This window comes from Hyaloscypha bicolor (genome assembly GCF_002865645.1).
Source record: "Hyaloscypha bicolor E unplaced genomic scaffold K444scaffold_108, whole genome shotgun sequence".
Taxonomy (NCBI): domain Eukaryota; kingdom Fungi; phylum Ascomycota; class Leotiomycetes; order Helotiales; family Hyaloscyphaceae; genus Hyaloscypha; species Hyaloscypha bicolor.
In genome coordinates, this window is record NW_020194610.1 from 1 (window position 1) to 270,901 (window position 270,901).

At 41.4% G+C, this 270,901-nt stretch overlaps 67 protein-coding genes across 67 annotated transcripts; 34 read left to right on the top strand and 33 right to left on the bottom strand.

Moving 5' to 3' along the window:
• Positions 1–11,046: 11,046 nt before the first annotated feature.
• On the bottom strand, positions 11,047–11,947 carry K444DRAFT_614628 (uncharacterized protein). The gene has a single exon (XM_024880564.1). It carries the CDS (start codon positions 11,931–11,933, stop codon positions 11,511–11,513), a length of 423 nt encoding a protein of 140 aa, XP_024734839.1. The 5' UTR covers positions 11,934–11,947; the 3' UTR covers positions 11,047–11,510.
• Positions 11,202–11,510, bottom strand: K444DRAFT_533000 (uncharacterized protein; the record flags this gene model as incomplete). The annotated part of the gene is made up of 1 exon (XM_024875114.1): positions 11,202–11,510. A coding segment is annotated over one exon (309 nt), but the record flags the coding sequence as incomplete, so codon positions are not given.
• A 398-nt stretch (positions 11,948–12,345) lies between the features above and the next one.
• Positions 12,346–15,088, bottom strand: K444DRAFT_592400 (uncharacterized protein). Its single transcript, XM_024878238.1, has 2 exons — positions 13,385–15,088; positions 12,346–13,290 (listed from the first exon to the last, which is right to left on the bottom strand). Exons 1-2 carry the CDS (start codon positions 14,703–14,705, stop codon positions 12,719–12,721), a joined length of 1,893 nt encoding a protein of 630 aa, XP_024734841.1. The 5' UTR covers positions 14,706–15,088; the 3' UTR covers positions 12,346–12,718.
• Positions 15,089–15,911: 823 nt separating this feature from the next.
• On the top strand, positions 15,912–16,867 carry K444DRAFT_644227 (uncharacterized protein; the record flags this gene model as incomplete). Its single annotated transcript, XM_024884937.1, has 2 exons — positions 15,912–15,955; positions 16,165–16,867. The coding sequence occupies 2 exons, from the start codon at positions 15,912–15,914 to the stop codon at positions 16,865–16,867; spliced, it is 747 nt and encodes a 248-aa protein (XP_024734842.1).
• A 49-nt stretch (positions 16,868–16,916) lies between these two features.
• K444DRAFT_21565 (uncharacterized protein) lies at positions 16,917–17,518 on the bottom strand. Its single transcript, XM_024871120.1, has 2 exons — positions 17,292–17,518; positions 16,917–17,077 (listed from the first exon to the last, which is right to left on the bottom strand). The coding sequence occupies exons 1-2, from the start codon at positions 17,384–17,386 to the stop codon at positions 16,966–16,968; spliced, it is 207 nt and encodes a 68-aa protein (XP_024734843.1). The 5' UTR covers positions 17,387–17,518; the 3' UTR covers positions 16,917–16,965.
• Positions 17,519–17,768: 250 nt separating this feature from the next.
• K444DRAFT_533042 (protein phosphatase 2A regulatory B subunit) lies at positions 17,769–19,994 on the bottom strand (the record flags this gene model as incomplete). Its single annotated transcript, XM_024875120.1, has 4 exons — positions 17,769–18,138; positions 18,186–19,441; positions 19,495–19,890; positions 19,971–19,994. 4 exons carry the CDS (start codon positions 19,992–19,994, stop codon positions 17,769–17,771), a joined length of 2,046 nt encoding a protein of 681 aa, XP_024734844.1.
• Positions 19,995–20,976: 982 nt separating this feature from the next.
• K444DRAFT_664835 (uncharacterized protein) lies at positions 20,977–23,841 on the top strand. The gene is made up of 4 exons (XM_024887011.1): positions 20,977–21,276; positions 21,395–21,947; positions 21,995–22,072; positions 22,120–23,841. The coding sequence occupies exons 1-4, from the start codon at positions 21,076–21,078 to the stop codon at positions 23,529–23,531; spliced, it is 2,244 nt and encodes a 747-aa protein (XP_024734845.1). The 5' UTR covers positions 20,977–21,075; the 3' UTR covers positions 23,532–23,841.
• An 8,719-nt stretch (positions 23,842–32,560) lies between these two features.
• Positions 32,561–33,556, top strand: K444DRAFT_614633 (uncharacterized protein). Its single transcript, XM_024880565.1, has 3 exons — positions 32,561–32,913; positions 33,038–33,216; positions 33,315–33,556. Exons 1-3 carry the CDS (start codon positions 32,807–32,809, stop codon positions 33,470–33,472), a joined length of 444 nt encoding a protein of 147 aa, XP_024734846.1. The 5' UTR covers positions 32,561–32,806; the 3' UTR covers positions 33,473–33,556.
• Positions 33,557–33,766: 210 nt separating this feature from the next.
• K444DRAFT_533032 (PTR2-domain-containing protein) lies at positions 33,767–35,753 on the bottom strand (the record flags this gene model as incomplete). Its single annotated transcript, XM_024875117.1, has 2 exons — positions 33,767–35,373; positions 35,423–35,753. 2 exons carry the CDS (start codon positions 35,751–35,753, stop codon positions 33,767–33,769), a joined length of 1,938 nt encoding a protein of 645 aa, XP_024734847.1.
• Positions 35,754–36,666: 913 nt separating this feature from the next.
• On the bottom strand, positions 36,667–37,812 carry K444DRAFT_690838 (uncharacterized protein; the record flags this gene model as incomplete). The annotated part of the gene is made up of 2 exons (XM_024887779.1): positions 37,055–37,812; positions 36,667–36,988 (listed from the first exon to the last, which is right to left on the bottom strand). Exons 1-2 carry the CDS (start codon positions 37,429–37,431, stop codon positions 36,667–36,669), a joined length of 699 nt encoding a protein of 232 aa, XP_024734848.1. The 5' UTR covers positions 37,432–37,812.
• Positions 37,813–38,887: 1,075 nt separating this feature from the next.
• On the top strand, positions 38,888–39,677 carry K444DRAFT_532914 (uncharacterized protein; the record flags this gene model as incomplete). Its single annotated transcript, XM_024875112.1, has 2 exons — positions 38,888–39,136; positions 39,177–39,677. Coding segments are annotated over 2 exons (750 nt in total), but the record flags the coding sequence as incomplete, so codon positions are not given.
• Positions 39,678–40,755: 1,078 nt separating this feature from the next.
• On the top strand, positions 40,756–43,517 carry K444DRAFT_631427 (uncharacterized protein; the record flags this gene model as incomplete). The annotated part of the gene is made up of 6 exons (XM_024883357.1): positions 40,756–41,274; positions 41,320–41,512; positions 41,566–41,597; positions 41,829–43,104; positions 43,150–43,331; positions 43,413–43,517. 6 exons carry the CDS (start codon positions 40,756–40,758, stop codon positions 43,515–43,517), a joined length of 2,307 nt encoding a protein of 768 aa, XP_024734850.1.
• On the bottom strand, positions 43,467–45,058 carry K444DRAFT_564469 (putative short-chain dehydrogenase). Its single transcript, XM_024877066.1, has 4 exons — positions 44,342–45,058; positions 43,978–44,271; positions 43,859–43,927; positions 43,467–43,798 (listed from the first exon to the last, which is right to left on the bottom strand). Exons 1-4 carry the CDS (start codon positions 44,756–44,758, stop codon positions 43,568–43,570), a joined length of 1,011 nt encoding a protein of 336 aa, XP_024734851.1. The 5' UTR covers positions 44,759–45,058; the 3' UTR covers positions 43,467–43,567.
• Positions 45,059–45,937: 879 nt separating this feature from the next.
• K444DRAFT_631429 (uncharacterized protein) lies at positions 45,938–47,962 on the top strand (the record flags this gene model as incomplete). The annotated part of the gene is made up of 3 exons (XM_024883358.1): positions 45,938–46,598; positions 46,668–47,151; positions 47,221–47,962. 3 exons carry the CDS (start codon positions 45,938–45,940, stop codon positions 47,960–47,962), a joined length of 1,887 nt encoding a protein of 628 aa, XP_024734852.1.
• Positions 47,963–48,246: 284 nt separating this feature from the next.
• K444DRAFT_614645 (uncharacterized protein) lies at positions 48,247–48,996 on the bottom strand. Its single transcript, XM_024880566.1, has one exon. It carries the CDS (start codon positions 48,582–48,584, stop codon positions 48,327–48,329), a length of 258 nt encoding a protein of 85 aa, XP_024734853.1. The 5' UTR covers positions 48,585–48,996; the 3' UTR covers positions 48,247–48,326.
• A 607-nt stretch (positions 48,997–49,603) lies between these two features.
• K444DRAFT_644232 (ubiquitin conjugating enzyme E2) lies at positions 49,604–51,667 on the bottom strand (the record flags this gene model as incomplete). Its single annotated transcript, XM_024884938.1, has 5 exons — positions 49,604–49,743; positions 49,798–49,981; positions 50,030–50,059; positions 50,110–50,200; positions 51,621–51,667. The coding sequence occupies 5 exons, from the start codon at positions 51,665–51,667 to the stop codon at positions 49,604–49,606; spliced, it is 492 nt and encodes a 163-aa protein (XP_024734854.1).
• A 441-nt stretch (positions 51,668–52,108) lies between these two features.
• Positions 52,109–55,083, top strand: K444DRAFT_614646 (uncharacterized protein). Its single transcript, XM_024880567.1, has one exon. It carries the CDS (start codon positions 52,144–52,146, stop codon positions 54,952–54,954), a length of 2,811 nt encoding a protein of 936 aa, XP_024734855.1. The 5' UTR covers positions 52,109–52,143; the 3' UTR covers positions 54,955–55,083.
• A 1,732-nt stretch (positions 55,084–56,815) lies between these two features.
• Positions 56,816–56,995, bottom strand: K444DRAFT_532973 (uncharacterized protein; the record flags this gene model as incomplete). Its single annotated transcript, XM_024875113.1, has 1 exon — positions 56,816–56,995. A coding segment is annotated over one exon (180 nt), but the record flags the coding sequence as incomplete, so codon positions are not given.
• A 1,791-nt stretch (positions 56,996–58,786) lies between these two features.
• Positions 58,787–60,429, top strand: K444DRAFT_614647 (carbohydrate-binding module family 1 protein). The gene is made up of 5 exons (XM_024880568.1): positions 58,787–59,174; positions 59,222–59,278; positions 59,339–59,641; positions 59,712–60,052; positions 60,108–60,429. Exons 1-5 carry the CDS (start codon positions 58,935–58,937, stop codon positions 60,196–60,198), a joined length of 1,032 nt encoding a protein of 343 aa, XP_024734857.1. The 5' UTR covers positions 58,787–58,934; the 3' UTR covers positions 60,199–60,429.
• Positions 60,430–62,039: 1,610 nt separating this feature from the next.
• Positions 62,040–63,059, top strand: K444DRAFT_502444 (HET-domain-containing protein; the record flags this gene model as incomplete). Its single annotated transcript, XM_024873357.1, has 2 exons — positions 62,040–62,432; positions 62,532–63,059. Coding segments are annotated over 2 exons (921 nt in total), but the record flags the coding sequence as incomplete, so codon positions are not given.
• Positions 63,060–64,005: 946 nt separating this feature from the next.
• On the bottom strand, positions 64,006–65,289 carry K444DRAFT_631434 (FAD/NAD(P)-binding domain-containing protein; the record flags this gene model as incomplete). The annotated part of the gene is made up of 1 exon (XM_024883359.1): positions 64,006–65,289. The coding sequence occupies one exon, from the start codon at positions 65,287–65,289 to the stop codon at positions 64,006–64,008; it is 1,284 nt and encodes a 427-aa protein (XP_024734859.1).
• Positions 65,290–66,143: 854 nt separating this feature from the next.
• Positions 66,144–68,422, top strand: K444DRAFT_22221 (uncharacterized protein). Its single transcript, XM_024871155.1, has 2 exons — positions 66,144–66,329; positions 66,477–68,422. Exon 2 carries the CDS (start codon positions 66,537–66,539, stop codon positions 68,349–68,351), a length of 1,815 nt encoding a protein of 604 aa, XP_024734860.1. The 5' UTR covers positions 66,144–66,329; positions 66,477–66,536; the 3' UTR covers positions 68,352–68,422.
• A 4,096-nt stretch (positions 68,423–72,518) lies between these two features.
• K444DRAFT_631436 (HET-domain-containing protein) lies at positions 72,519–74,465 on the top strand (the record flags this gene model as incomplete). The annotated part of the gene is made up of 2 exons (XM_024883360.1): positions 72,519–74,219; positions 74,463–74,465. 2 exons carry the CDS (start codon positions 72,519–72,521, stop codon positions 74,463–74,465), a joined length of 1,704 nt encoding a protein of 567 aa, XP_024734861.1.
• Positions 74,466–104,384: 29,919 nt separating this feature from the next.
• Positions 104,385–105,734, top strand: K444DRAFT_533028 (NmrA-domain-containing protein; the record flags this gene model as incomplete). The annotated part of the gene is made up of 2 exons (XM_024875116.1): positions 104,385–104,706; positions 104,860–105,734. 2 exons carry the CDS (start codon positions 104,385–104,387, stop codon positions 105,732–105,734), a joined length of 1,197 nt encoding a protein of 398 aa, XP_024734862.1.
• On the bottom strand, positions 105,588–106,528 carry K444DRAFT_22291 (uncharacterized protein). Its single transcript, XM_024871162.1, has 2 exons — positions 106,229–106,528; positions 105,588–106,030 (listed from the first exon to the last, which is right to left on the bottom strand). Exons 1-2 carry the CDS (start codon positions 106,325–106,327, stop codon positions 105,743–105,745), a joined length of 387 nt encoding a protein of 128 aa, XP_024734863.1. The 5' UTR covers positions 106,328–106,528; the 3' UTR covers positions 105,588–105,742.
• A 768-nt stretch (positions 106,529–107,296) lies between these two features.
• K444DRAFT_533048 (uncharacterized protein) lies at positions 107,297–108,507 on the bottom strand (the record flags this gene model as incomplete). The annotated part of the gene is made up of 4 exons (XM_024875121.1): positions 107,297–107,427; positions 107,494–107,659; positions 107,741–108,294; positions 108,420–108,507. 4 exons carry the CDS (start codon positions 108,505–108,507, stop codon positions 107,297–107,299), a joined length of 939 nt encoding a protein of 312 aa, XP_024734864.1.
• A 1,357-nt stretch (positions 108,508–109,864) lies between these two features.
• Positions 109,865–112,300, top strand: K444DRAFT_22430 (asparaginase-domain-containing protein). The gene is made up of 2 exons (XM_024871178.1): positions 109,865–110,157; positions 110,863–112,300. Exons 1-2 carry the CDS (start codon positions 110,004–110,006, stop codon positions 112,245–112,247), a joined length of 1,539 nt encoding a protein of 512 aa, XP_024734865.1. The 5' UTR covers positions 109,865–110,003; the 3' UTR covers positions 112,248–112,300.
• A 2,514-nt stretch (positions 112,301–114,814) lies between these two features.
• Positions 114,815–117,197, bottom strand: K444DRAFT_664851 (HET-domain-containing protein; the record flags this gene model as incomplete). The annotated part of the gene is made up of 3 exons (XM_024887012.1): positions 114,815–116,059; positions 116,117–116,627; positions 116,696–117,197. The coding sequence occupies 3 exons, from the start codon at positions 117,195–117,197 to the stop codon at positions 114,889–114,891; spliced, it is 2,184 nt and encodes a 727-aa protein (XP_024734866.1). The 3' UTR covers positions 114,815–114,888.
• An 852-nt stretch (positions 117,198–118,049) lies between these two features.
• Positions 118,050–122,376, bottom strand: K444DRAFT_564503 (linoleate diol synthase). Its single transcript, XM_024877067.1, has 5 exons — positions 121,958–122,376; positions 121,012–121,904; positions 120,566–120,812; positions 120,056–120,375; positions 118,050–119,997 (listed from the first exon to the last, which is right to left on the bottom strand). Exons 2-5 carry the CDS (start codon positions 121,890–121,892, stop codon positions 118,251–118,253), a joined length of 3,195 nt encoding a protein of 1,064 aa, XP_024734867.1. The 5' UTR covers positions 121,893–121,904; positions 121,958–122,376; the 3' UTR covers positions 118,050–118,250.
• Positions 122,377–123,641: 1,265 nt separating this feature from the next.
• On the top strand, positions 123,642–125,327 carry K444DRAFT_644240 (uncharacterized protein; the record flags this gene model as incomplete). Its single annotated transcript, XM_024884939.1, has 3 exons — positions 123,642–123,875; positions 123,965–124,267; positions 124,353–125,327. 3 exons carry the CDS (start codon positions 123,642–123,644, stop codon positions 125,325–125,327), a joined length of 1,512 nt encoding a protein of 503 aa, XP_024734868.1.
• A 10,242-nt stretch (positions 125,328–135,569) lies between these two features.
• Positions 135,570–137,669, top strand: K444DRAFT_664854 (HET-domain-containing protein; the record flags this gene model as incomplete). Its single annotated transcript, XM_024887013.1, has 2 exons — positions 135,570–135,948; positions 136,060–137,669. The coding sequence occupies 2 exons, from the start codon at positions 135,570–135,572 to the stop codon at positions 137,667–137,669; spliced, it is 1,989 nt and encodes a 662-aa protein (XP_024734869.1).
• A 3,085-nt stretch (positions 137,670–140,754) lies between these two features.
• K444DRAFT_592455 (uncharacterized protein) lies at positions 140,755–142,390 on the top strand (the record flags this gene model as incomplete). Its single annotated transcript, XM_024878239.1, has 1 exon — positions 140,755–142,390. The coding sequence occupies one exon, from the start codon at positions 140,755–140,757 to the stop codon at positions 142,372–142,374; it is 1,620 nt and encodes a 539-aa protein (XP_024734870.1). The 3' UTR covers positions 142,375–142,390.
• A 3,473-nt stretch (positions 142,391–145,863) lies between these two features.
• K444DRAFT_614658 (uncharacterized protein) lies at positions 145,864–150,579 on the bottom strand. The gene is made up of 3 exons (XM_024880569.1): positions 148,731–150,579; positions 146,892–148,672; positions 145,864–146,837 (listed from the first exon to the last, which is right to left on the bottom strand). Exons 1-3 carry the CDS (start codon positions 150,356–150,358, stop codon positions 146,095–146,097), a joined length of 4,152 nt encoding a protein of 1,383 aa, XP_024734871.1. The 5' UTR covers positions 150,359–150,579; the 3' UTR covers positions 145,864–146,094.
• A 122-nt stretch (positions 150,580–150,701) lies between these two features.
• K444DRAFT_614659 (P-loop containing nucleoside triphosphate hydrolase protein) lies at positions 150,702–153,076 on the top strand. The gene is made up of 3 exons (XM_024880570.1): positions 150,702–151,771; positions 151,822–152,246; positions 152,299–153,076. The coding sequence occupies exons 1-3, from the start codon at positions 150,860–150,862 to the stop codon at positions 152,912–152,914; spliced, it is 1,953 nt and encodes a 650-aa protein (XP_024734872.1). The 5' UTR covers positions 150,702–150,859; the 3' UTR covers positions 152,915–153,076.
• Positions 153,077–153,640: 564 nt separating this feature from the next.
• Positions 153,641–154,601, top strand: K444DRAFT_644242 (uncharacterized protein; the record flags this gene model as incomplete). The annotated part of the gene is made up of 5 exons (XM_024884940.1): positions 153,641–153,668; positions 153,796–154,111; positions 154,312–154,433; positions 154,476–154,498; positions 154,572–154,601. 5 exons carry the CDS (start codon positions 153,641–153,643, stop codon positions 154,599–154,601), a joined length of 519 nt encoding a protein of 172 aa, XP_024734873.1.
• A 4,725-nt stretch (positions 154,602–159,326) lies between these two features.
• Positions 159,327–160,035, top strand: K444DRAFT_690891 (uncharacterized protein; the record flags this gene model as incomplete). The annotated part of the gene is made up of 2 exons (XM_024887780.1): positions 159,327–159,572; positions 159,643–160,035. The coding sequence occupies 2 exons, from the start codon at positions 159,327–159,329 to the stop codon at positions 159,910–159,912; spliced, it is 516 nt and encodes a 171-aa protein (XP_024734874.1). The 3' UTR covers positions 159,913–160,035.
• A 3,878-nt stretch (positions 160,036–163,913) lies between these two features.
• Positions 163,914–164,329, top strand: K444DRAFT_631449 (uncharacterized protein; the record flags this gene model as incomplete). Its single annotated transcript, XM_024883361.1, has 2 exons — positions 163,914–164,011; positions 164,065–164,329. 2 exons carry the CDS (start codon positions 163,914–163,916, stop codon positions 164,327–164,329), a joined length of 363 nt encoding a protein of 120 aa, XP_024734875.1.
• Positions 164,330–174,384: 10,055 nt separating this feature from the next.
• Positions 174,385–176,819, top strand: K444DRAFT_690899 (natural resistance-associated macrophage protein; the record flags this gene model as incomplete). Its single annotated transcript, XM_024887781.1, has 5 exons — positions 174,385–174,765; positions 174,825–174,959; positions 175,015–175,286; positions 175,422–175,777; positions 175,851–176,819. 5 exons carry the CDS (start codon positions 174,385–174,387, stop codon positions 176,360–176,362), a joined length of 1,656 nt encoding a protein of 551 aa, XP_024734876.1. The 3' UTR covers positions 176,363–176,819.
• Positions 176,820–177,311: 492 nt separating this feature from the next.
• On the bottom strand, positions 177,312–179,021 carry K444DRAFT_533014 (MFS general substrate transporter; the record flags this gene model as incomplete). The annotated part of the gene is made up of 1 exon (XM_024875115.1): positions 177,312–179,021. The coding sequence occupies one exon, from the start codon at positions 179,019–179,021 to the stop codon at positions 177,312–177,314; it is 1,710 nt and encodes a 569-aa protein (XP_024734877.1).
• A 1,602-nt stretch (positions 179,022–180,623) lies between these two features.
• On the top strand, positions 180,624–182,551 carry K444DRAFT_533035 (general substrate transporter; the record flags this gene model as incomplete). The annotated part of the gene is made up of 7 exons (XM_024875118.1): positions 180,624–180,703; positions 180,807–181,130; positions 181,181–181,264; positions 181,323–181,448; positions 181,502–181,934; positions 182,020–182,157; positions 182,210–182,551. 7 exons carry the CDS (start codon positions 180,624–180,626, stop codon positions 182,549–182,551), a joined length of 1,527 nt encoding a protein of 508 aa, XP_024734878.1.
• Positions 182,552–184,888: 2,337 nt separating this feature from the next.
• On the top strand, positions 184,889–185,255 carry K444DRAFT_631453 (uncharacterized protein; the record flags this gene model as incomplete). The annotated part of the gene is made up of 2 exons (XM_024883362.1): positions 184,889–185,090; positions 185,143–185,255. The coding sequence occupies 2 exons, from the start codon at positions 184,889–184,891 to the stop codon at positions 185,253–185,255; spliced, it is 315 nt and encodes a 104-aa protein (XP_024734879.1).
• Positions 185,256–186,076: 821 nt separating this feature from the next.
• On the top strand, positions 186,077–187,615 carry K444DRAFT_653714 (Nicotianamine synthase; the record flags this gene model as incomplete). The annotated part of the gene is made up of 6 exons (XM_024885888.1): positions 186,077–186,102; positions 186,462–186,654; positions 186,701–186,783; positions 186,843–187,160; positions 187,231–187,339; positions 187,392–187,615. 6 exons carry the CDS (start codon positions 186,077–186,079, stop codon positions 187,500–187,502), a joined length of 840 nt encoding a protein of 279 aa, XP_024734880.1. The 3' UTR covers positions 187,503–187,615.
• A 2,225-nt stretch (positions 187,616–189,840) lies between these two features.
• Positions 189,841–191,436, top strand: K444DRAFT_631454 (putative feruloyl esterase; the record flags this gene model as incomplete). Its single annotated transcript, XM_024883363.1, has 1 exon — positions 189,841–191,436. One exon carries the CDS (start codon positions 189,841–189,843, stop codon positions 191,434–191,436), a length of 1,596 nt encoding a protein of 531 aa, XP_024734881.1.
• A 235-nt stretch (positions 191,437–191,671) lies between these two features.
• On the bottom strand, positions 191,672–193,290 carry K444DRAFT_653715 (uncharacterized protein). The gene is made up of 6 exons (XM_024885889.1): positions 193,143–193,290; positions 193,033–193,084; positions 192,794–192,996; positions 192,503–192,730; positions 192,408–192,444; positions 191,672–192,356 (listed from the first exon to the last, which is right to left on the bottom strand). Exons 1-6 carry the CDS (start codon positions 193,247–193,249, stop codon positions 191,730–191,732), a joined length of 1,254 nt encoding a protein of 417 aa, XP_024734882.1. The 5' UTR covers positions 193,250–193,290; the 3' UTR covers positions 191,672–191,729.
• A 651-nt stretch (positions 193,291–193,941) lies between these two features.
• On the bottom strand, positions 193,942–196,192 carry K444DRAFT_664861 (glycoside hydrolase family 55 protein; the record flags this gene model as incomplete). Its single annotated transcript, XM_024887014.1, has 7 exons — positions 193,942–193,994; positions 194,033–194,125; positions 194,176–194,337; positions 194,391–194,781; positions 194,922–195,230; positions 195,358–195,554; positions 195,682–196,192. The coding sequence occupies 7 exons, from the start codon at positions 196,190–196,192 to the stop codon at positions 193,942–193,944; spliced, it is 1,716 nt and encodes a 571-aa protein (XP_024734883.1).
• Positions 196,193–196,821: 629 nt separating this feature from the next.
• Positions 196,822–209,140, bottom strand: K444DRAFT_564524 (uncharacterized protein). The gene is made up of 4 exons (XM_024877068.1): positions 208,778–209,140; positions 208,556–208,713; positions 197,824–208,506; positions 196,822–197,772 (listed from the first exon to the last, which is right to left on the bottom strand). Exons 1-4 carry the CDS (start codon positions 208,827–208,829, stop codon positions 197,086–197,088), a joined length of 11,580 nt encoding a protein of 3,859 aa, XP_024734884.1. The 5' UTR covers positions 208,830–209,140; the 3' UTR covers positions 196,822–197,085.
• A 654-nt stretch (positions 209,141–209,794) lies between these two features.
• K444DRAFT_664863 (uncharacterized protein) lies at positions 209,795–210,753 on the bottom strand (the record flags this gene model as incomplete). The annotated part of the gene is made up of 4 exons (XM_024887015.1): positions 209,795–210,026; positions 210,070–210,331; positions 210,386–210,599; positions 210,634–210,753. The coding sequence occupies 4 exons, from the start codon at positions 210,751–210,753 to the stop codon at positions 209,795–209,797; spliced, it is 828 nt and encodes a 275-aa protein (XP_024734885.1).
• A 423-nt stretch (positions 210,754–211,176) lies between these two features.
• On the bottom strand, positions 211,177–213,452 carry K444DRAFT_614668 (uncharacterized protein). Its single transcript, XM_024880571.1, has one exon. It carries the CDS (start codon positions 213,359–213,361, stop codon positions 211,481–211,483), a length of 1,881 nt encoding a protein of 626 aa, XP_024734886.1. The 5' UTR covers positions 213,362–213,452; the 3' UTR covers positions 211,177–211,480.
• A 629-nt stretch (positions 213,453–214,081) lies between these two features.
• K444DRAFT_614670 (uncharacterized protein) lies at positions 214,082–215,291 on the top strand. The gene is made up of 4 exons (XM_024880572.1): positions 214,082–214,198; positions 214,247–214,254; positions 214,305–214,728; positions 214,779–215,291. Exons 1-4 carry the CDS (start codon positions 214,171–214,173, stop codon positions 214,895–214,897), a joined length of 579 nt encoding a protein of 192 aa, XP_024734887.1. The 5' UTR covers positions 214,082–214,170; the 3' UTR covers positions 214,898–215,291.
• A 246-nt stretch (positions 215,292–215,537) lies between these two features.
• Positions 215,538–216,807, top strand: K444DRAFT_690943 (uncharacterized protein; the record flags this gene model as incomplete). Its single annotated transcript, XM_024887782.1, has 2 exons — positions 215,538–215,645; positions 215,752–216,807. 2 exons carry the CDS (start codon positions 215,538–215,540, stop codon positions 216,532–216,534), a joined length of 891 nt encoding a protein of 296 aa, XP_024734888.1. The 3' UTR covers positions 216,535–216,807.
• A 600-nt stretch (positions 216,808–217,407) lies between these two features.
• Positions 217,408–218,697, top strand: K444DRAFT_644251 (lytic polysaccharide monooxygenase; the record flags this gene model as incomplete). The annotated part of the gene is made up of 1 exon (XM_024884941.1): positions 217,408–218,697. The coding sequence occupies one exon, from the start codon at positions 217,408–217,410 to the stop codon at positions 218,695–218,697; it is 1,290 nt and encodes a 429-aa protein (XP_024734889.1).
• A 297-nt stretch (positions 218,698–218,994) lies between these two features.
• K444DRAFT_614672 (RWD domain-containing protein) lies at positions 218,995–220,344 on the bottom strand. Its single transcript, XM_024880573.1, has one exon. It carries the CDS (start codon positions 220,310–220,312, stop codon positions 219,482–219,484), a length of 831 nt encoding a protein of 276 aa, XP_024734890.1. The 5' UTR covers positions 220,313–220,344; the 3' UTR covers positions 218,995–219,481.
• Positions 220,345–223,169: 2,825 nt separating this feature from the next.
• Positions 223,170–225,481, bottom strand: K444DRAFT_690949 (acetoacetyl-CoA synthetase-like protein; the record flags this gene model as incomplete). The annotated part of the gene is made up of 5 exons (XM_024887783.1): positions 223,170–223,360; positions 223,410–224,000; positions 224,049–224,762; positions 224,806–225,318; positions 225,371–225,481. 5 exons carry the CDS (start codon positions 225,479–225,481, stop codon positions 223,202–223,204), a joined length of 2,088 nt encoding a protein of 695 aa, XP_024734891.1. The 3' UTR covers positions 223,170–223,201.
• Positions 225,482–228,103: 2,622 nt separating this feature from the next.
• Positions 228,104–230,024, bottom strand: K444DRAFT_644254 (TPR-like protein; the record flags this gene model as incomplete). Its single annotated transcript, XM_024884942.1, has 2 exons — positions 228,104–229,875; positions 229,928–230,024. 2 exons carry the CDS (start codon positions 230,022–230,024, stop codon positions 228,104–228,106), a joined length of 1,869 nt encoding a protein of 622 aa, XP_024734892.1.
• Positions 230,025–230,296: 272 nt separating this feature from the next.
• Positions 230,297–231,473, top strand: K444DRAFT_614676 (DUF572-domain-containing protein). The gene has a single exon (XM_024880574.1). The coding sequence runs from the start codon at positions 230,418–230,420 to the stop codon at positions 231,240–231,242; it is 825 nt and encodes a 274-aa protein (XP_024734893.1). The 5' UTR covers positions 230,297–230,417; the 3' UTR covers positions 231,243–231,473.
• Positions 231,474–231,875: 402 nt separating this feature from the next.
• K444DRAFT_488618 (uncharacterized protein) lies at positions 231,876–232,034 on the bottom strand (the record flags this gene model as incomplete). The annotated part of the gene is made up of 1 exon (XM_024873171.1): positions 231,876–232,034. A coding segment is annotated over one exon (159 nt), but the record flags the coding sequence as incomplete, so codon positions are not given.
• A 499-nt stretch (positions 232,035–232,533) lies between these two features.
• On the bottom strand, positions 232,534–232,913 carry K444DRAFT_23128 (uncharacterized protein). Its single transcript, XM_024871225.1, has one exon. It carries the CDS (start codon positions 232,802–232,804, stop codon positions 232,592–232,594), a length of 213 nt encoding a protein of 70 aa, XP_024734895.1. The 5' UTR covers positions 232,805–232,913; the 3' UTR covers positions 232,534–232,591.
• On the top strand, positions 232,824–234,727 carry K444DRAFT_653722 (ankyrin). Its single transcript, XM_024885890.1, has 2 exons — positions 232,824–233,511; positions 233,565–234,727. The coding sequence occupies exons 1-2, from the start codon at positions 233,023–233,025 to the stop codon at positions 234,615–234,617; spliced, it is 1,542 nt and encodes a 513-aa protein (XP_024734896.1). The 5' UTR covers positions 232,824–233,022; the 3' UTR covers positions 234,618–234,727.
• Positions 234,728–237,462: 2,735 nt separating this feature from the next.
• On the top strand, positions 237,463–239,181 carry K444DRAFT_631468 (uncharacterized protein; the record flags this gene model as incomplete). Its single annotated transcript, XM_024883364.1, has 1 exon — positions 237,463–239,181. The coding sequence occupies one exon, from the start codon at positions 237,463–237,465 to the stop codon at positions 239,179–239,181; it is 1,719 nt and encodes a 572-aa protein (XP_024734897.1).
• A 3,457-nt stretch (positions 239,182–242,638) lies between these two features.
• Positions 242,639–243,728, bottom strand: K444DRAFT_592494 (tricarboxylate transport protein, mitochondrial precursor; the record flags this gene model as incomplete). Its single annotated transcript, XM_024878240.1, has 3 exons — positions 242,639–243,347; positions 243,415–243,555; positions 243,609–243,728. 3 exons carry the CDS (start codon positions 243,726–243,728, stop codon positions 242,712–242,714), a joined length of 897 nt encoding a protein of 298 aa, XP_024734898.1. The 3' UTR covers positions 242,639–242,711.
• Positions 243,729–244,119: 391 nt separating this feature from the next.
• On the top strand, positions 244,120–246,603 carry K444DRAFT_631470 (uncharacterized protein; the record flags this gene model as incomplete). Its single annotated transcript, XM_024883365.1, has 4 exons — positions 244,120–244,203; positions 244,261–244,774; positions 244,830–245,351; positions 245,405–246,603. 4 exons carry the CDS (start codon positions 244,120–244,122, stop codon positions 246,601–246,603), a joined length of 2,319 nt encoding a protein of 772 aa, XP_024734899.1.
• A 37-nt stretch (positions 246,604–246,640) lies between these two features.
• K444DRAFT_592502 (general substrate transporter) lies at positions 246,641–248,514 on the bottom strand (the record flags this gene model as incomplete). The annotated part of the gene is made up of 6 exons (XM_024878241.1): positions 246,641–246,986; positions 247,037–247,215; positions 247,272–247,442; positions 247,494–248,003; positions 248,055–248,295; positions 248,351–248,514. The coding sequence occupies 6 exons, from the start codon at positions 248,512–248,514 to the stop codon at positions 246,689–246,691; spliced, it is 1,563 nt and encodes a 520-aa protein (XP_024734900.1). The 3' UTR covers positions 246,641–246,688.
• Positions 248,515–249,389: 875 nt separating this feature from the next.
• On the top strand, positions 249,390–250,637 carry K444DRAFT_564559 (methylitaconate delta2-delta3-isomerase; the record flags this gene model as incomplete). The annotated part of the gene is made up of 2 exons (XM_024877069.1): positions 249,390–249,749; positions 249,804–250,637. Coding segments are annotated over exons 1-2 (1,173 nt in total), but the record flags the coding sequence as incomplete, so codon positions are not given.
• An 808-nt stretch (positions 250,638–251,445) lies between these two features.
• On the bottom strand, positions 251,446–251,610 carry K444DRAFT_533038 (uncharacterized protein; the record flags this gene model as incomplete). Its single annotated transcript, XM_024875119.1, has 1 exon — positions 251,446–251,610. A coding segment is annotated over one exon (165 nt), but the record flags the coding sequence as incomplete, so codon positions are not given.
• Positions 251,611–253,690: 2,080 nt separating this feature from the next.
• Positions 253,691–254,701, bottom strand: K444DRAFT_614685 (uncharacterized protein). Its single transcript, XM_024880575.1, has 3 exons — positions 254,678–254,701; positions 254,084–254,626; positions 253,691–254,023 (listed from the first exon to the last, which is right to left on the bottom strand). The coding sequence occupies exon 2, from the start codon at positions 254,604–254,606 to the stop codon at positions 254,133–254,135; it is 474 nt and encodes a 157-aa protein (XP_024734903.1). The 5' UTR covers positions 254,607–254,626; positions 254,678–254,701; the 3' UTR covers positions 253,691–254,023; positions 254,084–254,132.
• Positions 254,702–258,168: 3,467 nt separating this feature from the next.
• On the top strand, positions 258,169–259,713 carry K444DRAFT_564560 (uncharacterized protein). The gene is made up of 3 exons (XM_024877070.1): positions 258,169–258,412; positions 258,462–258,973; positions 259,024–259,713. Exons 1-3 carry the CDS (start codon positions 258,188–258,190, stop codon positions 259,397–259,399), a joined length of 1,113 nt encoding a protein of 370 aa, XP_024734904.1. The 5' UTR covers positions 258,169–258,187; the 3' UTR covers positions 259,400–259,713.
• A 137-nt stretch (positions 259,714–259,850) lies between these two features.
• K444DRAFT_664881 (uncharacterized protein) lies at positions 259,851–261,194 on the bottom strand (the record flags this gene model as incomplete). Its single annotated transcript, XM_024887016.1, has 4 exons — positions 259,851–260,543; positions 260,574–260,937; positions 260,991–261,077; positions 261,154–261,194. 4 exons carry the CDS (start codon positions 261,192–261,194, stop codon positions 259,968–259,970), a joined length of 1,068 nt encoding a protein of 355 aa, XP_024734905.1. The 3' UTR covers positions 259,851–259,967.
• Positions 261,195–270,901: the final 9,707 nt, after the last annotated feature.

A 270,901-nucleotide genomic window follows, 5' to 3' on the forward strand; every position in this document is an offset into this window, starting at 1 on the left:
AATAAAGTATTAATATATAATAAAGTATTAATATATAATAAAGTATTAATATATAATAAAGTATTAATATATAATAAAGTATTAATATATAATAAGGTATTAATAAATATTAAATATTATAAATCTGATTTCTTATTTTAAATAATACTTATATTAGAATTATATAAATCGCGCGGAATTATATTTTCTAATTAAATAAAAAACTTTATATATTTAGCTAAATATTAAAAAATATTAAAAAAAAATATATAGCTTTAAAAAAGTATTAATTAATTTTTTATTAAAATTACTTCTTAGAATTAGTTATATTTATTATAAAACCGGGGTTTTAGGTTTAAAAAATAATAAAGTAACTTAATTCCGAGAATTCTAAATTAAGAAAAAAAGCTCTTAAATATAAGAACTTTAGTATTCTAAATACTAGCTCTAGCTATATATATTATTATAGTTATATAATACTAAATTTACTAATAAAATAATAAAGTATAATATATTTTTTTAAAAAGCTTATTTTAAGTACTTTTAAGTTAAAAATAGATTCTTTATAGCTTATATAAATTATATAGTTTTATAGGTTCTATTTCTTATATTTTCTATTTATATATTTTACTAATATTTAATATATTAGTTTCTTTAAATTATTAGAATCTAAATCGGGGCTATAAAATCTAATTAAATAATTAGAATTATAATAACTATTATAAGTATAAGATCTAGAGCCTAGAAAATATAATTAGACTATTTCTATTTCAATAATTTAAAGCTAAAGAGAGAAAAAGATCTCGAAGAAGCCTCGGATTTAAATAATCGCAAGCTATATACGGGCTTATATACTAGTTTAAATACGGGATTATATATAATTATTAGGTAATTATAAATATTATATTTAGATATTAGATACCTTACTCAGATATTAGATACCTTATTTAGATACTAGATATCTAGCTAGCTCTAGTCTAACCCCTATTAGTACTATATTATAATAACTATAATATTACTTTTCCCCTTAAAATAAGCTTATTTCCGAGCTTTAAAAGTCCCTATCAAATTCTCAAGTTACAGTCACGTGCGAAAGGCCAGGGCCTTTTGCACGTGACTTGCAAGGATTTCTGTCTATATTATACGGTTCTAGTAGTCTATTATTCTTGGTATAGTTTAATTAATAGAGGAGATTCTAGAATAGTTCTGGCTATTCGGGATTCTTATTATAGAAGCTCTAAAAAGCTAGAGTATTATTACTTAATAAGAATATAGAATATTACTTCAAATCTGAATTCTATTCTTTTTACTAGACTCGATATTTAAGCTTTCTATAAAATAGCTTTATTACTAGTACTTCTTGAACTTTATATTCTGTTTCCCTGTCTTATAGTTCTAATAATAAAAGCTCCGGATTTACTTATCCGGAAATAAAGTTATCTGGATTCTTATATAACTTCTTTATATAAAATACTAGATATATTCTTATTAATTTCGGAAGCTTGAACCTAAAGAAATATTTTACTTATTTCAGGATTTCATATAGTCTTTTTATTTAATAGGCTAGCTTGTGGCTCGAATAGTTATTCTTCTAGTATTTAGTAATAATTTATATCTTATTTCTTATTCCGAAATCTATTAGTTAGTAATACTTATTAGCTTAAATAATATAATACTCTTATATTTATATTATATTCTTTTATATCTTTTATTATAATTTATAAAGCTATATTACTAGGGCCTTTATTTCTTATTTATTTAGTTCTTTTTTTAAAGTATCTAATTATATTTGGGTTTTCTAATTAAATAATATTTATAGTTTATAGCCCTTTTCTATAAGAAATAGAAATTGGCTTATTGTCTTATAAACTAGAGCTACTTACTAGTAGTTAATTATTACTATTTATTTATCTCAATTATTCTAGTAATAATTTATATAAAAATATAGCTATTAGTTAAAATACTAGTTAATAATCTCTATCTAGCTATTAATTTAGGGATAATTAGTAATTAATAACTTGAGCTTTATACTAATATATTTATAGAACTTGTTTCAGAAATCCGATATAAACTAGAGGCCTTAATTAGATATTATAGTTTCTGGAATACTAATTTAGTAAATTATATAAATAAGAAATAGAAGTATTAACTTTTTAGCTATTATTATATCTCGGACAGGAATTATAATAAAGTACTTATTTAGGTAATTAATAAAGATTACTACTATATTATATTTATTTCTATTCTTTAGGCATTTCTTAAAATCTACTAATATATATTACTAGAGGTAATTAAAAACTAGTAATAAATATAAGAGTTCTAGCTTTTTATTTCTAGAGATATAGAATTATTAGTAGATATAGTAATTATTTCTATACTAATTAATATTTATATTTTGGCCTGGCTAGTAATAATAGGCCTAAAAAAGCTATTAAAGCTTGGCTTATTCTAGATATTCTATTAGAGGCTATATATATATCTTCTAAATAAGAATAGTATATAAAGGCATCTCGAGTATTATTATACTATTAAATATAAATAATTTACTATATTATAAGAGAAGGCTATCTTATAATATTCAGGTGTCTTCTTTTTTATTTCTTGCCTTATTTTCTAGCTTTTCTAGCTTTAGTAACTCTTGGTTCTTACTTAATAGCTTATTTACTAGCTAGATACTATTATACTAGATTTCTTTCTAAGTTAGGCTTATTAAGATCTTAATTAGAGCTAACTAGAGATCCTATATAATATTATTATTAATCTTTTATTATAGGAAAAGAATTTAGGTTTAGTAAGCTACTATTACTTTATTCTAGATAATTATATTCTTATATTTCTTATTTAGAATATCTACTTATTTATTTAATTTACCTGTCTAATATATAAGCTTAAAATAATAGTAAAAAAGATATTTTATCTAATAAGCTTATTTTACTAAAAGCTTCTTTATAATTATAAAGTATTTAAGAGCTCGGTAATCTGAGTAAATTATAAAGAATACTTCCTATAAACCTTCTAGTTCTATTTACTATTTAGTTAAGAAAAGAATAATAGCAAGTATTTCTTTATTATAAATATTATAGTTTAATTCTACTAATTATATAGTCTTAAAAAAGAATATTACTAGATACTAGAGTTCTATTTAGAGGTTTTATTATAAGAAAATACTAGCTATAACTCTATTTAATATATCTGTTTTAATTATAATAAGAAGATTCAAATTATAGTAATATAGAATTAATACCGAAAGTATAGCTTATTTTAGCTTAGTAAAACCTTCTTAATACTAATCTATTTATTTAAACGGAACTTCTTTATATATTAGAGCTATTAGAGGCTTTACTATATAGCTATATTTCGTAATAAAATACTAATAAAAGTTATAAAAACCTAGAAAGCCTTATATTTCTTTAATTATCTTTAATAGTTACTAGTTTTTAATAATTACTATTTTATCTAGATTTACTTTAATACCTCTAGTAGAGATAATAAAGTCTAGATACTTTATATAAGTAATTTTAAATTCTAATTTCTTAATATTTATTTAAAGGCCGGTATTCTATAGCTACTAAAAGATCTTTTATATATAGTTTTTATACTTTAGGAAATTATTCGAATAAATTAAAATATTATCTAAATAAGCTATATAAAAGATATTAAGGTAATTAAAGAGAATATTATTTATATATTTCTAATATATAATAGGGCTATTAGTTAGGCTTTCCTAAAGAACTTTATACTTATAGGCTCTATATCTTATATAAAATATTATAAGTTTTTCTAATTCTGAATCTATTTGGATCTAATAAAATACTTACTAAATATCTAGCTTTATATAAACTTTAGCTTAAACTAGCTATATAAGAATCTTATAAATAAGGAAAAGAGAATAATAGTTCTTCTATATTAAATTATTTAGTTTATAATAATTAATATAGAATTAGAGAGCTTTATTAGCCTTCTTTATAAAAAGAATCAGAAATATAAAAGAAAACTAGTTTAGCTTAATAAAGCTTTATTAGAAGTTCTTTTTAAGGAAATACTTAATCTTCTATAGCTTATAAATTAATTATTAATAAAGCAGGAAATACTCTAGACTTTCTAGGTCTTTAGAATTATTAATCTGAATCTTATAGTTATATAATTAATATAGAAATAAAATATTTAATACTTTCTTTAAGAAAATATCTATAAAATTCTTAAACTTCTCTAGTAAGACTCTTACTAGCTATTATAGCTCTGTTTTTTCTAGCTATTACTTATCTGAAATAAACTTATTCTCTTATTATAATTCTAGTTCTTTATTAATCTCAAAGAATAATATTATAAAAAAAAGGTTCTTTTTTTTCTATAGGTTTATCTAGAAAGCAGCTAGTAAAATACCTATAATATTAATTATAGGCCTTAACTAGCTTTTATAGCTCTTCTTTAGATAATATAGTCTTAATATCTCTATTTCTGGCTTAAGAGAAACTTCTTTATTTCCTAAGGCTACTTATATCTCTTTATAATATTAAACTTAATTTCTTTACTATATATAGCTTTTTAAGCCCGGCTTAGGAAAAGAATAAGGAAGTTTTCTCTTTATAAGCTAAGGTCTCTAGAACTTATTTATAGCTATAGCTTTATTTCTTTTATTTATATCTTTTTAGTACTAGTTACTTTTTCCAGATTTTAAATTCTTATATATAGTAATTAGAACCTTATTTTAATTCTTTTTTCTAAGCTAATTATCTAGCTAGATTAACCTTTTATTCTTGTAATTAATTAGAATACTAGTATTTATAAACTATTATTATCTCAAAATTATATTATATTTACCTAGTTCTATAACTAGTATAGATATTAGAACCTTCTATCTATTAATTAAAAGTATAAGCTTAATATAGTAAGTAATAGATATAGCCTATTTACTATTAAACTCTTTTATATTATAGGATAATATTAATTAAGTAGGCTTAATATCTAGAAATTATTTAATTATTTTTATAAACTTGAAATTAATAAAAATATATTTATTTACTCCGGTATTAATAAAAAAAGAAGTCTTAATATCTAATCTATTATTACTAATTATATAAAAATATATAAATACTTTATTTTCTAGTAATTAGCTTAAATTAATTTCTGCTATATTTATATAATATAACTCTAAAAAGAAAACTTCTTTTAGGAATTCTTATTTCTCTATTCTATATTTTTAGATAGCTTACTTATAGTAAATACTACTAGCTTAGCTACTAAGACTTGCTTTATATATTTTATTTTAGGCTCTAAATAGTTTCTAGATATATAACTAAATCTATTATAGTTATAGTACTTAAGATCTAAAGATTCGGGTTTTAAAATAGTAGGCTTATCTATTACTAGAGTTTTGAAAGCAGGCTTTATATAAGGGGTATCTTCTGAACTTAGCTTATTTATACTTTTATTAGCTTTCTTAAATATCTAGTTTTTCTTTTTATAGTAAGCTCAAATTTACTAGTTATTTATAATATAATATTATATAAATTTTATAATATAAATAGCCGGGTTATTATAGTATATAGTTATAGCTTCTTAGAGCTTTTAGATAAGCTTATTATTTAGGTTATTCTTAAGGTTCTATAGATTAATATTTCTGTCTATTATATATTTTAGAAATAGAATATAGAACTTCTAAAAGATCTGGCCTTTCTTTATAAATAGTTTTTTAAAGACTTATTAAATATTATACTCTTTATTCGGGTTACTATATAGTTCTTCTAGATAGATATATAGTTCTCTAATAATCTTATATATATATTAATTATTCTAGTTTAGATAAAGAAAGATTAGTATAAGAATATAGTTATTTATATAGCCGGAAATATAAATAATTTTAAAGTTCTTTATCTAGTAAGTATTAGAGTTACTATAAAGCTTATTCTTAATCTAAACTAACTAATTATTAAAAGTAATATTATTCTTAGTTATATCTTTAAAAATAGAAGAATTAGAGAGTTTAACTAAATATCTACTTTCTAGAATAAAAGAACTAGTTATTTTAGCAGGCTATATAATAAGCTTCTTAATAATAGCTTTATTCTTTTATAAAGCTTGCTTGGTTTCTTTTAGCTAATTATAATAATTCTTATTATAGGTAAGAATATTATATATTTTTAGAATTAGCTTAATAATTTCTTTATATAAAGCTTCTGGGTTCTAAAGTAATTCTTGAAACTTTGCCTTTAATAAAACAGGCCTCTCTTTTTCCTCTATTCTCTAGAAGAAAGTATCTCTTTTATTATAAATATTAATAGAATATTCGAATCTTTTAGGAAACTTAATAAGAGGTTCTAGTTTACTTTCTAGTAATATACTAATAGTATCTTATATTATAGCTTCTTCTAACTTATCTAGTTATTCTGGAACTTGCTTTCTTATAAGTCTTTATTTAGTAATAAGGTTACTAGCCTATCTATTTACCTGGCTAGTCTAGAGCTTTCTTACCTAGTTATTCTAGGGCTTTCTTTTATTCTAATATTAGTTAACTAATATAAGAGTAATTAAAGTATATTATATTAATATTTATTAAAAACTAATTAGATAGGTATTATTTAAATTCTTTATAGAATTAAGAAATAAAAGAGCTTTAAATTATATTATAAGTATAAGATTTAGAGCCTGGAAAATATAATTAAACTATTTCTATTTTAATAATTTAAAGCTAAAAAGAAAAGAGAATCTCGAAGAAGCCTTAAATCTAAATAATTACAAGCTATATACGGGCCTATATACTAGCTTAAGTACGGGGTTATATATAATTATTAGGTAACTATAAATACTATACTTAGATATTGGATACCTTATTTAGATACCAGATATCTAGCTAGTTCTAGTCTAATTTCTACTAGTACTATATTATAATAACTATAATAATAACTATTATTATAATTTACTAAATAAATTATAATCTTTTTATTATTTTTACTTCTTATAATTTTTAGTTCTAATAAAAGTACTTTCTTATATAATAAAATATTATAGTTCTTTATCTAGTATTTATTATTTCCATAATATATATATTTTATTTATTTTTAATATAATTAGTATTTTACCGGAAATATAAATTATATTTAATTATTTATAAAAAAGCAAAAGATAAATTATAAAATTATATTAATAATATTAATAGTAAATATATTTATAGTATTATTTTTATTTAAATAATAAGGCTTTTTATTAGAATTACAGTATTTATATATATTACTAGAATATTTAGCTAGTTATTATATTATTTTAATAAACTTAATATAGATTTAAAAGAGATTTAGCTATTAAGCTAATTTATTCTTAATTATAATATTAAGTTTTAATAAAAGTAGTTATTTTATTTATTTTATTTTAATTTTATTCTTATATTTTATAAAATATATATTTAAATTTAGTAATAAAAATATAAAGTAATTAGTATTTTACTTTAGAAAATATAACTTGTTTTTTGCTTTTTATATCTTATTTAAATTCAAATAAATACGAGAGAATTAATTAAGAATTAAAATATAAGACTAAATTTAATTATTTTTAGTTTAAGAAAGCTAAAAAAGAATTATAGCTTAAATATAAAATTCGAGATTAAAGTAAATATAATAGAACTAAGTAATAATATTTTGAAAAAAAGAAAAAAGGAAATTATAAAAACTTGAAATAAAAGAGAATCTAATAAGCCCTTAATTTCTTTAATAAATATATAATTCTAGAGCTATATATATTAATAGTACTATTATTAAAATAAATTACTATAAAATTATATTTATATATAAAATATAAGAGTAGTTTTATTTTCTTTATAAGAATAAAAAGAATTTAGAATAATATTACGAGATTAGATCTCTATATTTAGAAAGTAGTAAAGTAGTTTAATTTCAAGAATTCTAAACTAAAGAAAAAAGCTCTTAAGTATAAAAGCTTTAGTATTCTAAATATTAATTCTAGTTATATATATTATTATAATTATATAATACTAAATTTATTAGTAAAATAATAGAATATAATAATACTTATAATTATTATTTTATAATTTATTTATTTTACAACTTATTTATTTTATAACTTATTTATTTTATAATTTATTTATTTTATAACTTATTTATTTTATAACTTATTTATTTTATAATTTATTTATTTTATAACTTATTTATTTTAATTATTTATATATTATCTTATTATTATATATCCTATATTTTAATTAATTTTATTTTTAAAAAATAATTAAGTTATTAATAAATAAAATTACTATTAACTAAAATATTAATTAAAAAGTGCTTTTATTATTACTAAAATTATTTAATTAAATATTTATAATATTTCTTAATTAAAAAAAGAAAGTAAAATATAAAGATTATTAAAATTAGCTAAAAAAATAACTTTAATAAAAAAGCTAGTAAATTCTTATTATTATATTATTAAATTAAAAATAAGAATAATTATTAGTTTACTAGAAATATATAATACTATTATATAATTATAAAATACTATTTATATAAAGTTAGTAAAGTAGTTAATATTTAGAAATAAGAATTATAGATTATAATATTAATATATAATTCCTAAATCTATTAAGCCTAATAGAAACTAGCTACTAGTCGAGTTATTTATAAAATATAAGATTATATAACTATATTTTATTACTTATATTCCGTTTCTCGAGTCTTATAACTATATATATAACTCTTAAAAAAATAACTATACTAATTTTAGAATTTTTCTAAAAACGCAAAAAATTATATTTCTTTTTAATTATATACTAATTCCCTAATCCGGCCTAATACTAGATATCTAAATATCTAAATACTCAGATATCTAAATATCTAAATATCTTTACTAAAAGAATCTTTATATATATTTTTCTATTTTATATATCTATTTTCTATTTTATTTATATTTAATTTATTTCTTTATATTTAATTATATAATATTTATATTAATAAGGTATTTAAGGGTATTTAATAGCTTTAATTTTATTATAAAGTTAATAGAATTCGATTTTCTTTTAATTTATTTAATTTTTATAATCTCTTATTATTTATATATTTAGTAAAAATATATTATATTAATTATTAGGCATTTCTTTTAAGTACTACCTAATTTAATAAAGTATTTATATAATAACTTCGAATTTATATAAATAACTAGTAATAGTTCTATTTCTAGTATTTTATTAATTATAGATTTAATTAAAGTACTTATATTAAAATTATAAGCTATATTATAGAGTTCTAAAACTAGAATACTTCTAGTAACTCTCTTATATTTAGTAAAGAACTAGTAAATAATATTAGTATATCTAGTTCTATTTACTAGAACTAGAATATATTTAATTTAGAAAAATAAATCTCTATTATTTATAAATAAAATATTTATAAAAATAATTAAATATAAAAACTTTTTTACTAGTTTTATAAATCTTAGTTTTTTAATAGTATTTTTAATTTACTATTAAATATATTTATTAAATACCTTTATATTAATTTCCAAAAGTTTAATAACTTAAATAGTAATTAATAAGTTATATAAAGCTTCTAATTAATAAATTAATATAATATATTAAATAATATATTAATTCTTAATAAAGAAATCTTAATAAATAGTATTTCTATTATTTATAATAATATTATTTTTTATAGAAATAGTTTAGAGCTTTTTATACTAGTATTTCTATATAAAAATAATTCTAGTAGTATTTATATAAATAGTATCTTTATTAAATTTAAGATTATAATTAAAAATAAAATATTTATATTTTTTAGCTAAGAACTTAGTTTCTTAGAACTTTAGTTTCTTTATTTTTATAAAATTATTAGTTTTAATAAATAAGATATTATTAGTTTAAAAACTAATGATTCTAAAAAATTATTTATTATAGAAAAGGCAAGAGTTATAAGTTAATTATATTATAAAAAGCTTATTAATATAATAATAATAATAAATCTTAAACTAGTACTTTCTAGCTTCTAGTATATTATATAATAGTTTTATAACTTTTAAAATAGAATTATTTTTCAGATTTAGCTTTTTATTAAACTTATAAAGCAAATTAATATAAAAATTATAATTAAGTAAAATTATTAATTAGATATAAGCTTATAAGATATTATATAAATATAATTTCGTAATATTTATTATTATAATAATAATACTAAATATAATTCATTAACTAATATATTAAATAATAAGGAATTATATTAATATTATATATTTCTTACTATTACTATAAGCTTAAATAACTAGTCTCGATTTTTAAGCTCTTTTTTTATATTTTTATTTTTAATCTTATTAATAAATCAGGAATTAAAAATATATACTTTTTCTAGTATTTAAAATCTGGAAATAACCTTAAATATATTCTTTTCTAGAAAGCTAATAACTTTAATTTAATAGAAATTCTTATATAGGTTATTATTCTATAAGAATACTATAATATCCGGGTTTTTATAAGAGTATTCTTTATTATACTTTAGTAGAATAGCAGAAATAATAAAAGAAATTATATTTATATTACTTTTAATTTTATTATAAAGTTCGGAAATAGATTCAGATTTGGAATTATTAGTAATAACTTTAATATCTCTTATATAAAAGGGCTTTATAGAAATCAAATAAAAGATAATATTATTATATAATAGAGCTAGTATATAAAACTTCTTATCTATTACTATAAGCTTATTATAAACCCGTTATTAAATTAGTTTCAAGATAACTTATAGCCTATAAGAAATAAAAACAAATATAAAATTAAATAAATTCTTTATAAGAAATATATAAGATATAATTAAAAGTTCTTAAAAAAGCTATTTATAAAATAAAAGAGTTATATATATTCTATATAGGAATTATATTCTATATTTAAAGAAATAATAATATTAGAAGCTTGGGAAGAAATTATTTAATAAAAAGAAGTTTTATTTATATATTTATAGAACTAGTATTTATATATTTATAGAACTAGTATTTATAAATAAAGAAAAAAGTAATATAATAAATTAAGATTTAATTTATATACTTAAAAAAAAGCCTTTACTAAATTATATAATAAAGGCCAGAGCTCTTATTATATAATATACTTTCTGGGGTTAATAAAATAATTATTATACTCTGCTGCTTTACTAGTAAATTTAGCGTCACGTGACCGCGATGACGTATGCGGCTGGCTAGTATTTAGAACACCAAAGCTCCTGTACTTACGAGCTTCCTTCCTTAGTTTAGAATCCTCGGATTAAGAGCCACTCTACCTTGCTTTCCAAGCCCAGAGACCCGGTTTCATGACAGTCTTGAACCTTCAAGTCCTTAATACACTTGAGGAAGTCGAAAGTTTCTTTAGTCTCGGGCTCGCCAGCTCCAAGACAGACGGAGACGAAAGTAGCCTCGCTAAATATCTGGCCCATTCTTGAAAGTTGCACTCTCTTTTTATCCAGGTCGACTTGGTTAATACACAACGCATCTCCCCAGATATTAACGTCTTTGGTCCTTTTGCGGAACTGCTTTGATGCGGCAGCCAAGTTATCCCTTATTTAAAGCTTTCCCGACAAGCTAAAAGGATTCACAGTTTGTAGCCCATCGCGTATAACTCTATCATCGTATATTGTAACTGGATGTGTCGGCTGGTCTTCCCCCCACACGTAGGACAGGGCATAATACTCGTAGTAGTCGGACTTCGAGGTTGATGTCGTCGACTGTAAAGAGCTCCGGAATAGCATGCACTCTAGAGCCGAGTCGTCCTTGCCATGGAGGATTTTCAAAATTCGAATATCCTCGTGGTAAGCTATTGGCTTGTACTTATAAGTGTTCCTCATCAGTCGAATCTTGTTTTCGGCAACACCATGTGTTTCGGGTGCTCCAGTGTTCCATATCAGCGCAAGAGGCTGCAGAGGCCCAATATGTTGGTCATAATGATGGCCTGACGGTTGTTCATCTTCGTGGTGCGAGATTGACATATTGTTATAGTGTGTAGGTTGACCATCAATGAAGGAGTTACGATTCAGTCGCGTGGCTCTGGAGAATTTGGCTGGGATGTGATGGATTTTGCCGGTGTGCCTTCCCTCGCCATTCCAGGTTGGCAACTTTAGGCACCAGCATCGCTCTGATTCGTGCCCAAACTGAAACGAATCAAACTCGCCCTCTTCGACGCCGAGGGTGAGTTGAGGGGTCTAGCGCCTGAGTAGAAGCGGCTATGCTTACCAACCGAATGTGGTACAAAGATTAAAGGAGTTCAACTACCGGCATATGAGAGCTCTGTGGATTGCGCGGAGGAGGATTCAAACTTGACATGCTCCAAGATGCGGTAGCGGTTTGTACTGTGGAATTATAACTCTTGGTGGAGCTTCAGAATGCGTATTTCACTGGGCTCTAACGTCTGATATTCGCAGTGAGCCATTTCGTTGCAGGTGTTGATCGGTAACAGCTTTTCTTGTGAGACTAGAGCCAACGGCCTCGAATGAATGAAGAAGCGGAGCGGGAAAGTGATGCTGCGGCTGAAAAAGCGCCTGCAGCAAGCATAGCGGATCACCTGACCCAGCGCACATCATGTATCTGGAAGTAGAAGTGGACGGATCTAAGTCCTTTGTATGGGAATATGCAGGTGCCAGTCTATATATGCCACCCAAGTTAGACCCCAACGTATGTATTGTATCCACGGCTCATTTAATTGTACCCCCCCCTCCTCCTCTCTCAGTAATCCTCCCCTATCTTCACGCACCTCACCCATTTCCCTAGCACCCTCTCACTGAACGGTAACCACCTTCCCACCCCTCCTCTTAACCTCCTTCATCCCCTCCACCCAACTCCCCACCTCCATCACCGCCCGTCGTGGATCCTTCTTCCGCTTCAACAGGAAGCCCTGGATCTCAGCCGGACTAAACATATCATCCGGCACCTGCTCCGCGAACCTGCCCGCAATCTCACGCAACTCCTCCGCGCCCAGCTCCTCATCCTTCATCTTCTCAACCTTCCCGTTAGCAACCACGACAGCGCCTTTTGCGGAGCCGCTGGCAGTTCCGTAGGCGATTCCGTTCGCAGTGCTCTTGACAGGGGTGAGAGGAGGTGTGAACACATCTTTCTCGTTGGTGGTGCCGGTGATGGTTGGGGAGGAAGAAGAGGGATGCGAGATGATTAGCTTGGTGCGAGGGAGGTCGTTGGTATACATCCTCTCAAAGAGCTCGTTCACTTGTAGCTGCGTGGCGTTGCCGAATGCGACTTGGTGGTCGACGCGTCCGGGGCGGATGAGTGCTTCGTCAAGCTTCTCCGGGTGGTTGGTTGTCATTACTAGGACTCTGCCTTCGTGGGATGCAACGCCTGATGGATGTTAGTACTCTATCTGATTGAATTTTAAGATGAAATACGGATATTAATGAAAACGGAGTAGGAGTGGGGATTGCAAGCGACGTACCATCAATAATGTTCAACAGCCCAGAGAGCGAGATACCCTTCTTCTTCTCCTCTTCCGACAACTGGTTCGCTTTCTTGAGCGCTTTCGTCAAATCAACCACATTCCAATCCTCCCCCCTTCTCTTCCCCTCCCCCTCCTCATCACCCTTCTTCACCTCCACTTTATCACTAATCGGCTCCCGAATCAAGCCCGCAGTATCTATATCCTCAAGCAGGACAATGCACCGTGCCGGCAAATTCGTAAACAGCATTCCCAATTCCTCTTCCGTGAGCGTCGGCTCCAACAAGGAAACGACGTGAATATCCAGCCCAAACACGCCCGCCAGCGCGAAGGTCAAACTCGTTTTCCCCGTTCCAGGCGGTCCATAGAATAGGTACCCTCTCCGGTACGGGATACCGCGGTTCGCATACCAGCGTGCAGTAGCAGGGTTAAGATACTCGTTGATATCAGCCAAGACGTCCATCTTCCGTTCCTCGTCTAAGACAACGGTCTTCATCGGTCTACAAGGCCGCTCTGCGATCTTGACCCAGGAACCACGACCCCCGAAACGGCGCATATCTTTCGGTGCTGGGCGCTTGATGACCGTCTTTGCGTTGTGGCCGAGGTGGTAGTGTGCTTTTGCATGTTGGATGAGCTTTTTTATGGGCTCGGTGGAGCGTCCGAAGCAAGAGAGTGTGAGGAGCTCTTTGTCTTTGAAGGCTGCTGCGCCACCTCCTAGCTCGTCGAACATAGCTACCTCTTTTCTTCGGAGCTGAAAGTACGTTCCTTTGTGCCAGAAGTTGTGGGAGCCAATTGCTGGTGTGAAGCGGGGTTGCGATTTTGCTTCTTGGTTAGAGAAGTTTAGCCATTTGATGTTGCCTTCTGCGTCAACGGTCGTTTCCGGCGTCTCGGTGTCCTCGTTGTCCAGCTCCCAAGCGGATTTGGAGGGTGTCTCGGCCATGAGCCTTCGGGAGGAGTTAATCTTGTATTGGTGCGCAAGGAAGGCGATGAGGTGGGCGTGGATCTCGTCAGTGCTGCTGACGGTGATCTCGGCCATGTAGTTGCTGGCGACGGTTGCATAGATGACGGTCCATACTGAGCGGAAGATTCTCCCAGAGAGCCAGAGGACGACGCCAAGGGAGACGAGCACCGTGACGTCGAAGCCAAAGGAGAACAGGAGGAATTTGTGGATGGCGCCGTAGCCCGGGACGAAGGTCTCGAGGAGTGTCGTAGGGGAGAGCCCCCCTCCCGGGAGAGAAGACGACGAGTCAGAGATGTTTCCTGTGCTTCGTGGTGGAAAGGCGGACTCGAGAATATTCCCGATTCCAATTTTTTGCTTCATGGCTGCTGACCTATGAGGTTGGCAAGCCGATGTTGGTGTTTTGCCCTCGTGACTGGAAGAGTCTATCGCCTGCAGAAATTTCTCTTTGTATTGAGCCCGATCCTCTCTCGAAGGTGGAGGGATTTATCTCCGAACGTAGGATGCGTTTCACAGATTGTGACTTCTGTCTAAAAGAGCGGTATGGAAAGGAAAATGAATTCTTTTATGCGTGTTGGCACCACAAGGATGCAGCACCCTCTTGAATGGTCGAGCACTCGCCACGCCATGCACCTGCTTTGTACTTCGCGGCGGCAGCAGCAGCAGCAAGGGTATGAGTCGGTTGGAAAAAGGGATAAAGTTGGAAATTTACATATGAAGAGACGTTCACCAGTGCTTGTGGATTGCTAGGGGCAAACTTAAGGCAACAGTTTGCCCCAGACAAGGCCAGTTTGGAGCCTTGCAGTACCAAGCAGTGGCGAACTTCGGCGAAGGCAGGCTTCAGCCACGTCATGTCTGGATTGGAGGGGTACCTATATTCAGTTACATAAGGCGAAATGCAGGTATGAAAGTTAGTATTGTGGAGGGGGCGTGTGACAAAATTGAAGACATGTTGGATGTGTTTGGAGGTGTGGTGAGGAAGGAATACATAATCCAGCAAAGGCTTGGGATCGGCAAGCCACATGCAATCTTCCGAGAGGACAACCGCCTCAAGATCCTCTCTCTCGATCGGACATATCAAGCAACCAACAAATAACACACCAGCATCAAGATCCTACCATCTTGATTGTGACACCTTCCATCAGCCCCCCTCGTTGTCCAGCTCCGACTCCAACCGCATGAAGCCTCGATCCCAGACCGGTTGGCTGCCTGCACAACATCCTCGGCCCTGCAGCCTTGTTTTGCGCGCGGCTCGATAGGTCGCGGGCCACAGTTCCGGTTTACCTCATTCAGCCCACGACAGTTACCACGCGACGCAGGAGAGATACCTAGTCTGCCTTACCTTGCCTCGAAGGATTGTGGACAGGCCGGTGTTGGTACAGAGGACTCACATTTGCGTCGATTGAAAGGAAAACAGATCTGGTTCGAGAAGTGCGGACGGTTCGCGCGAAAGTGCAAGCTACCGTTGAGGGAGACCAACTTTGGCAAGGCGCTGCGGACACTCCGGTGTGCTACGCCGAGTACAAATTTGCATACGATTGAAGCAAAGGGATTGGTTTGGACAAGATGATGTCCTCAACGAACGAAGAGGACCCGTTCCTCCAAGTTCAAGCGTTAGTCTTCCCCTCTCTCAGCATCTATGGCGACCCCATCTGCCCCTCAAAGCTCCGCAGAGCCTCAACACAATTTCCCCTCCTTTGTCTCTCCCCAGAAAACCTCAGATCTCGGGCAGCACAGAGCCTCCTCCCCTCCCCTCCCCCCGATCTTTCCCCACTCCCTCCCTCTTTACTCCACTCCAAGCTAACCCCCCTCCCCCACACAGCGAAGTCCTAACCTCCCTAACCTCCACCCGCCAACTCTTCACCTCATACCTCCGCATCCTCTCCCTCAGTCCCACCCCCACAAACCCCGAGCTCCTCTCCGCCCGCGCCGAACTAACCTCCTCGCTCAACTCCCTAACCGAAGACCTCTCCGACCTCTCCGCTTCCGTCTCCGCCGTGCAGTCCGACCCCTACAAATATGGACTGGAGATAGAGGAAGTAGCACGGCGGAGACGGCTGGTTGAGGAGGTAGGGGGCGAGATTGAGGATATGCGGGAGGAGCTCGCAAAACCGTCCATCCAATCTGCCTCCTCAGCAAACGGGAAGGGGAAGGGGTTGGGGATCAGTGGGAGTGGGAGTGGACTTGGGGACTCGGAAGAAGGGGGCATGGATTACAACGCCGAGTTCGAACACCAGCAACAGCTACACATGATGGCGGAGCAAGACACCACATTGGAAAGCGTCTTTCACACGGTAGGGAATCTAAGGCAACAAGCAGACCACATGGGTCGGGAGCTGGAAGAGCAAGCTGAGATGCTGGATACAGTTGATAACCTCGCGGATCGGGTGGGAGGACGCCTGCAGACGGGGATTAAGAGTATGGGGACTGTGATAAGGCGGAATGAGGAGAGGTTTAGTAGTTGTTGTATTGGGGTGTTGATTTTTGTGTTGGTGTTGTTGTTGGTGCTTGTTTTGGTTTTATGAAGTAGTAAGAACTTGCGGTTGATAGGACGGGGCATTGGAGGCATTGATGGAGCATGGCGTCGGGTTGGTCGCATTGGGTGTGGAGTTAGGGATAGATACTAAAGCCGAGACATAGTCACAGAATAGAAGAATCTGAAGGCGGTAAAACAGTCATCACAATTCATTACCCGCGTTCGTTCAAAAAGCTCGCTGGTTCCTAATTTCTGAACGCTATGATGAGTTGCCTTTTAGCCTCCATATTTACGTCAATCAAAGAGAACATTCGTCCCACCTGCCAGCCAGCCATCAGAAGACTCATCTATCGTGGGGGGGAAAAAAAGGAGAAGCGTCAAATCTGTCTGCTGCTGCCCATTGATCAATCGAGTAGGAAAAGGAAGAGAGAAGAAAGACTCGCTCGGAAACAAAGTCTGCCTGTATGTCGTACATTGAATACCACCTCACGCGGAGGCAGCTACATTCCAAGGCCGGCCCTGCATTGTGATAGAGCGACAAGGTCTCCCCAGCTAAATACGCCCGCATCAAGAAATATGACTAGCCTGATCATCCGTCAAGATCGGATGAAGCCGGTAGTCACCCATCCCCGAAGAATCCAACCCCGGACCCACCACCGCACTGTTAGAGCCCGCGCTCCCGGACCGCCGATGAGAGCTAGCATGGCTACGCGCCGGACTGGAACTTTTCGATTTCTGAAGGAGAACACATCGTCAATGACCTTTCCACCATCGGAGGCTGGCAAAACGCACGCATCGCATAGACAAAAATGCTAAAGAGGAGATAGATGAGAGAGAGTATGCGCGAGCCCACACTTCTATTCCGTGAACAACACAATTTCACAGGGGTAGGTAGGGTAAGGCAGGGGCATCCTGAAACGCAGAATAAAGCGGCATAATGCAAGTGCAAATCATCGCTGGCTTCTGGAGGAGCCTACCGAGTTTTGTCGATCATGAGTTGGTCTTCGCTCTCTCCGATCTCCATCTTGGAGCTTCAATGAATCCAATCTCTTCTGGTTGTCCTCGGTGATTGGATCTAGCTCGTCAACCTTGCTTTTCGATCGTGTTGAGTTATTGGTGACGGCAGAAGGACGGACAACGCCGTTTGTCTTCGCACGCTTGGCTTGTTCTGCGAGAGCTTTCCACTTGCTTTCTCTTGCCTGCTCGCGGGCCTCTGCATTGTTCTGATTCTCGGTGTAATCGTGTGAGCAATCATCGAAGAGCTGTGGGTTGATTTCCATGAAGAGCTTCATGGCATTATATACCATGCCATGGATTGTCCTTGTACAGGTTAGCAAGTAAAATCGGAAGAGTTGAAATCGATTTACCTATTCCAGTGTCCTTTCGAGTTCTCATAAAGTGGAGCGAACATGATTGGAAGGATGATCTCCACATTGTCGCTAACAAGATTGCAGAAGTATTCGTTGTTCCAAAAGTAAAGAGCACGCTCTGCAACCTGGAAGTGAGGACTTGCCACTGATTTTGCAAGTTGATGGAACAGCGGCTCTTGAACTTTTGCGAATTCGGCTGGATCCATGACCTCGAAGATATCCTCAACCTCGTTCAAGAACATAACCTCCTTCGTGCTGTTAACTTTCGGCCAGTAACGTAACAACCCAAGGACGACCTCCTCCGTCAAAGCGGCATCCTTTTCCAGGAATTGGACAATGCAGTATGCCAGCTGTGGATGATACATGCTCAGGCTCTTGACTTTGTGCAATGGGATTAGTACCCGAGTAAGGAAAAGCTTGTGTTCTTCCTTCAGGGGCAAGGCGAATCCGTTGATGATAGACCCGAGAATTTCTAATAACTCCGCAATGCCGTTGAATCGTTCCGTCTCGTAGATAAATTGGAAAAAGACATTATTCATGGACCTTCGTATGTATGACCGCAGATTGAGGAACTTGCCGTATATTCGGTGCAAAGTCGTCTTTAAGAAGTCTCGTTCTCGGGGATCTTCAGAATCGAACAGCTCGAGAAGCTGCAATACGAAGCTGTGATCTATGTACGCCTTGGCGATGTTGGTGTTGAAATCTTGGCTCTCGATGAATCTCAGGAAGAATTCGTACACGACTTGGATATGGGGCCAGGCGACTTCAAGAACAGGCTCGTCTTCCTCTGGGTCAAAGGCTTCTCCTTGAGGATTCATTGGCGGTGGAATCGGCCGGAAAAGATTCTTGCTGAACATGTCCACCACTCTTGGATACATTGCCTCTGTAATCACCTGCCTGTTATTCGCAACGTAGTCTAGCAGCTCATGAAGCGCCAGTCGCTTGATTTCTTTCGATTTCATATCACCACTGGCGTCATTGAAGTCGAAGATGACGTTGCATTGATCGATCTTCTGCATGAAGAGGTCCTGCCGGCGATTGGGGGGAACTTCGTGGAAGCCTGGCAGCTTCTCCAATTCTCGTTGTGGAGAGATATCGAACCTCGAGGAATGCTGTCTCTTCGGCGTTCTGATTCCTTCGGGGACATCTTTCGGGGTTGTTTGTAAGCGGTCAAACATCAGAGACTTTTGGCCGGCTTTTGGAGGAGCAAGATCGTGAGGCATCGTCTCTGCTGCACCTGGAGGAGGAATGTGCTAGGCACAATATCAGTGTTCAGTCTCTCGCGGCAGTAAAAAGGCCAACTTACTGGTGCACTTGGACTAATAATAACACTCGGAGGGAGCTGACCATGGCGACTAGGAGTGCCTGATCCACCAGCACTTGGTGCATTTCCTCCGATGCTATTGAATCGATCCGGATTTGCCATTGTGCTGTGTCCTGGATTTAGCGAATTGATCGATCCCGATTGTGGCTGCAAAGCAGGGCTGGATGTTGATGCGTTCGAAGCCCCACCATCGTTTGGTGGCAGCGGTTTATTGCGAGGATCGTTCAGCGCAGTTGTCGAGGAAGATGGGGTCGCAACTGGAGATTGTGCTGCTTCTCTCGAGCTTGCTTGTGATGGCGACGAGGTTCCGTCCTTAGACTCTTTATTCTTGGATTTGGAAGATTTGTTTGAGTCTTTCGCGCGCGAGAGCTGCTCATGCTGAAAGGGTTAGCATGCGGTCGACTACCGGCGCATCGAAAAAGTCTGTTATGTGCCAAAGACAGACCGGCAAGACTTACAACCCGTTGCCTGAAGCCTTTCATCATGGGCGACTTCGAGGCTGTGTTTCAGATATCTCCGTCTTGGATAACAGATAGCTGATACCCTCAACAGACCGTTCTTTTCAACTCCGCAGACTTCACAATTGGTTGGCACGTCTGTTTAACGTGATTGATCGTGTATGGGAGGTAATTGTAGCTCAACGGCAGGTATAGAGGAAGGTGTTGCCTGAAGTTGTGGCCGGTAAGTGTGGGGAAACAATGAGCCGATATCGAGAGTAGGGCCAGCAAGCGCCTTCTCGCACACGCGGTAGCTACGTTTTTCGAGGCAGGAAGTAAAGCCACGCAAGATCGGAGAGCTGGTGGGTCGGTAGCCTTGGCTCAGTTGTTTGTTGATATCTCGGGCTCGGGGAGGCAGCCAAGGAGACGGCAGTCAGAACACTCGTTGCTGGATCTTGTTCTCCCCCAAAATAGTCGCAACCACGCGCAAACCGTAGCTTCCCGTAGATATGAGGTTGGTGTGGCCGAGGTGAGGATATTGATCTCGCGCCTTGAGCTAGCTCCTGCTGATCTGCATATTGACAACGTCAGAGCCAAGTCCAAGACAGAGCAGCACCAATGACTGAAAGTCCATGGGTGAATCACACAAACCGCGTCTTCAAGAGCACACCCAATAACGACTAGGCTCTGTCCGCACAACCTGCGGCCGTGAATGTGGAGATGGCTCCCGGCGGTGTATGGGCTCCTCCTCGTTACCGTGACATTCGAAGAGATGTGACAAATGAAAGCCCACGCGTCCGGCGCACCTCAAGCTCGTAGAGGAGTAGAGAGAGGGATTGGGAAGAGGAATCGAAGACCGTCGGCGGTTCAATGGACGTCAGAGCGACAGCACAGGCAAGAACAGCAGCTGGCTAGCCGGCGTTCGGTTCCCCTCCACCAGGAGTGAGTGCGCCTAATTTGGCGCTAGTGTGGAGGCCTTAAAACTGAGGATGGAAACTTTCTCGTCCGCTAAAGGCTTCCCTCTTAACTAAACTAATTCACTAACTACAAGGGAGTTCCTATTCTCACTCGGTATTCAGATGGAGCCATTCGACTGAGCAAAGCGTGACCAATCTTTGCAGAAGCTATGGCTGATCGCGGCCCTCCTCCACGCAAGAAGCAACGCCGCCCATTGCCCGCCAGGCGACCCCCGCCAGAGCCCGAGCCAGCTCTTGCTCCTGAATTCGAGATAGGCACTCGAGAGGTAGTTGCTGTTGAACACCCTGCCATCATACAGAACCTGGATAATGGTATCAAGACATTCGGGGACAATCAACCATTTGAACGTGTAAGCTCATCAACAGTTGCGGCACCTTTTTGTCATGCTCTTGTGGAGGTCCCGTGACCTGAAAGAAGCACCCACTTTCTGATATGAGATCAGCCATACAAAGCTAACAGCCTCTCAGATCATCAACTGCATTGATCCTGAGGAATGTATCCCACTCTATCTCAGGTTCAGAGACCCGACGTGTCCTCCAATTCTATCCCAAAGCACTTCGACCCAGAATATTGTCCTGAAGATCACGGTACCGAAGCGGACGGGCAGGAGACGCAAGAAAGGCTCTCAGGATCCATTCACAAGTGATGGAAGACCACTACCGCCGATACCTTCTAGTAGTGTTTCCGTCCCACCTCCACCGAAACCGCCCTCTCCGATCCCTCCCGGGCTGCCAATCGCAGGGGATGGTGTTGCTGGCCAAAGCTTTCCTGATGGACCAGGGCTGCCAACTGTTATGGATGACGTTGATGGCTGCAGCGCTCTTGATGCGCATCTACACCGTAGACCAATGCCACCATCCGGAGAAGAAGATGCGACTTGGGAAGATGATGAACCTCGTGCACCCGAACTCTGTTCTCACTCCAGGATGGATACCAGTCTTTGGAGGAGGCTCCAGGACAATATTGGCAAGTACACCTGTGAAGCTGTGGCAGAAATCAAACAGACACATCGTTTCCGAGGTAAGCATTCAGCAGGCCTAAGTCCAAACCAGAACTGACCATTACAGGCTTGGCGGACTTCCATCAATCAACAACTCATATGCCGTTCTTTTCCAAATTCCGCGATACGGCTCTCACCGGGAATAGTATGTGTTAAAATCTCCCTTGCTCGGATTCTGCTGACAGCCCCCAGTCGAGAAGATGCGAGAGTTCAAGTTCGATACTAGCAGAGGCCCGAAACCAAATGAAGAGATCATAATGCCAACTAACATCACGCCTTATTCTTTGCCATTCAACTGGAGCTGGCAACAAAATCCTCACATCTCCCAAGAAACCGACCCAGTCACAGGCAAGCCAATTTTGGTGAACACTTCACGACTTGAGAGGCTCCAGGTGGTGTACTTGCCCCATTACATAGAAAACATCCCAGAAGGACCTTCTCAAGAACCCCCCGATGACCAAGATGTCCTCCAGATTATTGAGAACATCAAGGAATTGTACAATGCACGCCCCATCTGGACTCGGAGAGCCATCATCAACAAAGTCAACTACGCTATCACCGAGGCTACGCTGCACCTAATCAGATTGGCTCTCCCATACATTGGCTATCGATTTAGAGACGGCCCCTTCAAAGACGCCATCATCCAGTTTGGCCTCGATCCTCGAAAGGATCCTAAGTATCGCATGTATCAAACCATCTACTTCCAGCTCGCGGAACGGGAGGTAAGGGACCCCAATGCGCCATGGACCGGGATCCTCAAATCGACCAAGACCCCAAAGCAAACAAAGCGATCGAATGACAAGTTGAGTCACTTCTTCGATGGCAGAGATGTCGCCGTTGATGGGAAGATCTGGCAAATGTGCGACGTCACCGATCCACTGCTCGCAAAACTCATCAAAGAGGCTCCTATCAGCGAAATTTTCGATGCCAAAAACGACGGTTGGTTTTGTAACGGGACCTTCGCGAAGATCAGAGCCATCATGAAAGTCAAGATGATAGCTCTGCATACGGGAAGGGTAGTGAAAGATGAAGACTTCAAGAAAGCGCTCGAGATGCCAGACATCATCCCAGATCGAGAAGGCGGACGGGTCTGGATACCCGTCCCGGATATGCGGTTGAGCAAGGAAGAAATGGAGAAGTTACGAGCGTCTGGGAAGGACTTTACCATCATGAGTGGGATGCTGAAGCAGAAGAGAGCTTATAATGGACCCTTGAGACATCGGCGACGCCTCGAAGACGAAGCGGGTCCTAGTAATCGCAGACAGAAGCCGATATCTACTGGGGAAACAGATGAGACTCGGGGACCCAGCACAGCAGAGACTATGGACCCTAGACTCCTCGCCGACCAATTCTCCGAGGCGAGGATAGCGGATGATACGGATGTCGGTATGGGGGATTATGGAGGATATGACGATGGTGAAGACGAGATGGAGGATTCGGAGGCAGATCGCTCTTCAGACTTAGGTGATGATGATAGCGAGATGGAGGCATTTGGTCGGTCACCTGAAGACGAAGATGATACCCGTGAGGAAGGAGGAGGTACCAGCGAAGCAGACTCCGTCGATATGGTGGAGTACCACGACTCTCCCTCTCAGCTTTCATAGAGCATCGAGGGGCAGGAGTGAGAATTGATCGGCTGTTGAATAGCAGCCTAGAGCAACTTCGAGCTTGGCAATGCATACGCGTCTGAATCGCACTTGCATCTGGCATTTAGAAATGGCACGATGATCAATTCCAACCATCGTGCCCAAAACGAAAAACTTGATGTCTCTGGCACGAGATCAGGGCAAAATTAAAGACTGGCCCCGAAGCTTGCGTAGGGCCGCCAGGCTTTAATTTTAGCGAAGCGGCCCTGATCTCGATTCGAGATTAATTAGATGCCTCAGGCACTTATTTAAGGGATATCAGCTTTACTGACTTTAAATTCACTTTGAAAATTCACTTTTTGAAGGCTAAAAATTTTCCAGGTAAGCTAAATAAGGTAGGTTTTAATTTCGAATTCCAAAGCTTCTTTCCTTTAATAAATATACATATATACATATATACGTAAGTCAACCCCTATACCCGCTACGGGCCTGCCCCTGGCCTGTAATACTCCTTACGGTCCGTAGAATGTCTTCTCTACCATCTGCTGCCGCCGCCGCCACTACTACTATTACTACTACTACGGCAGTAAGCTTTGCTACTGGCCTGCCGCCGCCGCCCCACCCGTACTATGGCCTCCCTCTCCCTCCTCGCCGCCCGCCGTATACCTGTCTTACGGCCCGGCCGCACTACCAACCCCGCCCGGCCTGCTAACCTGGAGACTGAGCTTGGCTAATTCGTTAGTCAAGTTCACCCTGCCGGGTATATATATTATACTAGCGGGTCGGATATATAGATAATATATATAGTTATAGCTAGTTTTTTTAGTAGAAGCTATACTAACTATTATTATGGTAGTAAGGGTACCCGCTACTCCTTCTATAAGTACTTTTATATAATATTTTACGGACCATAACTGATTTAATAGATACTTATAGGTACTACTCCTGCCGGCCCTACTCCCGCTAATTTTTCCTCGCTTTCCCGGGTTACTACCGGTAGTTATATAGGTAACCAGGTTATTCCTGGTAACTTATCTTTGTATATATATATCTGCTACGGATTATTATAGACCGTAACTAATATATAAATAGCCTGCTATACTACTGCCGCCTGCTACCGCCGCTTACTTACTTCCTCTCAGAAAATATACCGTTTTACTGAGCTCTATAGGGAACTAGTAGCTCTTTATAAAGAGGAGGTAGAGGTACTAGAGAAGGAGAAGGAGACGGATTATTCGGTACCGGAAATAGAGAATAGAGAAAAGTAAGGGAGAGAGGAAAGGAAGAAAGAGAGAGAGAGAGAGAGAGAGAGAGAGGAAAAGAAAGAGAGGGAGAGTTATAAATCCTATAAAAGATTACCTGGAAGAGGTATATATTTTTAATATCTAATAGTATAGTATTCTTGGTTTATTTAAGTTCTAAAATATTTAAAATAATAATTGCAAGTTATTTATAGATAAATATAGATACTTATAGGTAGTTACGGATAGTTACGGATCCCTAAATCCCTTAATCTGACTTATAAGGCTACCCGGTACCTATAAGATACCTATAAGAGATAAAGTACTAAAGTAAATTAGCTAAGACCTCAGGATAAGTTATATTAAGTATTCTAGATAGATTCTTATATAATAGAAGAATACTTAAGCCTTCTATAGATAATATACGAGAAATCCCTATATAAAACTACCTATAAGTAAATATAGGCATTTATAGGTCCAAACTAATAGTATAAAAAAACTAATCTTATAACTTATTAATAGTTATTATAAAATATAAACGGACCGGAAACTACTTCCGGGAAAGGGTAATCCCTAGGCTAGTATCTATAACAGATAGCTTGATTTATAGAATTACCCGTAACTAGCTATTAAAATCCCCTTCAAATAAGTAGGCCTTAATATAATATATTTATAAGTTTATAACTACTATCCGGGTCCTATTATATAAACCTTCTTATAGATATAGGTTCTATAGAAGTAGTACCAGAGCCCTAATCTTAAAAGTAAGCTGAGATAGTAATAAGAAAGGAAGATTAATACTTTATAGCTACTTTATAAGTAATTTATATAAGTTATTACCCAAAGACTTGTCTATATCCAGGGAATCTACCGATTAGTATATCTGTAATTGGCCTAGTAAATATCCAAGGATATAGATATTAAGCTCTAAAACCGTAGTATTTAATATAGTTAAGAGGTATTACCTATAGAAGGTTAATAGATCTGTAATAGCCCGAGAGAAAAGATCTAGGAGGTAAATATAGCTAATTAGATCTGTAATTAATACTAGCTAGTTTATATAATCCGGAATTATTACTATTATATTAGGGTCTGGGTTATTAGGTAATTTACTAATCTAGTAAATAAACTCCTGGCTATTCTCGCCCTTATAAACCCGTATATTAGTCTATAAGCGGAGTTGCTTGAGCTATAGCCAAATAAATAATTATTAAAAATATATAGTAATAATATTAGCCTATAAATTATATAATATAACTAGAAGGATCTGGGTAAAGTCCCTACCGAGAATTATAGGTACTTCTCTAAAGAGAATATTATCTATTATAGATTATAAATTTACTAAGAGCTAGTAAATAACCTTAAAGTAGTATTTATACTATATTAATATCTTGTTCTAGATAATAAGATCTATAGACCGGAGGATCTATCTAAGGATACTCTATTTTATAATAGAACTTATAGATAATTTATAAAACTTAATTAGAATTTTAAACTAGAAATAAGATATATATCCGTTTAGTAGTAAGAAAGCTATAATACCCGTAAATACTATATAAAGAACTATCCGCCTCTGCCTATAAAAGTAATAGTAAAGCGCCTTATATAAGAACGTCTTACCTATATCTCCTGGCCCTTATAAGTAGAAGTGGGCTATTTGCAGATCTGATTTAATAGCTATAATAATCTCTATAAAGTATAATTACTAATTAGGATTAAGCTAGGCTTATATTATAATTGCAAATAATACCTGGTTCTTAAAAGTATATAATATAAATAAGAAACGGTACTTACTAGTCTAATTCTAGATAAAAGACAGGAGCCTATAGTCTGCAAGTAACTATTACTAGTTCATAAGCCTACTTATAAGTAAGAAAAGGCCATAATTGTAATATGGGTTAAAAAACGGAAATAGGAAACTACTATTACGGATAAGCTAGTACTAGAAGTTATTATAGAAGTAGTACTTATACCGGTTCCAGATTACTAATAGGTCCGTAATTAGCTATTAATAAAGGCTAGTTAAGAATAATATCCATAAATTACCTATAGGTATAAATAGGATAGCCTTATTAAAATACTAGTATTACTCCTAGTTATTCTCTATTAAGTTATAGGTAATATAGGTAGCCTGATATATTAAATAATAGATACTCTTAATAAAATATAGATCCGTAAAGAACTATAGTCTGTAAATAACTATAAATAAGAGCCGTAAATAGTACCGCTTGCCCGAAATAGGGCTATAGTAATATATATAGCTAATCCGGTTACCTTTACCTTACTAGTAATGTTTCTATTCCCGGGTTTTTGGAACCTATATAAACTCGGCCAGAAACTCGGAATATAAGTACTTCCGGCTATTCTTATATATAGTATTATACTCAAAGAAGGCTATTAGGGTTAAACGGGCATTTGCGGTCTTTATAACTAGAGCTATAGGAGAGATATTATCCGGAAAATAAACTATTTATTTACCCTCAAAATAGACTATAAGATACTAAATAGGAGAGAACTCCTAATATATAGGGAATTCGAATAGCCACCAAATAGCCTTATATAGACTTATATAACGGATATATATATACCGGGTAATCTTATTATTTATAGCCGTAACTGCAACTATTATCCGGTCTATTCTTTTATATATATATTTATAAATATACTTAATTACTTATATAGATATATAAACCTCGATATTAATATATAAGCGGAACTTCTAGAGGAGGTACGGGTTATATAGAATAACCTAGCGGTTATTACGGACAACTTCCTGGCCTGGGAAGCCTGGTTTATAGACTATAAATATTTGCCTATTATTTTAATAGTAGTATTCGGGATAGCTATCCTTATTAATTACGGTACGGTCCGTAAAAGCCTTCGGAAACCTCTTAGAGTATACTAACGGGCTATAAGCTTCTTTATAGACCATATATAGGGCCTGTATATAGTCTTCCCTATACGGACTATAGGATATATTACCTGTAACCAAGGCTAGGAGCTTGCCTATAGAATCCTATAACGGATCCGGTAGCTTAGTATATATAACCTTATCTATATACTTAAGTATATTGAACTTTATAGATACTTATAGGAATAAGAATAAGTATAAATACGGGAGTCCTTATTTCTAATACTTAATTATATAAATATAGCTCGTATACTATCCGAAAATATGGTTTTTTAGATCTATAAGAAGCTCTTGGACCTTAAGTCGAAATATACAAGTAATTAGATCTGGCCGGTCTATAGGTTATAAGTTATATAGCTCCTAGATAATCTCTAGCTATTACGGGTTTACTATAAAGGTAATAAAAAAGGTAGGCTTTCCAAAATAATAAATAATAGCTATTGAGTCCTGAAAAAGCTATTATATAAACCGATTCCTGCCTGTAAAAAAGAAAGGAAGAATAAATTAATAGTCTAGATTAGCCAGTAAGATATTTTTATAGATAAGAATATTTGCTAAGCCATTATATATATCTATACGGATCTTATCTTAATATAAACGGAGCTAATTAAGGGATATAGTTTTATAGGTAATAAAAGCATTCATAATATATTACTAAAAGAGCCGGTAAGTATAAAAGAGAAAAGATACCTTATAATTACAGGTATATAAACGGAACCGGTAAAAGGGCCGCTACTCTAAACGGGTCTGTTAACGGGTATAACGGGCATTCCATAAGGTTATCTTATAGTACTACTCATATTTACTATATAGAAAGAGGAGTATATAGTAAAGTAGTATATATACTATATAAGTAATAGCTACCTGGTAGAGTTACGGACCTTAATAGCCAGGCTTATAGACTATAAGAAGGATATTATATTAACTCTCGTCTATAAATTTGTCCGGAAGGATTCCTGCTAGCTCTATAGCTATAGGGAGGTTCTTATAGTAATAATCTACCCCAGACTAGAGAATTAGGTATATTTGCAGGCTAAGAAGAATCCGGAAATAACCTGTTTAGCTAGCTAATTGCTTCCGGGCTGTTTTATAAATCCGTATAAAGAAATTATAATCCGTAAGTATTTTATAGAGGCTATAAAGAATTATATAATCGAGTAGCAGGCAGTACTATACCCGGAAATTCGTAATATAGTCTAGATTATAAAAAAATAACTAGATAAAGGCCGGAACTTACTATAAGCCTGGCTCTAAGGGTCCTTAGTAGTAAAATAGCTCCCTATAGATCTGAAAGCAGTAAAGACCGTAAGAAAGGTTAGTATATATGTCTTTAGTATAGCTTACGGATATAAAAGCAAGTATAGAGTTATATATCCTAATATTCTAATAAAAGTTACGGGCTTATGGATTATTTCCCTTAAAAAGCGCCTGTAAAAAGGGCAGAGATATTCATAACTCGTTCAAGGCCATATTTCCCCTCTTATAATAGAGTTCAAACTTTCGATCCGTATCTGCAATTACCTCTAATACCCAGTACCTCGCTATATAATCCTCGCATTCCGTATCTATTAGACTAAGATTATGAGCGGACCGGTTCCGGAATCGCAAACAATAGCTAATAGGCAAGATGGCAGAAGGAGGAGGAGGAGAAGGAGGAGGAGGAGAAGCCCCTACAGGCTAGCTACGGGCCGTATCTAGCTTATCGTGAGTTTAACGGATCCGTTTTCGAGGTCAAGGGTTATCCTCGTCTGTAAGAGGCCGTATCGGTCCGGTACGGGTCTGTTACGGGGCATTCAGATTAATATCTATAAGAGGAAGGCGCCTTGCAGCCCGTTTGGCCTAAAGAAGGTCAGTAACCAAGTATATAAGTTAGGGGAGCAAGAGAGAAAAGAGACCTTATATTGCAAATACGTCTTATACGGGTTCCCCTTAAGATTTAGAGGAAACCTGCTATATTAGAAGTATTATCTGTAACCGGTATAATAGTATAATAGGGAAGAATTTATATTTGTACGATTATAGGCTAAATAAAAGACCGAGTGACGCATGGGGAGCGGCAGAGAGCTTTGGTGTTCCTGGAGCGAGTAATGCATAGGGGGCTTGGGGTCAAGTTTTGGTGTTCCTCACGTGACCAGTTTTTTAACTGGTGGTCCGACCGTACGACAGTGTTATATAGACGAGTTTAGGGCCGCTCCGCTAAAATTATCGCTAGCGGCCCTACGCAAGCTCCGGGGCTAGTAATAATTTTGCCCTAAACTCGTCCCGAGTAATTCTTTAAAAAAATACTTCTTAATAATAAACTTTTATAAACCTTTAATAAATTATATAAGAAAGAAAATAACTTATAAATTATAAAATTATTTATAAATAAGCTAAAACTATTCTTTTAATTTATATTTTATTTATAATTTCTTTTAAATTTTAAGTTTAATTAAATTTAATTATTATTAAAATATTATTTCAAATTATAATATAATTATATAAAAAGTCTTAATATTATTAATAATTAAATTTTAATAATATAAATACTTTAAATAAAAACTAAAATAAATAAGTTTTAAAAATCAAAGAAAATTAATTTAAATTCCTTTTATAATTCTTTTATTAATAAATATTATATAAAGAAAGGTTTTAGTAAAAGTAATTTATTAATATTAAATAATATTTTTAATAATTTTAAAAAATAAAAGCTATTATATTATATAATAGAATTATTATTAAAAGTTAATAATTTTTTTAATATATGTTTTCTTTAATATAAGATATTTTTATTAATTTATATTAAAATAAATTTTTTATATATATAAAAGATTTTAATTAAAAGAGCTTACTAAAAACTTTATATTATTAAATATATTAAAAATATAAACTATTTTTAAAATCTTTTTAAATTAAAATATTTAAAAATATATTTTTTAATTTAAAAGTTATTTTTATATTTTTATAAATTAATAAAATTAAATCAAATATAATTTACTTTATATATTTCTTATATTTCTTATATTTTTTATATTTTTTATTTTTTTATATTTTTTATATTTCTTATATTTCTTATATTTCTTATATTTCTTATATTTCTTATATTTTTATATTTCTTATATTTCTTATATTTCTTATATTATTTTTTTTATATTATATTATATTTTTAAATAATTAATTTTATAAATTCTTAAACTTTAAACTTAATATAATTTCTTTAAATTATTAAAATTACTAATTATATATTTTAATTATATATATATAAGAAATTATATTTATAAACTTTTATTTAATATATTAAATTTAGTTTATTTTTATCTTTTTATTTCTAATATATATTAATTAAAAATTATAAAAATTATATTTATAAAGCCTTTTCTTTCTTTTTATAAATTAATAAAATAAAATTAAATATAATTTATATATTTCTTATATTTTTTATATAATATATTTTTTAATTAATTTATAATTAACTTTCTTTTATTAATTTAATTTATAAAATTCTTTTTTATATTATATTATTTATTTTTAATTAATTAACTTTATAAATTCTTAAACTTTAAACTTAATATAATTTCTTTTAATTATATATATATAAAGAATTATATTTATAATCTTATATTTAATATATTAATTTTATTTTAATTTTATTTATTATTTCTAATATTATTTTTATAAAGCTTTCTTTACTTTTTCTTTTCTTTTCTATTCTTTTTTAAGCCTTATTTATATTTATAAAACTTTTTACTTTTTTTTATAAATTACTATAATTTTTATTTATATATATAAAACTTTCTTTTTCTTTTTATAAATTCTTATAATCTTATTTATATATATAAAGCTCTTTTTCTCTTTTTATAAACTCTTTTAAGCCTTATTTATACTTATAAAGTTATCTTATAAATTATTATAGCTTTTATTTTTATTTATAAAACTTTTTCTTTTTTATAAGTTTTTTTTAAACTTTACTTATTTTTATAAATTTCTTATTACTTATATTCTTATTTATAACTTTCTCTTAATCTTTACTTATATTTATAAAGCTCTTTTTTTCTTTTTATAAATTATTATAATTCTTTTTCTTAGTTATAATTCTCTCTAAGCTATCTTATAAGCTTATAAAGTTTCTTATTTCCTTATATAAACTATTATAGCCTTTATTATTACTTATAAAGCTCTTTTTCTTTTATAAGCCTTTCAAAGCTTATTTCCCTTAAGTTTCTTATTAATTATATTTTTATTTATAATTTCTTTTTAGCTTTTACTTATATTTATAAAGCCTTTTCTTCTTTTAATAAATTATTATAGCTTTTTCTCTTACTTATAATTCCCTCTAAGCTATTTTATAAGCTTATAAAGCTTTCTCTTTCCTTATATAAACCCTTATATCCTTATTCTTATTTATAAAGCTCTCTCTTATACCCGTAGAACTTCCCTTAAGCTCGTACGGTATGTGATATGCAAAAGTTTTAATGTTCCTCACGTGACTTGTATTTTTAGGGAGTCCCGAGAGCTAGCCAGAGCCTTGAGAATTCCCCCCCGAGCTTTAAAAAATCGCAATAAAAGCCCCTCGCATTCCAGAACCACTAAAATAGAGAGAAAGGTACTTGAGCTGCTTCTCTCTAATCCCCAGCTAAGCGCTAAGGATTTGGACATAATCGCGTTCCGATGCGCGATTCCCTAGAAGGGGGCGATTCTGGTGTTCCTCACGTGACCAGTTTTTTTCCAGGAGTTCCGGGAGCCAACCGGTTAAGGGTGGTCCGAACGTAGCTCAATATAAAGAAGTGAAGATGTAAATCCACGCAATCAGAAAACCTCGCGACGCACCCCTGTCAAAACCAAATCACCCTGGGAACGCCACACACCCAAAAACGGTCTTTCGCGCCGCCTCACAGCCAATTTCCAATATTTGCCAACCCAGAGGGGCTTGCCACAAACGTGAGAAATGAGAATGCAAGGTGATTACTCTCTTGGCAGTATGCTTGGCGGGGTGTATTAAGGGCCATGATCCCACCGCTTCTGAGCAAGACCTCTGTGAATAGCAAGTGCGATTCGCATACGAGTAACACAGTAAATATATTTTAATTAACCACGCAAAGGAAAAGAGAAAGACGACAAAGAGGTTCCAATTTGAGAGCCTTGCTTTGGGAGGGAAGATAGATATGGCAGAGTGGGGGTTTAAAACACTTTTTGCGGCCGCACTTTTGCTTGTGCTAGGACTGCGAGGAGTGGGCGTCGAGGGGAGGATCCAGTTGACGAAGCAGCCAAGGTACTTGGTTCCTCCCTCTCCATCCTCCATCCTCCATCCCCCCAATCGATCTCCAGCTCCCCACTTCCCCTTTCCCGCACAACCCCTCCTCATCCCAGCAGCATTTCATCTAACCGTCCGTCAGCAGACTAGCGATACTCTTCGCCGGGCCCGAGTTCTCGGGAAACTACTTTTCTGTCGAGGGGTTCTTTGGAAGCTGTTACAACGTGCTGAAAGACGGCGGCGTGGGCTCCATCACCCTCGAATCTGGGACAGGCCATTGTGAAGTCTGGGGCGTGGCAGGATGTGGTGACGGTGGCGATGGTATGTCTACCCCCTCGTTTCCTCCCCAAACAAAGAGGACATTGAGAGAGGACAAATTTTGGAGTATGAGAGATTTAGGCAGGGCTAACAAGAAACAGGGAAGGATAGACCGAAAACGGTCTTCCAGGCTACGCCGACGCTTATTTGGAACCGGAGAGCGAGGACGAAGGATGAGGTGAAGAGGGAGGGGGGTGGTGTGAAGAGTATTCGTTGTTTTGAGAAGATTGCTAGCGAGGGCAAGATAAAGTTACAATGAATGGACACGATATATCGAAATGGAAATTTACTTTTCAAGACGCAAAGAATCGAGGGACGATTTATGCACGGTAAGAGATGCGAGGGGAACAGGTATGTGAAAATCATGATATGATTATGGTTCCTATGGCAAATGCCAGCAAAAAGTGGAGCAGAGCTCATTACGACAAAGTGGTATCTTCTGTTTCATTCCTGTCCTCCCCTCCCGATTCATTCGGGGTATTATCAACGCAGAGAGAAAAGTTCTCCTATCCTATGCTATCATATCCCATCCCATCCCAACTAATTACCGCCCTTAACCAGCATGAGCCGTCGCCTCAGCGTGATCCAAATGCTTCTCTTCACTCAATACCTTCGTCGGCGTCTCTTCATCGACCTCCCGGCCCAGATGGCCATCAGGCAACATATTCAGATGGTCCTCCTCCTTGTCTAGGTCTCTATACTGGAACCAGAAGATCGTGCCGCCGATAGCTGAGAGGACGCCCATAACGCCATAGTTCCACACCAACAGCGGATCCGCAGACAACGAGACGAAGGCTTCGCCGATGGCGGCGGAAAGGGCGGACTGGAAGAGGAACATGGACATCACGAGAGATCGCATGTTCTTCGGTGCCTTGGAGAACGCGTACTCGAGACCGGTGATGGAGGCGAGGATCTCGGAGATGGCGATCAGGACGTAGGCGCCGGTTTGGGCCCAAACGTTGATGTCAACTGGTGCGCAGGGCGTCACGCCGTCGGCGAGGTAGCCCGAGGCGTTGTGGCCGCACTCTGACTTTTTGTAGATGTAAGCCTGGATGACGGCCGCCCAGACCATGGCCATGGCGCCGGTGTAGAAGCCCCAAGTGATCTTCTTGATTGGCGTGAATTGGATCTTCATCTTTCGGAGCCAGGGCCAGAGGAAGAGGTCGCAAATCGGGATCAGGATGATGAGCGCGAAGGGGTCGAGGTTCGAGAGGACGTCGTTGGGGAGCCCATTGAGCTTCATGACGGCGGCTTGCGAGACCAGGTTGTTGTTCAGCTGGTTATAGGTGAGCCAGTAGAGGGGGAACCAAAGGAAGACAGAACAAGCGTTGAAGCCGCGGCGAACTTCGTCGACCCAGGCATCGTCGAAGGTCATCCACTGTGGGCGAGTTGCAGGATCGAATTTGGAGGGCTTAACGTTCTCCCAGAATGTGCCGTCGTGCAGGTGCTTGTAGGTCGTGACGGGGTTGAAGTGCCAGCGGCCTTTATTGCCAAGAAGGAAGAGGTGGCTTGCTTTGCCGAGAACGGATCCGGCGGGTGGTGTACGGATGTACCTGTTGCGACCCCAGAGGACGACGAGGGGGCAGGCACACAGCAGAACGGTGGGGAGGAGGAAGGCAAGCCAGAAGCCAACCCATTTCTCGGCATACACCATTCCAATCTGGCCAACCAGGGCGCCGATGTTGATGAACAGGTAGAAGTAGTGGTAAACTCGGGATTGCGTGACTGTAGGATCAACAATGACGCGCTCGCCAGACGGGAGGTCGCGAGTGATCATCTTGGTTAGGGGCAATTGCTCGGCAATCAAGGGGGAGATGTTGGACTTGAAGGCACCCGTGCCAATGCCCATAATGATCAAGCCAATCACAAAGCAAGCAAGAGAGTTGCTCGAGTGGACGATGACAGTCGGTATAGCAGAAACAGTCAGGATGATGTGGCCGGTGATGGCAATGGCAAGTGCCCAGCAAATCGTTTTGTACCGTCCAAGATACGCGTCTGCAACCCATGCACCGAAGAGGGGCATAACGTAGACCCAGAACTGATTGAAAGTTCCAATACCAGTTGAAGCTCGCTGGCCGAAATTCAGGGCCCCGGATTGGCCATCATGACCGGCTCCAGTGCGAGAGCCCTTCGGGAGTGGTTGTTGGATGTAGTTGGTGACTGGCAATTGTCAGCGACAGGTTGTCTGTCACAATGGACTTTAACTTACAAACTACCGTAGTTCCATAGTACGAGAATCGTTCACACAACTCTACGAAGGCGAGAGCGAATGCCTTCCACGGAACGTGGCCAGGTACTCGACGAAGCGAATGCAACTCTTCTTCAGTTGGGAATTCGCCGGTCTCAGTGTCGTAGTAGCCAGTGGCATCTTTTCCTCCATGTTTAGCACGATGGGGAAGCTCAGTCGGTTGTCCTTCGTACACCATAGGAAGGGTCGTGGCGTGGTCAGAAGCCGGGCCCTCGTGTCTAAAGTCGGGGCCTTGAGCAAGAGATGGGTCAAGCTTTGCGCCTGCGGCGGCGTCGTCAATGTTGGTAGGCATTGTCCCAGCTTGGATGAAGGTTGAAGTGGGCGATGGAAAGGAGTGGGGAGGGGAAGCTGCGTGTTACGCTGTGTCGTATATTTGGGGTGGGTCATGCGTCGAGCTTTATATGCTCCGCTTCGAAACTCAAGATGCAACAGCCCGCACCACCTCTCCCATTCACCCTGCCACTGGTAAAGGTAAAATGTTGGCAATCCCTTGCACCATCCAGTGATTACCACAAAGATAGCGGCAATCCCCTAGCTCCTTCTTTTTCCCAACTGCCAAAAATCCAAGGGGAATCATGCCATAATCCTGGCTATCGGCCAAGCCGTTGATCAGCCTCGCGCCCCTCGAAGGCTTCCCCTTCCTATCTCGCCCTAGGCCTCCGTCGATCCTGGCCCAGTTACACTCCAGACTCGAGCGTCGATGTGTGGGAGGTCCAGATAAGGAAGCTCAGGGAAGTCGACTCGAGGGGCAAGGGGGGCGGAGCTAGAAGGACCGAAGAAAGGGCTTCCCTGCGTGACATTAATTTTGCTACGATTTTGATTTGCGCTCGGCGTTCAGCCACCCAAATAGGTTTCGGCTAGTAGTGGCAGTTGATGAAGGCTGGGAAAATTTTGCAGCCAATTGGAACGCACAGGCTGTATGAGGGACGCTGGGTTGTGTAACTCCATCACCAAAACTTGAGGCAAGGAGAATCCGTCTCCTTGCAGGTTGATAGAAGACACAAGCCAATGATGTGGTGGCGATTGCACCTTCGCAATCAATGGGGGAGGTTCCTAGTGGCACAAGACTAGCATGTGATATATTAACATACGAGTCGAGGTACTACCGTACATAACACCAGGACGCCATCTGAGTGTTGGGGATGGATAAGCCAGGACAAATTGTTTCGTCGAAGATAGCATAAGAAGCAAATAAATCGGACGTTTTAAACTGGATTAGACGTGGACATCGAAGATGCGGTTTGGGGGAGGGTTCTCGTGGCCGTGGCATTGGCATTGGCATTGGCAGTTGGCAGTGGCAGTGGCACCACTCGGAGGTCGGGTGGTTGCCACCACACTTCGTTGGCCCGCAATTGCGGGGAAGGCACCGAGGCCACTCGGAAGTCCATGCGGGAAGACTGCGCCAAGGAGAAGGAATGGAGGAATGGGCGATCACGCCAAAGCGAGGAAGGCTTGTGTGGACGTTTCCCCCGGCCTCTTACCCTCGTACTGTAGTAACCCATCGCTCTCCCACGGTCAAAGAAAGGTCTAACTCGGCGATAGTAGTCGAATCGGCAGGCATTTGCCACAATTGCCGTCTAGCGGTCCACGTACCGCGCTCCGTGAATATGCGACCCGTCCGGGCGAATATTGCAGGCTGTCATGAAAACTGAAGAAAGAAGTTGGTGAGCCGAGGACTGAGGTATGGATGACACCGTGGCAGCAGGCATGACGGTGAGGGCTGGACGCTGGCTGAAACCGACGATGCTCACTGGAGTCGCCGCCAGCCAACGCCGGGCCTGTCTGCACGCCGTGTTCTCGAACTTCTCGAATGCGCCGCTTGGCGGAAAGCCTCCCGAACACAAAACAGGAAGGTGAGTATCGATCATCAATTGCGAAGGAAAATCAGGAGTTTCGACAACGAGCGGTTGGAATTGGATCATTGGATCCTCAGCGACCGGCGGAATCCGAGTTGGCGACGTGGGGATCATACCAGCAGCCGCAGCTGAAGGTCAGGTTTCTGCAGCACGATTTCCCTCGTCCGGACAATGAACTCCCACAACATAGGGGGTGGAATGTTCAGTTATCTCCCTCAAAACTTCACTTGAGGTTGGAACAAAGTTGTTCGAGAAAGAGACAGTATGGTCGACCGAAGAATTCCCCGATGGGTACTTTATCTCGCCCATACCATTTTAGGAAGGCGCTGTGGGGAGATAAGTCATGTGATCAGCATCACGTGTATGGTCAAAACATCGCACCTCACTTTCCTTAGTGTCGGCTTCCGTGTACGACTTCACTTGTTATTCTTTTGTGATCCTTGCTAATCTTGTAGACTTGTCAGGAAAGATGATTCTGTTGGCTATCGGGAAAACACACTGCAGCCACCAAACAGGGTGGAGGGCTTGCTCAGCCGCAATTGAAACGACATGTACTTGACTCGATCACATCAGCTGGACCTGGCATCTTCAGTCTTCAATCAATTGCGCGATCCGGCACAGAAGCCTTCTGGCCTTTCTCACAATTGCTCTGATCACAGCCAAAAGAGCGCTCTGCAGCGGTGATTTTATTTCCGATGCTCTGAGTCAATTGGCTGTTGCCTCCATATCCAGCCAGACGGACAGCAGATGGGCCAGACTTGAGTGGAGCTTGTCCCTCTTGCTTACTCTTATATATATCGACCCCTTCGAGGGCCTCGACGTTAACTCCTGCCGCCCCGGGGTACATCTGCGGTCATTGGGGGCGATGGGAGAGCTACAACGATCTCAGGCAGGGAGCATTTTGGTGCAAGCCCTGCCGCGCACTACGAGCTTAGTTTCGCACTCATTTCTCTGCCCGCTTTGAGAGAGAAACTAGAGACATGAAGCGGTTGGATGATGAAATCTGCTCACAATTTCCATCGGCTCCTGATATTCCAGGTCAAACCACCTCGTTTCAGCTTCGCTCTTTGGACACGGAAATTCCAGCGCATTGGAATTCCATTCAACTAATAAACAACAACTTTTTTTGACTCAGTCATCGAGGCCCGTTGTGGGAATGCTACAATGGAATGTGTAGTCATTTTGAAGATAGGCACTCCATTTTTTATTTCTGGTAGGTTGGTTGGCTGAACCATTTTGTCTTAGAAGAGAATGTTGCTAATACTTGCCTGAAGGGGATCACGATGGTAAAGCATTTAGCTTCGCTCGTTCCTGGCTGACCAGTAGTCTCTCCGGACAAGGAACTGGACTGGGCTTGCAACAACAACAGTCTTTGCTTCGCACTAGGGTACTCGACTTGGGGAAATACGAAAAGCCACGGGAATTACTAGCTCGATTTCAGTCACGCCCAGACCCTCTCACAGCTCCTATCCGTCTGATTTCTCCCGAGGTTGGTTCAACGGGAGAGTACCTGACCCTTAGTCACCGTTGAGGTGAAAGTCAGCAATTCACACTAAACCGTAAATCATCCGAGTCCTTTCATGACAACATTCCTTTTGTATCTCTGCCAAAGACCTTTCAAGATGTCGTCACAGTCACTAGGAAACTCGGCTATCAGTTTCTTTGGATTGATGCATTGTGTATCCTTCGAGATGACTTACAAGCGTGGCTGCGGGAGGCACCGAAGATGTCATCGATCTACTCCGAGTCTACTTGCACAATAGCAGCACATGGTACAAAAGATGACAATGAAGGGTCTTTAACTGCCACATTGGAGCCAGTTCCATTACTAAAGTTACCTCCTCGGCCTCGGCTCAGAGGCTGACGTCTCGAAGCTTATCCTTGGGCGGTGTTTCAGAGAGCAGGTCAACGAGAGTTTTCTGACTCGGAGAGGGTGGGTCTTTCAAGAACGTATACTATCGCGCCGCATTCTTCACTTTACTCGACATCATGTCTTTTTCGAAGATGTTTCAGGGGTCCACGCAGTCGATGCGGGCGCCAGCCCTCCGCCTTGGACTCACCAGCCTTGGAGAGACGACAAATTGGTGGTTCAAAATGTGGTCGCAACAATGGCGGACTGGTACAAGTTGGTTGAAAGATACAACATTTGCGCTCTCACTTTCGACCGCGACCGGCTACCTGCCGTAGCCGGTATAGCCCGATTTGTTGCAAGCTACGATTTCGCTCGTGAATACCTCTTCGGGCTCTGGAGCAAGTCTTTGCATCAGGGTCTCCTATGGGTTGCTGCAGATAACTCACCGCAGGAGGTCTTCTATGGGCTAGATTATGACGGTCCACCGAGGCCACCATCTTGGTCTTAGGCCCGATGGAAATGAAGCATTCTATTTCCACGCCATATTGCTGGATCCACACCTCTCCTCCAACTCGTGGACAATTTTGCGCCCCTTACCCTGTTAGATTCAAGCCCCGCACAGGACTCACGTTTCTTGACCATCCGAGCTGAAGTGATGGATCTCCAAGGAGTCATGGCCCCCAGATCCAGGGGCCTGCCGGGCAATTCAGTTTCGATCCTCCAATACATGGCCTCTACATCCTCGATGGGTCTAAAGTAGGACTTCTGAATTGGGTAGCGTTCGATGGCGGGAAGCAGAACAACCTCTTCTTCCGGAGCCTTTCATCTGTTCTCGTTTCTCATTATGTAACCATAAAGTGACTATACGAGGGTGATGCGGAACGGACAATGCCCTGTCGTCGTGTCGTCTGGTATTTTATGCTTCTTGTGGAAGCGGCCTCTTCTTGTTATCGGAGGGTTGGGATAGGAGCAAGGTTTGGGCATCGTCCTTTGGATGAAGATCTTGTGACGAAGACCCTACGAATCGAATAAGAGCGATTTCCACTTGTGTACAAGTTTCTTCTACTTTATCCCGTACTATCACAACACAGATATTAACGAGAAGGTTTCATATCGAGACATGCGCTTTAGTGCATCCCAACCTAAGGAAACGTGGTTCTCTAGACTCTCCAACGGCCCTTACGTTCCCACGCTGACTGTTCAACCATTTGTATAACCGTGGTTCCATAGGTACTTCAGCTCTAGATTGCCGGTAAAGATTTCAGGAACATTCGAACAAATAGCTAGATTTGATCTCGCTTCTAAAGCGCAGTGTTCTTGTGGGAAGGCACCAGTGTGGATGACATCATGTGACACCGTATCACGTGAAGTCCTTCAATCCACTGAGAAAGGACGAAGAAATCATCTCAGGAAGCTTAACACTATTCAATAAACCAAACACTTATCTGATTATCGAAGCTATAGATGAACTGGGACCTGAGTTTCCCATATCGCAGCTGGTCTCCTGAGGATGACTGCTTAGGTAAGCTTCTCAACTCACAACGTTCTCCCTCGATGTCAACTCTTCACTCTTCAACACACCTACGATGGAAACCGTCCTGTCTCCTCCTGCACCTGCAGGACTATTCACGGAGTGTGATGAGGCAACACCATCTCTCTCGCCCCCGAAGCAACCACCACACAAGAGGAACCGCACGCAACTCAGCTGTACGAACTGTCGCCAAGCCAAGTTGAAATGCGATCGACAGAAGCCGAACTGCTCGCAATGTGTGAAGAAGGGACGAGCTTCCCTATGTACTTTCCCATCTCCTGCTGCTCGGAAGAAGCCAGCAGTGAGCATGCAAAACCGACTGAGACATCTCGAGACCCTCGTCAAGGATGTAATGACGGGGCAGAGCCCGTCCGCTCCACCTATCGACCAGAATGCCCCCAACGGCTGTAGAAAATCGTTCTCGAACAGCCCCTCCATCCCCGGTGCGGACTTCGTACACTATCACCAGAATGACGCCGCAGCAACCTCTGCGGCATCCTCGGGCCAGGTCCTTCTCGGATCAAGCGAGTCGACGTACGTTGGAGCGACTCATTGGGCTGCTATCCTGGAAGACGTGAGACTCCCCAACATGTTCTCAACAACAGCTAACAAGCTCTAGATCGACGAAATGAAAAGTTACCTCGACGAGGAAAACGAGCAAGACGAAGAGGAAGACGTCAAATCGTACACCTCACTCATCTTCAATGCTCAATCACCGACGACAAAGAACGAGCTTCTTGCAGCTTTGCCACGGCGCACGGCTGTGGATCTTCTTGTGTCTCGATACTTTAATTCTAATAGTCCCGCATTGCGTATGTTCCATACCTGCAAACTGCATGACTTTCATATGCTGATATACTTTCAGCCATCCTTCACCGACCAACATTTCAGAGAAATGTATGTCAGATTATCTCTATTACCTTACAGGCAAAGGAGTCTCTATTCTAGCTAAACATATCTCGAGTGAGAATCTCCGACAGAACTTCTCGAGTTTCGTCCTCATTGCATCTTTTCTTCTTCATATGCTCCATCTTACACACTCTGCGTCGTCCATTATCCGCAACCCTCCAATACACAATGAATTCCGCACAGCAACTTTTATTATCCCGGTTACTGACTCCATCACAGTATCGAAATTTCTGGGCCGACCCTGAAAGCACTCCTGTCGTTTACCTTGGCCTGCTGTACTCCATCATGATAGTTGCAACTCTTGCTGCACTAGGAGCTAGTGAAGTCAGCCAGGTCAACCGCGCAAGCGCCATGGAAACGGCCAGGACATATCGCGAGTGTTGCATTCAATGCTTGGTTCTTTCCAACTATACCAAGCCTGGCCCCTACACCCTCGAAACCATGTTTATATATATGGAGTCCGAGTTTCTGGTCAACAAAGACGATCAAGTTCAATCATTTCTCCTTGTGGGCAATGCCACTCGCCTTGCATTACGGATGGGTCTCCATCGAGACTCAGCCAAGGTGGGAGGGAACATAACACCATTCCAAGCAGAAATCCGACGGCGACTGTGGCATCATCTGCTTCAACTTGACTTGCTCACCAGTTTTCACATTGGCCTTCCAGGAACAATTCAAGCTATCGACAGTGATACTCTTCTGCCGGGAAACTTCCAGGATGAGGATTTCGATGAAGACTCCGCCGTCTTGCCCAATTCCAGACCAGATTCCGAAATAACCCCAATGTCTTACTCGATCTGCAAGAGCAGGTTATGCATTGTGGTAGGAAGAATTGTTGCTTTAGCGAATCGTCTCTCGCTTCCAGAGTACCAGGAAGTCATGACTTTGGATCGAGACCTGCAAATTGCATATCAGAAAATACCCCCGGCTTTCCTTCTCGATCCCAGAGGCCCTTCAGTAATAGACTCTCCTGCTACCACTATCAGACGATTCAGTGTTGCTATACTGTTTCAGAAGAGTAGATGCATGCTGCATCGCAAACATCTGATGAGAGCAGAGAACAATCCGGAGTTCGCCTTCTCACAGCGGGTCAGCTTAGAGGCTGCGATGGAACTTCTCCGCTGTCAATCGATGGTGCATGAGGCTGCTCTCCCAGGGGGTCAACTATCTCGTGATCGATGGTTTCTATCTTCTCTATCAATGCACGACTTTCTTCTGGCTGCGATGATAGTCTATCTGAGCCTCTCCCGTGGAACTAGAAGCTCCGGCGACCGACAAGAAAGGGTCAATGCTCTTGTGAAGTCTCGCGCAATTTGGAACCAGGAATGGACCGTCTCGGCGGAGTCGAAGAAAGCGGCAATGGTACTTGGGATAATGCTGAAGAAAGTGCAATCGGGAACTGGGGTCGGTCTATCGTCGACCGGTGCGCCAACATCCACCTCTGGTGCTGCTCAAGGGAGAAGGATCGATGGGGTCTCGAGTTTGTCGTTGAATGGTATGAATGTACTCATCTTGTCATTTCCAAACTAATCGTTCTTAGATCAAACAACCGCCCATAGGCAAATTTTTGACGCTATTCAGCCAAGTGCAAACTTAGTAGCAAGCTCGAGTGAGGACACGACACCTTCTTCAGGACTTGGAGTAGCTGCGAAATTTGACTTCACATCAGCGGAAATGGATCCCCTTGGCGCCATGTTCGATGTGCCCACTGACTTCGATTGGGTATGCCGTCCTTTTTACTTTGTAGCCCGCGCCAGACATCCACCATGTCTTGATCTAAGTCGCTGAGCTAACACTAAACAGGAAATGTTTGACACTCAACTTCGACCACAAGATGACGCTGGTCAGGCTTGGCCGGACATCGTGGGAGACTTCACAACCGAAAACGACGACTACAACAATTTCTAAATCACTTTCTAGAGCTAATAGTACACTAGTCACCCCAGTCAAAGCCCCCCTCAAAGAAACTTTTTCGTCTCCGTATTGCAATACTGAAAGAACTTCTCCGCAGCACCAGTACCTCCCTCGGCCTCACTTTTCAATCCATCCTCGAGCTCCTTTGGAAGATGTGCCTTTCGACCCCAAGCCATCAAATGTCCGCCGTTTTCCTTCTTGGTGATCTCAGGCGAGAATCCGGCATACAATTCAGAATATGCTCCATACACCGGTCCCTTATTGAAGAGGATACGCTACAACATATTTTCGTCAGCATTCCCTCCTCTAAATTTGATGGCGTGGGGACAACTTACCATAATCAAGCGACCAATCCAAGGCCAATGCCTCTGCAACTCCGTTCTCATCAACCCCGGGTGCAAACTCTACTACTCATCAGCTACACTCACCTCCAGCCAACCCAAGGGATACTCACTACGCTCAAAATCCCCTGGTCTCCCAACCGTTTCGCAAACTTATCCCCTAGCCACGCAGCACCAACTTTGCTCTGCATATAATTATCCATCAATTTCGCCAACACCACCGGTGTCCCGTCATCCTCAAACTTCATGTACGGACTACCTGCATGCAAGAGCGAGGTAATCCACACAATCCGCACGCTTCCTTCGGGCGTCCCAGCCATCTTCACAGTTCGGATGAGGATCGGTTCAAGGAGGAGAGTCATGAGATATGGCGCAAGGCAATTCGTACCAATTTCGAGATCGTGGCCCTGTTACCCCAGCCATTGATCAGCCCAACAACACCCAAGAGAGTGGGAAATGGTTAATATAATAACGAACCAATTTGTCCTTCGACCCAGCAGGCGGCGTCATAACAGCCGCGTTGTGCACAAGAACATCCAGCCTCTGCTCTTTCGCAAAGAAACTCTCCACAGCAAGCTTCACAGTCGCTAGGTCCGCCAAATCGACAACAATGCTTTCCAGTTTCCCTTTTCCCTTCCCTTTACCGCTTTCTGTGTGTTCTGTCTGCTCGAGGATTCTCGAGATGGCTCCTTCGCAACGAGAAGTCGAGCGAGCGGCAATGTACACCGTTCCTCCTGCGAGATAGAGCATTTTCGCAAGCTCGAAACCAACGCCTGACGCTGCACCGGTGATGATGATTACTTTTCCTTTCTGAGATGGGAGATTGGCATCTGTGAAGGTTGGGGCGGGGGGGAATGCAGCAGAGAAGGCAGAGATTTTGGGTTGAGGTGCCATTTTCGTCCTGGCGAATGTTGGTCAAGTCTGTATGTTGAATGAGGATTTATTGCTTATGAATGAAATAGAAAGGATGAAGGATAGATGGTAGCCAAGGGAGAGCTCGAGCTGTTTATATTCAAATGCTCTCGCCGGAGAAACGGGGCTCAACAGGCAATGATCCATCCTCCGATGTCCGTAATGCATGCGATCTATGTTCGGGGTATCTCCGTGTCCGCTGCCATCGTCAATCGCTTCCCTGTCAAAAGAAGAATATTCGGCCAGAAGAAGTGAAAGAGTCCGTACGGAATAAAGTTTTTCCTAGACCCGAACCCGAACCAGCAGGGATTACACACGTGATGACGCCTTTCTCGACCTCTCCAACCCCCAGATAAGTGTCACGGACTAGAAATCTCAATCAGGCCTGCGACAATTTCTAGCGATGGAACGGCAGGGCAAGGAAACTTTCAGCCTTGGTTTTCTCTCGTCCTTTTTCATACATTTGCTTAAGTTCCTCTTCCCTACAATTGCGAGACGAAAATCGAGAGTTTATCACGCTTCGAAAAATCTACCCTCTGATAGAGGCAACCTATATTGTATTGATGTTTTATGGAGTATTTGGCTTCCATGAATTGATTCTCTTATTTTTTTTCCAGCTTTAACTAAATTGATGATCAAAAGCACATCAAGTCCTCCGAGGATAATGAACTCCCTCAATCTTCACGCCGTCTTTTCCATCACACGTCCCCTTTAGCATAAACATGAGTTACATAACGACACAATCTCGCAAGAAGAGAATTTGCGTAGAAAAAGCGCCTTACGAGTACAACCTTAGGAACTTCCTCCTTCCGTTTTTACAAGGCATCCCCCTGATTGGGAGGAAGTTTAACATCACGTGATTTACACTGCAAGTCGATTATTCACACCAATTCCCGGTCCCCCACCATTCCGACTCGAGAGTCCAATCTCAACCGCACTTTGTTCGGTATGGCTCTGTGATCCAAAGCCTAGTTGCTGACGATGCAAGCAGGTGGCCCAGCAAACTTCCCCCGGCTTTATCCTCTCGCCGCTGAGCCGCTCAACCCCGGGTACGGGGGATAAAGCTGTCCACTGCCAAACAGCCCGGCAGAACTAGTGCCAATAGCCTGCAGAGCAAATATCCTGGGGAGCCGCAGTCTTGCCGGAGACGATCGCCTCAAGATGAGTAACGCAGTTGCCCCGGCGACTTCGGCTCGTTCCAAAGCAGGAGAATCATCAAACACTTCTGAGCAATCTACTTTCTTGTTCGTAAACGAGTCGAGCGGTGCCCCCAGATATAAGTCCGGAAACCGTAGCGATGTCCGGGCTCATGTCCGAAAAGTCTCTGCCAAGCAATTTGGTCTCACGCATAAGGTGCCGAGAAAACGAGCTGAAAGACTACCGAGATACGCTCCGTTGATGACTCAAGGCCTGGACTCGGTCACAATCAAAGGCTCGGAGCATCACCGAAACTGTCCGACAAGTGTTCCAAAGATACTCCAGGCTTCCCCGAGTAGCTCAAGTTCCTTACCTGCGGCCAGAACATTGATTGAGTTTACAGAATCGCCGAGCAAGACAATTCAAAGCCGTGAATTTATTAAAAGCTCAGAATCAGTCGAACCTCAAGGGCTTGGGACCGCACACTGCCATGCTTGTGGACTGCCCCTGGATAAACCAGGTCACAAACCAATAAACCAAAAGGAGCAGAGCAGTCTGATTCCAACGAAACGCATCCCGGCAAAGTCGAATCCCGTTGGGATTTTTGGGGCTGGTAGAATCGATCCATTTTCAAGTCTACCAATGGATGAGACAAGCAACTACGCACAAGAACTGCTGGACCACGGTGAGTGCATTCACATCCTCTCTCCCTTCAATTCCAATTTCATCTACAGAAAAGCTGACACTCCTCCAGCTGTCACTTACACGCTACCCGGTCTCTGGCCAGATGACGCGCCACCCGGCGAAGTTAATCCCCTCTCAAAAGCTTGGTTCACCTCCAGCTTACGCATGCCCCTTCTATTCCACGCATTAATCTACTCCGGTTCCAACCATCTCGACTACATGCGCCACTCTGCCATATACCCCAACGCCCCAAAACCTCTCTCACACAAATTAATTGTCATTCAAAAGCTAAACGCCGCGCTGTCAGACCCAAACCTGGCCTTACGAGATGAAGTCATCCTCGCCATCTTGATTCTCGCTTCACAAGAAGTATTTATCGGCAAGAAAGGAAAGCGGAACCCATTCAATTCCCCACTCCAAAGTCTGGGCTGGCTGAACGTGTATGGGAATTTCAAGTTTGTGCCGCAGCATACAAAAGCCGTTGCGGATATCATTATAATGCGAGGCGGGCTGGAAACGCTTGAACTACATGGCTTGGCGGAGATTATTGTATCGTGAGTTGCGGTCTAATCCTTTCTCCCCTTTTTCTACATTCAAGTTTACAGTTGACTCGTTCATTATAGAGGAGATGTCATTTCAGCCACCAATGCCCTCACAAAACCAGGCTGGCCCCAGCTCCGTCGCCTTGTAAACCTCATCACCTCCATCCGCGTCTGGGCCATCTCGCCCCCGTGGCCGCTAATCCAAACACAAGCCTCCGCTTTCTGGTCACTCAGATCATACGGTATCACAGACTCAATGCTTGAGGTTTTTGATTCGATTGGCGCCTTGACCCATGCGATCGGTGTTCATCTTCAAGGCAAACCATTCGGACGATATCTTGGAACGGTCCATAGAACGAGGACGGCTATTCAGCATAGCTTGCTGCTGCTGCCAACATTTGATGAACTTAATCTCAGACCTAAAGAGGAGGGAGTTGAGAAGAAGAATGTTTACGAGTGTTGCCGCCTGACAGCCCTCATCTATGGCGTTGCTGTGGTCTACCCGGTCCCCAATTCTCACGGCGTGCTGCAAAAATTGGTCACGCTTCTCCAAGTAGCGCTTGTAGTTCTGAACATCGAAAGTTGTGGGTCTGATTTGGATGGTGTGTTGTTGTGGATGGTGGCTCTGGGAGGGATAGCTGCATTGGATAAACCGGAAAGAGTCTGGTTTGCATCGCAGCTCGGTGGGCTTATGAGAAAGCAGGGGATAGGTGATTGGGGTGATGCTGAGGATATTTTGGAGTCGTTTCTGTGGCTTGAGAGTGCATGTGGTCAAGGTGGACACATGCTGTGGGATGAGGCTATGGGCAGGTTCTTATGGTGAGACATTGGAATTGAGTTCTCTCTAATCCGGTGAGATGAATGGAATTTCATGTCATATGAACGATTCCACGTCAATGCTTTGCCACTGGGGGTCGTCTGATCTCCCATTGGTGATGCACCTTTTCAGCTTCGCTTGGCTGTCCAGCCCCTGACCCCCATACTCACAATTTTCTATACCTGGTATGCACCACTTTTCCGCCCCCTTACCCTCAACCCCTTTCTGTATATCCTTTTGTACATAAATAAAGATGTAATAATCTACTTATCTCATTCTTCGAGCAGGTTTCTGTTCGTTATCATGTCTCGCCGTAAGAATACAGTGCACTCTCCACATAGTCATGATATAATGCCAACATTATGTTCTACTATTTTTCTTTTCGTACTTCGTCTGGGGTCGCGACAACCTCTTCAGCCTCTACTCCTGGAAAATCCCTCAACCGCCAAAAGTCAACGATAAGTTCTCCATTAACTGATGCTATGCATCTAATGGCAACACTGTTCATCCAACTGTATGGGCCTTTGCCGGCCTCGAAGTTCATATGAGAGAAATACTCCATATCATCTTGTGGAATTTGCTTCCACGATCCTCCTTGAAGCGCCAAACCGGTTTGAGGACCGGGCATGAAACTCCTTTGGGCTGAACGTAAATATACTGCCCGTCATCCGTCAAGACGGAGTACCTCACATTTTGCCGAGCAAAAATCTGTCGAATCCTTTCTTAACCATGATAATAGCCCAGGAGCTTCCGTTCTGAGGGAACCAGGACGAGAGTCAGGTCCCTTCGACGCGTTGGTAACAATTTGCTGTGGCCAGTCCGCTCCACTCCCCTCAGCAATATTTCCAATAATCTTTGTCCCTCTCGCAGTCCCTCCAGAGACGTGGGCGACATTTCGTGAATTTGGCCCCCGCAGAGTGCGTCATCGAGTAACGGAAATGTCCGACCTTGACTTGGAGACGCTAGATAAATTCCAAATGGGGGCCCGCAATAGTGGGATGGATGGTAAAACCCCATTTTCCAAGCGAAGAGGTATGAGTGACTGCTTGTTTTTCTGTCATGTCAAAGTTTAAACTTGGAGTAACCTGGGTTTCTTGTGAAGGAGGGAATCAAAAGTCCCAGGGCTTTCTTTAAACGGCGTTAGAGCAGCTATTTAGCCGAGACACAAAGGTGGGCCCGCAGGCACAGCCCGACCGAAGGACAAGTGACGGCGGTACCTGAAGGGCTTCTAACTTCACATTCCTCACCTATGTACCTCACTGACTCTCTTATTGCTAGAGTTATCACTAAACGGCGGCAACTCAGTTGCATCAGAAAACCTAGTATGTCTGAGATGACGTTAATAAATTATGGGAAGGCTCGCAAGTTTTACCAAGGGGATGCAGACTAGCTAGTGTCATCTATCCTTTCTCAATCAACGCCCACTCGGCCAGCAATTAAAATGACTTCTTAAAACTTAAGGGTTGAGGATTCGATTGTATGAAGTGATGGTGGATCTCAAGAGCGAGTGACTTAGCTACGTTAAAGCCTTCACACCCATCCCAAAGGAGACTAAATGAGAAGCGAGAGTTATCCCAAACCCTTGATATGGAATATAGAAGCATATGTACCAGTATATGTTCTAGACATGCACGAACGTGACCAGAGTTATCGAGCGTACTTCCTTGTCCACTCACGCGCCGTGTCTTCGTAACGTTGATGATCCATTTTATAAATGTGAGCAATTTCTGGCACGAGAGGGTTGTCCGGATTGGGGTTATCTAAGAACCAGCATATTGACGGTAGAACTAATCGTGTCAGCAATTGTCTTATATGTAAGAACGCTTCGGCAAGATATCCACCTTTTGCAATTGTCAATGCAGGACTCCACTCGTCTCTTAAGATGTTTAAAGCGATTGCTCCGTTGCAGTTGATGTTGGGAAGATACACTCTCGTCATGAACGCGACTTTGGGAGGCCTGAATGGATAGTCGGAAGAAAACTCGATGCTCAGAAGGAATACCCCTCCGGCGTAGGGGGTGTGTGACTGGACAACTGGTTAGAGTGTGAGCTTAGATAGGGGAGCCAAGCTCACAGGGCCCATAATTGTTCCTTTCCAGTAATACTGTTACTGGATTAGATTTCTGCAGTGGTCTTTACTGAGCGTAAACTTACTATATTGTCATCAATCAGACCAGCCGAACAGGAACTGGGAGGGTCCCTCTCTAGATATTCCAATTCCCACTTTATCCTCTTTGCGGCAGGGCTAACATGTTTCCTATCAATCAGAGGTTCCGATGCCAAGAGGCCATGGCGATTTCGTATTTCCAAGTCTAAAGTTGGCTGGAGCGCATATGCCTTGTGTTCCGCGAGTTCGGGAGGTCCAGTCAAAGGCTCTGATGTAAGTCGACGGAACCTAACCAATTCCGGCTCATGCAGAGGTAATTTAATCACAGAGATAATAGATATATCTGTGAGACTCACCCCAGAGAGGATGGACCAACCTCGAGATCTAGTGCTCGATATTGAAGATACAGCGTCGATATTGCCAACCTTTACTCTGCTATACACTCTTGTAGAAGCTAGTACCAGATTGAAAGAATGCTGTTGGATGGTGGATGCTTCTAGTAAGTACTCTCGGGGCTTACGATTCCCATCTCTCTCTATTTGTAGCTGCTTTTGGAAAGCAGGCTCACTGCCAGCCACGGGAACCAGAATCTGTGGTCCTGTATCTAGATCTCTTGTTGATCTGGGAATTTCAGAGTTATCGGTATCCAAACCGGCCTTATTTTCATCCCCAATTGAATCTGCCGGTAGCTGGATGCTCTCTAGACGCTTTGAGAGATCCACATCCTGTTTTACCTGTTGCTCAATATGCAGCTGTAGGTCATAAGCGGCTTCTCGCGCTTGAATATCCGAGTCACTAGGTAGAGCTGAAATTAGATTCGTACGACTAACTGAATGATAGCCCATGTGACTCTCTACTTACCACTGAATAATCTGTAATAGGAGTGTCAACGATGTCTTATGCCTCTGTAATTGATTTACCAAGCGCATGACCCCATCTTGTATTCGTGCCCACGTAAAACAGACCAAGTAAGAAGTTTTCTTCCCATTCGAGATCGGGCTGACCAGCGACTCAAGCTCAGAGAATACAAGCACCGTCTGTGTTAAAACCACCACGACATCTTCAAGCTGGATCAATGCAGCTCGTCCGCCCAACAACCTGGTTGCTTTGTCGAGGAATTTCTGTAGGGCTAAAAAGATGATCCTGATGTGGTCTACCTCTGTCAGCACCGCTGTGATCGACGCGGGCGCGTCTATGATCTGCTCTAGAAGGTTTGAGACCTGCGTCGCTGCTGCGATAATGCCTGTAATCGACGAAGTGATGTTGAGTGGATCCATTGCAGACAGCACAGACCCAAACGGGCTGGCAATTGCCCCAGATTTGTAGAGGATTTCTCGAGAAAACACCCGAGGAGGTTGAGATTCTTAGCAGATGGTTTTGGTCAAGGTTTTCAGCTGTCGCAAAGCTGGGCGTACTCCAAGAAGCCTCCCCCTAGCCAACAATGGATGGGCGTCACCTCCTACAGGCTGGCTGCTCTGAAACGCAGAAAAAGCAAGTTCTGAGGAATCACGCATGCGGAAGCATCAAGATCTCGTCGAGTCCTTCGCGAAAGTCTGACAGAGGTGATAGCCAGCAAAAAAACTTCGAGATTTCACGCAGAAACATATTAACAAGATCTATTTTCGAACTCAAAAATCTTATCCACCCAGGATTCACTCCTGTTCTAGGAACTTCGGTGACCTCTACCTCAGAATGACCTGCATCTCATCAAGCCGCACCATGAACCACCGAGTCACTCGGACTACCTTCCAACCGTAAATTTAAAAGACACCCTGCTCTACAACGAAACGGTCAAGGTATGTGTTCTTGAGCCATCGAATATATTATTTTACTACATGGAAACATTTGGCTCCACGGAAAGGCATGAATTTTGAAGTGATGCAGCCTCCAGAAGTAGCCTTCGCTTAATTGAGGGCGCCTTGCATATCTAGTTGCAGGACTGTGGAGGCTGCGCAGCCTGAGCATCGACGTGGCTGAGCACCGATTTTACTGAGGCATTTTTCCACTCATCCCATGATCGTAATCTTAATCTAACCAGGAATATCTCGACGAGTACAGTACACTGTGGGGGTTGAACTATCATGGACCCACTTACTGCAGTCGGACTTGCAGGAAACATCATAACCTTCATTGATCTCTCAACCAAGGTTGTCTGCAGAACAAAACAGCTGTACGAGTCGGCTAGTGGCGCAACTTCAGAAAACGATGAGCTGGAAGGCCTGACGAAGAATCTAAAAGACCTCGCCGACAGAACTCGACGCAAGCCGCCCAACACATCACGCAAAGGCCATTTTAGCCTGAATATTACAAGCGAAACGGTCCTAGACAGCCTAAGTCAACAATGCATCCAAGTCGCAGACGAGCTTCTGGAAACATTGGAGTCGGTCAAGGTCAAAGGTGATGGCCGAACCGTGCACAGTGCCCTGCAAGCCATAAAGACGGTGTGGAAACAGGATAACATCGACGCCATTCAACGAAGACTTGATCGAATCAGCAAGCAGCTGATGGATGGCATGAGCATGGAACAGCTAGAAGAGATTAACAGGAGGCTTCGAGAAATGGCGGTGGAGAATACGCGCCTGGAAGCAAATCGATCGAAGGAAATCAATCAGCTTCGGGAGGATTTCAACTCTGCGATTGAGAAACTCAATTCGAATGTGGAAGAGCAGACTCCAGGAGCTTGGCTGGTTTTGTCTGATACTGCTAGTCGTGGTCGGGCTTACTTTGCGGAGCAAGTAATCCTCCAGAGCCTCAGATTTTCGTCCATCGAGTCTCGCCATGAATCAATCTCCAAAGAGCATTCGAATACTTTCTCATGGATCTTTGATCAGGCTTCGCCTACCAAGTTTGTGGAATGGCTGAAAGGAGAGGATGGTGTCTACTGGGTCTCGGGGAAACCTGGTTCTGGAAAATCAACTCTCATCAAGTTTGTGGCAGAACACGAGCAAACCAAGAGATGCTTGGAAGAGTGGGCTGGCGACAAGAAGCTTGCTATTGCAAACTTCTACTTCTGGAATGCCTCCACGCACCAATCACAGAAATCCCAAAGGGGCTTGCTACGAACCATCCTTTATCAGATACTCCGTCAGTGTCCCGAGCTCATTCAGATGGCCTATCATGACCAGTGGATTGCATTGACATCTGATGGTAAAGTCTTGAAAGAATCTCGGGACGAGCTCTTAACCGTCCCGGCACTTCTCAATACCCTCAGGAATATATCGACTTCCACCGCATCAGACACGAAATTCTGTTTCTTTCTGGATGGCCTCGACGAGTACGATGGGCGACCTGCCGACATTGTTGAACTGGTCGATATTTTGAAATCTTTTCAAAATGTGAAAACATGTGTGTCGAGTCGTCCCTGGAACGAATTCGAGGATCGTTTCGGAAATGATTCGCGTTGGAAGCTCTACGTCCACGACTTTACAAGATATGATATCCATCTCTATGTCCAGGAAACTCTTGGCGAGAACTCCAGATTTCAGCAACTTCAAAATGAGGATCCCAAATGCCCTAACTTTGTCTGGAATATCGTGGACGAGGCCGACGGTGTATTTCTATGGGTGTTTCTTGTCACTAGGTCTCTGCTTGATGGTCTGACAAACTCGGATCGCATCAGAGATTTGCAAGATCGATTGAATGAGATACCAAAAGATCTACGGGATTACTTCAAACTAATCTTGTTTTCTACGGAGAATCGATATCGAACCCAGACAGCTCGGATATTCACAATCGCAGTTAACGCCGTAAGAGAACTTCCGTTAATGGCGTATTGGGTAATCGACCAAGGAACACCCAAATACATTTTTCAGTGTTCTGTCGAAACACCCGCAACAGAAATTTTAGATTCTCGACTAGACAATATGAGAAGAAGGCTGAAAGTGCTCAGCAAAGGTCTCCTTGATGCGGAGGACGAGGAACCTAAGTCAGTCGAAGACTATTTGATTGGATTTAAGGTGACCTTCCTACACAGGACGGTTAAGGACTACCTTAAAACTCCAGATGCACAGTCGATGCTTCAATCTTGGTTAGACGATACTTTCAGCGCCGACTGGGAAGTTTGCAACGCTTTCGGAGCCTTGGCCAAAATGACGCCCCCGGCAAAATTCACTCCTACTAGCCCAATTGCATTGTATATGCTCATTTGTATGTTCTTCCATGCACCATGTGTAGATCAGAATCCTCTCTTCCGAGCAGACATAGCTTCTCTGTTAGAGCATCTTCAAACTGCTCTCGCTCCAGCACTCCGAGAAAATAAAGAATCTTTGTCATACGAGCTCACAAGAAGGAAAGATAGTTGTTTTCTGAAAGGAGACAGTTTAGATCAGGATATAGCCATTATATCCTTGTGCGTTTGCTGTGGAGTCTTCAACTATGTCTCCGAAAAATTTGCGAAAGAGCCGAAGCTTTGCCATAAAGTAACGAATCATGTCCCAGCGCTGGTTGTGTCCCTGCGCCGAATCAATGGTCTTTGGGCTGGTTCTCTATTTTCCCTAGAGCAGGAAAGTTTAGGAATGCTAATGCTTGAGCTTCTATTGGCTCAGGGTGTGGATCCCAACGTCGAATTCAAGGGCATGACGGAGTGGCGTCGTATCTTGGAGGATTTAATGGACGAGAGGTATCTCAAAGATGATTCAAGGCCGAAGAGCTTTGAAGGTTTAAAGTTACTTCTTCAACACGGAGCAGACTTCCAACAACAGTGCACGGTTACGGAGGAGAACGGGGATGTTAGAAAAGCAACGGCAAATGAGCTGCTGAGAGAATGGTACGATGCGGATCAGTTCGGTATGCTTGAGGATATCGTCAAACGGAGAGACACGAAAAAGAAGATGAAGCATGGGATATCTAAGAAGATAGGCCATCTTAAACTGTGGGTAACTTCTAAGAAGTGAGGGATGGTTGTGATTTGGAATTTTGCATTTCCTCGCTCGTTATGTAGTATAAGTCTCACATTTTGTCTGAGCGTGAGGTGATTTCTAGCAACCAGATTGAAGAATACTCGAAATAATTCGATTTGCGGGATCCGTATTTAATTCCATTTCCTCATGTTTCCCAGTCTTAACGTGCTATGATAGCGGCCATCTGGGCACTTTCGAGTCCATGAAGCCTAATTCTGCTGATTATGGCCGTTCCAACTCTCAAATACCGATTTGAACCCCCCTTAAAGTAGGCTAAGTCGAAGCAGGCGCCGTGCGGCCCAAGCTGCCTGCCTTCGTTACTAGTGTTAAAATGGATCTTTCAGTAATTGATGCTTACTGGTAAAATACCTTCTTAGGCATTATTAGATTATTTATTAATATTAGAAATGGAGTTTCTCCCCTTTTCATATTATTTGGCGTGGGCCGGGTGCTGGACCCTTCTTTTTTGGTGTTCTTTACGCCGTGATTTCACTGCTACTACACGCGTGCGAAGAACATATTTACTAGCCAAAAGGAACAGAGAATCTGGAATTACACCTCCACACTTCATAACGATAGTGGTGACAACATTTAGAAGACATCTCTCTTATTCATAGATCTCTGTGTTTGGGTTGATTTAAAGGGGGCGTCGCTTAACTTTCGGGATGGGGGTGCGAGGAACATGGGCACTTCGCTTAGAACTACCCGTTCGATCTTCCTTCCACTAGTTACCACCGGTCAGTGCTACTCGTTCGGCCGGGCTCACCTGGTTCTCGCTTAGCACACTTACCAGGTGAGGGAGGGCAATACGCAAAGACCACCAATACGCAAATTTTTTGCTATGTATATAGAACTATGGAGTTTTAGCCTACTATAACCCCTATTTTTCCCATAAATCGTAATTAGTAGCCTTTATTTTCCAATTAATTACGTCCCAGTAATTAGCTTTAAACCTTTGTATTATTTTTTTGTACTTATTTCTCCAAGGCTTACTTAGCCTAGTATGCCTTATATTAATCACCCGAGCTTTATCCTTATTATCTGCCTTAATATCCTTTCTCCCTTGCTCTATAGTAATCTTCCTATATTTCTGAATAATCCAACTAGCTCCTTCTTTTCTAGCTAAATGCTTCTTCTCCGTAAGGCCCAGATCTAGTATCCTTTATCTAGCGAGGGTACTAGATAAAATTAATCTCTCTAATACTGCCTCTACTTTCTCTTATATATATAAAACTAAAGGAGTAATAGGGATACCGTTCATTAATTATATTATATGACTTTTAATATAGTTAATACCTCGTTTTCGTATATATAGTATTAATGGTATAGGCCAATCTGCCCAGTCTTTATAGGTGGGAGTACAGGGTGGCAGGGTAGTAAAACCAGGAGAAGAAGGTAAAATTAGTAAAGAGTATTATAGAGGAGGAATTGAAGTTCGCAGATGCTTTAAAAGCTCTTTATACTCCTTTATTTTCTATAGAACTCTGAGCGAATTAAGAGGTATTAATCCAGTTTTCTTAAAAGAAGAGATTATAATATGCTAGCTCTTGAAAACTCTATCCCAAAACCTCTAGAAAATCGCAAAGAAGTCTATTTTATTAAACTTCTCCGTACTATTAAAAATCTCTTAATAAAGCTTCTTTTAAAACCAGTATTTTAAAGATTAGAAGACAATAATATTAAGTAGTTAAAGAAGGTAGGTTATATATATAGGTAATCTAAAAGGTTAAATATAATTCTCCTAGTAGAGATATAAAAATTCGTTAGATAAATAAGAACTATACTTATTAAAAATCAAGATCCTATAAGTACCTATTTATAAAAAAGGATAGTATTTAATAAAGTATTTGAGATATTATAAACCCAGGTAATTATTTATAAAATTAGTAGAAGAGTATATAAATTTAATACTACTATTAAGTATCCGTAAGAAATATCCGCAAAGATAGTATACTTCCTTGAAAATAATATATATAGGAACCTTTCTTCTATTATAATTAATTATAGCTATAACTATAACTAATTCTCGATTATCTAGATCGGTATTATATACTACTTTATAATCTAGTAGTATATATATAATATTTCCCGTTACTACTCTAATTTGGAAGCTATTCTTATTAAAATTAGATATATCCTCTATATAAATACTTCATTTTCTCCTATATTTATTAAAATTAGCAAAATGCTCTTTAATATCCTCTATAATATATATACTCAGGTACTTTATAGATATTAGTTTCTCTCAAATTTGCTTTAGGAACTCGTAATTACGGGCGATCCAAGCTTTTGTCTATCTGCAAGATATAGAGAAATTAATATTGCCAGTATCGTAATAAACTAGCCTGGAGGCACTTGTCTGAATTATTTCCAGATTAGGACTCTGCCCAGATATATAGAGTATTAAGAGATAATCTCTTAAAGACTTATCTTATAGTACTGAGAGTTTTTTATTATATCTACCCCGAGAGTTGCTTGCAGGATAACCCCTCCGCCGGGCCATTAATTAATTATACGGGACTACAAACTGGACTGTAGCCTTCGTTCCTCTTAGCCTAGGATCTTGATCCATAGCCTCAGAGGCCCTAGTAATTCGCTCTTTAATAGCTTCTGATTTGGGTGGCATTTTGGTGGGTTGGAAAATCAATGGTGGGGTGGCGGGAAAAAATTTGCATATTGGTGGTCTTTGCGTATTGCCCTCCCTCACCTGGTAAGTGTGCTAAGCGAGAACCAGGTGAGCCCGGCCGAACGAGTAGTGGTTCGGTTCGTGAAAGCGACGTACGGAGTACTTGGCCACCCTCAAATTGGTGTTCCTCGCTACACTCCATGCACGGATCAGCCAGCTAGAAGTACCTCCCATACAAATTTACTAGGCAAATACTTGGCCAAGTCGCTTTACGAACCACCAGTGGTAGATAGTGGAAGGTACGAACGGGTACAGCGTGCGCGACACAGAATTTAATCTTGGACTTCTGTGGACACAATCATCGCACGCCAGAAGCAATATGCAGAATGGATTTTTGGAATCATTGTGAATTTTTGATATCATGGTTGGTCAAGCGTGTAGCTTTTGGTTCGAGGCTTAAATCGGCGCAGCCCGACTTGCCCGCCCCTGTTTCATGACCCCGCCAACAGGGGCTAGGAGACCCAACTGGAGCATAAATCCACCAATCGATCCGCGGGGTACCAGAATCACTGTGACTGACATCCAGCAAGACATTATTCTACCGCCGCTCATAAAACTGCCAGATCCGAGTCCCTGCACAAAGAAACTTGAAACGGGCTTTTTCAAGGCGCCGCTAATAACAATCCTGATCGAGAGAGGGGGCAATTATTCTCAAACATCGTGGGCTAGTCTTTACTTGGCATCCGTCGTGCCTGGCTGACATCAGCGCCACCGTGGCATAATGTTTCAATGCGCAGCCAGTCAGGGCGCAATGCGCGCACCACCGCCATGCAGGAACGCGCTGGTTGGCTTCGGGACCAGGAAACATCGAGTGCCCTTGAAGTTTATTCAAGGGCAAGCTTCATCGTCCGAGCAAAGCACAAAGACAAGAGAGGAAAACCGAGGCTCGTTTGCCTGTCTAGTGCCCGATGTACCGCAGATCCCAAACGGGTGGCTGGACTAGGCTGATCCGGAGAAACTCCTTCAAGTTGCCCCTCTGGTACCTTCACCACTCGATCCCTTTGTCTTCTGTTTCAACGAAACGCGGGGTCTTGGCGAAGGATTAGATATCAAATGAAAGCCATCTGAATGCCCAGGCCGAAGTGGAGTCAGTATATAGGGGCAGAACTACCCCTCTCAACTTTAATCTATTCTCTCCATCATCATCGCGCCAGTCGCTCTTTCCGTTCTGCTTTACACTTTACATTCTCTTCAGAGCTATTCAGTCCTTTTCTCAGCCTCGTTTATTTTCTAAGCCACAGATCGATTCAATTCTTTAGATTAGATCTGAGCTCATCCAGAGCTCATCATGAAATTATTCTCAGCAATTCTCGCCTCCTCTGCCCTGGTGGCAATTACGAGCGCTCACACTACGATTTGGAACATATATGTCAATGATGTCAACCAAGGTGTTGGTAACACAGCTGGGGGCTATATCCGCTTCCCCCCCAACAATAGCCCGGTCAAGGACCTCACTTCAAAAGATCTGACATGCAACGTCGCCAACACTCCCAATACCAAGACTGTAACTGCAGCTGCTGGAGACAAGGTAATTAATCTTATTTTTCTGGGAACAACGAGCTGACCACTATTTAGATTACCGTTGAATGGCACCACAATGACAACACAGCATCAGACGATATCATCGCTTCTGTAAGGATCATGGGCCCCACACCTGGTATTTAAGAGACTAGACTAATCGAAACTAATTAGTCCCATAAAGGGCCAGTCCTCGTCTACATCGCACCTACCGCCTCCAATGGTGCAGGGGATGTCTGGGTCAAGCTCGCAGAATCAGGATTTAACGCCGGCACCTGGGCCGTCGATACGCTTATTGCCAACAAGGGCAAGCATGACTTCACCTTACCGTCCGTTCTTGCCCCTGGCAACTACCTCGTCCGATCTGAGATCATCGCTCTTCACGAGGCAGATGCAGCGTTCACAGCCAATCCTGCGCGTGGCGCACAGTTATACATGGAGTGTATCCAACTCCAGGTCACTGGTAGCGGCAGCACTGTTCGTTCCTCCACACCCCCTTCAACATCTGGAGTGGTCTTTGAGTGAGCCATGACTAATCGAATTTCAGACTCTTCCTGCAGGTGTAGCTATCCCAGGCGCATACAAAGAAACTGATCCAGGGATCGTGTTCAATCTCTACGGCACCTTCACATCTTACACTATCCCCGGGCCAGCAGTTTGGAATGCCGCAGCCGGAGGATCAACCGGTACCTCTCCTCCGCCAAGTAACTCAACAAACGCACCGGCCGCTTCCTCACCAGCTGCACCGGTCCCAACAGGTGTGCCAGGAGGTGCCTCAACCACGAGCGTGTACGCGTGTTCATCCACTATGTCTACTGTCGTCGGCGCCGCACCGTCCGGAGCAGCCGTGGCTGGAGTGTCAGCCGCTGTAGCTAAGTACTCCCAATGGCATGTCTCCTTCAGCCCTTATCTACCATGACACTTTAATAACGTTGAAATATAGTGGTGGAAAAGGCTTCACCGGCGGAACGAGCTGTGTTGCAGGCACGACATGCAAGGTGATCAATGACTATTATTCGCAATGTCTTTCCTGATTTGCAATGAACATGAAGTCTGGATTGGGATAAGGCAAGGGCGTCAGGGACGAGTGAATCGATTTGGAGGTTGGGTTCATGTATATAGTTCTGTTCGTTCCTGCCGAGCAGGTTCAACTTCCTGGCGTATGGGCATATGGGAAGGGGCGTATTTGGTTTGCACTTGGTTATATAGATATATCATAGAGGAGAGGATCTGAGAGAATCAAAAGTTAAGTTGCTGAAAGACCCACTGTCTGGATTTGTGATAGGAGCTATTTAATGGGACACCAAAGAATCGGAGCACGAGTACCTGGGCTTGGTTTCGAAGCGTATAGAATTGAGTGGTTTTGACAGGGGACATAGATAGTGGCTTTCGCTTACCGCCATGTGCTCCCCCCCTAATTAAATGTAACAGTGGGTCAAAGTGCAGGGGTTTTTTGGTATGGCAACTGGACCGTGCCAGGCTGGTTTTGCGGGGACCCACTATTACATTTATCTAGGGGGGGGAGAGTACGATTTCACTTCCTCCCAACCACGGAACTAGGGGTAGCTCCCAATTAATTTAAACCTACGTGTACTTTTCATAGAAGCGTAGTTATAAAGTTATTAAGAAAGTTATTTTTCGTTTTCTCCTAGCCTGTACTCGCTAACCCTATACCTGGCCACCCGCCTCTCGATTTTCTTAGTTATTGTAACGGCGGAGCTAGAGTAATAGTCAAGCTCAAAGATCTCTATTTCCTGTCTTATAGAATACAAAGCTAAAGAGAAGAAGAGAAAGAGTGAGAGGAGAAAAGGAGAAGAAGTACTAGCTAAAACGACTGAGACCACTAAAACGCCGGCTAGCTAGGTGAAACTAGTCAGGTGACAGCTAACCCCATGTGACCCTTGCCAGCGCCGTCACAGTCGTGAGTAAGAAAATAGCATTTTTACTGATAACTTTATAATTATGCCTTTAAGATACAGTGGAAGGCGAATTGAGAGTCGCTGATTTTTAATTAACTTTTTTAAGGACCGCGGGGTAAGCCTGTTTCTTTTGTGGCTTTTGCGGGATCCCCTGTAAGCGGGGAGGTAAACCTCGTCTACAGTCGGCACCCATCCATGGATCAGCATCACGATCCCCAGCAAGGGCTGCGGGCTCAAGTCTGAAGACGATGTGCTAACCAAGTCGCTGCTGGTGAAATTCGTCGCAATGTCGGATCAAATTGAGCTCGACGAGCTGGCTGGCGCCCCATCATCCTCGAGTCGACTTCTAAGGCTCCTCCGTGCCCGACCCAGCCCCCAACCTGGCATTCCGCGCCAGCCGCTTCCAATGTCTCTGTGCGAAGAGTGCGACAAGGCGAGAAGAAACGACTCCGTGAGCGGCGTCCTGCATTCCAATCTCGACACGATCCTGTCCTGTGCCAGCGAGTGTGCCTTCTGCGCATATCTGTGTGGCCTAGTCGGTCGCGAGAAGTTATCGCAAGCACAGAGAGAGATAATCGGCAGCGGCCACTGTCAGATCTACCTGTCCGAGGACGAGCGCGTCGAGCTCAACCAGAAGCTGCACTTTTGGTGGAGACATCATCATTGGGACACTTTCGGGGGGGACACTACCTTTGTGACCAAAGAGCTGACTGTTTGTGGGGAGACATGTGGGGTGGCCCTACTATCTGCTCCCAAAATCACGAACGGAGTGCGAGATGGAATATCGCGCTGACCAGTACCTTCGTCCAGGGCGCGCGTTTGAGAGGCCCTTCTGGGCGTCTACGGAGCCTCTTACTATCACGAAGAGGGTGCCGACTATCCTGGAATGGATCCGCGATTGCAGAGAGAACCACCCCCAATGTGTCGCGCCTGCGTCGTCATCCTCGAGCGCTCGTCCAGCGCGCTTCGTCGATATACGGGGTTTGAGGAGCGGCGGCGCAGTCAAGCTGATACGTTTTGCAGACATCCCCCAGGGAGATGTAATTTCCTATGTGACTTTAAGTCACTGCTGGGGTGGAGTGGTCCCTCTTCGTACTCTGAAGGCGAACCTGCGGGACCACCTGAAGAAGATTCCCAAGTCGTCCATCCCGCGCACCTTCTCAAACGCCATCATTCTCGCTCAAGCCCTCGGTATCGGCTTCCTATGGATCGACTCCCTCTGCATCGTCCAGGACGACCCCTCCGACTGGGAGACCGAGGCCTCCAAGATGCACACCATCTACCGAGGCGCCGTGCTAGCCATCGCAGCAACCTCCTCCAAGTCTTCAAATGACGGGCCCGACCTGTCCGTCGCGATGCTGCCAGCACACCACATCTACACCACCGAGGACGGGAAAGCAAAACGCACCGTATCCGTCCGCCATCCGGGGCTCCCGAACCCGATCCAGACGTACCAGAGCCTGCCGATCCACACCCGCGGCTGGATCTTCCAGGAACGGCTGCTCTCCCCGCGGATCCTGCACGTCATGGACGACGAGTTCATCTGGCAGTGCCACGCGCTCCTGGACACGGAGAGCGGACGCTGCCTGCGCGAGCGCGGAACCGGCCGCAACGACGAGTATCAGTGGGAGCCGCTCAGCGCCGTCTACACCGTCCCTCGACCGCCGCCGCGCGGCGACGAGAATCCTGGGTTTGCGACGGATCGGCTCTGGTGGACGTGGGTGCAGAGCTACACCGACCGGAAGCTGACCTACCCCACGGATATCTTCCCCGCGTTTGGCGGTATGGTGAAGCAGTTCGCCGAGCTGAGCGGCGATGAGCCCGTGCTGGGTCTGTGGCGGAGGGAGCTGCCGCTGCATCTGAGCTGGAGCACCCACACGTTGGGATGCGCGCCCGGCGCCGGCACCGTGGCGCGGATACCGGCTGAGTTGCGTGCTCTAACGGAGGCATTGCCGAGTTGGACGTGGATGAGCATGCCGATTCCGCATATCAAGCCGTGGACGCACAACATCGAGTGGAGCCGGTATGCGCCTGACTCTATCTTGCGGGAGGCCGAAGTGCTTGGCATTGATATAGAATGGGCTGGCGAGGCGTGGGCGTCGCTGCCGAGTAAGGGAGTCCTTACTCTCCGCGGGAGGATGATGTCCATGGCGGAGACGTACACGAAGCCGGACTCGATGGTCTCGGAGCCGACGGGATACTTGCTTGATAACCCAAACCTTCGGGGTAATATCGTCATGGATAGGAGGCCGTTTCGGTTCGAGCAGCTGAGGGAGAAGTTTGTTGCGATGGCACTGTGGTCTCGGTCGAAGTATGGCGAATCTTGGTACTATTTGGTCTTGGAGCCGACGAGGCGGCGGGAGGGAGAGTATCGTCGCATTGGGAGGGCTCTCATGTACTACCGGAGACGGAGTGGCGGGCCGAGTTTCGGTGAGATTGGATCAATCGAGACTATCACGGTCGTCTGAGACGATGCTGAGGCCCATCTTTCTCGATGCGCTGAGAAGGTTAGACCCGATATTAGGAGTATTAAATAAATGACTACAATTTTGAGGAGACAAAGTTGAGTTTGGAATGGACGACGCAAAGCAAAGTCAATGAATAAGAGATGGATGAGATATATTTGAAGAGCATCTGCTCCCGGAGTCGTCAAGCAGGCTTAATTCAGTGACGGCAGTGACGGCATTTCGAGATTGTAAAATAAGCGCTTTACATACATGCGAAAACGGGAAGATTACTGGATGGATAGCAATTTGTACCTCAAGACTGTACAAAAGCAGGTCTCGGTAAGATTGCGGAAAGGAATTTGTATTGAAGTGTTCTGATTGAAATATGCGGGGTTGCCACTGAGAGCTGAGATGTATTCTACTGTAGTGTTCCGGCATAGTCCTTTGCGCCCACGAATCACGGTACTTCTACTCTTTAAGCCATCCATTCATAATCCGGAAGCGGATACTTCTCGGTGCTGGCAAAGGCGCCGGCAAAGTATTTCTGAGCGAATTCCAAAATTCTGGTCCAAGCGATGAAAGCAAATACATGGTTTCGCACCCATATTCCCCACACCGTCTGTGGCGCCATGGCAAGAAGAACGAGCGGTGGAATCTTCTGCATCTCGTTGATTAAGGGCCTCATTGTCTCCTCGTATCCCCTGAGTCCTGCTGCAAGATTTCCCCTATGCTTGTTGATCTCCCCCGCCAACACGTAGGCACCGGTAATGGCGAGAGTTGTCCCACCACCAGTAGGACCCGGTGCGTATCCCGCATCACCAACCATGGCAAAACGTCCTTTGTATATGCATGGGGGTTTGACCTGGACAATTTCGTTCGCGTAGAAGTCTCTTGACTCCCCCAAAAGGCCCTTGATTGCCTCGTCGGTCTTCCACCCTGCGCTTTTGTAGTGCTCGGCCACAAACTGTTTGAGTGCATCGTCTCCTTGTTTCATGGCTTCACGGAACGGCAACATACCGTCGCGAGGATAGATAGCCATGAGAGTGGCTCGAGTCGCTCCAGATGGATCAAGCCCGAGAGCGACGAAACGGCCTCCGGGAGCGCTGTATCCCTGCCCCACTTTACTTCCTTCGACAAGATCCTGTTGGATAGAAAAGAAGGATGCCCAGCAGTTGATTGGTATGATATGGTCTCTGACACCGCAGCCAAGACCGAGAGCTCGAGTCCTCGAGGTGGCGCCGTCACAGGCAACAACAAGGTCGTATTCTGAAGTTGGGAAACCGTTTGCGAACTCTACAGTCACAGGTCCGTCGCTGTCCTTCTTGTCGTTTTCTGGAGTCAAGATTGAGGTGACCTGTTCGCCAAAAACATACTTGATATTTTCATTGTCCCTGGTCATATCGAACAGAATGTGTGCCAGGTCGCCGCGGAAGATCTCGTATTCCGAAACAAGAGACTGTTGATCAGGATTTCCAGTGGCTCTGATGGTTCCATATGGTCGACTGTTGACATTTTCGCGGACGAAGCTGATACCTTCCAGCTGTGTGAACTTAGATCGAACTGCAGCCTCCATGCCCGGCATCTTGCGCATGACCGTCACGCCAGCAGTGCGGATGTCGACGGCTTGTCCACCAGCTCGCAGCGCAGGGAACCGCTCAATGACGGTGACATGTGCTCCCGCTTTGGCTAGCCAGTACGCTGCCGTTGGGCCTGCGATAGATGCGCCGACAACAAGAACCTTGAGTTGAGGTGAAGACATGGTATTTGGAGTACCTGGAGCAGTACGACAGAGGGGGAAATGCTTCCTGGCATCCGGGCGGTACCGCAGCCCCTGAGGATTTAGCGAGCAGATGCTGATGATGTAATTTTACAGGGGTAACTTTGATTTTCGGACTGAACGAAATTGATTTGTGTCTGATGGACAATGATTGACTGTCTGGCTTGAATACATAGTAAAATACCTCATCTCTTTCTGGGAACTCAAGAAATTTTATACAGCATTCTCCTTTAGCTTCGGTCGAGAAACTGTCATGCTTCGGGGATTTTGAAGCCCTTTTTTTTTCGGGCCCCGAGCTCAAAATCCCCACCAATCGGACATCCCAAAGGACCGCACCCGACCAGAACTTTACGGGGCTTAAGCGGACTACTAGCGTAGTATTTTTTAGCGAGCTTACCCTTCAACTCCAGGTCCTTCTCTTTCAACCAAGCACCTCCTCTACACACATCCACCTCTCAAATAACTTGAGGACGTAGACAGGCCACGGAGAATTTGAGATGCGCTCTGTGCCGAATGTTCTTCTCTTAAAGAACCTCCTTGACTCATAGATTTCACCCAATACAATTGCGCCACTTCTGATCGCATTCATATCGCACAGTCCGACTCGCAATGAACTCTCCGCAATCCCCGCCGAGTGCTCAAGGGGGATCACAGACAAAGCCTAGCTTCGCCTGCGTCCGCTGCTCTGAGCGTAAAGTCAAATGTAACAGGCAAGACCCCTGTGAATCGTGCGTCAGACACAATGTGCAATGCATTTTTCGTCAACCAAAGCCGTCTCGAAGGAGACGAGAATTGGCGAAAGGCAAAACGGTGGAGGAGCGACTGAAGCGCTACGAAGCATTACTCCGAGAGAAAGGCATCGACCCCAACCAAGTTACGGGTACTTCAGAGCCTGAGCATCAACCCAAGATCACAGAAAGCCGCTCAGAGGGACCTGAAGCACACTGGATATTGCCGTTACAATCAACAATCTTCAAGCCCCGGCTTCTGCAAGGCCAGGAGGGCACAGAGCTCGTTGACAAGTAAGTATACTCCATCCAATCTAACGAACGAAGCTGAGTCTCCACCAGCAGCTTGTGGTCGAGAGTCGCAGAGGAGGTGCGTTTCCATGGCTTGTGCAAGCTCAATAGCCTAACAGTCTGCAAGATCAATGCTAAAAGTGAAGTCAGATACACCACACTGAAGCGGGTCTGGAAGACGACTCTGGGAATGATTCAAGCGACCATAAAATGGCAAATGATGATTTCAGCTACGTTCTGGGCAGGAACACCTCCAATACTGAATCTTCTCACCCTCCGGCCGAGCTCATTCATCGATTGTGGCGTATTTTCACTGAGAATTGCAATCCGCTCACGAAACTGGTGCACGTCCCGAGTCTGCAACCTGTGATAGAGAAAGCAATCGCCAATATCAAGCATATCCCAAGCGGCTTCGAAGCGCTTATGTTCGCCATATACAGTTTGGCTGTCCTGTCGCTTACAGAATACGAATGCAGAGAAATCCTAGGAGAGAGTCGAGCGATCCTGCTTCCCCATTATAGAGCTGCGACAAAAACAGCTCTATCGCGCGCACAATTCATGAGCAGCACCAGCATTGTTGTTCTTCAAGCACTCCTGCTTCATATCTTTTCGATCCGAGATGACTACGAACCGCGTGCGGTGTGGGTCCTCACGGGTGTCGCGATCCGTGTTGCAGAAGGTATGGGCATGCGTCTCGATGGCACCTTGCTCGGGTTGTCCCCTTTTGAAACTGAGATCCGTCGGCGCATCTGGTGGCAGCTCAGGATGCACGATTTCCGCGCGGCAGAGCTATGCGGCCAGCCCAAGTTTCGAGACTTCAAGCTCGATGAAACAACGCCCAAGAGGCCGGCCAACGTCAACGACAGCGAGCTGTATCCAACAATGCCTCAAGCGGCCGTTGAATCGACCAGACCCACAGAGATGATATGGTGTGTGTTTCGAACTGAGCTGGCTAGCTTTGCAGCTACCCAGATAGCCAGAATGCAGAAACTCGGCAAGACCGGGTACACATCTGAGGAATACGCTGCCATGGATGACCTGAAGATCAAGGATGTTTTCATCGACGAGCTCGGAGACGTAATTGAGACGAAATACTTGCGATTTTGCGACCCGTCTCAACCACTACAGCTCTTAACTCTAGTTGTCGGTCGGTCTGCAATGAACCTCATCCGCTTCATGGCTCATCACCCACGCAGATGGGCCACCTTAGAGCGGGTCCCAGAATCCGAACAGCAGTTGGTCTGGGACATTTGTATTCAGCTCATGGAGCAATACGGCATGATACAGTCAAGCCCGCAGCTTCGGCGCTTCGCTTGGAATGTCCCCTACTTCCTCAGTTGGCCAGCTATCATCCACGTCCTCGATACTCTCAAAGCAGAACCCCTGCGCAGAGACGCTGAGAAGGCTTGGCGGCTCATTGACAACATGTACGAAACCTATTCAGAAATGTTGCTCAACCTCAAGAAACCGATCTTCGCGGCTGTCGGGGGACTTTGTTTGAAAGCATTTGGTGCTCGCGAAGTTTCGCTTGCGAAGCAGAAACGGAGCCTCTCGGATCCGCCAGGATACATTACCAAGCTTCGAGAACAACGAGAAGCAGCGAAAGCCAGGAGGAGATCAGTGATTACAAGGAGCAAGGGACAAGAGACCTTCCGTGTTGACAAGGGGAAAACACTAGTCACAACGGACACCGACACAGCTTGGCTAGAGACAAATCCAAGCTCAGTTGCAGAAACACTGGTTGAAGCCCCACGTCAACAGCAGCAATATCTTCAAGCGGCAAACCTTGTCCAAGGAAGCACGAGCAATCGGAGTGCAGACGATGCTTTCTGGCTCAGCGGCGCTCTCGCCGATAGTTTTTCTTCTGATGGCGCGGCAGATATGATGAATCTAGATACGGACGCTATTCTGGCGCAAGACTGTTGGCTTGACGCACACAATGGTGAAGCGATGGATTGGGCACAATGGGATGCCTGGCTTGGAAATCTCGATCCTGTGCGTCCAAATATAAACGCTGGTACATGAACTGGGTGGGTATTTCAGAGCCGATGTCACACTGGCCACGCTTTCTATATTATTTGACTTTTGGTTGACATTAGATGCTGATCGGGAGTGCTTTTGGAAGCATTAATCTGGACTAGCTTGGGTTCACTTTTTTGGGTTTCGTCAAATGAGGCTGGTGGCTGAAGACAACCAGAATGCATCTTGTCGTATTCGGATCATGCAAATGCTGACCGATGTTGAGTCGCATGGAATCACCAAGTAGTCAATCGCTTCAGGAAGGATTTCGACAAGGATTGGGATAGGCGTTAGTTTACAGGAGTCTGTCGAATGAGAGAAGAGAGCAAAGAGGTCGTGGTTCGCTGGCATTGGCTGACGAAATTGTCCATCCCCCCACCACGTGCGCCTCTGCAGTGTGTCAAATGAGTAGAGTAGAGTAGAGTAGTGGGTTCTACTCATACTCTATTCAACCAATTATAGCGCTAATTATACTCTACTTATACTCTACTCATACTCTACTCAAGCTACTTATGAGTAGTGTGAGTAGTGTGAGTAGGTACCCACGTAATAGGCACACATGACAGACTAGCCTAATTAGGTAAGCATCCTGTCTAGTGCCGCTATAGCGCCACGTCTCTACCCAATTAGGCAGTAATATTACTTAGTAAGCAAGACGGGGGAAATTAAGATTCTAAAGAATATAACTAATTTATTATTATAGAAAATTAGTATTTAGCTAGTCTTATATAAGCCCTAACTTGCCTTTACTAGGTCTATTTAATAAATACCTGTATTATTTGATTATTATTAAATAAATCTTAATTTATTATTATTATTACGTAACGGCTACTTATAACTGCTCAAACTACTTATAAGTATATACTCTACTCTACTCAAATTTTTAGGATATTTATAACGGCTAGTATTATATAGTCAGTGTATTAAATGAGTAGAGTATAGTAGAGTAGAGTAGTGGGTCCTACTCATACTCTACTCAACTAATTATAGCACTACTCATACGCTACTTATACTCTACTCAAGCTACTCATGAATAGTATGAGTAGTGTGAGTAGGCACCCACGTGACGGTTACACGTGACAGGCTAGCCTAATTAGGTAAGCCTCCCATCTAGCGCAGCTCTAGCGCCAAGTTTCTGCCCAATTAGGCAATGGCATTGCTTAGTAAGCGAGCTAAAGGTCAGGGGGGAATCAAGATTCTAAGAAGCATAACTAGTTTATTATTATAGAAAATTAATATTTAGCTAGTCTTATACAAGCCCTAGCTTACCTTTACTGGGGCTACTTAATAAATATCTTTATTATTTAATTATTATTAAATAAACCTTAGTTTATTATTGTCACGTGACGGCTACTCATTACTACTCATACTACTCATGAGTATATACTCTACTCTACGCAAATTTTTAGGACATTACGCTACTCATATTCTACTCACGCTACTCATGAATATTCATGAGTAGTATGAGTAGCATGAGTAGTTCTTTAACACACTGTATATGGTTAATACGGACGTGGTTTTAGCCAAAGGGGTTGGTTTTAGCTAAGGTTCCAAGCTTGCTTTAAACCAAGCTCGGCGTTTCAGTGGTCTTGGCTATACCTACTTATTCACTGCCACACCTCACTTACTCCTTCTTTCCTTAGCTTTAGATTCTGTAAGATATTGGAATCATAGATCTTTGAGTATTGTTCTATTGCTTTGTTTCTGCCGTTATATAATCTAAAGCTCCTATCTTTCGGACAGTAGTTATTATTATTGTTTATTAGGACTCCTGTCTACTAGCCCGCTTTTATGCGAAGTACCCTTATTATTATTATTATTGTTATTATTACGTGGCGCTATCTATAGTCTTTTATCCGCGAGGCGTTAAAAAGCTCGATTTTGGCTAGCTTAACCTACCTTATTATTTATTAGAGCCCCTGGCTTACTACTTTATTGATTTTTTAGTACTAACTTTACTGATATTCCCTTGAGAATGGACACCCTCCAAACGCAAGTCTAGCGCGAGTTTAATGGTCTACGAGCTGAAATTGCTACTTTGCGAGTAGCTCTTGCGAAATCCCAAGCTTCCCGGCCCTGTCCAAAGCTTCCTGATCCTGAGAAGTTCGCTAGAAGCACCTATAAATTCGATACTTGGCTTCCGTTAATTAAAGCAAAGCTAGCTATTAATGGCACGGCAATTGGAGACGCTACGGCTCAATTCTACTACGTCTACCTAAACCTTGATTCGTCCGTCCAATCCATAGTTTTGCCGTAGCTCTTTTATGCGAAGCATACTTAATCGTGGGACTACTAAATAATCCTGGACCAGCTTTTACGGGTATGCAATAATCCAAACAAGTAATTTACCAAGTTTGAACGGACCCTGTATGAAGCGAATGGCCAAAGCTAGCCAGATATTAATAAAATTTCCAGCTTTTGCAATAGCCTCAATTCCGTAATTCGCTCTCGTCTGGCCCAGTAGTTTGTTCTACCCAGGGTTTATACCGATTTCCTATATACGGTTTAGTAGCTCTCGTCAAAAACAGCCGCACTACCGTACGTTACTGCCCCCAGAATTGCTAGTAATCCTATAAATATTAGCGAACTAATAATTAACGTCGTTATACCGGCAATTAGTGCCCTTATATTATCCTCTGAGCCAATCTCACCGGTAATGCTAGCTCGTTCTACCTCAAAGGAGCTCCGCTAGTATTATTATTAAACCGGCAGATGTATTAGATACGGATCCCAGGATCACTTTATCAAGAACTATAGCTTGGCTCCTGCAAGCACTGCTTCCTCTGGTTCTTGCAAATGGGTTATAACTGCCGCAATTAACTATTACCCTGATTCTGGTAGCGATTCTGTCAATTCTGGCGAATCTAGAGGAGGGCTAACCTTGGATATAGCTTTTAACCGCATATGGAGGGCTGATTTTGCGGCTTGACTTGGAAAGAGGGTCCTTTTCCTTTATTCTGTCATTTTTACTATACTCGCTTTAGTTTTCCCTTTGTTTTTACTAGCGCTCGGGTCGAGCTTTTTGGAGGGGGGGTAATGTAACAGCTAGTATCACATAGTTAATACGGACGTGGTTTTAGCCAAAGGGGTTAGTTTTAGCTAAGGTTCCAAGCTATGGTTCAAACCAAGCTTGCTTCAAACCAAGCTCGGCGTTTTAGTAGTCTTGGCCATACCTACTTATCCACTGCCACACCTCACTCACTCCTTCTCTCCTTAGCTTTAGATTCTATAGGATATTGGAATTATAGATCTTTGAGCATTGTTCTATTACTTTGTTCCTGCCGTTACAATATTACGCTACTTATATTCTACTCACGCTACTCATGAATATTTATAAGTAATATAAGTAGCATAAGTAGTTCTTTGATATACTGGCTTTGTCTTACGTGAAATATTTGGGGCGTCGGGAACTGCCCCAGATACTCATTTACCCGTTTACCTAATATTTTGAACTTTATTTATGGAGACGAAAAAGTAGATAAGATTTTCAAAGCTTAATAAGGGGAAAGAGGCTTGGGAAAGCCAATCTGCCAATGGCATCACATACCAATGAATAACGTAAGGGATTTCAGGATTTCGTTGGCCTTTAGGATGGAATATGCTGATCTGAACCTTATATTTTCTAGATGGCGTGGGTTAATGTGAGTTTTCGATCGTTCTCGGGGTCAAGTTAGCTAACTATACTTTATCAAATGCTTATCCAAACGTTTCTTGATTACAGTACAGTGAACTTCAAAACCGGCTTCGCCCCAAACACTCTTGCAACGAGAGTTGGCCCCACTTTTCTCGTTGATCCCTGCAAACCGCTTTACCCTTTATGATTGTTATTAGTAAGCAACGCATACTACGTAACTCAGTGACACATTCGAAAAGTGGCGCGCAGCCTGCTCATTTTAGGCTACAGCCCCGGCACGGGCAAAGGTGGCCTCTCAACTCCAACAACGCCTCTCAATTCTTCGCCGCCGACCACAAAATAATCAGTCTTTAGTCCTGTTGCCGGCTGCCCGTTATCAATGTGGATAGAAGGCAACCGCCCCAACTGCCCTTGCCTCTTTCAGTTACCAACGTTGAACCTCTACGCCTTTACATCACATTCAAACTGGCTCCTTCTCGACCTATATCCGCCCTCAATACTTTTCTTAAGCCTGTCTATTGACTCTCACTGTTTCAACCATGGATTTTCAATATGATTCAGCGCTTGATAACAAAGACGAAAAGAAGATTCGTCTCCTCCAGATTTTGCCGCCCAAAGAAGCCCCCTCATTCAGCGTTACCCCCGAGTTTGTCCTTACGACACATAATATCAGCGAAGTTCCGAAATACCAAGCACTATCGTACACATGGGGTCCGCCAGAAGATGGAATAGAAGCGTACAAATGCGAAAAAAAGACTATACTTATCAATGGAGGTCTATTCCTTGTGTTGTCAAACTTGATGGATGCCCTGTGCCATATCCTACAAGCCTGGGATTCGGCTGACCCCGTTCCACACATATGGATCAATGCGATTTGTATTAATCAACAGAACCCGATTGAGCGCGGCCTACAAGTACAATTTATGAGCGAGATATATCAAACGGCAAGCCAGGTACTCATATGGCTTGGCAAGTCAAATATGGAGAGTCGAACTGCATTCGACTTTATACGGAAGCAAGGAGATCTTTCTCGTATTGCGTATCAGCAATGTATGCAAAACAATAGTGGGCTTTATGCTAGCGTTTTCCATGCTCTTTGCCAGGTTCTAAACCGACGTTGGTTCACACGCATATGGACGCTGCAAGAGTTTGCCTTCGCTTCAGGATTCGACGGTCCGCTGATGATCTGTGGTCGAGATCGTTTACAATGGCGCTTGTTCTATATCCTGGGTTACGTCGATAATGAGTTCCGCAATCGCTATCTAGAAGAAAAGCATTCAGGTCCTCTAGCAGGACATTTTTGGAAAGCTCAGGAATACTGGAGCATTGTTTCTACCTTGCATAAGATGCGGCAGGATATTGGTATTGGATCTGGCTATCACCTTCCTTATCTTCTTCAAGCAACAAGATATTTTGCCTCGACGGATCCACGAGACCGGGTCTATGCTCTTCTTGGGCTTGCGGAAGGCGAATACCGACGAGAATTAAAAGTTGTCTACGAAGACAACGTAGACGATTCAGACGATGTTTACGTGAAAGTTTATATCAACGCTGTCAAATGCAGCATTGAAATAGACAACAGCCTTAACATCGTTGCACTTCAGACATTACAAAAGAAGATCAAAGGTTTGCCATCATGGGTACCAGACTTCTCCTTAACAAACATCAGGGGCTATAGTCATCTTCTGCCACAAGACCTCGAGGTGCCACAGATGAAATCTCGACTGCCAAAAGGCTTTTGGGCCCAGTACTTGGCATCCGGCCGTTCACAGCCACTGATACGCTTTTCAGCGAATAACAGACATCTATCTATTAAGGGAGTCAAATTCGGTCGCGTTTGCGAAGTAATTGGACCGTTTAATTCTCTTGAATCGTATCTTCAAAAGGTACAACAATGTACTTCTCGAGCCGCCCTCAGAAGATTACCACGTGGGCATCCACACCGCGGACTTCATTACCTCTGTTATCGCTCTCGCGCGTCGATATGGCGAGTTCTCGTCGCAAATAAAGATGAGACTGGACATGTCCCTGCTCCTAACTGGTATGAAGACGTAATCAAAGCTATGCTTAGCGGCGGCCATATTACAGATGCATTGGGAGTTAATAGGACGAAGACTGAATTGCCACATCTGGCCTTGGTACAGAAAAGCCTTGCAGCGGCGATTTCAGATCGCAAATTTTTTAGGACTGACTTTGGCTTCGTTGGGATTGGTCCAGACAACATTAAAAATGGAGATCTTGTGAGTATAGTGTTCGGGGCTGATATGCCTTTAATACTTCGACCATTTCGCGGATTCCATAAACTTGTCGGAGCAGCTTATATTCATGGCGTTATGAATGGAGAGGCGGCAGCTGTTTATAATTTGTTACGTGCGCGTGGACTTCGCCTATCGACATTTCATCTTCGTTAACGAAGTTGTAACCAAAATTCCGATGATCTTGGCCTATAAACCATGATATTAACATTGCTTGGTATTGTGTAGTGACCTATTTTGCAACAAATTCCTTAAATTGAATAATACATGTTAATATCCTTCAGTAATTAGCACTGGCCTGACGTTATACTAGCGCAGCTAACGTCTTAGCAATGTGGCTAAGTCAAAGCAAGCAGGTAACCTTACTTCTATCGGGACATCACCTTCTTCGTACGCTTTACTGCAAGCAGGGATTATTGAGAAAAGTGGGGCCAACCCTCTACATAAGAACAATTTGGGGAGAAGCCGGTTTCGAAGCTTACTATGTATATATCTAATTACTTCAAATAATTTCGAAGGCTTCGTGTAAGCCGCAGGCTAGCACCCACGTTTCGTACCTGAACCACCTACACCAGGCATCAAAGTTATTACTAAGCTGGTTGTGGCGCACCAGGCACCACAGTACCTCTAGCCACTATTGGCCCTTATGCCTAAGGCTTCATAATTGAAATTACAACGTAAATATTGCGGGGTTGTTTTGCACTAACCAAAATCGTCTCGCTTTGATCCGAGGTACAGATCCGCGTGGCGATCTTGCATGAAATCTGCACGCCACAGTAGCCACCAAGGCTAATAATGATTCCCTGCATCATAGTGAGGCCTAAGAGCTCGGATAACTCCTTTATAAGTATTAGGGATAGTATAAGCTCGGTAGTGAAAGCTGTGGTAGAGGAAGTCTATTATACTATAAAAGGACACTTTTTATAAATTAGGTATGAGGGCAATAATACGAACGCGATTTTCTAGTAAGAGGGGTTTAGGTTATCCGGGAGTAGCTATGAAATATAACTTATAAAAAATTATAGGAGATATTAAGATATATACAGATTTTAAGATACTCAAAGTCAAAGTACTTATTATTTTTTCGGTATACCGGTTTTTTCGGTATATACGAATAGATATTAGAAACTATAATATCTAAGCCATATATACGAGAATACTATCTACTTAACTGGACTACTATAACCCAGTTCGCTCTATTACCTCTTTATAGAGAAGTATAGCTATATTTATACCGGGCTAGTTTTTATATAAGTCTCAGAATATTTAGTTATTATATCTTATATATTTTTTTAGCTATAAAGGTTTAGAGTTAGTAACTTGGTATATACGCCTATAGAAGTAACTAAATAAACTAATTAGTCTAGTTAAAACCTGCTTCCGCAAAAGAAATCAAGTATAAAGGTAGCCTCTTCCTTCTCTTATCTCTTTTTCTCTCTTTCTTCTTACTTACTTTACCGCAAGTATATTATTCTACCTTCCTATATTATAAGATATTATATCTGAGATTTCTATTACTAGAACCTGGAATACTTTAAGTCTAAATACCTATAATAGCCTATCTATTATTTAGAAAGAATTATTAAGACATCTAAAAAGAACTTACTCTTAATTATCTTAAGCTTATTCTCAAAATAAAAAGAAGCCCTTTTAGTCTAATATAATTAAGTTTAGAGAATAGTATATATAATTACTATAATAGCAGAAATAAAGTAATGAAATAATACTTAAAGATCTATAATTCTAATATCCTATAGAATCTAAAGCTAAAGAGAGAAGAAGTAAATAAGATATAGTAATAAATAAGTAAGTATAGCTAAGACTACTAAAATACCAAGCTTGGTTTAAAGCAAGCTTAATTTAAACTATAATTTAGAACTTTAGCTAAAAGTAATTCTTTTAGCTAAAACTATATTCGTATTAATTATATAATACTAGCTATTATATTACTTCTCTCTCTAAAAAGCTTAACTCGAGTACTAGTAAAAATAAAGGAAAAGCTAAAGCAAGTATAATAAAAATAATAAAATAAAATAAAAGAATTCTTTTTCTAAATTAAGCTATAAAATTAGCCTTTTATATATAATTAAAAGCTATATTTAAGGTTAGTTCTTTTCTAGATTTACTAGAATTACTAGAATTACTACTATAATTAGAGTAATAATTAATTATAGTAATTATAATCTATTTATAAGAACTAGAGAAAGTAATACTTATAGAAGCCAAGTTATAATTCTTAATAAAGTAATTCTGGAATCTATATCTAATATATTTACTAGTTTAATAATAATATTAGTAAAGCTTCTTTAAAGTAAAATAAGCTAGTATTACTAGTGAGATTAGCTTAGAGAATAATATAAGAGTACTAATTACTAGTATAATAATATTAATTATTAGTTTACTAATATTTATAGAATTACTAGTAATTCTAGAAATAATAATATATAGTAATATAATTATTTTTAATAAGAGCTACTAAACTATATATAGGAAATTAATATAAATTCTGGATAGAATAAGCTACTAGACTAGATAAGAGCAAATTATAAAATTAAGGCTATTATAAAAGCTGAAAATTTTATTAATATCTAGCTAGCTTTAGTTATTTACTTTATATAAAGTCTATTTAAACTTAGTAATATAGATAGAAAAAGAATTATTACTTTAGTAGAAGATATATAAACGGTTCTTAGCCTCTAATTATTTATTTAGATTATTATATACTTATAAAAACTAATCTAGAATTATTTAGTAATTCTATAATTAAATATATTTCATATAAGAAAGCTATAATAAAACTATAAATTAGATAAATAAATTAAGGTTTAGGTAAATATAGTAGAATTAAGTTATAGTATCTCTAATTATTATACTATTAATAACTAGCTTTACTTTAATTAATAGAAGCCAGATATTAAATTTATAAATATTTCTAGTAAATTTCTTAAAATTAGAGAGCTTTAGATAGAACTAAGAAGCTTAGAATTTCGCAAGAACTATTTATAAAGTAATAATTTTAGTTTATAGACTATTAAACTTATATTAGACTTATATTTAGAAGATATTTATTCTTAAAAAAATATTAGTAAAGTTAGTACTAAAAAATTAATAATAATAATAATAATAATAATAATAATAATAATAATAATAATAATAATAATAATAATAATAATAATAATAATAATAATAATAATAATAATAATAATAATAATAATAATAATAATAATAATAATAATAATAATAATAATAATAATAATAATAATAATAATAATAATAATAATAATAATAATAATAATACTTAAAAATCTATATTTCTAATATCTTATAGAATTTAAAGCTAAAGAAAGAAAAAATAAGTAAGATATAATAATAGATAAGTAAATATAGCTAAGATTACTAAAATACTAAGCTTAATTTAAAATAAACTTAGTTCGAATTATAGCTTAAGACTTTAGCTAAAATTATATTTATATTAATTATATAATACTAGCTATTATAATTACTAATATACTTAAGATATATCCGAAAGCTCTTTATTCTTATTTAATAAATAATCTTCTAATAATATATAGAAATATTAGTATATAATAAGTTAGAGACATCTTTTCTTACTAATTTTAAAGCTACTAATAAACTAAATAAATCTACTAATCCGGTTATCTCCGGATTATAATAGAATATTTAAAATAAGTACTAGATTAATAATAATATTTATCTAATTTCTTAGCTTAAGCTAGAAAGCTAGTCTAACTCTTATTTTATTATATTTTTATAAGTTAAGATTAACTAATATAATAATTATAAAATAAAAGAAAATATATTAAATAAGCTAGTATTTTACTTTTAATTTATATTTTCTAAAGAATATAATAGAAAGCTTATAATTATATAGGTTTATACTAGTAAAGAAGCTATTTATAAAAGTATTATAATTAATTATATAAATAGTATAATAAAGAATATAGCCCGTTTTTAATAATATTCTAGAATAATTACTATTAAGAATTATTAAATATCTTATAAATGCCTATAGTTCTAGATAGTATATTAAATAATTTAATTTAATTTAATTAGATTTTCTTATAAATATTATAGTATAAAATAATAAAATAATAGAATATTTGAATTCTTAATACTTTTCAAAATATAATTTAGTAGCTTGAACCTATTATAAGGCCCTATAGCTTTAGGTTATATATCCTAAATAGATCTTAAAAAATATTATAAAATATTTATAAAATATAAGATATTTTTAGATATAAATATTATTATTAATAGAATAACTATAATATTTAAATATAAAATAGATAATTACTATAAGGCTTCTTAATAAGGTATTTCTTATAAATATAAAAGAAAAGCTCTAAAAAGATATAATATTTTTAGCTTTTGCTTTCTAGTATACTTTTAGAATAATAGCCTAGAATTATAGAATAATTTAGTAACTAAATATATTAAAAAAAAAGATATTAAAGTATTATAAAATATAAATACCCTATAATTCTATTACTTTATATTATAATCTTTATATAATAGCAGAATTAATATAATAGTTAAAGGCTTAAAATTTAAAGAATTTTATATATTAGAAAATATTAAACTATAGAATAAAATAAAGAAAATGCTTTAATCTTTAGTATTATTTCATTTAAGTAATTCTGGCTTAGCTTTATTTTATATCTATTTCTAATATTTTATTCTTAGTAAATTATACTTTTATACTAATAATTATATTACCCTCTTTTAAAAAGAAGTCTAAATACTCTTATTTAGGGAATTATTTAGTTATAATATAGAAAAGAAAAAGGAGAAAATAATAGCTATTAACTCTATTCTATCTAAATCTTATAGCTTACTTATAATTGAAATATAGTCTTAACTTTACTAGAATAACCTAGTTTCTAGTATATTTTGGCTAGTTCTTAGTATTTATTACTTGTATTATACCTGTATCTATATTAATAATATAGTTTGCAAATACTATATAAGCTATAGCTAATATTAGAACTATTATTATTAGATAGTCTTTAAATAGAAATAGTAAATTAAGTCTATTTATTAATATAGGCTTTAATATAATAGCTTACTTGCCTTTTTTCTTAACTAGAATAGTAATATTTAGTTTAATTATATTATCTTTAAGCTACTTAATTAACTTCTAGGCCTTCTCGAGTTTAATATATATATTTTTAAGTTGTTTTTCTATAGTAGAGATTTATTTATTAAAGGTAGCTATTTAAACTATTTTATTATTAAATCTCCGGGCCTTAAGCTATATAATCTTAGTCTTATAAAAGCTTCTAAAGGGTTTTCCGACTTCCTAAATAGTATTATATACTAATTCATTAATATCTATAAGATATTACTTCTTTAATTCGGTATTTAGAATTATTTTCTAGCTTTTAGTTTTAGACTAGTACTTTATATAATAATTACTATTTAATATTATATGTTTTCTGGTTATAATAAGCGTCTTAATACTAGTTTAGCTACCTTTATTATAGTTAGAGTCTTTTTTATTACTAGAAGTCTTTTTATTTTTAGTCTTTTTATTATTAGAATTCTTATTATTATCTAATACTTTATATTTCTTAGATAAGCTAGCCTTACTTTTTTTGACTTTCTTAGTATTTGGCTCTATAAAATTAATAAGAAAGCCCTTATTAATACTGTCTATTTCGCCTATTAGATTATTAGGCTTATTATTACTAGTAACTAAAACCTCTATTTTATTATTCTTAGAACTTTTTATTAAAATATTCTCTATAATAATTTCAGGTATATTTTTAAAAGTAATATAGGCTATATTCTATATATTAACCTGTTTTTAGATAAGAAAGTTCCTATTTTTGTCTATAAAAGTAATTTGGCTAGTAATTATATTAATAATAGTAATAGCTACTAAACTTGAGATATTATTATTACTATTTAAGTTATTTAAGATCTAATAAATAGCCTTATTTAGTCCGGCTATAAATAATATATTACCGGGATTTCTTATTTATTTTGTCTTTATTAATAGTTTTATTAAGGTAGTAATAATAATATAAATAGTTAAGATTATAAAAGTTAAAATAGTTAAGAAGGTTTCTCTTAATTTTTAATAATATTTCGAACTAATATAGGCAAATATTTACTTTTAGCTTAACTTTAAGAATTTACTTTTTTTATAATTTAGTATAGTAAAGAAAGGTATTTTATCTAGATTTCTGGAAAAAAGAATAGATACTAATATAATAGAATAAAAGAAATATATTAGGGTTTAGATAAAATTCAAGAAATATCTAGGTTTTTCTTCTTTTTCTCTAGTTATAGAGGCCTTATTATTAAAGTTTATTATTATCTAGATAGTTTTTATTAAACTTATTCTCTTTAGTATACCGAATTTATTTATTTAGTTAGATAAGAGATTCTGCTTTATTGGGGTTCTATTTATAAAATTTATATAGTTTAAATACTAAATTCTTAAAATTTAATATAAAGTACTATTTATTATTTATATTTCATTTCATTTATTTAATTTTATAGTAAAGCTTACTATAAAATACCTTAGAAGAAAGGATCTTTTTAACTTTCTATTTAAGTTTATTATTAACTTTAGTAAAACTAGACTTCTTATTAGTTTAGCTAAATAATAAATTAATAGAATTCTTATAAAATCTATTTATATAGAAAATCGGCCAAATCTTATATAATAGAAAAAGATCTAATTAATATAAATAGCCGACTATTTTATTAATCTTAAATAGTCTAGTAAGGAAATAGTCTAATTTATTAGATAAATAGTTCGTTTTCTATATTTTTTTAATTATATAAATTATATTTTCTAGACTAAAATCAAGTTCTCGTTATTTCTTATTAGCTTATTTAGCTTAATACTTCTGAGTTATTACTATATATTCTCGGATATAATTAATAGTAATATTAATTCTCTTAGCTTATTATTATATTTCTTTCTAATTAAGTTTCTCTCTTAGTATTTTAAACTCTATTATTAGTAGTATCTAGTTAAAGTTTAGTCTGAATTTATATTTATAATTAATTATTAAAGGAAATAAGCCGGTTAATTTATATAAATAAATAGTACCTATAGTATTAAATACTAGAAGTAAATCTGCCTAATTATTCTAAAAGTAATTAATAAAAGAATAAAGTCGAATATTAATAATTTAGTTAATAATCTCTATTTATCTATTAGTTTAGGTATATTCTATAATTAAGAGCTTTAGCTTAATTCTAGTTAATTTTAATAGTTTATTTATAAAGTCCGAAATAAACTAGGGTTTTTAATTACTTATAATAATAAAAAAAGAATCTCGGAATTACTAGATATAGTAATAGAATAGGCTAGTAGTAATTCTAGCTATAGTATTCTTAGTTATTAGTAGGCTTATATATTATTTAGATAATTAATTAACTATAATAAATATATTATTATATCTTTTATTTATAAAGCTAAAAGTATAGAAGTTTATAGATAAATTATTCTATATTTTTAGGAGAACTAGTAATAGATATAATAGGCCTAGTATTTTGTTTTTTAGCTTATAAGACCTTTAATATTTATAGTAGTTTATTATAAAATAGTTAATATCTATAGAGAAAATAAGCTATTAATAAAGTTTTTAAACTAGAATTTTTGTTTTATTTTAACCGGAATATATAATAGTTATTATACTATAAATTTATTATAAAAGTCTAGTTTATAAATTATTATATCTATCTAATATAATAAGTCTTTTATTATAAAATATATAGCTATTTAATATTTCCTATAAATCTGTATTTTTCCGGGCTTTCTTATATTTGTTTTTTAGGGCTGGGTCTATTTAATTAGCTTATAGAACTTTAACTATAACTAATAGCTTGTCTATTTCTTCTATTTTAGTAAAAGTATAAGCTATATCTTTTATTTTAGTAAAAGTAAGAATTAGGTCTAATAAAATAACTTATTTAGTTCTTTTAGCCTTTTTAGCCTATTTCTGGATTAGTATAAGCTCGTTTTTTTGAAATAAGATATTAGTAATAGTATTATCTTTATTTAGCTAATAGATAATATAATAATAGAATTATAATAAGAAATCTATTTATTAAATTTATTATTTATTTAAAAGCCTTTTAGTATTAAAATACTCGAGAGCTTTATAATTAGTAATAATTAGAAAATTAGATAAGCTAATTAGTTTTATTTACTATTTCCGGAGTTTTTAGATAATAGTAAGAAGTTTTTTATTATAAATTTTATAATAGCTCTTAGCTTTTTAAAAAGCTTTAAAATAAAATAAGACTAGATATTATTATTTGTTTTTTGAACTTTTTTAAAAAAGTATACTTATAATAGCTATATTTAAATAATCGATTTCTAGACAGATTTCTCTATTATATTTAAAATAGAGAAATATAGAAATAAAAAAAAATAGATTCTTAAGCTAATTAAAGATATCTATTTGGATTTTATTAAATATAAACTTTAGTAAAGTATTTCTTTTAGTTAGATAATTTAGAAGGCAGAAAATATATTTATAAACTTAGATAAACTTATAATAAAAGTTATAAAAGCCTAAAAATAACTATATCTTTTTTTATTATAGGTTAATACTAGTTTCAGATAATAGAGGTTTTAGTAAAGTCTATTTATATACTTTAATCCGAGATAATAAATCTTAAAAATATTATTTTAGAGACTTTAAATTTATATTTATAAATATTAATTTATAATCCGGTATTCTAGAGCTTCTATAGAACTATTCTAATATATTATTAATACTTCTTTTTATTTTTAGAGAAGATTAGTATATTATTAATATAGATTGAGTAAAAGTTATTTAAATAATTTATTAAAATAGTATTAATATATTATTAGAAAGTTACTAGACTATTATAAAGTTCAAATAATAGAATTACTAGTTTAAAGAATCTATATTTTATTCTAAAAGCTATTTATATTATAGAAGCTAGTTTTATATAAATTTAGTTAAAAGTATATTAAATATCTAATTTAGTAAATATTAATAATTCGGCTAATTAGTTAAAAGTCTTAGTAATAAATAATAAAAAGTAGTAGTTCTTCTTTATTATAGTATTTAGCTATTAATAATTAATATAAAATTATAAGCTATTGTTTTTCTTTTTAATAAATAAGACTAGTAATAAGAAAAGGGATTTAGATAATTTAATAAAATTCTTTTTTAGGTTCTTAATAAGATATTTTCTTATTTTTTCGAGTTTACTAAAGCTTATTTTATAGAAATAAGCTGTTTTTATTAAGGAATCTAGTTTATTAAAACGGAGCTTATAGTTAAAGAATCGAGATTAAAGAAGCTTATTTACTACTTTCTTAGAGAATACTATAGTATAGTAAACTATATTTATTAAAAATCGTATTATTTTAGTAGTTTTAAGGTTTAGGTTATATAGTAAAGGCTATAGCCTTTTGCACGTGACTTGCAGAAATCACATAAGAAAGCTAGTTTTTCTATAGATTTAGATAATAATTCTTTATAAGTATTTAATTAATTAAGCTTTTATATACTATATACTATTTATACTTTACTATTTATACTTTTAATTTATTATTTTACTATTAAGTTATGTTTTATACTCTAGTATACTTTATATAGGTTTTTATCTTATTATAGTTTCCTTTCTATATATTTTATAATAAGTAATATAGGGAGAATAGAAACTTTATAGTTAAGGTAATATTTTTATAAAGTTCTAAAGGATATCTATAAAGCGGATTATTAGCTTAGTAAATTAGGGGAAAAAAGGAATATTATAATACCTTAAGCCTAAAGCCGAAATATTAAGAATATATAAGTATTAATTTTAGTATCTTATATTAATTTCTGATATATTTAGTAACTTGAATACAGGTTAGCTATAAGATATAGTTACTAGTATAGTATATAGGGGTAGTAGAAATAGAGGCTAACTATAGAAGGAAAAAAAGTAAAGGAAATAGAATAGGAAAAATTATACTAAGATAATATAAATTAGATCTTAGTTAGAAATAGACTTTAGTACTCGGAAATAAAGTTATATTATTAATTTATATATTACTTTTAGTTATAGTAAAAACGGAAATAGAAGTAGTATTAATTTTAGTAGAAAAACTTATTTCTAAGTCCGGAGAAGATATTTAAAAGAGGAAATATCCTTAAATTTAAATAGAATAATAAACTGAAATCGGAAATAAGAATTAAAAAGAAATTAGAAATAAGAAATTATATAAATAAACTAGAGAGGCTTCTAGAGAAAGAAATAGATACTAAGTAAAGAAAGAAAAGAGAATTCAGAAAAGTCGGAAAAATTAGTAAAATTATATTTATTATTTTTATTATTACCTTTAATAATATTAATAAATATATCTAGTTTAATAAAATTAAAGGAAAATATAGCAGGTATTAAGCTAAAGGAATAGGAAAGAGAATATAAGTAATAGAAATAAGACAGGAAAAGCTATTACTTTATTACTACTAATACTAAAACTCGAACCTTAACTATATCCGTTATTATTAACCGGTTTCTCTCTAATTCCGGTTCCTAAATTAAAAGATATACTTAAACGGGAAATTAGCCTTTTAGAAATATTATTAATAGAAGTCTTAGGTATAGAAACTTTATAATTAGCTATAAAAGAAGTTATTAAGATTAATATAGCTAAGAATAAGTATATACTAGTACTAGGTTTAAATCTACTATTTATAAGAGCTTCTAGGGTATTATAGTTTTAGGGAAGTAATATTTCTATATTCTTGAAATAGTATATAAATATATATAAGAACTATTATATTTCCGATAATATTAAAAGAAAGAGAATTATCTATTATATCTTGCCTATTTATAAGAATTAGATTAAGGTTATACCGGAGTACTATACTAATAATCCAGGAGATTACTAGAAAACCAAGTTCTTTGAGGCCTTATTAAAGGAATTCCGAGAATATAACTGGGAAATATTTAAAATTAGCTATAACTTTCTTAATTAAATTATTATATAGGTCCAGAATAGAAGGATTTCTTTCAAGTTTTATATTAATATATTTAATAGAATATTAAAAGAATTACTAAAGAGAAAAGAAATAGATAAAATTACTTAATACCGAGAATTTATAAAGGAATTATTTATTCTAGTAAGAGATTATATTTTTAAAGATATAAACTTTAAGCCTATAGATATTTCTATTTATAAATATAGTAAGATATATAAGAAAATAGTAATATTCTATTAATATAAAGAAAAGAAATACTGTTTTAATATTACTAATAATCCAGATATATCTAGATTTAGATAAGAATACTTGGATATAATAGTCTATAATATAATTCCTAAACCAGAAAACAATTATTTTTTACTAGTTTCTTCTATTATACTTCCCGAAACTATTATAAATATAAATAAGAAGAAAATCTAGCTTATAGCTAATTATATAAAGCCTACTAAAGATAATAAACCTAAGGGAAATAATATTAACTAGCTAGTAAAAAGTCTAGAAAAACTATATATTACTATTATAATTCAAGAGAATTTATAAAAATAATTTAATATAACTATTATTATAATTCGAGAGAATATTCGTAGCCTGCTTATATAATCTAGTTAATTATAATAGATATAGCTAGTATAATAGTATTAGTAGCCTAGTAGATATAATTCGGGTTTTCGGGGAAAATATACTAGAATTCATAGTAGAGAATATAAAGAATACTATAGTAGCTATAATAGTTGAGCTAGATTAGGTAAAGAATCTAGATAATTATATTTTAGAGGAAGTTAGTCTTAAGTATAATTAGAAAATATTACTTAAGTTAATATAGCCTATAATATAAACCTAGAACCGAAAAAACAAATTTATTATAAATACTATAATAAGAATAAGAATAATAATATTAATCTAGAATATATCTATATTTCTTAGTTCTATTACTTACTAATAGAAGAACTTATAAATTATAGATATATTTACTAATTTAATAAAAAGTAATATAAAGGGCCTTTTAAGCCCGGATAAGAAAGTATTTTCTTCTTTCTTACTAGTAAGTACCGGTGGTTTAATTAAATTATTTCCTAAGTTAGAGAAAAAGAATTTAACTATAACTTAAATACTTGGCCTAAAAATATCTAGAGATTAATAGGAAATACCTAGTTTACTAGGTAAGAGAGAGAAAAGGAAACTGGCTAATCGGGATCTATATATAGAAGCAAGTAAGTTATATCTAGGGAATCTGAATAGCCACTTTGCTTTAGAGGAAATTATATTAGAATTACTAATACTTCAGGTTCTGAAATTAATAGATAATACTAAGATTTGGCTATAAATAGTATTTCTATTAATGCTATAACGGGTTCCTTATTAAAAAGAAGAAAAAAAGAAATAGAAATAGCTAAAGAGGTTTTCCAAAAACAAGCTAAAATAGAAGAAAAGCTACTTTATATAAGAGGCCAGAAGAATATTACTTTAAGAAGTAATAGACAGAGAAATAGTTTAGCTAAGGATATAGATATTAATAGTTCCGGGAATAAATAAGACGAATTAGGAACCTAATATATACTTAATTATAATAAGTATAGAACTTCTAAAATTAATAATATTCTAATAAAACTACTAAAAAAAGTAATTATCCTATTTCCGAGAACTTAGAAAGAAATAAGAATACTTATTAATACTTTAAAAATACTAGATCTAGCTACTATATTTTAGAACTAATAAATTAAGAATAATATTTCCTATTTTACTATTTTATAAATAGGAAATACTATTATATTAAATATAGTTAGATATACTAGAAGATTTATAAAACTAGTAGCTATAGCTTATATAATAGATAAAATATTTAAAGAACTAGAAATACTAATTCAGGTACCTAATACTAATAGAATTATTTAATTTAAAGGTAATAGTATTAATATTCGGATATTACTAGCTTATAAATATATTATATAATTTCTATATCTCTAATTTATATTTCGAGGACCTTAAAAGAGTATTAAATATAAAGAAATAATTAATATTAGAGCTAAAGTTAATATTCTTCCCAAAAAGATTTCTAGAAATATTAATAGAATAGTATATAATACTATAAATTATTAAATATTTACTATTATAAGAGTAGAATTTGGATTTATAAGAATAGTAAAGCTTAAAGCTAAGGTTATAAATAAAGTAAAATACGAAAATGTATTCTTCCTAATTAAAGAAGCTCTAAAGATTCTATTTAGTTAATTGTTTTTAGTAAAAATAAAAATAAATATTATATATAGAAGTAATAGTTTATAGAATAAGAGGTTTATTAACTTTAAAGATAACTAAAATACCTGTATTATTATAATTATTCTACTTTTAAAAAATACCGGAAAGTAGAAAAAAGTAATAGTTTAAAAGTATTAAGCTTCCAGAATTAAGAAATTAAATAATATAGAGCAGGAAACTAAAGATAAAGAGGAAAAATAGAGCTTAATATTATAACTAGTAGTAATATTAAGGGAAATAGAAAGATACCGGAATTTCTTATAGATTCTTTTATTTTAGGTTTAGGAGTTCAGGAAATTAATAATATTTTTAGAGAAACTAAAATAGAAAAGGCTCTAATTAGAATATTATTAAGAGTTATTCCGGATTTAATAGAAAAGAAAGCAAAAAGAATATTAAGTAAAGATATTTCTAAAGAAAAAATAAAGTAATATTTCCTAATAATAAAAAAATATATTTCCGAAGCTAAGAAATATTAAACCTAAAAGTAGAAAGAATTCTGAAATATATAAAAGCTTAAGAAAAGTATATTAAAATACCGGATAAAAAGATACTTTCTATATCTAACTAGAAAGAAGCTAAGTAAGAAGGTTATGAATTCCGGAAATTAAATAAAAAGAATACTAGAGAAAATAGCTATAGCTCTTAAAGAAAAAGATAATAACTATAGTTTATTTCTAGTTATAGAAATATATAAAATAAAGAATAAGAAGATTTAACTAGTAGATACTAATAATAGAACTAGAGAAGGCTCTAGTAAATATCCGGACTAGTTTAAGAAATCTAAAGCTAGAAAATACCTATAAGAATATACTAGGAAATATAAGAATTACCTTTTACCGAGAATATTAGTTATTCTAAAAAGTTTATAACTTATTTTAAAATGTCTTAAATAATTAGATATTAGTAACTGGCTCTAGAAAAAAAAACTAGCTATATTCCGAAAATTAATAATTAATTAAGAAAATACTATTATATTTAATTAGAAAGAAATAGGAAAAGTTTATAAGAATATTAATTCTTTTATTCTAATTAAGACTATTAAGTATAAAGCCTAGTAAGAGAAGAATTTCCTGTATTCTAAAGCTCTAATACTAGTAGTAATAAAAATACTATTAAAATATCTAGATTATAGAGTTCTTAAGAAGTATAATAGATCTTACTAAAATCTATAGTTCTTGGTTATAAAGAAGGTTATTAGGACTTATAAATTAATTAATACTATTATAAAGATAAATTTAGTAACCCTATAGAATACTAACTTATTCCTGTCTACTAATAAGATCTTAAAGAAATTTACTAAATATATTTATATCTTTCTAATTAATTTCTTTTCTAGATATAATTAACTTATACTAGATACTTGTAATAGAGATTTAACTATATTTATAATACTTCTAGAGCTATTAAGAATAACTATATTATCTTAGGAAGCTACTAATTCCGTTATATAGTTTATATAAATTATTATAACTATTTTAGAGAATCTGTTTCCTAAAATCGCTATACTATTTATTAATAATATTAGAGTCAAGAGACCTTATATAGACTATAATAAATAGCTTATTTTACCTGAAATTCAGTATTTTATATTTAAATATCTTTAAAACCTAAATATAACCTTAGATAGAATTAAATAAGCCAGAGCTAGTATTAGAGAAAAATTATAGTTTTATTAAAATAGTATAGTTATTATTAACTTTATCTATAAAGTATTTGGAAGAAGCCCTTTAAGTTCAGGAATTACTAAGATCTTAAGATAGAAATATTATAATAGTATAACTAAAAGTAAGGCATTTATTGGAATTATTATTTACTACTATATTTGGAATTATTATTTACTACTATATTTGGATTAAAGGCTTTATAATTATTACTAAACCTATTTACTACTTAATAAGGAAAGATATAATATGGGACTAGAGTAATAAATAAGTACTAGCTATATAAATCCTTTAAGAAAAGCTTACTATTACTCTAATATTTTGCAAGTTATACTATAATCTATTAAAAGATTAGGGAATAATTATATTAGTAGTAAATACTAGCCTGGATAAATAGGGCGGGACTTTTAGTTAATATAATAATAAAGAGAAAAAGAAAGTTATATAATATAAGTCTAAAATCTGAAATAATACTAAATAGAAATATAATATTACTAAAAAAGAATACCGAGAACTAGTAAAGTATCTATAGAAAGTATAATTCTAGTTATATAAAGTTAGATACTAATATACTTGTTATATAGCTAAGTAAAGTAGCTATAAATCTTCCTAAAGTTCTAGTTACTTACTAGCTAGTATAGATTTAACTATTTGACTTTAAAGTCAAATATATTAAAGAAATCAAATATATTACTACTAACGGATTATTGAGATATCTATAGTAAGAAAGCAATACCGAAAATAACAAGAATATTAATAAATAATTAGTAATAGAGCTTAATACTATTAAAATAGTATTTGTTAAATAGAAAGTCTAGTTAAAGAAAACAATTCCGGTTTAGTTATATAATATTATTTTAAGAAATTAGATTCTTAAAACCTTTACTAAATATTTAGATAATAGTATTTAGTTACTAGAAATTAATAATTAAAGCCTTACTATATCTAAAAGTAAATTAGTAATATTAAAAAATAATAAAATCCGGAAATTATATAGTAAAGGCTATAGTCTTTTATATATAACCTCTAGTAAAATAGTAAATAATAATACTAACTTATATATTTTATTTAATAACCCGACTATTTTACTAAATCTTTTAGATAATAGCTATTTCAAAAAATACTAGAATATTATATAATATCTTATAATACTCTCTAGACTAGAAGAAATATTTAGAGCCAAGTTTCGAAAACTAAATAAAAAAGCTTTGAATTATAGTATAAAAGACTAATTACTCTAGAGAGTTATATCTAAAATATATTTACCTTAACTTATTATTAATAACTAAAAATAAAAAGAAATTATTATTAAAGAGCTATATAACAAGATTAGATATACTAGAAGAAAAAGCACTTTTTACTTAGTAGCTAGCCAGTATTACTAGGAAGGTTACTATAACTATATACGGAAGTATATTAGTACTTATAAAGTCTATTAGTATAAGAATAAAAGAAGATAAAAAGAAGCTCTATATCTAATAAAAGCTATATCTCTTTTCTATTATATTGGAATTAATATAATTAAACTACTAGATTATAAAGAATATGATTTATTAGTTACTACTAGAGACGACTTCTCAAAATAAATTAAAGCTAGACCTTTAAAAAACCTAACTAGTAAGAAAATTACCAAGTTTATTTAGGAAGAAATCGTTTATAGATATAGTTTATTTAGATAACTTAAAATAGATAGCAGATCGGAATTTAAAGAAATAGTAATTTAGAAACTTAATAAGCTAGGGATTAATAGAATTATTATTTTAGCCTATAATTCTAAAGGAAATAATATAATTAAGAGAAAATATTAACTAATTATTTAAGTACTTATTATATTTATAATAAGTAAAAAGAAGCCTTAGATAAATTTATTACTATATATTCTATTTATTAACTAAGTTACTATATATAGACCGACTGGATTTATTTTCTTTTATATAATTTATAGTAGGGAAGTTATACTACTTATAGAAATATACTTTCTAATCTAGAGAATACTTGAGTAAGATAAAGTTTATAATAGAGAAATACTTCTGGAAATATATATAAAGCAAATATAGATAAGAAATAAAGATATTAAAGAAGCTAGAATAAAGAAAGACAGATAATACCGAGAGAGAAAAAAGTAATTTAATACTATTTACTAGATTTATATAAAGCCTATTTCTAAAAAAAACCTAGTTCTTATATATAATATTAAATTAATAAATTAAAACAAGTTAAGAAATATAAAGCTACTATACTACTAGCTTGGCCTATATAGAGTAAAGTATATAGATTAACTAAAAGAATATTATATATTAAAAGAACTTAATAATACTATATTTCAAAGGATATATACCGGAAATTAACTCAAGTAGTTTATTAAAAGAAATGGATTCTAGTACTTTCCTGAAAACGAAGTTAATAATAAGTATATACTTATAAATAAATATTTCAAGATAGATATAGAACTAGAAAAGAAAGTAGTTATAGAGTATTATAAGCGAAATAGTATTTAAGAGATCGAGAAAGCTACTAGTATTATTATATATATTCTAGAGTTACCGGAATTAGAGAAAGTAAAGTATATCTTCTTTATAGAAGACTAAGAAGAAGTATTTAATAATAGGAACTTTTTTTAACCTGAAATAAAACTTATTACTTTTAATTCTTTATATATTTTTTATTTTTTTCTTCTAATTAATATTTATAACTTTTAGAGAGTATTATTATTAGACTATTATTCTGGGAATTAGACAAGCTTTACTATTACTTATTTCTTACTATTATCTAATTACTACTACTAAATAGTATTCTTAATATATGAAATTATATTACTAAATCTTGGGAATTAAATATAAAGAATTCCTTTTAATATAAAAATAAATAGAGGATTAAGAGGTTACCTTATAGACTCTTGACTCCGAACTATAGTAACGGATAGTAACTATATTTGGAATTAGGGAAAGAAGAGAAAAAGGAAAAGGGTCTTTTATATATATTTTACTAGAATAGAAATCTTTTAAAAGCTCTATTTGCCTTTTTAACTAGCTATTCTTACGGCTTATACCGGTCTAAAGCTTGACTATAATATTTATAGATCTCGACTTTAATTTGAACTACTATTATAATTTTCCTTATAATATCTAAATAAACTTTCTAATTAGGAGTTATATATAAATAGAATAGACAAATTAGAAGCCCTATAAGAGGAAAGAGAAACCTTATTAAACCTAATAGACATTTCCAAAAAAGCTTAATAATATATAATTCTAGGAATCTTTTAGATATTAGATAAACCAAATCTGCTTATTTAAAACCTATTTCATATTAGAAAATTCACTTTTTCTTTAATATAATCGTGGCTATATTTAAGATATATACTATAATTACTTTAAAAGTATATACTAAAGCTTAGTTAGTATATTATATATTTCTATTTCTATAAAAAACTTTTCCGGTATAGAATCTATTCTCTAATTATAATATTATTTCGTTACTAGAAACTAATTACTTCTTTAAAAAGCTAATATAATTTACTAATTCTTGCTATTAATCTGTTTTTTATTATTAAATATTATTTAAATAATTACTATATTCTTAATACTAATTCGGAATATCTAATCTTTCTATATTTTATATTAACTTTAATATTAACTATTCTAAACTTAATAATAATACTATAAACTCTATTTATACTATTTTATAATTCTCTTTTCTATATACTCCGATATTTTCAGTATTACCTTTATTAATATAGATATTACTTTAAAGTCCCAAATAACTAAATAGTTTTATACTATTTAAAACTAATTCTAATAAGTACTAAACAAATGCAATTAGCTTTTGAAAGAGATATGAATTAGTTTCGGAAAAAGTAATATCTTATTCTAAATTATTTCTTAATTTTATTATTCTGATTTTTTTTTATTAATACTTATTTTATGTTTTCCCTAATATCTTTAGTATATTTATATACCTTATCTTTTATATATTTCATATATTATTTCTTTTCTTTTATATTATTTTTTGAGTTAATAGAGACGTCTTTAAATAAATAGGGAATCGGGATATACCTATATTATAAAATTTTCGTTATTCTTTTCTGTATTTTAAAACTTTAGATATTACTATTATATCTATATTTTTATTATATTATCTTCTTGTTTTTCTATTATTATTATTTAGTTTAATCTGCCTTAATTATTTCTTTAATTATATTCTCTTAAATATATATATTTATATTCTCTTCTATAATAGAAGTTTAATTTTATATTTTACTTTCTATAATTATTTCTAATTTATAACTATATTACTTTAAATATATCTAATTATTATACTTATTTTCTCTATTATATATACTACTATTTTAGCTTTGTTTTCTTACTAGAAAGAAAGAAAAACTCGAATATATATAATATATTTATATAATCTAAGACTATTCTAATTTACTCTTTATTTTGAAATATATTTAAAAGAAATTCTTATAACTTTAAGAACCTTTAATTCTATAACCTATAACTATTATACTAATAATACCTTTATAACTTATTAAGAATAACAAAATAGCCAAAGAATAGATTCCTTAAGTTATTAAAGTATAGTAGCTAGTTCTTATAAGCTATAGTATTATTAAAAGCCTATAGATTAATAGTATTAAAGTTCAGAGTATTAAAGAAGCTTGGGCAATTATAGAAGGCCTACTAATACTAGAAAAGATAACTATAATTACCGAATTTAATACAAATGTCCTAGATAAGCTAAGCAGTATATATAATAAGCTCTTAAAGTAAAAAACCTTTATTAGAGACAGAACTAGACTAGAATTAACTAAGAAGAAGCTAAAGAACTATTAAGCTAATAATAGGGAATTCGAGAATATTATTAAAAGCATTTCCAAAAGCAGATAAAAGAAACTTAATAAGATTAAGACTATAGTAAATAGTCTTAATACTAAGGGTTAAAATAGAATTATATTATATAATAAAGCTTTTGGCTAATATATTAATAATATCTATAATAACCTTAGTAAAAACGTTTATAAGAAGTTATACTTTCTTTTTAAAATAAAAGCTTTAGTATATAAAGCTATTTAGTTAATTAATAAAGCTATTTTAGAGTATATTAAAAATAAGAAGTATTAAAATACTAGTATATTTACTAAATTAGATATTACTAAGATATTCAAGTATACTAAAGCTATTTCGGAATATAGAGAATTAGAGTTTAAGCTATTATTAGCTAATAATTTCAAGGCTAGATAGTATATCTTTAATACTTCCGGAATTCTAATTAAGGGAGTTTATAATAACGAGCCTTTTCCTGCTTTTTGAGATAAGCCTAAAGAATAGGCCTCTATTATGATTTTAGCTTTAACTTAACCGGATCTAGCTAAGAAAAATAAAGCTAATTTAATAAAGCTAATTTAATAAAGCTTAGTAAGAAAACTACTAGTAAGGCTAGCAGAACTAGTATAACTAGATAAGAAGAATCTAGTAAGAATAAAGAGTAAACTAAGCCTAAGACTTCTAATAAATAATAGAGATCCGAATACTAAACCAAGTATAAAGTTAGTAGAATAGTAGAAGACAAGAAAGAGCCCTCTATACTAAAGAGAAAGACATTATCTAGAAAGATTCCCTTAATTATACCTAGAACCAAGAAGCGGAAAACTAAGAATATTGAGTCCGAAAAGCTTAATAATAGTATTAAATATACCTGTAAAATACTAGCTAAATAGAAATTAATACTTGTTTAGTAAGATAAATATATCTTTAAGGAAATATATAGCGGCATTTTAGGACTTATCTATAAGCGAGAATATTATAGGGTTAATAATAGATTTCTTAAAGCTCTTTATACGGAATATATTTAGTAACTTGCTAATACTCTCTCTATTAATATATGAGATATTAAGAATACTCTAAAGCTAGTTATTAAGATCTATAAAGTTACTAAAGGCAAGAAGTACATTTCCGTTATTTGAGTAAATAAGGAGATATAAGATTTCTTCTTTAAAAGCTAGGAGATTAAGAAATATAAATACAAGTATTATATTTCCGATTAATTCCGCCCTAATTTATAGCTCTAATTCAATATTATAGTTCTTATTCCTGAGTCTAGTATTACTAATTTGGGTATAAATAGCTATATTTATAAGAAGAATTATCTAAAGTAAATTAAGAAGCTTAATATTTAAGAACTTTTAATAGAGGAGATAGAGATACTATAGTTCTATTTCTGAAAAAATAATATATTAATATATAGAGATTTTAGTAATAGCTATTTTATCTTAGCCTCTTAACTTTTAATAGCAGATCTATTAATATAGCTCGGATTTTATAAGGTATTAAGTAAATATCCTATTTACCTAGTTACTTATTTTTAGCTAGTCTAATACTTTACTTCTGGAAATATTAATTATAATTAGTATAAAGGCAATACTAAAGATCTGGCTATTACTAAAGCTTTAAGTAGTGAATTTTACCTTAATAAAGAGTATTGGAATATTAGCTATATTTTCTTTATAAACTCTAAGAAGGCTACTACTTTTAGTAAGAAGTTCTTTAGAGACATTAATTACTTTTTTATTTCTAATAAATTTGAACTAGAAATAGCTAAGAAATTAGGCAAATATTTACTAAAGGTAATAGGAGAAAAGACTTCAAATATAGTCTATTTAATTAGATAAATAAATGCCTTTAGCTAGGTAATCTATAAGTCTGAAGTTATAGGAAAGTATTAATTCTCGGATAATATATAAGTTAAAGAATAGCTTAATAACGATTTACTACTTAATAGGCCTTTTACTATAGTTCCTATAAGTCTAGTTACTATTAAGAATAAAATATACGAAATAGAGTCTCTTATAAGGTTATTAAAGCCTCTTATCTAGAGCTTTCTCCTCTTATTAAAGGTTAATTTAAGAATACTACAGATAATACGAAATTCAAAGAAGCTATCTATTTAAAGTATATTAGTATGATTTATGATATAATTTACTATAATAAGTCTCCTTAATATCCTGTAGTAAAGGCAGAAATTAAGTAATAGTTAAAGGCAAATACTAATTAATATAGAGAACTATATTGGATTTAGTATAAGAATATAGCTAAGCGGGTTTGAATTATCTTTAAGCAAGTTCGGGAATACGAAATAAGACTATTTAAGGGTAATAAGTCTTATTTTAGATATATAGAGAAGAAATTAGATTAACTAATAAAGGAGAATCCTGAATATTTCATTATTTCGGATTCTAAATAGGATTTTTCTATTATTTTTAGTATTTAAGAGACAAATACAAATAAATAGAAGAGTCGGATATAATATAGCAGGCTATACTTATTAAAAATTATATTATTTTGGCGGTTTTAAAGTTTAGGTTATATAGTAAAGGCTATAGCCTTTTATATATAATTTGCGGAAATTATATAAGAAAGCTGGTTTTTCTATAGATTTAGATAATAATTCTTTATAAGTATTTAATTAATTAAGCTTTTATATACTATATATTATTTATACTTTATTATTTATACTTTTGATTTATTATTTTACTATTATATTACGTTTTATACTCTAGTATATTTTATATAAGTTTTTATCTTATTATAGTTTCTTTTCTATAATACTCTAGCTATATTATATAGCTATATAAAGAGAGATATCCGGAGCTCTTAAAGTTCTTTAGAATTAAAAAATAATATATTACTAAAAATATTAGATTACTAGTTTAAATATAATATCTAGTAGGCTATAGTATTAGTTATCTAATTATTATAGGTAATAGTAAATATTTCTTTAGTTTATAATTCTATTTCTTAAATATATAATTAATCTTATTAATAATAATTAATTTAATTAAGTTATTAAAGTTTTTAGTATTTAATTAGAAAATAGCTATTCTAATAAAATAGATAAAATAGTCTAATAGCTTAATTATTTTAAAAGTATTAAGGTCTAGTTCTTTTTTTCTTATTTAATATTCGGCTTTTCTTATAAAAAGATAAGAAATATTTTTTTTTATTTCTTAAATCTAATTTTACTAGTTCTTTTTAAAATTCTAGTTAGAATATCTTTAGAATAGTTGTTTTTTTAATATTTTTTATTAAAATATCGGATTTTCTAAATAAGATCCGGTTAATTTGTCTTATAGTTCTCTAGCTAATAAAGTTAATTCCGTTAATAGTTTAATAGAATATTATACTTTACTAGTTATTTTCTTTCCAGAATTATATTATAAGAACTAAGGTTAGTAATAAGTAAGTATTATTAAGTTTAGAAGTATTAGTTAATAGTTAGATCTATAATAACTAAATCTATAATAGCTAGATCTATAATAGCTAGATATTAAATAGCTTTATTAGATTATTTATTAAAATCTTATAAAGAAATAGGAGTTTTAAGTTTATATAAGAATATTTATAGTACTTTTATTAAGGGGCAAATATACTTTTAGTTAATTAAAATATATATATTTACTCTAGTATTTACTAAATACTAGAATATTATAGTTTTATTTTTCTAATATATTTAGTAATTAATAAGAAACTAGTTTCTACTAATTAGCTAAATAAGTCCTTAGTAAAGTTCTTATTTTAAAAAAGCTACCTTTATATCTAGAGCTAGATTTTTCCCGACTTATTAATATTATATTTCTTATTAGATAGTAAATAAGAGTTAGTATTCTTATTATTTATTCCTGAATTATTAGCTTTCTCTAAATAATTCTCTTTAATAAATATAATCTTATTAAAGTTAGAATAAGTACTTTTTATATATTTAGGCTTTTTATAGCTATAATAATAAAGACTTTCTGGCCGGTCTAGCCTTTTCTTAAATTCTCGGTAAACTGCCTCTTTTAGCTATAAAAATACCGGCTACTAAGATTAATCTATTAGATATAAGATTATTATAGCTTTTTAGATTCTGGTAGGCTTTCTAGCTTAAAATAGTATTTAATAGCAAGTAGTTTCTACTAGTTATTTCTTTTAGAATTACTAATTTTTAATTAAAAGAAGCTTATTCTCTTATTCTATATATTATTTAGTAAGGTTTCTAGAAGTATTAAACTTCTTATTACCTAAGCTCTTAAGTAGCTCGAGATTTATTTTATTTATTATAGTACGGCAGGCCGTACTCGTTAAAAGTTATATTGTTTTAGTGGTTTTAAGATTTAGGTTATATAGTAAATACTATAGTCTTTTATATATAACTTGCAGAAATTATATAAGAAAGCTGGTTTTTCTATAGACTTAGAGAATAATCCTATATATATATTTAATTAATTAAGCTTTTATATACTATATACTATTTATACTTTACTATTTATGTTTTTAATTTATTATTTTATTATCTAGTTATGTTTTATATTCTAGTATACTTTATATAGGTTTTTGTTTTATTATAGTTTCTCTCTTATACTATTAAGTTATTATATTAGTTATTTAGTAACTTTTCTAGTTTTATTATTAAATAAATAAACTTTGCCTAGAATACTAGAAACGGCTTATTTCTTTATTTTAGGTACTAGTATATTTCTTTTACTTTCTGGTATTCTATCTTTTTATTTTTATTATAAGCTTACTAAAAGATCTTAAAGATCTATTTAATAGTTAAGATCTATTTAACTAATTTAGATTCTAGTTAATTATAAATAAAGTTATAGGTATTTCTAGTAACTAGTTATACTATATAAGTAATTTTTAATAGTTTACTATTAAATTTAGAGAAGTTCTATATTAGTTTATTCTTTATATTAAATATTTAATTATTAATCTAATAATTATTCTTATTTATAAATAGGGCGGAATTTTTAATTCTAATAAGTTATAGTTAATTACTATAAACTAAAAGCAGAAAAGAGCTTTAATATTAGCCCTTAAATAGTTCTTCTAATAAGAATTTGTAGTATTTCTAAATATTTATCTATTTAAATCTCTATTTCATTACTTTTTCTTATACTAGTCTTTTTCTTATATAAAGTTAACTAGTAATTGCCTCTAGCTTATTAATTTTCTTAGTAAGTTAGTTAATATATAAATGAAATTTCTAGTAGTATTTTACTTATTTATTAGTAATAAGATAGTATTTATTAATAAAGTTATCCTATATAAGTAATTACTATTAGGCCTTATCTGTTTTTAAAGTATTTATACTAATTTTGAGTTTCAAGTTAGCTAGCTATTTCTTAATATCTTTTTCCGGAATAGTATTATAATAGTTTTCCTAATAATATAGGTTTATAATATTAAAGTCCGGCTTTTCTATTTTATTATACTAGAGCCTCTTATCTAATATACCTATAATAGTAATACTTGATTCTGGGCTATCTATAGTAGCTTTAGAAAAGGTATTAACTATAGAGGTAAATACTAAATAAGTTCTTCTTATTTAATATTAGTAAACTATAACCTATTATTATCTTATCTAGTTTTAAGTTAGTAGATTAAAACCAACTATTATTTTTTCTTGTTTTAAATTAGTAAACTACTATTAATTCTTTCTATATTAGAAGAGAGAGCCGGTTCTTTTACTTTTATTAGTATTAAAAGAATATTATCTATTCTAGTTAAGAGTTAGGCTCCGAGATTAACCGGGTTATAAAGAATAATATGTTTCTTCTTTTATATTAGTAGAGAACTAATTACTAAAAGGGGAATAATATTTGCTTTAGTTAAGGGTTAGGCTCTAAGATTAACTAGATTATAAAAAATATTATACTTTTAGTTAAGCTCTCTAGTTCTTTATAGTTCGAGAAGATTATTAAATATTAAAAGTAGTATTTTGTTTTTACTTTTTAAGAATAAATATAGGTCCTTTACTAGTAGTATTATATTGCCTCTATAGGCCGAGTCAAGTAAGCTTAGTATTATTCTATTTAAGTAATTCCGGCTTAGCTTTATTTTATATCTATTTCTAATATCCTGTTCTTAGTAAATTATATTCTTATACTAGCTATTTTACTTTATACTTAAATTAAATTAAATTAAAATCAAGCTAATTAAAAAATAATTAAAAATAATTAAAAATAATTAAAGATAATTAAAGATAATTAAAGATAATTAATTAGATTTATTATATTACTATATATATAACTCTAAAGCTTCGGAAGCCGAGATAAGACTAAAATAAGATCTAGGCTAGCTATATTCGGTATTACTAAAGATACTCTTTACTAAACTAGGCCTAGTACTAATTAGTAAGTAAAGCTAAAGATACTAGAACCTTTTTAATTTCTAGTAATTTTTTACTACTAATAAAAGAACTATAAATAAATTCTTATAGTAATTAAGGAAAAAGAAATAAGAAAAGAAGAAAATAAGAAAGAAAAAAAAAAAGAGGTTTCTAAAAAAGAAAACTATTAAGATAAGATAATATTATAATAGTAGTAAATAGCTTAAATTAAGCTAAAGACTATTTATTAGATTAAGGAAATACTAGCTATATACTAAATTATATATAATAGTATTATATAACTAGTACTATATAATAAAAACTAGTTTATTATTTTAGATTTAGATTAATTTTATACTTTTATATATACTTTATAGATTTTATTTATTTTTTATTAATATAACTATTAGTTATTTAATAATCTTTAAAATTGCCTAAGAAAGTATGCTTTTATATTATTATATAATAATTATAATTAATTATAATAAAAATCAAGCTAATTAAATTATACTTAATTCTAATTAATTCTAATTAATTAGCCTTAATTATTTTTTGATATACTGGTTCTAGGGGGCAGAGCAAGGTCGGTCGAGAGATAGGGGGTTGGGAATTGGGGTGCGATGAAAGGCTAGTGGGGGAGGTGGAGGGGCGCAGTGGAGGGGCTTGGATGGAGAGGACGGAACAAATTGCACTCTTTATTTGAAAACTTAAAACGATGGCTCTCTGAGGTTTAACTCTTGCTCGAAAGTCGGGGCCCTTTGCCGTGGTATTTTCTCGCTTGAGAGTTTATTCGTTGATTGTAGCTGCACACGAGGTGGTCCTGTACTGTACATGCCTGTTTCTTGGGTGATAAACGGGTTGCAGATAGATACGCGTCCTAAGGACTGAGGCTGATAGAAGCGTAGCAAGTAGGGAAATATGGAAGTGATCTTGAGAGTCTGGGCCAGAATGGAGCGCGATACTCAACCCTGTCATATCCATAGAGAAGCTGTCCTGAGTGAGTTGTGATGCATCCCTGGCAGCATCGACAATATGAGTGCTGACTCTTCAGACTTGCAGAAGCTGTCATGTAGTGGATTGACAGGCTCTATCAAAGAAGTACATCTTGCTCCAAGACCAGGCTTTAGCACTGAGTGTGAGATAACAAGACGATGCCTTGAGTGCACTGCCGCTTGGCTCGCACTTGGTACCGACCTTTCCCTCCTTCACAGTATGGCCTGAGCGAAGTCGTACAGGCTATCGACACTCGCTACCTGATGACACCAGCGGCGCCTCATCACGAAATGCGGGGTACGCCTGGCGTCTTCCTCCCTCAGCCCTCCTTCGGCACCCTCCTCCCGAACCGTCAAGCAGGAGCCACGAAGAGGCTGCTTCCGCGGAAAAGGGCTGCAGCCTTATCTATTCTCCGGCGCGAAACACATTTGGGAGTGTAATGCGCCGCAGGATAGAAAACAGTTATTGGCGAGGGGAGCAGGGTTGGATGGGAGCGAAGAGGGGAGGCGAGGCTCGCGAACCGCTACCCCGGATTTCTCTGACATGTCGATTGCTCTAGTGTGCATGGTGGCTTTGGGAGATGGAGTGCAGGGGGTGTGGCGCTGGATCTGGTCCTCCCGATTCTCGGCGTGGACAATCTGCTCATGGCGCGGTGCGAGCGTCGACGACGAGAGAGAGGAAGTTGGAAAGAGGCGTTCTGTTGACGTGTCTTGAAGGATGAGGGGGGTTTTTGAGGGGTCCAAAGAGGCGTGCCACTGCCCGTCGGCCAAGACTCAGTCAATGCAGGCAATCTGCACGCTGAGACATCGCAGCTATGGTGAGAAATTGCCTCATAAAAACATCGGAATTCCCTCAAGGAGAAAGATGGCATTTTTTGTGTGCGGCTCCGGAGATGCTGAGTTTGCAGGGGGCAAAACATGGGCTTTGGGTTACGTAACTGGGGTGTTTTTCAGTGGCTGCCCCCTGGCTTCCCGAGCTTCGCTTTTGTGTGGCTTTCATCTCCATGATCCATCCCATTTTTCAACGTACGGATCGTAGACGACAAACAGTGATGAAGCCACGCCATTATTCTACACCGTTACGCTAGATCCGGGTATTCAACTGCTCTATTCCAACATCTCACGCTTATCACGGAGTCCTCGGCGTCCACAAAGGGAGGCGCAGCTGCGTGTCCAAGCCGACCGAACCTTGCCATCTGAAATGCGGTCAGCCGGGCTGGCATCTTGGCTATGAGCCGCAAAGATAGGCAGATTACCCTATCTATGCGTTTGGAGAAAGTCAAATCGAGCGAATGTGACGTTTGCACAGCTGTTCCCGCGGTTCAGGTTCAGACTCCAGCCTCAAATCAGTTGGCAGCGCTGCACCACGAGCTGCATCCAATGGCCACAACGCGCTTCCCCTCTTCATGGAAATTCCCAGCGGTATTTTAGAGTCCACGATGTTCTAGAAGAAGGCATGGGAGGGTCGCATACGCACTCTACAGCCGGGAACGGCAGTTTTCACAGGTCCACGACCCTCCACTCTTGGGTGCTGGACTCCTGGATTCCTGGAGACGAGAGGCACTTACTGGTCCACGAGCACACTCCCTCGTACGACCAGAGCGCGAACAAAACTATTATTCACAGACGGAAAGAAAAAGAAGGTAATTACCAACTAGCGCGGTGGAGTATTGACCTTCCTCCCAGCGGACAAACACAGACAGGCCACTTTCACTGTGCCCAATGCAATTTCCAAGGCTAATTAGGTGATTCTTTCAGCAGAGCAAGCAGAGCGAGCACAGCAGGCAGAGCAACTTGGCCGTCAAGGTGGCCGTCGAGAAGCCCTGGACTGCAGAGATACGGATTACGGACTGCACTTCAACATTGGGCCTGATGCTGGTTTGGCGGGGCAGGGAGGGAGGGAGGGGCAGGCTGCAGCGCCAGGCACAGGTGTCGGGTGCTGCAGGGCAGGGCAGGGCTTGGGCTCCGGCACGTGGACCGAGTCAGCGTAAAAGACGACAACCATGGACCACCCAAAGGACCACCCAAAGCACCACCCGGACGGACAGCAGAGCACCCAGCATTCGTCTTAGAGCCATTTTCTCGCATCAGCCTTCGTCTCTGCCTTCTCTTCTCTTTCCTTCCTTCCTTTATGTTTTCTTGAAGTTCTGTCCACTTGCTCTCTTTCTCCCGGCACTACCATCCACTGCACCACGCCCAACGGGCGCTGTTACATAACAGCAGCCTTCCCTCACGTCATTCCACACCGCACCGCACCTTTGTTATCGCTCAAAATTTGCAGAGCGGCGCACAGAACAGCATTTTCGTGATTGCTCCGACTCAACAAGCGCTTCAACGTCCAAAATCACTCTCGAACTTTCCTCTGCGCGAATTAGTCGGATCACAAATACAGGAAAAGATCTAGACCTCCAGATCTACCCCTCCTCACCGCCTTCAAGCGCGCATCCATCGCGTCAACTTATCCTACGCCTTCCGATTGGCCAGCGCCGTCATCTTATAGTTGGATGAGATCAGATATCGCAGACTCTTTGATTCTGCAACCCGGGCAGAGCTTCCCATCCGGCAAATCCCCAAGCTCCTGGGGAAGGGACCGGGCGAGAGAGAGAGGCTATTTCTCCTTACCAACGTGGTGATCGGCAGCACCAGCCGCGAGCTAGGGAGGGTGGAGAGGAGCTATCTCCGGCATTTTCAAGGACCGTGGCGGACAGCCAATCCAGGACCGCTCCGCTTCAAGACATCTCAAAGTTGATCCCTCAAAGCTTAATTTGCTCGAAGAGAAGATATCAGTAAAGCTTTGGAGCTGCGAGGATTTGGGAATCGTCGCTGGTTGTTCCCAAGAGTCAAACTTCGGCTTCGAGAAAGAAGTCGAGAAGGCAACGAGTAGAACTATCAGTGAGACAAGGAATGCCCTCCGCAACCCCTCGGTCTGCCCTCCCAATCAGACCTCACCCATCCACAACCCACGAACCTCCACCGCGAAAACTGAAGCATAGACCGTGTACCTCTTACACCGACCTCGAAGCCCACAGCCTTAACCTCCCCGTCCAGCAGCCCCAAAATTCCTGCAACGACCGCCCAGCGAAGCGCTCCATGCCCACCCCCACAAAGACCATCGCCGTCGTCAACTCCTCCGGCCGGCAAGCGGCGTCCTTCATCCGGGTTGCGGTAGCCGTTGGCTACCACGTCCGGGCACAGCTCCGGAATCTAGATGGGATAGTGGCTTCTGAGATCTCGAGTTTGCCGAACGTTACCGTGCTTGTGGGAGATTTGTACACGAAGCCTAAGTTACCAGGAGCAGAGGGGGTAAATCATGGGTTGATTGAGGAGCTGTATAAGGGGGCGCAGTTGGCGTTTATCAATACGACGTTTTGGGGGGATGAGGTGGCTATTGGGTGTGCGTTAGCAGATGCAGGTACGGCCATTTTTTCCTTCTCTTCCCCTCTCCCAATCTCCCCAATTCTTCCAATTCCACTCTTGAACCCCAAGCTATTTCCCCAGGTTAAAAATCACTACTCGAGCAAAACAAAACGTGATGCTGAATACTGACCCTCCCTCTTCTCCCCAGCCGTAAAAGCAAACATAGAACACTACATCTACAGCAGCATGCCCAACCACTCGCTCCACAACCCCACCTGGCCCTCCCTACCCCTCTGGTCCTCAAAACACACCATCGAATCCTACATCCGCGCCCTCGCCACCCTCCTCCCGAAAACCACATTCCTCTACACCGGCATCTACAACAACAACTTCACCTCGCTCCCCTACCCACTCTTCTGCACCGAGCTGCAACCCGATGGCAGCTTTACCTGGACCGCGCCCTTCCACCCCGATGTCAAACTACCATGGCTCGACGCCGAGCACGACGTCGGGCCCGCCGTGCTGCAGATCTTCAAAGATGGCGTGTCGACCTGGGGCAACGGCGCCCGCATCCCGCTCGCCTACGAGATGCTGTCCCCGCGGGAAGCCTGCCGCGTGTTCGCCCAGGGCGTCAGGCGCCCGGTACGCTACCGCCGAGCAGCCAAGATCGAAGTCAAGGTCAAGATCCCGAACGGGTACCGGGAGCAGCTTGTCGCGCTGGAGGAGATGTACGCGCTGGGGGCGCGGGATGGTGGGTTGCAGCCGCCGTACTTCGGGGATGAGGGGTTGGAGGGGCGGGTCCCGGATGTGGCGATGGGGCTTTGGGAGGGCTGTCGGGGGTTGGAGGAGTATGCTAGGGAGGTGTTCCCGCTGGAGGAGGCGGCGAATGGACTTACGTGGATGAATGAGGCGGAAGAGGGGAATGCAGATGAAGAGGGGGAGATTCAAGGAGGGGAGGAGGAGAAGGATGAGGATGATGAGGAGGACGAGGAAGAGGGGTTGACGATGGGTGGTGGCGTTGGCTCGGGGACAGCAATGGGAGATGTGACGCCTGCGAGGAAGGAGGAGAGCTGGCTCGCTTGAATGCGCCGTCAATCATGCACTGATCGCCGAAGGGGCCTGCACTTGCTGCTCGGAGCTGCGCTGTCCCAGCCGTGAGGGGCTGGAGGAAGGAAGAGGTTAGGAAAGAGGCGGTAGTGAGAGAGGGCGCGAGAAAGGAGGACAAATGGGACGAACGGCACGGGCGTAAAAAACGAGATCAAACACAGACGACGAAACGGCAAACAGCACACACATTCACATACACATACACATGCATACATACACACATACATACATACATATGTAAGAAACAGAGCGAAGCATGGAAGAAGGCATAAAACGACTAAAAGAAAGATAATGTCTAGCATCTACGAAGCCAAACGACGAGAAATGGAGCAAACAGAGGTTTCATTCATTCATCACAGGCGCGTCACATCATCTATCTATCTATCTGCATAGCATATTCCTCGGCGACTTCTGGACATGGAAAAAATTATTCAATGGTGTTAGTTGTTTGGAGCGAACGGCTTCTGGGCGGACATCTGCTTCTGCTTCTGCTTTGGGCTTGGATTTTGGTTGGTTTTGAGCTTTGCATAGCGTGGAAAGGGGGGGAAGGGATGGCGGCATATCTGCATTCAGTTGGCGGCGGGCGGTCTTCTGCGAATCTTTTCCGGGTTTTGTTTTGGATACTTGTTAGTATTGTTGACGTCAGTCAACTCCCTATACTACCAAAAAAAATAGCATCGAAATTAGCACGATTTCGAACATACTCGCTCCCCTTTCTTTCCCTTTTGCATTTTCTTGCTCTTTCCTAGTAGGCAAGGTTGGTAAAAAAAAGTGTATTGTTTGTGCGATATAATGATTGAGCTTTTGGTAGGGACTAATAGGGATGAGGCTTGTAACTTGCTGTTTTCCTTCCTTTTTACCTGGAGGAGGGGTCTAGGCTCGCGTTCGGGAAACTCGAAGGAGAGGACAAGCTAAGTATTATGAATGGAATGCAATATCGACGGCTCGCCTTCCCGGAACGAATGGGACACGTCAGATGCGATATCGTGAAACGGAGGTGGACTGTGGACGGGAAGTGTGGATGAGGAGCGTGGACGCGAGTAAATGTTCGGATTTGGAACGCACAGCCAACTGAATAGGGGAGAGACACTTCAAGACATGCAGCGCGTTGCTGTGCGATGCGATTTGGGCTGGTACCATGTTGCAAGGCGGAGGACCAGTTGTTTGCAGCTCCGGTAGCATTCGCTCAAGAACACGGAAGCATGGAGTGAGAATTACGGGTCAAGACAAGAGTAAATAGCTTGTCAAACGGCTTCCATTCCAGCCCTCAAACTGTCAATCAGAAATCGCTCGCACTCGAAATCCTCGGTCTCTGGGGCGAAGCCCAACCTAATACGTACAGGACAAATCCACCCCCTCCACTCGAAAATGTGAATCATAAAAGTATGCCACGATGCATGTTTGTATCCCAGAATTTCCCCAGACCCGCAGGTCTGCGGGCCTCCATAAACGCCATCCATCCCGGCCATAAACGCAAGCAAAATAGACATTAAGCCCTCCTATCGTATGCTTTCCCCAGCTGTATCCGTTCAGCGCCTCTACCCCGACCTCTGCTTCTTCGCCGGCCGCTCATCCTCGTCTTCCGAGTCCTCGGCCGGCTCATCCAGACCCTCGTCATCGTCAGACTCGAAATCCGCGTCTGAGAGGGCGTCTTGCTCCTGTGCTTGTGCTGGTTGCCTGTTAGTCGCCATCACTCCGAACGCTCCGAGGAGGCACAAAATCGAGGAAAGCTTACTGAAATACTTAATAGCCCCCGGCCACAGATCCTCCGTAAACGCAACCGCGAGATCGTCCCCATCAGGAAAGATCTCTAAGCTCATACCCACATCATCCTCGCCCACACTCTCCTCATCCTCATCACTACTCGGCGTCCTCGAGCTGCTCCTTGATCTCGATTTCCGCTTCTTATTCTTCCTCGCTTCCCGCGCAGCTCGCTTTTGTTTCTCAAGAGCGGTCGCCGCAGCAGATTCCTCAGCAGAGACATGTCTTCCAATGAAGCCGAACCAGGCGAAGAAGGAGAGGCCGCCCATGCCTGTGTTTTCTATCTTCTTCTTTAGTGCTTTCTGCTCCGGCGTCAATCCTCTCGATGAATTCCCCGCACCGTTGCTGTTCGATTGCGATGTTGTTGACGTGGATTTGTCCGCTTCCCACGCTTTGACAACCATGTCCAGCAGGCCTCCCGTTAAGTCACGGTCTGTCTTCCACTTAATACCCACCGGCTCCGACACCAGTCCGGACCAGCCATCTCTACTCCTCCGATGCCAGAATTTCTTCTCCAGCACCTTGTCGTCGAAATACTCGTTCTCCGCGAACTCGAAGCGTATTGACACAGATCTGGGATCGAGGTCGACTTCGAAGTGCGAGACGGAGAGGTTGAGAAGCGAGGATAAAAGGAGGGCGGAGTCGGAGGGCTGGATGTACTGGTCGATGTCTGGGGGTGCTTGCTCGAGGACCAGGGGCCAGAAGTTGGGGATTTGGGAGATGGTTTTGCTGCGGCGGGAGTAGAGGGGGGCGGTGAGGAGGACCTGTTTTCTTACTGCGCACGGGATCAATTAGCTACCTTTTCATCTTTCCTTTTGACGTAGAAATCGGTGGATCTGGGCTGGATTCGAGATTGAGGTGAGGAGCTGGTGATCTGCAGGGTCGAATCTGACAACTCACTGATGTCCGTCTCGGCATCATCGAAATCCCTCTCGATGTCCGCCAGGTCCTCATAGCTGACGGGAGTCTCTTCCAACGCGGCGGCCATGGCTGCAGTGGTGAAGGCGAACTTTTGGGGCATGAATACCTCTGCCTCTTTCTCTCTCCAGAAAGAAAGAGGGAAGCGGAATGGGGAGATGCGATGCGAAAAGATCGATGGGTTGGAATTGGGTTGCTGGCGCGGCCGGCTGAATCGCAGCGAACGGAAGGGCACAGCTTTATCTGATCGTGGGATGGGGTCGGGCGGGCGGTTTGGCGCGATGCTACTGGGATGTCACTGCACGCGGGCCAGTGGCTGCAGATGGGGGCGTGCGTGGGAATGCGCAGTGGAGTGTGGGAAGATGGACGTGTTTGAGAGATGCGAGCGCGATGACCGAAGTGCGTGTGGATTCGAGGAGCACGATGGAGGATGGGGGATTGTGAATTTGTGAGACGCGATGGGATCATGGGGGTTGAAGAGGGAGAGATGGGCGAGATGGGCGAGATGGGGAAAGTGTACGGAGTACTCGTAGCTTGTCAGTGTGTCACTGTGTACGCGTGAGTGGCGCCTGGCTGGGCAGTGGGCTGGGCAGGCTGGGCAGGCTGTGGCTGGCTCTCGGGGCGGGTGAATGTGAGCGAGGAGGGCGAGGAGAGGAAAGGAGAGGGAAGAAGCCGAGTCCTAATAGCAGATCGGATCAGATAATTAATAACAATTAATGAATGCAGCAGAAGAGCAGCAGAAGAAAGGAGGGCGAGGAGAGGAGCGGAGAGGAGAGCGAAGAAGCCGAGTCCCGATCAGCAGATCGGATCAGATAATCAATAAAAGAATAATTAATTAATGCGGCTTCAGCAAATCAGCAAACCAGCAAATAAGTAAATTAGGGTCAAGGGTCAACGGCGAACATCCAGCTTCCAGTCCGCAGGCTGAAGGTGCTGGCTGGCTGGCTGGCTGGCTGCTCTTCAAACAAACTTCCTCCATCTACCACCACTACCTCCGAACAGGCTGATGGGATGGATGATGCTGTTTCCGCCCCATTGGCTGCAGCCCGAAAACTCAGTTCTAGCAGAGCTGCAGAGTTGTATGATCCCCCACCTCACCCGCACAAACTGAGAGATCTGCCCAAGAACTGCTGCTGCTGCTGCTGCCCTCCCTTTCGCACCTCGATGTCGAGTCTCGACACAAACCATGACATTCCACCCTCGACGCCCCTGATGCAGCCTCTCGCCCTTGGCGTTGACGCACGCACTTCTTATCTGATTGGTCGCCTATTTTATCTGATCGTCTGAACTGCTCCTTCCGCCCCCTGAAAATTGCAAAATCTCCTTCGCTTCCGCTCCCTTCCCATAGCATATCTCAGGCACGATCGCCTTTCTGCCTGGACATCAAACGCCGTTTCATCGCCCAGGGAAACTCTGCCCTGGAATCTGCTGTCACCCGAACATCTGCATCCGTCTGGATCTTCGGTTCTCAACGGTATTGACGTTTGCATTTGCAGGCAGGGCTCGGCACGGAACGGAGTCAACGGAACTGTCACGATATCAGACATCCCGAGCCGTGCAAGCACCATGGCGACGCAGTACCCCGAGTCCCGCGTCCTCGTCATCATGACCGGCGGCACCATTTGCATGAAGAGTTCTCCCGAGGGACTTGTGCCTGCGAGGGGCTTCCTGGAGCAGGGGATGGCGCCGCGGCCGAGTTTTAATGACGGGAGCCAGCCTGGTATGTGATTCAATAATCAATAATCAATATTCACTTGTGCTTGCGCTTCGAATCTGCGTGCGAGTCAACTGCAATTGGTGTTTTGGTGTTGTTGGCGCACGGCATGGCGAGGGGAGATGCAAGTGAAAGGGGGGAGAGATCAGATAAGATTGGAAGAGGCGTGTCGTCGTGAGCTCAGGGGAAGTGGATCCCTGCCATGGAGGCCAATACGAGTTCGGGGGGGCGAGTTCAGTGGCTCGCGTGCTCCAGAAGAAAGACTGTGGCTGCAAGTCAGCCGCTCTCCGCCGCCTCCGGGCCCAAGAGAGACGACAGGCTGCACTCAATCAATTTCTTTTGAACGTCACAATGGCTTCTGCAATATCTGCTCGACCAGAGAGGGTTCTCGGTGTTACAATCAACACCAACCCCATGGCATGAGTAGCAAAAGCTGCGTACAGCAACTCTTCCGCTCTGGTCGGCATGTCTTCCTGCAAGATCAGTGGAGCTTCTTGCCGAACAGCTCCCAATCATAACTACTATCTTCTTCAAAACACTGACACCGATGCTGCTGGAAAGTCTCCAGTGACCAAAATCTGCAAACTTACGATTCCTCTCTAATACACAATTTCTCTCTTTCTGTTTCTAATTCTACCTCGTTTCCATTCTCTTGGCTTCATTATTCAACCTCGTTTTTTTCTTCTGTACATAAATACTTACTCTCTCCAGACCCCCTCCCAGTCTTCACTTCCCCCCATACCAAAACCTTCCTCCCCTCCCTCCGCACACCACCCTCCGCCTACTCCAGACACATTCGCTACACGCTCTTTGAATTCCCCACCCTGCTCGACAGCTCCTCCATCTCCTCTGCGGGCTGGTCCCAAATCGCCACAACCCTCCAATCCAACTACCCCCTCTTTGACGGCTTCGTCATTCTGCACGGCACCGACAGCCTAGCCTACACTTCCTCTGCCCTCTCCTTCACTCTGCACGATCTCGGGAAGCCCGTCATCTTGACAGGCTCCCAAGCTTCCATCTTCGCCTTACAATCCGATGCCGTGGATAATTTACTAGGGTCGCTGATCATAGCAGGCACGTTCATGATCCCCGAAGTATGCCTCTTCTTCCACCACTCCCTCTATCGCGGGAACCGCACCACCAAGATCTCCGCTTCATCCTTTTCAGCATTTGCCTCCCCGAACTGTGAACCACTTGCCACGATCTCCGCGAGTGGGACGGAGGTGAACTGGAGTTTAATCCGCCGCTCTACATCAATCGCGAAGTTCAGCATTCAAACCAACCTCGACACCGCACACGTAGCCTGCTTGCGAATCTTCCCCGGTATAAAGCCCGAGATGCTAGATTCAGTCCTCCGCGTTCCGAACTTAAGGGGGTTGATACTGGAGACGTTCGGTGCAGGCAATGCCCCCTCCGGCGAAGATGGGAGTATGACAGCCGTCATCGAAGCAGCGATCGCTCGCGGTATAATCATCGTCAACGTCAGCCAATGCCAAACTGGCTTCGTGTCTCCGCTCTACGCCCCAGCCGGCGCCTTAGTCAAAGCGGGCGTTATTTTCGGCCACGATCTCACCACCGAAGCCGCATTGACAAAACTGAGTTATCTACTCGCGCTGCCCGGGTTATCTTATGGCGATACTGTGAGCCAGATGCAGAAGTCTCTCAGAGGCGAGATGACCGAAGCCCACAACACCGTCTTCAAACACCCGAATTCCGAGGTCCCGAGTATCACAGATCAGCAGACCGCCTTTACGGCTCTGGGATACGCCATCTCGAATGGTGATCTGGAGACCGCCAAATCGCTACTCGACGGTGACAGGTTCGACCTCCTCCACTTCACAGACTATGCGGGGAATTCGGCGGTCCATATTGCTACCGTTAGTATCGGTTCCGGGGATGGTGGAGATGTGTTGAAGGAATTGCTCAGCAGAGGAGCGAGTGTGCATGTGAGGAATAATGCGGGCAATAGTCCGTTGTTCCTAGCGAAGAAGGTTGGCAATGAGAGGGCGGTCGGCATGTTGGAGGAGGCGGGCGCGCATTTGCACGTTGAGGAGGTGGAGTGGTTGGGGGTCAAGAGTCCGTTGTATGAGAGATGAGATGGGGGTGCGAGGTGCTGGGAATAGGACGTGAGGTCGTTTGATTTGCATTTTCATTTGTGGTAGGGGTTGGTGATTTCACGGCGTACACATAGATGGCAATAGGTAGGCAAAAGTACTTCATACATCATACCTGCCACCACTCGAGGAAACAGCATGTTGGCTTTCGCTACTTACGATTTTATTTTATTTTTTCGTGCGGCCCTACTTTGGGAAGTCTTCCCCACTTTAACCTACTTTCCGCTCTATAGTTCTACACACCTCATTTTCACCCCTTCCCCGGTTGAATACCCAAACCGGAAGGGTAAAGATCCAATTTGCGAATCCTCAATCGTTCCTAATCTCATTCAAAGAGGGTGGGTGGCAAATGGTAATTAAAGCCATGTCGTTGATCTCGATTTTAGATGTTACATGTTGGCCGCATCTTCCATTGTCTAACTATCGACTTGATTGCATCTCAGTGTTCTTAGAGGATGCTAGACCCTCAAATTTCCTTTCGTTAAATGATTGCTTGTGCCCATCCCCAATTCATGACATCCTATTAAAGATTTATGTTAGATCATCGGTACCAACCTACTTTGGTTCTGTGCTTCACTGCTTCCGAGATCCACGTGGAGATATTTACGCGTCCGCCTCCTTGTAATACGGGTGTGTGTGTAATGCATGGCGATCCAAGTACAAACTTCCCACAAGCTTTCAGTGAAGATTGTAAATTATGGTCTGTGTTCATGTCTTACTATGTGCTTGCTTCGATTCCTGCAGACCATTTCTAATTCAATGCTCATCAAAGTCCAATGATCGGCTAACCTCATCATCTGGGAGCTGACCCCGTGCCCAAGTTCCGATGAGTCGCCCCCATTCGGAAGTTGACGATCTAGAGTCTAGGTAGAATCTGCCACGGATTCAAAGGATTAACAAGTATAAAGAGGCGGTGTCGACCCTTCTTTATCCACCCTCACTCCTCCAATACCTTCATCCAAGCAAACAATTCTTTCCTTTCGCCCTCGTTTCTTGCCCATCAAAACTCGCACGCCTCGTTCAACACCTCCATCAAAACTGAATTAGCTATACCATCCTACCAACATCGGCTCGCAGCTCACCATGCAATTCCCCTCCATCACCGCGGCATTATTCTGCACCGCCTCTCTCGCCCTCGCCAACCCTGTTCCATCCACCGCAGAAGCAGCGACGGATGAACACTACGTGCCAAATCCCTACGAGTAGCCATCCCCCCTCCCATCAAATCCAACCCATGCCCCTGCCAGACTAACTAACAACAACCGCACTTCCCCAGCGTGACCTTCTACAACGAGCCCGCGCCGCTCCACTACCCATACCACGGCACGCCCCTCACGCTCACGATCCCACACCCCGGCGATCGCATCCCGCCATGCGTCCCCGCGCCCGCGCTGCAGGGCTTCCCAGTCGGCTACGCCCGCTGGGGACGCAACCTGGATGGCTGCGCGATCTATCAGGATACCGAGTGCAGAACGAGGGTGTGGGCGGATGGGGATTATCTCCAGCAGGGCCATCTGGGGAGGTTTGTGCGCTGCGGGGTCGTTGGGTATGGAGCCCAGGGATAGAATCGATCTAGCTGCTCCTATTCCTATTCGATGTGCAGCCAGCAGACCTGGCAAGTCCAGTCAGCTGAGGTTTTTGTGGCAGGATGTTCAGTTTGTACTTTGTAGTTATTTTGCTGTTTCGGTGCTTGGATTTTCTCTGGCTTTCTAGGTGGTAATTGTTATTTCAAGGGTACTCTTGTACTGCAGCGCAGCTGGCCTGTGGGGTGGCTGAACTCCCACTGGGAGGTGTAAGCACCGTGAGGAAGGAAAGTCTCATTGCAGGAGTTGATGAGGCCTAGAATTGGCGTAATTTTTTCTTCAACCTATTGCCAACTTCGTACTCTTCCTGCGGATGCAACTTCTAACCTCTAATTTTGAATTAGCCTTTCACTTTAATCGGTTGAAATTGGGTGCTACGCTTCTGATAAACAGCGGCATGTCGAGCTCTCGCCTCAGAGCGGTGGCGTTTCCTGAATCGTTGGAAAAGCCGAGTGGTACACCAAGCTACTTCTTGAGTGTCACAATACACCAGGTTTCGTATAACTCAGTCCCTCTTAGCACTGAAGGTGTATGGAAGCACCTGCAAGTGCTGTACGACTTTCAATTTCGCCTCTCTAGATCTTCAAATTGTGCAACCTAGAGCTTCGGGCTGATATCTTGATCGACTCATCTGCTTCCTGTCAAATAGGTAGGTTCACATACAAAATCTCTCGGCACCAATGGCCCCGCCTGTTTATGAATTGCTTCTATCCAATTCCTTTGCGTTTGGTTATTGTTATTTACTGAGGACTTCTGAAGTTTTATGTTGGTTCGCGACCCGGATCGCATTCCAAAAGGCGCATTATAGAGCTCTGCTTATCTCGGTCTAAACACATTGAAGCTAACGGGGGTTTCCTGATGCAAACTTCTTTTTTTTAACTCATATAACTTCATTTCTAATTCTATATTTGCTTTACTATTTTGTCTTATATTTAGCTTTAAGAGATTTATGATAACAGACAAATTGAGCTTACTATTATACTTAGAGATTATATTTAGCTAATAGTAATAAACAATTCTAGTATAGACTTAGGGCTATATTAGATAATAATAATTTTCTGGTAATTTCCGCACGTGAACAGAATCTCCCCGATCTCCTTTCCTGCTCCTACTGTGAAAATAGAAGCAATACCAATTCTAAACCAGATCTGTTCGGTAGTATCCGATCTTTCCAACAAAAGACCAGATGGGTAGCGCTCAGTAATGTGAAGATAGAGCAGTTGCGCTCCTTCTCTCGGGACATAATTTTTCAAGTCAAGCCGAGCAGACCCGAATTTTACATTCGCCCCATTAGCATCCACTACTTGCAAAGAAAATGGAAAGTAATACTCGACGCTACGCCAGCTTGACGAGCCTGACGAACTTGTGTCTGTTTGTACAATGCGTAATATTGACTTGGTAAAGCCCTCCACTTCTAGGTAGTTGTAAGCCTTGCATTTGGGATGTTGGTTGCCATGTTCTAGGACGTCGAAGGAGTATTGAATCGTAGGCATCTCGATACCGTCATCTAGTTTCTTTCCCAGCCATCGGACATCAGAACCAGCAGAGGCCCAAGACCAGCTTGGAGCTCCGTATGACTCCGGTCGTTGAATTGGTAAAGGTGGCAGAGACTGCCAAAGAAGCTCACGCTTCAAATTTCCCCGCCACATACCGGCGAACGGAATAAAAGTGTCGTCAACGACAAGAGACATTTCAGCGGCGATGCTCTGCATAGCCGGCAGCTTATCAGACTGCTTGGTCAGTTGCCGAAAGGAGTATTCTTCGAGAGTAGCCATCCATTTTTTGTACAGTGCCTCCATGTCTGGGGCCAAGTTGCTCGGACCGGCAGTTTTCGGTTCGTGAAAGATATGGTCGCTCCTTGGCCACAATTCCAATTTGACAACCGCATCATCCCGCTCCCATGCCATAGACACGTTCTCCTCTGTGACCATGCAAGTCCTACACTCGAAACAGATCAAATTCTTGCAGAAGTGGATTAGTCTTGTCGATAAAATGCGTTCCTGCATTGTCCAGCCGCGAGTGTTCCATCTTGAGCAATTTATACCGACTTCTAATTCGGGATTTGGCCCCGTCCGTCCCTGTGCATACTCGTTGGGACATATGATAAGAGACTGACATCCACTGTTGCCAAGGGAATACGAGAGCCTCACCGCAGGAACACTGGCAATGTGTCGTTGAAGAAATCCGTCATGGGACGAGGTAGCGGACGTGCTGTAATCGTACTTAGCGTGGTATTTCACACGTATGACGGTATCCGGTGGTACTCACGCAACAACAGTCACAACTGCATTTCTATATACTTTATGCATTAACTTCGCTTCGTGGGCCCAATCTTCAGGAGAGTCCTGAATGATGCATAGAGAATCGATCCAGATATATCTGACACCCAGACAACGGCAGACAGAGACCGCGTCGGCAAAGTTTTTAGGCAAACTTGAAGGAGCCACACCGTCTTTCATGGTCTCATAGTTGGAACGAATGGTCCTCAACGGAGGGGACACAGTCATATCTCCCCACATATGACTTAGGGCAATGAACATTCTGCTGCCCATGAGTGTATTCGCAGTTTCAATCAGACGGGGCATCTCTGATCCTGATTCGTCATCTGATCCTACGTCCAGAAGACGAGTAGGCACCCAGCTATCAGGAAGAGTATAGCACGCTCTGTGATTTGTCTGGCATTCTTGGATCCATCGTTTCATCAGTTGAACGTTTTCATCAGATAGGGTGCTGAGACTAGGCAACCTTCTCCTGTGCTGCTGCATTGAGGAGTTGAGATCTATCCCGTCGAATAGCCGTGCGTCAGTTCCATCGCTTGAACATCTGTTTGAGTAGGATGTGACACACCTAGTGTGTCAAAGCAGGCAAAGCAAAGTATCATAGAGATGTCGTGTGTCTCCTCATCCGGCCCTTCGGAATCGTGGAGGGTAACTGTCATCGTTATGGCGTAGATCATCCTACCCTGCTGAGCATCAAGTAATGCCGCCTTTCCTTCTTGCTCAAATTGCTCACTAACAAAGTGAACATCGGCAATTCTCACCGGACGATGCCCCTCTAATCCTGCCACATGAGGATTTCCCCAATTTTCCAGTATTGTCTCTCTGAACATGCGGCAGAGCCCGCAACCTGCGGACGCAGAAGCAGCGAGGCCTGGCAAGTCCGGATAGTAGTCTAGCCTCTCGTAATCGAGCCATTGCACTGCCGGGTCGTCCTTATCCCAGCTACTGGCATTGCGATCAGGCACAATGACTTTGCAAAAGCCACACAACTGTTCCGGCGGTTGAGCATATATGTTAGCTAAGGTAAACGGAGGTGGGGTCGAACGCATGCTTTCGTTTCGTGTTTGCATGCTGTTCTTCAATGTATTTGGTGTGATGCTTTTTGGAAAATACACAAGTCTAGTTTGTTACGTGGTGGTCCTGCTGCTGCAGCACATGTAAGAATCACAGTTTTTGACGCTAAATTTACCGAACGCACCCGCCTAAATATAGTGAGCCTGAGCGATTAATGCCTAATATCAGCAACAAGACTTGCAAACCTACTTTAATTGAGGCTATTTAGAACCCAATTCACCAATTCACATGAAATAACTAGAAAGAAAACTGCTGATAAGGAGCTCCCCCCAAGTACCAGGCGTGCTCCTATATCAAAAATGAGTTTTGTGACGAAGCAGTCACGTGTCTCCACCAATCACCTGATCTAGGTTGAATGGAGAGTTTGTTGAAATTAGGGGCCTGAGGCCCCTAATAGGCTTAGTAAGCCCTGGAACCGAACGCCATGGGGCTGTGCACTAGCTTAATACCCTGTCCAGCTGGAATACCCTGTATAGCTGGAATACCATATACGGCTGGAATACCCTGTATAGCTGGAATACTACGTACGGCTGGAATACCCTATATAGCTGTAATCGGTTCAGCTGGCATAGGGATTTAGTACATGTGACTTAGGGGGTTCAGGGCTATATATACGGGCTACTTACCACTGTAGAACAGCAGTCAATTCAGTACGTTTTACTTGGTTTACATTGCAAGCACGTGACCCTAGCTATATTGCTTTAGCTAGTTCAACAGAGTTCACACATTCTCGTACACAACAATAGCATACTTACTTGGCTATAGAATAGGAAGGCCTAATTACTTTTCTCTCGTTATCTAATGTTCAGATTTAAAGGCCAAGTGTAAAAAGCAAGAACGCGAATTTGCACGTTTTACTCGCATTTTTTACTCTGATGTGAAAAGTCAACAAGAGTGGTATTTCCGACAAACTAAGAACGAACACTACGATTTAAAGTCAAATTCCCCAGTCATCCATTAATTAGGCTACCAATCTTGCTACTTCCGCCGTCATTCTCCCGTCTCGCACACCAAATTATCCTGCAGAATTGAAAAGGTGTCCCCCATCTTTACTCATCATACTCCAATGTCAACGTCGTAGGGAAGGGGCTTTCTCGAGAATTGGGATCCAAATACTTCCTCATCTTCACCCCTGCCAACTCTTCCTCGACCACTGCCAAGCGTCCCTGTCGACCCGGTGCCCCCCTCACATTTTTCAACTTGAATACTTCCTTCAGGATCGCTGCTAGACTACATCCCACTATTCTCGAGCCGAGGCAATAATGCATCCCGTAGCCGAAAAAGATGTGATCTTTCAGCGGGCGGTGAGGATTCAGCTTCTCGGGATTAGGGTACTGAGTCGGATCCATGGCTGCCTTGGAAGTGGCGAGGAGAATGGTTTGGTTGGCTTTGATGTGAATAGGTCCTCGTACTCCGTCCTGGACAGTGAAATCTCTGGCTGCCACTCGCGGAAGCCCTGGTACCATATTTGTGTGGCGCATACCTTCGAACACGAAACCTTGGAGTTCGCGATCAGCAGCTTCGGTGTCAAGATGTGCGAGTTCGATAATGCGAGCCTTGTACTCCTCGTATCCTTTACTGAGATACAAATCAATAAGCAGTGAAGCCTGCTGAGTGATATTTGCAGCGACAGGAGGACCCAAACCAACACAATCACCAACCAAATCGCCGATGGGGAGTTTGGTGGCATTTAGAGCATGATACAGACGATCTGCTTCAGGTCCAACCTCGAAAGCCGAGCCTTTAGCGAGCCAGTCGACAAGCTTCTCGGTGACTCCTGCTTGCGTTTTCAGGTGCGCTTCGTGAATCCCACGCAAGATAGGAGCAGCTTTCATAGCGCCTTCGCGGAGCACCCATTCATTTGCCGGAATGATATTAAAGGCTTGGTACATGAAGATTACGAGGTAGATCATGTGGAGTTCGGGGATAGTCACCAACCCATGCGGACGTTCAGCGGTTTTCAATGGAATAGCGAATCGCTCAGCTAGCCAGAGGATAGGGACGACGTTCGCAACGTCTCGGACTATGTCAATAGAGCGGCGGGTACCATTGGAGTATTTCAGGGAATGGGATTTGATGAGCTTGGCCGCATTAATACGGAAAAAGCTTGCCACTTTTGATTCGAATCCTTCTTCGAAGAAGACTTTGTGGAGAATTTCAGACCGTGGGTCATGACGTTTGGCATCGTCCCAGCCGAGCAGGAAATCGTGACCATCAGTGACATTGCGGATTGCAGCTTGGTACATCACGCGGAAGTTTTCGCGGTCTCCAAAAACTGATTTGCATCCTGCGTATGTGTGGATACCGATTATATCTTTCCCACTGGCCGGTCTTTCGATATCGTACAGGTGAAGGACCTTGTTTTGCGAGAGGATCCCCTTGGCTGCCTTTGGTGTGTAGAATGGGAGCAGTGCATAGGAGGAAGTGCCTGTCCAACCACCTGGGAGACCGTTGAAGAAAAGATGAGGCAGCATGCCACCATAGGCCCCTGGTGGAAGAGTACCGAGTTTGGCGAAACCCCAATGAGTCAAAGTCGAGCTATTGAAGTCGTAGCTCAGGAATCGATCTCCACGGACGAGAGCGACGGCATCATCGAGAATTCCACGTCCAGTAGTTTGGCCGGTGCAAACGCCACTGCCAGGCATAGCCTTTTTAGTAACTTCTGCCATGAGGCCGGGATATAATTCCAGGTTGTCAATATGACCATAAAGCAGCTCTGCAGCTCTGGCTGTTTCTTTGTCTGGGTTCCAATCTTCGAAGTCCTTATAGGGTTGCAAGTTCAAATATTGGCGGAACCTGGGAGGAGAGCACGAATTAGATAGCTTCGAACCAGAATTAAAGATATATCACTTACTCATTGATGGTGCAGACATTAAAAAGCTCTCTCGCTTGCAATTGGCCCATGATATCGACAATCTTCATACTTGCAGGGCTGCTATGGGCTCCAAAAGCATGGCCAGGTTCTTCAATGCAATCTTTGAGAATTTCAGCAAGATCAACATCGCTGAACCTCCCATCTGGTCCTCTCTTAAGACCCCCGAATGTCCATTCTTTTGGTGTGGTGCCCATGAGCTTATGCCCATAGTCCATCATGACCTTCTTAAACTGGTCGATTGTCAAATCGTCCAGGGACTTAAGATCGGGTAGGCTCTCTCTAATTACATACTCCATCCACTGCAAAATTTCGAGGTTAGTTTACTTTATTCAGAAATCAAAGTATACTCCGCAAAATTCGGAAGGAAAAGGGAAGAAACCCGAGAATAACAGGAGGTAGAACAGCGTGAGAAAAGGTACAACAGTAAGGGAAATTTTCAATATTACAGAATTAACAGCAAGGGAAGACAAAACCCTGAGGTAGTCGTACCTTATCATCAGCAGCGCTGAGGGATGCATGCCAGTGATAGAGCACAGCAAATTCAACAGAGACAACGTTTCCTGTACCTCGCTCGATTCGCTTCCCAAGCTGTTTGATTTCTTTGCCAAGATTAAGATTCCAGGTTGAATTAGCTCGTTGAGTATTAAGAATTGCCGAAACGTAGTCTTTCAGAACAACCGAAGCAAAGAATCCAACATTGATATTGCGGGTAATTTGGAAAATATCTTCGTCTTGCCTAATTTGAATGTCAGAACAAAATCCTCATGCATCTAGCACTAGTGACCCTCATAGTGTACGGCGTACGCCCAAAGGAAATGCTACTGCGCTTTACAAGGATGTACCGCACTCAAGAAATTTAATAATGGGAAGGCATCTCTCCTCTCAAGCAGGGGGGTCACTTGGATTCGGACAGCTACTAGCAGAGAATCACATACCACTTCTGTTCCTTCTCACTCAACTTTTCCCATTGCCTGTACTTCCCCTGCTCGTTAACCAACAATAGATTCTTGGCAATGGTATTATGGTTTCTTGAGAACATGAGCAATACGCAAACCACACCAGGAGGCATCATTAGAATTCTCTCCGAAGCAATCGAATCAGGGAAAATTGTTCCATCCTTGTAAGTTCTCACTCGCTGCTGCTCATTATCTGTGTTTCCGTAGAGAGTACTCAGGTCCACATAACTAGATGTCTCGTTAATCCAAGGATCGGTTCGGGAAGTTTGGAAGATTTCATGAATGACTATAGTAGCGAAGGAGAAGAATAGTCGATTTAGGCCAGAGGGGTGTTCGCGGAAGGGTCCAGTGCGTTTCAGAAGCTGGTCGAAAACAAGTTCCGGATCTGGGAGGCTGGGTCCTTTTGGCGTCGATGAGGGGACATTACGACAATACGGAGTGCCAGCTTTGCCCATCTCTGGGATCCAAGGATTATTGTTACCGCCGTCGTGGCGTCTGTATCTTGCTGCCGGGCCAGCCATTGTGGGTGGCGGATGAGGGAGATCATGCCACAGCATGCCAATGAAATCATTAGACACCGTCTCGCCCAGCCCACTGTTTGCTGGAAGGGTTTGTAGCATGGCAACTCCATGTTCCAGCAAATCCTCCTTGTCATTCAAGGGCTTCCCAGAAGAAAGAGTTTTGAGAGCCTGCAAAAGTGTTTCGGCCTCCTTGGTATTCATATGGGCGAGATCATGAAGGAGTGAGGTCTTCTCCGTTGAAGCAACTCCGGTTGCTTCCACGTCTGTCTTGCCATCGGGAGCTCGACTTGGTTTTCGCTTGATGGTTCCGAACAGCGTTCTAAGTTGACCTGGTGCCATTATGGGGGTTCACTAGCTGGTGTTAGAATGCACAGTAGTTTATGGAATTTGGAACAGATGGGTACCTTGCAAGTCAATTGAATGTACCACAAGTTATAAAACTTGTCGATATTGTGGTTGGGCGAACCGCAAACTCTGATAAGCTCTGGAAGTATAGGCGTGACGTAACTGGAGAGGCGAGGTGAGAGATGCGAAGGTTCGTTTCAGAGTCTTGAGATGAAATTTAAAAGGTCAAGGGAAGGGGCGAGCTTGAGGAGCAAGTGATTTGGGGACGAGAGCTATCTGATGCGAGCTGTCACGGGAGCTTCACAGCTCCCCTTGTCTTCCACTAACCAGCTGATTGATGAGTGGTGATCTCGTCAGTGCAATTGATGCTGCATTGCAGTAGTGGTGTCTGGCTAGAAAAGCAAATACGGTGGGTCGAGTTCGGTTGGCCGTCACGTCGCTCTTTGGCTGCTGGTCGCAATTGGCTGGCGGCCTCAAATGGTTGGCGGTTGTCTCACTGTCTTGACAGGTCACGAAATCAGCTCCAGATGAATTCGGAGCCCCTTCGGCTCCACGCCAGCCCCCTTCCTTCCCCCAAGCGTTCATCCCTGGTGCAGATCTTGACCTAAAAACCTTAAAACTAAAGTTACTAGCTGACTGCCCCCAACGCGACCCCAGACCGAAAGAGATTTGATTGACAGTCAGAAGACATTGATGAGCTGGCTGAATGGAATAGGTTTCACCCAAAGAGCAACTTGCAAATCCTTCAGATGCGCTTTCGACAGGCAGGCCCCGCTCTTTCATATCGCCAACGCACGCAAGATCTGCAGTGCTACATACTCTCAATGTCCAATGGCTGCTGCTCTCTGGAACGCCACTGATTCATTGCAGCTGCTGAAATTGATTGTCGCCTGCTTACAGGGATTCTATCGGCGAATTAGCTAGAATCGCTGGGTGGTCTGAGCACTCACCTGTCTTGATCCCAGCCTTTTTTGCTAAATACAGTTAAATATTGGTTAACATTTAAAGCACCGTGCATGTTGTAGCCCGCCCTTGTGACTATCCGGGCCCGGGTCGTGACGCCCCGGCATGCATGCATGACACGGATGGTGGCACTTGTGCATACTCCCCCCCCCGGGCTAAAGGTTATTTGGTGGGCCGAGCAAGAACGGTGTGTAGGTATTGGTAGAATTCCTTGTCTGTGGCGCTGCACAGAGCAAAATATGGTCTGTGTATCAAATCTAGGGTCGCTATAGAAGGTTCAAGAAGACTTTGGGCAGTGGAGCCTCTGAATTCCAGCGTTTTCTATTCGATAAATCCCTTGTCAGATACCCTGGAAAACGTCTCAAATAACCTTTGGCCCGGGGGGATAGTAGCAAGAAAGGCCCGAGTGAGCTTAGCCACAGTAACTGGAGGGAAATCTCTGGCCGGGCAAGTCAATTGGCGACGAAGCACCAAAAACTTCCGAGGAGCAAGCTAGCTTCGCGCCGTCTGATGGTCTGAAAGAACCTTACTTCATGTTTCTCATATTGGCCCGACAACTCCACTCCCTAGGCAGGCGTCGCCCAAGGTCCTTCATTCTCGCCTTACACCGACTGATTGTCTAGGAAACACCACGACCTTTTCAATTTGGAGGGATAACTCCTCCGCTATATCAGAATGAACGGCGAAGTCCCATGGCGGCCGAAGCATTACCCCGCACAATCTTTTACAGAGCAACCACCACCCAGAACTTTGCCAAATGAAGAGCCACCCCAGCTGCCAATGGCGATTCGAGCAGTCCCAGACTCTAAATCTCCTGCGACTGGTCGGACTCTGGTTGTATGCCTTGATGGAACTGGCGATAAATTTGACAGCGATAATAGCAACGTCGTCAACTTTGTGGCTTGCCTGAAGAAAGACGATCCAACTCAAGTCACATACTACCAATCTGGTATTGGCACTTATAATGGCCGTGGAGGGTTAAGCAAAGGATTTTCAGCCGCCGTTGACATGGCGGTAAGTGTCATCTATCCCAATTTCAAAGGCCCGCCAACTGAGGGGATTCCAACTTTCTGGCGAAGCAATTCTAACTTGAGGTCTTGCAGATTGGCAGTGGCCTCGGAATTCACATCAAAGATGCCTACCAATTCATCATGCAGAACTACATTGAAGGAGACAGAATATGTCTTCTGGGATTCTCTCGTGGTGCATACACCGTTCGCTGTCTTGCAGGCATGCTTCACAAAGTTGGGCTCTTGCCTGCTTACAACACAGCACAAGTCAATTTCGCCTATCAATTTTACAAGAACGACACTTCAGAAGGGTGGGAAATGAGCGAGCAGTTCAAGAGAACATTTTGTCAGGACGTTACTGTTTACTTTGTTGGAATTTGGGATTGCGTGGCCAGTGTAAGTGCCTTTAACCTCACCCCGTTCAATCATTTCGCGGTTCGAACACAGGAAGGTTCGAAAAAGCTAACTCCAAAACTCACAGGTCGGATTCATTCCTCGTCAACTACCCTTCAGCAAGTCCCCTACCAACGCAGTCAGCTATTTTCGCCACGCCATGGCCCTTGACGAACGCCGAGCGAAATTCAAAGTCTGCCACTGGCAAAAAAGCAACGAAGTTCCTCTCGAAACCCTCTATCCCGCCAAGACTGACGCGGGACTTCTCCTCAACCCGACAACAGCTGCCTCTGAGCTCACAAGCAAAATAATACAACATAAAGACCTTGAGCAATCAAAACACGAATCGGAGTTCGATAAATCGGACCCCCATTCCTCGAATGTGAAGACAGATGTTCGAGAGGTCTGGTTTGCTGGCTGTCATGCAGACGTAGGCGGCGGTGCTGTGAAGAATTGGGAGAGGCATATGCTATCGCGGATCCCGCTGCGTTGGATGCTGAGGCAGTGCTTTGAGTGCAAGACCGGAATAATATTTTCCACGGCGGCATTAGCAGAAGTGGGCCTGGATGTGCGAACCTTATGGCCGGTGTATCAAAAGCCAGAAAAGCCAATCGTTGGCCCAAGCCCGCGCACGATGGAACATTACGAGGCGGGCGGCCTCCCCCCACTGCGTCGCCGATCTACAGCGCTTGGTATTGATCCAGATATGAAAGATCCCCTTATCGGCGACAAAAAGTTATCTCCCGAGGCACTAAATCTTGATCTACTGCCTGAGCAAGCGGAAGACCATTTTGATGCAATGTGTCATATCAACGACATGCTCGTCATCAAGCGCCCATGGTGGATCCTCGAGGTCTGGCCTGTGTCGTTCCAGATACTGAAGAAAGATAGCAAGGGAAGAGAGAGATGGGAAAAATTTGTAGGGATGAATCTAGGGAGGTGGAGAGCGATCAAAGATCCGGAGCCGAAGATGCATTGGACTGTTGAGAGGAGAATAGCGGAGAAGGGGTATAAAATTAGGAACTCGACGGGTGGAGAGGCGGTTTGGAAGGTGGAAGCTTAGCTGGTAGTGTGATGAATTTGGAGCTCTTTCAATGGATATGGAGTTCAATTTGAGTGTACATTGTGTGATTTACCCGCTCCCTGCCATTTCATTCCGTATGATAGTCATCTTAATTTACTCACGTCTTCTCTCATACATTTCCTACATAAGTCTTCTCCAACTATGCGAAATAACCAATACTAAACTTCATTGGCAAGTACTCTAAGTTCAGCCTCAAAAGAAAACCGTAACTCATAATTTCAGAATCCACCAATAACGCAAAATGATAGAGGCACCGAACAAGTCCCTTTCTCATTATTCAAACTCGTAACAAACCCACATTCTCTATTGCAGATTAGCTAGATTTGCACTCTAGCTTCTCAAAATCCCTCCCTGTTCCTATAGGTCCTCAAAAGAGAAAAACGAGGGCTTCACATACTAACAGGACGATCAAACTCCACAGACGAATGGTCGAGATTCCCTTCACCATCTGAAAGGGCGCCACTGGGGCTGTAATAGGATCCTGTGGTACCGGAACGCTGGATTCCTTGGTCAGGGTCCCCGTTCTGCAATAAACACCATTGCCTCTAACACCTATTGCTTTATATATCTCAGTCTTGATTCAATTTCTGGATTGACTAAGAAGCAGATAGTAGACAGACAGCATGGGATTTGTATTCCAGCTGGAAGAGCAGACTAAGATTGGAGAACATGCTGGTGTCCAATTAAGCTATTCTCCCGACCGATTTAGGATAGTCATCTCGCGCTGCACCACGTGAGATGACCTGCGGAATCCTTCTGGTGTTAAGATGCGGCGCAGGAGTCCTCCGTTTCGCTTGCGAGAGCGGGGCAGAAAAGGGGACGGGGACAGGGGCGGCGGGCGGGGTGGGGCAGCCGAGTTCAAGCACGAGAGGAAATTACAGGACGGCAACAACTCGGAAGACTGACCTGAATGCAGCAACGGGTGCTTTCCACAGTCAAGGCCCCTCGAATCCGAGACCTTCAAAGGGATAACATTCTGCTGGTTGAGGTGTTTTCTCTACCAAACAGCTTCTGATTGGACCTCCAAATCCAGGTTTGAGAAGAAGGGCCTGAAAGTGAACTTGCGGTACAAATGCCCCTAAACTCAGGGTTAATTTTCCCTTTCGCTGGTTCCGTTTTAATCTACAGACGTGAGCAACTGCTGCTTTAACCTGAGCTAAGGGTGAGCATACCTGAGCCGAGGGTAAGCATACCAGAGCAGAGCCTGAGCAGAGCCGGAGTACGCCCTGAGTGTGACGTCGCTGGCTAGGGTCACATGGGGTTAGCTATTACCTGACTGGCTTCACTTGTCAAGCTGGCGTTTCAGTCGTTTTAGCTAATACTTCTTCTCCTTTCTTCTCTCTCTCTCTCTTCTTCTCTTTAGCTTTGTATTCTACAAGACAGGGAATAGAGATCTTTGAGCCTTAACCATTGCTCTAGCCCCGCCGCTATACTAAGTCAGCCCTAAGTTAGTATACGTATTATAATGTGAAATCCTTTAGCCTCTAGTATACTTGTAGCCCCAGTAATAGTTTCCTTACTAAATTTTGCCTGAGAATCCACTTCTACTCCCTTATAACGTTCTTATTTGTGAGGTGTTTGTTGGTAGGCAATAAGACAATAGAATGAATCAGTGTGTTGTGAAACCACAGTGTTAAATTCAGTACAGAACTAATCTCTGTCCCTCCTGTGAGGTCCAGGGAAGCCCCCTCTAAATAGGAGGCCCCGATGGCATATATATAATTAGTAATTTATAAGCCTAATACATATGATATAAATAGTAGTTAGTTGGGATATCAAAGGGCTGCCGAACTCCCTAATCAATACCCGCGATATCCGAGGTTCGTCACATGCCCTTAAGTCACGTGCGACCCTGCACATATCACAACTATACCCCCCTCCTAGGATCTTGTCCCCAAGATCCATTAATCCATCCTGGTAAACATTTAATCAATTATTTATTCAATTGATATAAACTTCTAGTATCTTGGGAGGTAGTTTTGCTAATGCGATCTGGATAATAGACGTAAAAATCGTCTAATTAGATCGGGGCTAAGTAAGCGAGAAGGAAGGGTAATTATACCCCAGGTATAGGGGCTAGCCGGTAATTGTGATTTCGTTTGGGATCTGAGTATTCTAATTAGCTCGATCCAAAGTGCTAAGGCGCTACCCCACGAAATTAATACTACCTGTTAGATCTCGTATTAGAATAATCTAAATAGCTATATAGAAAGTATTTAATAAATATTCGTATAAGAAACTCATACGAATATTTCTAAGGTCCTGAAGATTATTTACAGGCTCCTGGGAATATGTATTAATTAGTTACGCTAGTTTCCGATTAGGACTAGTACGAAAACTAGTAGTTAATCCAGGTAATTCTCTACCTCTATAAAAGGACCTCTTTATATTACTATATGCTCTCTTCCTTTCTAATAACCATATATATAACTTTTTCTATTATTGCCTTCTAGCCTCTTCTTCTGCCCTTCTCTAAGTCTTCTTTAATTATTTTTAATTAATTCTATAATATCTTCTTCTGGCTTTGTTATCCGTTCCCGTAATAATAAGTATAAAGGTAACCTTATAGCCTCCTTTCCTATTACTAGTAGATACTTGAAATATTTCAAGTATTTACTTATTAATCCCTTTATCTTATATGCCATAGTACCTGGCAAGAAGAATTATAACTATTATAATAAGAGTTCTGAGTCTTATATATTAGTAAGTTCTTTAGCTTTAATATCTATTAAAGCTAATATGATTTCAGATTTCTTACTACTTATTAGAGGCTTGCCGGTTCTGGGAAAATACTATTATAACCTTTAAGAAATTTCTTAAAGCATATTCTAAATAATATTATACTAATAAGGATAATACTATTAATTAGGTTTTCGAAGACTAGAAGAATACTAATAAGCTTCGGAATTCTTCTTCCCGTCTTAATAAGACAAATAATAATACTACTTAGGTTAGTATCCCAAAAGTAAGTTTTTTCTAATATACTTAGGTATTTACTAATTCCTTAAAGAAATACTATAATATTTACCTTTAAGGCATTAACCTTATTACCGAGCTTACTACCGAGATTATTAAGTAATCTACTACTAGTATTTTAAATACTAATAATATAATACTTATGGCTATTTAGGACCTGACTTTAGAAGTTCGGGCCTTTTATAAGGTATATATAGTAGTTATAAGTTCCTTACTTACTTCTTTTAATATTCTTAATACTAATATTATTATAGTATAATTATATCCCGTTAAGAGATAAGCGAATTCCGGAAAGTATTAGCTAATTCTTTACTAAGTCCTAAATAAGGCCGGTATTTGGTATTCTTGCTTTAGGAATTAGGAATTTATAGGAATTAGAGTTTATTTATTTAAGATATCTATAGCTAATTTACCTATAATAAATCTTTCTTAATCCTAAACCCTTTTTCTAATAATTTAAATATAATTCTTATAAGCCTTAATAAAATCCTAGAAAACCTTTATAAATAAAAAACCCAGGGAAAAAGTATCTCTATTACTATTCCGGGCCTTTTCTTAGCTATCTAGGTTCTTTTTTTCTTTTAAATAGCCTTTTTCTTAGTAATCTAGAATTCTTTTTAATCTTAAGAAATTATTAAAAGGTAGTTTCGGATTCTAAGCCATAATTTTAGTTATATGATTTTAGAAGTTCTTTAGAATTTTCAAGATTAGGGAAAGTAGGTAACCAGGTATTATAATCTTTAGGCCAGGCTTTCTATTTAATTAAATACTATTACTTCTTACTTCTATTATCTTATTAGTAATTAATAATAGCTTCTACTTCCTATTTTTATTCTTTATTATTATTTACTAATTCCGGAAATTCTCTAGAGAAATATAGATATAGCTTCTGACCCTTTTTTACTATATATTCTTTAAAGAAGGAAATATAAAAAGTTAGATATAAATAATTATATATACTTAGTAATTCTAACTTATATACTAAATTACTAATATATTTAAGGATCCTAAATAGACCTATAAATTTTGGCTCAAGCTTTCCTGCCTTAAGTTTAATATTCCTTATTAATAGTATTATTTAGGCTTCTTTAGAATAGTATTTAACTAACCGGTACCTATTATAATAGGTTTCCCGGTTATTTTATATATAATATCATAAATCCTTAAGCTTTCTTTACTCTACTTTAAGGATTTCTAGCCTCCTATATATAGCTAGTACCTCTCTTATAATCCTGTCCTCAGGATTCTATAGAAATTAAGGGTAGTATTTATAATATATATAAAAAGATATATTCTATAAAACCTAATATTTTGAATTATTATATATAAATTCCATAAAAGATAACTTCTTAAACTAGTTATTTTTTTAGGTATTATAATAATATCTCAGGTAGTATTCCAGGGCCTAGTTCTGCCTTTCTATCTAACTATTTATCTAAGAATAGTAAGCTATACTCAAATACTATTTGTATATTAAGTAAAAGTAGAAAGCGGACTAGAACTAGCTAGTAAATACTATTTCTTAGTTAGAAACAATTCTATTAGGGAAGCTAAAAATTAAGAAAACATATTCCTATATAATCTTAGTAAGCTCTAGAGAATTAATAGTCTTATAGCATATAATATATCTTGCTATTTTAGAGTACTAGTTAATAATTATAAGAATTATATTAAAATCGGGACCTCCTACCGGGTTCTTATATAATAGTAGATCTATAATAAAATCTATAGAGATTTTATTCCAGAGTCTCTCAGGCTATAGTAAACTACTAAGTAAACTATATAGCAAATGCCTCTTTACCTTAACTCTCTAGTAAATATTATATTCTTAATAATAATTATAAATATCTCTTTCTATATTCTCCTAATACCAGGATTTTCTAAGAAGCTCAAGAGTCTTTTTTACTCTATAGTATCTAGCTATTAGGTTATTATAATAAAGCTTTATAACTTCTTAATATAAAGCGGGATTATTAGATATAATAATTCTTGAATAATACCTAAGTAGGCCCGAATTATTTTTCTAGATTTCTTTTTCCTTAGTATCTTTCTTACTAAGCCTCTATTTTATAATATTCTAATATTAAGAATTATTTCTCTAAGCTACCTGGATAATATCTAGAAAGAATTTAGATAAAGAGGCTAGTACTATAGCTCTTTTAATAGCTATATATATCTATATACGGGAAATTAGGTATTTATAACTATCTAATTCAAAAACTCAGGGAATTAAGAAGTCTTTAGTTTTATTAAGTAATATAATTATAGATACCCTTATTACCTTAGCTATAATAGTAGAGCCTTTAAGGCATTTCCCTATATCTTGCTTCTTAACTAATTTTATAGTTAAGGAATTTATAAGATAATCTATTTACTTATCTTATAGTAAATATTTCTTCTTAGCTATTATAAATATAGTAAGTATTAAATAATGCCTATTTTAAAGAGGGAACTCTTTAGATATTTATAAGGACCTCTAAATTATAACTATAAAAGCTTTCTTTAACTTATTCTAAAAAGTCAGAAGCCAAGTTATATTAATAGGACCTTTTTTATAATTAGGTCTTTTATTAGGTCCGTTTACTAGGTTTAAGGTACCTCTATAGTAAATAATATTAAAATCATATATTATAAGGTATATTACCTAATATACTTAATAGCTCTCTAGATACTTTATTTCTATAAAGTATTAGAGGTTATTATAGTCTATAATAATCTCGATTATAAACCTGGACTCTTTAAAGTAATAGTACTAATACTTAAAAGCTTTAATAATTATAAGTAGCTCTTTATTATAGGTACTATAGTTATATTTAGCTCCGGAGAGTTTTTAGGACTAGAATACTACTAGATACTAGTATTTTTTTAGGCTATTACTAGAATTAACTTATTATAAAATAGTACTAGTAATTACGAATTTTAATATATTGGTTTTAATATAAATCTTCTTAGAAAAGTCAAAATAGACTAGGACAGGTATTATAATAAAAGCTTTTTTTAAAGTCTTAAAGCTTTTAGCTACTTTATTTATTTATATAAAGAAACCGGATTTCCGGCCCTTTTCTATTTCTTTTAAAAGGTTTATTAAGCCTATAGTTACCTGAGAGTAATAGTAAATAAACCTATAGTAGAAATTAGTAAATTTAAGAAATACTTGGATATTATAAAATAATTCTAGTTCTGGCTATTTAATAATACTACGGACCTGTTTAGGATCCGTATAAATATCTTCTATTTTAATAAGAAAGCCCAAAAATTCGACTTCCTTAATATTAAACTCGTATTTACTAAGTTTATAAAACAGGTTATTTTTATATAGCCTAGTAAGTACCTGGCAAATATAATTATAGTATTTATTCTTATTTCGGGAATAAATAAGAATATTATCTAAATAAATAACTATGAAATAATTTAGGAATCTTATAAATATAGTATTAATATATATTTAAAATATGGCTAGTATATTAGCTAGCCCAAAAAGCATTATAAGATATTTAAAATAGCTATAGTAGGTCCTAAAAGCCGTCTTTTACTTATATTCTTTATAAATTCTTACCTAATAATATATATCCTTAAGATCTAGCTTTATAAAGATCTTGGCTTCTCGGAGCTAGTTAAGGATCTTATTAATAAGAGAAAGCGGATGCCGATTCTTGATTATAACTTGGTTAAGTCTATAATAATTAATATAAAGGTATAGTTCTCTATTTTTCTTGGGAATAAAAAGAATAGGTACTCCTACTAGGCTTTTACTAGGCCTTATCTAATATTTATAAAGTATATCTTGCAAATATAGATATAATACTTCTAGTTAGGTCTCTAATAGATTATATAAAGGCCTATATAGGACTATACTATCTATATTAATAAAGTATTTAATACCGCCAAGATTAGGAAGTTCTAAAGCTTTATTAGAATTAAAAACCTTTAAGAAGTCTTTGTATTTATTATTCCGGAGATAAACAGGTATCTCTAAGGCCCTTTTCCGGAGGGTATTAATTTACTATATTAAAAACTCCTATTTAGTATTACCAGAACCATATAATAAAGCAGAGACCTAGTAACTATTACAAATATACGAAGCCTACTATTTAGGATAGTTATATTTACCTTTAGTTAAGAATAAAACTTAAGGTACTAGCTTAGGGTACTAGTTAAGCTCCTTACCGAATTCTTTTAGTATTAGGATCTTAATATTATTAGGCCATATAGGTATATATATCTATTATTTCTTAATATAGTCTATATATTATATAAGAATTACTTTATAAAATTCTATACTAAAAACAAGGCTATAAGAGCTAATATTCTTATACCTATAGAACCGGAGCTTAAAAGAATACATCTTGCTATAATTATTTATAATAAATACCTTAAGATTATAAGCTTAATAGACCTTAAATCTATTTCTATAAAAGGTTATAAACTCTTGGTTATACTTAGCTAAAATAGTAAAGCCCTAGCTTTAAGCCTAATTATTATTAAGGAAGTTATAGTCTAATCCGGTATTACCGAGTTTGCTATATATCTCTAAGGCACTTACTTCTGGCTATATTAATCTTGCTTAAATAATTATATAAAGTAATATGCCTTTTTTATTATAGCTAAAATTATTAATATTCAAGATTTGGCCTTCCTTTTTCTTTATTCCTTAGGAGAATCTCCTCTAGAGTATTCCTCTATAGTAATAGTATTAACCTACTTTTATAGACGCCTTGACTCTTCTATAATTTTGGCCTTATTAGGGTTCTGCTAAGCCTATTTAGTATACTTGAAATACTTTGCATTTCCTAAGAAATATTCTTTCTATTTATAAATCTAATAAACCATATCTAAAGTAGAACTAGTATTTTATTAAGGCCTTAAAGGAGCCAAAGTACTACCTAAGGATTTCTTATATAATTTTCGGAACTTATTCTTCTTTTTTTAATAGCCTTACAAATTAGAATTCGCTAAGTCAGAGTCCTTAGGAGCAGAATTACCCTTGCTAGACTTTCCTGTCTTTACTTTCCTTAATTTGGGATAAGTAGTATATTCTGCTTTCTAAGCTTTCTCAAACTACTCGGAAATAGATACTACCTTATCTCCTAAGAAAATAGATATAAGTATCTAATAAGTCTTATAGTTAGATAAAGTAGTATTAAGAGTCCGGATCCGGTTCCTCTTAGGATATAAGTCCTAGTTAACTTTAAAACTAATTATCCGAGTATATAACTTAGTAACTATCTTACTATTCTTTTAATAAAGATCTCGGAATTTCTTAAAAGCGTCTTATTAACGGGTTTAAGATACTTGAAGTATATTAGCCAAGTAGGCCTTAAATTACTCCTAATAGATCTTATATAATAGTAGGCTTTGCTTTATTATAGCCTCCTAAGTATTATAAGGTTTATTCCTAAGGGCACTTATAATAGAGTTAACTCTAGAAAAGTATCTATTATAAGTCCAAGGCTAGGTCCTAAAGACTACCTCCTAGGAGGATATAAATATCCTCTATTTCTTAAGAAACTTTCCATAATATAAGTCAGGTATCCGGACCTTAAGAAGCTTCTCTCGGTCCAAATATATCTTTAGGATATTATATAGTAGCTTCTAATAAATAATATTAAGATTACTCTTAAAGCTTATTATATTAGGAAAGGAAGTAGGTTCTAATCCTATTTCAGGAAGTTCCCTAGTAGGAATTACTAAGGAAGAAGAAATAGACTTATAAATAGAGTTTCTATAAGATATAGTAAACCGCAAAATATTCCTAAGAGTACTCTTATATTACTCTAACTATAGGATATACTAATTAATTATATCTACTAATTCTTGCTTTTATTAGAGTACTTTAACTTTAGTATATAAGCCCTATTCCGTAGCTTGGGCGGTAGTAACTCGGGCATTAATCTCGGTATCTTAATTATTACCGGGATTATTTCCGTTATTATTACTGGCTCTCGGAAGCTCCTAAGGGGTCCCGTTAAAAGTATTAGATGAGCCTTTACTATTACTCATATTAGGGTTAATCTGGTCAACTTTCTCTATAGGAATAGCTTTAGTAAGGGGTTATATATTTCGCAGATTTCGAGATATAATTACTTATTAAACTATCTTCTTTGAGGGTAAAGAGATTAGCTTATAAGGTATTTATTAGTAGGTAATAAGATAATAGAATAAATTAGTATATTATAAAACCATAGTATTAAATTTAGTACAGAACTAATCTCTGTCCCTCCTATAAGGTCTAGGGAAGCCCCCTCTAAATAGGAGGCCCCAATGGCATATATATAATTAGTAATTTATAAGCCTAATATATATAATATAAATAGTAGTTAGTTAGGATATTAAAGGGCTACCGAACTCCCTAATTAATACCCGTAATATCCGAGGTTTATTATATGCCCTTAAGTCACGTGCGACCCTATATATATTATATTATTAAAGCAGTTTTAAATTTCTTTTATTAAAGAATAAAATAGTAATTATAAAATTTCATTTAAAGTATATTAATTTATTATATAACTTATATTATATATAGTATTTATTATATAATTTAATTTAATTAAGTATTTTATAATAATAATAAAATCGATTTAAATAATAATTTATAAATTATTATGTTTTATAAATTATATATGTTTTATAAATTATATACGTTTTATTAAAAACTAGTTTTTAATATACCTCGATTATCTTAGAAAAATAAGCGGAAATGGTAGAAGCCTTGCGATTACGTGCTTTGAGGGTTGTTGAACTAGCTAAGTAATAAAGCTAGGGTCACGTGCTTGCAATGTAAACCAAGTAAAACGTACTGAATTGACTGCTGTTCTACAGTGGTAAGTAGCCCGTATATATAGCCCTGAACCCCCTAAATCACATGTACTAAATCCCTATGCCAGCTGAACCGATTCCAGCTATACAGGGTATTCCAGCTGTACAGGGTATTCCAGCTGGATAGGGTATTAAGCTAGTGCACAGCCCCATGGCGTTCGGTTCCAGGGCTTACTAAGCCTATTAGGGGCCTCAGGCCCCTAATTTCAACAAGGGTTGCTAGAAGGTTCCGTCACGTGCGCCCGTAGTGGGTCCGTAAGCTAGCTTATGAGTCGCCAGAGCACTCCAAGACTACTCCAGGGGTGCAACCCTTGATACTGGGAACAAGAAAGGAAACTTTTCGGATCTTTGTTCGTTCCTCACGGTTAGTCCCTCAAGGTATAACTAGCCTTTGGTTAGCATTATACCATATCCGAAATAATCTACAACATGGTCGAGCACGATCTTGAAGCCAACGAGGCTGACTGTGAGCTGCCTCCAATCGGTCTTTGCGAGACCTGCCGTTCTATAAACATTCAGGCTCTCGCAAGCTCGCGAGGCTTTAAGCATCTGGCCGCCGGTTCGGCTCTGCAACAAAGCGCTGAGCGATGCTCGCTATGCCAACACTTGGCGCATTATACTAAGCAGGCGGCAGGGCTTCATAACGGGAAACATTTTGCCGAGGGATGTACCGTTCGGTTAAAGCTGAAGAGATATTGTGCTGAAGTTGCGGGCTCTTCGTTTGGGGCCGTGGCCGAGATACTGTTCGATGATTACAAGCCAGTTCACTTCCAACATGATTTTTTTGCAGTTAACACGACCACAAAGGGTGAGAACCGTTTCGCAATTTGTTCTTAACGTGGAAATTCCTCTTTTTCTTCCCTTTATTGCCTTTTTTTTTTGCCTCTCAAATTTGCTCGACTTCCTAACTTCAATTTAGTGGATCCTGCTATTGCATTTGGAGTTCTTCCCATAATCCACGTCACAAAGACAAGCTCAAAGAAGTCATTTGGCACAGCTCGAAGTTGGATCAACAATTGCTTGAAATACCACCCTCAGTGTTCCCAGTCATTCTTAAAGTCAAACAGCTCAGATCAGCCTAGAAGACTGGTTGAGTTGCATCCTGCATCTTGTCCTAGCCCCAACAATTCTATTCGCCTGATCGAACTTTCTGACACGAGCCGTTGTCCGAAATACATCGCCTTGAGCTACTGCTGGGGTTACAGAAAATCGTATACAACGACGAAGGACAACGTGGGACTGCACATGCACCAGATACCTTATGCAAAGCTCCCGGCTACACTAAAAGACGCTGTTTTGATCTGCAAGAAGTTGGGCATGAAATATCTGTGGATTGATGCTCTATGCATCATTCAAGACTGCTCCATTGATATAGGCAATGAAGTTGCCAAAATGGCAATGATTTACCACAAAGCATGGCTTACAGTATCTGTCGATATCAGCAAGGCGTCAACAGAAGGATGTTTCAATGATGTGAGAAAACGTAATCTGCTAACCCTCGAGGATGGTGTTGGTTTCAAGGCGGAAATATCTACTGTTCTCGACAATGGATCTAAGAGCAGGCTATGTCTATTTGCACCTGTGGCTACATTTTCTAACCCCGATACTATTCAAGCCACTGCATTGACAGCCCGGGCTTGGACTTTTCAGGAGCAAGTATTGTCTCGTCGTGTCCTACACTACACAGCTTACGGCCTGGTATGGGAATGTCGAGCAGGTTTCATATCTCAGGACAACATCTTGCATTGGGATCGAAGCGCCGACACTTTGCCCAGGCTACCAATGAAACTATCGGCTTTATCAAATATAGAAATCTTACATGTCTGGTACAACGAAATTCTTACCATGTCATACTCTCTTCGCAAGTTGACATTTGCCTCCGATAAGTTGCCCGCCATCTCCGCCGTCGCAACCCTTTTCCAACAGCATCTTCAATCTCCATACCTGGCTGGCATCTGGCTCAAAAATATCGAAATTGGGCTATCTTGGCAAATTTTTGGGCGTCCAAAAAGCAAGGACCTAGAAAATAGCCATCCATCTTGGTCTTGGATATCGCGGACCGGCATTGTTACTTGGCCGATCTCGAAATATCACCTTGATGACGAGTTTATTACCCTGATTGAGATTGAAAGCTTTAACATAAGTTTAAAGAACCGAGACGTGCCGCTTGGGAGCGTCACAAGTGGTACCCTGGTTATACTTGGCTCTCTCAAACTTCTCCGGGTGCGAAAGATTCCAGCTGAAGATGAGAGATATATCCGGTATGAATTGTTCGACGAACGAGCAAGGAGGAAGCTCGGAGAAGCCGTCCTAGATTTTGACATTGAGGACGAAATGGAATTTCATTGCTTGGCGTTGTTTTCCAGGGTTTCAAATTTATCTTTGGGCTTCTTGGTCTCGTTCTTGTTGTTGTCGCCAATCTCGGGCAAACCTGGGGTATATACACGAAGCGGTGTCGCACAAATTGATGAGGTCGGTAGCTGGAAGTCGCTTGGAAGTCACAAAACAAGCAGAATAACCCTTTCGTAGATATATATATCCCTCGACGAGGGGATATATTTTTAGGAAGTATTTACTCTAGGTATCTTGGGAACTTGTTTAGGCTCATTGAATATGATCGCTAAAACTTGATAAAATGATGCAAGAGAACAGAGGTTGGATTAAGTGTGATTGGCTAAAAAGTGACAAGTCAAAACATGTGACGATATGGTAAATCTTGCTTAGGTGAGCAGCTCAGGGTTCTTAGTGTGCTTAGTGTGCTCAGGCGAGATGACTGAGCCGGAGGTGAGCAGAGGGTGATTAGCCCCTGGAGCAAGAGCGGCAAGCTTACTAACCGAATGAGAAGCACAAGAAGGAAAGAAATTGATTCATAATACCTTGTAATCCCGCCACTTTATGCCGCAATCTTCGCAAGACCAGGTCTTACACCGTTGCAAGGTGCAATAATAGTGGCTTTGTCGTTGGGCCTCGATGCAGAAAACTAACGAGCTTCTTTAGGAAGACTTACAAAAGCCGTGGAGAAAAGTACAGTAGAATGGATAGAATGCAGCCATGTTCTCAAATGTTTAGTAACTAATCGGGTTGACTCAGAGCAGTGGCCACAAGGCTGTAACCGAGATCCAAAGATAATAAGTATAAACGGCGGGGCAAGTGAATAGGAACTACCGTAAGACATTCTACTAGGGCGGCTTCAGAGGATGTGACACGGCCTGGACAAGCTGTGGAAGTGGAATGTGGGTGTGTTTGTGTATGTTTGTAATGAATAATGGTGCCCTAAGGGCGGTGAAGAAGCTATATATACGCCTGTGCGCAGCACGTGACAGGATGTACCTCTCCTACCTTAGTTTTGCGCTTGCTGTCAACAGAAGGCTTTTTTCTGCACCCGGAACTCCCCTTCTAGCACTGGCTAAGAATAGAATCGAGTGGTGTTCTGTCTGTTTTATGGCTGCTAAATGGGCTCAAAATGAACGCTAATAATTGCCGGAATAGGGATTATGGACATTCTGATAAGCGAGCCATATGCATATACCTGCCACTCAACTTGGAGTCCGGGAAGCTCCATTAACGTGGCTTAGGGCTGAGCTGCTGCCGTTCAATCTGATATGCCACCAAATGCACCCTCCCGAAGATCGGAACATCCGCCCCAACCCCGGAAGATTTTATGTTGGCCGTAGTGGCCAAAATTTTCGTCTGGTGGCGGCTGATACGAAAACTCCGGAGTCATTTAATAATAAGAGAGGTCAGCACCGAAACATGACCTACAGCTCAGTACCGGAGCTAAGACGTCAGATCCAAAATTGAGCAGTACAAAATCCTACAGCGGAGAAACAATGCTCACATCGCTTATAAATGTTTCAAGTCACGACTAGTATCGAAAGTTGGGTTTAAAGGCGGTTAATGTCTGAGGTTAAGGACTCCTCACTAACGAACCTCCCGATAGTAGTCAGTGCGCTCAGAGCATTTTACTAATAAATAACGATAAAATCTTTAAAATTTAATTCATCAAGTTATGCTTTAGTTACTTTACTTCCCTAATCCTAAATATTAAGTCGTGCCTATTCTTTATTATCTCATAACTTTTAAGTGTTTAAGCAGACTTTAGTTTTCCACGGCCTGTAAGCGAATTTGAGAAGCCTGAAAATGCCTGAAAAACAGGCCTGAATGCACAGACTACTGCTCACTTGCTCGTAAACGCAGCCGCAAGACCCCGCTTTCACTAGAACCCACTCTTCTGCGAACAGGATGTGCTCAAGTCCGTGTCCTTGGGCTTTCCCCACCAGAACTTCACCCTGCCTTAAAAGATAATATCAAAGTTGGGCGTGAGCGAGAGCGTAGGCGGCCATGGATTCCTCCTGGAACTTGCGTGGGGGCAGGATGGCCCCCGGAGTTCTCTAGTCCGCTGCGCTGGCTATCCAAAACCCCTGCTGAATGAATTGTATCTTGGGGGTGGGTGCTGTGTGAGCACATCCGATCAAGTTTAGCACAAGTTGACTTAGCTAAATGGCAAGTCGACATAACAAAAGTCCTCCGATGTTGGAGGGTCACTCTCAACTCGGTGCGTGCTGCATATGCACAGGTTTTATTAGTCTTCTCGAATAAGTTTCGGGTTGGCTTTTGAGGCTGAGAAAAGCGGTCCAGGGTACTATCAGTTTCTGTTTATTATTGGTTGTCACTCACATGTATGCAAAGCAACCACCAACTAGCCAATCGTGTACTGCCACACAAACATAATCGAAGGGGACCACCCGACAACCGCCCACGCCACTCAACCGCTCTGCAAAGATTCGCTTATAATTGCCCGTTTCTATCTGACCGTAACAGCCATATTCCCTCCGCCACCAGTTCAGCCCGAAGCTCTGGCTCTCGCAGCATGGGCGGTTGGTTGCTTATAGACAAAAAATAATCCAGCGATCGATTATTATAATTAATAAAACGCTGTAGCGATCGATAGAGAGTTCCATTTTGAATGTTTATAGAATAGTGAAACTCGTTCAACAGTTGCGGTCTATATAATTCCTGCCATGTGGCAAAAAAGAGATGCCTTCAGTTTGGTAGCAAGCCACACGAGGGCTGAAGATTATAAATTTAAGACCGATGAGCTCCCTCTTGATACTCTGCACCCTCCCATGTGCCGTTCAGGGCTGCTTGGCGCTAATGCAGATTTGGTAGCCGGTCTTCAGTGCAGGGCTTCCGGAAACAGCCAACCGTTCGTAAAAGTGCCAGATTCCGTGGAAACCTTGACCCACCCTTTTGGTGGTCCTGCTTGCTTCGAGGCGCCTTGGAGGGGTCCAAGTACTCGGCCCTCCTCCACTGTAAAGATATAAAGAGGACGCCCACTCTATAACGCCACTCTGTGGTTTTTGACTTGCCCGAAGCCCACTTTCCATTCCAAGTCCATGTGCCCTGTGCTCATACATTTGTTAGGTCTATAATTTAATTAACACAATAATTAGGACAGGACAGATAATCTATAGAACCAAAGATCGCCCGTGGTCAGTATTGGTTCCTTAATAGCCAAGCGCTCTTGATGCTATGCTAGTCTCCTAACATGAACTAGGTATACTGTACAATGGAACAAGAAACCAAATCAGAGCACGCTACCAAAGAAAAGGTCATGAAAGAAACACCGCCCTACGAAACAGCACGAATGGGAGATCCATGGGTACCGGGGGTATTCAAACAACTTCCTTGGGGTGGGCTCCTAGCGCTGGTTGGTGTCGCCATTTGCTGTCTTGGCCCGGTGGCTATCCTTAAAGACTCCGACGGCAAACCGACTGCAACCTGGCCCGACCAAAAACACCCAATCCAACCTGCGGTTCTTCTCTCGATATGTGCAGCCATTGGAAATACTCTGTTGCGTTATGCATTATTTCAAGGATGGAGCATCGCTTGGTGGGTCGAGGCACTCCGAGGCAGCACGGTTGGGGATCTCCATCGCCACTGGGAATATGGCACAAGCGTCTTGGCTTCAGTCACCTCGACCAGGCACTTCAACCGTATCGCTTTGGGAACACTCATAGCGAGTATTGTTGTAATTGATGGTCCTCTTCTCCAAAAAGCTACTTCCTCTACGACACGACCTCTGGTCAGTCCAGCGAATATAACAGCGCAGATCTCGCCAAACCCATTGCCTTTGGGATACACTGCGGTGATGACAGGCCATTCTGGGACAGTTTTCCCCAAATTTGATTTTGTTCAGCAAGTGATGCAGGGTTTCAACAATCGAACTGCTATCCAACTCAACTATACCGGGTGCAATGGCGTATGCAATACCACCCTTCAAGCTGCTGGATTTGACGTACATTGCTCGCACAGCACTCAGCCATACAACATTAGCGAGTACTCCGCGGGCACATCTTATGGGATGGGTTCCACCAACATTACCTTCAACAATGATGGATATGATGGTTTGATTCGCGTGCAAACTGCATTCAAGTCTACTCCAGGCTGCATAGGCAATCTAGCCGTTGCCGATTGCCAATACAATATTTCTCAGGTGAATTACCCAGTCCAGGTCAGCAATGGCACCGTCGAGCTCCTGCCACGCCCAACCGACGCGAACGATACGATCAAAGTATGGCAGCTATATCAAGAGGTCCACGGGCTTGGCCAGTGGCCATCCACTCTAGGTGGGATTTACAGCGTAGCGTATACCAAATACGAGTCGTCTAGCAGTTTTTACATTGATGGAACCCCCTTGTCCCTTATGTATTCAGGCTCGATCCCCATTCAATACCTTGTCGCCAACTCGAGTACCTTGGGAACTTGCGATATGTATTGGACAGACCCGACACCGGATATAATCGCTGGTATTCGGGAACTTGGGTTTCGCACCGCGATCGCCGCGACCAACTCAACTACCGACCAGACTTTCGAGGCAACCGAGATCGCCATTGTCCAAGTGTACGTCTCTCACTACCACTACTTAGGTGGTGCGTTGCTCGTCATGTTCCTTGGAGTTGTGTTAGTCTTTCCAACTTTCCTCGGTTGGTGGCAGCTGGGACGAAAGATGTCCTTCAGCCCAATCGAAATTGCCAAGGCTTTCAACGCGCCACTTTTGGCAGAGTTTAGGTCGAATAGCGAGATGAAGAAAATATTGAAGGAAGCGGGAGGGTTAGAAGTGGTGTACGGAGAAGTTGTGATGCCCGGTAGTGAGGGGGAAAAGAAAAGTCTTCAGATGGCGAACCCGGAATTTGCTATCAGGCCAAGGGCTAAATTTACTTATGATGGGTGATTGTTCTGGATTTCATGCCCCGTGTCAGTGAACTAGAGGCTCGGTAAGCCCGTCAAAAAATTTGATCCATCACCTGCAAGTCAACTAGGTGATAGATATTCTGAGAATGCTTTCTCTCTCTGAGGAAGTTGTAGTTCAGAAATGATTAGAAGGGTTCACTGGCCAACCACCCAAACTACTCAACCGCCCAACCCAAAAATCTTAATATTTAATTAATACCTTAATAGAATTATAATTCCTATTAGATACTAATACTTTATGGTATTCTCAATTCCCTAATAGCTATATATTACTTTAAAACTATATAATATTACTAAAATTATTTATTTAATAGCATTTTTAATATTTTTCTATTAATATTTATTCTGCTATTTTTATTTTTTACTAATTCCTATATAATTAATTAAAAATCTTATATAATATCCCAAATTCTTTAATAATATATAGCTTAATATAAAAGATTATATTAGAAGGTTTTTTATATTATTATAGTAATATTTCTTATTAAATTTTCTTTAAAATAAGAATTTATAACTTGTATTTTTTTAATTATAATACTAAATAACTACTTTTTATTTTACTAATAAATATTATTTTACTATTATATTTTATTTCTTTACTTTTGATCTATTAATTCGATTTCAAAGAGTTTTATATATAATTTCATATTTTCTCGCGTATTTTCTTATGAATTTAATCTTTTTACTAGTAATTTTTTATATTTTTATTATTATATATTATAGTTATTTAGCTACTAGAAGTATTATATAAATATACTATATATAGGCTTTTTTTAAGCAAGTTTTACGTCTTAGAATATAGCTTTTAAAAGAGCTTTTACATATAGTAAAAGCTTAATATTTATTCTTTTTATTTTATTTCTTTAATAATTATATTATAATAGAATTATAGCCGGCAAATTAGCCTAAATATAACTAGCTATATTTCTTAAATTCAATCTCTTTTATATATATCTCTAAATATTATTCTCTAATATAGCTTAATTTAGATTTCTTAATTTCTTTATTTATTTAATATATTTTATATATTTTTATTATATTTTCTAAGAAAAAAAAAACCTCTATTAAACTTATAACTAGAAACTAACTAGCTATTTGCAAGAATTTATTACTATTAGTATAGCTATTTCTTTAAAAGTTATATATATAATTACTATTATACTCTGCCGCTTTACTAGTAAATTTAGCGTCACGTGACCACGCGATAACACATGCGGTTGGCTAGTATTTAGAATACCAAAGTTCCTGTACTTACGAGCTTCCTTCCTTAGTTTAGAATTCTCGGATTAAGAGCCGCTCTATCTTGCTTTCCAAGCCCAGAGACCCTGTTTCGTAATAATTACGAGATTCGGAAAACGAAATATAAGTAATAAAATATAAGTAATAAAATATAAGTAATAAAATATAAAACATATTTGTATAATTTTATATTTTATAAATAATTTAACTAATGAACTAGTTTTTATTAAATTTAGTAAGTATAAGAATTATATATTAATATTATAATATTACAATTCTTATTTCTAAATATTAACTAATTTTATTAATTTAATATAAATAATATTTTATAATTATATAATAATATTATATATTTCTAATAAACTAATAATTATTTAAGAAATATATTAGATTCCGGTTATAAAAATTAGTGAATTTAACTAGCTACTTTTATTTACTGACCTTAATCCTATTAAAAAGATCTGGTAATAAATAAAATACGAGATTATAAAGCTTAATAATATACTTATATTAAAAAATAATATAAAGGAAGTATTATAGAAGCTATAGAAGAAAGTAAAGCCTAAGAATTAGTAATATTTAATATATTATATTACTTGTAAGCTTAAGAACATTATTAAGTATAAAAGTATATAAACTATATTAAATTATAATAATATATCTAAATAAATAAACTATATAATTATAAAGTAATTAAATAAGTAGTAGTTAAGAAAATTGCACTTGTATTAAGGTATATACATGTTGAAACTGGTACGCTACCATAGCTAGCTCACCAGTCCTTCCAGCACCAGGTTCAACCACTAATTTAGGGTTCTCCACTCTCATTTGTCATGCGTCACTCGCTGAGCTTACCAAGCTTACTAGTATATCGTCATTTTGATTACTTTTGATTTATCAGCTGATTGATAATGTATCGGAGAAAGCGGGCTCGGCATCACCGGTATCGCCGAAGGGTAATGGGAATAAATCCCTTACTTTAGACACTTTTCCTCTGTTTTTACACTTCACTCTCCTGTATCTAGTCATTCTACAGATTGTCAACCTCCAATATATCGATTTTCCATCAATAAATCGATCACTTTCCAATAATACAGAGTAAAGGCGTATACTCTTACTTGCTTATTACAAAAAACTTCTCCGCTTACTACTAAGCTTGCTATAACCAGTCACCGACTTTAAACTTTGCCGATCCCTTCTCCTCAATTCGAACTCGACACTCCCATAATTGCGTTCTTTTATAATTTTTTTTTGATTCAATCCTTCCTCTTGCCTAGCATGGAAAGAAACACTCAGCTGGTGTTTCTCCATCGCGGCTCCACAGCTTCCTCTTAGCCTTTGCGATGGCGGGCTGTTGACAGCTATAGCGAAGAGATGTTGAGGTTCTATATAGTCCGTCACAAGACTTAATCGGAGGAAGAAATAGACCAGACAAAATATGTTGGTGACAAATACTAGTAATAAATAATGTAAAATACGGCTTGCCATCTCTGTAAAGCACCAGAGGGGTATTATTGTGATGCCAAAGAAGCGTTGAAGTTGAGATATATCCCTGGGTCCAGTTCATTCGCAGTATAATTCCAAAAATGGTTATACGTTGACCTCATCGAACTAAGAAGCAGTGTATTGCCAGCCATCACAGCAAGCATTTCCGAAATGTTTGGTAGAAGTGGATTTAGTTTAACAGCTCCCCAAGGTGGAACAAAATGGATGAACTGCGAAAGTAGCCTTGCTATTGAAGAATTCGCATTAGAAATCCCAGTATTGAAAGACGGTGTCAATACCCAGCCAGATCAAACGTTCCTCCAGTCGAAACTTTTAACCTGTGGCGCAGACTGTACAGATTTATCGCAGGATTCTAGATCACGTGGATCTTCGCAGTTTGATAGGGGATATCCTTGGCTAGTTCCGGAAACGTTGTACTGAGTGCTACAAACAAGCGAGGGGAAAGAGCGCAGTTGATACATAGTGTAGTTTAGTGTTTATTGAATTGAGGATGCCTTAATGAGAAGATAAATCGAATCGCTGCCAATAACAGCAATAGCTAAAGAAGTTAATATATATTAAATATATATATTATATAAGCCTTATTTTCTTATCTTTCATAATAGCTTTCTTAATAATAAGTTTCCTAAATAATATATTAATTAATAATTAAAAGATATACTATTAAAGAAATAGTTAATATATTATATATACATATTTATATTTATATTTATAAGTTGTTAATGCCAGGCTATTTGATAAGGTTGTATGCCTCTTTTCAACTCTTGCTGCAGACTGTAGTCTTGTTACTCTTTCATGTGTGACAACATCACCTGGAGCAAGGATATGACCCTACGGTGGACACGATCGATCGCATCGATAACAGAGTAGGCAACTTTTGAGAAGGGAACCCTGGGAGCCTGGGATCTTCGTTCTCTTCAGGGAATATCTACCCACGGAAATCATATCATCACATTCATCCACAACTCAAGTACCCCTTCCGCCTCCAGTCCAGCCCGCTGCGAACAGGAACACTAAAGCATTTCTCACTTTCCACAAAGCTTCCCCTCAAGACATTCCACAGGTTCCCTTCCTTCTTTATATCGCCCGATTTGGAGTCAGTCTCGGCATCCCACGCCCCCCATCCGTCTTCCGGCCCTACCTTCCACCGAACGACGACGGGGGGACTTGCTCGACTTGGGGTATCTTCTGAGGATGCCTCGTCACCTGTCAACTGCGCACCGTCTGCCGGCAATGATGCATCCCCAGAACTATTTGCCATCAACGCACCAAGCGCCAGGTAGACGCAATCGTCCTTCCCGTCCGTGCCCGGCCTGTACAGCAAGCGCGCCTTCCGCCGCGGCGTCGAGGCCGGGAAGTAGATCGGCTTGCGCAGCGTCGAGACGGCGTTGTCGCCCGCGCAGTTGAGGGCCACCTTGATGATTTTGGGGTCGCATGTCAGCGGCGGCAGGGCGACGAGGACATGGTCGTCGGCCCAGTGCGTCAGCGCGAGGGGGTGGGGCGTGTCGCACAGCCGGTCGCCGAAGGTGTAGGTGCAGCTGCTGGCTTGGCACTCGCGCACGAGCGTGTTGTCGACGTTTCCGCCGGCGTTGAAGTTGAAGGTCGAGGCGGTGAGGCGACAGGTTGTGCTAGTTCGGTCGGAGGTGAAGGCGATAGAGAGGAAGTGGAGGTAGTTGCCGCAAGGGGAGAAACGGAGCTCTGGGAGGCTGGTTGTCAGTTATAGTGATGAGATTGGTGAAGTGCGAAACCCACCTCGCGTGCTTGCCTCTGGGGCATCCCGTAGGTCCGAAAGTTCAGGGAGGTGCGTCGTCTTCCGAGTCTGCTTTTCTAGGCTGATCAACTCCAGCTGACTCGGCGTATGTGTCACAACCACCAGTGGTAAACTTGGGTGTGTAGCGCATGCTATTCTGCGCCATATACTTGACGAGCTCGACCAGTTGTGCCAATATGGTTCGCCACTTTGCGGTACCAATATCAAACAGTCGTTGACACAACTGCCATCGTCAGAACTATACTCGGTCGCCGAAGATTCTTCCTCGCTGCCCATTCCGTCTTCCGACTCGGCTTCAGATGAGCCGTCCTCGCTGTCTCCGTCATCATGTGACTCTGACTCCTCTGATACGGCCTCTTCGTCCGATATGTCGTCGTCTGAGTCCTCTTCTTCACTTGAGTCTGCTTCCAGAGAATCAACATCGTCCTCTTCGTCATCCTCATCATCCGCTTGGATTTCTCTCTTCTTCGGTTTCCAGACCATGTGAAATATTCGAATCAACGGTGTCTTTTCAGAGCCAGTCACGGTGTCCGTTGACGAAACCTCCCAGCTACCATCTCTCCTCCCAATAACATCTTGGTGAAGAAATGACGGCGCCTTGTATTTTTCACTGAAGTCCTTTCTTGTATGTCTCACTTCCAGCGTCTGAGGATCGATGCTCCACGCTTCAACAATGGCTTCTCTCCCATCCCGCTGCGTTACAGACATTAGCCAGCCATCGACTAATGGAAGAGAGTGGCTGGTCGGTGGGGACGGCTTCTTCTTGGGCGAGTATAGCGGTATCAGCGACCTTTTCACCTGAGCTGTATCAACTTTCTCCCGGTACAATACGTCTGCCCAAAGTGTCTTTTTTGAGAAGGACACATCGAGTAAGTGGACTTCTGATACCGCGTGCATTCTATACCCCTCTTCAAGGTACGCAGCCTTGATCCTCTTCTCGCAACCAAGAGGCGTGAGGTGGCAGCTCTCTGGGAACTGTCTCAGCGGCACGCACAGGTCCAAGCCCTCTGGATACCTGGTCAGAACCTCTCGCCACTCCTCCACAAAGCAGCAGAAGGAGCGGTCCAGAATATTACCGTCCTGCGAGTAGATGTCGAACCACTCCGGCAGCGGCAATCCGACCAAAGATTTAGATCCTGTTAATTCTGAGCTTTTGATTCCCATCGTATATGCGCCGCCCAGGTCGGTCGCCATGGTGGTGAATCGCGCGAATAGGTATTTGGCTACGCGGCTCTGCACGCTTAGGCAGGTCCAAAAGTTTCGGCTCTTGAGAAAATCCTTGATTTGCTTGTCGATCCCCGGGGTTGGCTGGGTATCTCTCAAGTGCTGAAACCAAAACGTGGCAGCATACGGCAAGAAGGCATGCTCTTTGGAGTTCTCGGTCAGCAAGACATTGGGGTCTAACGGCTGTTCGTACCTCTCGTACTGCAGGTACGTTAGGCAGTTCATGCCCATCTCCATTGCCGAAGATTGCAACGTGACGAAGAACTTCCGTAAGTCTTGTCTGTCGTTGAGCGTATCTAGCCCTTGAAGGAAGAAGTCCTGAACCGTTTTGTGGTAGAGCTTGACGACGGGGTTGTCCTTTGATCCCTTACCACTTCTGTCGAATGTGATAAGCGGCAGGCATAGGTCCTCAATGTCTCTCAGCTCCCGTTCGCGTGATCTGCTATGATCTCTGGTGCCAGGCCGGATGGCGAGTGCATTCAAGAGCTCGTTAAGCGAGATGGATTGAGATCCGGCCGTGAGTATTAGGAACACACGTCTAGTTCGAGTGTTAGCGTGCCACTTAAAGTGATCGCAGAGAGAGAAATCGTGCTCACCTGGCAAGTTCTTGTTTTTGTTCCGACTGTGTTGCGAGTTTTTCCAGGAATTGAATGTAGTATTTATTCAGCTCTGGGGGAAACTCTCGAAGCGCCTGATCGATCTCCTCTTGACAAGTGAAGTTCTTGCCGCGAAGGATGTTACATATGATGCTCGCATACAAAAAGTTGGCATTGCAGTCTTCGACCCACTTTGCAACGCACTTCTCACACTTTGAAGTCATTGTCGCGGAGAAGTATGTCTGGATATCGTTCGAGATGACATGGTCTTCAGGAGTGATCGAGGCAGCTTTGTACTTCTGCATGATCGCACGAATCTTGGAGTGATCGCCGCGGCTAGTGAGGAGCCACTTCGCGAGACCATTCGTTCGTGTCTGCAAAAGGAGATCCAACATAGAGAGCATCTGATTCTCTTCAGCACATTCGTCGAGCCCGTCGATGACGAGGTAGACGTGAGGGCACACGTTGATAAGCTGATGAACGACCTGTGTCGCGGTCGCAAGCGAATTCATGGTGCAGACATTTAGCTTGATTGAGTGCTCGTAGATGCTCGTCACCTTATCCGGTATGGGATGGTCGTGGTTCTCTAGTATGATAATAAGCTGAAGTGCCAGAGACCGCAGGCCGTTAAGGCCGTGGCGGCGCCAAGGATCGCTGAAAGAGTAGAACGAGTACGCGACATCCTGGCCCTCGCCGACAAGATGGTTCACCACGGCCGATGACAGAATACTCTTTCCTGAGCCAGGGGGTGCGTTGTACCATAGTATGGCGTTATTCTTGGCGTCTTTCCAGTCCTGGAACCGCGGATCGTCAAAGAGCCAGGTGCAAGTGCCCGCTTGTAGCCGTTCGAGCTGGCCCTGGAGCTGAAGCCTTGTATCCACATTCTCTTGGCCTAAAATCCAATCAAGGATTGCTTTTCTCCTCTTCTCCACTCGATCCTTTGACGTTTGTTCCGCCTCAGTCGCTTGAGCGATACGCTGCACGTCCCTGGCATCTTTTTCAATCCCATCTAGGGCCTCCTTAATCTCGCGGTCGAGAGGCTTAGCGATGCTCTTAAACGCCATCCTGATGGTTCTTCTGATGTTGCTCTGTGCCAATGTCTGCGAGGCCTTGCCCCAGAAGAGGATGATCTTCTGATATGAACTGACCAGACACCTCTGAAATTGAGGGTCGTGATATGCGCCGGCGAACTTCCCGTAGCACACTATAATCTTCCCAATCCGATCCATGGCTTCTAGGACGGTATCGAAGTAATCGAGGCTCGACGAGATTCGAAGGAGGATTTGAGCCCCTGAAAATACGATGTTGACTCCAAAGGGAGTGGCTTGAAAGAGCGTCTCGCAGGTTTTCATCAACGTTTGTAGACTATCAACAAATGGGCCCACTCGAGAGAGAATATGATAGTCGCGTCGGCCTCGGACTTGAGGCTCGAGGTCTTTCATGTACTGCCGCAGTTTGTCGGCCGAGAGTTGGCTCTGTGGGGTGCCATTTCCCGGAGAGTCTAGCTGTGGGTCGCCGCCGAGAAGCTCCTTGTAAAATTCATTCTTCACATAGTCCTTCTGCTTTAGATCTGCCCAGACCTCGTCGATCGCCTTCTCGAGGGGGCTTTTCGATAGTGCTTTGGCCATGAGAGTGCTTGCTCTTTCAGCTTTGGAAGTGGTGGCGGGTGCCCCTCAAGGCGAGCGAGATTTTCCACTTCCCGTTGGGATGGCGAAAGACGGTTCCCTTGTCCGCCCAAGCGGTTGACAGAATCGCCGTAACCGATGTTAAACAGCGGGTATGTATTCCGCTAACAATTAGCCTTGGTGATGCAATATGTGGGGTCATAGTAATTGTCGTGTTTCGTGATAGCGTTCAGCTGCACGATTTTGTCAATCGTTTTGCTGCCTTCCGCCGCTTACGTGAGCATTCCTCAGCCACGAAAGATGTGCAAGTACGGTTGACCGGATCGACCAAAACCTTCTATCCCTCCACTGTGCATGCCTTTGAAGCGCCCCTCCTGCACCGTCTCGACATATGCGATTGATTTGCAAGTTTCGTTTCGTGAACTAGCCTGAGTCGTCCGAGCTTGACTTCTATCCTTGGCTCTTCCAGACCCGAAACATCCCAGAACACCCGGGCCAGCCATCATGTCCGTTCCCGACCCAAAGACCGGCTCGCGATGCGAGTTCAGAGCCTACCATAAAACCACCAGGAAAGACGGCGAATCCGCCCTCAAGTCATTGACCGACCCTTTCAAGGCGGCAGAGACCGGGCATGGCGACGACGCTTATGCCTTGGTTATCCGGCGCGACCACGCCGACAAGGGAGGACACGGGTCTGTGACTCTCAAGGTCAACTCGCCGCATCTGCTGAAAGCCTTCCGCAATGTCATTGTATCATACACCACCGTGTCCTCGGACTTCAACTCCCCTTTGGAGCTCAGCAGCCCCTTCCAGATGCTGATGCACTGGTGGGACGAGTTGGACCTCTATCGTAAAGAGACGGACGATGCGGACGTGCGCATGCACCTAAACCTCTTATTCGAGTTTATGGAATTCGAGATTGGCCCCGACCGAGACAAAATCATGGCGACGGTGAAAGAAGGCCGGATCACGTATTTCAGCGCCTGGATCCTGTTCCGTCCTGGGGACCTGGTCTATACTCAAGTGCTCGACCATCCATGGCTCCTGAGATGCCATAAAACCGTGTACGAAGTCAGCACAACTAAAGGCCCATACTTGGAAGTTCATTGCACGTACACTGATCATGATGGAGCTCGAGCTGGAGAAGCCAAGCACAAGATCATTATGTATCAGAAGAAACAGTTTGGTCAGGAAAACCCGGCTTTCATCACTGATCTGCCTGTTTATCCGCGCAGGTTTGTGAAAGGGGAAGATGATCTGGAAGAGAGGCTTACAAAACGTGGTGAGAAATTTCTTGACCACAAAAATGTGTCGGTACAGGAATATGACGGCATCGCGCACTATCTCAAGGAGCCACCGTACTCGTTCTGGCACCCTGACATGGCCGACTTTGACGGCGTCTGGTTGCCTTATACGGTAGCTGATTCGGAGTTCCTTCGAGTATTGCACGCGCTGACATGCTCTAGGAAACCGGTCGCGTGATTCTAGACCGGAAGACATTCCAGGAGGACCAGTACTCCAACCAGGTCGGCATCAAGGTTGTCGAGGCCGAGCCGCTGCTATGCCCGCCCTATGCAGTTGGTTATTCCCTAAGCCGCAAGGACTGGTGTCGCTTTCTCGTCGACAAGATTACCACCGTCAAATGGAAAGAGAACGTGTGGTCTTTCCTGATACTAAATGAGGAGCAGAAGTTGATCCTACGAGCGTTGGTGACGTCGCACGAGTACCCTGACAATGCGCGAAATCAGCCGGAACAGAAGGGCAAAGGCTTAGTGATACTACTGCACGGGACACCCGGGTCCGGCAAAACGCTTTCTGCAGAGACAGCGGCTGAAGGGACGCACAAGGCTCTGGTTAGTACTTCGTTGGGAGAGTTGAATAGAGACAACATGTCAGTCCACCAATCATCATTTCTCAACTCTAGTGCTGATATGGATTTAAAGCCCATGGACTTTTGAGTGGAGACTCAAACAGATCTTCCAGTACGCCACCACATGGAAAGCCGTGGTCCTACTCGACGAGGCCGACGTCTTCCTTCAAGCACGCGACGATACCGGCGGCGGGGACGGGAAGCGCAATTCTATGGTAGCCATCTTCCTGCGAGAGCTCGAGTACTTCTCTGGCATCGTCTTCCTCACAACCAACATCCTCCAATCATTCGATAAGGCCATCAGGTCCCGCATCCACTTAGCGCTGGGCTTCGACCCGCCCGCGAGCCACATCAGACGCCGCATCTGGATCCAGTACTTAGAGAAGATCCCAGGGGGCAAGATTGACCTGCCAAACATTAGCAAGGCCGTGGAAGTTCTCGAGTTACGGGAGCTGAATGGAAGAGAGATTTCGAACGCGGTGAACACTGCCCGGACGATTGCAAGGTTCCAGGGTGCCAAGCTGCAGCAACATCATCTCACGGACGTGCTCAAGGTGAGGGATGCGTTCGACAAGAGGATCAGAGACGAAGCTAGGGCGTTGAAGACGTCTGGGCAGTCAGGGGTAGGGGTTGGAAATCTGCTGAGGCGGAGCTCAATCCTATCTATGGAGCCTGATGAGTATGAATAATAGTTTTACTAAAAGCCTGATTTAGACTAGTATAAAGCTAGCTTTTAGTTAAGCGAGGTGGCTGCTGCTGAAAATTGTTTATATAAGAGGAGAAATCTCTTATATAATAAAAAATATTATAAAACTACTGGAAGCTTAAAAGAGAAGCGAATTTAAGAGGTCTTCTTTTAAGATTTAATAAGTCTTTATACTTATAAATATAATATTTATTTATAAAAAATTAGAAGCATTTCTTAAAATTAAAGACTTTTCTTATCTTCTTATATATTCTTTTATTCTAAAAAAGGAATTTAGGAAGTTTCTCTCTAATATTAAAGTCTTTCTTACTTTCTTTTTCCTTTCTTTCCAAAATAATTAAAAGGAAATAAAAGAAGACTCTCTCTTATATAGCTTTAAAATCTAAAGAATTTAAAATAAAGAGTTTCCCCTAAGATTATAATATATTTTAAAAGTAGAAAAATCTTGCTTTTACTCTTTATGTTTATACCTGTTTATACGGCTTCCTATAGTTCGGAAGGAAGAGGAGGAGACATATTAGCTAAAGGGCCCATGCTACGTGGAAGGAATTGTGAATGGCGAGAAGTGGCCCGAAAACGAAGACGACTTACGACTTAGACGAAATCATTCCGAGATGAACGACTTCGCCGGGATTTCTCGAGAAGCCCGAGGGAGAACGGGATTAGAACCAATTGCCCGAGAACTACTCCTTATCTCTCAGCCAGAACTATGGTCGATCTATATCAAGATGCAGTTAGTTAATGCTCTTGTCTAGTAACCAAGGAAGAATTTTCAAACCGCACCCGCAAAAATGCAATATTAGAACCCGTAGACAACGAGTGAGGAGTGGCGTTAGGAGGATTACGCTTAATTTCAATGTTTAGCTGCTGGTCTCAAAGTAGGCCAATGTATCAAAGGGAAGGTGGGCTCCTACATACTCTCGAAGCAACTTCACAAAGATATTTGGACTGCTACGTGTGAAGCCCTGCTCATTAATCGATCCCCATTGTCTCTAACACTAAATAGGTATCCAAGCCTGGGCAAGGTGATCATAAAGAACGCACCCAAGTATCTCTTGGAAATCGAACGCAATGTCCTCATGAATTTTAATGGCCGGCCAAGAATTCGCCGGCTGCTGGATGAGACACAAAACCCACCATCCCTAGTGTTAAAACGCCTCGACGATAATCCCTTAAATGTGTCGAATCAGAAAAGGCCTGAAACCCCCGAAATTAAATTCATCATGAAGAGGATCATTGAAGCGCTACAAGCATTTCATGAGATTGGCTAATAGCTTTGCCCCTCTCTCTCTTTGCTTTATTGCTTTGGGTTCTAGACATGACTGATACCAACCAAACTCTAGATGTCAAACCGGATAGCATTCTCATCATTTATCGCAGCGGGCCACATCGATTCAGAGAGGCTGGGCTAGGCGATTGTGGCGACGCATGTTTCGTGAACTCGAAAGACCACCTGAAGCCCGGAAAGAACGGGTATATGATTGGAGCTCATACGTTCAGGAGTCTAGAGGCTATGTGAAATCTGAGATGGGGCACTGCAACAGATACCTGGTCATTTGGTACAACAGTAAGTGACTTAGATCTGCGCATCTACACCACTGCAGTTTTATAGCACCGATCGTCTCGCTGACCTCGTTCAGCTCATAAGCCTAATATGGAGATTAGGCTAGCATATCTTCAACCTATCCCAAGGATGCTGGACCAGAGATGAGGCTTATCCTAACCATGTTCTAGTAAAGCAAATCGCATTTGTCGGACCTTTTCCACTGAGCTACTTTGATATTCTTCCAAGAGAGGACGGGAGATGGAATTTTACAGGTGATGCTATACAGTACATCATAGACCATCAAAAATGGAAGCTTTTTCGGAGGCGGAGGATAAGGAACTCACCGAAGAGGACAGGACGTTCATTTGTAAGATTATGAAGCTGGATCCCAGGGATAGACCGGCGGCAAATGAACTGTTGCAGGATCCGTGGCTTAGAGCAGTATAGTATAGGGATCAATGGTTCTTTAGACGGGATACCAGGTACACTTAGAAGCAACCGCAATCCCTTGAAATTGCGTTAGAGGCTAGGTGGCCTGTCAAAGATCCACCAGATGATACGAAACCATTCCCGTATTCTTCTGCATTGTTCCACATTAGGAGCTAGTGAGTTATCTCTCAATAGGCTCAAATTTTCGGGATACCACCAATCTCGCCTTTATCTCCTCTTCCCAGCATTCGCGTCCAATTTCACAAATTTCCTGATAGTGACCGGCTGTGGTCACGTTCTACAGTCTCCCCTTATATCGCTTATCCTCCTTCATGGGATTGGATTCCCCCCCGAACACTCTCGTTTCGGGCCATCAATGTTCGTTATTCCTGCTTGCACTTCTCTTGGCTCCGTTTTTATTGCTTCAATAGTCCTAGTCTGAGTTATTGTCGCACTCTTAAGTTCCGCAATCAGCCAGGCTACTTCCTTCAACCAGGTACTGCTGCCTCTATCTTGTCCGGTGAACTCGGGGTCGCGGGTGTTGTTAGGGTCTCCATTGGGTTCTGTGTCTTCGTGCTGGGATAATCTTGTGTCTCGCTTGTTGTTCCCTGTGGGTTGTAGAATTCTATCCTGATAGCTTCATTTGTTGTCGTTCGCGTTAAGGAAAGGGGAAAATGTGGAAAGTCGCCAGGATGGAAAGAGGAGAGTCAGCTGTCCAGTCGTGTACATAGATCTTGAAGGATGTGGATAGAGGCGCTGCAGACCGGTTGACTCGAAACTTGAGCGAGACTTTCGATATTATGCCGGTCAAGCTTACGGTAGCCTGTATGAAAGTAGCAATAAGAAGTTGGTAGGGAGGAGTTCGCCAGGTAAAATAGTTCCCCAGGTGATAGGAGCTTAGTGAGCAACTGTCGAAAAATAGGTGCGACAAAAGTATTTCAATTCATTCAATGCTCGATGTCCTTTTGTGCCAGTTAGTCTGTCGACACTTCCTAGAGCTTCTGCACCAAATTTTAAAATTGACCAAGGCACCAATTTAAAGATATGTGCATTCTTTCTAATCACCCACCCAACCACAATTTCAAAGATCTTTACTGCATCACATCGTTGCGTTTCTCGATTGTGGGCCATGATGTTGCGATTGCCATGCCCGACTGAAAATATACCTGTAACTTACAAGTCGCTGTGACTTGAGTCCATAGTCACCTGCTAAAGGGGTGTTTTATGCCTTTGTGCTCCACGGCTGTTCGAGCTGTGGGAAATGACATCTTGTCCATCTGCGCTTGTATAACCTCTGCCCAGGAGTGAACAATACCACTGATGAACCCGATCATGATGGCTGACGCACTTTCGAATGTGACTGACGCAGAGAAGAATAAAAGGCCGCTGACAGCAATAGGGAGCCTGTTGAGAGCTCCTACCATGGAATAGGTAGCTAGTGACGTGACACGAATACACCAAGCTGGGCAGTAGGAGATGAAGGCCGTTCCGAGGCCAGAGTAGATCATCCGAGGAAGAGGCTGATGACCACACCCGTTTCATGACGTCCACTAAACAGGACGAGAAAATTTGCAGCATGGTCTCCCTTAGCATGGCACAACGGATCGCGAGTCAGACCTCGCTGAGGCTCTATGAGGAGATCGATGGTGTTCTGCTCACCGGGGGCTCAATACATCACCATGAATGGATGACTTTGCAAGAAAGACCCAACGAAGCGTCTCTGGACAGTACGAATTGAACTTCTGACTGTCCGCAATTTCGACCTATAAGCAAGGCAGTGAAGCGTGTTTCAGAGCTTTAATAGCGTCCCCGCAGTTCTCTTTGTTTATATAACGTCTTGACTCAATAAATAGTAATTTTAGTAATATTTGAGGCCAAATTTGCATTGGCCCAGTAACTTTTAATTAGAAGTTATTAAATATAGAAATATACTATTATTTAAAGATCTAGTAATATATTATTACTATATATTTATAGCTTAATATATATTAATTTTTGGTATTAAATTAGTTACTTATATATTATTATAATATTAATCTCATTATATATACTTATTAATATCTAATTATATAATAAATCTTACTAAAAACAACTTGTTATTATATTATAAGTATTTTAAATCTCTTATAAAAAGCAAGTATTTTAGAATTATGAAAATAAGAAATAATATAAGAAAAATAATAGTAAAAATAAAAAGAAAATATTAATAAGAGATATAATATAATTAGTAAATATATAAATAATATTAAATAAGATTATAGCTTTACTATTTCTTAATTTTTCTTTAAATTAGTTTTATTTATAGTTAATTTTTTAGTTTAAATTAGCCTTTCTTATATATAAAAATAAAGTAATTAGTCTAGTATATTTCTCGATTTAATATATAGAAATAAGTAAAGTTATAGTATTTAGTTAAATATATAATTATTGTATTATTAAAGTAATCTTTTATTCTTATATATTCTTAGTTTTCGATTTTAAGTTTTTCTGAGAATATTTCAAAGCTTATTATACGACTATATAAAACCCCGCCAAATAGTAATAGCGCTAGATAATGCCGCGGAATCAAGCTTATTAGGAGTCTATAACAGTCGGACTTGATGTCGCGCTAAAGGGGCCCTTCCCTTTAGTCGGGGAAAGCAAGATATCCCGTACTAGCTTTTTTTGCCTTCTAAAAAACAATATTAGGAACTAGCTATAGAAAATCTAATTAATATATTTTATTTGCAATCTTATAGTTATCTATTACATAATTATGAGCTAAAGTTTTAAGTAAAAGAATAAAAATTTATAATTAAGCAAAAGTCATAGATCTAATACTCGCAAAATAGTTGCGAATAAATAATTCTTATAATTTTTGTATTTCTCGTAATTTTATTATTAAAACCTTAATAACTCTCTACCCACATCTTTTTTTAAGATTTAGAGAATCGTATCTAGTTTATAAGGCTTATATTTTTAATTTTATTACTTAGAATTATTTAAAAAGGTTAAGGTTTCAAGTTATTAAGGATTTTATTTGGTGCGGGACATCTTGCTTTCCCGGGACAACTTGCTTTCCCCGACTAAAGGGAAGGGCCCCTTTAGCGCGACGTTAAGTCCGACTATTAGCGTAGCTGGTTAACCCGTGTACTTTGCCGGGTGAGGTGACAGGGGTTCAAAGTAACCATTTTCAAAGTAACCAGATGAGATTTTCGTCAGACATCAACTTTCCGTCTATATAGCACAGCGAACAGGACACAGCAAAGCTGTATTCTATTCGCTATATATTAACTATGTCTTTATAGTAAATAACCCAAATACTATTTTCTAACTATATTAAAACCATTTCTAAAATGTTCTCAAGCGGGAGGCTTTCACCGCCTCCCGGACCCCTGGCAAACCCTAACTTATCTGTTATAAAAGTATTATAGAACTGGTTCTATCTTGAGGTTAAAAAGTCGATTTTCTTTAAGTCAAAAATCAGGCAGAAATAACCCGGTGGGTCCTCAATAATCCTCATTCACACCCCTGTAACTCACCCGGTGGAGCTAGGGGTGAATAATTATATATAATCCCCACCCCATTATGGTATAATTATAAATAAAGCTCTTAACCCCATTATACGTTATTTTATGTAGGTCCAATGGAGGTTTCGAATTGGACCAATCACAGGGCTAGAAATTAATACATGTGAGACCCACTTCTCCCACTTGCAGAATATGGGTGGGAGAAGAATAAAAGTATAACTTTAGTCCTAAAAGCATGCCATGTGACCTGTCATTTGCATTAAAAAATCCATAAATGACATATAAAATTATGCATATAATAAAGCTGACCCCATTATATATAAAATAAAGCTGACCCCGTTATATATAATATAATTATGTAAAAAAATTTCACCCCTAGGTGGAGCACACAGGTTAACCCAGTGCGCTGCTTACCGGCTTATTAGTCGAAATTGCGAATAGCCAGACATTCAATTCGTACTGCCCGGAGACTCGCGGTCCTTAATAAAAATGCGGGCCCGAATCCAACCGGGAAGGGGGGTGGGGGGTGGTCTAGCAGCGGCCGACAAATCTCGTACAGCTCTCGTAAGCAGAAGCGCTTTGTCCTGCTTCTAGTTAGCAAGCTCTTTCTTGACCAGGTGGTCCCTTGACACCATTCAGCCCTTTCTCGGACAAAACCCATCTCATCTTGCTCCTGTACTAGATTCCTATGAAATTGACTTTGTTCTAGTGCAGTAATACGGTCATTCATTACTAAATTATCACTCGTACTCACAAACCATTTCCCTAAAGTTCAGTTAGTACGGAACTCACAAATCAGCTGCAACTCAAAATAAAGTATAAATCTCGTCTTCTTTCCCTCATTGTCATTCCCTTACTCTTTCCCTTCCCATTCACAACCCTCTCCCACTCACAACCCCTCAAAACTAAAAATGCGCACCTCAAGCCTCATCCCACTTCTATTGGCCCTGCTCCCCCTCTCCAACGCCGCAACATGCACCTCTCCAAATCAAGTCCTGCTCGTCTCCGGCCCCGACCCAATTCAAATGATGTGGTCCATCCGCGCCGTAGCCTGCAATGGCGACAACTGGTGGAAGAGCCTCAAAATCACCTCCAATGATGGGCCATATGGCGCAGAAGCATTTACCCGTAACATGGTTTCCCAGCAAAATTGTTGGGTACGCCTTCCCCCTCCCTCCCCTCCCCCCATCCTCCCCCCAAAACAAAGGCTGATTATAGAGGGAACAGGATTCAACAGAGCAAATCATAACCCAATGCATGGGCGATCAACCGGGCAACCAATGGCCTAACTATTTTAACGGCGGCTGGTACGAATACAAATGGACGAATGAAGACGAGTACACGGAAGCTTGGTTCTGGAATATTAATAGCAGTAAGCGAGATGTTATTGAAGCGAGGGACAAAACATTTGTGAGCCAGAAGGGAGAGGTTTTTGAGGCTGATGAGGTATTGGAGTTGGATATGACGACGGGGGCTGTTACTACTGTGGCTAAGTAGATTGGCGGCTTGGGTAGAGGGCAAGGTTGTTTGCTTTTGAAACAAGAGGGGGCTGGATAACCAGGGCGTTATTCCTTTAGAAGAGTGGAGGAAAGCCTTAGTAATGGGCGATTAGGCGAGGAAACGAAGAGTAATTGCTTCTTCTACCCCCGTGTCTTCTGCGCTACAATTGCAGTGCTTTTTGATCACGCGGTGCATTGATGCACGTGCGAGGTTTTCAAACTTTATTTTCACCGCGCAAGGCCGTCTTTCCACTACGTCGATCGTTTGCTTTCCCAGACGGACGGACACGGCAGCTTTAGTCACGTGCGCCTAAGCATTATTAAACGTCAACATCCCCGAAGTTGCAACACTTCGAAATACCAGCCGTTCCACCATAATCGGTCGGGGCGCTTTTATCGTTAAGTCCCCTTAGTATTCAGAGGCTCTAAATCCGTATATTCTAGCTGTTTCAAAGTATATAAAGCCGTTATTTTGATATTCTAAAGTGTTGACTTTGAATTCAGGGAACTGACACCTGAGAGTTGGACGGGATATACGTATTGGTTGGCTTGAGGTTACATACGGTATCCGCGGGTCAGATTTCTGGCTTGTGGCTCAAATGCAATCGGTACCCTCACTCCACTCGTTAATCGTTATACAACATCGAGATCCAGCTCGATAACAAAGGAGAGTTAGCCCAATGCCTCGTAAACATTCATGAATGTTCAATACCACATCATTGGATTGTTCCCTAAATTCTCTTATATATCTCAAGCATGTTTCTGGTTGTATCTCCTCTTACTTATATTCAGTTGAAAACCTTGGATTTCTGCCCCCTAGAGCAAATACCAATTCTTCCTCATTTCAATCTAATCGGCTATTGCCTGGAGTTTGCCATCTGTAAACGCCTGTAATCATTCCAGGTCTATCAGGCCCTATCATAACATCGTTTCTTCGAATGGCGTTCCAACCAGGTCCTTGACCACACTGCCTCATGTCGGCATGTTCCATGCCTTTCGGCATCGCTATATACAACAGTCTCGAATTATTATTCCAATCTTCGTGACCTTCAAACGTCACGCAACTTCGTACTTCTTCAGCCTAGTATTCTCCACGCTCGGGGGTTTCCTCTACACTGTCGCCGTTTCCCTTTTGGTTCTTGAATTGGCTAACCCTTATCAGAACAGCCCTGGCCAAGGCGGGTTTGTCCTGCATGGTCACTGGAAATCACTAATCCTATACTTCCGTCTTCATCTCCTCGCTCATGACTCCTGGAAGTTGAATGGGATCTTGGGAATGATTATCGTTGATGTAGTTGCCTTCAATTCAATAACGACTGGTCTCACACGCTAGATGAACATGCCTTTTGTATTCTTCAAAGTCTGTTCGGTGCTGATCTATGGAATAGGGTGTCCAGCATAATCTGGGGAGTTCCATTCCCCAGCCCCTCGTCATCTCGGAGAAAGTGATAGCCGCGCTATTTTTCATCCAGGAGGTGGTCCTTTCAAGTACCTAAATCCTCTACACTCGCAAGATGCTCAAGCCAGGCGAGACCCTCCAAAAGCAACGCTTCCGCGGAGCGATGGTTCACCTCATCGACGCCAATCTCTTGCTCATCGCACTAGACATCATCCTCCTCAGCCTTGAATATACTGCCATATGGGGAATCTGGTGCAGTTTCAAATTTGTCATCTACAGCACAAAGCTAAGGATGGTATTCAACCTCTTCAACCAACTTAAAATTTTAGCGACTGGCCATAGCCTCAGCCAGACTTATCTCAACATGTTTACTGACAATATATGCTTTTTGGCGAAGAACTTTATAATACCGAATACTAAGCTATTCCCGGAGGTGACTCCTGGAAGTCAGCTTCAAGGAAGTACCACACACTTCCCGAGTGCTCAAAGCAGACCGAGGGGATCTCCAAAAATCAGGTTGTGGATGATGGTTTCATCCTCAGGACAACGCAGATCAATATCCAGGCTGACTAGCCTCACGGCAGTGAACATGATGGAGATTTCGAAAGCAGATATCTGAAGCTTCCATTAGGACTTAGCGTTGCAAAAATGACTAAAACACCTTCTGAAGTTGAGTTTACGGTTCATGGGGCATAGTTCTAGCTGCCTCCGTGCTGTGGTTGAGTTTCGTTCCGGTTTATTTCGTTGGCAGGATGAATGGAACTGCTTTCACTATATATATTCTATACAATTCGTTGTAATTCACAAATGATCGAGGCTTAGAATCTTTGGTGAGGCACCAGAGGCCATAACCTTCCCATTTCCTTACGCGAACCAAAAGACCTGCTCCGGGACAAATGCTAGGTGCGTGAGACAGATTGAAGTTCAATGACGGGAGCTTACTCAACCTATTATTTTCGTTCGTTATGCGTTACCACTAAAAGTAAAAGGTGATTTAATTCATGAGGGAGTGACCATGGCGCACTTAACCACCTCACACCAAGATTCCAAACCGCATCCACATAGCTCCTCGAATCCGATCCCAGAGCACCCTATTCTCAATCATACACATCAATTGAAATTAATCCATCCTTGGGCCCAAAATTTGAATAAATAAATAAATAAAAACAAAAAACATTTGATAGAGCGACGCAAGTCCAAGTTATCCAGTACCAGCTCCGTCCCCAAGAAATGTCTATCCAAATCACATTTGCTTCTCTTCAAAGAGCAAGCAAGAATGAAGGTACCTTTCCTGTGCTGCCGAACTGATTTGAGGGAATTCGAGAGATCGAGGGTCGAAGACGTAGTCAGACTTCTCAGCTTCAAGATGCGGAAAAGTCGCCTACATAACCGTACACCAGCCAAGGCCCGGCCTGCCTCTATTGCGCGGAGCCAAATTTCTTTTCTTATTGGCTGCAATTACCGCTACGAGGTCACGTTTGTTGTAGTCAACCTCCTCGTAAGATGTTATCCTGCAGATATTACGACTCTCATTAGCTTCTAATCTAGGTCGAGATTCGGAATAACAGAGTTAGGGAAGGGAATGCGACACACGGGGCTACTTCCTCTCCGGTAGATAGAACGAGACTTGAGAGGGCGAGGGGGGCGATGGCAATGTATATAGTGGTAACGATGGTCATGAAATGCATATTGGCTCGCGAAAAGATGACGGCAAAGTGTCGTTGCTGCTAAAAATTGGTTTCGATTTGGGTGGTCTGAAAACGGATCTTTTGGTAATTTATTTTTCTCTCTTTTTTCCCTTTTGTTGGTTGGATTGAAGCGACCAGAGCAGATTGAGAAGAGGTGATGAGGCGAAAGAGATGGGAGATCTTTATTAAATGGTCTTCGTCAAGTAGTAAATGTAGGTGATTGCTGTACGGTATGGAACGGACAATTCCGATTAATTCGGTATTTTTCCTTTTTTTAGACTATATTTGCCAGCATGCCGGTCCGATTCAATACGTAGCATCAACTGAATGCACCTTTCCGCCTCAGCAGAGAAAAAGTCCAGGTTATAACTGGGCTCTCTCTTCCATGCTAGCCAGTGTAGAGCAAATTCTCTGATCTATCGTGGAGCACGAGAATAAAAATGACTCGATATTTCGGAAGTCCCGAGATTCCGGAGTTTTGGAGAACCACCGTAGACTCGCACTCTCCAGACGCTGTGTAAATCGATCACCGTGCTTTGCTACCAACCCATTTCCAGGTACGATCGGAGGTCACTTTGTTCCACGAGATCGTTCCAAAGCTCTGGTGACTTTCCTCGTGTTCAAAATGGGGACACGGGCATGAAACATAGAAGGTAATTATCTTGCAGGTGGTACAAATGTCGGAGGTCGCCGTTGGAGTCGAGCGATATCTGGTAACCTGGTTCCGGTGTGACAGAAGTTTCTTCGTAATGGCACTTAATTTTATCCTTGATGAGACCTTGCTAGACGGAGAGAAGAGGAGGATTTAGCCCTGACGATGAGTAAGATAAAAGGGAGGAGAGAGGTTCTCTTTCAAAGCTGCGACTATTGGTCACTTGATTCATTTTTTCGGAGTTTCAAATATCCTCCTTCATGAAGCTCAATAATAGCTTCCTCAGAACCATCCTTCCAGCAAGTACCCTCTTCCTACCGGCCTTAGGCGCTCCTCAAGGATTACCTGCAGCGCTTCCGTTCGTCTCTCTCAAATAATCCTATTTTATTTCCTTCTACTAACATTCCTAAGGCTCCTCGTAGGCTTATATCCCCAGGTCAAGTACGGCGGAGGCACATACTACGCTGCGAGTGGACCATACTCCACCTGTCTCAGCATCCCAACGAACCTCCAGACCGTTATCCAGTCGGTCAAACTCCGACCGAACGTCAAGCAATGTACCTTTTATGGCAACGCGGACTGCACGAAAGTGAAGGGAAAATACGAGACGCATAGGAAAGATCAGCCGGGTGTTACTTTATCTCCTATCTTGACTATCAAATGTACCAAAGGTTGAAGTCATTTGCTGGATTAAAAAGATAGGCTTTGTGGGCTTTGCTGAGCTTTGAATTAGGATTGGAGACTGATTTTCGAAACATGTTCTTAAGATAACAAATTGTAATCCCCACATTTGATGAGGGACTCATTCAATTCATCTCGAATCCTTCCCACTCAGGGACGTCAGACACATTGGTAATGGAATTCAAAATGCGCAAGCAACACGTACCGCTGCATGCAAGAGCTGCAGTCTTGCCATACAAGTTGCGGGCTTTGGTGGTATTGCTGTTCCTTCACATCTCGCTTAGAAAAGGGGGGAATATGTAAAATGATGCCCCTCCGGGTGTCGATTGGGGTGTCGATTTGGGGCCAAGGTATTTAGAGACCTTAAGTCAGTATATCAAAAAAAAAATCAAGGCTAGTTAATTATAGTTGACTATGATTTGATTCAGTAAATTTTGACTTGATTTGATTTAATTATAATTAACTATAATTATTATATAATACTAAAAAAACTTGAATTTCTTAAATAATTTAAAAGATTATTAAATAACTAATAGCTATATTAATAAGATATAAACAAAACTTATAAAATATATATAAGAGTATAAAGCTAGTCTAAATCGGGTATAAAAACCTAGTTATTCTTTTTAGAAACCTCTTTTTTATTCCTATTTTCTGCTTTTTTTATTTCTTTTTATTTTAAGAAATATTAAAATTAATTAAAGATTATTAAGGCATTTTCGAATATATCGAGTAAAATAAATAAGTATATAATTAAAAGCTTCTTAATTAGAGCTATAATTATTAAGATATTTATTTATAAAATAAGAAAAAAAGAAAATAACTTAAGGAAAATTACTTATTTATATATAAAACCTATAATAGTACTAGCTAGGAGCCATATAGAAATAGCTATTATATGACTGGTTTCATCTAGCTAGCCGGCATTTTAGTAGTTTTAGCTAATATTTCTCTTTTTTTATTTCCTTTCCTTTTCTCTCTCTCTTTTTTTTTTTTTAGCTTAGTATAATATAATAGCGGGATTAAGGTAATAACCAGGGCTTAAAGATCCAAGAATCTTATATATTAAAAATACTAAGCTAAAAAGAAAAAAGAAAGAAAGAGAGAGAAAGAAAGGAAATAAAAGAAAAGAAATACTAGCTAAAACTACTAAAATGCCGGCTAGCTAAGTAAAATCAGTTATATAATAGCTATTTTCATATGGCCCCTAACTAGTACTATTATACTAATTTAGTAAAGAATACCTTAAATAATACCGGATATAGGCTAGTCTAAGCCTTATTTTAGCCTTATTTCGCTTTTTTAATCTCCGAATATATATATATATATAATTATGTAACTAACTAATTAGCTATAGTTAATTATAGTTAATTATAATTAATTATATTTAGATTTAATTTAATTTAGAAATAATAATTCAATTAAGTTAAATTATTTAATATATTGCCTTAAATAAGCTCTTTTAATATAAGTATAAGCTAGTATTTTATAAGGCTTATAATATAATTACATGCCTTTAAACTTATAATAAAAATATTTCTTAAAATAAAAATTTAATTTAAAGGCATTTATATATAAATTATTTAAGTTCTAGTTTTAAAGCCTTTTAAAGCCTTATAAATTAAGGGCTTATAAGTCTCTTATATCTGATTTTAGAGACTTATTTACTAAAGTTCTAGGCTTTTTTAAGTTTATTTTTTAGTTATAAAATATTTATTTTATAATTATTTTAATTTAAAAAACAAGTATTAATATTAGTTTATTAGTAATATATAATACTATTATATAAATATAGAAATACTAGTTACTATTACGAGTATAAGATCTAGGGCCTAGAAGGCATAGTTAGACTATTTCTATTTTAATAATTCAAAGCTAAAGAGAGAAGAGAATCCCAAAGAAGCCTCGGATCTAAATAATCGCAAGCTATATACGGGCCCACGTACTAGCTTAAGCTCGGAGTCACGTATAATAATTAGGTAACTATAAATACCTCGCTCAGATACTAGATGCCTCTCTAGCTCTAGTCTAACCCCTACTAGTACCATATATTATAATAACTGTAATATTACCCCTCTTTCTCGAAATAAGCTTATTTCCGAGCTTTGAAAGTCTCTATTAAATTTCCAAGTTATAGGTCACATATTAAAGGCCAGGGCCTTTTATATATAACTTTAAAGAATTTCCGTTTATATTATATGGTTTCGGTAATATATTATTCTTGATATAGTCTAACTAATAAAGGAGATTCTGGGGTAGTCTTGGCTATTTGGGGTTCTTATTATAGAAGCTCTAAAAAGCTAGGGCACTATTACTTAATAAGAAAGCGGGATACTACTTCGGATCTGGGTCCTATTCTTTTTACTAGACTTAGTACTTTAGCTTCCTATAAAGTAGTTTTATTACTTATATTTCTTGAACTTCGTACTCCGTTTCCCTGTCTTATAGTTCTAATAGCAGAGGCTCCGGATTTGCTTATCCGGGAAGGGAATTGCCTAGATCTTTATATAGCTTCTCTATATAAAATACCGGATATATTCTTATTAATTCCGGAAGCTTAAGCCTAAAGAAATATCTTACTTATTCCAGGATTTCATATAGTTCTTCTATTTAGTAAGCTAGCTTGCGGCTCGGATAATTATTTTTCTAGTATTTAGTAATAATCTATACCTTATCTCTTATTCCGAAATCTATTAGTTAGTAGTACTTATTAGCTTGAGTAATATAGTATTCTTATACTTATATTATATTCTCCTATATTTTTTGCCATAATTTATAGAGCCATATTACTAGGGCCTTTACCTCCTATTTATTTAGCTCTTCCTTTAGGGTACCTAATTATACTTGGGTTTCCTAATTAAATAATATCCGTAGTTTATAGCCCTTTTCTATAAGAAACGGGAATTAGCCTATAATCTCGTAAACCAGAGCTACCTACTAGTAGTTAATTATTACTACCTATTTATTCTAATTATCCTAGTAATAATTTATATAGGGATATAGCTATTAGTTAAAGTACTAGTTAATAATTTCCGTCTGGCTATTAGTTTGGGGATAATTAGTAGTTAATAACTTGAGCTTTATACTAATATACTTATAGAACTCGCTTTAGAAATCCGATATAAACTAGGGGCCTTAATTAGATACTATAGTCTCCGGAATACTAACTTGGCGAACTATATAAGTAAGGAATAGGGGTACTAACTCTTTAGCTATTACTATATTTCGGACAGGAATTATAATAGGGCACTTATCTAGGCAATTAATAAAGATTACTACTATATTATACTTATTCCTATTCTCTAGGTACTTCTTGAAATCCACTAATATATACTATTAGGGGCAGTTAGGGACTAGTAATAGATATAAGAGCCCTGGCTTCTTATTTCTGGAGACGTGGGATTATTAGTAGGTATAGTAGTTGTCCTTATACTAATTAATATCTATATCTTGGCCTGGCTAGTAATAGCGGGCCTAAAGAAGCTATTAAAGCTTGGCTTGTCCTAGATATCCTATTAGGGGCTATGTATATGCCTCCTAAATAAGGATAATATATAAGGGTATCTCGGGTATTATTATACTATTAGATATAAATAGTTTGCCATATTATAAGAGGAGGCCGTCTTATAGTATCCAAGTGCCTTTCTTCTTATTTCTTGTCTTATCCTATAGCTTTTCTAGCTCCGGTAACTCTCGGTTCTCGCTTAATAGCTTATCTACTAGCTAGATATTATTATACTGGGTTTCTTCCTGAGCCGGGCTTATAAAGGCCTTAATTAGGGCTAATTAGAGATCCCGTATAATATTATTATTAATTTTTTATTATAGGAGGAGAATTTGGGTTTAATAGGCTACTATTACCTTATCCTGGGCAGTTATATTCTCGTATTTCCTATTTAGGATATCCGCTCATTTATTTAACTTACCTATCTAATATATAAGCTTAAAATAGTAATAGGAAAGGTATTTTGCCTAGTAAGCTTGTCTTACTAAGAGCTTCTTTATAGTTATAAAGTACTCGAGGGCTCGGTAGTCTAAGTAAATTATAAAGGATGCCTCCTATAGGCCTTTTAGCTCCGCTTACTATTTAGTTAAAAAGAGAATAATAATAAGTATTTCTTTATTATAGATATTATAGTTTAGCTCTACTAATTATATAGTCTTAGAGAAGAATACTACCGGATACTAGAGTTCTATCTAGGGGTCTTACTATAAGAGAATACTAGCTATAACTTTATTTAATATATCTGTCTTAACTATAATAGAGAGATTCGGGTTATAGTAGTATAAAATTAGTACCGAGAGTATAGCTTGCTTTAGTTTAGTAAAACCTTCTTAATACTAATTTATTTACTTAAATAGAACTCCCTTATATATTAGAGCTATTAGGGGCTTTACTATATGGCTATATTCCATAATAAAATACTAATAAAAGTTATAAAAACCTAGAAAGCCTTATATTTCTTTAATTATCTTTAGTAATTACTAGTCCTTAATAACTACTATCTTATCTGGATCTATTTTAATACCTCTAGTAAAGATAATAAAGCCTAGGTACTTTATATAAATAACCTTAAACTCTAATTTCTTAATATTTACTTAGAGGCCAGTATCCTATAATTACTAAAGAATCTTTTATATATAATCTTTATATTCTAGGGAATTATCCAAGTAAATTAGAATATTATTTAAATAAGCTATATAAAAGATATTAAGGCAATTAAAGAGAATATTATTTATATACCTCTAATATATAGCAGGGCTATTAGTTAGGCCTTCCTAAAGAATCTTATACTTATAGGCCCTATATCTTATACGAAATATTATAAGTTCTTCTAATTCTGGGTCTATTCGGATCTAATAAAATACTTATTAAATATCTAGCTTTATATAGACCTTGGCTTGAGCTAGCTATATAAGGGTCTTATAAATAAGAGAAAAAGAATAATAGTTCTTTTATATTAAGTTATTTAGCTTATAATAATTAATATAGAATCGGAGAGCTCCGTTAGCCTTCTTTATAAAAAGAATTAGAGATATAAAAGGGGACTGGCTTAGCTTAATAAAGCCTTATTAGAGGTTCTTTTTAAAGAAGCACTTGATCTCTTATAGCTTATAGGTCAATTATTAATAAAGTAGGAAATACCCTAGGCTCTCTAGGCCTTTGGAATTATTAATCTGAATCTTATAATTATATAATTAATATAGAAATAAGATATTTAATACTTCTTTTAAGAAAATATCTGTGAAATCCTTAAACTCCTCTAGTAAGACTCTTACTAGCTACTATAGCTCCGTTTCTCCTAGCTATTACTTGCCCGAAATAAACTCGTTCTCTTATTATAATTCTAGTTCTTTATTAATCTCGAAAAATAATATTATAAAGAAAAGATTCTTCTTCTTCTATAGGTTTATCTAGAAAGCAGCTAGTAAGATGCCTATAATATTAACTAAGGGCCTTGATTAGATTTTATAGTTTTTCTTTAGATAATATGGTTTTAATATCTCTATCTCTGGCTTAGGAGAAACTTCTATATTTCCTAAGGCTACTTGTATTTCTCTATAATATTAAGCTTAATTTTTTTGCTATATATGGCTTTCTAAGCCCGGGTTAGGAAGAAAATAAGGAGATTTCCTTTTTATAAGCTAAGGTCTCTAGGACTTATTTATAGCTATAGCTTTATTTCTTCTATTTATATCTTTTTAGTACTAGTTACTTTTTCCAGGTTCTAAGTTCTTATATATAGTAATTAGGACCTTATCCTAACTCTTCTTTCTAGGCTAATTATCTAGCCAGATTAATCTTCTATTCTTGTAATTAATTAGGATACTAGTACTTATAAACTACTATTATCCTAAAATCATATTATACTTACCTAGTCCTATAACTAGTATAGGTACTAGGACCTTTCGTCTATTAATTAAGAGTATAAGCTTAATATAGTAAGTAATAGGTATAGCCTACTTACTATTAAACTCTCTTATATTATAGGGTAATACTAATTAAATAGGCTTAATATCTAGAAATTATTTAATTATTCTTATAAACTTAAAATTAATAAAAGTATATCCGTTTACTCTAGTATTAATAAGAGAAGAAATCTTAATACCTAATTTATTATTACTAACTATATAAGGAAGTATAAATGCTTTACCTCCTAGTAGCTAGCTTAAATTAACTTCTGCTATATTTATATAATATGGCCCTAAAAAAAAGACTTTCTTTAGGGGTTCTCGTTTCCCTGTTCTATATCCTTAGATAGCTTACTTATAGTAAGTACTACTAGCTTGGCCGCCAAAACTTGCTTTATATACTCTATCTTGGGCTCTAGATAGTTCCTAGATATATAACCAAATCTATTATAGTTATAGTACTTGAGATCTGAGAATCCGGGCTTTGGAGTAATAGGCTTATCTATTACTAGGGTCTTGAGAGCGGGCTTTATATAAAGGGCGCCTCCTGGGCTTAGCTTATCCGTATTTTTATTAGCTTTTTTAGATATCTATTCTTTCTTTTTATAGTAAGCTCGGATTTACTAGTTATTCGTAATATAGTATTATATAAACTCTGTAATATAGATAGCCGGGTTATTATAGTATATAGCTATGGCCTCTTAGAGCTTCTAGGTAAGCTTATTATTTAGGTTATTCTTAAGGTCCTGCGGATTAATATTTCCGTCTACTATATACCTTAGGAATAGGGTATAGAACTCCTAAAAGGTCTAGCCCTTCTTTATAAATAGCTCCTTAAACGCTTACCAAGTATTATACTTCTTATTCGGGTTACTATATAGCTCCTCTAGATAAGTATATAGTTCCCTAATAGTCTCATATATATATTAATTATCCTGGTTTAAATAGAGAGAGATTAGTATAAAAGTATAGCTACTTATATAGCCGGATATATAAATAATCTTATAGTCCTCTATTTAATAGGTATTAGAGTTACTATAGAGCTTGTTCTTGATCTAAACTAACTAATTATTAAAGGTAATACTATCCTTGGTTATATCTTTGAAAATAGGAGGATTAGGAAGTTTAATTAAGTATTTACCTTCTAAAATAAAAGAACTAGTTATTCCGGCAGGCTATATAATAAGCTTCTTAATAATGGCTTTATTCTTTTATAGGGCTTACTTGGTTTCTTTTAGCTAATTCCGATAATTCTTACTATAGGTAAGGATATTACATATCTTTAGAATTAGCTTAATAATCTCTTTATATAAAGCCTCTGGGTTCCAAAGTAATTCTTGGAACTCTGCCTTTAATAAGGCAGGTCCCTCTTCTTTCTCTATTTTCTAGAAGAGAGTATCTCTTCTATTATAAATATTAATAGGATACTCGAATCCCTCAGGAGACTTAATAAAAGGCTCTGGTCTACCTTCTAGTAATATACTAGTAGTATCTCGTACTATAGCTTCTTCTGATTTACCCAATTATTCCGGGACTTGCTTTTTTATAGATCTTCGTTTAATAGTAAGGTTACTGGCCTATTTACTTGCCTGGCTAGTTCAGGGCTTTCTTGCCTAGTTATTCTAGGGCTTTTTTTTATTCTAATATTAGTTAACCGGTTCGGGAATAGCTATAGTATATTATATCTATATTTATTAAAAACCAATTAGGTAAGTATTATTTAAATCCTTTATAGGATTAAGAAATAGGTAAGCTTTGAATTATATTATAAGTATAAGATCTAGGGCCTGGAAGGCATAGTTAGACTATTTCTATTTTAATAATTTAAAGCTAAAATGAGAAGAAGATCCCAAAAGAGCCTCGGATCTAAATAATCGCAAGCTATATACGGGCCTATATACTAGCTTAAGCTCGGGGTTATATATAATAATTAGGTAACTATAAATACCTCGCTCAGATATTAGATACCTCTCTAGCTCTAGTCTAATCCCTACTAGTACTATATATTATAATAACCGTAATAGTTACTATAATAGCGAAATTAAGGCAATAGCTAAGGCTTAAAGATTCAAGAATCTCATATATTAAAAATACTAACCCTAAGATAAAACTAGTTATATAATAGCTATCTCTCTTTAGTTCTAGCTAATACTATTATAATTATATTAAATTAGTAAAGTTATTATTTAGAAATAAGAATTATAATATTATAGTATTAATATATAATTCCTAAATCTATTAAGCCTAATAGGAACTAGTTTACTAATCGAGTTATATCTATAATACGAGTTTATATAACTAGTTATATAAATAGAAATTCATAATATAGCTATTTTAATAATTAATTTATTTATAAAAAGTTTATATTTAAACTGCCTTTAATTAGTACTATAAATAAAAAAAGTATTAAATACTATTAGTTTTTTATAAAATAAAATAAATTTAAGAAAAAATCTAAAATTTTAGTATTTTTATTCGAGTACTTTTATTTTAAATTAATAGTTTAATTAATATTAAAAGTATTATTTTATATATTTCTAGAAAAAATACTCGAATTAAAAATATATAAAATCTATTAATTTAATTAAATAATAATAATCTAGTTATTATTTACTAATAATAATTAAGCCAAATACTATATAAAATTTTATATTAAACTAATATAAATATAAGATAATTTTAAAAGAAATTCTCGAGTTATATAGAAAATCCCAAGAAATTATTTATTTAAAAAGCCCTTATATTATAAGCTTACTTCAATATAATACTTAATAATTAATAATTAATATAATACTTAATAACTAATATAATACTTAATAGTTAATATATTATTATATTTAATTATATAATAATAGTTAAGCTAAATCCTTAATCGAGTCATTTCTAAATCGACTGCCCGAAATTTACTGCCCACTCATAGGAAGCATGATTAAGACCACAAGATAGAAATTGTTTCACAACTCTGGATGTTGTCAGGATCTAAAGGTAGAACTGCTCGGCCATAGCCCAAAAGGGCTTCACGAGGTTCAGCGTAATATAACCGATACCACGTGACTTGGTTTCGAATTCGAATGCCCTTGGGTTTCCAACGGACAGGGGATGTCGCTGCGAGCTTCTGGGCAATTGGGTATATTAGGACCACAGGAGCAATGACAAGCGGTAAGCTTCTCTCCGTAGATGGTCAAGATTCTACTTGCAACCGAGCGAGATTCAGGATTAGACAGAGTGTAGAAACCAAGCACACACCAAGCCTGATCATTTCTACAGCGAGATGGCTTCAATAGGGAAACTGAGAGGTGACAGTAATAACGGAAGGAGCCAAAAGGGGTGGATCAACGCGAGAAATCGCGTCCATCGGCAAAATCTCGGCTTCTTCGTTCTCGGTCCAAATCTCTTCCGTATCCAAAACTTCTTCTTCAATACTCATATATCACCTCCTCCTCTGTGTCCGACTGACTTTCAAAGATTGGCTGTGCATATGGAGAATTTCCATCGTGTTGCGTCTCGAGTGGCCAGTTCCATGCCTCGGCTCATCAGAAGCCCGAAAAGCAGTCTCCGTTGAACGAATTCGGAGGTTTTCCTTTCTCGTCAATAGTTCCTCTCCTGACCTCTTCAGGAATGGGCTGAGACTCTGATATTCCGCTTCTCAAGCGGTGAAAGCTCAGAAAACCTCACCAAATGGCACTCGAGGTTTCGGTCACTTTGGCAGGGTCTGTTGTCATCAAACTTTCGCCCAATGACAACATGGCGACGACATCTCCTTGCATGTGCTGAACTCAGCGCCCAAACTCTTGAACGGGCCTAGAGGCACCTTATCACACGCTACACCGCATCTTCTGGCGTACCGAATTAGACATGTGTCACTGGTTGCAGGCGCATACAATATTGTTTCTCGTAGCAAGCCACTTTGAACAAAATGGTGGAGCGGTAGCGTTTCTTTGTCGGAGTGGCTGAGAAGGCGTATTCAGGGGTAGTTGTAAGCCCCGAAGTACTGACATCCTGACATGAGTGGTTTCTCTTGCTCGAAGACTGCACCTCCACGACGTTACTACCACCCCTCTCTTCCTTGGCACTTTTATCAGAGGCACAGAGGGCACATTACATGCCTCTAGCCAACATCACCCGATCTACAAGACGATGTTTCCACCAGGTACAGATACTAGCGGCCATGTCGTAGTCCAATCTTTACCTGTGGCCGTTGAGAAGTCGGTGAGCCCAAGTGTGCAACAGGATGTCTCAAGCGACGAGAAGAAAGCGTACAATGTCGAGGTCCTCGAGAGCCCTGATTCGCCAGCGGAGTCCATCATATCTATTCATCAGCCGTATTCACAGCAAATCGTTGGCACGAGGTTACAGAGATGGGGAGCCGTCCTTTTAAAGTTTGCAAGATTCACGGGACCGGGGACTCTCATCAGCGTGGCGTATGTCGACCCGGACAACTTCCAGACTGCATTGGATGCAGGGGCTCAGTTTCAGTACAAACTCCTATTCATCATTCTGCTTGGTGTGTTGATGGCGGTGTTCCTACAGGTAACCTCCGTCACAAGATTGGATGGTCGGGTGTTGACGTAAAGCAGGCATTGGCAACCAAGCTTGGATGTGTCACGGGGTTGAATCTTGCACAGATGAACCGTGCTTACCTTCCAAGATGGTTGAACTATTTCATTTATGCCATCGCGGAAGCAGCAATCATCAGTACCGACATTGGACAGGTAAGTCCAACCCACCCGGATAAGCAATCGTTCACGGAGCTAAATATCTCAACAGGTCATTGGAACAGCTATTGCTATTAACATCCTGTTTCCAAAGGTACCCCTCGTTGGCGGGTGCGCCATCTCAATATGTGATACGCTCTTCATCCTCGCTTTCTACAAAGCCGATGGAACACTTCGTCGTCTCCGCATATTCGAAGCTTTCGTCGCCCTCTTCATCATTGGTGTCTTTACCAGCTTCTGTATCGAGCTCTCGTTTGTCACCGACCCAGCTGCCGACGTGTTCAAAGGGTTTCTTCCTTCGAAAGAGATCTTTGTCTCCAATGGGTACGTCGCCTCACTGCAAATCCTCTCTCACAATTCTCTCTCTGCAAGTTCATACCAACTCCTCACTTACCCCCCCTTCCCCTTTCACACTTCCGCCTCCCACCCCCTGACAGCAACACCACTAATAACCCCCAGACTCTTCCAATCATGCGCAATCCTCGGCGGCATCCTCATGCCTCACTCCCTCTACCTGGGCTCCGGCTTCGTCCAACACCGCATGCGGGACTTTGACGTTACCTCTGGCACTCTCCACGAAGCACGTGCCTCCAACACCAAGTACGCCATCACTCTGTACCGCCCCACGATCTCGGCCATCAAGAGCTGCATGAAGTACTCCATAGCAGAGATGTGCATCTCCCTTTTTGTGATCACGCTGTTCGTCAACAGTGCGATCTTGATCGTGGCGGCGAACAGCTTGGGCGCGGACGCCTCGAACGCCGATTTACCCGCTATTTATCATCTCTTTGTGCAGACCATCGGGCAAGCAAGTGGTACGTACATCCCCAGCCGTTCCCTCTTTGTATCTTCTCCAAAACTGCAAAGCACATCCCTGACGCTCACCAGGAACCATCTTCGCCCTCGCCCTCCTCTTCTCCGGCGTCTCCGCCGGAATAGTCTGCACCATGGCCGGGCAACTAATCTGCGAAGGCGCGCTGGACTGGCGCATGAAGCCCTTCTACCGACGTCTCCTCACCCGCAGCGTCTCCGTGATCCCCGCCATCATCATCGCCGCCTCTGAAGGCCAGCGGGGTCTCGCCGCCGCGCTGAACGGCTGCAACGTCGTTCTCTCCGTGGCGTTGATCTTCCTGACATTTCCGCTGATCTGGTATACGAGTTGCAAGCGGTATATGCGGGTCAAGGTGGATGAGAGGGCGACGCCGCTGGGCGTTGTGGATGGGATTATGAACTATGATGCTGTGAGGGCGGTGGAGGCCGGAGGGGCGGTCGAGGGCACGGTGTGCATGGCGAATAACTGGCCGACTACTATTGCGGCGGGGGTGGTTTGGTTGATTGTTACGGTGTTCAATGTTGCGACTTTGACGTTCCTCGGGTTGGGGATTGGGAGCGAAAATTAGACTTGGTGTCGAGACGGAGATACAAGATGTAGAGGGAATAAGCGTATGGATATGAACATAGAAAGAGTATAATGTATATAGGAAGAGGGTTCTAAAATGTGAGTAGGCTTTTTACGGTTCACCAGGGATCTGAGTTGAAGGCAGAGATGTATGTCTTACGTACACTTCTTACCTGATGAAAGTAACAAGCTACAAGAGCTACAAGTCCCCCACGAGAGCCGGGATAATACCCAACAACCTCAACTCTGCAGTCGGGACCCTACATCGAGACTAGAGGCTCGAGACTGTATTTCTGCTCAAAACCAGTCGAATAGGATCATCCCCTTTTTGAGTTGCAGCGAGCATTCGCAGAAATAGCTGGCAAGCGGCAGCCAAGCGGGAGCATTACCAGATGCGATGGAAATGTGGTCTGATGTGGACGGCTGCAGGCGTTAGGTTACCCGAAGAAGAAACTCGAAGGTTGGCTATCGGGCGAGGCTACGGGTTTGTACACCTAAAGTTTGGCTTTCCGTACTTTGTCATTTGGGCTGTGGGGGAGAGGAGGCGGTTGGCCGCATCATGCAAAAAGGAAGTTCACGTTCGGGCAAGGCTGAGAGGAGAGCAATGTGTCAAATCAAGCCTGATCTCAACTTCGTTGGTGGTCCGCATTCCGGCTGGCAGCGGCTAGAAAAGGAAGATAAGATGCTTGGGAGATTGGTACTCCCATTATTTTGTATCAGAAACATACCTTCTCTGAAGGTTCAAGTGGAAACGGACTTCGAGTTCCTTTTTCAATTATCGGCCGCTCGCGAGAACACCCCGTCAACTTCCCGAGTTCCTAGCATCTTTGAAGTTGGGCCCACCTCAGTCCAATACGTTCAGCCTAGAAGAAACAAGAAATGTATATGCTGGGTATATTCATGTATGTATTCATCTAAATTACCCCATTACCGTATATGAGTATGTGCATCTACTTCGGACACAACGCCTCCTTCTCCTCATCCTCGCCCTTTTCTCCATCTATTTCCTTCTTACCGGCAGGGCCTAACTCTATGGCCCCCGGCCCCTTCTCCCTCGGCCGCTCGCCTTCTTTCAACATCCAACTCCATCCCAACCCAAGCACAGAGATAACCATCAAGTACCCCCACCACACCGTCCCCACAACCCCAATATCATGCCCAAATCCAAATATCACACCTCCAATCAGCGGTCCCACAGCACGGGCGAGACTGCTGACCATGTTCCCCACCCCATGCACGGCCCCAAGGGCCAAGGGCGTAGGCGCTGAGTTTGTGAGAAGGATGACGCTCGATGGGATGCCGAAAGTTCGTGCTGTCACTTGTAGGAACAGTATACAAACAATCCCAAGACTCTGCAACGCCACATTGGTCTCTGGGATGAGGCATAGGTACGGGGCGAGTATATATGCCAGTGGGAACACACTCAACGCCACTCTATAACTCCTCAGAGTGCCGAGCCAGGCTTGGAGGGAGGGGTATACGCAGAGTTGAATCAGTATGCCGAAGATTCCGAACGCAGAGAGGAAGAGCCCGATTGTAGGGGACGAGAGGCCCAGACCGCCGTTGAATTTCAGCGCTGTAGGGGAATCATTCTTGAAGTAGGGTGTCGAGAGGAAGACGGGGAAGACTTGCATAAATGCTGCATTGTGGAGTGGGAGGAGGCCGAAGGAGACAATTGTTACGAGAACTTCGTGAGTGTAGATTGCACGGGAGGTTATGGAGAGCTTTGGTTTGGAGGGTCCCGCCCGGCTGAGTGGTTGGACTGTGAGTCCTGAGGTCTTTGGGGTTGGTGGTTCGAGTTGGTTCGAAATTTCGGTGCCGAAATTTTCTTCTTGGAGGGTTGAATAGCCAGAGGAAGACTCTTTGTGGAATATTCTCCTGAAGAGACTTTTCATAGCTGCTCCTGCCAATAATCCGTAGTCTTTGTGGTCGGTCTTTCCGGGCATCGTTTCCTTCAAGAAGAACACTGCGAAGAAAAGACTGACCAACAGCACTGCCGCATTGAATAACGTAGGCAGCGCGAATGGGTAAGCCCTCATCCAAGCCACTCCTTCTGGATCCTTCGAAAAGTTCCAAACGCCTGTAGGTCCGAATAGCCAAGGAAGGTTGACGATTGGATCAGCCAGACAGCCCCCAAGTGCAAGCCCAAGAACTACCCCCGAGTTGAATACCAATGGCAGAAGCAGGAATGCTCGACTCTGGTATTTCCTCTCCTTAACGATCTCCGCCGTCATTGTCCTCATAACTCCCGTATTCCCATTCCCAATGCCAGCCAAGACCCGCCAACACATCACCGCCGGTATGCTTGTTGAGAACCCGAAACCGATATTTGAAATAATGGAGAGTGTGAGCCCGATAATGATGCTCGGCTTCCTCCCCAACCTGTTTGCCACACTGGCCCATGGTACCGACGTAGCGAACTGTGAAAATGCGAAAAGAGAGACAAGGAGCCCAGCTTGTCGTGATATCGAAGCTGGGCTCGTATTGGGGGCAGTTTGTAATGAGCGTATGAGGTAGTATAGATATGGGAGGAGGCAGGTGTTCGAGAGGGGTTCGGACAGGCGGCAGATGGCGAGGATGAACAGTTGAGGCTTGTGCGGGAGGGACATCCAGGTGACGACCTCTGGTTTCCCTCCTTTCGGGGCGGCGCTGGGAGACATTGTGGGGCTGGCGGAGCCTGAACGACTGGAGCTCGCGTTCGCGTTGCTGTGCATCTTCGCTGTCTCTGCCAACGTTCGAGAATATATCGCCAACTCTCACGGTCTCCAAACCCACAATTCCCCCGTAAATGAATGAACGAATGTGGTGATGAAGGAGGGATGAGGCTCGGAGTGTCGAGGGGGGGAGGTCGCTTCAAGAAAGTTGGCAAGGGGGATGGCGGATCGACTCAGCCTCGCGCCTGGACATTCAGGGGTAAATGAGCTAACGCTGTGTGTAAGCTTAAATAGTGCGTCCGGTCCCCCGCTCCCCTACCTAAACTTAGACCCGACGAATAATCGAGGTTGCGATGCAAACAGGAATCCGCATCTTCACAGCACCTCACGCGACAGTTCGGAGTTTGAGCAGAGAGAAGAATCACAGACCGGACATGGCGCCACCGGATGTTCCGCTCCTGGATCTGGACACATTTTGGCTGTTTTCATTGTGTTGCGCTCGCGAGTCCGCCGTCTCTCAGCTCCGTCCTCAAGCCGCCCAAGGGGGCCTAGCGCCAGCTTCATTCTGGGTCTTCCTGACAGGTCCGGCGTGGGCGCTATCGAAACTCTTTTGTCGGGAGGCGGTTCGACGACTTGCAGCACGGTTGAAGTGCGCCACGGGCTCGTGATACGGCTGGGAGAATCGATAACTCCGACCCGGGAAATACCCAAGGAGTGCGTACTGTAAGCACGTTGTAAAACGAAACCCTGGGGCTGCGCAGTGCAGCGCTGTGCAGCGCAGAACTGCAACTCGGGAAGCGACGCTTACGTCAAGTCACGTGAGTTGACTGAAAACTCAGGCAGACCGCAGACCCCTGGCCTCAGGAGGAGGGGGAAGTTCCTCGTCCACATTTGGCATGATCCGCCGGCTGTTCGGCATACAGCGTACTCCGTATGCCCTGCGCTGTCAATCTGCCAATGGTTCTGCGTCTGCATGGTCGAGAATGGCCATGTCTCAGGACAAGTGCCCGCAGCTCAAGCCTTCACCAGTGCACCACTCCATCACTGGCATGATTGTCCACAACGATCCAGGCGGGGCCTTCTTCGTGCAGGGCAGAGCGCCACTCCCGGTGTTTTGGGCTCCGATGCCGCTTCCTGGTCTTCTGCAAACCAGCAGTAGTTTTGCAGACGGCATGCGAGCAGCACTTGCGCGAAGCGAGGGTTCTGGAGCAATTTTCGTCTTTTCGTCTTTTCGTCTTTTTGTGGGTGCAGATGCATCGAGAAAGGTGCGGCCTCTCCCACACCAGCCAATCCGCGCCCCTTGCAACTACCGACAGTGTGGAGGAACATGCGTGAAAGGCTTCCATGGGCAGCAAGCATGCTGCACTGATTGGATGCACACGGTCTGATGATGGCCAGACTTGGCGGTCAGTCACCCCCCAAAAAGCAACGTGCTTGGCAGAACCCAGAGCTGTGCCCTTGCACGACGTGATTATATCTTCGCCCTTCTCGTGCTTGCCCGACGACAGCTATCATTCCCCCAATTATTTTACGCCGATGTTCTAGCATCTGGGTGCCCGTAGTCAGAGTATAGAAGCGACGGTGCATACAACCTTGCCAGAGCTTACCATGCGCTTCTTTCCAAGTAGAGGGACGAGGAGGCTTGGGAGTTTGAGCGTCTTCTTTGCGCTTGGATCTTTTGTATGGGGGTGAGTGTCGACTGCTACCTTGCAGCTCCTAGGCAGAAGTGATACCTTACATCCTCCTCTGCTAAAGCTACCTTGACGATTGGAATCTAATCCAAACTCCCAGGTACAATATCGGAATCATTGCCACACTCTACGTGAACAGCGGCTGGATCAAAGCCCTGCACAAGCCCAACGCCGCGCAGAAGGGGTTGATCACTGCGATATACTACCTGGGGACATGGCTCAGCTATGTCTTCCTATCCCACCCACTCAGCGATCGTTTGGGGAGAAGATACGCTGGTATGGTGGGAGCAGTCGTGTCATGCATTGGAGGAGCTGTACAGACAGGAGCACACGGGGAAACAGCTTTTGCAATGATGATCATTGGGAGAATCATCTCGGGGTTGGGGAATGCAGTTATCTCTACCTCTGTTCCGTTATACCAAAGGTTCGTAGGCGGCACTTGCGAGCTATCGAGCGAGGCTAATGGAATTATAGTGAAATAGCTCCTGCAAGAAGAAGAGGTGGAGTTGTTGTGTTGAACCATATCGGTATGGTCAGTGGTTTGGCTGTTGCTTTCTGGTAAGAATTCTTGTCTTCGTTTTAAAGATATTCGGTTGCTAATGCTTGGACTGACTAGGGTGGGGTATGGAGTTTCACATTGGACGACCAAAACTGGTATCTTTGAAGGATGGCGTCTTTCGATTGCCATTCAGTTCATCCCCGCTTTATTCTTCGTCATCGGTTTGCCTTTCGTCCCGGATACGTAAGTTCCTCTCAACTATTTTCTCAACCTGAAAATCAGCTGAATCTTCCCAGCCCCCGCTGGCTCCTCGAGAAGAATCGCCCAGAAGACGCCCACAAAGCTCTCATCTATCTCCGCGGCGCCGAAGACAGTCCCGAGGACATCGAGCCTGAGCTCCAGGAAATCAAGGCAAATGTTGAATTCCACAACTCCATCACCGAAGCCTCATGGTTCACCCTGTTCACTGACAGCGACCTGCGTGCTCGTCTTTGGAGGGGAGCACTATTGCAATTCATGGCGCAAATGTGCGGCGCAACGGCAATCAAGTACTACCTCCCTACCGTCTTCCTCGCTCTTGGTCTGTCAAAGGATCTGAGCTTGATGGCTAGCGGCATTGAGAGTACCTTGAAGATCGGATGCACGATTATCGAGATGTTGATTATTGATAAGCTTGGACGGAAGAAGACTCTGCTATTGGGAACGGCAATTATGTCTCTTTCGATGATTGTAAGTTTCACACAGTCCTTCAAACAACCCCATTGCAATCCTTCTCCCGAATAAGAAATGGCTCTGAGACTGACATTTTCTCCAGGTCAACGGCTCCCTTCCCTTGGCCTACCCGAACAACAAGAACCACGCTTCAGACTACACCTGCATAGTCTTCATCTTCTTCTTCTCCTTTGGCTACTCCATCGGCTTCGGGCCCAACGCATGGGTTTATGGCACAGAGGTATGTCTATTATCCAGTTCCTCAAACCAAATCACATACTAACCTTCCACAGATCTTTCCAACCTACATCCGTGCAAAGGGCATAAACATCTGCGCCTCCGCCGGCGCCATCGGCTCCATCGTCGTCGGTCAGTTCTTCCCCGTTGGCATCCAGAACATTGGCTCCAAAACCTACTTCGTCTTCTTCTGCATCAATATTTCAGCTATGGTCATCATACTTATCTGGTATCCCGAAACCAAGGGCAAGACGCTCGAGGAAATGGACGGTCTGTTTGGCAAATTGATTGGCGGGAGTGATGTGGAGCGCGGGGATAATGGGCACAAGGGGCAGGATGAGGGGGAGGAAGGGGCCGTTGAGCAGCATGCTGTGGAAGTTGATGCTGGGAAACGATGACGAATGCAAGTGAATACGAGTAAGTGTGAGAGAGGAAGGGAAAATGGTGTTTTGGACGGTCATGAGCGGTTGCAAACATGGTATATATCCAGCAATGTTGAAGTTGCTACGAACCTTCATTCCTCTACGGTCTACCTGACGATTCTCTCACGACGTGGAACGGACGGCCATTCATGCATACAATCGTTTAATATCATCCATCTCTATCCATAAGAGCGATCTCGATATTCCTCTCGACGCGAGACGTTATTTCATAAATGCGCTTGATCTAGTGCGCTTCATCTACTCGAATCAATTTGTGCTCTCACTACCTTAGCGGCAGACCAGTGTCTGCACTAGTCCTCCACGCCCCCAAACGAACGTTGATTACTTGACGCGTTGTGTTGCAAAAGAACAATATATTCAATTAGGCGGTGACCACGATTTCACCGTTTTCTGTTGGAAAGAAGCATTGTGAAGCGGGGTCTCAGCCACTGGAGGAGATAATCTCCTGTCCCCAGATCAGACTCGGCACACCACCCCTAACAAAATCCAATTCACGCATGAGCTGTCTTCATCATTGTTTATGCCAAGTAGCACATCTCTTACTCCACACTTCTCTGCATCAAATAAATAGTTTAACACTGGCGTATCGATCCCCGCAAAGCCTTGGCTTCAACTCAAGCCCTGTCTGCAGATAGTCTCGTGAAGAACCTGTGGAGAGCCAATGGCGAGCCAAAGTCTCAGACGACCGATAGTGTGCCTAAACACTTTCCTTTTCTGTGCTAATACGCGGCAACTTACACGATGGCAGTGACATCTCGAAGAATTATATCTTATCACGCCTTAGATATCCAAATTGCTTCTGGCTGTGCCCAGACTCGAGGCTCTAGGACATCTCCTCGTATATACCGCAATGCAGCAGCTTGTTCTTTTGAGCTTGCAGTAACGGCTTGCTTAGGCTGTGTTTTTCTTGAGCCGCTTCCAGACTCGGAACTTTACTCGGACAATTTCCTCTGGGCTCCCCTGAGCTGACATCCGCTTTTGGATACTTGGCAGTCTCAAGCACAACGGCTATTAGGAGCTAAGGAGCCTCAGTCCAGACGCGGACCTTGACCAAAACATGAGGCTTCCTCTTGATGAAGGCTGTTTCGACCAGGCTTGGCAAAAATACTTTTGGTATTAATAAGGTATTAATACTGGATGGTATTACTTAGGTATCGCAAGGATCGATACGTATCGATACCGAATCGATACTTAGCCTTAAATTATCTCTTCCATTTATTACTTAATTTATATAATAAATTTATATATAATTTCTTTATTTTCTAGTCTTTCTATTAAAGGAATTACTTAATATTATTAATAAAAGTTAATATTATCTTAATTTTAAAATAGCTCTCGTATTCGGAAAATTTAGTATTATATTTGTATCTCTTATCAGAATGCTTATTATAAGTAAGCCTTACGAAAATCTCAAAAGCTATTCTTTGCTTAAAATAGCCGTATTAAGACAAGTTTTAGTCTAAACTATAAGATAAGTAGCTAAATAGAAAGCCTAAATTAAATAGAATATTTGCGCTACCAAAAGTTTTCTTATAAGGGAAGTGGTTCTAAAGTTAATTGCAATTAAAGGGGGGAATTGGGTTCCGGGAATCGATAGGAATCGATACTTTATCGATAGTATTAATACCTTACGATTCTGGCACCGATACCTATCGATACCAGAAATTAGGTATTTCTGCCAAGCCTGGAACTTTCGACAGCGTAGGATATTGGTTTGCTGCTGTTAGGGCCGCTTCGCAGTCTCTCTTTCTCTCAAGTACCGAGCTTCTTTGAAGAACAAGCACTTTCCTTCCTTCAATGACTTTCTTGCACCCTTTCAAGTCCAAGTTCGTTCATTCACCAGGCTTGCTAGCATCTTGCTGCAGTCCCACACTCGTTTTGTATACTGAGAAATCAAGCATATACTAATCATGTCTAAAATTCTTATGAGCCTGCGGACCAAAGTCTGTGTTTTTAGGTCATTTCGTAAAAACACAAAAAAAAAAAACGAACCCCATAACTATTTTCGATGCTTTTCTTTTATATTCAGAATTAGTTATGAAGCCTTTCTAAACTTATTCTATCTTCTTTTATCGCATGCGCTTGAATTATATAAAGTTTCAATCTATAGTTATTAAGGAACTCTGAAGTGAATCGGGCGACTTTGGTTTTACGATACCTGACAATATCGCTAAAAACACGGACTTTGCTCCGTAGGCTTGTTACTTTATTGGCCGTTGCCCCGGCTCTGACTTGGCCTTGACGATCGATACTCGGGCCCGGGATGTGGTACGGTTTTCAGCCTCTTTCGTAATGGAGCATATACTGAATGGTGGAGCTAGCGCTGTTCGACAGGCCCCTTCTACGACATGTCTCGGATGCTACGAAGAGACGACAACGGGTCCTCGCACTCTGGCAGGTGCTGCTTTCTTCAACTATACTGCGGTGACCCCAGAGATGTGTGGAGCTCCCTCCTCAGCTTATGTCTACTATGGTATTGTGTGCGGTGGAGAATGTCAGTTTTCCCACATTCTTTTTTACCTCTCATGGCTGACGGAGGCAAATAGGCTACTGTGGCAACATCATCGCCCCAGCAGCAAATGGAGCTATCATCGCCCCCAGCCCTGCCGATTGCTCGATGCCCTGTCCCGGAAACGCTGCAGAGGAGAAAACAGAATGAACATGTACAAGAACCTCAAGCAAGAAGTCGAGCTCATCCCCAAAAAAAAACACGAAGAGTCGAAGCCTGCGTAGATTGTTATAAATGTTTGATTATTCTGCAGAGGAGGGGAAAGGAGGGGATTGGACAAGGGCATACAAAACTGCGAAGAGTTTGGTGTAGGGTTTGAATTCATGTTTTGTAATATAGCAGAGCGATATATAATATTTTCTCTTTGGATTCTTGCCCGCTTCGCTGTGAATTGGGGAAGAACTGTATGGTATTCTCTCCTTTGAGCCCATCTTGCCCAATCCATTACAAGTCATCAGGCATGTATGACTCGGTAACTCAATCATTACGATCTCATTACAATCCCAATTATCGTGAATCGCAAGCTGTCGACTTGTCTCGCTTATCCAGAACCTCCCCTTTTCTCTGGACACGTGACCGTGATGGAATTTAGGTGAAGTCCACGCCATCGGCAAGCTACCGAGATGCAGCATTCATTTATTAGTCATCTTAATGAAACTAAATCTTGTCCTAACATTGATTGGAGGAACCCTCGAGCTGCAAATTGTGAAAGTTAGCTTGGATACCTTGATGGATAGTGGGGAATTCAGGATCCAGGCGTGACACGAGAAGAAATAGTACGGACGGAAGATCATGAAAGAAAGTGCAACTCGAACCTCCAGATTCCCGTTTCTCGCTGGAAGGGAGGGTATTGGGAGGGAGCAGTGTTTACGAGCAGGAAGTTTGCCTCCTTCAACGGAATCGAGGCGGCGATCATTCATTGTGAGCAAACGATCGTCCCACACACTAACGCGTCTTCCTTATCCTTGCATATGCGAGGGAGCGTGTTTGATACTCGGTAATTTGACAATCGTGAGTCTTTGGGGTCAGCGGGTGAATGGGATTCACAGTGTGTTTTCACACTCCACTTTCTACAGTTCTCCGTGATTTTCCTCTCGAAATTTTCAAAGTACAAGTCCGAATTTCAATCTTGAGCATTGTGTTCCCCTTTCAGTTATAGGATCTCCCATATTCAAGGTTGTTACCTAAGAGAAATCTTCGAGTCCAACTTCACTCCAAGGAAACGAGTTCAACCGCATCGATTTGCGCCCCTCTCAACTGTGCCGAGGTGGTAGGAGACATAGTACAGAATGCACAAATATCTCCCATCGTGGCTTTTTTGCCGCGAAAACCGGAATAAACGAGTTCTGGGGCCAGCTCATCTGTGTCTCTATCACATTCAGGGGATCAAGAAGACCTGGAAGTTGAGCGACTTGTCACACATATCATCACATTGCACACTGAACTATCTTCTCTGCCAGATCTCAGACCATGTGATGAGATCAACAAGTTATTCCAGGAACTGGTGGTCTTATGTACGCGTACCGTGGGTGAGACGGTCGCTAGTAAGGTGCGTTAGCAATTTCCAGTGCAGAATGACTAAAATGTTGATGCAGAAGCAGGTCATAAACAACCCAAGGATCATCTCAATCCTACCTGCATTGCGTCACATCTGTGCAGCCGCCGAATGCCACCTCGAGTCACACTGGGCTTCTATCATCTCAAGTCCAGACTCCTTCGCCGAAAACGAAGACTCAGGTTTGGGTCCTTCTCCATGCTTGTTGAACGCCCAGCTGACCACGCAGTTTACGACCGGCTGGTTAAATTCCCATACTTCAATAACTACGTTGATCTCACTCGTCTTGAACTAGGAGCCATTTCCGCTGTGGACACCACTCCGATCCGCAAAATCGTTTTCATCGGATCAGGACCACTGCCAATGACCTCTCTCCAACTTACATACATCCTCTCCCCGGATATCGAAATCTTAAACATCGATCACGATCCCTTGGCAATTTCTCAATCTTTGACATTATGTGAAAGGCTAGGGATAAAAGGAAAGGGGATGGAGTTCCTGTGTTCAGATGCGGGTGCTTGTGACTTTGACAGGCTTTGACGTTGTGTACCTTGCCGCACTGGTAGGAAGTACCCAACATGAGAAGGAGGCATTACTTATTGATATTGTGGCGAAAATGAGAAAGGGTGCAATCTTGGTGGTGAGGAGTGCGCATGGGCTGAGAAGGGTGCTATATGCCGTTCGTTCAAACCTTTTTGTTAGCTTTGAGAGGGCATACTGACTTGGAGTAGGAGTTTGACCCCACAACTGAGGCTGTGAAACGGTGTTTGGACGTGCAGGCTGTGGTGCATCCTTATAATCATGTGGTTAACTCGTTGATTGTGGGGAAGGTGAGGAATTAAGGGGAGGATCCCGGAAGATTACAACAGTGAAATGAAGTCGTTTCATTAACCCTGGGTTGAAAAATTCAGCTTCAAGCGCGTGACAATAAGACGAGAGAGTTCACGAGAATGGGATTATAAACGTATAAAAGGGCTGGGAGAGCAAACTTGAAGCACAAGATGAGATTTTATCAGCCATTCTTAAACAAATATAGGTGGTTAAGTCTTAAGATGAGATGTGAAAAACAGAGAAGCAGGTAAGTGAAGTCATTATCAGTGTTCATTCAGGCGATTTCTCAGACAGATGGCAACTAAATAGCAACGAACAACAATTTTGCTCGTGGAAACATGATTCTTTTCTCAAATGCAAAAGTACACCTTCAAACTCGGCTCAGATTGGTTGTCATACTTATGGCCTAGGGAAAAAGTGCCTTGCGGTCCTTGACCACTCATAGCCATAGCTAAATTCCGGAATCTCTCGACCTGTAACATCAAGTCATCTAGACCACGCATCCGCCAGTCATAGTTAAGATGTAAGAAAGATACAAGGGAATAAACTCAGCAGTCGCCCATGAGTTTCTGTTGGGAATCGGGATGTATCCAACGCTGCTCCTATCCCCGCCTCCTTCTATTTTCTCTTCGGTACCAACACGCGATGAAGATCAAGCCCACGACACACAAAGCATATCAAAACATCATCGCGTCAGCAGACATATACCGAGGAGCGTCCTTCGACCTGAATGTCTACTGCCCAATAATATTTCCGGCACAATATCCAATTCACACCATAGAGGAATAGGGCATATTTGTGTGGGTCTGTGAAGCCTTCGCGGAACCTGTACAATCTGAAATGCTTATTTCTGATACCTTTCTTGTTGTCTTTTACTCATTCGATAATGAGCAGTCAGCATCGCTTGTCACTCAGCGGCTGTTTAAGCTGGTTGACGCGAATGACGAGGAAGACGATACTGATGAGGGTCTAAAAGGATCAACTTTGAGTTGAGGCAATTGGGCTGAAGTCTCTCGATGTGTTCAAGTTGTCTTGCGTGAAACGCAAAAGGTAGACGATGGTTGCCAGTGGAGCTGATCTGGGATAAGGGGAAGCTGACGAGCCGCCGACAGAAGTCCCGTTATTAGAGCATTTTTAAGCTATTTTCAGGCCTAACGACCCCGCCATTAGTGTTAGAATATCTCCAATTTTTAGAATTACTTCATAGTTTCAAGACGATAACAAATAATTAGAACCTGAAATTTGGGAATTAGAGGCTTTAAAAGGCATAAGGAGTTTCTATAAGAAAGCTTTTGGGAGTTTACAGTATTCGAAAATTTATCTTGCTGTGAAATACGCTAAAAACAAAGACTTTCTATTGGCAGGCTTGTAAGCGAGCTCCCTAGTTCCTCGGTAATTCACTGGCTCCCTTGTTGCCTATTTGGGTTTTATTTGTAATAAACCACGTATGAACTATGAAGCATTTCTCTTACTATGAAGCGTACCATCGATTAAACCGAACAGGTGGACGCGTGTTGCTTAGCTCGATTGAACAGGCAGAGAACTAAAATCTGACACGGGCCGCCTTGGCAAACCGGAGCTTTATGCATAATTCCACCGCATCTTCTTACAAATCACCCTACGTCATTGTGGCGGACGTTCAAGGACTTGGGAACCGCATAGTCGGCCAGCAATGATGTGCATATGTTTATGCCTCAGAACCTCCTAATTCTTGCCTGCGGAGTTTGTGGCTGCTTAATAATCAACCAACCTCGATTCGGCCATGGTCGGCGGTGTCTTTTTCTGGCCAATGACTCTCTCTGCTAGTAAAAGACAGTGGCCAGTTACTTGCCGTCCGCTCTATCTGTCTACCGTGTCTCGCGGTAGACATAAAAAGCGGCGCTAAATTCTCAATACCCGAAGTCAAGGTTCGACATTCAGAAAAGCCTCTGACGAATATTCCCTCGACTTGCTGTAGAATTAAAGACTCCTACATAGACTATCTCGGGAATCTGAGGATACTATTGGTGCCCGTCTAAGTCCAGCCACATGTACGACTTCAACTACGGACACTGATAATCGGCTTGATTTTATGTTCACCGCGAGCGTGTCATCATTAAGCGTTTCTTGGCTGCACTAGGGTCATTTTGAAAATATGGACCGCAATACAAATCGCGCTTCGAAAAGGATATCGACGCCTCCTTGGACGGGACCCAGCGATGCTGAGACTCCGATTCCAAGGTTTTTTCTTGACTTTTAAAGACTATAAGATCACTCTGTTATAAGTCGTTCCCTCAAACTTGTAGTTTTCGTTTGATCCAGATATACCACACACAGTTCCGCATTCTCAAGGAGTTCCACGATTTCACGATGGGTTTCATGTTATTCTTACTCACTTTGGGAATCCTCTTCAACTCTGCCAGAGCTCACGTTGCATTCGAGCGTGGTATCAAATCCTGCACAAACATCAAACCATCACACGTCCCTGGCGCTGAAATCATCTCAATTGAAAGCGAAGAAAAACACAACTTCACCGTCTTCGCTAGCTCACCATTTCTTCTTCAAGATATCTCCAACCTTAGCGTTTGTGAAGTGAACGTCACTCTCACCCGTACCAACGCAGTTGATAAAGTTCTTCTTCAGATATGGCTTCCGTTGAATAACTGGAACGGACGATTCATGGCAGTGGGAGGAAGTGGATGGGCAGCTGGCCTTGGTGACCTCTCGCTTGCACCGGTAGTTGCACAGGGGTTTGCAGCAGCCTCCACAAATGCTGGTCTTTCAGGAGATCCCGTCAACCCAGGCCTTTGGGCACTAAAGGATAACGGGAAAGTCAACTGGGATCTGTTGACGAATTTTGGGTCGCGTTCAGTGCATGACTTAGCCATTGTTGGGAAAGCTACTACCGCGAAGTATTATGGAGTAGCGGCGAAATACTCCTACTGGAATGGTTGTTCAACCGGGGGTCGGCAAGGGCTTGTGGCTGCCCAAAAGTACCCCAATGATTTTGATGGTATCTTAGCTGGCTCGCCTGCTATCAACTGGGTAGAATATGTTGTCGCAGAACACTGGCCTCAGGTTGTCATGAATGAAGCGAGGGCTTTCCCTTCCCCGTGCGAGCTGGATGGTGTTGTGCAATCTGCGGTTGCTGCATGCGATGAGCTTGACGGAGTCAAGGACAACGTCGTCACAAATCTCGCCCAATGCAAATTCGATCCTTTTAAAGCAGTTGGATCGAAAGTTCAATGTGATGGGAAGGATGTTACTATCACACAATCGGTTGCCTCGATCGTCAGCAAAATTTGGGATGGTCCGAAAACAACTACTGGGGCTCATCTCTGGTACGGCCTGCCAGTTGGTGCTCTGATGGATTACCTCGCAAACTCGACATTTGTCAACGGTACTCGTGTTGGCAATCCTTTCTTTGTTAGTGACACCTGGATCCGATATTTCCTCGAGGCAAACCCAAATTTCGACTCCTCGAGTGTGAACTCAGCAGAGTTGTCAGTACTGTTTTCCGAATCATCAAGACGATACGCCGAGGCGATCGATTCCGCTTGCCCTGATCTTTCCGGACTTCGAAAGTCGGACGGGAAACTTCTTGTGTGGCACGGGGAAGCAGATCCCATAATCTTCCCGCAAGGCACGATCAAATATCGCCAAAATGTGGAAAGGGCATTGGGGGGAGCCGCCAAAGTGGATAATTTTTTCCGTCTCTTTCTTGCTCCTGGGGTTGATCACTGCGGGCAGGGTCTAACTCCTGGGGCCATTCCTTCTGATCCATTGGGGGCATTGGTGTCTTGGGTAGAAAAGGGAATTGCTCCGGATATGCTGACTGCAGAAACATCTCCGAATGCTCCAGCACACTTCACTCGGAAGATCTGCCGATATCCTTTAGTGTCCAAATATCGCGGCTATGGAGATCCCACCTCTTTGGCAAGTTACAATTGTGTTGAAGGTTATTGAGAAGCGGTGTTGCTGTGGAAACGATTGATTTAATAGAAGGGAGTAGCCTTAGTGAAATGTCAAATAATGTAACTTTGAGAAAGATTCAATGGAGTCGGGAATTTCTATGAAATGCCAAGTTGTAAGGGGCTTGGAAAATGCCGTGGTCCAATGACATTGGACCCTCTCCCCTGAAAAGTATACTTGTATATGTCTAAAATGAACGGGTATTAATTCCAAGAATTTCACAAGTGCCGTTCAAGCTCGGAAGTGAAGAGACATTTCCTAGGCAGGCTGTGTATGAACCTCTGTGATTACTCTAAATTACATCCTCGCACTCCTTGGAACATGTGGACTGCATTGAGTGGAAACGCCATCATGCCCTCTTGATAATGCACTTCCCTGCAGCCCCGACAGAAAAAAGGTGGTTTGCTCCCAAAAACCTGACCAATTTCAATGATAGATTTAAGCCGAATAGTTGTAGTTAGAGGAAGAGCCATTTCGGGGAAAGCCAAGGCTAAACAAACAACAACTGCGTAGAAATGAGCCAGTGTGGCAAGTACAACTGTGTCCTTTTCACTGATTGCAAAATATGATATCGTATACTTGTCCATCCATGCGGCAAATGGATGCACCAAACGGAATTGCTTCTCGATAGGCCAGTCAGATGAACGTTCATGAACAATCCGACAAGTATCCCGGAGGTGCCTAACCAGTGCCGAGAGATCGGGGGTATCCTTGGAACAAGATGAGAGCATATTAAGTGATCCAATGGCTTGAGCAACGAGTGATTTCAAATTGGGAATTTCGCCGTGGCCATCGAATGTCATGGTCGAGCCTCTGACACCTGGCATGCGTTTCTGTGGATTTACACAGCCTGCATGGTCTAAATAGTTGGAAAATACGGATCCTGTAATCCAGGGTCGCATTTCACAGATCACCTAGTGGAACACTAAGCCGTGGATCATCTTTTGGAGCAACTTTGATCTTACTGCGGAAGTACCTTCCATAATCGCTTTCCAAGACCGCCTGAAATGAAACTTTGTTAGCCATACGACTTGCCACCAGGTGCTCCGAATGGACTAACCAATCATGCTCCTGGTTTGATAAGCAAAGCGATGCACATAAAATTGCATCCGCATTGTCTTTCGTAAACGAAGTGATGGCTGAATTCAGCCCTTGCAATGCAAGGGTCCGGTACCTCGTAGCGTCTTCGAACGCTGAGGATATCTTAGTCACTAGGGCCAGGCGCCCGGCGGAGTGACCCATTACCGCGTATGCAACAAAATCGAATCGAATGGCAAGTTGAAAGAAGCTGGAGATGCATGGATTAATGCCGGTGTAAGCTTTGGAATGCAACGCAGAAGCTCGAACGCACATTGTAATTTCACTCCACCACAGACAAAACTGTCTAGTTTTGCTTAGCTCGAGCATAGACGCCATGAGAGCCAAATGATGCATGTGCCGTAATTTGCCCAAGGATAGATTGTGCCAGCTCGGGGTCATTGGCAATTCTAAAAACGGAAATGGCGGCTGGCTAGAGTCCCTCCATTTCTCAATAGAACGATTAGTAGCACTGGGCTAGGTGAAACCCGGAAAGGATGTACTGCCTTCTACGGAATCGGTGACAGGATAACGGCAGCGTCGCCGAGTTTGTGAACAGTTGCGGCTACTCATGTTAGTACCACAGCTCTTCCCACCGCATCCCCAAATTCAGGGGTACATACCAATGGGGCCGAAACTCGTCGCACTTGATTCTACGGGCCCGGCATGTATTGCAGCCATTTTTTGATTTGGTATGGCTCCGTCGTATAATCGGGTTGATGGTTGACATCCTTCCCAATGAGCAACTTTGAGTTCTCACGCATATGAAGATCTCAGTGTATGTTTGATCTTTTTTAAGAGGGAGAGACGGCGAAACGGAGGTTGAGATTGAGTGGATGACAGTGCATACATTCCTGGCATCAGCTGGATATTCAATTGGCCCAAGCAGTTTTCTTGGTTCCATCATTTGTAATAGACGAATGAAGCTGCGCAATCCAAGCCACTGGGTTCTTTCGTGTCAGATTTTAGCACAGAGGCAAAATGCTTGCTACCTAGGCTCCGCCCGTCCCTAAGAAACTCCGCAGGTCGTTGATCCGCAGCACCATTCTTTTCTGCATGGTGGTTTGTGGCAATTCTTCGTCTATTAACTTTTACTGTCAGCAGGTTTTTTTTCCAGAACCCCTCTTTACCCATACCTACATACAGGGGTGACTCTCGCTTAGAGATTCAGGGGCAACGCCGAAATCAATGGCCTAAACGAAATTTTCAACAACTATCAGGTTACCCGAATCTTCTTGCGTCCAAGTTCGCAGACAAACCCATGACCTCACGTTTAAGCACTCTGCTTGAGAAAAGCTGCCACCACAGCTGTCTGAAAAATATCATGAACCGACCCTAATTTGCTGCATGCGTAACAATGGAGGTCAATCCACCACCCGTACTTTTGGATACCAAATTCTTGAAGTTTATACTGCTGATCCATTACACAAATAACTTCGAGCGACCTTGGTAAATGGTGCCGTTACCCTGGCAATCTACGGAGCAGAGAGTTCGCGGCCGCCCCATTACGAACCTCCACCAGCCTTGACAGTAGAGATTGATGTTGCTGGAGTTGTGGACGATTTGATAGAGTCCCATACGGGACTGGGTGATACGTTAGCACTAACTTGGAAAACAGAATATCGGGAAGCTCTACATGAGCGCTGGTTGACGGACACCACTTGAAATCGGGTTCGGTGGATTGAAGGTTGTCAGTCCATGGATCCGGCGGATACGCTGTGGTGCCATTCCCCTGCAAATGTGAAGTTTCACCTTCCATGAGACCAATGAAAACGCTCTTGACATTGTTGATATTGACCTGATAGAAAACGTGGTGCTCTGTCCCAAATTAGAATTACATAGTCAGCCTTTGAAAAAGTAAACAAACATACCAGAACCCATTCCCAGCATCCAAGTACCTTTCTGAGACTCAATGAGAAACCCAGAAGCGGGACTTGCAAGTCCAGTTGCACCGCCATCTACCTCAAGATCAGCACTCCAGGCCCAAGTGTGTTCCAAATACGAAGACAAAGTTGTGGTGAAATGTGCGGTGGTATGCCCAGCGACACAACTCTTGGCATCTCTACGGTTGGCCTCAACCTTCGATCCTTTGGCTCCTGCAATGCGAAAGCTGCAGAACCGGAAACCAACGCCTCCTGGCTTGATGTCTTCCACGTTAGCCTCAAAAAAGATAATGCCGGGAAGTATGCCGGCGATGGTAAACGTGAAGTCCTGCATCTGTGCCACACCGACATCCCTGCATTGCCAACCTTGATCACAGGCCTTGGGATTTTGGCAACCTTAAATTTAGCGCATGAAGCCGAAAGCCGAGTGAGTGCTTCCTCCACGGGCCCGGGGCCTGCTTCCTACAGGAACCGTGATGGTGTCAGTTAAGATATAGAAGCCATAGAGAAATAAACGACCTCCTTGCCGGCAGCGTCATTGAGAACAACTTGAATGCTAGCCGTATCATCAGTCGATCCATCTCCAGCAATAAGATGAGCCGCCACACTTTTCGCATTCACAATCTGGGTCACATCGTAATCCGAATACGTTGGTTGAGCAACAGTGTAGTAGTGACCCGTGCTAATGACGAGTACATCAGGACGAGAAGCTGCCACCTCGGTTCCGGAGAGGCGAGTTGAGGTAAATGTGTCCACGTTGTAAGAATTCCCTCGAATCCGTGCTGACCCTGGCTCAACAGAGCCCGTGAGAGCTGCTGTTCCAGCAACCTTGATGGTATGTTCGTCAGGTGTCAGCAATCATGCAAACTATAGACAGCAAAGTATTTTATCCAGAGAACAAAGAAATCAGAACATACCGCACCCACAGATGAATCAACAATGACATTTTCCAAACCATGGGGCTCTGAACAGTGGTGGTGGCAGGCGCGTTTACCGAAGTAGTTGTGTTTGAAGCGGAGGAGTCTATTAAGTTCAGAATACCGCTACCACTACTCGTAATCTCGATGCCAATTGTGCAGCCCTCGAATTGCAAGCCTTGGAATGTTTCATGTAAGATTACTATGCTTGTGACTTTAACTCTAGTTGCCACATCTTTACTAAGATTAGTCTTTGTTACTTAGTGATGCTAAGTTCGATTTTCCTCAAATAGAAGATCCAGGTTTGAAAGACATATTATTTAATTGTACTTGCGTGACACTCAATGCGATACTTATCTTACCGCCTACAAACTGCAAATCATTGTAAAGGAGCTGAGTACATTGGCCAGGCGTAGTAAGACCAACGTGCCCCGTAGCTCCAGGCATATTAAACATAACTTTCGCTAGTTGTTTTGCCCGACTCACGCACCACTCGAGGATAGTAATTCTCTTCGCAGAGAGAACGGTGGTTGTATCGAGAACAAGATTCTTGATCCAGTGATAGAAAGCAACGAGTCCGGTGTACCGAGTATCATGTCCAACGAGAAGATAGGTGTCTGTGAAAGTAGCAGACACTTTAATAGTTGGACGGCTCGTTGGATCACCAACTAGTATAGTACTAACACGGTTGGATAAGGTGCTTCTCCATCGAATGTGTTCCCGTAGGGAAGTAAACCACTGCGGGCTGCACGGCGATGCCAAAGGCAGTTCCGGTGGCTCATGTGCCGCTGCTGTCGCCCGCGTCAATGGCTTTCTGGACGGCTGCCATATCGTTGGTTGCTCCGTCGCCCATGGCTCCATAGTCCTTAACATTTCTCAACACTGCCCATCTCTTGCTCTTCGAGATGGTCGGATTGATCCCATTGTGCGTGATTGTCTTGCACCAGTATCCTCTGCTGGCTGCCTGGGAATTTTGCGCTTCAATGCCTCTTGCTTGAGTGATGGTTGGCAGAGTGCTGGCAGCAAAGCCGAGCAGACGAAGGGGGCTTTTGTCGAGGAAGGTCAAGTACGGACATGCAAAGATCGTGCGCGATATGAATGGATATAAAGGACCAAAACAAATTTGACATTTGTCTCAATACTTGCCTGAGAGTCAGGCTAATGAGAATCGTGAAAGATTCAAGATTAAAAAGGTGGACGTGCAGTTGGCCCCTTCAGAGATAGATCCACGATGTAGCGAAGCCCCGGATCCCGGACAGAGGCTCGCCGTCCACATGGCTCGGCAAGGAGAAAGGCCGAGGTTCCGAACATATAGGCCACATCATTTCTTTCCCCAACGGCTGATAATCTTGAGGGACAAAGAGGAGTCCTCAATTCATCTGAACGAGGTGTGGACGGCAATAATGGTGGACGAGCCAATGGGTTGCAACAAAAGCACATTAACTGAACCCCTGAACAGGACTACAGATATCAACACAGTGAGATCACTTCTTGATGGTGGAGGGATTGCTGAACGCAATTGAATTACTACAAGAAACAAAATCATAATCTGGGGTCATCCCAAGTATACAGACGCAATCACAAAAGCACGAACCCTCGAGCAAAGTCCACCAGGCGCCACGCTAAAATGCCCGAAGCCACCATTTCCCAACCAACAGCAACCAACTCCATTGGTACCGTGTCCTATGCTACAATTTCCCATCCACTACATATTCATGATTTAACAACTCAATTTATTCTCCTTATCACTAAGAGCCATCTCCATCTCACAGGTATGGCATAAACAGCGCATCGCACTGCGCAAGGTTCATGGGATTCACTGCCTTCGCAACCAGATCAATGACTGTCTGATTCGCAGGTAACGGTCCTGCTGGGCTCTGCGCGAGACTCAAAGTCCTCTTGACAATCAATTCGCTGTTCGTCTGCACCGTCTCTCTCAGCTGACCGCCCTCCATCTGTGCCGATCGATGCGAACTTGTGAACCAGTGGATCATCTCGTCGCGCACAAAAAGGCTGAGTTGCTGCTCAAGCTCGAACTCAGGTTCGGTAAGGCAACGGGCAATGGCCATGATGGCGCAACTGTAGATACCCTCTGTGGCAAGAGGTCCCATGAGTGTTTGCAGGTTCGGCGTGAGACGGAAGGGGACAGGCTCGGGATTGTGGAAGAAGGCTTTCCCGGCTGCCATACACGACATCAATTCGGAGCCCCAGATGTTTCCGGTGCCTCGAGCGATGTTGAGCTTGTGTGGGTATCGATTGTTCATGTGCAGGATATACGTCATGAAGGTGAGTGCAGCGAACTGGTACGAGAACTGTCTTCGGAACAACCAGAATTCGGAGAACGAAGGATACGTCTTTGTGAAGTACTCCAAAGCCAGAGTGTGCGGAACCCATTTCTCTCTAATGGCATTGAATGTCTCCAATCTCGCGCTCATCGAATGCTCGGGGTGCTTCTGGGAATAAATATCAGCTCGAAATGTGAGGTTTTTGGACTGGAGTGTTACCTTTGCCTCTACCAAAGCCCTCATCTTGTCCATCGTGAACAATACAGGTTCATCCTTTGACATGCCACTCTTTCGGCAATGATCCTCAAAAACACCTTGCAATGAGATATAAGTTGGATCATCCTGAACCATGCGAATGTGGGGAGCGAGGGGGATCATCATTGGTAGGTGGAAGTTGAGATTGCGTCTACGACTCTCCTTGCGCTTGCTCAAACTGCTATTGAAATGTCGGAACAGCTGCAAGATTCGTTCTTCGCGTCGGCAGTGACGGGCTGCTGGATGCTGAAGGGCGAATGGATGAACACTGCCATCATGGCCGCGAATCTTCAATCGGCGATGGCAGACACCGATAGAGCGGACCAAGTCCACAATCGGCAGGATGCGCTCGATACGGATGAAGTCTTGGTTCTTGTCCTTGTGTTGCAAGTACTGTCCAGGCACCTCGACCTCATCAAACTTCTGGAAGCGAAATTCGCTGAGATGGTGACTGTATTGCTCAAGGTATGCGTATGTCTTGCGCCTATCAAGTTTGGACTCGAACTTGTCACGCCACTTGCGAAGCTTGTGAATGTATTCGTACATTGTTGGCTTTTTGACGACGAAGTCGGCTTCGAAAGAGGTACGGATGTGAGCTGGCAGAATGGTTTCTGCGAACCTCGTGATGTTGGCTTCGGTGGCCGCAGGTAGCTTCACGTCTTGAGCATACGAAGCGGGAGCTCGACCGACGTAGGAAAGAGCGTCGTTAAGGAGCGCAGTGATGAGACGGTACGCATCTTCATCAGGTGGACACTTGAAGTGCTTCTGGATTTGATCGACCATGGACTCCATGGAGAGCGCCAGCAAAGGAAAGGCGGTCTTGAGAGCAGCCAAGATTTCTTCCGTGTGTTCCCACGGACGTTTTGGCTGCGCAGGTTGGGGCGGTGATGACTGTTGTCCATTTGCTCCATTCGCCGCCACGTCGGTCCCATTTGCAGCTTCTTTGGTCTCTCCAGGTTCTGATTTGATAATAGAATTGGATTCAGGATTCGCAGTACCGGGTCTTGAACCAGCGGCACTGTCTGGGCGGGGAGCGGCAGGGGTATCGGAGCGCGGAAGAGTGGGCGAGCCATTGGGCTTGGGAGTGGTATTGTTTGCGGCGCCCGGGTTCTGCGCTTGAGATCGAGCTTTCAGGCGGCGCTCTCTCTCCTCCTTCTGATCTTGGGCCTTCTTGATGGCAAGCATATCTTCCCGGTTCGTTCGGAGTTGGAAATAAAGGGCTTGCGGAAATTGCTTAGCGATCTTGGCAAGAATTGTATGCGCCTTTGGAGCCTCTTTATGACCAAGTCCGGTGAGAAGCTGAGGAATAAATGTAATCCAATACCAGACAGGCGTCTCTCCCTTGTAGTCATCGAATTGAGTAGAAAGTGTGCCCTCCGCATCGTCAAGACTCAAGAGCCAGAGGATCCTAGTGAGAAGCTTTCGGGATTTGGCGTTCTTGAACAGCCCCGCAGCTTCCAGGTAACAGCTCAACGCATTCTTGGCATAGGTGTAGTTGGTGGGGTTTTCCTTGAAGAGACGATCATTGTAGTACCCCCACTCTGCCCAGGCCTTTGGAAGCTTGATGTCGAAGAACAATGCCATACCGTATGCCTCAGCTGCTTCGTCGCGCTGACCAAGCTTTTCGAGGAACATTCCCTTCAAGGTATAGAACTCGGCTTTCTGGTTTGGCCCGAAGTAATTGAGGTTGGTGTTGTTGATGACATCCAGACCATTGGTGAGCTCTGACGGGTTTTGGTAGTGGCACTTTGCCTGTTCTCTTAACTTCAAGAATGCTTCTTGGATCTCAATGTTTGGCAAGGTATAAATTCGACTCAGTTGACTGATACAGACTTCAGGGAGTTGATGTTTACGGGCAACGTGTGCGAAACGATTGATAATCCATGCAGTCTCATGATAACCTCGGTATGCGAAGGAGGCACCATTGGCATTTTGACCTTGTTGTGGAAGAAGCCCCAAGTAAGTAGTGTTGATCAGACTGAAGATGTGCTGGCGCCACGTGACCAAATCCTGCCAAGCAGTGATATCGTCCCATACATTCGGGAGACGATCACGCCAGGTACCAAGCAACAATTTGAGTTCGCCAGACTTGACATCAAGGTTCGCTGAAGTAGTCTGTGCAAGACTTTGGCAAATGACGCTGGCATCGTGAAGCTCCACAAGCTGTTGGAAATTCTGCAGAAGAGGAATGTGGGCATTTGTAATACGCTTTGGAAGCTGATGCCATTTGCGGATGGAAAGCTGGATCGCCTCGTCACAAACTTTGCTGAATTCAGCTGGACCTTCGGTTTTGTTGTGAAGCTTCAATAGAGACACAAAGGCCTGGAAGAATGTTCGTCTTGGAGTGGGGGCGTCCATGAGACCTTTGATGAGTTGATCCAATGTCTCGCGATTATCGGCAGCTGCCCACATATCAATCTGCTTCCAAGCACACTCTAGGAGGAGATCTTGGAAGTTTTCGTGCTTTGCGAATTCCGACAGAATCTCCCACTGCTGAAGCTTGGTTGCGCACAGGACCCAATGATCTTCCCACAGCATGTATTCGCCTTGCGAGAATGGAATTGCGCCCGTTCTAGCCTTGATTTGAGCAGCTTCATACATGTGTTGAGCCTTGTCCCACATCCCATTTTGCTCGTATGAGAGAGCAGCATTGGTTTCGACGTAGAGACATCTTCGTCGCCATGTTCCGTAGAACAGATCATCCTCATTCAAGCCTGCGTATAACTCAACCAGGGCGTCAAGATTGCTCTCTCGAACCACTGCACTGTCAATCTCGGGTTTTATTGCAGCATTTTCAAGCTGGACAAGGGCCGTGTACCAAGCATCGTACGTTTTGGCCTCGAACTTGAGAACATGGGGAGGAATCTTGCATTCCGGCCAAGCTCTGGCAGCACCTTCGAGGAGTGATTGGATAACATTGGGTCTTTTGTCGACCTGGCGAGAGTGGTAGTCCTTGGTAAGTAGTTGTACCATGCCTCTCTCCAAGTCACCTCTCTCGTCCTTTGGAGTCGCTGCCCAGTAAAGTGGAAACAGGGCAACCCATATCTCATGTGCTACATTTGGATCCAAGTGTTGAAGCTGTGAGAGTGGCTCAATGATGTCGCGCACCTTGACGTCTCCAAGCTCGGCAAGAAATCGTTTGTGCGAGAGCAAAAGACTGTCGTACTTGGCCTCAGCAGGTAGTGCAGGGCTTCGAGGATCGTTAGAGTATGTTTGGAAGAGAACGGACGCCGGCACGGCTCTAAAGTCCTCGTGGTGGAATTGAATCTGGCTACCCATGTCAACAGCCCCTAGAAGAAGTTGAGATGCTTGCGCAAGCCAATACGAATCGGCCAGGGTATCCCAATTTTGTGCACAGATGACATAGGCAAGTCGCGCACTTGCTGTCTTGGACTGACTCTTGTCGAAAATGGCCATGAATCTGTTTCGCATATCCACGTCCTGTGCTCGTGTTCCGATCAAGAATGCGTGCTCCATCCGGACAGTTAGCTCGGTCCGAGTGATTTTTGGGTCCTCATAAATACGGATGACAAGCTCGAGGAACTTCATTAACAAAGTTTGATCGGTCCGATTTTCAAAGGTCAACATCTTGTGTAACACAGCCGTCTTCTCCTTGAGTGTTGGCCAAGATCCTTCAGACTTGAAAACCCATGTCTCAACCATATCCAAAATCTTGAGACACAGTGGGTTGCTGAGAGACTTTTCCACTAACGTAGCAAGGACACTCAAGAATGGTCGTCTGTTGTCTCCGAGAACATCCATGCGCAGGGAGATGACATCAATAGCTTTGAGCATGAGTCCTGTCTGGATTTCCAGATCGTATGGAGGCATGATGCCGGCGGGTTCAGCTTCACCTTGTCGCACAGGAGCAATCATTCCAGATTGACCCATGAGGGCAGTGTAGTGGGCAACATGTTCCCGAGCAAGCTTCGACTGCAAAGCCTTCATAACCTGATTGATATGTTGGTCCATTTCAGACGGCTTCCGTCGAGCGAGAGTCCAGAGAATGTTGATGCCGGAGATGTAGTTGTTAGCGGAGAGAGTTTCGGTGGCAATCGTGGAGAGGAAAGTAATGATCTCGGAGGTAGAGGCCTCAGCTTCACCCTCAGCATCAGCGTCCTCCATCGGGACGTCATCTGGCACAGCATCAAGGATACGCTTGAGGAGAGGCTTCATGTTCCGACCCTCGTCAGTTGCTTCATCTACAGCATGCAAGCAGTCTTGGATTTCTGGATTGTCCGACTTGAGCGACTTTTCAAGAATGCGTTGCAAGTTAGACAGGTTCTGCAAGATCCAAGCATCGGGCTTGATGTTTACGATGATTCGCACAATCTGGAGAGTATTGATCATGTTTGTAATGAACTTCTCGTCCGGCTTATCCTTGTCCGAATGTTCACTGGCGAGAGCAGCCACGGTTCGCTCGCTTGCAAGAACAGTGTCCGTGACATTTGGGAAGAGATCAACAAAAGATTCGCCCCAGTAGTGAGGTTGCAAAAGACCGTGGAGAAGCGAAATCGCTTTCTTGCACATCTCTGTCGACGGTGTAGGTTGCATTGGTGCCTGGAGTCCTGCAAGCTCGCGTGATTTTGCAGATGGAACCGGGTATCTTTCTGTGAGGGAGGCGATGAATTCTACTAGGTATTTGATCATCTTTTGCTGGACCATGCCTGGAATCATATAATCTGGTCTATCCACCTGCCCTTGAGATGATCCGGGTTTGGATGGCGATGGGGAGGAAGTTTGCGGTTCGTTCAAGCTATCCAGCTTGCGCTTCTTGGTGTTCGGAGACTCAGAGAATGCTCGTACAGGGGAAGCATTCTTTCCCTCAACTCGCTTCTGCTCCCACTGCCAAATGAGAGTCATCAGATTGAGGACTAGCTTCTTGCTTTCATTCGAAGGATTGGGGGGCTGGGCGATCTTTCGCAGATTGATGACAATCAAGTTGATGAACTTGTCCCGTGATTCGTAGAACAAATCTGCGTGCTTTACGAGGAAATGGAAGATACTCGTCATTTGCTGCACATTCTGTCCTTCCTCAGATAATATGCGACGAGGAGCTGCAGCCCAGACTGGATTCCGATCGCCCGGCAGAGCATTACAGCGTTTGGGAAGAACAGGCGCGATGAGCTCCAAAGCTTGGGTGACAAGTGCTCGGCCCTCATTCTGATTGGTCTTGAGGAGCGAGAAGTAAACTTGCTGGACAATCTTGGCAGGTGTCTCGTAATGTGCGATGAAGTATCCAATGACAACATACGCAGCATGCTTGTTGATAACGTCCTCAAGTCGAATGTATGTCCAGCCAAATTTGATGATGTCCTTTCTCGCATCTTGCAGAATCGAGTGGTGATATTTAACCAGCATGGCCGTCAATTGCAGCACTTCCATTCGAGTGTGATCAATACCTGGCTGGGTGAGGTCATCGTTTGAATCGCCAAGGCTGACCTTCCAGATCTTGGTATGGATTGATTCGATCACTGCTTTGTCCATCAAGCGAGGGCTTCTGGATGGCGTTGGATTCTTAGCAGAGCGCATCACGTCCATGGCAATGATGGGATTGACAAGATTATGCAGCAGGAAAGTCTTTGTCTTCTGCGTTGCAGTCTTGCCTGCATAAACCTCCAAACTCCGCATAACCACAGTCTTCCAGTAATCGATGGAGTCGGAGCAGATGATGTGGTCGTAGATATGATTGAATAACGCCTGGCTGGGCTTGAAGTCCTCAGCAGTGACCGATTCAACGAGACTAAACAGAGAATCATGATCTTTGGGATGATATTGAAGGAATTTCGTGAAGATGACCATGAGCTGTTCGCCTGCTTGTTCTGCAGGAAGTCGAAGGTTTGGTGGAAGAGTGTTGGTCCGGAGGTGGAGTTCTAAGTTCTTGCCAACTAACTTGAACCAGGTCAGGATCTCCTTCTTTTCCATCCATTCCTTGGTCTTCTCGTTCTCGAATTTGCTGATCGAGTGCATGATGTTGATCGCATTGATGACAGCCGCATATCTAGTTTCTTTGTTCTCAGCGCCCATGTCTCCGCAGTTCTTGATCAGTGATTCCACATCGTTGACAACCACCTGTCGCAGAGGACCGCTGTCGGGATGTTCGAGGACTTGGGCAAGGAAACGACCATATTTTTGCTCTTCAATCTTACCAAGAAGTAAAAGCCAGACTTCCTTGGGATATCGATTGAGATACTTGTACAGTGGGGCACGGAAGGGACTGTATCTAGTTCGGCGAAGCTTCTCCTCGAGATCCAAAACCGTGTCAACAAGTCTCTCCTTGAAATGTTCCGCGGCGGGAGGAAGGAGGTGGAAGATATTGAACACCGCAGCGATGATCTTCATCTGCTCATTCTGCTCGATCAGGGTGAACGAGATCCGCTGCAAAGTGCTAGGTTCGGCCAATACTTTGATGTGGTCCAGTAGCCTGGCACCGATCTCCACCTTGAAATAAGTCGTCAAGAGCTGCAACAACCGAGCCAGGCCATCAAGACCGTGAGTGCTGAGTCGTCGCGGATCTTGTAAGTTTGCCAAAACCGGGCGCAGGCCATTCTGCAGGAGATCCTTTGGGAGCTTGGTGGTCTGTGAAAGCACAACCTTCAAGGCATTGTTCGCAGCTTCGATGGTTTGCTTCGACTCGGAGTAGAGACACTTGAAGAAGACGGAGACAATCTTGGTGCGAGTTGGATTCGCTGGGCCTTTCTGGAAATCGTCGAAACCCATCGCAGTCGTCAACATCTTGATGCATGCAACTCGAAGGGCGATAATCGATTCGTGGGTTCGATGTTCAGCTGGCTTGCCTGCGAGGGATTCATCGGGAGCGTCTGACAAGGCTAGAGACTCCATCAACAGTCGATTCAATTGATCATCGAACGCCACGAAGTCGGATTTGAGGTTCATATAGTAAGTGATGGCATCGATGAATCCAATCTGCACACCGAAGGGCAAGGCTCTCAGAGGTTTGGCGTAGATGAGCTGCAAGGATCGCTCCTTTGTAGGCTCGAGTAATTCATGGATCTCAGCACCAATCTCCTTGGAAATGATTTCAAGAGCTCGTCTGCATGCTTCCCGGACATGGCGATTCATGTGGGAAAGCTCTCCATTGAACATGAGACAAAGTTGGTACAGTCTCGACGGTCGCTGTTGCGGTTGGCCAGGCTGGGAAGCTGGCGGTGCCTGCAAGTCATTCCTGGAAGCGTTCTTGGTACAACGGCGCAAAAGAAGCTCGAGTGTATCTTGCGCTACTGTGCGAGTCTTGGCAGGCAGATCCGGCGGCATGTCCTTGATGACATACATAAGAGCTCGGGCGAAGTCATATTGTCTATCTTGAACCCAGGCATCACCCATATTGATTTCCGTGATCATGAAGTTGATGCCTAAACTTCCACCAGACTTGGAAAACCATTCTTCTTCGTAGCAGTTGTGGCAGAGGAGAGCACTCAAATGAGTGAAAAATGATAATCGGTAGATCTCTTTGTCTGACCCGAAGATGGTGGTGGTCGTGTCGTAGATCTCTCGGATCGCAGTCTGAGCTGCCTCGCGGAGAGTGATCATGTCTGATGACAAGCTCTCGACGATGGCATCGCCAAGAACCCGACTGTCAATAAATAATGGGCCTTCGCCGGTCTCGACGTTGAAAGGCAACGTTTTCTGCTTCATCTCAGCCAGCGCTCTGCCAACTTCCAGAATTGCGATATGTCTGCAGATATTGGTTAAAAAGGCCGAGGCCTCAGCAGTGAACTCGGGCAATGAAACCGCAAGTACGATGGCCTTGATAAGCTTCTTCAGCATATGATCCTGTCCGTCTTTCTTGAGCACCGATCGCTCTCGGTCGGCGCCTTCCAGCGCGGAAAGATCAACGTCACACTTTCGTGCCAGGAGATCCTGAGCTTCCAATCGTAGCAACCGGCCGAAATCCTCGGGAAGACTATCAACTCCAAGACGAAGTTTCAATTGCGTCTTGATCATATGCAGTGCCTGCTTCTTGTAATATGTATCGGACTTCTTGGCTGCGGCACCCTTTGGGATTTCCATCAGCTTTCCAATGGCAAGATCGATGCCGATTTCCGCTGGGAAAGCCCGGTCCTTCTTTGAGCCGATGAGTTTCAAATCGAAGCTCGTGACGTCGTCGGAGAACTGTTGGAATGTGAGATCAGGTGCCCCTGTCATGAACTTTCGATTTCGACCTCCAAGTTTTCCGAGAATTCTCATTGTGGTATGAGCGTGAAAGTGGCTGTACGGTGTGGGTCGGAGATGGTCAAAAAGAGCAGTCATCAATTCGTCAATGACGGGCGCCATAATCGGATCAAGGTAATCAGCGGTGAGATTGTCAACGCAAAGCTCCAAAGTTCGTAAGCCCTGGCCAACGAGATCCGAGCCTGCTCGAAGGGCTACTACAAGAGGACGCATCAAGTAGCTGAGATGCGGCAGAAGATTGCTCAATCGAGCGGGGACGGTCAGGCACAACTCGACGTACAGATCTCGATCAGCGGGCTTTCGGGCTGCCAAGAGCAAGTTGTTGAGCACCTCGAGAAGCATCTCGAGGAGTGGTAAAATCTGCTTGTAAAGATGCTCGAACTTGCCACCACCAATACTTCGGAAGAGCGATCTCAAAAGAAGGAAGTAGTTCATGGGCTCCTCTGCAGTGGTCGACAGTTCAATTGACTTGGTGACGATGTCAAGAACATGCGGTAATAGGACTTGCTCATTTTGGTTCGAGAATAGCGTAACTGCCATGAATGCAAGCTTGAAAAGCCGAAGGAGAATCGACGACTTCTTCACATCTGCGGTGCCGACCTGATCAATCCTGTCCATGAGGAATCGGAGGAGCATCCCGGCAAAACTTGGCGATGTGGCCTCGCTGGCAAGGAAGAATTGTGGTACGTGGAGAAGAGCAGTGTGCTCAAATATCATGTCATACAGCTTTGGAATCTCCTCGTGGAAGACCTCATGGAATGTCGCCGGGTCGATGCAATGGAACACGGTGGCAAAGGTCTCAAGGAGGTCTTTCTCTTCCTTGCTACTAGAGATCATGTAATGGTTGGCCATAAATTCGACCGGTGAGGAATATTGCGACTCTGTGGCCGGCTTCTCAATTTCGTAATATCTGAAGACATAAGCACCTTCCCGGAAGAGCTTAATGATGACTTGGACTTCTTCCGCCGAGAACCCATAGGACACTTCTTGCCAATGTTGGGGCGCATTGACTTGATCAATCGGAGTACCACCATTGCAAGCCTTCAGTTGGTAGAAAGTGTTTTTCAAACCATTCATGAGATTCTTGAAGAGAAACTTGTTGTCTGCCACTGGGTCTGCTCCACGATCTCGAGGATTCGAAGTCTTTATTGGCATGGCAGTGAAGATGTCAATCTCATCCCAATCCGGGGGATGGTCCTTGTCCGCAAGGTAGTTATCGGGCGAGGCATCAATCGACTGCTGTGCGTATAATTTCGACAACTTGACGGCGTTGGGATACTGCCGATTCATGGCTGCGAACTTGTCTCCGATCGCATTCAAAATCATGATGAGATAATGTCGGGCATCGGCCTTGTTGTCCATCTTGGCGATACACTCAGCCATGTTAAGAAGCAATTTCGCGCTCATCGTCTGGAAACTTGTACCGGGAAAGCTGTCCTGCAGATTCTTGGTGTAAACCTCCACGGTCTTTCGAATCTGTTGAGGCTCAAGAGCATCTCGCACATGGTGGATGAGATCTGCGAGCATACTGTATGCAAGGGGTCGCATAGTCTCGTAAACCGTCAAGCCATCTCCAATCAAAGTCCGCTCGTCGAGAAGCTCGTCAATCTTCGTCAGGAAAATCTTGCGAAAATTGAAGTTGATAATGTGTCGAATGGCCACCAAAAGTTCCTTTCTCGCTCCCGACTTCTCGCGTGGACAATCCTTCAACAAGCGAACGACGATATTGGGAAGAGTCGGCAGAAAATCGGTAAGTTGTTGCGAATATACACGAAGGAGGTATGCTAGAAAGCTCATCGTCTTGACTTGTGCCGTGATGAACTCTCCAAAAGCGGCTCGATTGCGGATATTAGGACTGACTCCAGTGAAGATCGTTCCCTTTGCTTCAGCGTCAAGATGTGCCTGCTCTTGGGGTTTGGCTTGGAGGAGGAGTACGCTCTTAATGAGGGGTATGAAGAGCTTGACATTCCCCCCCACTGTGTTTCGGTATGCCTGGAAAATTGAAACCACGATTATGGGACATTCTGCGAGCACCTTGAAGGATTGCATGCCCTTCAGCAGTGGCCGTGTCTGTTGTTGCGGATCGGCACCAAACTCGGAGACAGAGGCAACCGGCGAACCCGGCCGAGGGGAGTTCTGGTATGCTTGCGAGCTGCCCGGTGTAGATGGAACCCCTGGTGCTGGGTTGTCAAGCTGGTCTCGTACCACCGATTCCATCTGGTCGAACAGCTCTTGTATGAGGCCCAAGAAAGGCTGCACCTTGTCCTGCAGAACCTTGGTCTGATGCCGCATGATATCCATGATCGTCTTGACACACAGCGATGCATTTTCCTCATTGTCAACTTTCACCAGGTGCATCAACAAATCCACAACCTCCTCCGCATATGGTTCGAAGGCTTCCGGGGGGTTCGTAGGCAGCCGGTGCAGGATTTCGAGAACACAACTTCGTAGTTTCTGGATAAGACATCAGCATTTCCCTGTGCGTCTGAACCATAACACCAACCTGCTCTGCGGATGTGCTAATGAAAACCGGGGGCCCTTTGAGACAGGCGATGAAGATGGGCATGAGCTTCTTCAGAAATCCAGGGTAGATGTTGCCCGTAATGTAGTGCTCGAGATTATCGCGCAGCTGAGTCGCCGCTTCGACTTTGACTTTCACATCTAGATTTGAAGTCAGTGTGGGTCATCCTAGGGAGATGTGATTCCTTCGTGGAGGAGAACGCACCAGAGTCGGGGGAGCTCAACCGCTGGACGACCAGCTCAATAGTATTAGACATGGCTGCGACAATCGCTGAGGCGCAAGCCTTCACAAATAAGACTTCATTCGAAAGGAAGACGAAGGGGCCTCGGTGGAAGGAAGCTTCGGTCGCAGAGGATTGTTCGTGGGGAAGGCTTCAATATCGAGCTCCAAATTGATCGAGGAAGCTGCCGCGATTGAAGTTGAAGAAGAATTCAACCCGAAATTCGACAAAAGACCGTTAAATGCGCCCGAAAATGATTAAATCGCTACAAAGAAGGTAATGTGTTGTCGTGGGGTTGAAGGTGTTGCCGGTGTTGCTGGAAAGGTACTGCAGAACGGACCTCCTTGCATCGAGGCTCTCGCGAGTTCGCGATTTTTGACTTTGGCGGGCGATCCAAAACTACCTGACAGTTCGGCAGCACGTGACTCGGAAATAAGTAATTCCACGCCCTAGCGTAGATTTCAGCCAATCACATATCATAGTCATCAAGAGCCCCCCACATTTTCATCATTGGTCAGAATTGGTTTCTCCAGGACTTGGCTGCCTTGGCGTCGCCTGCTCAGCACATCGACGAGTCCACTTAACCAGTCTCTGCAAGTCTACGGCCTTCGAAAAGCATGGCTTTCATCAAAGACTTTCTCAAGTTTGAGATTGTACTCACGCTTCAATGTTGACTGTTCTTCATTCTCAATTTCTCTTCCCCCATGCCCTCGAGCCCGCCGTTTATCTTCTCGCAAACCAAAGGTTCGGAGAAAGCACTTGACAACCAAATGCTAATGTCACCAATCTCAATGCATTCTATTCTTAAACTAGATCATCATAGTTTTTATACTGAATGTACCACTCCGTTCCAGTTCAATCACTCGATTTCAGTAAGGAAAGCCATCCTGAAGCAGAAGGCCAAACACGAAGATAACAGAAAACACCATTATACCACCTCCTCCCAATACCTAATACAAACCGACCCGGCAATTTTCTGCCCCATCAAAATGGAGAATACATCACAACGGCACCGGGAACTCCATCGAGAAATCAAAGTCATCGAATCCCATCAACCCAAAGTCATCATCACCGGTGGTGAGGAAGTCAAGATCAAGAGCGATTCCATGGGTCCCCGTGGGTACGTTGAATTCATTCGGGACCGCGTGTGGGCGGTGTGTCTGTTTGGGAGGTAGAGAGTTGGTATTGAGGTTGAAGCCGGGGTCATTGGACCCATCTACCCACGGAATCAATCTAGGACCATAGTTCTTTTAACAACAAAAATGGGAAAGGGTACTTGCCGGGTGGAGTCAGGATCTTGGTTCGTTTATGGGGACGAGCGACGGATGGAGGTGGCGGAGGCGGGGTGAGTACTGTGCTCTCCGAAGCGGTCGACAGGGGGGAGGTGATGTCGGATGCTCTCGGGGTGGGAAATGTCGAAGAGAAAACGGCACTCGCTTTGCGTTTCATCGATTGAGGTATTGGAGCAGGATGCGGTTGTATCTGTGCAGTAACCGGTCTCCAAAGTTTATCGTTGAGCTCAGCATTAACATCGATACCTGTGGCTGTCAGTTTCACTCCATCTTACCCCTCGCGCCGAATGAACCACTCACCCTTGTGCAGCAGAATCCTCTCAAGGAGGGAATTCTTGTACCGCAGCATGAGACACTCGTCCGCGCTATCCGTCCTCTTCGCCTCCATTGCCCTCAATCTCGCGCTGTATGCTTTCACCCTCTCCTCTAGCTCTTTGATGTACTCGATCCTCCTCTCGCGGAACGCCGCTTGAGCGTCGCGATTCCGTTGCTTGCGCGCTTCTTCCGTATACATCTGCAATAAAACCATCAGACCACGGCCGACGTACTTGGGCTGGGTAATTGAAACATACAGCTTTCCTCCCACCCTTCCTCTTCGTCCCCTCGCGATTCGTCTGTGGTGATTGCACAGAAAACTCTGAGCTACCCCGCATCATGATCGAAGCCATTGCACGACCAAGACAATGTCTAACTTTTTTGAGACTTCTTTTCCTCTTAATGAGAATGAAACAGCAAAATTGAATGAACAGAAAAAAATGAAGTTACAAAAGGTGGGATGCAAAGAGCAGTGATCTGACGGAGCTTCTCGGAAGCCGCCCTCGGAGTTGATAAGGAAATTACTTATCAAATGGATTCGATTGGGTTTACGTATCGTTCATGTGAAAGTATCAGCCACTTAAATTTGTCGGCCGTTCGAGATCACCAATGAACATTTCAATGCCCCGATTTTCTGCTTGAAGCCGGTTTTATTCGTCGGAGTCGTGGGGGCAGCAACAAGGGACAACATATCCGGGCACGTGACACAATCCTTTCTGTGCACAAAGCTTCGAAAGAGACGCATTACGTGTATACGAGATGTGTGAAGAAAAAGTCCTTTAATGAAGTTTTATTGAGTAGCGCCTATGCGTTGTTTTCGAAACAGAGACTTCCCATTAAAAAATACAATGCAAACCCTCTCAGGAACCTTGTCTGCTGCCAAAGCTAATACCCATATCCCCAAGTTGGGGGCCAGACGTGTTGAAAGTAGGCATGTCTTGGGGAGCGTTCAGCTTCAACACTATCTTAATCTCACGTCTTGTTTTACCAGCCAACCTGTCTCCCATGCCCCTGACCTATGTCCTCCACGAAAAGCGCAGAGTATCCTGGGTCTGCAAAGTTCAACTTGCAAGAAACATGTCAAGGGATTCCGAAGGTCTTTTTTTCCACCTCCCCGTACTTGAACTCCCGCACAGTCGGCACGCCCCATTGCCGATATATGGAGTTAATGGAAGAGAGGAGTTGAGGGCCTGCGGTCATTACAACAGTTGTTGTTCTTGTTGTGGGTGGGGTAGCCCTTGTTGGGGTGTGGTCGGGATCCCTCCACAGGGGATCCCTCGGGTATGTCGGGCGGTGGAAGCAAGGGCCGAATCGATATGTGTAGTGATGATGGTGTCCCCGGTGGCGGTCCTCGATGACCTTGTCCGCGGTAATGGTTGGAAGGATGGAAGAACAAACGGCAGAACTCTCCTCAAGGCCCGATTCTTGCCAGACGGGCGTCGAGAACAGAAGCTTGTCAGCTTTGGTTGAAGTGAGAGTGGCACTACTGGCAGAGATTCCAGAGATTCCACTAGTAGATACAGCTGCTTGAGTAGCTTCCAGTGCCGGTGCCCTTGCAACCAGACTCATCGTCGACTTTGAAGGGCGTGGGACGATGGTAGCACCATTGGGGTACCATTTGGTGGATACAATCACCGCATGCTCGGTTATGGTTGAAAGGAAGGAAACGGTAACTATGGAACTAGGTGCCTGGACCGGTGCTTGCGCCCTGGCAGCAAGCTCGTGCTCCTTACTTGAAGAGAGGGCGGCGGCACTGGCAAAGGAAACACTCGCCGAGGATATGGTATTTAGAGACGAGTGATAACCCCGTATCGTTTGCATGTAACTGTGGTAAGCATCTATGGCACTGGCAGATGCGGCAGCATGATGACTCTCACGGCTGGCAGAGAAAGTACTCTCAGAGGCGGCAGCGGCACGTCGAGCGGAGGCTTCCGACGCTTTCGCTGAGTGCATCGCATTCCAGTAATCTTTCTCGCGTTGCAAACCAGCGACAGTGGCGGCACTCGCATATGCAGCGTAGGCCGCTGGATCTGGGGGGCCATGGTTTGAAGGTGCAGAGATTCTTCTTTTGGTCAAGGTCAATGCCGGAAGCTTAGTCGGCTTGGGGGGAGATGGAAAGGCAGTCTTGGAGGTAGAGGTCGCCTCACGCTTCGTCAGGGTGGGAGCACTGGCAGCGGAAGCAGAGGGCGTCTTGGTACTGGCCGATGTTTTAGCACTCGCCGTTGCTAGTGATGCTGTTGTGGCTAGGAGACTCTTCGGTTGGTATATACTCGAAAGCAGGTCTTGTAGCGGGTCACCCGACTTGTTTGATATACCAGTCCCGGATTTAAGGGTTGACGATGAAATTGTGAAAGGCGCTGTTGTAGACGACGGTGTTGTCGAGCAGGTGGTTTGCTTTGAATTCATTGGCATGCAGGTACGCTTATTAACCTGGAAGACAGGAGCCTTTTCGAGGCGGCCCTTTGGAATAGCAAGTCGGCTACCGTGGCCGCATACATCGAAGAGGAAGTCCCTGAGAACCTTTTCTTGGCCTGGGCATGCCTTCATCAATGGCCATTCGTCGGGTTTGGTATCACTAGTATTGTCCGTGCAAGCAACGAGGAGCTGGGACTCGTCAAGCTCTACCATTTCGTTGTGGAAAGGGTTGGGCAGCTTGGATTGGTCGGGCTCTGTGTGTGGCGGGGTTGAGCAGCTGAAGCAATAGCCACTGGGGAGGAGGACGAGGTCGAGCGGCTTAACTTCAAGGGTTTGGTGGAAATGTAGACCGACATTTCGCATTGCAGAGAAGGGTACTCCAATGCGGCTGCGGAGATTGTGCATAAGCTGCTGGATTTGATGGAAGTTTCGAAGATCGGCGCTGAAATCTCGGGGGACGATGGCATCGACCGGAACACCTTGTGCGGTCGGAAAACCCGCGAGGGAAAGTGCAGCAGCACTTCCCACGAGAGAGGAGAGCTTCATACCGTCTTCTGGAATGATATACAGTTAACAATTGACGAAGGTGAAGATACTGGTTGCGAATGATGATGGTTGAGAAGACAGAGAAGACTTGAAGACGAGAAAGAAGAGGAGCTGGGAAGTTGGGCAAATGCCAACAGCGCGTCCTACCTACCTACCTATCTCAAGGTGACAGATGTATAGGGAGGCAAGAGCCATTGTGGTAGTCAACAACGATGGAGAAACACGTCGGGAAGGGGCCATTGAGAGGAAACCATAGAGGAGACGCATTTATGCTAGGCGGCCGAGCAACAGAAACCACTCGGAATCGCTGGATGAAGCATGCAGAAGTGGATTTAATGAGCAGAATCTTCATGAAAACTGATCCAAACCCTTTTCTGGACGTTGAAATTAAGTAGATTAGACCAAGAAATTGCGACGAAAATAGAAGCCGCTCGGCAATCTGAACATATCCCGCCGATTAGTTGGTACGGAAGGGGGTTATACTCCGTAAGAAATCACCGCCACCCCCCTGGTTCTGCCATCGCTAGATAAGGGAATTTATGGGGCAAACCCGTAAAAATTCAATGCATAATTGGCCAAAAAGTTCACCGCCTAACAAGGGGGGTAGCGGTGATTTCTTACAACCCCCTTCCGTCCTTTTCCAGTAGTTGCCTTGTTTCCCAGGTTTCAAGGTCTTATCCTCTTATCGGGATTGTTTACTTCAAAGAGGCAACAAGTGCAGGAGGTAATGATGGCATAAGATCGCGCTGCTCCCCTTGCTTGGGAGCGAGATTCGCCACCCTCAGAATCCGATTCTATATATTACCAAGATGGGCGATCACACAGCGTTCTTCTACGGTTTGTATTGCCCACTCGTGTGGCGAGCACAGCTAACTTCATTTGCAGGCACATTGGTATATCAACTCACTCTGCAGCCTTCTCCAGATGCTAACAGCCGCTGCAGATGGCCCCAGAAGTTCTTCACCGTGTCTGCTATGGCCCTGGCGCTGTGGGAAAAGACCCTGCGAAGACATTTCTCGCATCCCAACTCTCAGTCCAACCCGCGATTCTGCGCGACTACTGCCGACACCGAGTCCGCGGATGCGACTACCCAGGCATCGTCCCTGAGACCGGGCATACAGTGCGAGGGACATTCGTGACTGGGTTGACGGACGGAGATATCTTCCGCCTAGATGCATTTGAGGGGAACGAATACGAGCGGATCAAGGTCAAGGTCGAGCTGGTTGAAGAAAGCGGGAGGTTTGTGGAGGCTTCGACGTATATGTATACTGCAGGGGAGGAATGCCTCGAGAAGAAGGAGTGGAGTTATGAGGAGTTTCGGCGGGACAAGATACATCGATGGGCTGATGACAGCAATGAATATCAACGTATGTGGTTTTCTAATGGCACCCTCATGGCAGATGCTCATCCGAAGTAGAGGTTGATGACGCAGTCGAAGGCGATCCAACTGGAGGCCGGCATATCAAGACAGACATACATGCGAGCACCTACACAAAGCTCGCCGAGGACAAGAAGGTTCTTAATGCCACAGTTTAGACATTGGTCTCCCAGCACATCGGTTTACTGCAGATTTTGGAATAGATCACTCGATTCGGCATAACGGGGTTACATTTTCTAGGGAGATCATAGACTATATTCGGTGGGGGTTGTTAGGACTCGACCAGGGTAATAATCGGCGACTCCGTTCCCAACAGAATGCATTCAGACAAGGCCCTCGTGAAAATTCCGTTCGCTGGAGGTTTTTCTGCACGCTGGGTCGGGGACTCTAAATGACCGCCAACACCGTCATTCATGTTCGGCAGCTCCTTGATCATAAGGTTGTAGTGCGTCGAACTTCGTGAGAGAATCATGCCAGAAAAATGATTGACCGACAATGAAAGTTATTGTGACATTTCTTGAACTGGAAGGCCGGCCGGTTAGTCAGGCCTGGCTGGCAGATTTGGATTGGTCTGCCGCTTGGCTTTCCATCTCCAATCAGCTGAGGCTGAGTTGTTCTCCCACCTCGAAGCTGAGCAAGAGGCTCACGGACTTCACAAATATCACGTAAACCTATTTTCAGTCCCCAGCTGGACCAGGTCCCCATTTCTTTCGGAGAAAGCCTAGCCTACAAGTATGCCTAAGCTATGAGCGTCGGAGTAAGGATGAACGTTGCCACTTGGTGACTGGGACAAAGAGCATGGAAGAAGTCATCTCTTCATGCGAACCCCACAAAAATCTGGATATTTTCAGAGAGGGGTCTGTGGCTGAGTGGCACAAGTGTGATCTCGCGAGGTGGGGTGGGCATGTGCGTGCGAGGAAGATATTTCATGGGCAGGCGAGTTGCGGTGAAGGAGGAGGAAGATATCACATTGTGCCCCCTTTCCTCTAGCCGAAGGACAATGTGACAATAGCCGCTCGCTGGCGAGAGGCTCAGCGAGTCAGAAACCTGTCATCGCCATTCTCGTGATCACGCTGTTCGACCTGCAAGGCTGACAGGGAACGATTCGAGAAGGGAGGGAGGCTTCCTCCACCCCTTGCCTATTCGATCGCCTCGAGACGCTCTCGGTTTCAGCTCAGGGCACAACTGGTGGATCTTTCAGCCACCCAACCGTCAGGGATGCGATGAAGATCGGCCTGGAAACAAACCTTCAGATGGCCACTCGCTACTGTACTTGGTATGCCCGAAACAAAGTGTTGGGCCCACGAATGGGGATCGAGACTGCCCTTGGGGTGGGCAATTCAGGGGCGATGCGCCGCTGGGACGCGGAGCCTTCTCACTGGCTACATCCCCTGCCAAGGCGGCGGCCACGCACACGCAGGCCCCTTACTTGCCTGGCTGCGAGACCATCATAAGCGAAGTAGGAGTTATGCATGATGATAGGCCACGACCACTTCACCCGAACGCTCCATGTCCTTCCCCTGAATGCTGTCGTGCCTCCACAAGTTCACAATTAGGTACGGGAGAAATCCTCCCGCAGCAGCCTCTCAGTTTGCTCCTGAGTCTACTCCGTAGTGTCAGTCAGGGCAAAGCTATGATTCATTCGCCAAAAGTTTCGCCATCCCTCGCAACAAACGCTCTCAAGCCTATCGCTGCCCCTGCACCGTCCGTACGTCAGTGCACCCCTCCTCCAACGTCCCTCCTTGCACCCAATCGATCACCTAAGCTTCAGAATTCCTCGACCTCGGCCATTTGAGTCGTTCAACTGGTCAGGTCCCTCTGTTAGGCTTTTGGACGATACGGGGAGAGCTGGGCACGCTGAGGCGTTGTGGAGCATCAGCGTGCGCGTTTGACAAGCTCAGCCCGCCTGCCTTGGCTCCAGCTCATATGGTCCAATCATGCATTTATTTCCGGATTCCCTGCAGCAAATCCTCGAAAATCTGCGCGGATCTAAACTGGGGAAGCGTATGCAGGGGGTCAATGTGGCTGACCCGTTGACATTCCTGCGAGTGCCCACGGACGGGGTAAATATAAGATGGCTTGGCCTGCCCCTCGTGCACCGTTCTCGACGTTATCCTTTGTGGCTTCATTTCCAGTATCCTCATTCTTCTTGGGCTAGTCCTTTGTTATCCTATTTTCAATTGTATCCAGCTGCCTGTGGCACGCACACTTCACATTCCTTTCAGGTTCGAAATTTCGAAGAAATTCCTTCAGCCGAACTGTTTGCCCTTCGATCCAAAAATCGTACGTGGATTTAAATTTCTTTGTCGGTATGAATACTCTCGCTCAATCGCGAACAATAGTATTGTGTCAATATCTTTGTTTGCAACTGTCTTTCAAATATGTTTTGACATTGTTCTTGTGAATCTCGACTCCCGAGTCTGGAGCAATGCTATAAATTTCCATTCAAAGAACGGAAATCTATAGAACAATCATTTAGAAAAACGCCCCGAAGACTACAAATACTTCGGTCATCACGACTAACAACTTCTTTCCAGCATCGTTCCTTTCCACAACCACTCCAGAACAAAACACTCGATCTCTCAAGCCAATACTCATTCGAGCAACCAATCCAAAACACAAAGAGATTTCTTCGTCAGGCACGACTACTCTCTACAATCCAATCAAGATGATGTTCACATCAACCACACTCACAGTCCTCGGACTCGCAACTCTGGGCGCCGCCCACATGAAGATGACTTCTCCAGTCCCCTTCGGAAAATCTAGCCTCGACAATGGACCTCTCTTAGGAGACGGTAGTGATTTCCCATGCAAGCAGCGCACTGGCGTCTACGCGTTAGAGGGAGCAAGCAATACCATGGCTCTTGGATCAAAACAAACCGTATCCTTCATGGGAAGCGCGGTGCATGGTGGAGGCTCCTGTCAATTCTCCGTTACGTACGACGCGGCCCCAACCAAGAACAGCGTATGGAAAGTCATCCACTCCGTCGAGGGCGGTTGCCCGAGAAAAGGCGTAGCGGGCAATGACAATGGAGGCGCCACTGAGGTAGATCCCGATACCTACTCCTTCACTGTCCCTACCACCCTCCCGACTGGCACTGCCACTTTCGCCTGGACCTGGTTCAACAAAGTCGGCAACCGCGAAATGTACATGAACTGTGCTCCAGTCTCCCTCACTGCCGCCGCCGGCAAGCGCAGCGCCGAAGACGAAGAGCTCATGGCACGCAACATCACCCAGCTCATGGAACGCGACCAAACTGCATTCAATGCACTCCCAGATATGTTTGTTGCCAACATCGGCCCTGGCTGTACTGGTACCTCAAAATGCGCCCAATGCGGCACCTTGGAGACTTTTGATGTCGTCTTCCCAAAGCCTGGTGACTCTGTTGATCTGTTTGGCGGATCGACCAGTACAGCAACGGCAACACCAGTCGGAACAGCCTGCGGTGCCAATTATCTGGGGGGAGCCGTGGCCGCCACGGGAGCATCAGCAGCAACAGGAGGGGCATCCCCTGCTGCCCCTGCGACCCCGGCTTCACCCGCGCCAGTTGCCACCAACACGGCCCCCCCAGGAGGCGTTTTCGCCACGATCGCCACCTCATCAGCCGCAACTCTGGCAACCTCTGCGTCAAGCCCTGCTGCATCCCCAGTTGCTCCAGCTGCCTCAACCCCAGCTGCATCAGCTCCCGCTCCAGCAAGCACCGGAACAACTGGCTCAGGATCAGCGATAGCGGCTGGCACTGCCTGCACAACCGAAGGAATGTGGAATTGCATCAGCGGAACTTCCTTCCAGCAATGCGCAAGCGGAGCATGGTCTGCAGTTCAGTCGGTCGCGGCTGGCACCACATGCACAGCTGGCCAGTCCATGGCCATGAACATCGTTGCTTCTGGAACCAAGCAGAAGCGTGCTGTCCGATTCTCGGGCGAGCACATCCGTCGCAACCTCCAGAGCTCGTAGATCGCTGGAAGATCTCAGCATACATTCTTTTTCGTTGAATCTGGAGTATTTTCGGTCGCATTGCCTGGCGTTTAGAGCTTTCTTGTACATACCCCCTTTCGTGCTCTCGCATACTGATGTACAGTTGTACATACATGACACAAAAGTCACAAATGGATAGACCAGAGAAATATGAATAAGATCATACAAAATAACGTTTCATGCTTGCTGTGTGAAATCCTGTGAATGTGATAGGTGAGACCAATCATTGAACTTGATTCGACTTGACAAGAATTAATGTAGATTTTTCGCGAGAGCGCTCGAGTTCACTTGAGGTGAAGACATCTGTCTGATTGGGGAATAATGAAGAGTTTAACTAAATGGATTACGATCGAGAAGCCTCGGAATCAGAAACATGGAGCTGATCTGAGGTTAATGGATTGAGAAGGGCGAAGGTTCAGAGGTTCAGAGGTTCAGCTGACTCACTGAACCTCTGTTTCAAGTAGATGGCATGAATCTTGGGCAATCAGAATTATTCAACTGCGGTCTCTCGTATCTGTGACTCCAATGACCTTGGAGGTGTTTGGCATTGCAGATCTTTTGGTGCCTTGATTGTGTCTTTCTGGTTCTGTTCATCAACTGTTGCCCATCCCCAGACTCATGTTGACTCAGCATAAGGGCTTCGATGCAGATGCCCCAGCGTGCTGGCTTCGTAAAAGGTGGCAATGTTTCCCACATTCTTGACGAGTGCCTTCGATTATCGGGGTTGCCCGGCTCTATTCGTATCGGTCTCGAGCGTACGGCCTCATCGTTTCCCCTTCTTCTTCGCGGACACGTCCCCCTTCACAAGCCCAGCCTTAACAAAAGCGTCTCTTGCAACAGTATTAATGATGCTGAATCGTTTCGGCCCGAGTTGGTGTCCGCCATACCACCTCGTTACCACGACCATAACGTTCCAGAGATCCATCAATTGAATGAGGTGCAGTACCCTTCCCCCAGCTGCCGTTTCCCCATCATCATCGCAGTCTTGAAATGTAACACCATTATCTCCCTTAATCCTCCATGCTGTGATATTATGTGTGGCAGATCGGATTTTCTTGTCGCTGTCGAGAAGGCGTTGTAGGTATTGCTTGGCTTGGTCGGGGGTAGAGACCGGAGCACTTCGAGCGACGAAGACGGATTTGAGTTCAATAATCACGTCTGAGATGGTCCATGGTGGCTGATGTTCTCTGGGAGTTGTATCCTCGAATGCAGAGTCGTTGCTCCAGGACTCGAGCGTGAGGTGAGCATCTTGTTCTTCTGGTGGGCATTCGACTTCGCTGGGCAACGCATTGTTGACCTCCTCGATCACATCGAACAGGCAGACCTCACCAGGTTGGAACAATCTTCCTAGGACATCCCGGAACACTTCAACAACATGTGCGGCCTCGCCCTTGCGTGTGTGTGCCCCCGAGCTCTGTGTGCCTAGGACCGCTGGAGGTGAAGAGGGGTAGTCCGGAGGAATCCATAGTCGCAAGGAGGCATCTCGCTGCGGGAGGCGCAGGATGAAGACGTTTTCTTCCTCGGTGGCAGTTAGCGAATCGTCTCCGTATATTGAGTTGATGGCTTCAACCTCATTGCGGAGGTCTTCGTTCATGCTGGATGTCCGTGTTTTGAAGTTGTTCCCAGGGGGCGCCCCCGGGCGCTTAACTTACTGGCGGCTAACTTTATTTTAGGGGGTGTTAGCGCGTTCCGGCACCGCCGCCACTCTATTTTCAACGTCTAGCCTCTAATAATATCAAATTATAAGGATCATCTATTGTATAGTTTATCTAACCCCAGCCCGTGCCGCTTGATTGTGGAAACTAACAGATTTACGGTCTGCTTTTAAGAGAATGCTTATGATGTATATATCTGTACTCGTAAATCCATCTTTGTTTCTGTATCCAGGAAGAAGGAAGACTTTCACGTCCGGGTAGTCGCAGGGACGGGGCCGGCCATGGCCCCAAACGCGAAGTTGTATATTCTCAATATCCAATGGGCACGCTGGCTTATTTAACGCCGCCACATCGTGTTTGCTTTTAGGCCTTCGAAGATGTGTTGGTGTTTCGGGGAAAGACTAAAACGACCCCCCCCCCCTTCCCTCCTCCCCCCCCGATGTCCATTAGGGGTGTCGATTGGGGCAGGGATATTTAATTGGCTATCTGAGCTCTTTAAAAATCTGAAATTAGATTTTTCAATATAAGTCTAAGCTAGTATATTATAACCCTTGTATTATAATCACGTGCTTTCTAACTTATAATGAAAAGATTCCTTAAAATAGTATTTTGATTTTAGGGAGTTTATATATTAATTAAGTTTAAGTTTTTGAGCCTGGCCGTATAAATTATGGGCTTATAGGGCTCTTAAATCTGGTTTTAGGGACTTTTTCGCTAAATTTCTGGGCTTTCTTAAGCTTATCTATAGGCTATAAAATATAAAACTTTTAACTTCAATCCAAATTTTATAAAAAGTTCATATTTAAATAGCCCTTAATTAGCGCTATAAGGAAATAAAACAAGTATTAAATTATATTAATTCATTATAAAATTAAAATAAAATAAAGAAAAAGCCAGAGTTTTGGTGTTCCTGTCCGAGCGCCTAGCCTGCTCCCAATCGACACCCCTAATCGACACCGGGGGGAGGGGAGGGAGGAGGGGTGGTTTTAGTCTTTCCCGTGTTTCGGAGATATTCTCAATGCCATCCACGTCTTTACAAGACGATGGAAGGGTCCCAGCTCTATTGTTCTCTCCTTTGGTCGTACGTTGATTTGCTTGCCGTTGTTCTCTTCATTGCACTCGTTCCTGTTCACTCTCGTTTGCAATCTTTGACTGAAGTCCCGATATCTAAAGGTGGTTGTGAGGCGATCCGATGTGATGAGGCCCCAAATCGAGCAAGAATTACTGATAAAGAATAGTGGTGTTCTTGAGACGAAAGAAATCTTGGATGCATCAGCGCCTCCACTATTCACCAGACTCAATTCTCGACATATAGTGCGGCGACAAGAATCAAAATGGGCCCCAGTTACATGCTTGTCACGGTATGCACGAAATGGGAGTAGGCTCGGCAGCATTGCTGACTGCCCTCTTCTTGAACAAACACCAAGTCTCGGGGTGGAAACCAGTCACGCTACGGACACCAATGATGGTTGGTTTTACGACAGTATCACTGGTTGTCATAACCGTGCCGGAATTGCTGCATAGTAACGGCCCAAGAAATAGAAGTGGTAGTGGACTTATCTTTGCCACGAATGCGAACAGTCTTCCATTGAGCCAGACTTTCGGGTGCTATTTGCTTCTCCGGGGGTAGTCCAAGCTACCGTTTTGACGGACCTATCTTTACTTCCCAACTATGCTTTCCGTTTGTTACACTTTTATGTGGAGGCCAGTCTTATTGAACTGGGATCGATTTATCGGTGGAAAATCGATATATTGGAGATTGACAATCTGTAGAATGACTAGTTTTGACTAGATACAGGAGAGTGATTCCATAAAAAGCAGAGGGAATGGGTTCCCTAGCTATATTCCTGATTTCCAGCCCACCATGTGATTTACCCCGCACTTACTTGGTGGTGGGAACGATTTACCAATCTGATTCCTGAACGTACGTTTACGGAACGTAATCGAATGGCGATACTAATAAACGATTGGTGTGCTCGTACGTAAGTAATACCCAATAATCGGACGAACTGAATTAGTGATTGAACCTGGAGTGGAAGGAATGGATGCTAGCCAAGCTAGCTAGTTCAACAAGTCTTCCTTGATTCTTCACAACAAACCTCGTTTTAATTCCTGGCAAGTTGGGCTGATCTTGTTGTCAAACAGTTAGAGCCATAGTTCCAGTTGTCCAATCCCGGAGGAGCAGCCGCCCAAAACTCCCTGCTGCTTCAGTATCCATTCGACTTTCTGCCATTTATTCCCATTGCGGCTCCCCGTCGAAAGTGCGTTCGGTTGTACCCAAGATTAATCCTGTACTGACTCTCTGACTAGACACTGGGCTGTTTTCGCTTCTGGCAGCGTTATGTTATGTCAATGGTGTTTTGTATCATAACTCCTCCGCAATCAGCTATCTTCAGCACTGGAACGGTAACTCGTAGAAATTGTTTCTCTACCTGGTTGTTGCAGTTTGGTATTGTGCTTTTCGGCCTAAGAAATTCTTGTCTCGAATGCCAACCACCATCGGTTCTATCATGGCGTATGTTTCCGGAAGCCGAGATTTAGAAGATTTCTCCTGTTCGGGGAAGAAGACAGACACCAGGAAGGGACAGCTATATGCATATGGACGCTTCATTGGAACAGATAGAAAGACAATTTGGCATCTAGCATCAACGTTTTGTCATACCTCTCGAGACTCGAAATCCTGGATTGAACCGGGAGAATGGGGCTGGAAACGGAAAGGTGATGAGAAGGAGCTAGTATCTACGGACGTGGATATAATCAAATGAACTTCAAAGGTTGAGAGAAACGGAGCTGTTATCTGAGATAGTCTGGGTGTACACTCTAGTTCTTTATAATTTACTCTTTGGTTCCACCAACTCTTCAACCTTAGCAAACTGATAATAATAGTCCAGCGAGTTCGGATTTAGCAAAGTTCCACTCGGCTTGATGGTTTTCCCAGAAACAATCTGCTTCACGGGTAGTTCGACTTTCTTCAAGTTCACCGTTGTCTGGATGAAGTCAGCTCCGCAGCGAAACTCGATTTAAGCCTTCACTTACTGGTATCTCTGGGGTCTCAAACACATATTTCGGCACATGCCGGGCACTCAACTCCTTTCGTATCGCAGCCTTGATATCATTTACCAATTTGGTATGAAATTTCTCTCCAGGCTTCATCAACAAAAACAACATCACCGTCTCATCACTATCACCCGGTCTTCTCTGACCCACGCAAATCGAGTCCGAAACCTGTGGAAAGACCCCTTCGATCACCGAATAAATTTCCGCACTCCCAAATCTCACACCGGAGGGATTCAACACACCATCCGCTCTACCCAGGAAGACCAATGTCTTCGTCACAGGATGAATCATAACGAAATCCCCGTGAGTCCAGACGTTATCATATTTCTCGAAGTATGCGGCGAAGTACCTGGATCCAGAGTCGTCGTTCCAGAAGTAGACGGGCATGTTGGGGAATGCGGCTGGTGCAACAAGTTCACCTGGTGTGCCGTGCTCGACTGGTGCCCCGGGTGTTCCTTTCCCACCCTCAACTAGAGAGTCGTACACCGAAACAGGCGTGCCGAGACTAGGGCCTTGAGTCCCGCCAACATAGACTGGTGACAGGGGATTTTCCTGTCCAAAACAGCCAGCCTATTTCATTCGTTAGCCGTGCTTCTTAGCTGAGACAACCACACGTACCAAATCCGTTCCTCCAGAAATATTAGCTAATTGCACACTTCTCGGAAAGCCCACATCATAAAACCATTCAAAAAGCTGATCACTCAACACCATCCCCGTGCTTGTCACGATCTTCAAACTACTTAAATCAACGACATCCTTGGGCACGATGCCGTTCTTCTGCATCTCATGCATCCATCTTGGACTCGTACCTAATTTCGTGACTTTCTGCTCCCCAACCATGCGGATAAAGGTTTTGAGGTCGGGTTGGAAGGGACTGCCGTCATACAGAACCACACGAGCACCCCCAAGTAAGTTCATAACGGAGGAAAAGTACATGATCCACCCTGTTGTCGTGTATTGGAGTGCCACGCTGTCAGCATTCATCTCTCCGTGCAGTTTCCCTTCTTTGGCTGATGACAGGATGGCACCGCCGATGGAGTGGACAATGCATTTCGGTGTTCCTGTTGTGCCTGAGGAATATGCGATGAAGAAAGGATCATGGAATGCCGTTTGCTCAAATTCGGGAATCTGGGGTGTTGCTTTTGAGACGAAGGTTGCAAGAGTCTGTGTTTTCGGGACACGGCTGACATCGGCGGGCTGTGAAAATCGAGGCATTGAAATCATTCCCTCGAACTCCTTATCGTCTTTCATGCCCTTGGATATTTCTGCCATTTTGCCTCGGAGATCTACTTCCTTTCCGTTATAAATCGCAAAGTCGTCCATGAAGATGTACTTGGAGAGTTAGTGGGGTTTAGCTGAAACAGGAGAATACTACCTTTGGCGTAACTTGCAGAGCTCGTTGTAATACACCTTGCACCCCCATATCCGTAGAACTGCTACTGGAAAGCCCGCCGAGTGTTGTAACAGCAAGGAAGACCTTTAATGTATCCACCGAATTACTCGCAACGACCACAACTCTATCTCCCTTCTTAACGCCATGCTCCTTCATAGCACTAGCCAGAACACCAACCTCCTTCCTCAATTGCTCCCAAGTAACATGTTTAACTTCAGTATACCCTTCTCTCACCTCCGTCAAAGCAATCTTCCCGTCCTCCTTCCCAATCAATCCCCGCGTACTCGCCGACTCACCAGGGATCCGTGAGTACAGTAAATTCTCCGCAAAGTTCATTTTTACGCCATCAAACCACCTTGGTATCGAGTCGATGCGCGCAGACTCGTCTACAACTGTCGTATACGTCCCGCTATAGATTAAATCAAGGAACTGGAATGCTTGGTCCCAGAACTGAGCTCGTTTTGTGGTGGAGTATTGGTACAAATCCCAGAATGTCTGTGGGGTCAATTTGCGTTCCTCAAGCTGTGTGGGGGGAGAGAAGACGCACATCCAATTGCAGGTTGTGTTTTGCATTTATTTCTTGCATCAGTCTGTACATTTCCGTGCTTTTGGGGTCCGGGTGCTCCCAGAGCTTCCTAGGAACGCTGAGGGAATCCATGTTCGGGTTTTGGAGGTGTTGAAAATGGGTTTTGAGGTGAGGCTGAAGGACTGATATGAGGAACTTGTTAGAGCGCCGAGGACCGAGACTAAAGTTATTGAAGTGAAGCTCCAGCGAGGTGTAATCTTTACAACCCCGCAGCGATAGCGGCCCGCCAGTTCATGCGGGACGGATTGAAGATCCTCGGCATGTTTCCGCGAGTAACCGACACCCCCGAACGTTACTCAGCAAATCGGAGCAGAGACACCAAGGACTCCTTTGATAAGCGTGTAGTGAAAAGTCCTCCGGCAGCTTCGGGTTTCTCTGGTTATGGGAGATCCGTACTGTTTGCTTTGCAGTCGAATTGTTCCGTCCTTTTATCGTAGCGACTTCCCCAGGCAACGCGGCCTCCATTTGGCTGTGCGGGGTTCCCCCGCATTGCCCACACTGCCCACATCCAACCCATACTCCGCTCATGAGTTTACTAGATTAGGTAACCCCAAAACAAAAAATACAGCAAAAGGATATCAAATTCTCTGATTGCATATCAACTACAATTCTTTTTTCACGGAGCCTCACTTTGTGCGCCAGGACTTGAGATGTAGCCCGTGCAGAGCTACTTGTTTATGCCTGATTGCCAGTTATGTTCCATGATGTTGCAATGTTTTGGAGGTTGACGACTTGGTTTTTCAGCTCACGCGGGGTAAGCACTCTATATATACATCTGGTATATAAACTACAGTGTGCCAGCGTACACTCAGTTCCAACACATGATTCCTTGCAAATCATGAAGAAGTTTTGCAAGCCAGGAGTTACTCGCTTAGACGCGAGTTTTGATATTATCTCGTGTTATACAAGTACGCGTTCACCCGAAATTTGTTCATGGCAAAATCGATACTGGCGTAGAAGACATCCTCCGTGCTGAGCCAGCAAACGAGATTAATCACTGCATCGTTCGAGCGGTTCCTATTTAGCGAGGCGCGACGTGATAGCACACGATGAAATCCAGATAAGAGGTTGTAGTTCTGAGAACAGATTTAAGAGATATGAATCTAAAATAGAAAGGGCCTACGAGCAAGGGAATACATTGAAAAAAGAAAAGTTCAACCAATTAAAGAAAGCAGTCGGCGGAGTAGTCTTTGCGGCTGACCTTAGCCACACTTTTTGTACCGAAAGAAAAGGTTGCCGTGGTGGAAACCACATAATGTACCGCCGCAAAGATATGAGCTATAAGTGATTGGAAGCTTTTTGTCGAAACTTGCTGCGTGGCTGAGCACGCATTTCGAATTAAGAAGCTTCTAACTTGTGGATAGAGCGAGCGGCTGATATGCGATACCTCCGGAGATGTGTGGGACGAAAATTATTGGCACTTTAAAGAAGGGCCTATGCTGTCCAATGGCTGAGATTACGGCACATCTATATTACCCGGGATTTCAAGAGGAACGGTGTACCCTGATATGTTTGCGGATGTGCGAAGTTTGCCGCCGCATGCACTTTAAGCTTCCTATTTTAATCGAACAACCTGTGCAGGAAAAGGCAGGCAGTTGTGCATTTTAGGAGTAAATCAGGTACCTCTCCAATCACCAGAGTTCAGTGGGCAGATCACTTTTCCAGCATCTATGAGCTATTAACTGTGAATTGTACTAAGATGCCTACGGCATAAGAGATTGAGAACTTGGAGGACAATAAGCAGGAGTGTGGCGTGCGAGACTTTCCGCGAGGGGGTTGAGATTGCTCCGTGCGAAGACATCACTCCTTTCTTGCCTTTCCCGCCTTGTACTCGCTCTGCTTAGAAGTGCAAATATGTTGATGTCTATACGTTACGCGTAGCATTTTCAAGGGAATAATGAGGCGTTTGATAGCCCATTTCTGTATTTCGATTAATCAAAACCTTGAACGGATAGTAATAACATCGATATAAGCTGCCTAGTCTCGATCATTCTGAATTCACAAGCGGAAGTCACTGTACGAAACACCGTGGCCGGGGGATACGAAAATATTATCAACCGAGGGCAGTACCAAAGCACCAATTTCAATTCGACTCTAGCTAACTCGGTCATTGGACGCTTCCTTAATCTGTTGCTAATGGCCCACCTGGTGGCGTTAAGTACATCAATGAATTGTGAACGAAGATACCAGCCCTGTTCCACAAAAGTTCCCAAATGCGGTAGATAAAATCCGAGCCATATGGTGTACGAAGTACTCCTTCCGTTCCCTCACTCACAATAAGCGAAGGCGCAGCTGGAGTCGGGGGCAAATCTATTCAGGGTAGTTGAGCCTTATGCTTCACGTAAGGCGTATCCCAAAATTGAATGCGGGATATCAAGCTGTTGGGAACGGAAAATTGGAACGCCAATAGTAGAAGACTGGGACGGGGGCATTTGTCGAGTGTTGATAAAGGTACTTCTGTAGCGTGACTCCACTGCCATTTCTCGGTGTTTAAGTGTAGCGAAAAGGACGGAGAGGGAGATGAAAGCACAATCATGGGCTCAGTTGAATACCAGCTCGTGTATTATTTCTTGTATGCTTTACAAAATTGGATTTGGCAAACTCGTATTTTCGCCAACAAACCCTGCCATCTTATGCCATATAAACGCCTTTCAATGCAATCGCTTCGTCTCCCATGCAGTTCTAGTCATCCCGTCAATCATCGTCGCTCAACTCCATGAGGCTGTTTCCGTCTAAACCAATGCCACTGCTCATCCTCGGCCTGAACTTCTCCTTCCCTTTGCCAGCTCTCTTGCTCGCGAGGTACCGGCTAGCCTCGGCCTTCTTCATCGTCAGATCCCTTTCAAACTCGTCATCATCTTCGAGATCATCAACCCCATTCTCTCCACTGCCAGCAGTCTCCTCTAAAGCCTTGTTCAGCAATTCAGTGGCGATCGCATCTTGTGGTGATATCGCCAGCGCCTCGTGAAACACATGCACCGCTTCAAAGGGTTTTCGCTGCTCCATCAAAACAAGCCCCTTGGCACAAAATATCGAAGGGTCTTTCCCTCCTTGCCTCAGAACCTCGTCAAACTCCGAGAGTGCCAGATCCCATTGCTGCAACCTTCGAAATGCATGTCCGAGGTTCGCTCGAGTCGAGATCCATGCCGACGGGTCGCTGTCTATCTCTTCAGCAATCTCCAGAGCCTTAGTGAACATGGCAACAGCTTCTTCGAGTCGTTCTTGGTGATAGAAAACAACGCCCATTTCATTCAAGAGCAGCGGATCAGTTTTGCACAGCCCGTAAGCAGTCTTGAGGAACTCGTCTGCAAGCGTCATGTTGTTCAGCATGTGGTTTTGCATGCCCAAGAAGAGGGGTGGCAGATGCGTGCCCATGAAAAGTCGAGCAGCAGTGGAGTATGCTGATATCGCTTGGTCATGTTCTCCTTCAGCTGCGAAAGTGTGCGCAAAACCAATCCACGCAGGCCCGAAATGTGGATCCATCATGCTTGCCTTGCTGAAATATCGCCGGGCTTCTGCCACTTTGTTGATAGCCAGGTAATACACACCCACCGCCAGCCATGTGCATGGTTCTTCCGGGTGGTTGTCTGCCAAGTCGTGGGAGATGAGAAAGAGAGCGTTCTTGAGCTGAAGTTCGTATAAGCACGCAAGATGAAGGGGATATATACTGAAGTTGTATTTGTCTTCCTGGAGAATTGAATTGGTGATCGCCAAGGCCTCTTTGAATCTGCATTGTGTGAAAAGAAGGTCTGCTTTCGAAAGGAGGAGATCTGGGTTCGTGGCAAGATTGTAGTGTGTCGAGAGCGTTTCGGTTGCGGTGGTGAAAGCGGTGGGATTCTTGTACTTGGACAAACGAGTTGTGTACAGCATCTTCGTGAACTCAGCGGCTTCTTGGGAGGACGAGGCGTCGTCGGTAACCGAGATGGCGTCGAAGTCCAGAGAGTCCAAGAATTCCCATTCCTCATCGGGTGACATCAAACAATTCTTCATGAGTTGTTCGAATGCCTCGAAGCATTGTACATCTATCCGGACCGCATCCTTGTAGCATTCCTTTGCGCGATCGAATGCGTTTTGCTTGGCGTAGCAAAGTCCTCTCAAGAAACACATCGCAGCCTCGAAACGGACGTTTGCAGCTTCATCCGGAGCGCCCTCCTCACGTCTCACTTGGTTGTCTGCTCTGGATATCCCCTTGCCATGATGTGATGCTGCTCTTCCGTGTCCACTTGTGTGTTGGAGTTTCCTTCGACTGTTGCTCGCGTTGTTGCTCAGGTGGGTGGGATTCTTCTCGCCGAGCACATTGAGCGCTTCGTCGAATCTGTTTTGCTTGATGAAGCAGTGTCCAGCTAGGTAGCGACAGGAGGGATTTCGAGCGATGAGGTCTTGCTTGGAGAGGAAGCTCTGGGCTCGAGTGTAGTTGCCGGTGGAGAAATGGACTTGCGCGAGCCAGAATGCGTCCTTGTCGTTTTCTTGTATCAAATTAGAATCCGCAGACAATGTGCAAATATGGTGGCAGCGTACGGGTCAACGCCAACAGCTTGTCTCCAATGAAGATGGCCGAGTCGTACTGGTGTTTATTCAGCGCATCCTGGCGCCAGTCCCTCAAGAACTTCTCCATCGTGGGCATCGTGACATTCGCAGAGGAGCCACGGAGTCATGAATTGAGAGGCATGGAATGAGAGAGCAGCAGCAACTTCAGGGTCGAGACTTGGGCTTCTGTTGACTTTCAATGTTGATTTTTCAAGTCGCGAGTCGACTCGCGTGGGGAAAGAAGGATCACAGCCTCGCATAAAGTTATGCAGTGACGCTAACCTTAAAAGGGGAGCTGGTGTAGCCTTAAATTTATGCAGCCTCGGGCGAACTTCAAGAATTCCATTTCCAACTTCTGACCATCTCCACCTCCCTTCTAAATCAACAAGCCCCTCGACGAGACATAGACCAGTCGACCACATCTTCGGCACCTCTATTCTAGAACTGCAGCTTGTCCCGCAAACCAGAAGTCACCGCCGCCATGTCTGAACGAAAAGTCCTTACGAAGTACTACCCACCGGACTTTGATCCCTCAAAGATCGTACGGTCGCGCGCCCCGAAGCAGGCAGGTCCCAAAGTCCAAACCGTTCGCTTGATGGCGCCATTTCCCATGAAGTGTACAGCATGCGGTGAATATATCTACAAGGGAAGGAAGTTCAACGCTCGGAAAGAGACCACGGAAGAGAAATACTACTCGATTCCCATCTACCGATTCTATATCCGATGCACACGATGTTCGGGAGAAATTACCTTCAAAACGGACCCGAAGAATATGGACTACGAGTGTGAGAGAGGTGCGAAGAGGAACACCGAGCCCTGGCGAATGAATGGTGGCGGCAAGCAGGAGAGTGACGAGGAGAGATTGGACCGTTTAGAGAGGGAGGAGGAAGAAAAGAATGCCATGCAAGAGTTAGAGACCAAGACCCTGGATGCAAAGAGGGAGATGGCTGTCGCAGATGCCTTGGATGAGATACGGACAAGAAATGCTAGAAACGAGAGGATGGGAAAAGATGGCTTGGAGGTGACAGTCGCGAGGGAGAGCATCGACGAGGAGAAGCGGAGACAAGACCAGGAAGACGAAGATGCTGCCCGAAAAGCCTTTATGAGGCGGCACGAGGCATTGGAGGAGGTTATAGAGGATAATGATGACGATGGAGGAGAAGGTTCTGCGGCTCCCTTTACGAAAGAACAGGCGTTGGAAATGCCACCTCCACCTGCACCGGCTCCTGCCTTCAAACGGGTAGTCAAAAAGAAGAAAGATTACGCAGGGGCTTTGGGGATCAAGAAGAAACCGTCTTTGGTTTGATGGACTTTGCGCAGCGAGGCGTAACTGGCTGACAATCAATCAATAGATTTCAAGCAAATCACCAATTCAAGGAATACGACTTGGCAAGTGACTCATGACGGGGAAATGATTGCCTGCCTTCTCTCCGCGATACCGCCTTCCCACATCCTGGCAAAGTTCCCACCGACTTCGTACGCTGACTTGCCGACTTTTCCTCCCCCCCCCAGTTCATATTTTGCAATATATATTTTCGCGCTCATGTCACAATGTACAGAGAATTTGTGAAACATGATTTCATTCTTCCAGCCAGCTGCCACTGTTTGCCATTACTCACTCCTCGCTAAATCATGTTGGTTTGAGCGGCTGAGCCGGACCTCAAGCTTTCAATGGGAGCTCTAAAAGATCCGCCTTCGGATTATTCATCGACTGAAGTGGGGTGCAAGCTGCCCGACTTCTAGATGCATGATTTATCATCGTTTGATTGGGCATTTGTCCCATGAGCCTTACTTGGAGATGTGTAAAGGGGTTCGGTTGCCTTGAGATACGGCTCAGAGTATGGCTTGTTAATTGCTCCTGAGAGTACATTTTAGTTATCATCACTGGAATGGCATCTTAGTGCTAAAATTCGTGCACCGCCATGAACTATTGGGCATCTTTTGTCCAGCCTGCTGTCCAGTGGAAAACGCCTGGCTCTTGAACAGTCTCGCCAACGAAGAGGTACGCGCACTCAGGCTCCGCCAGCACGATGTCATATGCCATCTTGAAGTGCTTGACGAAGGTGTCCCGGTCTTTCCGATCGACGGTCACCCTGACTTGCTTGCAAGTGAAGGCCATTTTTCGGGCGGTCAGTGAAGAAGTCATGTTCGAATTTGTGGTGAGTTGATTAAACGATGTAGCTGAAGTTCTCAGACACCAAGGAGCAGTCGAGCTCTTTCTTATAGGAGTAGAGTAGCTCTAAAAGATGACACATGTACGTAACAAACTCCTACTGGCTTGAAGAGTATAGGGTGCCAAGTTTGGCTCTGTTGGATCCAGTTAAAGGCTTTCTATCGTTTAGAAGGAAGTCTTTTGCACCTTGCTGGGTCCGACCTACTCACAAGAATCGCCCAAAAAGGACTAGTCAGTCATCTTTCCCCACCCCGGTGTGCTTCCGAGCCCTGCTTCACGAACGAACCATTGGCACTCTCAGAAATGTTACTGATCTCGTCCAATTCCCTCTGCCTCAAACTGGTTCTATGGTGCCATCCGCTTTGAAGCTCTCACCCCCCTGCTTAGTGTCCGACACACCCCTGAGATCTGCATTTAGCGAATGAATAAGGGCCGTGCTGCCTCACTCCGCAACAACCCTTCGTACGATTACAATAATGACATCAAAGTACTGATGTTGAAGAAGAAGAACCACTGTGGCAGATTTCGTTCGACCAAGTGAGAGTCAATAGTATCAAGTGACAACAATGAGTGGCCAAGGTCGAGCACATGCTTGCATGCATGTCATCGGGACAGACCCAGAGGAAGGACGCCTCGCTTAATGAGCCAACCGAGGCAAAAAGGCTCCACAATTGCTTCAGCCTCCACTGCAACATAGCATAGCCTAACGCCCAAGGCTGATCAGTGAAGCAGGCAGCCTCGAAAGGAGATAATAAAATGAAAGGGCCGCCTCAGATCTTCATTAATCCATCCATTGATATATTTCGACTTGCGAACGCATACTGCCAAATTTCTTACAAACAACACGCCGCTCACGCCTGCTGCCTGGCCAATTCCGTTGATCGCTTTGCTGCATTCGCCCAAGCTTGTCATCATGAGCAGACTTGATTCTGAAGTTGTTGCCAGCCAGGCGCCGTTGTACGACGAACCACAAGCACCGCCTTACGTTCTCCACCGACATGGTCCTCCATCCGATGAGATCGAGAGTCTCCCGGTCTATACCGAGGAACACGACCCCAACGCACCTATCGTAATTCGGGACCTCAACAATATCCTAGGAGATCCAAGCCGAGCAAAGGAGAATGATGTAGCGGTATGGCGGAGATACATTGATGGCCTTGGAGGAAAGCAGACAGAAAAGGAGCGAGAGTTTGCCGAGCGATGCATAATTAAGCACTTCTGGTCAGCAATCGCAGCAGGACAAGAAGATGTGATAGCTCTGTTAATTGAGAATCACCTTGTGACAGTGAACACGAAAATGATGGGCATGACCCCGCTGCTAATGGCGGTTTCTGAGAAGAATGTGAAAGTTGTACAACAGCTTTTGGAATTGGGAGCAGAGCCCAACGAGTTTGGTAATCCAGTAAGTTATTGAGATTTGGCCTGCCTGTATTCGGGTGTGTTGACACGACCTAGGAAAAGCATTGGCACTGGATCTCGTTTGAGAGATATAGGGCCGAGACTGAGCCTACTATAGACATAGCTACATTTCGGACGCCCTTGCAGTTGGCTGCTTCCATTGGTCACTTGGTGCTCGTCAAACTTCTCATGGAGCAATACCACTGCGATGACTCACTGATTGCTCCCGACGGACAAATTGCCCTCCGGCTCGCAGCTGAAAATGGTCATCGCGAAGTAGTCGACTATCTACCAGCCCGACGCGGAGGAGGATTCCGAAGATGGAAGCATAAGAATATGACTGCAATCCGACGCGCAAAGAAGGCAGCTACCGGAATCGGGAAGTTCGTGAAGTTCTTCGTTTGGGATATCGAGAAATTCTTTTTGTGGAGTGTACCAAAACATTTGATCATCCAGCCTCTAGCGAAAGCATCTGCTTGGTGTTGGAAGCATCGGAGGGAGTTTGGACCCTGGTGTATGCATCAGCTAAGGGAGACGCCAGTAAGAGTGGTAAAATTCGTGAAGTGGATTGGGAAAGCAATTAGGGGAACTGGAAAATGGCTCTGGAAAGTCATCCAGGGGATTCCAGAGGTGATCAAGGATATCGCTGGATGGATTTGGAAACTGGTGACAGTGAAACTTCCAAAGGCAGTGGCACTTTTGGCTCGATGGATCGCAAATGGATTGACTTCGTTGGCCAAAGTTGTCTGGAATGCGATCTTGAGGATCATTTCTTTTCTGTCGACCGTCGTTACAGCGATTGTCTCCTTCTTCCGAAGCCTGACCTTGAAGGATATCTGGAATGGGTTTTGTGATGTACTGAGGGAAGTCTTTATTACTTTGCCAAAACTCATCTGGTCGTGGATTATGTCTTTTGGGGACGCAAGCTATAAGATGATGAAGCTCATTCTGGGTGAGCTAGGGGAGATACTGTGGTGCATTGGCTATGGGCTCTTGTGGGTGGTGACTTTCATACCGAGGAAATTATGGATAATCTTGCAGAGCTTTGGCGGTGTGATGGCGAAGGCTGGATACGAAATGAGAGTTTGGATGGACCCAAAGGCAAGATGAGATTGATTGAGCTTAATAACTTCATTACAACAGGAAATAATTCTTATCAATAGCCGCGCACTCGGTGGTATGAAAGACTTTAACCCGATAACTTGCGATGGAGTGTCTGGCCATATAAATGCCTTCCACACACCTCGCTTGGGTAAAATTTGACCATCGCAGTGTGCCAATGACTTTACGTGCATCCAAGATCAATCACAGTGAGTGGTTCTCATTTTGGCAATTGGAAGGTCAAAGCCTTACTTAACGCAAACATAGCTAAACCTATCCATAAAATCTCCACCTATTGGATCAAAACGTTCTTGACCTCCCCTGGCGATCTCTGAGTGGAGGATCCCAGGACCTACTTCTCTTTTCCAGCAGACTCTTCAGCCTTTCTCCCCCGTTCAACCAACCGACTCTATCACCAGCCGTCTTTCCTTCGATATCTTTTGCGTAAGGATTTGCGCCAGCCCGCATCAACATCTTGACTATGTCCTCCTTAGCACCAACTCCAGTTCCATCTATCAACCAGCTCCCTTCGACCGCTCTATGCAGGGGAGTTCTGCCTTTCTTATCCCTCACCTTGACTTCGGCTCCTTCTTTCAACAGAGCTTCAGCGACTTCACTCCTGTCATGCTTTGCTGCCACTGCCAATGCCGTGTTGCCTTTCTTGTTCTTGGTATTGATCTCTGCGCCGTGCTCCACCAAATATCTAGCTGTCCGTGAGTGCCCTGAACGGGATGCGATTATCAGAGCTGTATCACCAGCAACGTTGGGACAATTTATATCGGCATGAGATGCTATCAGTGCTTCAACGATGTCGATGTCTCCAAGTCCAGCGGCCTCATGCAGAGCTGTTGTACCTGTCTTTGGACAGATGCCCGGCTCTGCTCCAGCTTCCAAGAGGCACTTCGTAGTTTTAAGGTGTTGTTTCTTCACAGCTGCCAACAGAGGCGTCTCGCCAGATGACCAAACATTTGGGTCGATCTTCTTTGGCTCCTCATGATGGCGACGGTGGTCTTGGGATGGAGTTGCTTGGAGCAATAGATCGAGAATAGCTAGGTGACCTAAGGACGCCGCTGCAACAAGAGCAGGACCGCGATCGATCTTGAGATGTTTTGATAATATGAATCGGACTTCTTTGAGGTTGTTTGCAGTAGCTTCGCTTGCAAGGTCGTTGGCCGGAGAGGACGCTTTTTCCAAGGCGAATTTGGTTGCTTGCAGCGCCAATGGTGCAAGAGGGGAGAGGGTGTGGAGGAAATCCATTTCTGAGAATGAGTCTTATAACTCTCCAATAGAGATATCTGTGGCCTTCGATCTAATTATATGGGTTGGAGGTGCCGTTGCACGATCATGCCACCTTTTCAGGCTCCTGACTTCTTCACGCGAATCAATCTCGTGACCACCCCACGTGCCTCCAAAAACCGAAATAAGAATCAAGACTACGGTTGGTTTCATATCCTGTGGTGAAGATCCTATAAAATTTTTTTTTACAATAAAACTCTATAATAAGTCGATCGAAGGGATCATTAAAACGCAGCCGGTATGGAGATAACTAACAGTTTCGATCCTCGCGCTCGGTCTTCGCTCAAATCAAGGCGTTGAATTCGAATAATCCCTCTCCAAGCCATTTCTGATTCCACATCTTCGCCACACCCAACAACCCGTTTCGTTCTTCGCATCCTCCAAAATAGTATCAGAAGCCTTCTCGCTATTCATGAAAGTCGGAACGACAGGAAAGGCCTCAGGAGTTCGCGGAAATGTGTTTGTGTCTGCAACTAGCCATCGTGCTAATTCTGGGAGCTCTAAGGCTTATATCTACCAATACCAGGACCTTAATGGGCTAGGGGCACGGCGTCACACGCCTTCGGCACGCGACGGCGTGCGGAGCGTATGCGTATACCTTGAGTATACGCGTGCGTTGAGGATATACTTTTTAAGCGATTCTTGGAGGATAAGAGAGGGACGTGCTTCTTGCCCGCCTTTAGTACGCGTGCCGGGGGCTAAAGAATAGCCGAAAAAGAAAGCCTTACTTTACGATAAAATTACAAAAATTAGCTTGCTAAGTACAGGGGAAGGGGGCTAGAAGGGAATCAAATTCTCAAATGCATACGATGGTACAGCTGGTATGTTTTGGTCCCTGTTTTTTGCAGGGGTCGCAGTTCTTCCTAGTAATGCCACCACAACAATCCAAAATTTCTAGGAAACATGTATTCTTATATTCACCTGGTCTTAGGGAGCATATACCTGTTTTTATAATTATTTTTCGTCCAAAACTACAAGAGTTACGTGGTGTTGAAGATGTACCCCCCCTGTCGACAGGGGCCAAAACATACCAGCTGTACCATCGTAAGCACCCGTTCTAGGGTTTGCCCAAAGAGGGTGCTTATGCATTCTAATCAGAGTTGGCCTCCTGTCATTACCGCTTTGGGCGTATACCCATGTTTTAGGAATGCTACGCGAGCAGAACAGGGGTGTTGCAGGGATTTGCAGGGGCACACAGTTTTTCTTTTCAAAACTGCTGGACGCTACGCTGGGTCCAGCCGCGTACGGATACTTTGCTAGCTACGTACGACTTCCCTAGCAGAACTTTCCCGACGCTGTTCTCTACGTCATATCTGTCCTCGCGGCCTTGATTTATGCCAGACCGCGGCAACTGTTACCGTAGACTGCACAGAGAGCCACCCTTTGATTGGGCGCCACGGAATGGCATCATTGTAACCCTTCGGGACAACCACGGTTGCCTAAGAAACAAAAACGAACATAGCCGAATCTCCGTTGCCACCCCCCCAACTGTTGCAGATCGGGAATCATTACATTCTCGTTGAGATATACAAATCCTAAATCCACTTTAGGTGGAATAATGCTATTTCCAGCCCCAAGGAACAAAAGTGCTCCGCATGGCAACCCTGTCCTGGGCCTACTCGAAATCCCATTCATAGCAAACGGCTATGACTTCAAAGAACCATTTGATGGGTTTGGAAAACGACAAGCTTTCGGCGCCGCTGATGAACTCCATTTGGACGGGCATAGCGAAGAAGCGTGTGCTTCTCTACTCCAGTCATGGTTGTTCTTTGGGATTTTGACAGAGTTTGTGGGAAAGAAAGTCAAGACCGAGGACTTCTCAACAGCCAATAGCGAAGGGGAAGTAGTTATCAACTGTACGGGACCTCACGCCATGGCCATGATGGAAGCTCGGTTGCCTATGGAGGACGGTCTTCCCGAAGCTCTAACCTTCTCGATGTGTGATAAGCTACTGGAATTGCTGAAGTCCGCCGCGGCCATTCTCGATGTTTACGAAACCAGAGCTTGGTCAGGAGGATATAAGAGTGATATTGCACGAGTGATTCTGTCGGTCAAGGTCCTCATTAGGACCCTTAAAGAGTTGGTTGAGAGAATGATCTCGACCAAAGGCTGGGGCAAGAGCGATGGTGGGAGACTGAGTCCGCTACTGAAAGCCTGGAAAGAGTGGAACCCGGATACGCTTCCATTGAAGCCTTCTAGTGTCTCCATGCAGCTCATTGAAAATCAAATGAAGGCAAATGGATGGTGCCAGTGGCAGATACAGCAGATCTGTAAAAGTTACAGTCTTCCAACTGTGTACTATCTGGCCCAAATTGACCGAAGAAGAGAGACTAAAGAGAGAAATCATAAGAAGTGTACGGAAACCGAGTGTGTTGCTGACGACGTTGACTGGAGCGGGTACCAACCGAGACATCGAACTCCGGGATGCAACTGCGCAGAGATTGGAACTCCTGAAAAAGAGCTGTACGCCATAATCAGAAGCGGTGGGATACCACTGGTTTCCATCCATAAGATGGCGAAAGGTAATTTGGAGATACAAGCTCAACCGCTAAAGCCAGCTAGTCGGTACACCGCCATCTCTCATGTCTGGTCCGATGGCCTTGGAAATAAATGCACCAACTCCCTTCCGACTTGCCAGCTCGAGTGGATCACAGGCTGTTTATCTTCGTTGGGTGGGTCTAGTCCCAAAGTGATCCACTACTTTTCGGGAACTGGTTTTCGTGTCGACAAAGATTCGATCGGAGAGACCAAAACAATTATGGGTGGCAGCAGCAACTCGCCTTTATTCTGGATGGATACCTTGTGCATCCCAGCGAAAGAAATGGGACGTGATGATCTGAAGACGATTGCTATTAACAAAATGGCACCAACATATGCACAGGCCGAAAAGACGCTCATTCTAGACTGGGAAATCCTCAGAATTCAGGTTGGAAGTTTCGACAGCATTGAAGTTTTCGCCCGCCTTGCATTTTCAACTTGGGCGCGTCGATGCTGGATACTGCAAGAAGGGGCAATTAGCCGGTCTTGCTACTTCCAGTGCGCGGATGTTGCTCTCCAAATGGAGCCTCAAGATCTCCGGGCCAGCGCATCGAAGATTTGCATGAAATGGCGAAACAGTTTCTTTCCACAGTCCGCATTGGCCTCTGGTTTTATTGCAAGCCGTTGTGTTTGTGGATGCCATCAGAAAAAAGTGACCGCAGATCTAGGACTCTCAATTCGACAACCCCGATGTCCCAATTTCGATATTTTGGTCTCGCATTTCAGGAGAAGCTGTTAGATGAATATGAGCTTGGTGGAATTAGTTGGACGATAAAAAGAGCTAAGGAAGAAAAAGATCTAGATCTCTTAGGGAGGTATACCGACAGCGTGTTGCTTCCCCTCTTCGTTAAAGTCTGGAACAATCTGACGACGCGAACAACGACCATGCCGGATGACCTGTATGTGATTTTGGCTAATTTGCTTTCTTTCAACGCAAGACGGATCATGAAGTTGAAGGGTGACGATAGAATGAAGGCAATACTGTACAGCCTTCCAGAACTCCCTGTGTCTCTCCTTTACAACCATGGTCCGCGATTACGAGCGGGTAAAGACCATATCGAACGTTGGATCCCTACTTCACCGAGGGGTTCGCGACTTTCTGCGGATCAAGTGATGAGGAACGGAAAGGCGGGACTCGTTATTTCCACAGCATCAGAATTCGCTCCAAAGATCCTTGTTTTTAAAGGGAGACTGCTTCATAGCGAGGCAACTAGGACCTATATAAGAGACCTAGAAAGCAATCGAGGATTTCTCGTCAAAGTTTGTTGAGAAATTGAGGACGAGCCAACAGCAATATTTCATGTGGCTACTGGTATTCTCATGGAACGGTGGCCAATGAAGAGCGAAAGCAACAGCTTTGCCACACGGATTCCCGGGGCATGCTTTCTCGTCAAGGGTGTCAGAAAAGGGAAAAATAGCCAGACGATAAGGGCACAGTATGATTGCCCACTCCAGCTTTGGGAGGTAAAAGAGCTAGATTGCATGCCCGAATCAGAGACTCCCAAGCGTACCACCTTGTCATCGACTCTGTTCGAAGGGATCAAACTGACCGAAATATGCAGTGTGGGAAATGAGTAGAGTAGAGTAGAGTAGTGGGCCCTACTCATATTCTACTCAAATAAATTTCTCACTACTCATACTCTACTCTACTCTACTCAATACTCTACTCAACTACTCTAGAATATTCTAGAGTAGTTGAGTAGTATACACGTGATACAACACGTGATGTTACACGTGACACGCTAGCCTAATTAGGTAAGGCTCCGGGGTGGCCCGAGTCTAGCGCCACTGAACTGCCCAATCAAATAGTGGCAAGGCTTGGTAAGCGAGGTAGAACCTTAATATATTCTTAGGCTTCCTTAGCTATTAAGGGCAAACTCTTCTCTCAAGGTACTCTTATTATTTAAATTACATAATAGACTTAATAAGAGTACTATTAAGATAATATCTTACTTAAAAAGCTGGGGGTTATTTAAAGACGAATTAGAAGAAGTAGAAGAAGAAGAAAAAAAGCAGGAAAAGAAAGATTTCGAGGAGGGAAATCTGGTTTTTATAGAAGAAAAGTGGTATTTAAGTAGCCTTATATAAGCTCTAGCTTAAATTATATAGTACTGCTTAATATATACCTTATTTATTTATTAATAATTAAATAAATATTGATTTATTACACTTACGTGACTTGCACGTGACTACTCTTGAGTTACTCTAGAGTAGTACTGTACTCTACTCTACTCAAGTACCATATTATGCTACTCAAACTCTACTCTACTCTACTCAAGACTACTCTAGAGTAGCTTGAGTAGCTTGAGTAGTTTTTGCCCACACTGGAAATATGGGAGCTGGTTATTGAGACTTGTAAGTTCAAGGCTTCCAGCTATATGCTAACTACACACTGCTAAGAGATTTTCCAAGGTCCTAAACACGAAAGAAAAGTCTATCCGAGACGCCCATCTTACGCTATTGCATGGGGTAGCTCGCTACAAAGGCATCAATTCCTCCTGCACAATCTTTTCCTACTTATTATTCTGCTTGTTAAACTCATTATTATGAGTCATGACCGGGGTTTGATCGAGCACACAGGCGTTGTCATTGCTGCTCTCACCTATCTTATTGTGTTGCCACTTATAACCTATATCGTCTGCACTCATTTTTTCAGTCCTCGAATATACGCTCTATGGATATCGACGTTTAATGAGGACTGGAATGGTTCATATTCAAGTCATTCTTTTATGTGGAGGTTTCTCGAGTTCAATAATTGGCTTGCGATGAAAGAGAAGTATTATCGTCTGCTGTTGTGGCGTCTCGTTGGAGGTTGCAGTTCCAAGAAATCTTTGATGGATTCAAGGGGAGAAGAACTGCTAGTGGATCAAGAAAGGCATTGGCCGTCGGACAGTAATGCTCTAGCGATGATCAAGGTACCTGTTCTTCAGAGTATGGATATAACCGATGAGCATGCTTCAACAGCAGATCAAAGAGGGGAGCCCAGCTGGCAGGTGTAAATATATACAGTATCCATCTCTCCCGACCCACATTACGGCGAGCTTCTGCTACAAAGGGAGCCAGACATGAAAACAAATCTGAGAAGAAGGGACTCTGAGACTTCATCGGGTAATGTCTATTATTGCGATCTGGTTTTTCATCTTATAAGACTACTGGTTATCTATCCATTTACAGGTAGCCTGCCTCTTGTTTATAATCTTCTGTCCTCCCTATCCCTCTAAATCAATTTTATTTTCCTCCTATATTTAGAAAGACACTTCTCGACATCTTCGGGCAATATCTTCTTTGGGAGAAGAATTGAGGAGTGGATTTGTTAAGCTCTCTAATAATTATATGTGGCTTACTACACGAACTTCTAAAAAGCTATTAAGAAACCGAAACCAAGAAAGCAAATAAGTAAGAACAGCATTTTCCATTATCTTGCTATTTACTTGAAACTACCACGCCATTACTTTTACTAATGCTACTTTTGAGTTTTATAAAGTAATATACCTGAATAGTTCCCAAAGTCTGATTAAAGAAAGCAATATAAATCTCTTCTTACAAGCACTTATCCTCCTCTCTTATCTTAAGTATTATTGCATTCTCTTCAGATATTTACCAAACACGTTTTATGAAATATTATATTATTATAAGATATATCTTGAAGTATATACTAATATAAAGAACGATAGACTTTATAAATGTTTTTGTAATGCGTACATTAATAGCGAACGTCCAGCTAGATTTAGTAGCCTAATTGGGCTAGTGCTTATATGGGATCGCATTCCCTAATTGGGACTAGTGCTTCCGCACACCCAGCGGAACGCTAGGTAATATATATGGAGGCATGCGAGCTTTAGAAATGGGCATTGATTAGTTTCTTAATAGGAACCAGTTCTCGGAATCAATTACATTTCCACGCTTCACTCCATACTTTACCTTATATTCCACCCCTTACCTTGACTACTTGCGTAGCACCCTGCTATTGTGCGCCTCACAGTTTTCTAATTAAAATGCATGCCTAGCGCTTTTAAAAGAATAGAAAAATAAAGCTATTCTGGAATATATAATAATTAGAACTTGAGATTATATATTATCTTATTTCTTTCTAGTCTTAATATATTTTAAGAAGCCTTAAAGGGGCTATTTCTAATACTTTATAAATAGTACTAACTTTATAATAATAAAGAGATTCTAAAAGATTTACCTTGCTTCCAGTCTTTACCTTGTTCTAGACCACTCGAAAGACCCCAACCCCAGCGATTTAGATGGTATATTGGTCTTCTATTAGTACCCCGCACTATTACAGACACGGACAATATTTTCATACACTGAAAATACAATCCCTCCACTTAACACCAATCTTCCCAACCTCATCGTGCTTCCAGCCCAGAACCCGAATAGCCCCTTGTCTCTCAGCACGCTCTTCATCGCTTCAATAGTCCCTGCTCCAGCAGCACTCTGAGCTCGAGTCTTGACCGTATCAAACGGTTGGGTCGCATAGACAGTGATTGTGCCTGCTGTGGCGCCCATAAGGAAAGTCGCCAAGGTATTCTGGGGCACACTGTGCGTTTGCGACATCCCCCGCAGGATTGTGTAGGATCCCATGCGGACAGCTGAAGTCGCAGATTGTTTCATCGTTGTCGAAACTAACCCCCTATAGAGATTCCCAATGCCCCTCTCTGCTACCAAGATGCGGAGTGCGTGGAAACTTCCCTTGAATCGTTTCTGGTTGTTTGCATCATCGATGAGCGCCGTCTTCAGACGCTCCGTTGGGGTTACGGCGAGGATGCTTTCGGCGCACCCTGCTAAGCTTCCAGCCAGGATGGCGCGTCCCCCAGATATCTTGCCATTCTCGTCGGCAAGGGCATTCTTGATGGTATCAAAGGTTAGGAAGCGGACACCGGCTTTGAATGCTGTTCCCTATTGCGAAATCAGCAGTAGCTTCGGGTTTAGACACCCTGGAGTGGAGAAGGGAACAGGCACGTACCACCACGAGGGTCGAGCATCCAGTATAGAGACCCGAGATCCTCTCAGTCCTTAGTACATTCCTTACCATATGCCATATCGGTGTTTGGCCTGGAGCCTTAGATGCAAGCTGGCTACGAGTTTTGGCAAATTCGAATGGATACTACAGTACTGGTAAGTTGGAGCTCACGTATCGCAAAGTAAAGACGAGCTTACGGTTGTTGCTGCCTCTACTCCACCTGCAACGCCGCCAGCAAACAATGATAGCACTGGGCTTATTTGTTGTTTCTGAAGATTGTTAGTGACAAATCCAGGATTGTTTAGAGCAGGTATCATGCCTTGGACGCCAGCTTTGGTACGGGTACTGGTGTGATTACTGCCGCGGTGGCCATGCTTGCTGGAGCTCGCTGTTTGGGCCAAATTTCTCAAGAGGCTGAACATGATTGATGATATCTTTTACCTGATCTCTATTCATCCTATTTTGAGGCTATCTGTTCGGTCCTGGTCCGGGGACAAGTTCCACGGCAACTCTCTACCCGCGGCATTAGCTGGTCGGCGACTAGCCGCGGCCAAGACACCAGTCAACAAGGACCCTCCCGTGGCAGAAACCTCACGAGCAGTCTTCCATTGCATTCCTTTTCCCAATTCTCTGCAATCCCACGGGAACTCTCCCCATCCCCCGCAGAATCTAGAAATAGGAGACGACAATTTTCCCAAATCCCACGGGATGGATGACACCAGCGACAAACCCTCGCAGCCGAGACCGAAACGACGCGCACCGAGAGCCTGTCAGTTCTGTCGGCTCCGCAAGGTACGTGCAGCTCCCGACATCCGATGCCCAACTCCCCTCTGATATCGCTGCGAACAGCTGAAATGCGACAACGTGGTCCCGCAATGTACCAACTGCGGGAGCTATGGCAAGGAGTGCATCTATGTTGACCTACCCAAGAAGGCGAGGCCGTCAAGTGCAAAGATCGCGAGGCTGGAGCAAGAAGTCCAGAGGCTCCGAGCGCAGTCACAACTCCGTGACGTACAGCCTCAAAATGTAGCTGCAGAATCGCACTCTACGCCATCTAGCGTCAACCACAGCGTGCACAGCGTCCACAGTATGCACGATGCCAGTAATGATATGTCGGTCATTGAATCGCGAGAAGTCTCGGTGGGCGCGGATCATCAGCGGGACTCGTTCTCTGCAACAGCACCACCAAACAGCCAGCGGCAACTTGTCCCACCCAGTGATCTAGTGAGTTACTATGGTAGGACGAGTGCTCTGTTTGAGGATGGCGGGCCTCATCAAGATGCTAGAAGTACAAATAACAGTAGTGCCGGCCAAGTCTCAGAGAGAACGCAGCTGATGCTGATGGGCGAGGCGACGCGACAACGTAAAGTCACCCGACATTGATCGGTGGTTGAGATAGAACCACTGACAGATTTCAGGGCAGATGGAGAGCATCAATTACAGCGCTGGTCGTCTCGACTTTGACGGGGTGGATCCTGAGCTTGGGATGCACCTCCTCTCTCTCCATTGGAATCGGCAACATCACTCCTCCCTGATCACGTACCGGCCAGCCTTCATGCGCGACATGGCATGCGAGGGGCCATACTTCTCCAAACTTCTCCTCAATGCCATCTATTTTGGTGCATCAAAGTTTAGCACGCGTCTCGAGATGCGTAGCAATCGCAAGGCCGCTGGTCAACCCTTCCGCCAGCGGGTCAGAGAGCTCCTGGGTGGAGCCTTGGACCGGAGCAAGATAACTACCATACAAGCCCTTCTCATAATGACGAGTTCCTTGTTTGCTCTGGGGGATGAGAGGAGTGCAGCATGGCTCTACGCTGGAACGGCCTTCAGGATGATAATTGATCTTGGCTTACATATTGATGATCTCTCGTTGTCTGCTTCGCGGAGGCTCTCAGACGAGGACTTCGAGATCAGACGTAGGGTGTTCTGGGGAGCCTTTGGTCAGCACCCTTTGCTTCTCACAGGCCTACTCACATTAGCTGACAGAATCTAGTGGTCGACAAGATCCAGTCTCTTTATCAAGGACGGCCCATGAGTCTGCAGGAAGCTGACACCCGAGTCCCGATGATCTTCCAGGACAACTTTGAAGAACTTGAGATATGGCACCCGCAAGCGTTTCCAGGGACTCAGGATTACCCTGGCTCACCGACGTACTCAGTGTCAACATTCACCGAGCTTTGCAAGCTTAGCGTAATCATGAATGATATCCTAAACAAAGTCTACGCGGAGAAGACGACAAGGCGAGCCCCAGAGAGGCTAGCCGATGACCTCAAGTCACTACACTCGGACCTTGAGAAATGGGAGTCCGCTCTTCCACCCCATTTGAGATTCGAAAGTATTGGAGGGTCGGGTATTGTCTCACCGCCGCATGTTTTTTCATTACAAGCGATGCATAAAGTTCTCTTGATCCTACTCCATCGCCCATTCGTGTCAGAAGGTCATCTTCACTCGACATCTCCATCTATTCCAACTAACTCATTTGCCATATGTGCAATGGCTGCAACCAAGATCGTGCAGCTGCTTCGCATCTACCATCGGACGTTTTCTATTCAACAAGCTCCATATCTCATGTCATATGCAACATATGTGAGCGCAACCATTCACGTTCGTATTGCTTCCCAGAGAGGGCCGGGATCAGAAGCCCACACCAGCCTGGCGACTTGCTTGGCGGTCTTCGCACGGAATGAGGAGACAAATTGGGCAGTGCAAAGAGCACGAACCGTGATTTTGAATCTGATGGAACGAATGAATGTGCTTTTACCTGAGGCAACCGACGTTGATGGATCCCGCAAGGGTTCATTTGAAGCCGCTCTGACATCTCCGGGAGAGCTTTTCCAACCCTTGAATGAACAGCACGATGTCAACGCCCATGAGCATCAACATCAGGAAGACATTGGGATTGGGCCGTACAATCAGGTTACTGGTGAGTTGGATATGGAGGCAATCATCCAGAGCTTCATACATGAACAGCAAAACAGCATGTCCAAGATTGGTGCAAACTTCCATCACGCGGGACATCAGCCTTTCACGTCAAGCCCCCACCCTCAATCGTCGGCCAGCAATGCAATCATGCAACCATACTTTGACATGCCTTACGGTGGTGTTCCAACCTGGAATGACACGGATCCAAATTCTACTGTGCAGGACATGTTGTTTGGTTTCAACGGCGAAGCACTTGATGGAATCTGGTAAAGATCATGCCAATAATATCATTAATCATTCTGTGGCTTGCGTATCAAAATCCACATGAACCCCGCTAAGTCAACCCTGACCGACTTCACTCCTTGTGCTCGACCGCGGAGTCGCCTTTCTCGGCATCGTCGATGCGGGGGAAAAGGTGCCGGTCTGCACCAGTGATACCGAACAATGCGTCCATATCCTCAAGCGACAGTCCTTTGGTTTCTGGGACAAACAAGTACACAAATGGTACTGCCAGTGTCATGCATGCGGCGAATACAAAGTATGTTCCGTATCCGATATTCGTGAGCATATACGGCACACTCCGAGCAATCACGAAGTTCAGTAGCCAGTGAGTTGCTGTGCATATTGCCACGCAGAGACTGCGGATACGAAGACTATAACTTGTCAGTCTGATTATCAACCTGGGAAGCGGATGCGGACTTACGGGAAGATCTCGCTGCAGTAGATCCATGGCACTCCAGCCCACGAGAGACAGAAGGCAACTGCAAAGACGTAGACCATGACAGCTGCACCGTACCCACTAGCAGTGACGCCTGCAGGCTTGGCAGTAGCAGAGATTGGGTTATGTTTTACGATACCGCCGATGGAGTACATAGCAACAGCCTAATTTTGTCAGAACATATCCTGCCCAAGACTCCTTGGCGGTTCGAGTCACTTACAGCAAGAGCGCTTCCTACAATAAGCAGCTTGGTTCGACCGAATCTATCGACGATCCAGTACATTGTGATAGTGATGGCAATTAGGCGCACGATGCCATACACTCCGGTGGAGATGAGGCCGGTATTAGAGCCTGTCAGACCAATACTTTTGAAGATGCGAGGCGAGTAGTACTGTAATGATTAGCACATATCTTCGTATCGAGGTCACTATGAGATACTCACGTTGATCGCATTGCTCCCAGCCATCTGCATGAAGATGAAGATGAAGACTCCGATGGTGATTCTGTTCCTATTTCCCGGCATGGCCATCTCACGGAATTCCGCGATGAGGCCCTTGCCGTGAGTAGCAAGTCTCTCCTGATCAATCTGGTCCATGACGCGATAGATCTCCTCGACGACGTATTCGTGATCTACTGGGAGGTTCCTGAGCTTTGAAAGAGCTGCAACTGCTTCATCACGGCCCTTGAAGCGAGCGATCCATCTCGGTGACTCTGGAAGGAAGATCATACCGAGGACCAGGAGACCTCCAGGGATGAGCTGGACGGCGAAAGGTACGCGCCACTGTGTTGAAGTTGCTGCCACGTGCTTCGTCACTCCGTAATTGATCCAGAAGCCGATACACGTGCCGATCTGGACACCCATCTCGTAGATACCGACCAGGCGACCTCGGATCGATGGTGGGGAGATTTCGGCGACATACAAGGGCACAAGCATGCTTGCAGCTCCAACGCCCTAGGTGCGAACATTAATATTTGCGCACGAGGTTGGGCCGAGACTACTCACAAGACCACCAATAGCTCTACCGACGAACATTGCTGCAGTGCTACCGAATGAAACTGTCTGCATGAGTGATCCAAGGCAAAACACAACTCCAGTAATCATCAACGTAATTCTTCTCCCCAACTTGTCGCCCAGAGGAGCTGCGATAAGGGAGCCGAAGAAGCATCCTGCTTGGAGCAGCGACACAATGTTTGCCGCGAATGCATCTGACCTTTCGGCCGAGGCGCCTTTGAGTCCGAAATCCCTTGAATAGCGTTAAATTTGATTTCTGATAGTGGGTGACAGTAAGGTGCAAATACCTGATGAATGGTTTGAGGGTGATAGCAGTTCCGATGAAAGCCAAATCATATCCAAACATGAACGCTCCCATAGACGACACAATAGCGAGGATGTAGACGTGCCAGTTATAGATCTCCTTAGGTGCAGCGACCGTCAGATCGGACGACTTGAACGCAGGTTTCATGATGACAAGGGTTTTCGGGTAAACGTCCTAAGAGTTTGCGAAGAGGATTTGGACTTGTCGGAATCCAGGCATAAGACTTTGGCGATGAGGGTGGCTTTCCTTGTCAAGGCTTGTTCTTCTTGGTCCCAAGAGGCCAAGAGGTCGCTGGTATATATATGTTCAAGTTCTCATGACAAGTTGGAGGATCTCCACAAATCTGGGGAGGATGGCCTGGAGTTTGGAGCATAAAGATGGGGTTTGCGGGGTCTCCGTGACCGATGTTTGGTCCCATTCGAGTGGCGTTCATCCGAAGTGGTTAGTCTTGAAAATGACAATGATCCACGGCAAGAGATTTGCCGCGGGTGCCATCGAGCCCATTCATGAAAACCTTAGTAGGTGGATAGATTCCGGACCCTAACTAGCTCCAAGGTACAATGCTAATTGCGGCTCGACTTTGGTTTGCCAGAGGGCCTGCTCAATCTGCTCGCTTGGTGGTTCCCGCGGGATCTTTACAGCCGGTATGGATTGACATCCAGTGGCAGCTCTCCACAAGTTCTGCACGATATCAACTCAAAGAGTACTTGCCATGGCAATAGCTTGACCAGGATCGATACGATGTCCTTCTCATGCCCCGGAAATAAGGATGAGAGCAAATCTCAAGTCCTAGATGATCGTTTAAGACTAAAGGTATGGTCCTATAAACACTCTAGGGCGCAAAGTCCGTTGTTCCAAGACGCCCGTAAGTGTCGTGACAATCTATCTCGTCGATGTTCAGACGTACTTACATAAACCTTTCATCCTTCGCGAGGGACTCCGTCTCTCACCAAAAGAGCATACCAAACCTCTCCTACAATTTCCTCCCTCCTCACATGATGAATGAAACTAGGTTTCCTACCCGCCATGTGCTGCCATCAGTCATGATGCGGTCAGGAACCTCCAAGGGGCTATTTGTGCACCGCAAACACCTTCCTCAAGACCAAACGGAGTGGGGCCCTGTACTACTCAGTGTCATGGGCTCACAACGAGGTGATCAAAAGCAACTCGATGGCGTTGGTGGTGGGACTTCGACGACATCTAAAGTAGCGATTGTATCCAAGTCTACAAGACAGGACGCCGATGTTGACTACACCTTTGTTCAGGTCGCCGTCGGAAAGGGTCAGGCAGATTTTTCTGGAAACTGTGGCAACATGGCCTGTGGTGTAGGACCATTTGCTTTGGATGAAGGGTTGGTGCATGCACTCCCTGGCCAGACCTCGGTACGTGTTCTCCAGGAGCAAGTTGGAGGAGAAACTTTACTAACAGCAGCCAAGCTTGACGTGAGAGTCTTCAACACAAACACCCAGAGACTCCTAGTAGAAACTGTAGAAGTAGGTCCAGATGGGAGGTTCAATGAGTTTGGTCATTTTCGGATAGGAGGTGTGAAGAGTGAAGGTTCAGAGATCGAAGTCGCTTTTGTAGAACCAGCCGGGAGCATGACTGGCAAACTTCTCCCAACCGGCAACGCGCAAGACACGATCACCGTCTCTTCACTACCAGCCCTCGGACAGTTCAATGTTCAGGCCAGCTTGGTCGATGCTGCGAACCCATTCGTCTTCCTGGACTCAAGTTCTCTGCCCCCAGTATATCATCTCTTGGGGCCCGAAGCACCCGAAACCTTGGAAGTCATCGAGGCCATCCGTCAGGAAGCAGCCGTACTGTATGGCCTGGCAAAGGATGCAGCTGCGGCATCACTTGTCCGAGGAACACCAAAGATTGCAGTTTTGTCGCCGTCTGTAGGTTCGCCTGCAGATTTACGGACAATACAAGTCCAGTCTTTCAGCATGGGGAAGCCGCACCCTAGCTTACAACTGACTGGTGGTGTCTGCTTGGGGGCCGCTGTTTGCACGGAAGGGACTATTGCAAATCAACTCGCAGCTGAGACTGACATGGTAACACCGCCGGGGACGCCGCCTAGAGAGCTAAAGGTCTACGACACTGAGGGGAGTGCAGGTGTGAGTAAGTGCAGAGTAAACATTAAACACCGCAGCGGCGAAATGGGGGTTCTTGTTCAAACGAGGAAGGATGACGCAGGTGGAACAGAGATAGAGAAGGTCTCGGTGTCAAGAACTGCCCGGCGCCTGTTTGAGGGGAATGCATACTACAACACAGAAGCTTTTGCGTAGACAGATAGAATGTAGAATAACTATAATGTCATAAAAACATAGACACAGGGTCACGCATGTCCAGTGTGTCAAATGAGATGAGTAGAGTAGAGTAGAGTAGTGGGTCCTACTCATACTCTACTCAGCCAAAATATGTCCTACTTATACTCTACTCAATACTCATTGAGTATATACTTAAGTGACTTAAGTAGTGAGTCACGTGCAAGCACATATCCTTATAAGGGAGTCCCCCGACTTATTTATTAGCTTTAAATTTACTTTAAAAGGTTATATTATATCTAAGAGTAAGTAGAAGTCAAAATAAGCCCCATATATTTCTTTTCTCTTTGATTTATTATTTAGAAGTCACATGTATAAAATAACACGTGATTACTATATAAATTTTTACTAGTATAATAAGTAGTAAAAAAGATAATAAAGGTAGAGAAAGATAATAAAGAAAAGAATTAAATAGTATTTATAACATAAAAAGAGATATTTAATAAAATAAACCACGTGATGAGTAGTTAAACTACTTAAGTAGTCTACTCTACTCTACTTAAGCTTAGTCATAGAGGGGCTACCTATACTCTACTCAATACTCAATGAGTATATACTTAAGTAACTTAAGTAGTTTGAGTATTCCTTTGACACACTGCGCATGTCAGCGAGCGGTATTCTTCGTCTGGTTCTTAGCAGTCAACGCTTCACGGAGCAAATGAAGGATTTAATGACATCGGTATAGACACGAAGAAAAACTTCAAGGTGCCAGACACTTTTATTGCATGTCGCTCCCATGACACAGATCATCTCATGAATTATCTGCCATGATGACATCCGCCGCCTTCTCACTGATCATGTACACAGAGCTGACAGGAAAGAACCCCGGCGTCTGTGGAAATACCGAAGCGTCGACAATACGCAGACCCTCGACGCTGCGCAACCGAAAGTGCGAGCCGACGACCGCAGCTGGGTCAGACGAGGAGTTCGTTTATACTCAGATAAACTGCTGCAAAAATAATGGTCTTAGTTCTCGAAGTATACTATGAAATAATTAAAAACATTACACTCATATATTAGTAATTAATAACTTTTATGATCCTGTCAATATCTTGATATAGCCTCGTGGCATTAGTATTAATATCCTGTGATATTCGGGAGACATTGGAGACCAGAGTGGGACGGCACTAATCTTAATAAGATATCAGACTGCTTGGCCCTTTAGTATATCCTTAGGAATAGAACTATCATGCAGTGGAAATGGGGTTCTATTATTACCTACGTCGAATACTTGGTAGAGCGAATAGTAAGCGCTTTCCTCGGCGGGTTTCTTTGCAGTAAATAGCTCTGGTGGTTTCAAGCGACCAGTGCTAGTCTAAGGGGATTATAAGATCTCTCGAGAATACCTATTCTAATTATAATTCTTAATATAACTCCACAAGTACTTATTATTTAAGATTCTCTTCGCTAGAATATCCTGGACATAAAGAGGCTCGTTGCCATCACTTGCATTATTATCCTCGCCTAATATGAAAGACTTCTAACAAGCGAAGTGAAGGAATCTACATCTTTGAGCGCCTCATTGTCATGGCTAGGAGAGATACCCTGTCGTGGCGAGGCCCTATTCCTAGTAACTGCGGGGATATCTGAGATGTCGCAATAACGTTAGTGAGAGCATCGACCACCTGCTACAGTGTGGCTAGGTAAGAATTCCCGTCAGCCTCGAGTTTCCTGCGCAGTCTCTTAGCGGCCATCGCTGTCAAGGTCATTGGTGCGAAGAATCGCCTTTGGCTATAGCTGTAGTTTTACACAAGCGGCCAAGCTGCGAATTCTCTGGCTTCTGATTATGCCACAGTAAGTGCGAATGCGTCTCTGCATGAAACAACGCTCGTACTGTACCATAGCGCACAGTATTGGATGGACAAGTAAAGGGAAAGGTCGGGGCAAATAAAAGCAACTAACCACCGTACTCTTATCCTGTCGCCAGCACTTCAAACACTATCACACTTACCTACAAACATGTTGCACGGGGGCATGCTGTATCCCAATGCATTATTATGCATGTCAATTATCTCTCATGTATCTGGTTCCCCAGATTGTTATGAAATAACATTCATGGGTGTTAAGAGGCAACGTAACTTCATCATCAAAGTATCTACGATAGGGCCAGGAGCTTCATAGTAGAATTGAATTTTAAATTGACTTGATTTCTTTCTTCCAACCAACCATCTCTCAACTACACCATCTTCCAATTTCTAGATAGCACTGCTAGAGTACTCTGGGAAGGGAGATGGCTTGTCTTGTGGGTTCCTCGTTCCATCAACAAAAAGACCATAATCTCACCCAACCATTTGAGCTCTCCGGTAGTGGTGTAATGGAACACCATGCACAGAATCGTGAATCGTATTCCCGCAACTAAGAGAAGATCAGGCAACTGAAGCTTGGGAGAGTGGCACCTTCGAGGACTTAGCCCATCTTGGTATGTGTGCGCTCCTCCGATAATAAACCATCCATGTGAAACCAAGGATAATTTAACATCTCTTTAGCGCTTAAGCGCTTTCGTGGATAGTATACAAATATTTTAGACAGGAGATCGTAGAGCAAGGCTGCTTCGTCCTTGGAAATCTGTGTCATCGCCTGGAGGAGTTCTTTCGTCTTATTATTATAACTATACAGATAGATATTATTAACTTTCGTCGCTGTAGACTTTCAGATAGTATCCGAGAAGCATAGAGGGTATGGTTTATTTTCGTCCACATTCCATGCTTGATGTTCTGGTCGAACCCTGCTAGTCTTGGCGTAGCATTATCGGGTTAGTCCTATATCTTGTGAACTAGATCCTCAATCGAGCGCTTGCTTCCCACTTCCCAAGCGATTCGCCTTTGGTAGGCTCTTTTATCGGTTATCTATCAGAATCAAATAATATATTACCCCATGAGGCAGGTGTATTACCGAGAGTCTGGACAATAATTATTATCAAATCTGCTAAGGAAGTCACTTCGTATCCAGAAAAAGGGGCTTCCCCGATCTGATTCGAAAGATAGAGTAGCCGAGGGCCCGAATATCGCTTCCAGGACTAGCTTGTAAGCCTACCGCCACCTCCGGTGCCAAAAATTCAACTGGGGTACCTAGTATATTTTCTGGAGGTAATAAAGCCGGGAAGGACTGGTTAAAGTCGGCTAGTCTGATATCTTTATTGACTAAATTCTTTTGAGAAGAGAGAAAATCGAGCGCCTTTACGATATTACGAGGGGCACCTGGACCTATCATCTCTCCAAACTCGGTTTTGAGCGATTTAATCTCAGGTTTACCAAACAGGCGGTAAATATCGCTCTCGGTATAACGATCGATACCCGGTAGACCGAGGAGGATATTAGCCGTTATAACGTCTATATATATTAGTAATAATGACGATGGCTGGATATCCGTTCGGTACATAACTGACTCACCTCCGTGGCACAGACCTTGCGCATACAGATCAGGTAGGGCCCTTGTAGCTTAGTAGCTAGTTCTACGAGATAGCCATGGTCTGATCCTAGATAAAAGGCCATCCGATAGTCGAGACATGGGTGGGCCTAAGATGGGGATAACGAGGTATAGATGGCGACCGTTTAGCCCATCAAGGGTAAAATTCCGATGTTTGACGAGAAAGAGGGATACAGTATCACTTGTATACTGTGAGGCAGTATAGCGGCTCAACTCGCGTTTCGCAAGAATACACTTCGAGGTACCAGCGGCAATAATTTTCAGTGCTACCCAACTATGCTCTCTGTTGTCCCGAGTTAGCCAGACAGTAGAGAAGCCGCCAGCGCTGAGCTTGTGCACAACCCGATAGCGTCCGTCGTAGACGTCGCCCAGATGAACGGGATGGAAGCCCCCTACTTCGTATCTCTCAAGGTCTTCGGTGTCGCCGAGGCTGGCGAGAATGAAGCAAGGCTCAGCTTCATAATTTTCGTGTTGAGGCGACGACATCGGTAAATGCGAAGCGAACTCTGGGTATGTGTTAGTGAGGGTTGAGGACTTGAAGCGGGTATGAGAGGTACGTGAGAGGGAGAGAGTGATTCAAATGATTTGATTGTGGTGTTTGCGGAAAGATTCCACCCCTTGATGGTGGTGTCGGTTGAGGTTTCATACTCAACGCCTGCCTATCGCTTATTGTTGGGGGGATGTGAGCCATTATTTGGCGCCCGGTCGACAGCCCTTAGTGCACATTGGCGACTACTGTGTCTATTTATGTTTTCCCCTGGAGTACACAAAGTTTCTGCCAGTGTCTCGCGATCCTGGGCTCCGTGCAGGAAAATATGCGATATAAACAGTTGATTTTTGGACCAAAATTTAAACGAAGGGAAGCTTAGAAGCTGGACAAGGAATAATACAGCGTTTCAAAAGGATTGCCGGACGCTAGTTCTTCCGAAGATGAAGCTAGCTCCACGCTAAACGACGAGGATACTTCAAAATGCCAGACCCACACGATCAAGCGAAGGCGTAACCGAACCTAACCTATCATTTTACTGAGAATAATTCTTCCGGGCAGCCCAGTCCGTTCTGGGCAGTGGGACCTAAGAACGGACAAAGCTTGGCAAATCTTGGCCGCCAAGGTGAACATTAGCTGCTTCTGGAAAGAGGTTGATTTGGGATAAGATAGCTATGGAATTTTGCCTGGTAAATCTTGTAGGTAGAAAGAGTAACTTAGGATTCTTGGCAATGACTAGCATCTGGTCACGGTCTCGTTCATCTCCCGGGAACTAGGCAGAGAAAGAACAGGGGGAAGTCATTGTAATACTCAAAGGGGCCGGTTCACTTCGAGCAAGATGCAATCATAATTGAGTGTATTGACCCCAGGTATATTCAACAATTGTAGAGCCCTTTCCATACCAAATCACCTTCGAAATCAGAAATCTTCCTTATCTTCATATCCACCAACACTTTCTCGTCGTGCCATGTAAGCTCAACTACATAACGAGTCACAAGCCGCCAAGGGTTAGGTTTAAGTAATCACTTTTAGCAAATATAAATATCAGTGACTTTGCTTGAGAAGAATTGAGAGGTTTTATCTGCGCACATACTGGTCTTCTTCTGCGTCCGAGCGCGTCTCAGTAACAGCAGCCTTGGTTTCCGGCTCGCGTGATTCAAATGTTGGCTTCTGCTAGAGCAGTTGATTGAAGAGGTGCTGCTGCTATCTTCCAGACCATTTCGAAGCCCGCGAGGAGGGTGAGGAGTGCAGCTGGGGCTTTCATGTTGACTTGCGTGGATGTGCAGCTGGAAATCAGACGTTAGTCCTTAATCCTTGTGGGAAGACCTTCGTGGTTGTATACATATTGGATATCTAGGACGCCTTCGTCTCTTGCTATTACTTTAATGTTGGCCGGGCGCCTCCGTTGTTGCAGTATGGTTTGGCGAATGAATCGTAGAACACGAAGTGACTGACGCTTATAAGCATTCGGGAGTCCAACGGATCTCCCCCTCCCCTCCCAAGTCTTCCACACCATTTTCCCAGGACTAATACTCCCACCTTGTCAAGTTAGATTAAATAATCGCTCTGCAGTTGGATAATCTAGCCGACAGCAAATCAGAGAGAGAACCATCCATTGCATTTCCTACATAGGTGCGAGTTTCTTGCATTTCGGGCTAGGTTGAAAACACAGCCCAGCTGTCCAACCGTGCGCACTTCCAGTGAGCTTCAGGTGGCTTGGAAAGGATTCAAAGGAAATAACGCTCTACTACATGCGTTTCGGGCCCCTGCACACAATGAAATCGGCATATACTGTAGTGGTCCCCCGAAAAAGTTATAGCTTGAGGGTAACCGTGTGTCGATGTTACGGATGCTACTTTATTCTCGGCTAGGCTGGCACAGATCAATTAATCACGTTTTGTAGCAAATTCAGAGAGCGTGAAAGGCATAAAGAGAGCTAGGCCAAGAATATATCTTTTTAAGGGGGGCGGGGGGTACTGTATTTAGACAGCTAAGAACGCTGATAGCTCATAACTTGCCACTTACAATGCTTCCCAATATAGATAATCCCCAACTACTCATGTGTTCTCTATGGCTCCTACGATTTGTACTTCTCATTCTAGAAATAATGTTAAGGATCGGAATATGAGAAATATAGATTGGAAGGGCGAGTGCGGGGTAGGTAGTAGCAGACCTGTACTCAAAAGTGAGAGACTCGTGGTCGTGAATGGCCAACTGTGAACGTGACCTGTTTTGTAATTACGCACGCGGAGGATCACTTTGGTAATTATTGGTTGTTGAGGGATGTTTCGTGCAACTTTCCGCTTCCTCGACTCATTGTTACCCTGTCTTTTCTGCACACGCCGCACTCCAACATGGCGTTGGAGAGTGTTATGCGGAAACACTCCCTGACTTCTTGCTTGCCCCAACTCCCACCTATGTGGCACAGCAAAGCAGTGTAACCAACAATGAAACCACAGACTTAGCCATAATTTCTTTAATGCCTCAGGAGGCATGTGCTTACTAGACGAGCAGAGAGCTATTTATATGGGTATTTCGTGGAATCCATTAGTAATTAGAAGCTGTCATGGCAAAGTCTCTGATGAGTTCGCCTAAAGTGAGTATGAAATCGATACTCCCTAGTCTTATGGTCTAATTATAGTAACTAAGCCTACAGAAGTTCACGAGTCACCAGGGCTGCCTCTAGCCTCTAGTATTCAAGCCTTCCTCCCTCCCTGGAGAGTTATTTGACACTTGCTTTTGCAATTGATCTTCCTACCTATCTAATCACTTTTCTCTTTGAAATTATATCTTATACACTATATATTAATAAAGAGAATGCTATAGAAGTTAATGTCAGACAACGAGTGAATTCTGTCGTATTCTACGAAGGTTTTCTAATGTAGCTTGGAAAGAAAATCACAAACGTATATGGCCCACAGGTTTATAAATTATGGGAATGCCGTTATTTTGAATCGGTATTTATAGTTAATATCGTTGCGAAAGTTTAGTATTAATCCCATCAGCTCCACTCCAACTCGATCTAAGTCGTCCATCCATAGACATTTGATATTTCTGTGCATCATGGTTCAGCCCAAAATCACATCCCTTACAAGCCCAAGCCCATGGGTCTGTGCGCACAGGGCATTTTCTAGGTATCTTCAGGCTTCGCGAAAACGCTTTCAGGCCTTAAAACCTAGAAGTCACGACTTTCACATCAAAAGTTCACGACCTCTATTAATTATAATAATCTATAATTGTGGGAAAGGGTATGGAAATAGCTAAATTACACTTCGCAAAATTGAAACTTCAAGTTTAAAAGAATTTTTATTTTTATTTGTATGCAAAATGCCCTGTAGCGTACAGACCTATGAGCTTGGGCTCGTTACACGACACCACAAAACATCTGAGAGGCTCTTACAAATCTCTTAGGCAGCCTTGAATGAGTATTTATCCATTGGTTAAATTCAGCATACCCTGTCATGGTCGCTAACGCTCCAATCAAGCACGGATTACAGATCCTTCCTATGTAAGCACTGTCCGACGTCACTGCAAACCTCCGACTCCCCACAATCCGAGAATTAATTATCATCCACCCACCATGGCTCCTATGCCGTGGTCAATTCGTCAGGGACCGACCGTATTCCCCAAACACAGGCGGGATCGTCCTACCTATGGAGACTGGCGAGATGTTCACAATACTGAGTCATATATTGTGGAGGGATGGGGCGAAGGCTTCATGTTTGGTGCCTTGTTGATGATGGTTATAATTACGATCGCCAACATGAGAAGAGGGATTCTTCTGCACAAGGTGATTCTGTTGGAAGTAAGTGATGAATTAGCGAGATAAAACATTTGCGCCACTAACAAGCCAGTTACTCCTCGCGATGAGTCATGGCACCTTCTCCTTCATGTCATTCAATGGCTACGGCTGGTATCTCTCGTCGACGGCAGCGCTTCTCTACTGTTCATATTTCACCCACAATGTAGTGGCGTGGATGAAGATCAAGCCTTTCTTCACTGGAGACCATCCATCGTTCAGTCCACGCTATTGTACTGCAGTGCGCTGGATCTATTTGACAACACTTGCGATGACAATTCCAGTCCTCATATTTGAGATCTTCAATAATTTCCGCTTTTTCAACAACTACAGTCGATTGTATCAGACCGTGCGGCCATACGAACCACTGATGAGAGACCCATGGTGGATATTCAGTTGCCTGACCCTATTCCACGTGATTCGGAAAAGTTATAGCTTGAAGTTCTTCATGTTGATACGGCGGTCTCCTCGCTTTGGTATCATGCTCATCGCCATTTTCTTGGCAATAATTTTCACGATCGTGGACATCTTGTCTTCGATCATACCAGGATTAAGTGGAACAGATGGGTATTTAATGACGTCGTCAACATGATATTCTTGGCTAATAGTTATGATAGAATCAACCCATATTGGAAACTAGCGCTTGTCTTTAAGTGCCTTACGGATAATATCTTGCTCGATGACTTCAAGAGTGTCTTGCAACGTTTAGGCGACGCGAAAGAGGACGGAACCACAGCAATGCTCCCGGACACGATGACTATGAATCCAACCCAAAAGACAGGATCAGCTGATCACCATGAGGATGTTTTTGGTGGTGGATCTTCATCAAGAGAGGAAAGAGGACACCAGTCACTGGGCCATTCTACTCCTATGACAGAGTATACCCAGCCCCCAGAAGAGTCTGGCGATGAGTACAACACTCAGGGCATAGCAAAGAACTCGATAGGGAAGCTAGGGGTCAAGATCCACAAGTTACCAAGGCTGCCTTCTTAAACAACATGAGAGTTTGGTTCGATCATGGACGTACATGAGGCCGCAAGCGTTAATATCTGATCAGGTGTTCTACGTGAGCCTCGGCATCCTTCGGAGGTAGCTTCTCCTGTAATTTGCGAGGTGCTTTCCAGAGCAGGAAACGGAGTGAGAAGAATGCTGCTTGGAATACTGTTTTGTGGGATACTTCTACCTTGGGCTCTTCTGTAACGAACAGCTCGCAAGACCCATGTCCCGCCTTGGAAAATGCAGCTGCAACTGAAGCGAAGTGTGATAAATGTAACGCAAATAATAGAGACTTTTCGCCTATCCCTACCACCCCCCTGCGGCTGCCCTGGTTTGCACTTCTGTTCTCACCACTTGTAGGTGCCTGTAGCACCATTCCTGTGTGCCTATTGCCTCATTTAACAGTAGTAGTGACTGTTGTTTTCAGACAGGTAAATAACTCCTTCGTGTCTTTGAGATCACCTAGGTGCTCGCCGCGATGAATCATGCTAATACACGACTGCCACCTAGAGATGTTCGCGTCCATGTACGGCGGCAGACCAATGAATGGGTTTCTAGGCTTGTACTACTCCAGAATTTTCATCGCTTCCGCAAATTCGGGAACAACCCCCACATTGAGGCCCAGCCAGGCATGAATACCGTGCACGACGCTCTCAAGCGCACCGACAACCCAGGCGTGATGGTGACTTGCCGCCTCGCCCATGATGGCAACGTCCCCAGGCGGCTGAATCATCTTGTTCCACATGCTGCTGAACTGCTGTGGTCGGAAAAATGCGAACGCACCCGCTGTGGTCGGGTCCTTGCCCCAGTCGAAGGCAAAGTGGTTGATGTAGTTGCTGCTGATGAGGTTGTAGAGCTCCTCATTGGTCATGTCCTTGTTCTGGTGTAAGCGAACAAGCTCGCGGAAGAGTAACTCCTTCAGATCAGCTTCGTCTTTAGCCTTCTGAGCGGGGTCGGCATTAGTGGATATGAGCGATGCGAGACGCTGCGAGTCTTGCTGCCAGGTGTACGAGTTCAGCAGCACGGCGGTCTTTGCCTTGTCGTCCTGGATGTTGTAGGACGGGTACACACACGTTCGGGTAGTCAGGTCGGAATGACCGAGGCCACCCATCTTAACGTTGTAATCCCCGAGGTCATGGATCTACCATGCATGTTTGAACTTGATGCCAACTTTTGCGGTCGAGCCATACCCCAAAGAGCGAATTGCTTGCTTGGTGCTATAGTTGAGGCCGGCTTTACTGATATCCATCCTTCCCAGGCACGAGAGAGTCGTAGTGTTAAAGACTGCATTGTATTTCTTCGTTATCTTTGCGTGCGAGGTTCCGATATCGACTCCCACTTTCATTATGCCCCCGGCCCTGATTGCCGTCACCGGGGAGTTGTAGACGGGCTTGCGAAAGATCTCGGCGGCCATCCCCTTGGCGAGCTGCTGGGCACCACCCATTATGCAGTACCAATTCGTGTGTTTATCGGACTCGAAGTCGAGAGATTCGAGAACTGTTTCGCTGTGGGCCTGGTCATACCAGTCGGTTCCGCTGGAAGGAGGTCAGCATAGCCATTGGAATACTTATGCGGGAATACCTCTCACCCGTTGAATGTCTCCACCCACTCAATGGTATCATAGTTGTAGGGTGGCGGCGGAATGGGTCCGGTGGGGAGCTGCTCTGGTGGATCCCTAGTGGAAGAAATCAGGTGAGGACGTGCACAGAAATACGAGCAATCGATACTGCCTGAGGTGGGGTAGTACCTACATGCCTAAGAACTGACGCGTACTGAGAGTGTCATATTTCATGAGGAGGTCCCAGCCTTCCCTATAGCACCCCGGTATGGTACTCTGAAAGTACCATGACTTTTTTATTAGAAGGGTACCAAGGAATTCGAAAGTCGTATGGTACCCTCTAAAAGTATTAATAAACTTAATAGAAAGTTTTATATATCGAATCTTCTAATTTAGGCCGATTTTTGAATTCACTTTTTATAAGAATCGGTCTTATATAAGCTGGGTTATTAATAAATAAAGCTAGAAAGTAGTAAAAAACGCGAATGATTTTTAATTTAGGCTATTTCTTATATAAAAGGCCCAAAATTTAAATATAAGAAGGCTAAGGCTTATATATAATATATTCTATTTAAGAATTATAAAAATAAGCTTTTTATAAGAATAAAGTTAATAGAACTAAAAGTTATTAGAAGATTTATTTAAGATTTTAGAATAAGTTTAGCTAGTTTTATTTATAAGTAAAAGCTTTAGAAATTAAATAAGAACTTAGAAAATCCAAAAATTCTAAGTATTAGAATAAGAAATTTATTAATATTAATATTAATCTTATTAATATGAGTCTCTTATATATAATATTAATAAATATATTAAAATTAAATAATTAATATTTTATTTTTAAAAAAACTTGAAATATAATATAATATTTTTAATATTTTATTTAGTTAATAAAATAAAAATAATCTTTAATATTATAGATCTCGAAGTTCTTTTTATAATTTCTTTAATAATTCTCTTTAAAATTCTTTTTAAAAGCTCTTTTAAAAACCAATTTCTTATTAATAGCTTAATTATTAATAAGCTCGAGTATTTATATAGCCTTAAAGGCTTTAATTTCAGCTTTAAGCTTTGAGTTCTTTTCTAATTATTTAATTAATTAATAATTAATAATTATATAAATTAAATTATTATTTATTTTTAAGAATTTTAATAAGAATTTAATAATTCTTTTTATTTTAATAAGTAATATTATACTTTTGCTTTATAAGCTAATATTAATTTATAGGCTTAATTAAATTATTAATTATTTGTTTTTTAATATAAATAAAAGCTTTTTAAAATATTTATATTTAAATTTCAGGAATTTTAATATAATTATTTAAAAAAGATTTATAATAACTAAATAAGAATCTATTTCATGCCCTTAAGCTTTATTTCTTTATTTGAATTAAATTACTAAAGAACTTAAATAGTATTTTATAATTCCGGAATTATATATTCTAATAAAAAGTATATATTTCTTTTATAGGCCTTAATATTACTCTTTTTAATTCCTTCTAGTACCTTATTTATATTAAAGGCATTTAGTATATTATTATTATATAAAGTATATATGTTATGAAACCGGGTTTCTGGGCTTGGAAAGCAGATAAAGTAGTTCTTAATCCGAGGATTCTAAACTAAGAAAAGAAGTTCTAAATATAAGAGCTTTAGTATTCTAAATACTAGCCTCAGCCGTATGCGTCATCGCGGTCACGTGACGCTAAATTTACTAGTGAAGCGGCAGAGTATAATAATATATAGAAAACTAATTAAATATTAAAATAGCTATATAATTTAAATACTTTTATTTAAATATATCGAGTATTCTAATAATTTATACTAGTAGCTATTTTATATTCTATTAGGAATTTCTATTTGAGTTTAAATATATAATTTAATAAATATTTAAATTAGAATTATTTGAAATAAAAATACCTTTATTATTTAATATTCTAATATATTTCTTAAGGCCTAGAAATTCGGAATCGTGAATTAGTTTTCTTTTATTCTTTCCGGTTATTTTTTATAACTATTTACTAGCTAAAGGCATTTTTTATAATTAAATTTATAGAAATAGCTTTTATTATAGAAATATATTATATATATTTGAATTTTAATTAGAAGTAGAAATTAAATTATATATTATATATTAGCTTTCTTTTCTTTATATTAAACTATATATAATAAAAGCTTCTTTATTAATAATAAAAAATACTTTTTAATAATACTAAACTATATTAGATTATTTATATTTATTTATATAAAGCTCTTTTTTAGTTTTATAATAATAAAAGCCGAGCCTAGAAAATTATAAATAAGCTATATTATAAATAATAGACTATTCTATTATTAATAATAATTGAAATAAAATCTTCTAATTAATAATATTTAAGAAATTATTTAATAATAATATTTTAAGTTCTTAATTTATTAAATATAATAGACTTAAAAATATTTTTATTATTTAAGTAATAATTACTAGAAATTATTAAAAGTAATATTTTAATTCTTTTAAATTAATATTATTCTAGCTTTTAAAACTATTAAATATATTATTAGAATAAATATAAATTAGTAATTATATATAAAATATATAGCTTTTTAATTTAAACTAGCTAAATATTTATATTATTAAAAATATTTTAATAAATTATTTATATATCTAGAGTTTTAATAAAAGTATTTAAAAATAGCTTATTTATTTTATTATTTTTATTTTTGAGCCTTTATTTTTTCTTTAATTATATATTATTAAAAATATTAATTAGTTTTTTAATAATATTATATTATAGCTTTTCTTATTTAAAAATAATATAATTATAAAAGTTTTAAATTTATTAAATTATTTTATAACTTAAATATTTTTTATTTTTTAATTATATATATATATATTTATTAAGTTCTTAATAGCTTTACTAATTTCTTTTTTAATTTAGAGATATATAAGCTTTAAAAAGCTAGAAATAATATTAATATACTTATATTATAATATAAAATAAGAAAATAAAACAAGAAATTTATTAGTTTATTTTATAAGTTTTATTTTTATTATATAAATATAGGCTTTTCTAAAATAATTATTTTATTATTATTAATAATAAGCTTTTACTAAACCTAAAAAAAAGTCGAATCTTTAAGATCTATTTTATTACTTTATTTAATATCTAATCTATTAGAATTAATCTTTATATTAGAGAATTTCTTATATTATTTATTAATAATTATTTGAATTATAGCTTTTTTAATTATAATAAGAACTATAATTAAATTAAGAATTAAATTAGCTTACTATTATAGGTATAATATTTAGGGCTTAGAAAGTAAAGTAAAAGGTCCCTTATAAAGACGATTTAAAGCTAAGAAAAGGAAAACTAGAATATAGAAGGCTATAAGGAAATATATATATCCTATAATATACTAGCCTCAAAGAAGCTTAGCCTTCTAAATATCTCTAGTATATTTCAAACATACTTCTCTAGCGAGGCGGCCGCGTCACGTGCGCCTAGAAGGCATCTGGTATCTAGTAAGGTATTTCAGATACCGGATATCTAGGAATTATAATATTACTTTCCCTTTTTATAATAAGCTCATTTCCAAGCTATTAATCTATTTAATTTCATACTATACTTCCTCCCAAAATGAAACTAGTATCTCGGATATAGATATTATATATAAAAGGCTAGTATCCTTATTATATAATCTAAAAAGATTTATTATTATTTCTATATAATTCTAAATAAGTATTATTTTTTATATAGTCTAGCTAGTATTATAGGTTTTATAAAAGTTCTAGTATATTAATATTATTATTATAGAAACTTTATAAAACTAGGAAACTATTATTTAGTACTAAAACTAGATATTATACTAGATTCTTATACTAACTAACTTACTAAATTTTATATTTTAGCCTATTTCTTATTAACTTAAATATAATAACCCGTTTAATACTATATTCTTATTTATTATTCTCTAGTATTAATAGAGGTAGTTCCGGATTTACTTAATCTAGTAAAGAATTCTAGAGATCTTTTTATAACTTCTTTATATAAAAGACTAGATATATCTTTATATTTTCTAGTAGTTTTAAGAGAAATAAGTAGCTATACTATTCTAGAATCTTAAATAGGTCCTTTATTTAATTTTCTAGCTTCTGGCTTAAATAATTGAATTTCTAATATTTTATAATAATTTATATTTTATTTCTAACTTTGAAATTAATTAGATAGTAATATTTATTAGCTTATATTATATATTATTTCTATACTTATTTTATATAGCCTTAGGCAAGTTACTATAATTTATATAATTACTTTACTAATACTTTAGCTTTATTTCTATTTAGCTTTTCCTTAGGTAAGTTAGCTTTAATAGGGGAGTTCTAGTCTAAAAAAATACGAGGCTTATAGCTCTTTTTAGTTATAAATAAGAACTAGCTAATAGTTTTATACTAAAGAAAGGCTTATTAATAATTAATTATAATAACTCATTTATCCTAGTTATTCTAGTAATAGTTAATATATAAATATAATTTCTAATTAAAATACTAATTAATAATCTCTATTTATTCGTTTATTTAGGAGTAATTAGCTATAAAGAACTTGAGCTTTATACTAATTCTTATATAAAATTTGCTCTAAAAATTAGATATAAATTAGAGTCTCTAATCTAATATAATTATTTCTAAAATATTTATTTAATATATTATATAAAGTAAAAATAGAAATACTAGCTATTTAGCTATAATTATATCTTATATTAGAATTATAATTAGATACTTAAATAAGTAATTCACGAATATAATAACTATATTATAACCCGATTTGTTTTCTAAATAGCTCTTAAAATCTATAGTAATATATTATTAAAAGTAATTAGGAACTAGAAAAAGACAAAATAAACCAGGCTTCTTATTTTTAGATATATATAATCTTCTATAAGTATAGTAATTACTATAGTATTAATTAATATTCTTACCTATAAATAGCTAATAATATTACTTCTTTAATAGCTAATAAAGCTTTATATATTATGATTTCCAAATGCCCGGTATCTGAGATACTTTACTAAATACCAGATATCTTCTAGGTATATATAATGCGGCTGCCTTACTAAGGAAATATATTTGGAATATACTAGAGATATTTAAAAGGCTAGCCTCTTTAGGACTAGTATACTATAGGGTATATATACTTCCTTATAGCCTCCTATATTCTAGTTTTCTCTTTCTTAGCTTTAAATTATCTTTATAAGAGACCTTTTATCTTACTTTCCAAGCCCTAAATACTATATCCGTAATAATATTTAAAGCTTACTATAGTACGGCAGGCCGTATTCGTTAAAAATCATATTATTTTAGTGGTTTTGAGGTTTAGGTTACATAGTAAAGGCCGCGGCCTTTTATATATAACTTGCAGAAATCATATAAGAAAGCTAGTTTTTCTATAGACTTAGAGAATAATTCTTTATAAGTATTTAATTAATTAAGCTTTTATATACTATATACTATTTATACTTTACTATTTATACTTTTAATTTATTATTTTACTATTAAGTCACGTTTTGTACTCTAGTATACTTTATATGGGTTTTTGTCTTATTATAGTTTCTTTTTCATATATTTTATAATAAGTAATATAGGAAGAATAGAAACTTTATAGTTAAGGTAATACTCTTATAAAGTTCTGAGAGGTATTTATAAGGCGAATTATTAGCTTAGTAAGTTAGGAGAAAAAAGGGCTATTATAATATCTTAAGCCTAAGGCTAAAATATTAAGAATATATAAGTATTAATCTTAATATCTTATATTAATTTCTAATATATCTAGTAACTTAAATACGAGTTAGCTATAAGATATAGTTACTAGTATAATATATAGGGATAATAGAAATAGAGGCTAATTATAAAAGGAAAAGAAGCAGAGAAAATAGAATAAGAAATATTATACTAAGATAATATAAGTTAGACCTTGGTTAAAATCAGACTCTAGTACTCGGAAATAAAGTTATACTATTAATTTATATATTATTTTTAGTTATAATAAAAGCCGGAATTAAAGTAGCTTTAATCTTAGTAGTAAAGCTTGCTTCTAAATCCAAAAAAGATACCTAAAAGAGGAAATATTCTCAAATTCAAGTAGAATAGTAAACTGGAATCGGAAATAAGAATTAAAAAGAAATTAGAAATAAGAAATTATATAGACAAACTAGAGAAGCTTCTAGAGAAAGAAATAGATACTAAATAAAGAAAGAAAAGAGAATTTAGAAAAGTCAGAAAAATTAGTAAAATTATATTTATTATTTTTATTATTACCTTTAATAGTATTAATAAATATATCTAGTTTAGCGAAATTAAGGGAAAATACTATAAGTATTAAGCTAAAGAAATAGGAAAGAAAGTATAAGTAATAGGAATAAGACTAGAAAAGCTATTATCTTATTATTACTAATACTAAAACTCAAACCTTAATTATATCTATTATTATTAACTAGTTTCTTTCTAATTCCGGTTCCTAAACCAAAAAATATACTTAAATAGGAAATTAGTTCTTTAGGAACCTTATTAGTAGAAGTTTCAGGTATGAAAACTTTATAATTAATTATAGAAGAAATTATTAAAATTAATATAGCTAAGAATAAGTATATACTAATACCGGGTTTAAACTTACTACTTACGGGAGCTTCTAAAGTATTATAATTTCAGGAAAGCAATATCTCTATATTCTTAAAATAGTATATAGATATATATAAGAACTATTATATTTCTAATAATACTAAAAGAAAAAGAATTATCTATTATATCTCTTTTATTTATAAGAATTAGATTAAGGCTATACTAAAGTACTATATTAATAATCCGGGAAATTACTAAGAGACTAAGTTCTTTAAGGCCTTACTAAAGGAATTCCGAGAATATAACTAGGAAATACTTAAAATTAGCTATAACTTTCTTAATTAGATTATTATATAAGCCTAGAATAGAGGAATCTTGTCTAAGTCTTATATTAATATATTTAATAAAGTATTAAAAAAGTTACTAAAGAAAAAAGAAATAAATGAAATTACTTAGTACCGAGAATTTATAAGAGGATTATTTATTCTAATAAGAAATTATATTTTTAAGAATATGAACTTTGAGCCTATAAATATTTCTACTTATAAATATAGTAAGATATATAAGAAAATAATAATATCCTATTAGTATAAAAAAAAGAAATATTATTTTAATATTACTAATAACCTAGATATATCCAGATTTAGATAAGAATACTTAGATATAGTAGTTTATAATATGATTCTTAAATCAGAAAATAATTATTTCTTACTAGTTTTTTCTATTATACTTCCTAAAACTATTATAGATATAAATAAAAAAAGAACCCAGCCTGTAGCTAATTATATAAAACCTACCAAAAGTAGTAAACCTAAGGGAAATAATATTAACTAGCTAGTAAGAAGTCTAGAAAAACTATCTATTATTACTATAATTCAAAAGAACCTATAGAAATAACTTAATATAGCTACTATTATAATTCGGGAGGATATTTATAGCCTGCTTATATAGCCTAGCTAATTATAATAAGTATAATAATATTAATAGCCTAGTAAATATAATCCGAGTTTTCGGGAAAAATATACTAGAAGTTATAGTAAAGGTTATAGAGAATACTATAGTAGCTATAGTAATTAAACTAGAATAAGTAAAGAATCTGGATAATTATATTCTAAAAGAAGTTAGTCTTAAATATAGTTAGAAAATACTATTCAAGTTAATATAGCCTATAATATAAATCCAGAACCGAGAGAACGAATTTATTATAGGTACTATAGTAGGAATAAGAATAATAATATTAATCCAGAATATATCTATATCTTTTAGTTCTATTACCTATTAATAAAAGAACTTATAAACTATAAATATACTTACTAATTTAATAAAAGATAGTATAAAGAGCTATTTAAGTCTAGATAAGAAAGTATTTCCTTTTTTCTTACTAGTAAGTACTAGTAGTTTAACTAAATTATTTCCCAAGTCCGAAAAAGAGAATTTAATTATAATTTAAATACTTGACCTAAAAATATCTAAAGATTAATAGGAAATACTTAGTTTACTAGATAAGAAAAAGAAAAAGAAACTAGCTAACCGGGATCTATATATAAAAGCAAGCAAGTTATATTTAAGGAATCTAAATAGCTATTTTGCCTTAGAGGAAATTATATTAAAATTACTAATACTTTAGGTTCTGGAATTAATAAATAGTACTAAGATTTAGCTATAAATAGTATTTCTATTAATACTATAATAGGTTTCTTATTAAGGAAAAAGAAAAAAGAAATAGAAATAGCTAAAGAGGTTTTCCGAAAACAAGCTAGAATAAAAGAAAAGCTATCTTATATAAAAGACTAGAAGAATATTATTCTAAGAAATAATAGATAAAGAAATAGCCTAGCTAAGAATATAGATATTAATACTTCCGAGAATAAATAGAACAAATTAGAGACCTAATATACTCTTAATTATAATAAGTATAGAATTCCTAAAGTTAATAATATTCTAATAAGACTACTAAAGAAAGTAATTATCCTATTTCCGAAAACTTAAAAGAAAATAAGAATACTTATTAATACCTTAAAAACGCCAGATCTAGCTATTATATTTTAGAACTAATAAATTAAGGATAATGCTTTCTATCTTACTATTTTATAAATAGGAAATACTATTATATTAAGTATAGTTAGATATACTAGGAAATCTATAGAACTAGCAGCTATAGCTTATATAATAAATAGAATATTTAAGAAATTAGAAATACTAGCTCAAGTACCTAATACTAATAGAATTATTTAATTTAAAAATAATAGTATTAATATTCGGATATTACTAGCTTATAAATATATTATATAAGCTCTATGCCTCCGGTTTGTATTTTAAGAACCTTAAGGAAATATTAAATATAAAGAAATAATTAATATTAGAGCTAAAGTTAATATTTTTTCCGAAAAAATCTCTAGAAATATTAGTAAAGTAATATATAATACTATAGATTATCAAATATCTATTATTACTAGAGCAGAATTTGGATTTATAGAAATAGTAAAGCTTAGAGCTAAGATTATAGATAAAGTAGGATATAAAGATATATTTTTCCTAGTTAAAAAAGCTCTAAAAATCCTGCTTAATTAACTATTTTTAGTAAAAATAAAAATAAATATTATATATAAAAGTAATAGTTTATAGAATAGAAGGTTTACTAATCCTAAAAATAACTAGAATACTTATATTATTATAATTATTTCACTTTTAAAAAATACTAAAAAGTAAAAAAAAGTAATAATTCAAGAATACTAAGCTTCTAAAATTAAGAAATTAAGTAATACAGAGCAGGAAACTAAAAATAAAAAGAAAAAATAGAGCCTAGTATTATAACTAGTAATAATATTAGAGAAAATAAGAAAACGCCGGAATTTCCTATAAATTCTTTTATTTTGGATTTAGAAGTTTAAGAAATTAATAATATTTTTAGAGAAACTAAAGCAGAAAAGGCTCTAATTAGAGTATTATTAAGAATAGTTCCGGATTTAATAGAAAAAGAAGTAAAAAGAATATTAAATAAGATATTTCTAAAAAAAGATAAAGTAACTATCTTCTAATAATAAAGAAACTATATTCCGCGAAGCTAAGAAAATTAAATTTAAGACTAGAAAGGAATGTCTGGAATATACTAAGAGGCTTCAAGAAAATATATCATTAAAATTACTAAATAAAAAAGTATTCCTTTATATCTAACTAGACAAGAAGCATAAGTAGAAAAGTTATGAATTCCGGAGATTAGATAAAAAGAATACTAGAGAAAATGGCTATAGCTTTAAAGAAAAGAATAATAACTATAATTTATTTCTAGTTATAGGATATAAAATAAAAAATTAAGAAAGATTTAAACTAGTAATAGTCTAATAAT

Coding starts and splice junctions, on each gene's coding strand:
- K444DRAFT_614628 (XM_024880564.1), bottom strand. CDS start 11,933: ATGTCAATCTCGCACCACGAAGATGAACAACCGTCAGGCCATCATTAT.
- K444DRAFT_592400 (XM_024878238.1), bottom strand. CDS start 14,705: ATGAAGCAAAAAATTGGAATCGGGAATATTCTCGAGTCCGCCTTTCCA. Junction 13,291..13,384: donor GCTGTTGAACATTATTGATG/GTACGTCGCTTG, acceptor AACATCCATCAG/GCGTTGCATCCCACGAAGGC.
- K444DRAFT_21565 (XM_024871120.1), bottom strand. CDS start 17,386: ATGCGGGCGTATTTAGCTGGGGAGACCTTGTCGCTCTATCACAATGCA. Junction 17,078..17,291: donor CGCGTGAGGTGGTATTCAAT/GTACGACATACA, acceptor AACTCATCATAG/CGTTCAGAAATTAGGAACCA.
- K444DRAFT_664835 (XM_024887011.1), top strand. CDS start 21,076: ATGGCTGATCGCGGCCCTCCTCCACGCAAGAAGCAACGCCGCCCATTG. Junction 21,277..21,394: donor ACAATCAACCATTTGAACGT/GTAAGCTCATCA, acceptor ACAGCCTCTCAG/ATCATCAACTGCATTGATCC. Junction 22,073..22,119: donor TACGGCTCTCACCGGGAATA/GTATGTGTTAAA, acceptor GACAGCCCCCAG/TCGAGAAGATGCGAGAGTTC.
- K444DRAFT_614633 (XM_024880565.1), top strand. CDS start 32,807: ATGGCAGAGTGGGGGTTTAAAACACTTTTTGCGGCCGCACTTTTGCTT. Junction 32,914..33,037: donor CAGTTGACGAAGCAGCCAAG/GTACTTGGTTCC, acceptor ACCGTCCGTCAG/CAGACTAGCGATACTCTTCG. Junction 33,217..33,314: donor ATGTGGTGACGGTGGCGATG/GTATGTCTACCC, acceptor AACAAGAAACAG/GGAAGGATAGACCGAAAACG.
- K444DRAFT_564469 (XM_024877066.1), bottom strand. CDS start 44,758: ATGGCACCTCAACCCAAAATCTCTGCCTTCTCTGCTGCATTCCCCCCC. Junction 43,928..43,977: donor ACCAGGGGATTTTGAGCGTA/GTGAGTATCCCT, acceptor GATGAGTAGTAG/AGTTTGCACCCGGGGTTGAT. Junction 43,799..43,858: donor GGATTGGTCGCTTGATTATG/GTAAGTTGTCCC, acceptor AATATGTTGTAG/CGTATCCTCTTCAATAAGGG.
- K444DRAFT_614645 (XM_024880566.1), bottom strand. CDS start 48,584: ATGCCCGGTCCTCAAACCGGTTTGGCGCTTCAAGGAGGATCGTGGAAG.
- K444DRAFT_614646 (XM_024880567.1), top strand. CDS start 52,144: ATGGACCCACTTACTGCAGTCGGACTTGCAGGAAACATCATAACCTTC.
- K444DRAFT_614647 (XM_024880568.1), top strand. CDS start 58,935: ATGAAATTATTCTCAGCAATTCTCGCCTCCTCTGCCCTGGTGGCAATT. Junction 59,175..59,221: donor CTGCAGCTGCTGGAGACAAG/GTAATTAATCTT, acceptor ACCACTATTTAG/ATTACCGTTGAATGGCACCA. Junction 60,053..60,107: donor GTAGCTAAGTACTCCCAATG/GCATGTCTCCTT, acceptor GTTGAAATATAG/TGGTGGAAAAGGCTTCACCG.
- K444DRAFT_22221 (XM_024871155.1), top strand. CDS start 66,537: ATGGCAAATGATGATTTCAGCTACGTTCTGGGCAGGAACACCTCCAAT.
- K444DRAFT_22291 (XM_024871162.1), bottom strand. CDS start 106,327: ATGCAGATATGCCGCCATCCCTTCCCCCCCTTTCCACGCTATGCAAAG. Junction 106,031..106,228: donor AGAAGCAGAAGCAGATGTCC/GCCCAGAAGCCG, acceptor CTTTTAGTCGTT/TTATGCCTTCTTCCATGCTT.
- K444DRAFT_22430 (XM_024871178.1), top strand. CDS start 110,004: ATGGCGACGCAGTACCCCGAGTCCCGCGTCCTCGTCATCATGACCGGC. Junction 110,158..110,862: donor TAATGACGGGAGCCAGCCTG/GTATGTGATTCA, acceptor TACTCTCTCCAG/ACCCCCTCCCAGTCTTCACT.
- K444DRAFT_564503 (XM_024877067.1), bottom strand. CDS start 121,892: ATGGCACCAGGTCAACTTAGAACGCTGTTCGGAACCATCAAGCGAAAA. Junction 120,813..121,011: donor AGTGAGAAGGAACAGAAGTG/GTATGTGATTCT, acceptor CATTCAAATTAG/GCAAGACGAAGATATTTTCC. Junction 120,376..120,565: donor TCAGCGCTGCTGATGATAAG/GTACGACTACCT, acceptor GAAATTTTGCAG/TGGATGGAGTATGTAATTAG.
- K444DRAFT_614658 (XM_024880569.1), bottom strand. CDS start 150,358: ATGGCCAAAGCACTATCGAAAAGCCCCCTCGAGAAGGCGATCGACGAG. Junction 148,673..148,730: donor CAAAAACAAGAACTTGCCAG/GTGAGCACGATT, acceptor CACTCGAACTAG/ACGTGTGTTCCTAATACTCA. Junction 146,838..146,891: donor CCCAGAGGCAAGCACGCGAG/GTGGGTTTCGCA, acceptor CCAGCCTCCCAG/AGCTCCGTTTCTCCCCTTGC.
- K444DRAFT_614659 (XM_024880570.1), top strand. CDS start 150,860: ATGTCCGTTCCCGACCCAAAGACCGGCTCGCGATGCGAGTTCAGAGCC. Junction 151,772..151,821: donor GCGTCTGGTTGCCTTATACG/GTAGCTGATTCG, acceptor GACATGCTCTAG/GAAACCGGTCGCGTGATTCT. Junction 152,247..152,298: donor GAGTTGAATAGAGACAACAT/GTCAGTCCACCA, acceptor ATGGATTTAAAG/CCCATGGACTTTTGAGTGGA.
- K444DRAFT_653715 (XM_024885889.1), bottom strand. CDS start 193,249: ATGTCAACCATCAACCCGATTATACGACGGAGCCATACCAAATCAAAA. Junction 193,085..193,142: donor GACGAGTTTCGGCCCCATTG/GTATGTACCCCT, acceptor TAACATGAGTAG/CCGCAACTGTTCACAAACTC. Junction 192,731..192,793: donor TGGTGGAGTGAAATTACAAT/GTGCGTTCGAGC, acceptor ATGCATCTCCAG/CTTCTTTCAACTTGCCATTC.
- K444DRAFT_564524 (XM_024877068.1), bottom strand. CDS start 208,829: ATGTCTAATACTATTGAGCTGGTCGTCCAGCGGTTGAGCTCCCCCGAC. Junction 208,714..208,777: donor GTTGAGCTCCCCCGACTCTG/GTGCGTTCTCCT, acceptor CTTCAAATCTAG/ATGTGAAAGTCAAAGTCGAA. Junction 208,507..208,555: donor TTAGCACATCCGCAGAGCAG/GTTGGTGTTATG, acceptor TGTCTTATCCAG/AAACTACGAAGTTGTGTTCT.
- K444DRAFT_614668 (XM_024880571.1), bottom strand. CDS start 213,361: ATGAAGCTCTCCTCTCTCGTGGGAAGTGCTGCTGCACTTTCCCTCGCG.
- K444DRAFT_614670 (XM_024880572.1), top strand. CDS start 214,171: ATGGGCGATCACACAGCGTTCTTCTACG. Junction 214,729..214,778: donor TGACAGCAATGAATATCAAC/GTATGTGGTTTT, acceptor CATCCGAAGTAG/AGGTTGATGACGCAGTCGAA.
- K444DRAFT_614672 (XM_024880573.1), bottom strand. CDS start 220,312: ATGAACGAAGACCTCCGCAATGAGGTTGAAGCCATCAACTCAATATAC.
- K444DRAFT_614676 (XM_024880574.1), top strand. CDS start 230,418: ATGTCTGAACGAAAAGTCCTTACGAAGTACTACCCACCGGACTTTGAT.
- K444DRAFT_23128 (XM_024871225.1), bottom strand. CDS start 232,804: ATGTTGCAGTGGAGGCTGAAGCAATTGTGGAGCCTTTTTGCCTCGGTT.
- K444DRAFT_653722 (XM_024885890.1), top strand. CDS start 233,023: ATGAGCAGACTTGATTCTGAAGTTGTTGCCAGCCAGGCGCCGTTGTAC. Junction 233,512..233,564: donor CCAACGAGTTTGGTAATCCA/GTAAGTTATTGA, acceptor GACACGACCTAG/GAAAAGCATTGGCACTGGAT.
- K444DRAFT_614685 (XM_024880575.1), bottom strand. CDS start 254,606: ATGTCGTCGCCTCAACACGAAAATTATGAAGCTGAGCCTTGCTTCATT.
- K444DRAFT_564560 (XM_024877070.1), top strand. CDS start 258,188: ATGGCTCCTATGCCGTGGTCAATTCGTCAGGGACCGACCGTATTCCCC. Junction 258,413..258,461: donor ACAAGGTGATTCTGTTGGAA/GTAAGTGATGAA, acceptor CTAACAAGCCAG/TTACTCCTCGCGATGAGTCA. Junction 258,974..259,023: donor GGATTAAGTGGAACAGATGG/GTATTTAATGAC, acceptor TAGTTATGATAG/AATCAACCCATATTGGAAAC.